Below are 268,311 nucleotides of genomic sequence, written 5' to 3'. Positions count from 1 at the left end.
TCATGATTTTCTGTGTTGAACTGAAATTGTCTAAGTATTGAGTGCGGGTGAGGCCACCCGCACTGCGGGTCAGTGCGTCCGCATTACGCTCGGACTTTTTCTGAAATTCTGCCAAAAATCTACTAAGTTCTGAGTGCGGGTGAAGCCACCCGCACTGCGGGTGATTTCTGTGTTAAAATTCATTCCAACTATCTACTAAGTCCTGACTGCGGGTGAAGCCACCCGCACTGCGGGTGATTTCTGTGTTAAAATTCATTCCAAAAATCTACTAAGTTCTGACTGCGGGTGAAGCCACCCGCACTGCGGGTGATTTCTGTGTTAAAATTCATGCTGAAAACTGACTAAGTGCTGAGTGCGGGTGAAGTGACCCGCACTGCGGGTGGAGGACCCGCACCGACACCGATTTTTGCACTGGAAAGTGCTGGAAGGACCTACAAACTGCCGAGTGCGTCCGCACTCAGATCCAGTGCGGGTGAGTGATCCGCACTGGGTGATTCCAAGGGCTTATTTGCATAATTCCTGCTCTCTCTCTCTCTCCCACTTCATTCCTTTACCATTTTAAGTGAAATTTCTGCCAAGAGAGAAGAAAAAGAGCGAGAGAGTTTCCCGTTCCTCTCAAACCCCCGATTGTTGCGAGAAATCGAAACCGGAACCGAGTAAACACCCGTGGATCTTTTCTAACTCTCCTATTCGGTATTCTTTTCTCTTTTTGTTTCTCTCTAAAATCTACGATTTCTCGATTTCTCTGGTTTTCGTTTTAAACTCGAGATTTGTGTTCGAATTGCTCGAGGACTAGTTCCTCTACACTCCTTGCTTGTTTATTTGTCAATCTTTTTCCCGATTTCCTCCGATTTGTGAATTCTGATTTCTAGGGTTTCGTGCCAAAACCCAAATTGAGTATAATCGTGAATTGACTAGTTTAATCCAACTGATTAGACTTATAATCGGTAAGGTTACCTTTTGATCTTGAATTTTTAGAACGTTTAACGGTTAATTTGAGGTTTTGACCAAATTAGGGTTTAACCAATCGGTAAATTGAATTGATCCGAGAACCAAAGTAGTGAAACGGTGATTGATTGTTACCAAAGTGAAATGGTATATGGCTAGAGGGCCTAGATGCATTTGTGCACCGCTATATGAGATTTTTAATAAGAAAGAAGGAACCGAAAAGAATTGATTTGGGACTGTACAAAACCTAAGTAAACGTATAGACCACTGAACCCGAATTAAACCAAGTAAACGTATAATATAGGTGTAGGCTCGGTCGAGCAAGATATCGCGAGACAATTCGAGACGCCCGATCCTTAAATTAAGCGGTACGCTCGTCATACTAAGGTGCGGGATTCTTGGACTTGTTTGATACTTTATTTTCAGGAATTAAACTGTGTATTCGTTTGTCATGTTGAATATCATTGATTGCATCATTGAATTGTGTAGAGCATTTGCATAGCCCAATCAAATTAAACTCGAATTGATATGACTTGAGTGATTTGCATGCTGGTATGGTTATAGGTTGTGTCGATCTATTATGATCTGATTTGATTGAAAGTCACCACGATTTGATTTGATATGTATGTGAATGGATTTACGAAGTTAAGCACTTGGATCCAATGAATTTGCCAAGTCGGGCTGTATGCTGACTTGGATTCCCAGGATCCTAAATGGCCTTAGGTGAACGGCCCTCGATATTCCCAGTACCGGTTGGGACGAGGGAGGGTGATTATGTTATGAGATGTGATTGGAAATCATGGGTGACATGTGTAACGTCTATGGCTCGGTGGCATTCTCCTACGTGTTAATGCATTTGAAATGTCAATTGAATATTACGACTATTGGAATGATTCCAGAAAGGATTTTCTTTATATGATTCAAACCAGACCTTAATAAACTGTTAAGCCAAGCGATTGCAGATGGGTGTCAGATAAAGGGTCCAGCGGTTGGCCATCTGTAGGTGTCAGTAACCCTACAGATGTGGGTTTGATAAGGGTTCAGCTCGAAAGAACATCTGTAATTGCTACAAGCCCTATTGAATTGAGTTATTGAATTGAGTTAAGCCAAAATATATGTTGTGTTTGAAATTCATCTTGGAAATTCCGTAAACTGTGTTTCAGGTTGATTAAACTGTTGTCGAGCATTGGCATTCTGTTATTTATGATTATATATATATCTGTTTGAACTGTTATTGTTTGGGTTTCATTGTTGAATATAGAGTTTGATTGCAAGTCTAAACTGTGGCAAAATTCGCACTGAGAATTTATTCTCACCCCCACCCTCCCGGTTATTTTACAGGTACTGGTGCGACTGATTCCGGAGAGGCACGAGAGTAGTAGGCCTTAGTAGCTTACCACTTGATAACCCTAGATATGTTTTGTTGTATAGATTTAGGGTAGGCCTTATGGTTGGTATCCGGATGAGATACTTATGTTGTATTATATTCTGACCAGACTGTGTACTCTGATTTGTGTATCTATAAACTTAGTTTATATTATTATCTGTTGAATTGTTGAGTAAGATTTGAATAGCCTTGTAAGTATACACGGCGTTGTATGCTTACGGCGGGAGACTGTTACGACCCGTGGCCGCGGGGGGTGACAATAGGTTTCCTCCCCGTCATTCTGAACCCCAAGCCATTGAGCCACATTATCCAGAGAAAGTACAATTTCTTGCCCGCCAACCCAAGAAGTGACCATGAAGGGTTCATTTTCGATTTTAATGTTTGCATAGAACGTGCGGGTAAGAAGTTGAGTGTAAGGTTCATTACAAGTCACAATAGGTTCCCAACCCCAATGATTCACATATTCAATTATCTTGTCATCTTCGGGTTGGGAGAAGGTAATTATTGATTTGTCAAACCGGTAGCAATCGGTTATTTTCCTATTCATGAAGGACCCAACATAGTTCTCATAGGCAACGATATCCCGAAACAAGTATCTATTTGACCGGTGAATTGTCCAATTCGGTTCTAGGTTCCCCCCCACTATTTTGACCACCCTCCGGGTCCACACGGAGTTTTTTCTTACCCTTAGCAACCGCACCTTTCTTTGGAGCCATTTGATTGATTTGAGAGTGAAAGTTTACCGATTAAGAAGTGAAGCGTGAAACCGAGAAGAGACGAACCCAAGAAGTGCAGTGGTGAAGCCGGATCGTCAATCCGACGGTCGGATCGCCGGATTTGCGCCTAGGGTTTTGGAGAGAGAGAGATAGAGAGAGAGAAATGAGATTTGGAGAAGAGAATAGAGTAGAGAGAAGAGAGGAGAAGAGAAATCAAGAAAAATTTCTTGATTTGGTGGAGTAAGATGGCCGGAATAGGTAGAGAGAGAGAGAACGGCGGAGTGGAGGAAGAAGAGAGAATGGAGGAAGAAGGAGAGAAACAAGAGGAAGGGACGGGTCTGGAGCCAATATAACCCCTTTTCGCTATAAAACGTTACCAATGTTTATAAATCGTTACCAACGTTTGTTAAAAATACTTTGTTTTTACATAAAACGTTGTGACGTTTTTGTAACGTTTGTGTAACGTTTTTGTGAAGCTCTCGGAATTTTGAAGTCTTACAAACCGTTACCAACGTTTGGAAACCGTTACAACGTTTTCATTTGTAATTGTTGCAATTTTGGTCCCTTGTCAGATAACCGTTGTAACGCTTTACAAACGTTACCAACGTTTTGAATTAAACTTTTACAATGTTAGCCCCTTGTCAGACAAACGTTGCAACGTTTTTCAAACGTTTGTGTAACGTTTTGGTGCAGCTCTCGGACTTTTGGAATTTCACAAAACGTTACCAACGTTTTCAAAAACGTTATAACGTTTTGTCCCTGTAAGGCAGTATTTAATGAACTATTTTGATTGCAATGAATTATTTTGAAATAAGTTATGAACATGTTTATTCTCTAAGTTCAAGCATACCTAATTTAAATCTTAATTCATTGTGTTGTTGAGTATTTAGGGGTTTTGTGAATATATCGGCAATTTGTTCTTTGGTGTCGATATGTATGAGTTCAATTTCACCTTTTTCTATGTGATCCCTAATAAAATGACGCCTTATTTCTATGTGCTTGGTTCTAGAATGAAGGACCGGATTTTTGGATATCATAATGGCACTAGTATTGTCACACATAATTGGTACGTTGCGGAAGCGAATTTCATAATCATTTAGGGATTGAATCATCCAAAAAATTTGTGTGCAACAACTACCGGCCGCTACATACTCGGCTTCCGTTGTGGAAAGGGCAACCGAGGTTTGTTTGCGACTCGACCAAGATACAAGTGACCCACCAAGAAATTGGCATGTACCACTTGTTTTTTTCTATCCATACGATCTCCGGCAAAGTCGGCATCGACATATCCTATCAAATCTAAATCGGATTGTTTGCCATACCATAATCCCAAATTTAAACTACCCTTGACATATTTGAGAATTCTTTTAACGGCTTTCAAGTGCAATTCTTTGGGATTTGCTTGATACCTAGCACATAGACATACCGCAAACATTATATCGGGTCTACTAGCAGTTAAATAAAGTAGACTACCTATCATAGCTTGGTATTGAGTGATGTCCACCGATGTGCCATTCGGATCCGAGTCAAGATTTGCATTCGTAGCCATTGGAGTTTTGCTTGTATTGCTTTCGGTCATCCCAAATTTCTTGATCAACTCCTTCGCATACTTGGTTTGACTTACAAAAGTGCCGTCCATGAGTTGCTTGATTTGAAGTCCCAAGAAGAAATTCAACTCACCCATCATGCTCATCTCGAATTCACTACTCATAAGAGAAGAAAATTCCTCGGCAAGTGCCGCATTAGGTGAACCAAAAATTATGTCATCTACATAAATTTGCACCACCAAGATTGATCCATCTCTTTTCTTAGTGAAAAGAGTTGTATCATTATTGCCTTTAATGAATTCATTGTCAATTAGAAAGGAACTTAATCTACCATACCATGCCCTAGGGGCTTGTTTGAGTCCATAGAGTGTTTTGGTGAGTCTATACACATGATTAGGAAATGTCGAATCAACAAAGCCTTGAGGTTGATTAACATATACCTCCTCATCTATGAATCTATTCAAGAATGCACTTTTAACATCCATTTGAAATAATTTGAAATTCTTATTTGAGGCATATGCTAAAAGCATTCTAATGGATTCAAGACGAGCTACGGGTGCAAAGGTTTCTTCAAAGTCAATACCCTCTTGTTGTTTGTACCCTTGAGATACCAACCTAGCTTTGTTGCGAATTACATTTCCATCTTCATCCTTTTTATTTCTAAAGAGTCATTTGGTTCTAATAATCATTCTATCATTTGGCTTAGGTACAAGTTCCCAAACTTTATTCCTTTCAAATTGAGCAAGTTCTTCTTGCATGGCACAAATCCAACTAGGGTCTACATTTGCATCTTTGAAATTTTTAGGTTCGATATGAGATACAAATGCACAATGACCCATCATTTGATTTAATTTGGATCTTGTTTTAACTATTTCCCTAGGATCACCAATAACATTAGAAAGAGGATGAGATGGTACTTCCCTTAGGTCTTGAGGGATTTGGTACTCAATTCTTGGAGGTTGTATCTCTTCGGTTTGCATTCCTTCAACTATTGGATCCATCTCCTTATTGGTTGTATCTTCAATTATTTGATCCGTCTCAATATTGTTGGTTGTATCCATTTCGGGTTGAGTTTGCTCGGGTTGATTCTCAATTGTGTCGGTTCTTGTCTCAACATCATCTTGATCAAGAATTGGCACTTCAACACATACAATTTCAATACCTTTCTCGACCTTTTGATTAGCATTTTCATCAAATTTAACATGCACGGATTCAATTACGATTCTTTGAGATGGAATGTAAATTCTATAGGCTTTACTTGAATTTGAGTATCCTACAAACATTCCCTCAATTGATTTAGAATCAAATTTGGTTACTTTGGGTGATTCATCAAGAACAAAGCATTTTGAACCAAATACTCTAAAATGAGATATCTTAGGCTTGTACCCTTTTCCATAGCTCATATGGTGTTTTATTCAATATGGTCCTTATGCTTACGCGATTTACCACGTAGCATGCCGTATTTACCGCCTCGGCCCACAAGTGTTTGGGTAAGGAGTATTCATTTAGCATGGTTCGGGCAAGCTCAACTAAGGTTCGGTTCTTCCTCTCAACTACCCAATTTTGTTGAGGTGTGCGAGGAGCCGAATACTCATGTTTATATCCCCTTTTAGAGCAAAGTTGATCAAATTTTGCATTTTCAAATTCCCCCCCATGATCGCTTCTAATCCTAATGATTTTTGACCCCTTTTCATTTTCAACACGTTTGCAAAATTCAATGAAGTTGCTAATTGCTTCATCCTTGTGTTGTAAGAACAAAACCCAAGTAAAGCGACTATAGTCATCTACAATTACATATGCATATTTCTTCTTTGCTAAACTTGGTACACTTATTGGTCCAAATAAGTCCATATGTAATAATTGCAAAGGTTGATCGATTGAAACCATATCCTTGGATTTAAAGCTACTTTTGGTTTGTTTACCTTGAACACATGCTTCACATAATCCTTCAAGTTCTAGTTTATGTGTTGGTAAACCACGCACAAGATCTAATTTCACTAATTTCCTAATGGTATCAATTGAAACATGACCTAATCTATGATGTCATAACCATGATCCATTAGATATGGCGCTTAGACATGTTTCACCGGAATCAAAGTGAGTAAAATACAAATAGTAAACATTTTTCTTTCGTTTACCCGAATAAATTAGAGCATCATCCGAAGACCTAACTATGTGACAAGCATTAGCATCAAATTTGGTATAATATCCCGAATCACATAGCTTACTTACACTAAGTAAGTTGTAATTTAATCCATCAACAAGATATACATTAGATATGGTCAAGTGTTGGTTACCAATTGAGCCTATACCAATAATAGAGCTCTTTCTTTGATTATTGCCAAAGGTAACCGTACATCCATCATATGGTTCTAAGAATTTAAAATTAGATTTGTCACCGGTCATATGGTGTGAGCATCCACTATCAATGATCCAAGCACTTTCCTTTTGAGATGAAATCAAACACACCTAAAAAGTATATATTAGTTATTATTGAGTTAGTAACTAACATATACTTTGTTTTTAATCTCCCCCTTTATGTTTGGAAATTATAATACATTTAGGGGAGATTAAGTGTGAACCTAAGCTAGTATAGCTTTAGGAACCCAAACAACATTATGTTTGTTGTTTACATTCTTAAATCTACATTCTAAGGAAGTGTGGCCAAGTTTGCAACAATAGTTGCATATTGTAGTTGATTGCTTTTGAGTAGTAGAGCCTTGTTTGAGAATGGATTGATACTTCACTTCATGCAAACTACTCTTATTACTACCTTGTGACCCATTTGCAACTTTAAATGCAACACTTTTGGTTTTGTTAGAATCAATTCTATTGTGATGTTGGGGAACATCTCTAGCTAAACCATTTCTTTGAGTTTGGTTTTGTAAAGCAACTTTACTTTTGAATTCATAAAACCATCCATCGGGTCCTTTGAAATATGTTTTGTTTGACCCTTTTGGATTAAGAGTGTTCCTATCACTATCTTTAGAAGCATTTTTGTTCTTAGAAATTCTTTTATTGTACTTGTACCTAAATGCATAATTTGGTGACTTTTGATCTTGTTTAGCATTTGAAACATGAGAAGACTTTAATTTTGATGACTCCTTGTTCAAAGGAGTTAAACCCTTTTTAGTAAAAAATTGATAAGTTGAATATTGTTCACAATTAAACTTTAGTTTGGCATTTGGAATACTTGAAGTTTGAGAATGTTCCCATTTTCCTTTAGGGCCTCGCATGTGATTAGATTTAAGTGAGGATTTACCCTTCTCAAATCCAAGACCAACTCTATCATTTTTATAATAGGATTGATCATGTATCAACTTGCTCACATAATAGGGATCTAGACTAGTGACTTTTGATAATTCACTAGGAGATCTCAATGCCCGAATTTCGGTTTCTAAGGTTTGAACTTTAACTTTTAAAATATCTATTTCACCTAAGTGTGATGCTTTTAACTTTTTATTTTCAAGTTCTAACATGTCATTTTTAGCAATTAATTTTTGAATAATACATTCATTCTCAACCAAGGTTCTATTGGACTCATCAAGGAGTGATTTCAACCTAGATTCATGATCATCGTGCATTAGAATTTCATTTTTGAAAGTGCTTGCATCATTGGTGTCTAACCTATTGGTACACAAGTCATTGTTGGTCTCATTTGTGATTATGCAATTTTCAATATCAATTTCACCACTATATTCTTCACCATCTTCATTTATACATTCAAGTTCGGTCTCATAACCATCAAGACTAAGTGTTAAGTGTACCTCACTAGCGAAGTTTGTTGAGGTGTTGACTCCATCATCTCCCTCCTTTGCATTCCTTAATTTAACAAGCTCCATGAGAAAGTTGATGGTCGTTTCATCGGTGATGTTCTTGCTAGCTATAATTGAGTCTATGTCAATTTTTGAGGGATCTTCATCTACACTTGCCATCAATGCAAGGTTGATCTCCTCTTCATTCTCCAATTCCGTATCGGATTGTTCCGTCTCACTATCCGAGAACAAAGCTTGCATAGCTTTGGCTTTCTTCTTCTTGTACCCATCATACTTTTGTCTTGGTTTTCGATCTTGTTGTGCTTCACCATCCGTGTTCTTCAATTGTGGAAATAGCTTGAAGCATGTTTGAATGGAATGCCCCTCTCTATGGCAAGCGAAACACATTACCCTTTTGTTCTTCTCTTCTCGTTCCTTGTTGTATTTTCTTTCAAAGTCAAGTATTCCTTGAAACATCTTGGATAAGAGAAGGGCATCCTTGGATGTTTCATGATCAATTTTGTTGATAAATTGATCATTTGAAAGACGGGTGTTTGAGGAGCTTGGAAAGTTACGGTTTTGTGCCGGAAAAGCTACGGTTTTGGATTTTGAGCTTTGCTTCAAATCACCGGATTGTCGAAGTTTTTCTTCAAAACTCCTAAAATGAGCATAGAGGTCATCCGGTGTGAATGTGTCGTGCGTGCCTTGGATTGCCTCTAGAGCACTCACCAACCCGGACCATCTATCCCTCATGAGCATCACCCTCAATAGCTTTCATACAAGTTTATTGTTAGAAAGTGGTTCTCCCAATTCAGTAAACTCATTTTGGATATGCATAAGTCTATTATACATATCCTCAATGCTTTCACCATCTTCAACCTTAAAGGTTTCAAATTTTGCTTCTAAACCGGTTATTTTGGTTCGTTTGATTTGGGTATTGCCTTCATACCGGTTTACAAGAGCATCCCACATTTCTTTCGCACTTGATGCACTACCAAAGAGTGAGGCTACTGATTCACTAACCAAATTGAATATGGCATTGGTTGCTAGGTCATTGTCTTTCTTGGTTTGTTTGGAATCGACGGTCTCAATTTTGGCATCGGTTGAACCCTCGGTAGATACACTTGTGTATGTTGGTGTATACCCTTTTTCAACCACATACCACACCTCAAGGATATTCAAGTAATTAATCATGGTTTTCTTCCAATGCATGAAATTTTTTGTGGTAGTACCAAAAATTAGGGGTTCTTTCACGGATCTATAGGGTGCCATTTGTCAAGTTGATCTAATCTCCAATTAAGTGTGTCTTAATTCGAGTAACTTGCTCTGATACCACTTTGTTGCACTTAGGGGCACCTCTAATTGCTCAAAAACTGAAATTAAATTGCAATTGAAAGTAAAGAGATGAGTTTAGAGAAATTTGACACGCGGGGTGATAACGGAGTTCGACAAAACAAAGGCCTACGTCTCCGGGGCTTCGCAACCTTGTGAGGTGCGCCTTTCTATTACCCAATACGAAATGATTACAACTTGTGAACCGTTGAGCCCTTACACACCAAGCGGGAAGTCAAACGGCCAACTCAAAGAGATGAGAACAAGGTCTCGATTGTCTAGAAACACAAGAGGAACACTCAATAGATCACTCTAATCTAATCTATATCAAGATTAGTGAAGTAGGTTTGAGGTTGCTTGAGGGATGTTGAAGTTTTAAGCTCTCACAACAATGGAGTAGGCTAAGCTCTCAAAAAATCGCTTTTGAATTAATTAGGGTCGGCTGAGATAATTGAGGAATAAACCTCACTCATCTATTTATAGTGTCAGCTCAAAAATGAGCTGTTTGACATAAAACGTTACCAACGTTTTATTCAAATGCGATTTTAGGGTTTTAATTCTCTGACAGCTTAGTAAAACGTTACCAACGTTTTATAAAACGTTACAACGTTTTAACCTGTAAAAACTTGATCAAAATAGAAGTTATCTGAAGCTTAAATATACTTAAAACGTTACAACGTTTTATGAACGTTACAACGTTTTATGAACGTTACAACGTTTTATGAACGTTACAACGTTTCTAGTTGGTAATGAACAGCTGTGCTTCAGTAGTTCTGTAGCTGTTAATCGTTACAACGTTTGTATAACGTTATAACGCTGTAATATAGTTTCTTCTTTTGATCAGTTTATTGTTTCAGACCAATGTAAAACGTTACAACGTTTTATCCCATTTTAATCAACCTCACACATACTTTACCAAGTTTCTGATTTTACAATTTGTATTCTTGATAAAAGTCTTCGTGATTTCTTCAGTCCAAGCATATTATACTGCAGTTCTTACTCTTCTTGGACCTACATATTCTCAAAATAGAAGAAATCATAAAATTCAATAATTGTATGTTTTTGCAAATTAGTCAAATTAGTCAAATAGGAGATGTGACATATCTATAAAAACTTGTCACTATCTGTGAGTATAAAAATACATTTTGTTAATGGTATCTTCATGGATACTCCTGTTGGTAATATTGCGGCCATTTTTATTAATAACCCAAAAAAAAAGTTTTTTACAAAAATAACCTCAAAATCTAATTTTTTTCAAATATAACCAAACCGCCAGGGTTGCTGGCGGTCCACTTCTATAGCGGACCGCCACTATTCCTGGCGGTCCACTTTTTTTTTTTTTTTTTTTTTTAGAGATCTGATTTTTTTTCTTAATATTTTCATTTGTGAAGTTTTAGTTTTTTTTTTGTTTAGGGTATTTGTCAAAAAATTAAAGACTTGGCCTTTATTAAAATTTTAAATTTCAAGTTCTGACAGCTTGTTGGTCTTTTTTTTTCGGTTTTTATAATATATGTATAATATATACATATATACAAACATACATACATACATACATACATATATACATACATACATATACACATACACATACACATACATATATACATATACAGTTTTTTTATGATGTATTTATTATGATTGCAGTTTTTTTATGATGTATTTTGGACTGTAGCTCTTTATTATGATTGCAGTTTTATTTTATATTTCATGTTGGTTTTTATGTTTTTTCTGCTTTACATCGAAATGGTCTTCTGAAATTACAACGTATCTTTCACGACGTCGGAATAATAAGTTCACAAATACAATTAAAGTTCAACGATACAACTGAAGTTCACAAATATTCATAACTTAGTTCACCTAAGCAAAATAATAAGTTCATCTTTCACGACGTCGGAATAGACCCAATAGACGAGAAGATTTTCTGGTGTCAGCTGCAGGAGCAGCAGTACTTGTAGACCCTTGGCTACTAGATGATTGGGTCGCAAGAGGTGGTTGTGTTCTACCAGTTGCTTCAGCAACAACTCTCGCATTTTCTCTTTCATTGTGTTCGTTTATGGCATCTGAACATAACAACAGAATTCAGTTATTAATATAATAAAATCATAAATTAATTCCGAAAAATGCTACATACCTGCCCTGCGCCTGTCAGAAACGGAACGGCGAGCCTGATTTCCCGATGGCCTCCTACCACCCATCTCGTCCATGGTCATTATAGCACGTTTGTGTCTCCTCCTCCCCTTCCTTATCCATCCTTCTGAAGGGAGTATTCTATCACCGACATACGCAGGCCACTCATGCTGGTTAGGATAAGAATGGAAAGATCCACCCCAAGTAGAAGCAAGGTAATCGGTACGATACATGTCAGCGACATAGTGATCCTCGCAGAAGTTTCTCACTCGGCATACCGCCATCACGTGACTACAAGGAATTCCAGATAGTTGGGGTCCTTGGCATGTACAGGTCACCTCTCTTGCCTCTCGGAATTGCACTACGTACTTGAAAGCCCTCTTCACAAACTCCATAGTGCCATCTGCTCTACGGCTGGAAGGAACGTACTCATTTGGATTGTGCACTTCGAATTCTGTACCATCATTACCCATCGGGATCACGGTCATAGTTGCACCTTTGTTCCTGTGTTTTCTTAGTTTCTCCTCCACCCTTATTGAAAATGACTGGTTCATCCTTATTAATTCTGCGGCCTTAGCACGCCGTTCCTGAAACCAGGTATTTAACTTGTAGAAAGTGTCTTCTACAACTGCAGCCACAGGCAACGTCCGGCTCTCCTTGAAGACTGCATTCAGCGATTCAGAACCGTTGGTGGTCATAATTCCCCAACGGTAACCTCCATCACGTGCTTGAAATATTTTCTCGTATGCTAGTGGCTCTTCGACATCTCTGGGGTTATTTTTGCCCACCTTCATTAAGTAGAGATTTGCTTTCGGCATATACTACATATAAATAAGGAAATAAAATAATATAAGTAAACAATTAAAATAAAAATATGTTAACAAAGTACAATAAGACATGTAAACAATCAACAAACACATACCTTTGCAAATTCTCTACTCATCTCTTCCACCCTTCTCGGCTTCTTCTTTTTGCAATTACGTCTGAATGTTTCTAGGACCCAGCTATCGTTTCCGGTTGCCTTGCTAAGGTTCTCCGCAACGTGTTGCATACACAACCTGTGCACACACTCGCCAGTATGTGTTGACCAACCGTATTCTTCACGATCAAAAACATATTTTATTCCTTTGTGCTGGTCTGATATTACAGAGAAAAACTTTGTTGGCCCAACCACCCGTCTTCTTAAAAACTGCATAAAGAATCCCCAGTTCTCACCATCCTCTTTCCGAACAATTGCAAACGCCAAAGGCAACAACTGGTTCTCAGCATCATATGCACATGCTATCAGTAGCCTCCCCTCGTAACGGCCAGACATGAAGCATGCATCAATGCTGATAACGGGTCTGATGAATGGCACAGCTTGGATACAAGGACCAAAAGCCCATGCTATGCCCTTGAATTGTTGAACTCCCTCTATTAGTACTCCATTCTTGTCATAAATGGGGCCATGCCACCGCTGAAATACGGTGCCAGGATTTGTACTTGCCATAGCCTGGAGCAATGGTGTCAGATAGTTGTATGAATCCTTCCAACTACCGAATACTCTGCAAATCGCAAGTTCACGACCTCTCCACAACCTGTTATATTTTGGGATTACATGTATGTATTTGTGTCTGACGGCCATAGCCACCGCCTTGATGCTCATCGATGGATCCAACTTAATGTCTGCCTCAATTGCATCGGCAATTAGTGATGCTGTCAGGTTTGAATGGTCTGTCCTTGTGGACGCAGACTTGCATGTATAAGGTGGTTCACACTTTTTAATTATCCATGCTTCCCCCGAACCCGCAGGGGTTGCATAAAGGCGAAACTCGCAACAAGGGGCATTTTTGCATATCACAACCAATCTTTTTTATTCCCTTTTTTCTAATATACATTCCCAGTTGCCGTGAACGTGAGTCTCGTGAATTTTCTTTACAAGTTCATCTATGTTGGTATAGACTTGCCCTGGGGCAAGTTCACGATTGTATACAACACGAGCACCAAAGAAACTAATGTCAGCCTCTTCAAAAGCTGTGGTATCGTTGAATGTGGCGACATGATGCCTATTCCCCCGACCCCTGATTGGGAATTTTTCTTCCCTGGACAAACCTGATACATTTGCATCACCATCTGATAAGTCATCAGATTCCCAAATTCCTTGGTATTCATCTCCAGTTTCCATTTCTCTTTCCGGTATGGCATCAATAGCATCAACATCAATATTAGTATCATTTCGATTAACGGATAACTGTATCGGTACTGACTCTGGTATAGCTGGAAATGTAGGGATTATGGGTGCCTGTCTGGGTGGTGGTGGTGGTGGTACAACTTCAGTAAACTCACAGGAGTTTTGGTACCCCGGGTTGTCATAACAGGGACTGTGGTACCCCTGGTTGTCATGAGGGGAGTGGTGGTACCCCTGGCTGTCATGAGGGGAGTGGTGGTACCCCTGGCTGTCATAAGCCGAATTGTCATAACCTGAAGGTCCAACAGGGGGAGCCCTAGAAGGTCCAGCCCCAGCCGCACTAAAAGGTCTAGCCCCGGCCTGGGGAACCCTCCTGGAATATAAGTCTATCATCGCGACCCCCCTAGACTCAAATTGTTGGTACACAGCCTTCCACAACTCCTCATCTGTTATAGGAAAACTCACAAAGTAAGGTTTACCCGCCCCAGCCCGTTGTGTGTCAATTCGGGTAGCCAATTCTAAGTCATACCGGTTGGGGTTTACACCAGTCTTTTCGTATACTAGTTGCTTAAGTTCAATAAATGTGGTTCTTTCATTAACCTGCAAGCCGAATGAGGCATCTTTCGAGTAATACACGCCCTCTACACCCTTAGTTAGCTTACCGCCCACGTACAGTGCAACCAGCATTTTTTCCTTAACAAACTACATGTAAAAAAAAAATTCATAAGAATTACAGTATAATAGATTCATTATTTTTTGCAATTTAAAAGTTAATTATAATATTAATTAAAGACTAATTTATAGTATTTACATACTGCGGGTATAATAATTATTAATTAAAAATTAAACAGAAAATAATTAAATAAAAAATAAAATACCTGTAGCAATCGCCTCTAAATCGCCTAAAATCGCTTCAAAATCGCCAAAATCGCTCTCTCTTTCTTCTCTGTGGTTTAACAAATGAGACTGTGTGCTGGAGAGAGAGAGAGAGAGCGTGCTTATAAGACAGCTAGCGGACCGCCAGGGATACTGGCGGTCTGGTCCCTAGTGGACCGCCCAAGCTGTCAGAACTTGAAATTTAAAATTTTAATAAATGCCAAGTCCTTAATTTTTTGACAAATACCCTAAACAAAAAAAAACTAAAACTTCACAAATGAAAATATTAAGAAAAAAAATCAGATCTCTAAAAAAAAAAAAAAAAAAAAAAAAAAAAAGTGGACCGCCAGGAATAGTGGCGGTCCGCTATAGAAGTGGACCGCCAGCAACCCTGGCGATTTGGTTATATTTGAAAAAAATTAGATTTTGAGGTTATTTTTGTAAAAAACTTTTTTTTGTGGGTTATTAATAAAAATGGCCGGTAATATTGATACTCTCTCTCATTTTTCTCTCCGCTCAAGGAGGTAGGGATGAGAGAGAGGGGATGGTATCGTTGCTTAGGATTTTGATTAAGTCCATATTGGATCATTCTATAATTTGTACAGAGATGTGATATATTTACAAAAATATGTCACTATTTGTGAGGATAAAAGTGTATTTTATTGATGGTATCTTTACGGATACTCCTGTCGGTAATGTTGATACTCTCTCTCATTTTTCTCTCCGCTTGAGGAGGTAGAGACAAGAGAGGAGATGATATCGTTGCACAAGATTTTGATGAAGTCCATATTGAATCATTCTATAATTTGTATGGAGATGTGATAATCTACAAAAATCTGTCACTACCTGTGAGAATAAAAATGTTTTTTGTCGATGGTATCTTAAGACATATTCTTGTCGGTAATATTGATACGCTAAAAAATAACACCTTTTCGATGCACTCTAAAAAATAAGCACTTTTTATTTTCGTAAATAGTGACATATTTTTATAATAAGCAGATATAGTGGTCTACAGTCTGAAAAATTGACTATATTTATTATCCAAAGGAGTTGTTTTATGAAAGTGGATTGGATTTTTGCTACCGAGACTAGCTTAATAAAGGTGACATAATTTTCTACAGTGAAGACTTGCGGTTAAATTTCAACAGAAAAAATAAAAATGAACTAAAGCTTGAATTTAAAAAAAATTGCGTCAATGAGATGTGAGTCGAAGGACTTAAAACTAAAAAGAAAAAAGAAATAAATTTATGCCAAGCATACTGGATCCAACGTACCCAACAAAATTTTCATACCCACTTGGCCCAATTATTTTTTTATAATATATGGGCCACAAACAGGAAACTTTTCGAACCGAGGCCCATAAAACTATACACTATTTAGAGGTCGGACCTAATAATGCCGAAAATAATAGTGTGACCTTTATTTTCTCTCTCTTTTTTTTAAGGATTGTTAACACCGAGATTTTTATTTCTACCCAAAAAATAAATTATTTTATTATAAATAACCATGTTATAGAAAATTTTTATTTCTACTCAAACCGCATATATTCTGAGTGGTCCGAATTAAAAATTCGGACCGTATAAAATCCTGGCGGTCCCATTATTTTTTCGGGCCGTAAATATTGCTGGCGGTCCGAACCACTATATCCCAACCCGACAACCCTTTCTCCTCTCTCCCTCTATCCATCTCTGTTTCGCCTCTCTACCAGAAAGAAGAAAAAAAAGAAGCGCCGCCGCCGCTCCCCTTGCCGCCATCCTCTCCCGCTGCCAGTCTTCTCTCTCCCCTCCGCTGCCCTCACCGAATAATCTGATCCGTTTGCACTCTTCTCGTGGTCCTCGCTATCTCTGCTACCTCCTCAACTGGAAATTTCGGGTATGCATTAGAATGCGATTAAAATTTGAATAAGATTTAGGATAAGGGTTTAGGGTTACGATTTGTGTTGATTTTGATTGTGGTTGATCAATTTACTTTTGCTCAAATTACTTGTTGATTAGGGTCTAATTTTGCTCAAATTTTGTGTTGATTAGGGTCTCGTGACTATGGCCGATTGATTTTATTTACACATGCCGAGTTGACAATTTACCGGGGTGGATCTATTTTCAAGATTCATACGTAGAACCAATAAATTCGTTAATATATGTTTTTAGGTCATTTATTTGGATTCGGATCTAAGTTATCTAATTATGAATATTCATTGATAATCTTACATAATAGTTCCACTAAGTTATATGTGACAACAATAGAGTTTTTTTTTTTTGTTAAATTTTTGTATTAAGAATTACTTACATGGAATTATATTAAAGCACATGTTACAAATCAAAACAATACATATTTCATTTTTATCACTATGATAATATCCACATCAAATATCTACATCAAGTATGTGAAATATTATGTATAATCTATCATTTCAACTTTCCAACAGTATGGCATGTACATTCATTAAAAATGTTTCTCCTATTTTTTCGACTACAATGCATTTTTAATGTTAACCTATTATATGAACAGTACTGAACAGTAAATATATATATGAACAGTAAATACATACGTGAAAAGTTGCAAAAAAAAAACCTGATTAAGCAGACTTCTCCTTCTCTTCTTCCTCTCTTCGTCTCTTTCTCTCTCTTCTTCCTCTCTTTCTCACTCACATCCCGTAGTTATAGTGCTAAAAAACGGTTTTAAAAAAAAAAATAAATAAATAAATTCGGGCCTCATATATTTTATACAGTCCGAATTTTTAATTCGAGCCGCACATAATATATGCGGTTTGGGTAGAAATAAAAATTTTCGAATAACGTGGTTATTTATAATAGAATAATTTATTTCTTGAGTAAAAATAAAAATCTCGGTTGTTAACAACCTCCTCAAGAAAATTGCTTAATGGCTAATCAAAACAAAATTTCTTAATGGCTAATCAAAAGAAAATTGCTTAATGGCTAATCCAAAACAAAATTTAGTTAAAAAATCTGACTCTTAGTCAAATTTTGATTATGTATTTAATTATTTTTTAACTTCATAATATATACATATTAAACTTTATTACGTAAAATTAATTCTAGGAGTAATAACTGCATCCGAGTTTTTTAAAAATACCCAAATTTATAAATATTTTATTATAAATAACTACATTTTTGTCAAAATTTTATTTTTGCCCAAACTACATCCCGGTTGAATGTTACATATCTCGACTCTACCTGTCAGTAGTGGAACGGAGAAGACGGTGGCCCTGTCGCCTACCTTGCATTTCATGATTTTTGAAAGTGTTTTGATATGTTAATCAGATATGCAAATTTGGGCTCAGAAGCACTCCTTCAGCAGTTCGGGCAATTTTTGAGAGCCGATGTCTCACAATCTGTTTTGAAATTTTGTATGAAACTTCACAGTCTTATTCTATGAAGTCAAAAATACATGTCGATAAATTTTCATGATTTTTGAAGGTGTTTTGATATGTTTAACCAGAGGTGCAAAGTTGGGCTAAAAAAAAAAGCAAAAAAAAAAAAAAAACTCAAACCTTAAGGAATATATACGATCCGAATTTTTAAATTAAAAAAAAATTCAAATCGTAAGGAATATTTACGGTTTGAATTTTTAATTGAAACCGTAAATAATATGTACGGTTTGGACAAAAATAAAATTTTGACAAAAATGTAGTTATTTATAGTAAAATATTATAAATTTGGGTATTTTTAAAAAACTCGGTAACTGCATCCTTACCCACACCATTTACATTCTACATATCGAAAAAAATATATATATATCTTTACATAGTATCTTTTTTTTTTAAGGTTATTTGTACATAATATCTTATTACCTTACTATATTTTTTAAAACTCCATAGGGCACTAGTGTTGTGAAAACGGGTCAGGTCCCCTCGGTCCGAACTCGCTCGGGCCACGAGTCCGGCCGTATTCGGGTCTGATGGGTTCCATTTGGGGGAGTTGGACCAAATCCATGCTAGAACCTTGGTCCAAAATTAGCACGAGTCGGTTCGGGTCTGGTGGGGTCCGGGTCGGAGTTGGGGGGTTTATTGGGGGGGGGGGGGGGGGTTTGGGTATTTCTGGGTGTTTCGAGGGGGTTTATGGGGGTTTCGGGGGGGAGGGGGGGGGGGTGGGTCGGAGCTAGTCAGGTCGGGGGTTTGGATGGGTTGGGTTTATTACGGGGGTCTAGTTCAAAAAATCGGTCCAAACCCTTGCTAGACCTGACCCTAGGGTTAGTCCGGGCCGGTCCAAAAGTCTAGCTAGAGTTGAGGCAGATCAGGGAGGTCGGATATGGTCCACAGTTTGGTCGGATTTTTTCAAACCAATATAGGGCACATCCCCCCAACTGAAGCAACCCACCTTCTCACACTCATTTTCTCTCTTATTTTCTTCGAATTGCAGATAATAATTCAATTTTTATATGAAGAGAGATCCACTTACATCATTTTTTGATAATATCGAACAACAAGTGCAAAATAATAACACTTTAAAATTTAAGTATTTATTAGTCTACGACTCCACATATTCGACGAAGTCATGGAAAAAAAATATAATGCTTTCATTTTTAATCAAAATTAAGTTTACCAGACTAATGACTAATTCATATCTGTTCAGCACATGAGAAATAGAAAAAAAAATATAAAATTGTAAATATATAAAATAGAGGTTGAACATAAATAAAATAAAGAATAAAAATGAAAATATGTAATTAAACTTTTTTTTTTCACCTCTGACCGTGATGGGCTATCACGGCCAGCCTTTTTTTTCCGGTTTTTTTCTTGCTCAATTCAGTTAAAATAGATAATGATTAATTAAGTATTAATACTGGCCGTGATAAGCCATAACGGCCATAAATTATGATAAACTATAACGGTTTTCCTATATCTCGATAAAACGCAAAAGCATTCTCATTCTCATGATATTTATTTAATATATTTTCTATTAATAAAAATTTCGGAAGGAAGCCGGCGTCGAGTTTCCCCGTATCTTCATAACTATTTCCTCCATTTTTTCCTCGTACGCAAAATCATTTCGGAAGAAATTGCGCTGGACTTCGCACCTTCAGCGAAGATCATTTCTCTTTTCCTCGTATTCTGATTTCACTACTTATAAAACCCACCAAAATCACATTTAATTTCAAAATCCCAAAAACCACTCTCCATTATTCGAAACCATGGTAGTTCCTTCATGGATGCATACGCTCGCGACGAAATCCATGGCACTAGGTCTTCTTTTGACAATCATGACATCGTTCCCACACGACGCTGTGGCGGCATCAGGCGGCGCCATGGGTGGGGGTTTCTCATCGCGCGGTGTTTCGAGATCCTCCTCCGGTTCCGGTTATCGTTCAAGAGATCCCTATTCGAGAGACCACTATTCGACTTACGTGTACCGAGAGTACCGAGGCGGTTGTTGTGGCTATCGACAGAACTACACGCCGCCTCGCCAAAATGGGATGCACGAAAAATACATGGAGGGTTTCATCTATGCTTCTATCGCCTTTGGTGTGATTTTTGTCCTTGCTTTCATAGCTCTAACATATTTTGATAAAATCGGAACGAAGACCAGCGTCGTTAAACTTCAGGTTTGATGCATTCTAATTTTTAAATTGCTAACATACTCATTTTTTTATTTTTAAATCTTATTGGATTGTAAAATTGTTCTGGTTTTGTTCTTCAGGCATTAACTTTATTTAGCTTGATCAATGGGTAAAATCAATGGTTTTGTTCTTCAGGCATTAAAATTGATTGCGAGTAACACGAAAGTCATGTGCTTCCTTCATGTGTGTTCTTGTAATGGCAATAGATTGGAATTAAATATTCATATCCCACATCAGTGGGGTGAGAATAATTATTGTTATGATTTAAATATTGGAATTTAATTATTTTTATTGAAGTTAATGTCATAGGTTTATTCAATCATTTTTTCTGGTTTGTTGTTTGTTGATGGAAGCAAACTATTTTGAAAAAAGTTTGAAAACTAGTTTGAAAATAAATTTTCATTTATATTTTACCTTATATTTGTTATTTGCTCATATTTTCAGGTTGCATTGAAAGGTACAGCTTGCTCGCTTCAACGGGATCTAAATCATATCGCTCTAAAAGCAGATACCTCCACACAAGAGGGTTACAAGTATATCCTAGAAGGTACAACCACGAACATTTATTTTGCTTGTAGTTTTTTTACCGACATATTTTGAGATGATTATTTGTCATAAAAATGATCACTTATCCAATTTTCCGTTACCTGGTTATATTTGAAGTTTTTTTGTCATATTAATTTACTAAATGGTTCTTTTGGCTTTCCCAGAAACCTATGAAGATCATAGAAACATACGAGATGATGTGACTAATAGTATCATATAATCCCTACAAAAATTGCAACAATACAACTGTCTGATAGCTTAATTATATTATTAAATTTTGCTTTCCTGTAAACATTTATGTTTAAGTTCATTTTGAATATATTATTATTTCAAAGAGTCGCAGTAATTTGACTTTTTTTTGTTGTTGTATCTATAGAGTCAGCAAAGGCTTTACTAAGACATTCAGAGTTCTGGCTATTATCCTATTTATCAGTAAGAGCTTTTGAAAACATTCTTCCAAAAAAAAATTGAAACTCCCTTTTCATTTGTTAAAACCTTTTTCTTTTTTGAAGTTTATAAATATAATTGACGTTTACCTAATTTCAATACCGACAACTTGATAGGAGAATACAAGAAGTGATGAGCATCAGGCTGAGCGTCTTTTCTATGACCTTTCTTTTCAAGAGCGAAGTAAATTTGATGAAGAGACGCTTGTTAATGTAGATAACCATCAAGAACAAAAGAGTACCTTGGAAATAGTGTCTACTTCAGCAAGTCCGTTCATTGTTGTAAGTCAAGTCTTTGTTTTCATCACAGTACAATATATATATCAATTAGTAAACACCAGCAATTTTTATGAAAGTAGTTGAGCATTATTATTTTAAAACTCATGTTATTTGACCTTTTTTTCCTTTTGATTTTGGTTGATTGTATGTAATTTTGAATAGTTAAGGAGATAACATCTTGTTCATTACTTGTTATTTACAGAACTGCTTGTGATTTGTGCAGTATTTAATTCCTATTCCTTGTAAATGAAGTCTCATTTATGCCTCCCTTGTTTATGTTTCTAGGTAAACTTGCTAGTTGCTGTAACAAGGCAACTTAAGCTGTCTCCAATTCATTCAGTGTCAGACTTGAAGGACGTACTGAAGGAGCTTGGTGGGTTACCCAAAAGTGAAATTTTGGTAAAAACATTATATATTTTTATTTCAGATTAATTGCACACAAAACCGAATTGGTTTTTGTGTACTTCACACTTGTGACATACTTCTTGTATTATTGTACTAATTTGAGCTTTACTTCTGTAGGCTGCTCATGTTTTATGGACTCCTCAAGACGAGAACGATTATTTGTCTCCAGAAAGGTTGCTTCAAGATTATCCGAATTTAATGGATTTGAGAAGCAAATTGGATTAACCAGAGTTTAGCATTCTTTTCTTTAGTTTTTTTAGGAAAGCTTAGTAGTACTATAGGTGATGTTTGGTTGTGGAGTAAGAAGTGTAGTAAGAGGTTTATTTTTTACTTGATCTGCCAAACAAAGAATAAGCTGAGTAAGATGTAAGGGAGGAGTTAATTAACCCACTCATTTAGGTGGTTTAACTTATCTGCTTGTGGGGCCTGCCGTCAGTGACAGAAGCCTTCTTCCATTCCATGTAATCTGCCCCTCGATCCGAACTGCCAGTAATGGTGCCCCTCTTTCTCTGCTTGCTTTTTATATGGATTGTGTTTCCCCAAGTTGTTTGGGAAATTGTTTGGGACTAAAGGTTTGCTTGTTGTTGTGGTATATGGATTGCGTTTGCTTGATCTGTCAAGGGGTTGCTTTGAGAAATTGATCTCAATTTTGTTTACCCCAAAAATGCTAACACCTAACAGTATTGCTCGGTACCGGCTCTTAATTGTGCTATACTGGTACTAAATTGTGCATTTGCAGCGCGAAGGAATGAATTTGGGGGTTACTGTTGGAAATAACAGTTTAAATGAAGGAGAAAGGGTCCCTGGTAGTCCGGGCTGGTCACTAGGGCAGCTTCCCATTAATGAATGTAACTCTGTGAGTGGACCTCTGTCAGATGGTGTTAACAAAGGGGCATTTGAGAACTCTGAGGCTGACAGCGTAGGCCCAGGGCTTGCACCGGAGAAGATCGAAATGGAGAAAGAATTGGATAAGGACACATCAACAAGGGCGCTGACATCTCCAGAGTTTGTTAGAACCGTTCGTCCACCTCAGCTAAGTTTGTTAGGCCACATCAACTTCTGTTGCTGATGTGTCAAGTGTAGAATAAATCTTATGTTTTATGCATTCATTTTAATTACTTTATTTTACGTTTTGGATTGCCTTTATAATGCTAGTGTCTCTGTGGAGAGAGATTATGCTTTTCTGTACTGAACTTCACGAATTGCTGTTTGCTTTTCGTTGTTGGATATTATATTGTTTTCCTCTATTATACTCAAATTACTCCAAATTAGTTAGCAGAATCAAACTTTATTGATTCTACCTGCATCGACTATCTAGCATCGTTGCAGCATTCTTGGTTAATCTTGAGTTGTGAATGCAGACCGCTGGTTTGCTCTTGTTCTGGTGCTGGTTTACTCATCCCTAGACATTTGTACCACTTGATACCAGTAAGCTCAGATCTGGCCGTAAACTCAGTTGGGCTGTCTTGCTGTTTGATGCATTCCTCATTGGTACTAGCTAGAATCAGTGCACTTCTGCTTTGGTTTTGTTATGTTGATGCATTCCGGGTACTGGTACCTGTGCATTCTAATTTACTGGTGTATCAGTTGGTGAGTTCTTAAAGGTTTGTACAATCTGAGGTGGTTTATGCAAAATACTTGATAATCTCTTGTCAAGAGGGATGGGATTGTAAATATACAGTTAGCAATTTAGCATATCTTTTGTGTATAATATTTCTGTATGTGCAAATATATAATTTAGGTTTTCCACCTCTATTTCTATTTCAGTATGTTGCTTTCTTAATTATGTATTACTATTTTTTAATTTAAGATTGGTTATAATTTTATTTCTAAACAATGTGTTGGAGTTTTTCATATTTAGATAAGTTGTCATTTTATTTTTTAAATTGCATAATGTTATTTTAATTTTTATGGTTTAGGGATTTAAGCCACGACATAAATAATAAGTTTCAACAAAGCAAAATAAGCTCAAGTGATGACTTGAGTAACAATTTTTAATCAAACAATAAAATCTTAAGCCATCAATAAACTTAATGCTTCTCAAGTAGCAACCAAAATATGTTCATGGAGAGTAAAATTATGTCAAACTTGCTGATTCATGCTAAATGGCTCTAACATAGTTGATTCGGGTGTATCAATTATGGATACTGTTGTTGAGTTTTTTCTGTTTTTAGTAAATATTGGATTAATTTCTATTAAATAAAAATATATTATTAACTATTGTGAATTTATTTGTTCTTTATTAAATCGATATTTTAAATTTCAGATATGAAAAATAAACAGTTGTGACGATGAAGAGCACTAACGAATTTATGAAGAGAACATAATTGCAATAATATAGTTGAAAATTATATATTGGAAAAGCCGAGGTAAAATCGGTAGCTACTTGGCTCTTCCTAGTTTTTTTAACATCTGTAGGTATTGATTAATAGCCATTTGGTATAAAGAGGGAAGCTTCAGAGGAGTAAAAGAAGAATATGAAATAACAGAAAAGCAGCTGAAATTATAAGATTTCATATTCCATTATCGTTGATAATATCTTCCTTCAAAGCCTTTATTTTCAAATAAATAAATTGAGATAGGCTAAAAATAAAACCTAACCGAAATCAGAAACAAAAGGATTTTTCAGGAGGTCACACATCCTAATACTACTTCATCCTAATATCTCTTTTTTCTTTTTTCTGGCTTGGCACATAGTGTGCAAAAACTACACGGGAGAGTTATTGTTTTTGATAATATATTATCGATTTTTGCATTCTATTTTAAAAGCATAGATTTTATGCATTTTTTCAACTCTTCAGACCTCTCACACACTGGTTGAAATTAAGAGTGAAACAGTTGCTTCATTGCATTTTTTATTCCTATTAAAGGTTGCAGTGTCAGCAAAATATTACAAGCATTATTTCGCTATCAAAACTATTGCTTACTAGGACCAGAATAACATCACCTAACACTGAGCGTACACATTGGAATTGTACAGAAAAATGCACACTTCCTAAGACAGTAAAACAAAATAAACAGAGACTGAAATATATTACCAGTACTTTCTCATGAATCGAACAACACAATGTTGCAAGTTTGCCTACAAAAAGAAAGGTAATGACAAGCTCAACAAAACAATTAGCTAATGCTTTGAGCTTCTTTTTGCTTTTTCGAACCGATGATTGTTGTGTGATCATCTTCAACCTTCTTATTGAATTCAAATCCATGAAACTGAACCTTAGAAGATCGATACTGGCATCCAAAAGCACTGCCGAAACCCCAACCTAACCCAAACCCGATCCCACAACCTCCTCCTGATATTTTGAATAAAAAGATGTCACTGCTTGAAGAAGAATTACATCTATAGACTATAGGTTGCAGTACTGTACCAACAATGAGCCAGAATTGGACAGAGTAAGAACCAATTTACTGTACTGAATCAATATCCTTTATTTATTTACTAATTTTTTTTGCATTTCCTGTTAACAAAATTCGTAGTTCCAGTCATTAGGGTTAAAATTCCAGTTAGTTACCGGTTCCATACCAGTCCGATCCTCTTCTTTTCTTTCACACTCAGTTTCAAGCAAGGACTCACCAAAACCTCTTGTTCTGGCAATTATAATTCTGGTACCAGTTTGGGTCTGCTTTCCTACCACTAGGATCCTTAACTTTTTATTTTATTTTATCAAAATATCAAAATCACCCTTAATTATTACTTTGATATTCTAAATATGTAGTCACTACCAAGCCTTTCAGAAAAAAAAAAAAGATATTCTAAATTCTAAATATGCACATATGCCAATTGCCAAGGCTGTTCATAATTTGAACAACTCAAAGTATCAAAATCAACAGCAAAATTAAAATACAAAGCTAACCAAAAATGAGTTAAGGAAATTAAGTTTACCTGCTCCCATTCCAAAAGCATTTAGCGGCATCCCTGCATAGAGTGAAAAACAATATAGCTATGAAGAAAATTTGATTCCTCATTGTGTTATAACATTCTCAGATTTGAGAGTAGCACAGCACATGAACTACACTTGGTTCATATCTTTCTTTCTTCTTTCTGACAAAAACACAACAGCAGGCTGTATATTCTAAATTAAATCCTAGAATACCTATTTGAAATCACTGGTTCTCTAAAAAGCATATCTAAAATCAATTTCATTCGATGGAAATTAAATTAAATAAAAATTTAGAACTGGAATTGTCATTTAGAATATCATCTATCATACCTCCAAATCCCCATCCAACTCCAAATCCACAACCAACGCCAAACCCTAAAGAATTGCAGAGTTAGAAAAGATAATACGGAATTCTAATCCTGCAAATCGGGTGAAATGGGAAAGGAGAGAAAAGAAAAAAAAACAGCGTACCTAACCCAATACCAACGCCGCTGAAATTGGTCACCATGGCTGAGGGTAAACAATTTTTGTATATTTTTTTTCCGAGGAGTAATAATTTGATTTGATCAACGGATTGTAGCTCCAGCCAGAGAGAAATTCTCAGTTCAAAGCTCTAGGGCTCTCAGGAAAGGGGAATTGGTAATCGGAAATGAGACGATCTTCATTATCTCCATCATGCGATAAATCTCAGTCGTTCGTTTTACAGATTCCATCATGCGTGAATTTATGACGAAATGAACGGCTCAGATTAGCTCAATTTTTTTTTTTTTTTTGTTTGCTTCAAACACGCCCTCAGGCAATTTCCATTAATACTCAAAAACAGTCATTATAGAAAGTTGCGATTACATCATAAAAAGAGGAAAAGTAAAACCCTTGTAATTTTACTTCCTGATTCTAACAACCTTTGATAATTAATCTGCAAATTCATTGTGCCTTCTAGGTACATATTGGCAAGTTAGATTAGTATTACTCTTGAGCAGCTTCCAGCATTCCAAAGCTTCCTTAGCACACTCCGGTAGAGAAGAAAATTAGTCACACTATGACTAATCACGTTACGGAACGTCATGTCACATTACGTCACGTCACGTCACGTGTGTTGAGCATGTGATGTGACTCGCGTGTCGCGTAATGTGATCTATTGAGCGAAATTGTATGTCACATCATGTCACGGTATGAAAAATAAAATATCCAGCCTTTTCTAGTTATTTTTCATTTTTTTTAGTACGCATAGAGTATTCATATTTCTCTTTTAGTGTAGGTTCAGTGATACTGATACTCTTATAGTACTGTCTTTTATTTTCTCTAGTTTAGTTTAATAAATATTTATAATTTGAATTTTTAAAGTAATGTTAGATGCTCAACGGTTTTTTCTCAAAAAAAAAACTTTACAACATTATATACCTATATGTTTCAATTTTTAAATATTTTCATCTTATTTTTTGCATTTTTTTCTGAATTTTCAACAACTTTCAGCAATTTTCATATTTTTTAATATATTTATTATTTTAATTACATTATATGGAAAAATAAAATTTAATCATATCATATTATGGTATGTATCATGTATGTCATGGCATATCACGTATTTTCTTTATGTATTTCCTTGACTACACTCCGGCGTTAATTTTTTTGAAGTTGAGAGAGTAATTTTAAAATTTTCTCATATCTCTTAAAAAAAATAATCAGTTGAGGTCGGAAATAAATCTGCTGTGATTCCAATGGAATAACAGGGTCCTGTTATTGAGATCCCAACCATTCAATTTCGTCGAGATTCGTGTATGAAAAAGTTTCTTCATTGAGATTCGCACATGAAAATTTTTGAATGGTTGAGATCGGAATAACATGACCCTGTTATTCCATTGGAATCACAGCAGATTTTTTTCCGTTGAGGTCAGACTTTAGGATAACGCTTCTCCTCCCCCCGCCTTCCCACTTCCCAACAATCTCTCATTCTCTCTTCCTTTTCCTCCATGGCGACATCTATGACCATCTCTGCTTCCTTTGTCACTGGTGGCGCATACTCTCGCCGCTCACCACCTTCACTGTCTTTCCGCCCATCCACGGTGGCGGTCGCCGCGCGCTTTCGTACGATGGCAGCGGCGGAGCTGACTGCGGACGAGGGAATGAAGAAGAAGAAGCAGCCGAGGCAGTCGGGAATCATGAAGCCGCGGCGGCTCTCTCCTGAGCTCCAGGAACTAGTGGGAGCTGCTGAGATGGCGAGGACTGAAGTTATCAAGGCTGTTTGGGCTTATATCAAAGGGAACAATCTCCAGGTATAAACTCTCAAACTTGTTTGATTTTTATTTTTTTTTTGGTTACCCCAATTAAGCACTAGACAGACAGTAAGGAAAAGATCGACCATGGTTTGTGCCACACGCCCGCACCTCTAGGTTTTTAGCCGCTAACCAAACTTTCACTCAGACATTTCATGGGACACTTCATGAGGGAATGGAACAAAACATATAAAATGGTACAACTCACGCATCTGTGTTGAATGGCCTTGGTATGCTCTGTGGAATTTCGTAAGGCCCAATTTACTCGGATATGTATTCTGAATTGCTTCTGTCAGTTTCCTTTTGTGACATAAATGCTGGTATTTAATCTGCTCTGTGGTTCCAAGCTACAACAGGATTGGCTAATATTTTGCGCTCTTAATACACTGGTCATATCATCACATTTTTTTCCTGTATTATGCACAATAGGACGCTTGTACATTTAATTGGATGTGGTGGTCGGAAAAAATAATTGAATTAGGGAATTTTAAGGAAGTTAAACATAGAAGTATAGAACAGAGATGACATGGTTGGGAATGTTCTAGGATTGAAATATATAGAGGAAAACTAATTTCTAAAGTCAAGTCTCCTAACTCAATTCTTTTATTAGGATCTAAAGAAGGGAGGGAGGGTGGGGTTAGGAGACACTAATTGGTGGCAGTTTAGAGGGGATGATGAATAGGCTGCAATCAATGCACCAAACTCAAAAGAACACTTGAGATAATCACAAGTCTGATCTTTTACCTTCGATTTACTGAAATAATTATAAACCAGTTTTTATGCAATCAGCCATAGAGAAGGTCCACCAGAAGCTACACACTTCGAAATGTGTACTCAAAGTGGGTATGAGAGGTTTTTACTGAGGGCACCTGGTTTGTAATAACATTACTTCAAAATCTTTGGCCAACAACTCCTCTAGCTTAGCAAAGCACTCCCCCCTATCCACAAAGCAATATAAATTGTAAGAGAAGCAATACCTATTTGAGATATACATGTATGTAATACGTCCTGTAAAGCAAATCCTGTACCTCTACCCAATTCACCCCCAAACTAGCAAAAAAGTCAAGATCCTTCCTGTAGTGTATCTGACTGATTTCACAATACCTGCATTAAGTGGCACCAAATTCATTTCAATAGGCCACAGCTTTACCTTAGAAGAAGCCTTATTATTTTTTTAGCAAGGGGCACCCATATGGGTTTAGGTACCAGGTAAAGTGACTTGCAAGAAGAGGTTATCAATTGCTTCTTCCTCACTGCACAATAAGCTATTTTCAAAATGCCATCATTTGATGTAACTAATGATATAACTAACGATAGCAAAATGTCATCACTTCCCTATCCACTACTTGGCCCTCTAGCTCTATTAATACAATCCATATTAATTTATTTTAGCATCAGGCAAGCAACTTAATTTATCATTGCACTAAGAAATAGGGGAGCGAGGAATAGGGAAAGTAGACTGATTTTTCCTGTATTTGCTGGAGTGTATGTGAAATTTGAGATTTTACAGGGGTATAGATGAAACTAAACCTCTTTTAAAATGCTTATGGTGAAAAGGCACCTCATATAAAGTGAAAATAGATGGTTTTGATATATAAAAATTCTATTTGAGAATGGATATGAACAGATACCATAAATGCCAACAGATTGGTTTGCTGCACTTTCCTGTAACTGTACAAAATGACCATGTTCTGAAGGAACCTCTTTTTGTCATTTACCCGTGAAACAATAGTAACATCTCCCTTGTTAGCATAGCATTGGTTGTTCAAAGGGCTATTTTCTATCAATTCTCTCCAACTTCATGTCTGGGTTCCTTTGTTTCTTGGAAATTCTCAATTTTACAAAGTCAAGTCCTTTAACTTCACCACCTATCCTATTGCAGTCCAAAAATTCTATAACCTGTACTTACTGTTTTGTATACTGTAACAGCATTTCATATTCAGAGATTAGGAGTTCCTCCAAACTAAAAATTACTTTTTAGCCCCCAGAGTAAACCTACTCTATTTTCTGTATTTGTATTCATATAGAAGTTTCACTGTTTAATAGTAAATAAAATGTATTAGCTGGTAGGTTGAATTCGTTTTTGCATTGAGTTTAATTCTTTGATTCTCGTTTGCTTCTTTTTTTGAGCAGGATCCAGAGAAGAAAAGAATCATTGTATGTGATGGGAAGCTGAAGAAAGTATTTGATGGGAAAGATCGAGTTGATTTTCTTGAAGTCTCTAAACTACTCAATCCTCACTTCCTGAAATAAAATAAAAAACAGGAGAGGAAAATTCTCTGTTGTGTTTGGTTTTGGTAGATCTAGGTATTCATGGATAATATATGTAGTTCTTATGATCCAGATTTTTGCATTTATATATTAGAAATCAGAGGACTTGTTAAAGGGTATCGAGTTTTATTTTGACTGTAGTGTTGTTTTGTTAGAAGATTTGTTTAATCTGCTTCTTTTCCTAGGTCCTTGTTGGGACAAAGTGTCCAAATTTTTATTCGCAACAGGAAAATCAGGCTAAGTAGATTTTCTCTATTTTATTTTATTTTTGAGCTTTTATGTTATGAGATCCAGATCAGAGTGATGATTTATAACCAGACCTTCCCATATAGTTCAGATAAAATGCAGACACAAATAAAAGGGCCTCCTCTCTATTTCATTTTTATTTTCGTCAAATTATTATTAAATTTGGATATTATTACGGTGCTGAAGACCACAATTCCAAAATTTATAACAAAGAACTAAGTTCAATAAAGCTTAACAGGCCAGTTATGATACCCTGTTACCAATTTACCAAAGACACAAAATTAAATTTTGTAAATCTCGTACTCACTGTAAGGAAGAACTTTTAATTCTACAAAAATCGTAAATTATTGCTGCACTGCGCTGCAAGGGTATAGCAATGATAAAACAAATGAGGTACAGAGAGAAATGAACACAACAAGGAGGCTGGGATGTTGGAATGGGGGCTGGTACGCATGCTGCTGGTATTGGTATGGTATTAGTTCTGTTTCAGCACCAAGAAGACACAAATGTTGGACTGGTGGGGGAAGAACAATTACTGGTAATGGTAGAGGATGGAAAGGGGACTGGTACGCATATGGCCTGGTACAGCTCTTAGTCATTCACTCGTTTCTCATGTTGACTGAAATCATGGAATTGAAGGAAAAAAAAACTTGGCAATTGAAGGTCGTATCATTAATGAAACAGCAAAGTGGACCAAGCACGGGCAGTTTCTGATCAAAACTGGTACAGGGCACATGCCACTGGTACGGGTAGATGCAGTCTGAAACTGGGGCAAACTTACTGGTAAAAAAAGAGTAAAGATGGTGCAGCAAAATATCAGCGTATCTGATGCTGAAAAAATCCATATTCACAGCCGTAATTGTGTTACTGGTATGATGAGATAGTACAGAAGAGTCGGTGCTATTGGTAGGATGTGCCGCTTCATCAATTGCGAAGGGACTTCTAGAACAATTCATGTTTTCTTAGGGACTTCAATTCAATCTTTTTCGCTTCTTGTTATTTTCTTTCCTCCTTTACAATTATTTCACTTTACATTTTCTTACTTGGTTGCTCTTGCTCAACTGTTTTGAGCTCTTTTTGTTTTTATTTCACTATTACATCACTTATGTAATGGACCATATTATGAATGAAATACAGACCAGACTCATATTTTTCTTAAAAAAAATCATAAATTATAACTTTTGGATAAGTATGTACAGGAATTAGTCAGTAGTCAGCGTTCAAGTTATATTAATAATACAGGGACCATTGTGAGCAGGAAGGATTTTGAAACAAATTAAGAGATGATCATAATACAACATCTCATTAATGTTGCCAAGTAAAGATGACAGAGAAAAATATTTATTGATAAGAAACAATCACACACGATTATCAGTAGTAAAATTAGTGTTATTTTGTCATCCATGTAATACAATTTTCTTTAAATAATTCATTGATTGTAAGGACAAAAGGTGGGGTGAGAGATGAGAATTTGCTGCTCTTCTCTAAGAAAAGCAGGTCCCTTCATCCAACCGTTCAAATAGTTTCAATGGTTGGATTTGAAGGGAAGAGAAGAGCAGATTTCATCTCCAAATTTGAACGGTTAAAAAACATTTGAATCAGGAGCGGAGGCAGATTTTAAGTAACGGGGGTTAAACCTCGAGAATTTTGTATAGAGATCAATCATATAAAATTTTCACGAAAAAATATGGAGTGATCAACTTATAGTATTCATAGTATTTATTATAAATTATATAACAAAGCCATGTCAACATATAATTTTTTTGAAAATGAATGGAAGTCAATTGATCCTCATTCATTGAGAGTGGATCCACCTCTAATTTGAATGATTGGGATAAAGAAAAACATATTTATGCTTTTTTTGAAGAAGAGTAGAGTAGCAGATTTAGTTCCAAAAAAAAATGTTAGAAGTTGCAGTTACGGGTGAAAACAATATGGATAATATCCGGCTGCATTCGAAAATTTAGATGTCGATATCTGATATTCAAGTATCTGTGTCGATAAGGATATTGATACGGTTTTACGTTTCAATTATCCGTATCCGAATAGTGGATATATACAATGTATTTTAATATATATTATGAAAAATTTATGTTATTCACCATTATAATTAGATAAATATTATGAATTTTAATATTTTTTAATACTGTTTTAATAAATATCTAATCTAATTTAGATCCACATCCATATCCATATCCGTCTGATATCCGATCTGTATCCGTATCTGTATCCGTATCTGAAAAATAAAATTAATGATATAGATATGATTTTACTACTATCCGTTCCGTTTTCACCCCTAGCTGCACTACATGTTAAAATTCTGGCTCAGCGCTGCTTATGGAAGTGATTTTGGTGATGAAGACGCACAGAAAATGAATTCATATCACCTAAAGTAACCTAAATTCTGAGTTTAGATTTGGACCATTGATCAGATCTGTTTTAGCACGAATATTAAAGAAGTTCTGTGCAGTCCACATTGAATCAGATTGATCCGAATTCTAATCGTCCGATATCCACATCTAAATTCAAAATTTATTTAAGAGGATCCGGATTCAGCAAAGGAGACCGTACGTGTTTGATAAAAAAAATTATACTATTTTTGATAAATTGCTGGAGTATTAGAAAAAGAAAAAAAATGTTCGAAAATAATAAGGAGAAAATTCAATTTCTTTTTTCTATTGCTTAATAGAAAAATGTGTACGATACATAATTTAATAACACAACAATCTAAATGTGAAAATATGCAATAAAATTATTTTCTTATGAAAAAAAGTTGGAAGCTAAGTCTTGAAGACAAAAGTAAGCCGCATGGCAAAAGAAACCGTCACTAAGATTTTGCCAAACAAGGGATTCAGTTTGGACTTTGTTTATGCGGTCATTGAACGGACATGATACCACCAAATGAATAATCATAAATAATAGAAAATAATCAGTTGATTAGTTGAGAAAATCCATAACAGTTTGATCACCGCTAACGACTAATCGGCCTAAACGCACGTTTTTTACAACACTGCTAAATATATGAGTGTTTCAAGTGGGTCTTGATAGAATTAAACTGAAAAAATCATTCATTTAAAATCAATCTAATCAATCAGCTGAGATCTCAAAACTGTCTAAATCAGTCCTAATTTGAGACCCAAAACGGTCTCAATCTATTTTTTTTTTTAAATTCAAATTTAAATGACAAAGAGTTTAAACTGATTCGAATCTGAAACATCTAATTCCAAAATATATATATTTGTATGTCGAACACAAAAAATTCAAATCTTATCCAACCCAGCTTAGCTAGAGTGTTCATCGGTTCGATTCGGTCCAAACCAATTAAAATAAGCAAACCAAAAATTTATTCGGTTTTTAAAAATCAATCAAACCGAACGGAAAAATAAAATAAGAACCAAATAAAAAATACCGAAATAAATTTCGGTTTGTTCGATTGAACCGAAATTAGAATATTAATCATAAAAATAAACATTTATTTCTTAATTATTTGAATTTTTAAAAGATGAATTAATTTTTTTTTGCTTGATTCGGTTTAACTGGTTTCAAACCGAACAAACAATATAAATTATGTTTAATTTTTAATATTTTAAAATATTTGGTTTGGACGGAGGATTGGTTTAAAAATTTTGATTGGTTCGATCTAACTGATTTTAAAATATCTAAATTGACCCGAACTATTAAACCAGTTTAAAAAAAATAAACCAAACCAATCCATTTAATTAGAAAAACTGAACCGTTCAATCCGAACTTTCTCGGTTTAAACCAATTATACTGGTGTACTTCTTATTATGTTTTTTTTTCACTTCTTTTTAATTTTTATTTATCACTTTTGTAACTGCGACACTCCTTGCGTCATTATTAATGGAATCTGAGAGCTAGACTCTCACATTTCTTCTTAAATAGAAGAAGAAGAAACTAATTAAGCAGACAAGCAATTGAAGGTAATGGACAACTGTGTGGTGTCCTCATCCATTGCTCACGTGGCAACTTGGAGCTATTAATTATCAACAGAATTTGAACTGAATTTGGGCCAATTGGCTCTCTCTCTCTCTCTCTCTTTTGAAAAATTGGCACGAGATGCCAATTGAATATCTCTCTCTATAGACAGACACATATCAAGATTGATTAATACGCTTTCGGTAGTACTTCGGGCGAAGTGCTTACGATTCAAATTTCGAAAAATTGAATTTGAAACTTTGAACTAAGTAGCTTAATTAATAAATTAGTTATATATTGAACTTGTAGTATATCAAGTTTTACTATTTTTGAAATTGTTTTTACTATTTTTTATGATTTATGAAAGATAACAAAAAATGACATAAAATATTGATAATTTTCTTTTATTTTTAGGCCATTTTTTTTACCATCTTTCATAAATTATAAAAAATAGTAAAAATTGGTATTCTACAAGTTCAATATATTACCAATTTATTGAAATACTTAGTTTGAAATTTCAAATTCAGTTTTTTTAAAATTTGAATCGGCCAAAATGCTACCGAAAATATATTAGTCAATCTATATATATTATTTAACATAATTGAATCAATTATCAGCATACCTAGATTGTCCCTCTCTAAAATAGACAAACAAAAAGCCATTATATACGCTAAAGCAGCCTTGACCAATGACAAAATAAAAGAGCTGCATATATCGTTCTGGAACCTTTTTTATTGAAGAGTAAGGCATAAGTACGGTTATGGATAAAATAAGGTCTTTTGTGAATTGGTTATATAAAGAACTTGTGGAATGGGGCTAGCAAAAAAACTCGTGGCTTGTGGCCCGCTTGGTATTCGTCCGTGACTCGATTGATGACAACTTGTTCGTTAGTGGACCGAATTAAAATTAGCTCGCTCGCCACAGACTCGAGCCAAAATTTATGAGTTTGAGTTTGACCTACATCGGCACGAGCCAGCTCAGTTATTAACGAGCTATTTAATATACGTAGTTTAATAGTTTAATCGGATTCGTTTACTTCATATTGGAGATATTATGGTCTATGGATGTTATAGCTAGTGGTATGGTAATTACACTTTGGGCTGTACTTAAGTTAATTGATAATTTTGTATGGAACATATGTGAATTAATTATAAGCAACTAAGTTAATTTGTATGAATTTGTTTGATTTGGTATGCATGAATTTATTATGTGAGTATATTTGTATGAATTTAGGATTTTGATATTTTTGTATGTATGAATTTAGCTGTAAACTTAATTTATAGTAGTTGATTTGCTTAATTGCAGTTGAATTAAGAGTATTTATCAATAATTAGTCATATAAATATTGTTTTGTTTTGGCCATAATTAATAAGATGTTTTATGAAAATTTAAGATATAATATGAAAGAAAATATACAAATTTATAAATCTACCAAGCTGATAACGAGCCAGCTCCGCTCACTCGGACAAGCCACGAGTCAGTCTTGAGCAGCAATTTCAGCTCAGAACCTAAAATTCAAACTCGCTCGCCCAGCTTGATCTATAAACAAGCTGATTACGAGTGAGACCTAACTCACTCTTTAGCAGCTCGTTGCCACCCCTATTGTGGAATATCAATTTTACTAATTTTGAAACTTATTTTTTATTTTTTATAATTTATGAAAGATGAAAGAATAAGTCTAAAATATTAACAATTTTCTTTTATTTTTAAGCTATTTTTTGTCATTTTTCATAAATCATAAAAAATATTAAAAATATTTCAAAAATAGTAAAAATTGATATTCTACAAGTTCATTATATAACTAATTTACTGAGCTACTTAAATTGAATTTTAAAATTTATACGATAGATTTTTAAAACTGTAACACTAAAGACTTTATACTATTCAAAACACTCAAAGTCTTACTCTTTATTATTGAATACACCGACCAAACCTCTTCGCTGTTCAACCAGCAAGTTAGGTTGATTCTTGACCCTATACCTACATATTGAGAGGTCTCTTTTATGAGCCGTCAGAATATTATATTTTTTTAGCGGGCATGTCAAATTAAATAGAATGGGTTATAATTACCAAACCAAAGATTATTATTAGTGGTATACACCCAAATTGTTAGTGTTCAATTCTAACATTAGGAACTTAATGATGTAATTAGCATGATTGGTGTCTCCTCACCACCAACCAAGGAAAAGATTATATATTATCTGCATTCAGAATATATATTGTAGATGGTACATTGTGGGGCTACCATTTTTACTGCCTTGAAAACAAAGCAAAGATTTCTGAGGAGAAGGTTTCATCCCTATCTCAGTGGTGGATTTGGAGGGGGCAGACATATTACATCGGATTGTTTGTGGCTCATCAAGGTCGGATTCAGTGTAGTTCAGGGGAGCAGTTGCTCCCGTCTTTCTCTGGATTTTAAAATTTTATACAAATTTATAAGTTCGGTTTAATTTTGCTCTCCTCCGGAATTTTATTTGTCTCCCTCTTTATTTTTAGTTTGTAATTAATTTTAAATTTAAGGTTAAAATTATGATAAATTTCTTAAATTCTAATTGATAATTACAATTAGTGAGAGCATTAGAAATTACAAATTAGAGTATTATTTTTATGTAATATTTAATTAGCTAATGAGTTTGAATCTGATTAACTATTTAAATTCGATTCGTTACTTTTTTGCTTCTTCCTGAGAAAAATTCTGAATCCGCCCTCATGGCTCATAATATACCTTCATGTGTGGCCGTGCGGCATATAAGCTTCGCAGCATGGTTTACTAGTAATTTTCTTTCCTGATAATTTTGGTCAAATAATTGGCTACATAAACAGTTAAATAGGATATATATATATATAAATTAACATCCATTTTGAGCTAAATAATGAAATTAGAATTGAAGATTTTGTTGGATTAATTACAAAGGTAAGTAGATTTGACAAACTATATTTCAGTTTCCAATGAAATTAGATTATGTTATGTCATATTTATCGATAAACTATTTCTGATAAATTATTATTTTCGAATTATTATGAAGTTAGGTCAATTATTGTTGATATAGTATAGTACTATTTTTTTTTGTATGAAGAGGGTTCATATATATTTTATGTTCAATAGTGTCTCAAATTTGTATTTCTTATTTTTATTAATAAAAAATTGAAGGTCAAACCATCAAACTATTTCTTATTCATAAGAAATTTATTCATTTGGGTTTCAAACTTGCAACCTCTTACACAGAGGGTATTGTTTTTGTCACTAGATCAAAGGTTGGTATTCATTGAGTAAAAGTTAGATGTTAAGTAACCTAACTATTTAATATTCACAAGTAATTCCCCCATTCTGTTTTGAACATGCGACCTCCCACATAAAGAATTTTTTTGAGTAATGGTTGAAGAACAAGCTACTCAACTATTTAATATCCACAAGGGATTTCTCTATTTGAGTTTTGAATCTACGGCCTTCTAAGCTCCTACATAGAGGGCATTTTCTTTGTTACTAGATAAAATACTGATTCTCATTGAGTAAAAATTAGATATCAAGTCACCAAACTATTTAATATCTATAAGGATTCCTCCATTCAGGTTTCGAACCCGCTATCTCCCACGCAGAGGGCATTACCTTTGTCACTAGACCAAATGCTGGTTTTCATTAAGGAAATGTTGGTTGTTAAGTCACCAAACTATTTAATATTCATAAGAATTCCTCCATCTAGGTTTCGAACCTGCAATCTCTCCCACACAGAGGGCATTACCTTTGTCACTAAATCAAATACTGATCCTCATTGATAAATATTGGAGGTTAGGAGGTTAAACCACCAAACTATATATTTAATGTCCATAAAAAATGTCCTCATTTTAGTGGCACGTACATATAATCAAAGCTTTTTGCCACATAGAATCCTTCTTAAACATTCTCTCCTTGGAGTTGTTGGATCGGCGGTTGGCCTATGTCACATCCAAACTAAAAGTTCATAAACAATGACATATAATAAAATGCTTATGCTTTTATGAAAAAAATGTTATATATGCAATTTATATTGTATGGAAACATTGCTTCTAGAAAGTAGAAATTCGAATATGTGCTAATAATTGTCTCATCTATTTTTTTTTTTTTTAAGTTAGCGGTTTTTAATGCCTACTAACAATTCGGTTGATAAAAAAAACGTATTTACAACGAATCAAGCGACTTTAATTCTTAAATCTACTTTTTTATTTTCACAAAATCTTCTAAATTACTCAAAATTACTCTAATCACCCTGAATGACCCTCTAAATTCTTAGATCTACTATTCTAATTTTGCTTATATAAACTCATAATCACTCTAAGAGCATCTACATCCCTGAAACTATTAGAGTTTCTAATCTGATGTGGCAATTTCTAATTCAGTTTCATAGATGTGGGAGAGTTTCTTATTTAGGAACTATGCATGAAAGTTTCTTATTAAGAAACTATTTATAAACTCTATGTTGGCCAAATGATTGGCTCAAATTGTTTCTCCTTTTTAATTTGTTGCTGACGTTGCTTAATAGAAACTCTAAAATGAGTTTCAGAGATGTGAGAGTTAAAAACTTTAAAGACCATAATTTCTAAAAAGTAGTTAACAGTTATTTAGAAATTCTTTTGAATTTTAGAGATGTAGATGCTCTAATACCTTAATCTTTTATTTGCAAAAAAAAAATGTAAACTCAAAAGATAGACCTTTTTTCAACATTTGCACATAAAAGCTACTTATGTAAACTCTTATGTTCAATTAATTAAGCTTTTATTTGCAAGGTAGATCAAGAAGGGTTAAGTGTCATGCAAGCATATTTCTACCAAATTGTGCTCATATACAAGTAATGACCATATGTAACTGACATCGATCACTCGTAAAATATATAAATTTAGGTTCTCCTTGACATCAACGCTAAAACCAAATAAGATCATACCGGATTATATAACACTCCATTGAAACACTTTCGTAAGGAACAATTCATAAAAATCTTAACGACAGTGCACCCTCTCTCTCTCTCTCTCACTGAAATACCAGAGCTCTCTCTCATCAAGCAACAACCCCACAAGGCCATAACCATCTAAAGTTTTAGCACAAAAACCATGGATAGTGGTACCAAGATTTTAAGAAGGTCCCTCCATGCCTTCTTCAACAACTACCACCATTTTGCCTTTGCTGCCTCTTTCATCATCCTCCCTTTCTCCTTCTCTCTTCTTCTCTCTCAATCTCTCCCCTTCTTACCGCAACCGGCATTACACTTGGCTGTTTCATCCCGTCTTCGGTTAGTTTTTGCCTCAGCCGGCTTCCCTTCGAACTGGCCTTTTTTTTCACTCCTCAATTCAAAGCTCTCTCAATCCATTTTCTCCTTCTTCCTCACCCTCCCTTTCTCTCTTTCATCCTTGCTTCTCTGCAAAGCCTTCGTTATCAGAACAATAATCCTTCTCCCTTCTAATAGAAATCTATGCACACTTTATAAATCATTGTTACATACACATTTCTTTAACTTGTTCGTCGTTCTCTTTTCCAATGCATCTGTATTTTCTCTCTTATTTTTGTTCTTCAATACTTTTGGTGCACTAAACCTGGCTACAAATCATGTTGTTTTCGCCTTATCCGCATTGGGTGTGATTCTCTATTCCATAATCGTTGCGAATACCTCTGTGGCTTGTAATATAGCATGTGTAGTGGCTGCAGTGGAGAACCGTGGTGGATACATGGCTATAATAAAGTCTCTTGTTATTTTGAGAGGTGGTACTGCCACGGCTGTTGCAGTGTCGTTACCGGCGAGTATTGCTACTGCGGCTATAGAAGCATTGTTCCAATTTAGAGTGGTGAGACCATTTAAAATTAGCGGCAATTTACACACCGGGGGATTATGCGAGGGATTGTTGATTGCTTACATGTACTCTTTGGTTGTAGTGGTTGATACAATTGTGACATGTATGGTGTACAAGAGCTTCAAACAAAATTCTGATCATTCAGACTTTGATTCATATGGAGAGATCTTGGAGAGAAAGCAAAGGGCTCTTGAGGCTTGAGGAGACCATGCTATGTTATAGTCTTGGTTAGGTTTTAAATTTTCACCTTTTACAATTTATGAAGTTTGTAAAAGAGTGTAATAGAAGAAAGAGTATCTTGAGGGTTTGAATGTGCAGATGGGTAAAGAAACGCCAGTTATACATAGTATAAGAATGACCCTTTTTTTATACAGAAATATTTTCTTACAAGACATTTGAATTTGCAAACAGAGCATTATTTATTCGTTTCCCTCTTTTTATTCAACTTTTTGCACAATTTTTAGCTAAAAGCTCATTGCGCGAACAGTTGAATAAGATCTGTATGCTTGCACAGCATAGTCACAAGATTCACGAATTATTCGCGACTTAAATCCGAATAATTCATTTTTTTGGTGATATCGAACCAAATGCCGAATTATTCGGTTGACCGAACTTTGACCAAATTAAACCCGAATATTTTCCAAATTTTATGAATTATTCGCGAATTTTTTCCAAATTTTTCCCATAATATTATTTATGATCTATATGCTTCCTAATTTCTCTGGTTTGGATAATTCCGAATCATTCCCGAATTATATCCAAATTATTCTCGAATCACGAAATTTTGATCTCGCCAAACTGAATCCAAATAATTAATTTGTTACCATGCTTGCACCTAATGCCCAACAAAAATGTGGGGATCATTTTCCAACATAAAATGACCCAGTTCTTTTATTTCAAGGTCTAAAAAAATTCCAAAAATTGGAAGCAGGGTTGAGTAGGCCCCTGACCTAGGCCCAGAAAATAGAAATGTCAATGTTGCCAGGGTACCTAAAAAAGATTTTGTTGCCCATCGTCTCTCTCTCTGTTTTCCTACTTTAATTTTCCTTTATTGATTTCAGATCTAGGTGCAGATTTATTTGAGTAAAGCACATGGTTGTTGGTTGCAACCGGAACTTTACTGTTGTATTGGGACAGCAACTGGTACATCGTTCCTGTAGAGAAGTAGAGTGGCAACAGCGACCATTATCTAATATGTTCCAAAAACATGTCAGTTTTAGTTCTATCTTTTGTCACAGCATATGTATATATACGAGGGATTTATAGTTTTGTCACTGAAAATGCAAAGCAACAAAGGCTGGTAACACGACAATTTGTTGAAATTCTTTGCAAAAGTACTTAGAAAATTGCTATTTCAAAGTCCTGGAATCTTTTAGTGTTGAAAAATTGCTACTTCACAGTGCCTGTTATACTCTGGCACAACAAAGCTGGGGTAATTTATGGCTCTGATAATCATTCTCTATTTTTGAATTTCGGAAACAATTGGCTATTAATGATAAAATTGACAAAAATGCAAACAGCAAAAGCAATTAAATACAAGAATTGATACTAATGTAATTCATGAATTCACAAATTTTAAAACAAAAATACAAAATAAGAAATTGTTGTATATACCAGGAATTTGTCCTTCTTCGATTCAATTTACAGTGTTTATTAATTAAAAGGCATGTCGCCTGAAAGAATATACACTTTTAGTAGAGAATGACCAAAAGAAAAAAAAAATCATGGATGTACAAAAGTAAAGCAAAAAAATTATGCTACATAAACTCCAACCAACACCAGAAAACAAAAAAATTGAAAAAAAAATAAAACCATACCCTCTCAAATCACCTCACTTAAGAAAAAAAGGGGGACATAATTCTTTGCTGAGAATAGAAGTCAGAGAAATAACTAACAGATATATTAGATCATGTTATTTTCCTTTTTGAACTGTAGCATGTTGCTAAAGTCTGGAGTTCTCCTAAATGAATCTTGATTACTGGGCATGCTATTCTCTAATCTGTTTTGATTGTTATTATTAGGTTGAAATACAGCACTTGACGAACTCTGACCAGTAGCCCTGGCAGCTGGTATTTCATGGTTGTGTTTGCCTTCATACGTAGTTATGACAGCTTTCGGGTCTGACGATGCTCTTTCGATGTGTTTTCTGACATTGCAGCCTGTGTAAGTGCATTTGTAATAACTCCTGCAAGTAGTACACCTCTATTAGGTCAACCTTGGAATTGAGGTCATTACTCAAGTTGAATTAATCAATAATCAAAACAAAAGAGGTTTTGACTTTTAATTCTTTTATATGCATTTGTCAACATGACTTTCATTTTATGGGTATGCAATGTATAAGACATATTGCTTAGAATATGTTTTAAATTTAGAGTTGACAAAAAGTTTATTAAGCAGCTGGATGGAACGTTCGAATTATCAAATGTAAATTATCTATTTTAAGATGGTACTGTAAAGACAAAGCTGGTACTGGTATTCAATTAAAAAAAGTAGCTGTCACATAGCTTGAAATAACACGCTAGCTGTACCAATACTATTGAATATTATTTGGTAATTACCTAATCTCCATCTTAGTTAATTAATTATCACTGTTTTTTTTACAAAAAATAAAAACTTGTGTCAATTACCAGTACCGGGTACTACTCTGGCAAACTTTTCGCTGGTTGCAGTTCACACATCAAATACATAGCAGAAATAAATTAACCTATCATACCTTGGATGAGGATTTCCTTTGACAACTTTCTGGCCGTACTTGCGCCACCTGTAACCATCATCTAGGAGATCAATCTCGCTTGTAGTTTGCACTATAATCCTAGGCTCTGTCAGTGTTCTTTGTGATGAAGATGGCACATTTCTGCTCAGTTCAAATAATTTAATTAGAAAATTATGGATACATGTGGAATGTTACTTTCTCTAATTTATCAGAAAGAGGTAGAAGTGATGTCAGTTAGGGAATATAAAATCAATACTTCCAATAATTGAAATATGCTGTCGAAAATGTCTAGAACTAAAGAAATCATATGGGCACAATAAATTAAAGAAAAAAAAGATACTGATACTTTAGAATAACTAGCAATAAGATCTCTATGCAACATATACATGAAAAAATGAATCTTCGTACTGGTGCACCACTTAAATTTATATGATACAACTTAATGGTAATGTTATCTTCCTTTCAAGCTGTAGACATCATTTGAAACTTGTCTCTATCTCTAGGAGCTTAACCTTTTGCTAATTTTGAGGCGATATAATTCAACTTCGGGACTTAATTGTTTTTTTGAAGATTCTGATACATGACTAGTGGCTATTTGCAAATGCTGGAGTAGATATACAGAAACAAGTCCGGCTAGTATGACATTGATGTTATATGACATCAACTTCAAAATTTATCGGATAGATTTCAAACAATAAATCCAAACCGTTCAAACCTATTTACTATATGAGTGATGCGTTTACATGCCAATTTCATATATTTTCGAGTTATTTTTGTATCAAATCAAGCAGTAAAAAATGTTAAAAAATGAATGTATTAAAATTAACTTAAAAACTCTTATATTTGATCACTTGACTTGATACTAAATAAACTAAAAAAATTATAAATTTTGCATGTAAACGCACAACTAATGAAGCAAATCAGTTTGAACGGTTTGGATTCTTCGTTTAAAGTCGATTCAACAGGTTTTAGAGTTAGTGTTATATAGACTGATATGACACTAATGTCATACTAGCCGGACTCTACAGAAACAAAAACTATAGACAAATAATACCTTCTATTTGCATTGTTATCTCCATCATCACCATCATCTCCTACCTCTTCGCAATCACTCGAAACGGACTCTTGATTCTTGGAATCCGTGTATTCGCTCATGTCATTTGACCCCGCACCACTACCCTCTTTGTTTCTCTTATTGGGTGGTTTCTCATGGCTATGCTTTCCTTTGTAAATTATCTCAGTTATCTGACCCTCAGCCGAGTGCTCGACCTTTTTCTTAACTGGACAATTGGTGTGTGTACACCTGTAATAGCTCCGCGGGTATTCACTTCCTTTGACCATTTTCTGCCCATATTTGCGCCAGTTGTAGCCGTCATCGGCTGGCTTGTCTACTGTAATAGATGCATGTTGGACCCGATTGTTGTTGGTTTGCGGTTTAAAGGCGGTATGAGTTGGCATCTCTTGGAATTGAGAGAAGTTGTGGTGGAGAGAAGAGGAGGGATAGTACTCCGGCTGAGAAAGAAGCTTGAACTGAGGATAGGTAGGTTGTGGTAGCATTTGTTGGCCAGTTGGCATCCCGGAATTTTGCTGAATTTTTTGTTTGAAAATTGCAAGCAGAAATTCTAATCAAATTTCAATAACCATATCAATGTATAAAGATTGATGCATTGAGAGGTTCTTGTACCGTTCTGATCAGGAGATGCACTTCATTTAATCTTAACAAAAACTGACCATTTCTATTGGCAAGGATTACATGATAATTATTTCCCATTATATAATATTGTAGAAAGAAATTAACTTGTTGCAACATCCTGTATTTTTGGACCCTTTTTTTTTTTTCAAATTTTTTTACAGGAAAAAGAGGTGCCAAATGAAATTAAAATCCAAGGTGCACCAAAATAGCTTACCAATTGATGTTGATAGAAGCCAGGTGAATCGAAAAATGGCGTTGGGCTAAAACCCGGCGATAGCAAAAAATGCTGCTGCTGTTGTTGGCTTGTCATTATACCGGCCCCCATTCTACCTCTATCATTCTCAACTCGATCATTTCCAGCAGCAGCAGCAGCAGCACCAGCACCAGCATGAACACTGGTACCACCAATTGTGCCTATTAACAATTGGGTGTATGATGAACAGTTGGGCTCATTCGCATCTACCTCATCAGCTTCCCCAGGAAATAGGCTCGATGCTAGCGTCAAAGGTCCCGGACTCTCCTCAAATGCTGGCCGAACCGGCAGTGCAACCGTCGGTCTTGTGTTCGAGTTTATTGATCTTGCCTTCTCTTCCTGGCTCTTTGCATCGGCCATCCGAGGCCGGTGATGATAAGGTCTAAATTGAAAGCCTTTACTAGGTCTTTTTCAGGTCTTGAGAATTTTTCTTCCTGTGGTTATGTCTATGCTATTTGGAGAAGAGGTTTTTGTGAGAAGACTTTTTGGGGTTTGGTAGCGTTGACTTTGGTTCTTGCTGGTATACAAGTCCTTCTTGTTTAATTAAAAGAAAATAAAAATATGTGTAAAGCTGTTATTGGAGGGTTGTTGTCAATTGTGTTATCTAATTAATATCTAATTAATTGGCCTTTGTTATTACAGCCGAGAAAAAGATAGAATTTAATTCTTGTGCCCCTACTTTAAAACATTTCAATTACTTGTCCTCTCAACGTTGTACAATACAAATGGCATGAATATTCTACTTGCCCATTATGAAAACATTTTTTTTTTTCTGGAGTGTATGATCGTGCCAATGACTTCAACCTAGGGGTGCAAACGGATCGGATAGTGGGAAAATTATATCCGTATTTGCTTTTAATTTTTGAATACGGATACGGATCGGATATCGGATATCCGTAGATTTATACATAAATATTTTTATAATTTATGATAAACTATATGATATATCTACTATTTGGATACGGATAATTAAAATTCAAAATCATATTTGTATCCGTATCCACACGAATATTTGAATACCAGATATCCGTATCTAATTTTCTGATACGGATGCGGATACGGTCAGATAATATTCGACCCGTTTGCACCCCTACTTCAACCAAACGGTCACATATTATAATTACTTTGAGAGGTTATAGCTTCAATAAATGAAGGTCAAGTTTGTGAGCCCATTTATTAAAAACCCAAAAAAATATAAAACAATAAGGAACAGTGATGTAATACAACTTTCTTCAAACATACATATGAAAAAAAAAAAAAAAAAAAAAAAAAAAAGATATTACCACAGCTGAAATATTGGGGCCACAATCATATCATATATACCTAAGATCTTCCTTTATAAGATATGGTATGATTGCTAAAGTAATTAATGTCACGAGCATTTAATCCTCGTAGATATTTTATAAAATCGTTTAGAAGAAAAGTAACATCTTAAAACATGTTAAGCAATAAGAACTTTTGGAGGACTAATATGCAAAAAAAATCAAGGATATGACAGGTCACGCGGGATATCCAACTGTCACCATATCACGCGGCTTGTGCGGCTGTGCCGAAATGTTATTCTTATGTTATTCATTTATCCCTGCGGGGTTGCATAGGGACCATAGGCATAGGGTAGAATTAAAAATCCAAACAAAACCGCTGTTATTCTAATTACTAATTACTAATTCTATTGGCACAGATGGCATATGCATTTGACTAATTACTCGGTATCCTCTCCAGTCCAAACTTCAAGCAAAACCCAAAATGACTCCTACTTAGAGGTTGAATAATACCCTTAACGGGTATACCCGCCCGTACCCGCCAGCTAGGGTACCCGTGCCCGAGCCCGGGTATGGGTCGGGTACTCGGGTACGCGGGTACGGGCAAAATCCGGACCGGACCCGTTATTTTAGACCAATACCCGAGTTTACCCTACCCGAGTTAACCCGTACCCGACTAAACCCGTACCCGACTACCCGAGTACCCATACCCGTATACCCGAGTACTGTTCATCACAGTTCAAAATTCAAAAAATTTGATTTTTCCCTCCAAAAAAATCAGAAAAAAACCAGAAAAAATCAGGAAAAACCAGAAAAAATCAGAAAAAATCAGAAAAAACCAGAAAAAACCAGAAAAAAACAGAAAAAAAACAGCAAAAAAAAAAAAAAAAAAAAAATACCCGTACCCGCCCTACCCGTACCCGTACCCGCCTTACCCGTCAAGGGTACACGGGTAAGGGTATAGGACGGGTAGGGTATGGGTTTTGAAAATTATACCCGCCATACCCGTACCCGAATACCCTTGTACCCGAGTATACCCGTACCCGAGACGTACCCGTACCCGAGACGGGTATACCCGGGGTACCCGTACCCGCCCGAGTTGCAAACCACTACTCCTACTCAAAAGAATAGTGAAAAAAGTGTGTCATGATGTGACTAACCCACAGCCTCGGACCCAGCATGTAATAGGTGGAGAGGGGAAGTCGTCTCTCTCAATTTTAAGTTTTAGCGGTAATTTATCGGTACTGATCGATTTTGTTCTTTTTTTAATGTTTGATTTGTAATTTGGGTTAAATTTAGTGTTAAAAATTAAAATAAATTTCTTGAATTATAATTAGTAATTAGAATTATAAGTTAAAGCATATTTTTTTATTGAGTATCCAATTAGTTTTAAATTCAATTAGCTATTTAAATCCGATTCGATATTTTTTTTGCCCCCACCCCCCACGAAAATGTTGGATCCGCCCTTGCTAACACATTATGTGTCGTGCGTGTCATCGTGCTGTTCTATGTTGTACTGTGATCAAGGTGATTTACGTGCTGTGCTGTGTTTTTTTTTTTGTTGAGAACTAGTCACAACACATAACCGACATTCGTACCATATTGTTCTGTATTGGAGCCGACAATGTTATTTTTCTCACTCTACTCACATTTTCATTCCATACACTAAGAAAATGTACTTAAAATGTGAGTCAACATGTTAGTCGATGTATAACATATCAACGATACGAGAGAGGAGAGGAAAGGCAGAAAGAACATAAAGAACATGAAAAAAAAAATTCAGAAGAATAGGTAAGTGAAAGGTGAACGTGACGAGAAGGACGAAGTATAGATGTCGACAACGCGAAGAAAAAGTAACGCATGTGTCAATAAAGCGAAGAGCGATGCAAGATCGTGTAACATCATGAAAAATTAAGTAATTATTATTTATTTACAAGATATTTTGATAATATAATAAAGATTATGGTTTTTGTTAGAAGCACAAATTAAATAATAAAATTACCATTTATGTTTTAATTTTTAAAACTTGGAATTTGCCCGTACAAGTTTCTAGATTTACTTCATTTCCTAAATTTTAAATTTGATAGATTTAGTTTCTATTTATATTTTATTTCTAAATTATAAACATAAGTTATTGAGACGCATCCCATGGTCCCTAAATTCCCGCCCCCTCCCTAACCGACCTTCTAATTGTATATATTAACTTCCATGCCGTATAAATTATTTTGAATCATAACTATCCCCTTTTAATTATTCCCTGCCATAACTACCTTGCCCCATCTATTCATATTTACATCACCAAATTCAAATGATTTGATTAAACGCATATGAATTCACTCTCTCCTCTTTTCTGTTTGGATCCGACCCTCTCTATTTTTGATAAATAGAGATATATAGAAGAAATATTTTGTTGATGTTTGATATCAATTATTAAATGTCCGATTCGAACTCCGACTACGTCGTAGTGATTCTAAACTATTGTTGCAAACCGAATGAAATTCTGAATATCTCGCTATATCAGATAACCTGACTTCTCTATAACTGTGTTTTCGTTTTGTATGGTTGATTTGAATATTGGTATTGCATATTGAATTATGATGGCATATTTAACGGGATAGCAGGTCTGAGGTTGGAATTTGATATGTGATTGTAGCCTCTCACCGTTGGATGGATTTCCCAGTGGGTTAGCGGCCTTCCAATGTTGGATAGATTTTCCATTGGATTGGCGGTTTAAAGGAATTGTGTTATGAGAATGTGGGAATCGCCTGTAACAGGGATTACACATGTGTGAATATGATGTGACTGGTTTTATGGATAACCTAGACCGACGTGCTATTGCTGGTTAAATATGCGTGCATAATTTGATGTGTATTTGTGTGGATTAATCCGGCCTATTTGAATAGTTGTTAAATTAAGCCAATTATAGAGAAGCGCGTCGTTAAATTACCGGTTACTGAGCTTTGTAGCTGATTTCATTTTGTTATTTTTGTTTTCATTTCTGTTGGCGACGTAGGTTGACGGGCCAAGGAAAGATGTGAAGATGCTTATATAATCATGTTCCGGATGGTAAAAATCTGGGGTGTGATAGATCGATTGTCAGATTTGGATCGAACGGAGCTAAAAGAAAATGACACTGTAAGTAATTATGATAACATTGCAAAATATTTCGAGAATTATATATATAAAATAGAACGTGGATCTAGATTTTTTTTAAATAGAATTTTTTTTTAATTTTAACAGAACAAGCACTATACATTGGGAAGTTATAAAAAAGGACTCCACCCATTATAGGGATAGGTGAAGGCAAAAAAACAATTTTCTCCTCCTATCCCTAGAATCGGTGGAGCAAAAAATTTCACATTTATTTAAAATCAAGATTACCGGTGGAGTCTTCTTCTATAACTATACTACAAATAGTGCTTGTTCCGTTAAAAAAATTAAAAAGAGTTCTATATAAAAAAAATAAAAAATAAAAAATCACAACAACATGTTGTAGTGGTGAAGGGAAGTCGGAATATTAATTCAATGGGGGTCAGTTCATTATTGTGTTAGGTTTTTATCATAGTAAAAATCTTTTTTATGAAATTATAAGGAATTTTTGAAAAATGTTACACGAATATGTCAATGTGGTCTGTTTTTTAAGATTTCTAAAATTACAAATTTAAGGGTGAATTTTGCTCGAGGTGACTAAACTTTGTCATTTGTTATTCGAGCTGCACAAAAAATTCGTAGTTCGTCATTTAATTCGAGTTTGATTTGAAAAAGTTCATAAAAAATTCGATTCAAAATAGTACGAAATTAATTCAAACCAAATTCAAACTGGACCTGGTTCATTTGAAATAGGTTCACGAACTATTCTAATTTGAAATTCAAAATAATGTGAACTGTTGATTTCCACTAATAACTTAAAAGTTAAAACATAAGGCCGTCCAGCCATAAATCATAACTCGTAAGTTGTAACCCTCGTTTTCAGTTTTAAAATCCTAAATGACTTTCACCTCTCACTTTCGGCGACTACAATCATTCTTCTTTGTTGTAAAAAAGTTCATAAAAGATTCGAAATTAAGTTTGTAAGAAATTCGATTCGAAATTAATTCAAACCAAACTCAAACTGGGGTAAGTTCGATTTGGTTCGGTTCATTTGTAGCCCTATTTGTTATGAGTTGATCACTCAAGTTTGATTTGTCCATTTCTAGTCACACACACATATATGAGGAGGGATCCACTCAGGGGCAGACTTAGTGTATACCAGGGGGGTGCCCCATCCCCCCCCCCCCCAGGATTTTGAGTTTTAGTGGTGATCTATCGGTACTGATCGACTTTGTCTTCTTGGAAATTTTTTTGCTCCCCTTTGCATGTTTGTTTTATAATTCGGGTTAAATTTAGTATTAAAATCAAAATAAATTTCTTGAATTATGATTGATAATTAAAATTATAAGTTAAAACATGAGAAATTACACGTCAGAGCATTGAAAAATATAAGTCAAAGTATTATTTTTTATCGAGTACCTAATTAGTTAATGAATTTAAATATGATAAGTTATTTAAATTCGATTCGGTATTTTTTTTGTCCCCCTGACGAAAATCCTGAATCCGCCCCTGAATCCACTTACATTTTTTTTTATGACACCGGATTACACCCTTATTTTTAAAATTCAAATAGTCGATCCAAATCGTTCAAAATCAAAACCCAATAATATCATCCATCGGAGACGCACAAGTCGGTTTAAGTTCAAAGGAGAAAGAAATATAACTAAATAGTTAATATATTTTATCCGAAGTTGGGAAAAGACAAAAAAAAAAAAAAAAAAAAAAAATATATATATATATATATATATATATATATATATAGAGAGAGAGAGAGAGAGAGAGATGGGCTATGGTGCATTGCAATGCATAGGCCATGGTGTGCATTGGACCATAAATCACCGATTCAAAGTTCAAATGACCGATCCAAACCGTTCATCTTGTTCTCCATATTAATATGTGCTTGGAGACCAAATTTTATATTTTTTGGAATTTTTTTACTATTTATATATATATATATATATATATATATATATATATATATATATATATATTTAATTGAACAAGCTTTGATGTCAGCATGCATGAGCTGCATGCAACGGATTGACGATAAAAGAATTATATATATGTAATTACCCTTGTTCAAGTCAAAAATAACAAAATGATGCATAAAACAAATAAGCTTGCGAGGTTGAATCACCTATCATTCTTTTGTTCTTGAAAGATAGGGTACAGGAACATTTCTAACAAAGAAAAAAAAATCTTTTAGAGAAAAATACATTTTGACTTTTGTTGATGTCCAACGAAATAAATTAGAGAACAATTCAGCAAAAGACAAACCACACCTGGCCAAAAAAAAGGCAAATTTCATTTATTGTGGAACATCGGTTTCCTAAATTGACATGAAGTATATATTTACAACAAAATCAACTATTTATAACTTGCATTGTCTAAAAGAAATGTTCATTGATGGAAAAGGGAAAAAAAAAAAAAAAAGGAACAAATTCCGTGACCTCTTGAGTTAAATTATAGAAGAAAGAAATTAAGAGGAACTCCAATCCAGCAATTGAAATTAATTGTTAAATAATAATTATAGAAATTTTAGAAATTAAGCAATTCACTCCTACATTGATACAATCAATCAAACAATTAAGAATTAAACATTTGGCCAATAAGAATTAAACATTTGGCCAACTCATCTTTAGAAAAGAATTTCTTATTAAGCAATTATTTTCAACAATTGCTAAATAAGCAATAGCCATACAACCCTACAATTACAAAAATAATTGACACATTAGTATAAGCAATTCATAAACAATCACTGTTGAAGATGCTCTAAGACAGTACACTTGAATTTTACTTCCTGCACACAAAATTTTTAATTTAATTCAACAATTAAATAATTATGTTAAATAGTGGGTGGTCAGACGGATTGCCAGTTTACATGAAAATCATTAATTAAAATAAAATGAAAATAAATAAAATTTACAAAGAAGAAATATGTGTGTGTGTATATACACATATATAGAGAGAGAGAAATGAGCTAAAATGAGTAAAACAAGTTTTTGCTCCATGACATTATATTTTTATTTTGAAAATTTAAACAATCGATTCGAACCACTCAACACGATTTCCATATTAAAATGTGCTTGGAGACCAAATTTTATATTTTTTTGAAATTTTGTTATTATTTATTAAGCTACATTGAAAATCGCTGATTCGATGGTCCAGAAATTTTTATTGTTTTTTTTTACTGTTCACACTAAAATAACGATTTTCAAAGTGGCTTAATAAATACTAAATAGTAAACAATTTCAAAAAATGTAAAATTTAGTCTCCAATCATATTTCAATATAGATAACATCTTTGAAGGTTCGAATCGGTTGTTTGAATTTTCAAAATAGAAAAATGACGTGAAATAGAAACGTGTTTTACTCCATGGCTCATCTAAGTCAATCTCTCTCTCTCTCTCTCTCTCTCTCTCTCTATATATATATATATATATTTAAATAATACGCTACAACTAGAGTGGGAACAATGACATATGGCTGAGATGGCTCTGTTACGGAACGGCACAACACACGTGTTGATTACGTGTCGTGATTCATGTGTCCTTTGTTGTGACTATTTGTGTGCTATGATCAATTGTTGGCAAAAAGACACGGCACAATATAACACGGAAATTATCTTAGTATATGGCACAATACAGCATGAAACACGACACATTTTTTTTTTTTTTTTACTAATATTAATTCTTTAAGAATCGCTCCGCGTTTCTTTTTTTGGAAACTTTTTTTAAAAAAAAAATCAATAAAAAATTTAAATTACAAAAAAATAGTCAAATGTAATAAAACACGACTAATGTAACCAATTACAGCATATTTAGTTGCTAACTTGATCACAGTGTGACTCATATAACGAAACCATTAATTCATGATCATTTCTCAATATTTTAATCTAACTTAATTACATAACCACACAGCACGGCACAATTTTTTCAATAACACACAGCCAAGGATTTACAAAAATTGATTGCAGAATTATTCCCAAATGGGATGAGATAAAGGCCTGTTAGATGGCCCATGAATAATAAAACTTTTGAAATTTTAGGTGTACCGAAATTTATATCTTAAAGTATGTTCGATGGGCTTTTTACAAATGAAAAATAAATAGCCTAAAAAATGCACGGAAATCAAATTAGTGCACAAATTCATGAAAATAAAAATAAAAAAATTCAAAGTTGAACTTAATTGTTTCTTTCATATGCCATATCTTGTTCATTCTCTTATTACATTATTACATGTTATCAATTTTGTTTTAAATTTTCATATTTAGACAAGCGCACTTTTTATTTCTTTAATTTAATTATTTAATAGTAAATTATTTTTTTCACCTTCACTCGCAACCTTTACTTTTTACACTTTTATTTTTTATTTTCCTTAATATTTATATGTTAATTATTAGACTTTAGAAGTTTAGATTATTAAAATTGATCAGAAATTATTAGAACAATTTATAAAAAAAATTTCAAATAGAAACATGCATTTTTTATCTGAATATCTTTTTGTTTATTCAAATCATTGTAAATAACGGTATGCGGTTGTCAGACGAACAGGTTACGGCCGCCAAGCGATTAATTGAGAATAATCGGAAATAATTGGCCATAATTGGAAATAATCAGTCGATTAGTCAAAAAATTCATGACAGTTTAGTCATCGCCAACGACTAATCAGCCAATTAATCGACCTGAACAGACGTTTTTTACAACACTAATTCAGATGTAATCCTGTAAAAAATGATACTGTAAATTAATCCTGTGCAACATAATGAAAACCTACTGCCAGTTTGGCAAAAAAAAAAAAAAAAAAATTTACAGTACAAAAAGATGAATCTTACTGTCATATTACACTACAAAAATCCAGACTAATTGTAAGCTACTAAAATCACTACTTATATATGCCCCACTTTTTATAACTATTTTGCAGAATGCAACTAATATTTCTACTACACTGTATGAGATGGAAAATTTTACACAATTTTCATCCATTAACATTAGATAATTAGTTGCCTTTTGCAGATGACTAAAACATTACCATCAGGTTTTTTTTTACTTTTAAGCAGTGTTTTAAAAATCGGTCTATTCGGCCGAATATTCGTATTCGGTTGAAATCCGAATAAAAAATGAGTATTCGGTATAATATACGGTTTTAAATATTCGGCTGCATATTCGAATATTCGGCCACATATTTGGCCGAATTGAGATCAATATATGAATATTTCAGTATTTCATTTGGAACCTGCTAACCTGCTACGGTGCTACGCGTAGCATAAAGGGCCTCCGTGCAACGGCCCAATATTTGACTTTTCAAAATCATAACGGTCGATCCGAACCGTTCATCTTGTTTTCCATATTAATATGTGTTTGGAGACCAGATTTTACATTTTTTTTTTTGAATTTTTTTACTATTTTTTTAGATTTATTGAAAATCGCTGTTTTTTTATGGTCCAGATTTGCTGAAAACAGCGATTTTCAATAAATCTAAAAAAATAGTAAAAAAATTCCAAAAAATGTAAAACTTGGTCTCCAAACACATATTAATATGGAGAACAAGATGAATGGTTCAGATCGACCGTTAGGATTTTGAAAAGTCAAAGATTGAGCCGTTGCACGGAGGGCCTCTATGCTACGCGTAGCATGCTAGCATATTCCATTTCATTTAGTATGAGATGAGAATCGATATTAATATTTCATCACCAGTTTAACATGTACAGTCAATCATAAATATTTCTTTGTATACAAATTAATATGAATTTTCATTTTAAAATCTGCATATATAAATATGAATAAAAATCTGTATGTGGTATGTGGTGGTTTTCCGAATACCGCATAAGAATCGATTTGTAAAACACTGCTTTTAAGAGAGAATGCACGACCATTTGGTCCCCAATGTTTGTAACATTGACCCAACAAGGCTGCCCGTTTTCATTTTCAAATTCCAGCCGGTGGATATAAAAATAAAATTTATATTTGTTAATTATATAGCCGCTTTTTTGTAATATCCAAAATTAAATAAAAAATAAATAAAATATCCAGTTCAGTTGAAGATTTTTAAAAATGTCCAGGCTACTCAAACTTTTGGTGGCCCAGAAAAGAATAGGGCCGCCTAAAGTTTGAGTGTGAAATTGGTTATAAAAGAGCTGTTTCTCTCTCCTCCCACATTTTGTTTTGTTTTGATTAAAGCCCTTAGGCACTCACACAACACATTCGCGCGACTCGAAATTATATCCTCCCGTGGGAAAACAGATGTCTTATCCATCTGCTCTAGGCAGTGTTGGCAACTCTCTCCTCCCACTCACAACTCACTCAAATCCACAAGAAGAGAAAAAGAAGAAGAGAAAGAGGAAGAGAAGAGGCGATTTCAGAGATGAAAAAGATGAACAGTAACAACCGAGGAAGATCATTCAATCTAGCATAGTGAGAGGAGGATCAGTAAGTGGTCAAGGTAGAAATGAGACAAAACTATGCACGTGTCGTACCTATTTTTATGGGGAGATTATGTAGAAAGGCAATTAAGTATGAAATTTTAGAAGATAATTTTGTGGAACATTTTTGCGGTTGTGGTATGAAAATGAAAATAAAAATTTGAACCAGTCTTCAACATAAAACGATGACTTTGTTCATTGTACTTGTATTGATAAAACTAGCTCTTTTATAATGAGTTGTGAGTTTTATGCTCTCTTTTTGTGTACGAGAAATATATTTTTCATTACTCAAAAAAAAAAAATATATATATATATATATATACTAATATGCTACGCGTAGCATAGAGAGCCTTCGTGCAACATCTTCTGTAACATCTTTGGAAAAGCCTCTCAATAGAGAAAACCCATTTTAACCTGCTTTTTTTTAATAAAATATATGCCACACGATTAGTTATACAGACCACGCTATAGGAGTGGTGGTGACAATTAGTAGGCGGCGGGGACCATAAACAAATAATAAAACAAGAGACGTTGGTTGAGGATGACAGGGAAGGCTAGGGCCTAGGGGAATTCGCATCCTCTGAGATATCTCATATTTTGCGCGACTTTTTGGAAAATCTCAACCATTCCAATACGTTCTATGCGAATCTCAAAGCTCTAATAATACTGCCCCCTGCACCACCCCCAAATAGGCACTGGACACGTCGATCACGCAAAATATGAGATATCTCAGAGGATACTCACTCGACACACCCTTTTTTTTTGGAGTCCGCATCGTCTGCATTAACTCAAAAGAGGAGCACAACTAGCGTGTGATGTGCTTACCAAGAGATTTTGGTGAGCACAACTCCAAAAATGTATTGGATCGGCTTCAAACGATGAATTTAAACCGTTGAAATTGATGTATTTTATGAGTGATGCATGTACATACAAAATTTTGAAAGTTTTAAATTTATTTACTACAAGGTCAAGCGGTCAAAGAAATAAATCTTTTATAAGTTATTTATATAAGTTGTTTTATATATTCATTTTTCATTATTTCTTTGACCGCTTGAGTTGAAACCGATCTGATATACTTTTGGAGTTGTGCTTACTAAACTTTCTTGGTGAGCACACCACACCCTAGTTTTGCTCATCAAAAGAGTATCTTTTGAGTTAACACATCTTGGCCATCTGATTTTAAACAGAGCCAATTCGACCACAGTCTATAATTCAGAGGCCCTTTAATATTAGTGTGAATCTAGTTTGAATCGTTCAATACATTTTAAGATTCGTGCAAGCTAGATCCACACTAACATTTTAAAATGATCCCTTCCCGGAATATTTTAAGTTGATGCAACTGAATTGAAGTTATTGCTTGCTTCTGTCAATTCCTTATTAATGGATTAATTAGGCAGTGCTCTTTTTTGTAAAGAACTGCCTTATTTTGCGTCAGTTGTACAAATATACATTATTAATAAATAATTTTTTTTTTCTTTTTAGTAAAATTGAAACAACTAATTATTTAATATTTTTGTTATTATAACAAATAATTTTTCTATTGAATTTCAAATCTACGACCTCTCACAAAAAAATTATGTCTTTGACACTAAAACAAATGCCAGTTCTTATTAATTAAGAGTTATAATCTAATAAATCAAGATTATGAGAAAACTAAAGTTAATTTTTTATACAAAAGTTATTTATTTAGTCGATCAACTAATTAATTCACGTAACGTAACTCTCTGTCACTAATTTTATTACGTCACGTCACATTACGTTATCAAATCATATCACAACGTGTCACGTATTTTCTTTCTCTAACCGTAGGCCGCAGAGGATCCAATTTTCAGAGCTACTTTTTCTTTCGTCGTCTTTGTGGGTGGGAAGTAACATCGATGGTCCAGATGACGAACAGTGATTGGGTTAATCTCCAGTTACAAGATACTGGAGAGAATAGCCTCACAATGTATTAGCCTACAACTCCTCCGCCAGTTATATTAAATGGAGGCTTCTTTACTAGGACTGTCTTTTTTAACTCTTTCATCCTCTCTTATTTTATTATGGCTTTTTGCTCATTCTTCTCTGTTCATTGATGACTTATAAGTCATCGATGAAGATACTGGCTCCTATAAAAAGATCCGATTATAGTTGGGAGGGAGAGAGAGAGCTAGTGAGCAATGGCACCAACAATTCCTCTACTCACGCCTTACAAGATGGGCCCATTCCAACTCTCGCACAGGTCAGTGCCACCGATATTAATCACTTAATTTAATCAATTTTTTCTTTTTGTTTTGGCTTAATTCTTGATTTTTACCTGAAACAATTCTTTAATAAAATAAATAAAAGACCTTATTTATTGATGGATACTACTTAGAAGGAAAAATTCAGGTGAATTTCTGAGATAGAATAGTTAAAATGATATCTGGTTCTGCTGAGAGACAATTGAGAGAGATTTTTTTTTCCCCTCTTTAGGTTTGGTGCCAGTACAGTATGTCATTGCATGTCAGGGCCTAATTGTGTCTTCAATAAAATTATTCATATTATGCAAAAATATTAGGAACCAGTTATCAGCTTCAGTTGTACATGCCAGCACGGGTTATCAGTGAGTTAAATACAATATTCTTGATTATTTTGAACTTACCTTACTCATTAATTTGATCTTTCCTCAAAAAATTTAGCAACTCCATTAAGTAAAAAAGATGAACACATGGAATTGTCGGCAACAACTATTGGCCTTAATTATATCCCATCAGTAATTTATGTTAGGTTTGCTTGTCAGTAATCTTTCACTTAATTATATCGCACTGGTAATTTATATTAAAGAGACTTCTTGTTCCATTTCTCATATTTTTTTACAATTTTCCAGAATAGTCCTTGCTCCACTGACAAGGCAAAGATCTTTCGGAAATGTACCTCAGCCACATGCTATACTGTATTATTCTCAGAGAACAACCCCAGGTGGTCTTTTGATCGCTGAGGCAACTGGTATTTCTGATACTGCACAGGGGTAATATTTTCTCCTTTGATTAGCACGATTTACGTTTCATTTCATAATTTAGAGTAAATGGACTCAATAGAAGCTTTGTGCAATTTTTAGTTAGTAATTACCCAATTGTGAGGTTAATTACCAAAGGCTGGGTTAGTTTTACTTTTACCGTGGTTGGGAATTGATTCGGGATTTAGGAAATTGCAAATTGGGAAATCCAGTGGAGATTTTATAGTGCCTATACCATTTTATAGTTGCAAGTTGTGGAGGTTAACTGAAACTTTTCCGTTTCCAACCCTGGCATTTGCCGCAAATTTACTGTATTGGTAGCTATCCAGATACGCCTGGCATTTGGACAAACGAACAAGTGGAAGCATGGAAGCCAATCGTTGATGCCGTTCATGCGAAAGGCGGCATATTCTTTTGCCAGATTTGGCATGTTGGAAGGGTTTCAAAGTACCGTAAGTTCTTTTTTTACTCTTTTCTGAGGTTTTATTAAATCTAATATGAAATGGTGACAATGAAGTTATTATGTTTCTGACTTACGCAATGCTTGTTAGATTCTGATTTCATGGGGCATATGTATATTGGCCAATTAACATGTAAGTAAATATTTTAGATTACAAATTAAACCATGAATATTGATATCAAATCATAAATTATGTGAAACTTGGTGGTACATTGGTAGTCTACCACATTCCTGTGTTCTTTATTTGGTTCTTTTGTTAGTTTTTATTACAAGCAATTTAACCATGGCAGAGTTCCAACCAAATGGCCAAGCCCCAATTTCATCTACTGACAAGCCACTGGCACCACAAAAGCGTTCCAATGGGGACCCGACAGAATACTCCCCACCGAGAAGATTAGAGACTGATGAGATCCCAAAAATTGTCAATGATTTTAGGCTTGCTGCTCGAAATGCCATGGAAGCAGGTACAAGCTGATTTTACAGTATTGGCTGTCATCACACTAGTATGATATTTTGATTTGCTCCCCTAATGAGTTTTTTTAATTATTTGATATTAGTTAACCATCAATTTACTAATGAAACTCCAAATCTCTAATGTGAGTATTGTCGGATGCCGGTGTTAGATTGTTGTCAAGGAGTTTTCTCTAATCTTCTCATATACCATCACGACACAGGCTGTGCTGGTATATTGTGATAAAAATGGACCATTACCAATATATTATGAGTATCAGTTGTTATTTTTCTTCCAGAATTGGTCATTACCTAGGTGACATCACCTATTTTTATCACCATTACCAATGGATTCATATTTCGAATTGTTTGATGTTGTACTTTCAAAAGTGCTACATAATTGGGATCTTTTTTCTTTTTCAACTATACATGGTTCTACTTATTCGGCTATTCTATACAAATTACTGCATGATCACGATACCCATGTTGAACTAGTTTTAATAGAATATATATCTTTCCATATCATGTAAATGCCCTCAACATATTTGGCATTGTTAACTTTTAACATGATCACGATACCCATGTTGAACCAGTTTTGATAGAATATATTTCTTTCCCTATCATGTAGGTTTTGATGGTGTTGAGATTCATGGAGCTCATGGATACTTGATTGAACAGTTCTTGAAAGAAGAAAGCAATGATCGTACTGACCAGTATGGCGGTAGCCTTGAGAACCGTTGCCGCTTCGCACTTGAAATTGTTGAGTCTGTATCAAAAGAAATAGGACCTGAGCGGGTTGGTATCAGACTTTCTCCATTCGCTAATTATCAGCAATCAGGCGATTCAAACCCTGAGGCAGTTGGACTGTACATGGTGAATGCCCTCAACAAATTTGGCATTGTGTACTGCCACATGATAGAACCAAGGATGATACAACTCGGTGAAAAAGTTGAGACGCCACATAGTCTTTTACCGATGAGGAAAGCATTCAATGGTACTTTTATTGTGGCTGGTGGGTATGATAGAGAAGACGGAAACAAGGCAGTCTCTAGCGGGTACACTGATTTGGTTACATACGGTCGATTTTTTCTGGCGAACCCAGACTTGCCTAAGAGGTTTGAATTGGATGCACCTTTGAACAAGTATAATAGGAGCACCTTCTATATTCCAGATCCCGTTGTGGGCTATACCGATTATCCCTTTCTTTCTTCAAATTAAAAGAAGAGCATCCAGTTAATCTATATTGCTACTTTGTGATTATTTAATATAATTATATAAATAATAAAACGGAGAAAACAATCATATCTCTTGCTAGTTAGTAAATACATTGTAAAAAGTTTGCTTTGCGTATCAAGAATATTTGTTTGAAGGTTAGAGGCTAAGCATTGCCTCTAACATTTGTATTAAAAATGATTTTAAAAAAAAAAAACATTTGAATTATTCACAACACCTCGGTTTGTATATTAATTATAACAGATTATAATGAAAAGAGAAATGATATTAGGGTACAGAAATCGGAAGAAAAATTCCCCAAGTGTCTTCGCAGTCCGAACCCTCATGCTGCTATTCTCTGGCAGCTGCTGCATCATTGTTGCATCCCAAGGTATCATGTATCAACACACTCAGGCCTTGTTCAGATTAGTGTTGTAAATAACGGTATGCAGTTGTTGGACGGACAGGGTACTGTCAAATAATTAATCGGAAATAATCGGCTATAATCGGAAATAATAAGCCGATTAGTCGGGAAATCTATGACGGTTTGGTCACATACATTAATAAGCCAATTGCTACAAATTGCACATACATTAATCGCATGACCTACACAAAAATTGTCTTATTTTAAATAAAAGTTATTTATCATGAAAAGTTGGATTGAACCATCTGGTTACTAATGAAAGTCAGAAACCAACTCTTATAATTCCAGAGCAATCTACACTAATGAGGTTAATAGGTAATATCCTTTGTAGCAGGAGGCATTGAATGAGGTTAAATGTCAGTGGTCACATAATCTCACAGTACAACCGAACACTTTTCAACACATTCTCATAATCAATCCGTGTGCATCCATACCTATGGGTTCCCACTTTTTCATCAAATCTCATCCCGTGATAAACGAACAGGCCCTGAAAGTCCTTCGCATGGTTCGGAAAATCCGTGTATTCCCCTCATGTCAGAATGCCCAACCAGTAGAATTCGCATCCTCTGAGATATCTCAAACTTTGAGTGTTTTTTTTGGAAAATCTCAACCGTTCTAACTTCTACGGGGTTCTGCAGGAATCTCAAAGAGAAAATCATATTGAACCCTATGTTATCCCTGAATAGGCACCGTAAACGTCGGTCACACAAAAATTGAGATATCTCAGAGGATATGCACTCCAATCAGTAACCCATACGGTGTCTCGTACCCTTTGTAAGAGCAGCAGGGCTTGCGGTCTGTTTTCCCACCGGATTTCCTCTGTGGAGTATCCTCTGCTCTGCATAGATCTTTTAATTTGGTCTGTTCGTTTTGAATCGAGCGGACCAAATCAAATCTTGCCTGAATTGAAAAAATTCTCAAAATTTGCCCTGCCTTTTTCCTGCCCGCTCAATTCAAAACGAATGAACCAGATTAAAAGCTCCGCAGAGTATAAGCTTCCTTTCCCACCAGGTATCTGTTTTTGTTTGACAATGCATCGGCAATGAGGGACCAATTTGGATCCGATAGATTCCATGTTGATCCAGTCCGCTTTAAAATTTATGTGCACTACTTCAACAAATGTATGTATACTTTAATATTTATTTGTACGAATCTTAAAGCAAATCAGGCGGACTTAGAAACTACTAATTCCATATTTTCCATCAACTAAATTCTTCAATTATTGCATCTTGATCTATTCGTATTCAATTCCAGATAATGATCTTGTTGGAATATATTCATATAGAGTTGACTGCATATTCATTCTCAATAATTGACTGCCAATAATTCCGTTTTTTTTTTATTTACCATCTTAAAAATAACCGTTTAAATCTATTTTTTGAAAATTTTTAATATCACACTGAGTACAATAATTTGTTACCACAATTTTAATATCACACTGATTACATTAATTTGTTACCGCAATTTTAATATCACACTAAGTGCATTTAATATTCCAATTCCTTATCAGTAGCACAGTCCATTTTTTTTTTTATTTACCATCTTTTATTAAAAAAAAAACAATTCAACTCTATTTTTTGAAAACTTCCATATTTATCAAGATCTCAAACTCCTGATATATATGGAATTTTTAAAAATAATAGATGGTTTATTTTTTTTTCTTTTAAAGATGGTAAATAAAAAAAAATCGGTAGCACAGTCACACTTATCCTTCTCCATGTGATTTCTTTATTAAACTAAAACCAAAATTTATCATTTTTTTTAATGTTCATGATAACATATACAATATATAATAGATCATACTTAAAACTATGGAATTTAAAAAAAAAAACTTAAAGTTGGACAATTTTTGAAATTAATTTGGGAGTTGAAACTCGGGATTAAATCAAAGCCGGCGTGGCTATGTGTCACTACCAGATATGTCATGCCATGATTTATCGCGACATGGAACGTTACGTCATGTCATTTCATTTCGTATTTTTCTATATATTTTTTGAAAGATTAACATATGGAATTGTCGGCAACAACTATTGGCCTTAAAGAGCCTCACAATGTATTAGCCTTACAACTCCTCCTCCAGTTATTATTAAATGGAGGCTTCTTTCTACTAGGAATGTCTTTATTAACTCTTTCTTCCTCTCTAATTATTTTATTATTAATTATTGAATAAAAAAGAAGTTAGGAGGGAGAGAGAGCTAGTGAGCAATGGCACCAACAATTCCTCTACTCACGCCTTACAAGATGGGCCCGTTCCAACTCTCTCACAGGTCAGCAGTGCCACCGATGTTAATCACTTAATTTAATCATTTTTTTTTGTGTGGGTTAATTCCTGATTTTTGCCTGAAACAATTCTTTAATAAAATAAATAAAAGACCTTATTTATTGGTCGATACCACTTAGGAAGTAAAAATTCAAGTGAATTTCTGAGATAGAATAGTTAAAATGATCTCTGGTTCTGCGGAGAGACAGTTGAGGGTAAGAAAAGTCTTTTATTTTTTCCCCTCTTTAGGGTAAGAATAGTAATTATTCATATCATCTAAAAATATTTTGAACCAGTTATCAGCTTCAATTGTAAATGCCAGCACAGGTTATCACTTATCAGTTAGTAAAATACAATTCTTGATTATTTTGAACTTACCTTACCCATAAATTTGATCTTTCTTCAAAAAATTTAGCAACTCCATTAAGTAAAAAGATTAACATATGGAATTGTTGGCAACAACTATTGGCCTTAATTATATCCCATCAGTAATTTATTGTTAGGTTGGTTTAAAACTGTATATATTGCTTGTCAGAAATATTTCGGTTAATTATATCCCATAAGTAATTTATATTTATGAGACTTCCTGTTCCATTTCTCATAGTTTTTTACAATTTTCCAGAATTGTCCTTGCTCCACTGACAAGGCAAAGATCTTATGGTAATGTACCTCAGCCACATGCTATATTGTATTATTCTCAGAGAACAACCCCAGGTGGTCTTTTGATTGCTGAGGCAACTGTTATTTCGGATACTGGACGGGGGTAACATTTTCTCTTTTGATTAGCACGATTTACGTTTCATTTCACAATTTAGAGTAAATGGACTCAATATAAGCTTTGTGCAATTTTTAGTTAGTGATTACCCAATTGCGGGGTTAATTACCAAAGGCAGGGTTAGTTTTACCGTTTTTGGGAATTGATTCAGGATTTAGGCAGTTGCAAGTTGGGGAATCCAGTGGAGCTTTTATAATTTATAGTGCCTATACCATTTTATGAGGGGCCCCTAAACTGAAACTTTTTTGTTTCCATCCCTGGCATTTGCCGCAAATTTACTCTATTGGTAGCTATCTAGATACGCCTGGCATTTGGACAAAAGAACAAGTGGAAGCATGGAAGCCAATCGTTGATGCCGTTCATGCGAAAGACGGCATATTCTTTTGCCAAATTTGGCATACTGGAAGGGTTTCAAAGTACCGTAAGTTCTCTTTTTTATTCGTCTGAGGTTTTATTAAATCTAATATGAAATAGTCACAATGAAGTGATTATGTTTATGACTTACCAATGCCTATTAGATTCTGATTTCATGGGGCATATGTATATTGGCCAATTAACACGTAAGTAAATATTTCATATTACAAATTAAACCATGAATATTGATATCGAATCATAAATTATGTGAAACTTGGTTGTACATTGATAATCTACCTCCTTGCCTGTGCTCTTTATTTGGTTCTTTAGTTAGTTTCTAATTGCAAGCAATTTAACCATGGCAGAGTTCCAACCAAATGGCCAAGCCCCAATTTCATCTACTGACAAACCACTGGTACCACAAAAGCATGCCAAATATGACCCGATAGAATACTCCCCACCGAGAAGATTAGAGACCGATGAGATCCCAAAGATTGTCAATGATTTTAGGCTTGCTGCTCGAAATGCCATGGAAGCAGGTACAAGTTGATTTTACAGTATTTGCTGCCATCACACTAGTCTGATATTTTGTACATTACCTAGATGAAATGCCATGGAAGCAGGTCCAGAATTGGTCATTACCTAGATGACATCATCTATTATGAGTATCACCATTACCAATGGATTCATACTTCCAATTGTTTGATGTTGTACTTTCAAAAGTGCTACATAATTGGGAACTTTTTCTTTTTCAACTATACATGGTTATATTTATTCGGTTATTCTACACAAATTACTCCATGATCACGATACCCATGTTGAACTAGTTTTAATAGAATATATTTATTTCCATATCATGTAGGTTTTGATGGTGTTGAGATTCATGGAGCTCATGGATACCTAATTGAACAGTTCTTGAAAGACGAAATCAATGATCGTACTGACCAGTATGGCGGTAGCCTTGAGAACCGTTGCCGCTTCGCACTTGAAATTGTTGAGTCTGTATCAAAAGAAATAGGACCTGAGCGGGTAGGTATCAGACTTTCTCCATTCGCTAATTACCAGCAATCAGGCGATTCAAACCCTGAGGCACTTGGACTGTACATGGTGAATGCCCTCAACAAATTTGGCATTGTGTACTGCCACATGGTAGAACCAAGGATGATACAAGTCGGTGAAAAAGCTGAGACGCCACATAGTCTTTTACCCATGAGGAAAGCATTCAATGGTACTTTTATTGTGGCTGGTGGGTATGATAGAGAAGATGGAAACAAGGCAGTCTCTAGCGAGTACACTGATTTGGTTGCATACGGTAGAATTTTTCTGGCAAACCCAGACTTGCCTAAGAGGTTTGAATTGGATGCACCTTTGAACAAGTATAATAGGAACACCTTCTATATTCCAGATCCAGTTGTGGGCTATACGGATTACCCGTTTCTTTCTTCGAATTAAAAGAAGAGCATCCAATTGATATATATTGCTACTTTGTGATTATTTAATATAATTATATAAATAATAAAACGGTCATATCTCTTGCTAGTTAGTAAATACATTGTAAAAAGTTTGCTTTGTGTACATAGAAATGGTGCAAAAGAGATTTCACCCATTGGTAATGTTATTTCTACTCAGTATGAGGGTCTCTTCGGCTGCCAGGCGGGAACATGAATGGACTTGGATTTAGGTTCACTTTGAATGGCCAAAACACTGTGCGCGTAGAGAGTGATTTTGTTTTCCCATGGACATAGTGACAGTCAAACAGAGCCTGAGATGGAAATTACATAATTTTCATCCATTAATATTAGATAAGTTATCTCTTGCAGATGACTAAACATTGACATCAAACTTGATTTTATAGTAGGCACAAATCATGTGAAACCTTCCCATCCACTAACACTGTTTGGATGGAGAGCAGAGGAAGGAAGGCAAGGTGAAGAATAAAAGGAAATGGAATGAAATATAAAGGAAGATTAATATATTTAAAATTTTTGTGTTTGGATGATTAATGAGGGAAAAAAATTAACTTTCATTTATGTCTTATTTTTTGTTTAGTTGATTAAAATTTAAAAGGTTAATGAGAAATTTGGTGAATGCTGTAGGATTATGACAAAAAATTTATATGTGAATTGGAGGTGAAAAAGATGAACACAACCGAGAAGATCGTCAAATCGTGGCGTAGCGAGAGAAAGGTCAATAAGTAGTTGAGATAGAAATGAGACAAAAATATGCACATGTCGTAGCTGCTTTATAGGGAGATTATGTAGATAGATAATTTAATATGAAATTTCAGACGATAATTTTGTGAAACATCCATATGTCATATACTGGTTCTAAAGATCAAACAAGAAAGAGACAGATGGGCTAATTAAAGAAAAGATACGAGTGAATCATGCATGACAGATTTACGACTCAAAAAAGCATGTAAAAAACTGGTAAATTTAAAATTAAATTAAGTTAAAAATCATTAAACGTAAGTTGATTTTGTCAAAATTAATATGAAACCATCCCTTGTGTTCATACAAATAAGAGATGAATTATAGGATATTCAATCTCCTATTACCACAAGTAGTGTTATTGATAGAAAACACAAACTTTGCTTGTTGGTTGTATCCGGCTCCCATTACAAAACTAAAATGTTATAATTTGTGAAAAATAAAAGGGGATTGCGGCGAATTAAATGTCAAAGACTAGAGAAAACAGACTGCCATGCAGCCCCGTGTTGTGGGAAAAATAAAAAATAAAATAAACCAAAAAAAAATGTTATGGAAAAGTTTGGAAAAATTAAAAAAAAGTTCGTAAAATTTGCAAATTATCCACGAATATTTTGGTCGACCGAATAATTCGGTGTTTGATTCGTCATCACAAAAAAAAATTATTTACGAATAATTTGCAAATCTTGTGACTATGTTTGTGGAGTGGTAGAAAAGAGATTTCACTCTGCGGTAACAGAGAAGTCTCTATTGCACTTGGCAACTTTGAATTAAGCTTCTAAAGAGTTTTAAGCTTTCAAAATAAGTACTTGTAGAGTTTGAAATCACCTTTTAGTGTACGTATTTTATCAAGCTTAATTATCAAACATACTCTTTACCTGTACCCGAACCTCTTTACTCGTTGTACCTGCACCCCTTTACCCATTTAACCCGTACCCGTTAACCCGTTATAATTTGAAATTCAAAATTTTTCAAAAAATCTCGCTGGTTCAGACAAAAAACAGAAAAAAAAAGAAAAGAAAAAAACAGAAGAAAAAAGAAAAAAAATACCCGGACCCTACCCGAGGTACCCGTTACCTCTACCCGAGGTAGCTGTTACCCCTACCCGAGATAGGCACGGGTATAAACTGAGTAGGGTAGAGTTTAAAAAAAAAAAAATCCGCCTACCCGTACCCGTCTTACCCGAGTACCCGCCCTACCCGTTACCCGTCTCAGATTTACCCGAGGTACCCGTACCCTACCCGAGAGCAAATCTCTACGCGGCTTGTGCCGAAATGTTATTCATTTATCCCTGCGGGGTTGCATAGGGTAGAATTAAAAATCCAAAAAAAAAAACGCTGTTATTCTAATTCTATTGGCACAGATGGCATGTGCATTTGACTAATTACTCGGTATCTTCTCCAGTCCAAACTTCAAGCAAAACCCAAAATGACTCCTACTCATAAGAAAAGTGAAAAAAGTGTGTCATAATGTGACTAACACAGGATTAAGTTTTCATTATGTTGCATTATTTAAAAAAAAAATAATATTGATAAAAAGATTTTCAAATAGAAACATGCATTTTTTATCTGAATATCTTTTTTGTTTATTCAGATGTAATCCTGTAACAAATGTACTGTAACTTAATCCTGTGCAACATAATGAAACCTACTAGTGGTTGGATACTCGGGCGGGTACGGGTACCCCGGGTATACCCGACTCGGGTACGGGTACGACTCGGGTACGGGTATACTCGGGTATAAGGGTATTCGGGTACGGGTATGGCGGGTATAGTTTTCAAAAACCATACCCTACCCGCCCTATACCCTTACCCGTGTACCCTTGACGGGTAAGGCGGGTACGGGTACGGGTAGGGCGGGTACGGGTATATTTTTTTTTATTTTTTTATTTTTTTATTTTTTTTTGTGCTGTTTTTATTTTTTTTTTTTGCTGTTTTTTTTGGGTTTTTTTGTTGATGTTTTTTTTTGTTTTTTTGCTGTTTTTTTTTTTGCCGGTTTTTTTGTTGGTTTTTTTTTTTTTTTTTGCTGTTTTTTTTTTCTGTTTTTTTTTATTTTTTGCTGTTTTTTTTTTTAACAATGTCGTTTAAATGTTATTACGTGTTTATAATTCGACTTTTAAAATATGAATAATTCAATATCAAATAGTGTGTGTATATATACATAAAATTATCAAGTCACATATTTATAATTCCTAAATAATTAAAATTTGTAACTTATATATATAAATTATTCTTGCCAAAATTTGTTTGTTTAGTCGCCTAAGTACAAATGTATTTATTTATTTCTTTACACGAGTCATTTTATTTTATTTTTAAATTCTCGTTCTAATTATATAGTTTTATAATTTATTTATATCTCGAAATTTTTAAAACAATAGAAGTTACCCTCCTCCTTTATTCCGGGCTTGGGACCGGCTATGTAAAAAAACATAGGCGGAGTTCTAACTTTTTTTGTTGTTAGTAATTCTTCTTTAAAATGAATAATTTAAAAACTAATTGAAATATTTAGAAATTTATAATTTAAAAAAGAACAATAAAGACTAAAAGAGGTTAGAAATTTATACCGACACTACCTATCTAGAAGTTCTCATTCCTATACCATTCTTCGCTCTCTTCCGCACCGTCTGAATCCGAATTAGCCTGGTGCTGCGCCTCGGTACCGCTTTCTTCAGTGTCGACTTCGGATGATGATGCTTCAGGCACATGTTGCATGCGCTCTTCAGCTTGAATCCAATCTTTCAAGCACACAAGTCTTTCAAAGACATGTGGACCCAACTTACTACGTTTATCGGAGAGGATCCTGTTCGCCGAACTGAAACAACTTTCTGAAGGAACGGTTGACACAGGCACGGCAAATACATCGCGGGCCATCATCGCCAGTGTTGGAAAGGCCCTTTGATGCCTCCTCCACCATGCCATGACGTCAAGTCCATGTTCACTTTCGTTCATCATCGATACATAGGTCACTAGCTCGCTTGTTGTTTGTGGTTCGATCTCCGACTGAAAATCTGCTAACAAACCACCACTGCTAGTGCTCCTGGAAGTGAAACTATTAAAAAATTTAAAAAAGTTAGTGGACAAATAATGTATATATTATAAATAATAAAGATTAAAAAATACATGTATATTTATATTCATACCTAGGGGTGGCACGGGACGAAGACGGGTTTTGGTTGGCACTCATTCTTGAGTTGTATATGTTAAACATCTCTTCGAATTTCGAATCCACGTATGCCTCCACCCTGGTATTGTCTAAACGTAGATTATCTTTGTACCTTTGAACTACTTTGATCGTGTAAAACTTCTTGTATGCCGGGTTGAGGCAGTTCGCGATAATCGCGACGAGCGGTACATCTTCCCAATATTTGAGAAACTTTTGTTTCATGGCATCTACGATTGGTGTGAGAGATTTATCGTGGATTTCAGCTTGTTCCAAATGACAATACACCTTGGAGATGTCATAGAGATGTCTGAGCAACTGAAATGACGTCGGTGAGTATGAGCAGGATAGTTGTACGGTTGCTGTAAAAAAGGTTTGAAGGAAATTGCATAGCCTTTGTAGTTGCTCCCATTCTCCATCGGTGAGTTCCAATTGTAGTGCCTCGGGGGTGGAGCTTCTCAAAAACTCCCCTATGACAGCTTTGTAAGGAATGCATCGGTTCAACAACCTATAGGTAGAGTTCCAACGGGTATCTATATCCCAAGGTACTTTGAACTTATCCAATCTATATTTGGCACACAGAGCCCCAAACGTTTGTTTTCTTTCTTGGCTCGAAACAATGTGGTTGAGAGCATTTTTAAATTTAATTATCAATAGTTTTACGGCTTCTGTTTTAAGACCCGCCTTCACGACGAGGTTAAGTATGTGGCACGCACACTTTTGGTGAAACATTTCACCATTCATGATCGGGTTTAGTGACCGTTTAAAAATCTCAATGGAAGCTATGTTGTTGCTCGCATTATCGAATGAGATAGAAAAAACCTTGTTAGCCATATCCCTCTTAAGGTTATATTCTTCTAAAACGGAAATAATGTATTTGAAAATTACATTTGCAGTGTGCGGGGAATCTAGCACTCCAAAACTTAATATCCTTTTTTGTAATAACCAATGATCATCGATCCAATGCCCGGTAACACAAGAGTACCCAAGTCCATGTTTACCGGCAGTCCATATATCGGATGTAATCGAGACCTTATTATTTTGGTATGCAAATAGAGCTTTGAGGTCATCTTTCTTAGAGAGAAACTGTTTTTTTATTTCACCAACCATCTTTTTATGATGCATCCTCTTGTACATTGGTTGGCCTAACCCCCGAATGCATAACCGGGAAAAACTCATGCAACTACCCATACTTATTGGTTGTTCTTTGTGGGTAATGTACCGAGCCAATTCACTAAGCATTTTTGATTCATCGAATTTTGGGTTGGTTCTGGTACCATCCGCGTTAATAAGGGTTTGGATTATTTTCGGTTGAGCATCTGCACTTGGTTCCTCATGCTTTTTTTCATGCATTTCGGAATGTCTTTTAAAACTGCTCATACCACTACCTCCTTTATACTCAAAATGTCTATTGCAATTTTTTACCAGACAATCTAGATATTTCATAATACCTCTTTCATCTTTGGTAATCTCATAAAATCTCGCCCACGGTTGATTGTATTCGGGAGGAGCTCTTTCTCTTTTAGTCTTCTTTTCTGTTGGTGCTTCTGGGGGTCTACTTGTCGAAGGAGCGACAACTTCTTCTTGAATTTCAGGTTCAGCTGTCGAAGGGGCAGTGTCAGTGAATTGACTCGATGCTACAGAAGAGCCCATGCCTCCATATGTATACGATGGTGTCGGTTGAAGTGATTCTTGTGGAATGATTATGTTTGGATCATTTGAAGTATAATACGGTGGCGGTGTACTCATTTGTGGGGGTTGTTGATAATTTAAATCTAGCATTTGGTCCCTTCTTTGATAATTTTGTGGATAATTGTGTGGATAATTTTGTGGATAATTAGGTGGTGGCATTTGGGAGGAAGAACTATCAAGATAATTAGGTGGATAATTTTGTGGATAATGAGATCGTGGCATATCGGGGCCAAAAAATGAGGCCGACAATCTCGAGGCAAAATCTTCTTCCCCGTCCCGAGGAGGAGTTGTCATATTTTAAACCTATTCAAAAAATAGAAACAAAAAAACAGAAATTAAAAAACAGAAATTAAAAAACAGAAATTAAAAAACAGAAATTAAAAAACAGAAATAAAAAAACAGAACTAAAAAAACAGAAATTAAAAAACAGAACTAAAAAAACAGAAATTAAAAAACAGAAATAAAAAAACAGAAATAAAAAAACAGAACTAAAAAAACAGAAATTAAAAAACAGAAATCTAAAAAACAGAAATCTAAAAAACAGAAATAAAAAACCGAAATTAAAAAACAGAAAATAAATCTAACTTATTCAAAATAAATCTAACCTATTCAAAAATAAATCTAACATTTACAAAAATAAATCTAACCTATTCAAAATAAATCTAACATTTACAAGAATAAATCTAACCTATTCAAAATAAATCTAACATTTACAAGAATAAATCTAACCTATTCAAAATAAATCTAACATTTACAAAAATAAATCTACAAAACAGAAATTAAAAAACAGAAATTAAAAAACAGAAATAAAAAAACAGAACTAAAAAAACAGAAATTAAAAAACAGAAATCTAAAAAACAGAAATCTATAAAACAGAAATAAAAAACCGAAATTAAAAAACAGAACTAAAAAAACAGAAATAAAAAAACAGAACTAAAAAAACAGAAATAAAAATACAGAACTAAAAAAACAGAACTAAAAAAACAGAAATTAAAAAACAGAAATCTACAAAACAGAAATAAAAAACAGAACTGAAAAAACAGAAATTAAAAAACAGAAATTAAAAAAGAGAAATAAAAAAACAGAACTAAAAAAACAGAAATTAAAAAACAGAAATTAAAAAACAGACATAAAAAAACAGAACTAAAAAAACAGAAATTAAAAAACAGAAACAAAAAAACAGAAATTAAAAAACAGAAACAAAAAAACAGAAATTAAAAAACAGAAATAAAAAAACAGAAAATAAATCTAACCTATTCAAAATAAATCTAACATTTTCAAAAATAAATCTAACATTTACAAAAATAAATCTAACCTATTCAAAATAAATCTAACATTTACAAAAATAAATCTAACCTATTCAAAATAAATCTAACATTTTCAAAAATAAATCTAACCTATTCAAAATAAATCTAACATTTACAAGAATAAATCTAACCTATTCAAAATAAATCTAACATTTACAAGAATAAATCTAACCTATTCAAAATAAATCTAACATTTACAAAAATAAATCTACAAAACAGAAATAAAAAAACAGAAATTAAAAAACAGAACTAAAAAAACAGAAATTAAAAAACAGAAACAAAAAAACAGAAATTAAAAAACAGAAACAAAAAAACAGAAATTAAAAAACAGAAATTAAAAAACAGAAAATAAATCTAACCTATTCAAAATAAATCTAACATTTTCAAAAATAAATCTAACATTTACAAAAATAAATCTAACCTATTCAAAATAAATCTAACATTTACAAAAATAAATCTAACCTATTCAAAATAAATCTAACATTTTCAAAAATAAATCTAATATTTACAAGAATAAATATAAAAAACAGAAATTAAAAAACAAAAATGAAAAACACAAATAAAAAAACAGAAATAAAAAAAAACAGAAATAAAAAAACAGAAACAAAAAAACAGAAATTAAATCTAACCTATTCAAAATAAATGTAACATTTTCAAAAATAAATCTAACCTATTCAAAATAAATCTAAAAAACAGAAATTAAAAAACCGAAACAAAAAAACAGAAATTAAAAAACAGAAACAAAAAAACAGAAATTAAAAAACAGAAATTAAAAAACAGAAAATAAATCTATCCTATTCAAAATAAATCTAACATTTTCAAAAATAAATCTAACATTTACAAAAATAAATCTAAAAAACAGAAATTAAAAAACAGAAACAAAAAAAACAGAAATTAAAAAACAGAAACAAATTTAATTACTTTACATCTAACAAATCTAACATAAACTAAATAAATCTTACATATTCAATAAATCTAATAAATCTAATTACTTAACAAATCTAACATAAAATAAATCTAACAAATCTAAATATCTAATTACTTAACATCCAATAAATCTACATAAACTAAATTTAATCTACAAAAATAAATTAATCTAACATGAAATAAATATAACCTTTAAATGTCGCGGAAAAATCTTGCGGAAGCTCCCGAACTTCGTAATTCCGATACCTTCGTAATTCCGTTTGCTTATTTGTAGAAGGAATTAAATGAACAACTATATATTTTTTTAACAATAAATTTAAAATTTGAGAATTATAGAAATTTAGATTAAGAGAATAAGAGAATGAGAGAATGAGAATTGAGATGAAGATGTAAAAATGAAGGGAGGAAGAGGGGTATTTAAAGAAATTTTGGTTGGAGGGATAAAATTAAAATTTTTAATTTTTAAAGAATAACAGTAAACAGAAACAGAAAAAAAAAAAAAAAAAAAAAAAAAAAAAAAACCGTCCCATCCGGTCGGTCCGGTCCGGTCCGGGTGGGTCCGGCCGGTCGGGTCCGGATGGGATGGCACCGGTTTGGGGGGGAAAAATCAAATTTTTTGAATTTTGAACTGTGGTGAACAGTACTCGGGTATACGGGTATGGGTACTCGGGTAGTCGGGTACGGGTTTAGTCGGGTACGGGTTAACTCGGGTAGGGTAAACTCGGGTATTGGTCTAAAATAATGGGTCCGGTCCGATTTTTGCCCGTACCCGCGTACCCGAGTACCCGATCCATACCCGGGCTCGGGCACGGGTACCCTAGGCGGCGGGTACGGGCGGGTATACCCGTTAAGGGTATTATCCAACCACTAAAACCTACTGCCAGTTTGGAGTAGGAGTCATTTTGGGTTTTGCTTAATCCTGTTTGTTAGTCACATCATGACACACTTTTTTCACTTTTCTTATGAGTAGGAGTCATTTTGGGTTTTGCTTGAAGTTTGGACTGGAGAAGATACCGAGTAATTAGTCAAATGCATATGCCATCTGTGCCAATAGAATTAGAATAACAGCGGTTTTGTTTGGATTTTTAATTCTACCCTATGCAACCCCGCAGGGATAAATGAATAACATTTCGGCACAAGCCGCGTAGAGATTTGCTCTCGGGTAGGGTACGGGTACCTCGGGTAAATCCGAGATGGGTAACGGGTAGGGCGGGTACTTGGGTAAGACGGATACGGGTAGGCGGGTTTTTTTTTTTTAAAACTCTACCCTACTCATTTCATACCCGTGCCTGTCTCGGGTAGGGGTAACAGCTACCTCGGGTACAGGTAACGGGTACCTCGGGTAGGGTCCGGGTATTTTTTTTTTTTTTTCTGTTTTTTTGTTCTGTTTTTTTTTTCTTTTTTTTGTCTGAACCAGCGAGATTTTTTGAAGAATTTTGAATTTCAAATTATAACGGGTTAACAGGTACGGGTTAAATGGGTAAAGGGGTGCGGGTACAACGAGTAAAGAGGTTCGGGTACAGGTAAAGAGCCTGTTTGATAATTAAGCTTGATGAAATACGTACACTAAAAGGTGATTTCAAACTCTACAAGTACTTATTTTGAAAGCTTAAAACTCTTTAGAAGCTTAATTCAAAGTTGCCAATAAAGTGCAATATAGACTTCTCTGTTACCCGCAGAGTGTAAAAGGGCAATCGACCGATATTATTTTATTATTCTCTATGTCATGTCTATAAATCTTCCAAAAACCGCGGACAACCTTTATGAAGTAGATACAATTTCCTTTAAAAGCCAGAAAAATTACTAGCACTAAGAGAGAATGCACGACTCTTAACAGAATCAAAGAATAACATTTGGTCCCAAATGCTGGTACCATTGACGCAACAAGCCTGCCCGTTTTCATTTTCAAATTCCAGCCGGTGGATATAAAAATAAAAGAGGAGGGATCCAATTACATCATTTTTTAGTGACACCGGATTACAATTTATGTTTACAAAGTTCAAACAGTTGATCCAAACTGTTCAACTTGATGGATATGTTAAAATGTGCTTGCAGATCAAATTTTATATTTTTCTGAATTTTTTTCCTGTTTATTAAGATGCGTACAAAAATTCAATGGTCTGAATATAGCAATTTTGTTAAATACTTAATAAATAGTAAAAAATTTCTAAAAAATATAAAATTTGATCTGCAAGCACATTTTAACATATCCATTATGTTGAACGGTTTGGATCGACTGTTTGAAATTTGAAAACTTTGAAAATGGAGAGTGTAATTCGGTGTCACCAAAAAAGGGTGTAATTGGATCCCTCCTCAAAATAAAATTTATATTTGTTAATTATGTAGCCGTTTTTTTTTAATATTCAAAATTAAATACAAAATAACATAAATAACCAGTTCAGCTGAAGATTTTTAAAAATGCCCAGGCCGTTCAAATTTTCGGCGGCCGAGAAAAGAATAGGGCCGCCGAAAGTTTGAGCGGGCTTTGTGTTCATACAAAACTGGTAAATTTTAAATTAAATTAAGTTAAAAATCATTAAACGTAAGTTGATTTTGTCAAAATTAATATGAAACCATCCCTTGTGTGTTCATACAAATAAGAGATGAATTATAGGATATTCAAGCTCCTATTACCACAAGTTTGTGTTATTGATAGAAAATACAAACTTTGCTTGATGGTTGTAGCTAGCTGGCTCCCATTAGAAAACAAAAAGGTGATCATTTGTGAAAAACAAAAGGGAATTGCGGCGAAATGTCAAAGACTGGAGAAAACATGCAGCCCTGTGTTGCAAGAAAAGGCAAGGAATTCGGCAAAAATCAGAGCTTTGATTGAGCGTTTCAGCCTTAATTGGAATGCAGTAACTCAAAACAAGATTGCATTTGTGGGCATAGCGACAAATGAATTATTCGAGTTCAGTTCGACGAGGTCAAAAAAATCGTAATTCAGAAATAATTCGGGTATAATTCAGAAATGATTTAGAATTGTTCGGATCAAAGATCTCAGTTCTACAAGGAAGCAAAAAAACAGAAACAAAAAATGTTATGGAAAAAACTCGGGAAAAATTCACGAAGAATTTGTAAAATTTGGAAAAAGTTCGTAAAATTCGCAAATTATTCGGGAACAATTTGGTCAAAATTCGGTCAACCGAATAATTCGGTGTTTGATTCGTCATCACTCTGCGAGAAGTCTCTATTGCACTTTTTTGGCAACTTCGAATTAAGCCTGCTTGAGCTTAAGCTTCTAAGGAGTTTTAAGCTTGCAAAACAAGTTTGAAATAACCTTTCAGCGTACCTTTTGCCCTTTTTTTTTTTTTAAAACTTGTTCATGTTTTTAAGTTATGGTTTTATGAGATTTGAGTATTTTGTCAAGCTTAATTATCGAACAGACTTTCTTTAGTGCAGCTTAACATTTAATCTTCACACCCTTATTTATTAAAATTTATGAATAAAAAAACTGGCAAAAAGCCTACTAAATTTAAGGCATAGCTTAATTATCAGAACACAATTCTATATGATTACAATAACTTTTAAATGACATAACTAGATCAAAGCAATAACTAGAATAATAAATGGGAAGTAAATGAGTTATATCCTAAAGCTCTCTAAAATGGGGATATAAATCTGATGTTATTTCAAAGGGATCACAAAATTCTGTTATTCCTATCTCAACATTTCAAAGTTCTTCCTGCATGAATCTCAAGAAAAAAAAATGTATAAATAATGAGATAACTTAGAAAATCTGACGATATTTTAAAAAAAATATAGAAACAAATTATATAAACATTTTTTGTAGGTTAATGATATATCAAATTTTATGTAAATTTGATGTTATTTGATATTAACTTACAATATAAATAATTTCAAATTTTAAGATATTTTAGAAACAATTAAACTAACACCAAAATTTATCATTTTTTAATGTTCATGATAACATATACAATATATAATAAATCATACTAAAAACTATCGAATTTAAAAAAATAATTTACAGTTGGACAATTTTTGAATTAATACATTATAGGGTCATTACCCACAAAATTTGGTAATTGATTCGGGAGTTGAGACTTCGGCTTAAATCAAAGCCAGCGTGGCTCTCTGTGGACTACTAGATCTGCTTTGTAAATAAGGAGCAAGTACCTACCCGTGTTTATTAACGTGATACATGATTTGGTATTTGTATTTTGTTTGGCGTGGAGCCGTCGATGACCAGCATAAAATGGGTAAAGATTTTAACAGAGTAGTTTTGGCTTCATGCAGCGCACAGACTATAGAATCAACAAATAGTTGCATGTGATTTTTGAGCTGTATGAAGTCAAAACCAATAAAGAGTTGCATATGGTTCCTACGCTGCATGAAGTCAAAACTACTCTGTTAAAATCTTTACCCGCGTAGAAAGGATTCAATGGAGTCAGATCCTCTGAGGTAACTCAAAATTTGAGTTTAAATCCAGATCGTCCGATCAGAATCCGGATCAGATTGAACAGCAAAACTGATAACCGGACAGCCATAGGCCACGGAGGATCCAATTTTCATCGATAGGTTACTCGACCCAAAAAAAAAAAGAAAGAAAAGAAAAAAAAAGTAACATTGATAGTCCAGATGGCGAACAGTGATTGGCCTGTTGCTGCAATACTGCTGCCATATACCAGGGTTAATCTCCAGTTACAAGATACTGGAGAGAATAGATTCATAATGTATTAGCCTTACAACTCCTCCAGTTATTAGTAAACGGAGGCTTCTTTGTAGTAGGAAAGTCTTTTTTAACTCTTTCTTCCTCTCTTATTTTATTATGACTTTTTGCTCGTTGTTCTCTGTTCATTGATGACTTATAAGTCATCAATGACGATACTGGCTCCTATAAATAGAGATCCTTCTACGCCATTTGAATAAAAAAGAAGAAGAATAAAACACTGAGAGAGAGAGCTAGAGTGAGCAATGGCACCAACAATTCCTCTACTCACGCCTTACAAGATGGGCCCGTTCGAACTCTCGCACAGGTTAGTGCCACCGATATTAATCACTTAATTTAATCATTTTTCTTTTTTTTTTGGGCTTAATTCTTGATTTTTGCCTGAAACAACTCTTTAATAAAATAAATAAAAGACCTTATTTATTGGTGGATACCACTTAGAAGGAGAAATTCAGGTGAATTTCTGAGATAGAATAGTTGAAATGATCCCTGGTTTTGCTGAGAGACAATTGAGTTTAGGTTCGGTGCCAGTATAGTATGTAATTGCATGTCAGGGCCTAATTGTGTCTTCATTAAAATTATTCATAAATATTATGAACCAGTAGGGCTGCTAATGAGTCGAGCTGGCTCGCGAATAAATGAGTTGAGTGGCTCAATATTTCTTAATGAATCAGACTTGAAATTGAAAAAAGCCCTAACTCGACTCAGGTTGCTTTTGAAAGAAAAAAGCTCGGCTCGGCTTATGTAAACACTTGGCTCAACTCGCGAGCCAGCTCATGAGCCGGCTCATATTACATGTTGAAAAAATGATCATTTAATTATTTTAAAGAAATGATCGAAGTGGAATAGAGATATTCTATTGACTTTAAATTACGTGTTGAAAAACTTTGATCATTTTAAAAAAAAATAATCATTTCTTCAAAATAATTTCAAAATGCCGGCTCATATTACATGTTGAAAAACTTTGAAATTTGAAAAAAAATTGAAATTTGAAAAAAAATGACATTTGAAAAATAAATTTCAATTTTTTTAAAATTTCAAAATTTTTCAAATTAATTTTAAAGAAATTTGAAATAAATGACCATTTCTTTCGTTTTTTCAAATTTCAAATTTCAAAGTTTTTCAACATGTTATATGAGCCGGCATTTTGAAATTATTTTAAAGAAATGATTATTTTTTCAAATAATCAATCTTTAAAGAAATTTGAAAAAAAAATGATCATTTCTTTAAAAAATGATCAAAGTTTTTCAACATGTTATATGAGCCGGCATTTTGAAATTATTTTCAAGAAATGATCATTTTTTTCAAATAATAAATCTTTAAAGAAATTTGAAAAAAAATGATCAAAATTTTTCAACATGTAATTTAAAGTCAGTAGAATATCTCTATTCCACTTTGATCATTTCTTTAAAATAATTAAATGATCATTTTTTCAACATGTAATTAATACGAGCCAGCTCGCAAGTCGGTTCGCGAGCCGAGCCGAGCCGAGTCGAGCCAAGTGTTGACATGAGCCAAGCCGAGCTGAGTTTTGTTCTTTTAAAAGCGAGCCGAGTTAGAGCCAAATCATTTTGTTTCTCTCATTAAGCCGAGCCGAGTTTGAGCCGAACCTTAATCATTAGCAGCCCTATGAGGCTATGAACTAGTTATCAGCTTCAGTTGTACATGCCAGCACAGGTTATCGGTAAGTTAAATGCAATATTCTTGATTATTTTGAACTTACCTTACTCATTAATTTGATCTTTCTTCAAAAAATTTAGCAATTCCATAAGTAAAAAGATGAACACATGGAATTGTCGGCAACAACTATCGGCCTGTTATAAAATAAAGATAAACAAGCATAAGAAAAATAAACAAAATAGAGAGGAAAAAGATGGCAATTTCTTTATTCATATATTTCTCATGTGTGTACAATACAATATTACAAAGCCTTTATTTATAGGATACAAATTGTAAATGAAAAATCATCTAAGTAAATGGAGAAATAAATTCCAATAGTAGTAGCCATCAATTCTAATAGTAGTGCATGGAGTAGTGGAGAAATAAATTGAGGATTAATATTGGGAGTTACAACATGAATGACATCCACACATTTATAATATATTCATAACACGGCCTTAATTATATCCCATTAGAACTTTATGTTAGGTTGGTTTAAAACACTGTATATATTGCTTGTCAGAAATCTTTCGCTTAATTATATCCCAAAGTAATTTATATTTATGAGACTTTTTGTTCCATTTCTCATAGTTTTTTTACAATTTTCCAGAATTGTCCTTGCTCCATTGACAAGGCAAAGATCTTACGGTAATGTACCTCAGCCAAATGCTATATTGTATTATTCTCAGAGAACAACCCCAGGTGGTCTTTTGATCGCTGAGGCAACTGGTATTTCTGATACTGCACAGGGGTAAAATTTTCTCCTTTGATTAGCACGATTTACGTTTCATTTCACAATTTAGAGTAAATGGACTCAATAGAAGCTTTGTGCAATTTTTAGTTAGTAATTATCCAATTGTGGGGTTAATTACTAAAGGCAGGGTTAGTTTTACTTTTACCGTTGTTGGGAATTGATTTGGGATTTAGGCAGTTGCAAGTTGGGGAATCCAGTGGAGATTTTATAGTGCCTATACCATTTTATGAGGGGCCCCTGAACTGGAACTTTTCTGTTTCCATCCCTGGCATTTGCCGCAAATTTACTCTATTGGCAGCTATCTAGATACGCCTGGCATTTGGACAAAATAACAAGTGGAAGCATGGAAGCCAATTGTTGATGCCGTTCATGCGAAAGGCGGCATATTTTTTTGCCAGATTTGGCATGTTGGAAGGGTTTCAACTTACCGTAAGTTCTCTTTTTTACTCGTCTAAGGTTTTATTAAATCTAATATGAAATGGTGACAATGAAGTGATTATGTTTATGACTTAAGCAATGCCTGTTAGATTCTGATTTCATGGGGCATATGTATATTGGCCAATTAACACGTAAGTAAATATTTCAGATTACAAATTAAACCATGAATATTGATATCAAATCATAAATTATGTGAAACTAGGTGGTACATTGATAATCTTCCTCCTTGCCTGTGCTCTTTATTTGGTGCTTTTGTTAGTTTCTAATTACAAGCAATTTAACCATGGCAGAGTTCCAACCAAATGGCCAAGCCCCAATTTCATCTACTGACAAGCTACTGGCACCACAAAAGCGTGCCAAGGGGGACCCGACAGAATATGACCAGACAAAATACTCCCTACCAAGAAGATTAGAGACTGATGAGATCCCGAAGATTGTCAATGATTTTAGGCTTGCTGCTCGAAATGCCATTGAAGCAGGTACAAGCTGATTTTACAGTATTTTCTGTCATCACACTAGTTTGATATTTTGATTTGCACCCCTAACAAGTTTTCTAATTATTTGATATTAGTTAACCATCGATTTACTTATGAAACTCCAAATCTCTAATGTGATTATTGTTGGATGCCGGTGTTAAATTGTTGTCAAGGGGTTTTCTCTAATCTTCTAATTAATATACCATCACGACACAGGCTGTGCTGGTATATTGTGAAAATAATGGACCGTTACCAATATATTATGGGTATCAGTTGTTATTTTTGTTCCATAATTGGTCATTACCTAGGTGACATCATCTATTATGAGTATCACCATTACCAATGGATTTATAATTTGAATTGTTTGATGTTGTACTTTCAAAAGTGTTATATAATTGGGATCTTTTTTCTTTTTCAACTATACATGGTTCTACTTATTCAGTTATTCTATACAAATTACTCCATGATCACTAGACCCATGTTGAACTAGTTTTAATAGAATATATATATTTCCATATCATGTAGGTTTTGATGGTGTTGAGATTCATGGAGCTCATGGATACCTAATTGAACAGTTCTTGAAAGACGAAATCAATGATCGTACTGACCAGTATGGCGGCAGCCTTGAGAACCGTTGCCGCTTCGCACTTGAAATTGTTGAGTCTGTATCAAAAGAAATAGGACCCGAGCGGGTTGGTATCAGACTTTCTCCATTCGCTAATTACCAGCAATCAGGCGATTCAAACCCTGAGGCACTTGGACTGTACATGGTGAATGCCCTCAACAAATATGGCATTGTGTACTGTCACATAGTAGAACCAAGGATGATACAAGTCAATGAAAAAGCTGAGACGCCACATAGTCTTTTACCGATGAGGAAAGTATTCAATGGTACTTTTATTGCGGCTGGTGGGTATGATAGAGAAGACGGAAACAAGGCAGTCTCTAGCGGGTACACTGATTTGGTTGCATACGGTAGAATTTTTCTGGCAAACCCAGACTTGCCTAAGAGGTTCGAATTGGATGCACCTTTGAACAAGTATAATAGGAGCACCTTCTATATTCCAGATCCAGTTGTGGGCTATACCGATTACCCGTTTCTTTCTTCAAATTAAAAGAAGAGCATCCAGTTGATATATATTGCTACTTTGTGATTATTTAATATAATTATATAAATAATAAAACGGTCATATCTCTTGCTAGTTACTAAATAGATTGTAAAAAGTTTGCTTTGTGTACATAGAAATAGTGAAACAGAGATTTCACCCAGTGGTAATGTGTTATTTCTACTCAGTACGAGGGTCTGTTTGGCTGCCAGGCGGGAATGAGAATGGACTTGGATTCGGGTCCAATTTGAATGGCCGAAACATTGTGCGCGTGGTGAGTGAATTTTGTTTCTCACGGACACAGTGATAGCCGAACTGGGCTTGAGATGGAAAATTTTACATAATTTTCATCCATTCATATTAGATAAGTTGTCTTTTGGAGATGACTAAATATTGACATCGGACTTGGTTTTATAGTAGGCACAAATCATGTGAAACCTTCCCATCCACTAACACTGTTTGGATGGAGAGTAGAGGAAGGAAGGCAAGGTGAAGAATAAAAGGGAATGGAATGAAATATAAAGGAAGATTAATATATTTAAAATTTTTGTGTTTGGATGATTAATGAGGGAAAAAAATTAACTTTTATTTCTGTCTTATTTTTTGTTTAGTTGATTAAAATTTAAAAGATTAATGAGAAATTTGGTGAATGTTGTAGGATTATGACAAAACGTTTGTATGTGAATCGGAGGTGAAAAAGATGAACACAACCGAGAAGATCGTCAAATCGTGGCGTAGCGAGAGAAAGGTCAATAAGTAGTTGAGATAGAAATGAGACAAAAATATGCACGTGTCGTAGCTGCTTTATAGGGAGATTATGTAGATAGATAATTTAATATGAAATTTCAGATGATAATTTTGTGAAACATCCATATGTCATATACTGGTTCTAAAGATCAAACTAATTAAAGAAAAGATACGAGTGAATCATACATGACAGATTTACGACTCAAAAAAGCATGTAAAAATTGGTAAATTTTAAATTAAATTAAGTTAAAAATCATTAAACGTAAGTTGATTTTGTCAAAATTAATATGAAACCATCCCTTGTGTTCATACAAATAAGAGATGAATTATAGGATACTCAATCTCCTATTACCACAAGTAGTGTTATTGATAGAAAACACAAACTTTGCTTGTTGGTTGTATCCGGCTCCCATTACAAAACTAAAATGTTATAATTTGTGAAAAATAAAAGGGGATTGCGGCGAATTAAATGTCAAAGACTAGAGAAAACAGACTGCCATGCAGCCCCGTGTTGTGGGAAAATAAAATAAAATAAAATAAAATAAAATAAAATAAACCAAAAAAAAATGTTATGGGAAAAATTCGGAAAAAAATTCACGAATAGTTCGTAAAATTCAGAAAAAGTTCGTAAAATTCGCAAATTATCCAGGAATAATTTGGTTGACTGAATAATTCGGTGTTTGATTCGTCATCACAGAAAAACGAATTATTTACGAATAATTTGCAAATCTTGTGACTATGTTTGTGGACTAGTAGAAAAGAGATTTCACTCTATGGGTAACAGAGAAGTCTCTATTGCACTTTATTGGTAACTTTGAATTAAGCCTCCTTGAACTTAAGCTTCTAAAGAGTTTTAAGCTTTCAAACTGAGTACTTGTAGAGTTTGAAATCACCTTTTAGTGTACGTATTTTATCAAGCTTAATTATCGAACAGACTCTCTTTAGTGCAGCTTAACATTTAATCTTCACACCCTTATTCATTAAAATTTAATGAATACAAAAACGGACAAAAAGCTACTAAATTTAAAACCTATCTTAATTATCAGAACACAATTCTATAAATATTAATGGGTGCGTTTGGATGCTCAAAGAATAGAGCTATTCTCAGAATAGCGGAGCTATTCTTAGAAGAGGGTCATCCAAACGTGAAACGAAGATTAAGAATAGCTCCGGATTAGCTCTATCCCGCTATTCCGTGAAAACGTTGGGTTAGCGATTTAGCACCCACAAGAATAGCGATTTAGCACCCGCTGACCTTTGCTATTCCTAACATACAATCCAAACAACATTTCTACAAATCCGGAATAGCCAAAGTTAGTGCTATTCTTGAATCTCTTGGGTTAGCACTATTCTCAATCACTAATCCAAAAATCGCTATTCTTGAGCTATTCCTTGCACGATCTTAAATGACATTTCTAGATCAAAGCAGTAAATAGGAAAATAAATGGGAAGTAAATGAGTTATATCCTAATTTAAGTTCTCTAAAATGGAGATGCTCCAAATAAACGACTTTACGGCGACATTAATGAAATTTATACATCCAACTTTATAATGATTTATTCATGACTTTATAGTGATGCGAAACAACGAATATAGTTATGGATTTGCTTAAAAAATTAATTAAAGTTAAAAAGTGTATAAATAATGAGAGAACTTAGAAATCTTCACGATATTTTAAAAAATATAGAAACAAATTATATAAACCATTAATTTTCGTAGGTCAATTATATATCAAATTTTATGTAAATTTGATGTTATTTGATATTAACTTACAAATATAAATCATTTCAAATTTTAAGATGTTTTACAAACAATTAAACTCAGAGGCGGAGACACTATATATAAATGGGTCAATTGACTCCATTTATTTTCAAAAAATTTATATTTATTGTTAAATTTGTATATAATTTAGTAGAAAATGTTGCGAAACTGTTAAATTGATCTCTATTTGCAGCATAAAAAATTATATGCTTAATTCCCATTTACGTTTGACCCTCATACCTTGAATGTTTGGCTCCGCCCCTGATTAAACTAACACCAAAATTTATCATTTTTTTAATGTTCATGATAACATATACAATATATAATAGATCATATATACTTAAAACTATCGAATTAAAAAAAAAAATTACAGTTGAACAATTTTTGAATTAATACATTATCTGGTCATCACCCACAAAATTTGGTAATTGATTGGGGAATTGAAACTTGGGCTTAAATCAAAGCCAGCGTGGCTCTCTATGGACTACTAGCTAGATCTGCTTTGTAAACAAGGAGCAAGTACCTAGCCGTGTTTATTAACGTGATACATGATTTGGTAACTGTATTTTGTTTGGCGTGGATGATCAGCAATTCAGCATAGAATGGGTAAAGATTTTAACAGAGTAGTTTTGGCTTCATGCAGCGCACAGACAATAGAATTAGCAAATATTTGCATATGGTTCTTGCGCTGCATGAAGTCAAAATCTTTACCCGCATAGAATGGAGTCAATGGAGTCAGATCCTCTGAGGTAACTCAAAATTTGAGGTTAAATCCAGACCGTCCAATCAGAATCTGGATCAGATTGAACACCAAAACTGATAACCGGACAGCCAAAGGCCACGGAGGATCCAATTTCCAGAGCTACTTTTTCTTTCCTCGTCTTCTTGGGAAGTAACATCGATAGGCTACTCAAAAAAGAAAAAAACAAAGTAACATCGATAATCCAGATGGCGAACAGTGATTGGGCAGTTGCTGCAATGCTGCTGCCATATACCAGGTTAATCTCCAGTTACAGGAAACTGGAGAGAATAGCCTCCCAATGTATTAGCCTTACAACTCCTCCGGTTATTAATAAATGGAGGCTTCTTTTTACTAGGAATGTCCTTTTCAACTCTTTTCTTCCTCTCTTATTTTATTATGACTTTTGTTTCTGTTGTTTGCCAATTAGAAAAGTACAAAAAAAAAGAGACGGCTCTTTGTTCTCTGTTCATTGCTGTAATAAGTCATCGATACTGACTCCTATAAATAGAGATCCTTCTACAGCATCTGAATAAAAAAGAAGAGGAAAAAAACATAGAGATCCGATTATTGAATTAAAAAAAGTTAGGAGGGAGAGAGAGCTAGTGAGCAATGGCACCAACAATTCCTCTACTCACGCCTTACAAGATGGGCCCGTTCCAACTCTCTCACAGGTCAGTGCCACAGATATTAATCACTTAAATTAATCAATTTTTTCTTTTGGCTTAATTCTTGATTTTTACCTGAAAAGCCGGCGAGAGTTCGAAACAATCAAAATTTGGTAATTGTATTGTATACCCCTCAAAAAGGTCAAAATTACGTATTCCCCGTCTAAAATTCGTAATATCATATTTACCCTTCTAAATTTTAAAAACTCACATATTTACCCATTGCAATTTTAATATCTATCAAATATACCCAAAATTTGAATTAATCATGTTTAATATTCTGAAAAATATAATTAATCACATAACTCAGTTTCTAACCTGACTTTTGTCATGCTTGAACTCTATTTTATGTTTGATCCATGTTTTCTTTCGTTGTATCTTTCTTGCTCCTCTTGTTTATTTTCTTTTTGTTCTATTCCCATTGCTCTTCTCTGTTTTCACTTTGGATATCATCAATAGAATACGAGAGCTTGCAAAATAGTATGACTGGTTGGTTCATGTAGCAGATGTGAGTGAAGGTGGAAATTTTCTTAAAAAGGGATAAAATAAGTTCAGCTACAGCCTCTAAAGAAGCAAGGTGTGTTGATACTAATTTAATCCAAAAAAACCATAAAATAAATTCTAAATAGAATTTGAGTTATGTACATACATAACACCACCTCGTTCTCAATCTCACATTTGAAATGTTGGTTGTTAAAAGTATTATCAGAATAATAGTGTATCCCAAATAAATTATATTTTAAAAACAAAATACTGGGAGAAGTACTTAAACAGGCAATAATCTCAAATAATGTTTAGGCATCGGAAAAATATAATGTTGAAAAGATATGGTAAAATAATCTCAAATCAAATTCCATGTCACAATTGAAGCCCAATATATAATGTTGTAAGGATGGATGGATGGAGAAGAGAGATAGAGAGAGAGAGAGAGAGAGAGAGAGAGAGAGATTTGTAATTGGTATATGGACCAATTATATAATAGTGTATGGAAGGTATTAATGAAGGTTGGTAGCAATGTCATGTATAGAAAGGTTTTGAGCAGAAGATAGCACATGGGAAAAGTAGAGTAAGGTGAGGGTTGATAGTCCCGGTTTCTGAGAGCAGGGAAGAAATGGTTGGACATTTTAGCGAGCAGGTGGTGTGCATCAATCAGGTGGAAGATTCATTGTTGGACATTTCAGCGAACAGGTGTTGTGCATTCCTCTCAATCGATCACCTGGTGAATTTCAAAGGCAACGATTTAAGCAGGCTTGCTTCTCCAGGATTTCTAGCATGGTATATCACGTGAATTCATCCAAGGCATGTGCAGTTTTAGCATCAAAGAAGACGGGAGCAATCAATAACTTCTTGATGCAGAAGAAGGGGAAGGATCGTAATATTAATTAAGAGGTTAATTAATCATAGTTTATAGAAAATTAACATAATTAAACTGAGTTTTAAGTAAATTGGGTATATTTGTGAGTTTTTTAAGTTTAGAAGGGTAAATATGATATTATGAATTTTAGAGGGGGAAATACGTAATTTCAACGTTTTTGAGGGGTATAGACGAAATTCCCCCCTTTCATAAAATAAATAGAAGACCTTATTTATTGGTGGATACCACTTAGAAGGAGAAATCCAGGTGAATTTCTGAGATAGAATAGTTAAAATGATCTCTGGTTTTGCTGAGAGACAATTGAGTTTAGGTTCGGTGCCAGTATAGATAGTATGTCATTGCAAGTCAGGGCCTAATTGTGTCTTCATTAAAATTATTCATATTATGCAAAAATATTATGAACCAGTTATCAGCTTCAGTTGTAAATGCCAGCACGGGTTATCAGTAAGTTAAATACAATCTTCTTGATTATTTTGAATTTACCTTACTCACAAATTTGATCTTTCATCAAAATATTTAGCAACTCGATTAAATAAAAAGATGAACACAACGAATTGTCGGCAACAACTGTCGGCCTCAATTATATATATCCCATCAGTAATTTATGTTAGGTTGGTTCAAAACGCTGTATATATTGCTTGTCAGAAATCTTTCGCTTAATTATATCCCATAAGTAATTTATATTTATGAGACTTCTTATTCCATTTCTCATAGTTTTTACAATTTTCCAGAATCGTCCTTGCTCCACTGACAAGGCAAAGATCTTACGGTAATGTACCTCAGCCACATGCTATATTGTATTATTCTCAGAGAACAACCCCAGGTGGTCTTTTGATTGCTGAGGCAACTGGTATTTCTGATACTGCACAGGGGTAATATTTTCTTCTTTGATTAGCACGATTTACATTTCATTTCACAATTTAGAGTAAATGGACTCAATAGAAGCTTTGTGCAATTTTTAGTTAGTAACTACCCAATTATGGGGTTAACTACCAAAGGCAGGGTTAGTTTTACTTTTACTGTTGTTGGGAATTGATTCGGGATTTAGGCAATTGCAAGTTGGGGAATCCAGTGGAGATTTTATAGTGCCTATACCATTTTATGAGGGGCCCCTAAACTTCTGTTTCTATCCCTGGCACTTGCCACAAATTTGGCAGCTATCCAGAAACGCCTGGCATTTGGACAAAAGAACAAGTGGAAGCATGGAAGCCAATTGTTGATGCCGTTCATGCAAAAGGCGGCATATTCTTTTGCCAGATTTGGCATGTTGGAAGGGTTTCAAAGTACCGTAAGGTCTTTTTTGTACTCTTTTATGATGATTTATTAACTCTAATATGAAATGGTGACAATGAAGTTATTATGTTCATGACTTGAGCAATGCATGTTAGATTCTAATTCATGGGGCATATGTATATTGGCCACACAAGTAAATATCTCAGATTACAAATTAAACCATGAATATTGATATCAAATCATAAATTCTGCGAAACTTGGTTGTAGATTGATAGTCTACCCCCTTGCCTGTGCTCTTTATTTGGTTCTTTTGTTAGTCGTTAATTACAAGCAATTTAACTATGGCAGAGTTCCAACCAAATGGCCAAGCCCCAATTTCATCTACTGACAAGCCACTGGCACCACAAAAGCGTGCCAATGGGGACCCAACAGAATACTCCCCACCGAGAAGATTAGAGACCGATGAGATCCCAAAGATTGTCAATGATTTTAGGCTTGCTGCTCGAAATGCCATGGAAGCAGGTACAAGCTGATTTTACAGTATTTGCTGCCATCACACTAGTTTGATATTTTGTACATTACCTAGATGAAATGCCATGGAAGCAGGTCCAGAATTGGTCATTAGCTAGATGACATCATCTATTATGAGTATCACCATTACCAATGGATTCATACTTCCAACTATACATGGTTATATTTATTCGGTTATTCTACACAAATTACTCCATGATCACGATACCCATGTTGAACTAGTTTTAATAGAATATATTTATTTCCATATCATATAGGTTTTGATGGTGTTGAGATTCATGGAGCTCATGGATACCTAATTGAACAATTCTTGAAAGACGAAACCAATGATCGTACTGACCAGTATGGCGGCAGCCTTGAGAACCGTTGCCGCTTCGCACTTGAAATTGTTGAGTCTGTAACAAAAAGAAATAGGACCCGAGCGGGTTGGTATCAGACTTTCTCCATTTGCTAATTACCAGCAATCAGGCGATTCAAACCCTGAGGCACTTGGACTGTACATGGTGAATGCCCTCAACAAATTTGGCATTGTGTACTGCCACATGGTAGAACCAAGGATGATACAAGTCGGTGAAAAAGCTGAGACGCCACATAGTCTTTTACCGATGAGGAAAGCATTCAATGGTACTTTTATTGTGGCTGGTGGATATGATAAAGAAGATGGAAACAAGGCAGTCTCTAGTGGGTACACTGATTTGGTTGCATACGGTCGAATTTTTCTGGCAAACCCAGACTTGCCTAAGAGGTTTGAATTGGATGCACCTTTGAACAAGTACAATAGGAGCACCTTCTATATTCCAGATCCAGTTGTGGGCTATACCGATTATCCGTTTCTTTCGTCCAATTAAAAAGAAAAGCATCCAGTTGATATATATTGCTACTTTGTGATTATTTAATATAAATATATAAATAATAAAATGGTCATATCTCTTGCTAGTGGTTTGCTAACGGGTTACTCGTTAGGGGTAACGGTTAGGACGGGTAAAGGGGTAGGCCGGGTACGGGTAAAACCCATGACGGGTAGATGGGTAATTTTCCCAAAACCTCTATCCGGTCCTTTTATTACCCGTTGCGGGTTGACGTGTACGAGTCCGGTCCGCCGGGGTTTTTTTTTTCTCTTATGTTTTTTTCTTTCTGTTTTTTTTTTTTTTATAATTCCTAAATAAATAAAATTTGTAATTTTATATATAAAAATTATTCGTGCGAAAATTTGTATATTTATTCGGGTAAGTACAAATCTATTTATTTATGTCTTTATACGGATCATTTTATTTTATTTTCAAATTCTCATTGTAATTAGATAGTTTCATAATTTATTTTTATCTCGAAATTTTTAGTTTACATTTTAAATTGATAATATATTGTGCAAACGTTCATTTTAAAACAAGAATATATTTTCTAAACGTTCATTGATTTTATTTGGTTAAATAAAATATAAATAAAAAATAGCTTAAATTAATTACTTCAAAGCAATAAAATATAAATGAAAAACTTCTTAAATCAATTACTTTAAAAATAATTATGAATTATTTTAAAGTAATAGATTAAAAAATAAAAGTTACCCTCCTCCTTTATTCCGGGCTTGAGACTGGCTATGTAAAATAACATAGGCGGAGTTCTACCTTTTTTTTGTTAGTAATTTTTCTTTAGAATGAATAATTTAAAAATTAATTGAATTGTTTAGAAATTTATAATTTAAAAAATAACCATAAATATTAAAAGAGGTTAGAAATTTATACCGACACTACCTATCTAGTAGTTCGGATTCATGTACCATTGCTCGCTCTCTTCCGCACCGTTTGAATCCGAATTATCATCGGGCAGTTCGGTACCGCTTTCTTCAGTCTTGACTCCGGATGATGATTCTTGTTGATCTCGATGTTGCTTGCGCTCGTCAGCATCAATCCAATCTTTCAAGCACACAAGTTTTCCAAAAACATGTGCACCCAACTGTTGTACCCTAAATTGTTGCCAAATTAAATAAATGAAAAAATTGGTAATAATTTAAATAAAATGAAATGGAGGCATCCATCATGGTTTGAAATGGAGATGATGTCTATTCAAATCATGAAATTGAGATGATGGTTCACGGCTTAAAGCAAAGAGATGAAATCGCTACATGGATCTGTTATGGTTTGCTTTAATATATAGGCGTGATCCAATTAAAATAGATATGTTTTGATTTGCTTTGGTGGGCCGAATTAAGCAAAATAAACCCATTTGCTGCACAGGCCGAATTGGGCCTAGCACTTCGGTGTGGTTCAAATCAGAGGAGTGAACTATGCCTCTCAATTAATCTGATTAATGAGACCCACCAAGCCTCAGCCAATCAGCATCAAGCCCAATGCAAAATCCCGTTGAAATTGAATGGGTGCGCAACGCGCCTTGCGTGGTTCTCAGCTCAAAAGCTCGGTTCACCGAAGACCATCAATAGGCAGCCTCACGGCTCATGATGCATCATGCCTACACGGATGAATAGGATCTTCACCTTTCTCTCCAAACGGCTCAAATGGAAATAAACGACAAGAGAAGCAACGGACAGCTGGTCCTGACCCCTGCTGCTACTGCCTTCTCTGCGCCTCAAGCCGTGGCCGTCCGATCAGATGGAAATGAACGATGCGGATAATGCCAGCACATGAATCTCCACCCCAGGGTAGTGAGGAAAGCATGATCCTCTTCACAGCTTCATGCATGAAATCCAAGCCTTTGAATGAATGAAATCAATGGCTATAAATGAGACTGTCTATGGATTGATGAGATGGCACATTATAATTGGTTCAAACCCCTGCAAATGACGGGCTATAATCTGAACCCTTGATAACATGATGAAGAAATTGTTGGGTCCCTCCTCATTTCAGCCCAATTGATTTGGGCTAATTTTGGGTCAATTTAGTAGAGAGAGGGCTATATTGATATTTTTGTTAAGTCTAAGGTCTATTTTGTAAAAGAGGAATTTGAGCTGTCTTGATATTTCCTACAGGAGGTTCTAGCGTATTCTACAAGTTTAGCCTCTTCCTCTTTGTTTTGTATGTCCTTCTTGAAAAAGATAATAGAGATAGGAAGAAAAAGAGAGAAATACACAGGTTGTTTTAGAAAGCTGGTACAAGCCTTATAGTTATCTCTCTTTGTTTATCTCATATGATGAAAATGTGTGTGTATGGTTTGTAAGCATAAAACCTTGATATTCATCAGTTGAAAGTGTCTTTGTTTTCAGAATTTGTGTAAATGTTTTTGGTTGTTTTCAGTTTACTTTCTTGCTGAAAATTGGTGCTGATTTCTGCCTGTACCAGTACTGGTACGATTCTGTTTTTTTTGCTGCACACAAGGTGTTTGTGGTATTGCCTAAGTGAACCTAATTACTGGTACAAGGCAGCCCAACATCTGGTATCAGAGCTCAGGTTCTAGAGACAGCTGTGTGTAACCAATGGAAGAAGTTTCTAGTGGCACCATGATAAAACTGACCTCTACCAATTACTCGATTTGGAAACCCCGTATGGAGGATTTGTTATATTGCAAAGATGCATATCATCCAGTGGAGGGAGATAGCAAGAAACCAACAACTGCAACTGATGATGATTGGAAAGTGAGCAACCGAAAGACCGTAGGTCTGATACGACAATGGATTGATGATAGTGTATTTCATCATGTAGCTGCAGAGACCAATGCACACACATTATGGACGAAACTTGAGAGTTTGTATGAAAGAAAAACAGCTCAAAACAAAGCTTTTCTTATCCGAAAACTTGTTAACATGAAATACAAAGAGGGGACCTCGGTGACTGAACATCTGAGTCGGTTTCAGGATAGTATAAACCGATTGGTAGCCATGAAAATGGTCATAGATGAGGAGCTGCAAGCACTGATCCTATTGAGCTCTTTGCCCGACAGTTGGGAGACCCTTGTGGTGTCGCTCAGTAACTCGGCACCAAATGGGACTGTTACGTTGAGTATGGTGAAGGACAGCATGCTTAATGAAGAGTTGAGGCGAAAAGATCAAGGGATCTCTAACGAATCAGCAGCCTTTGTTATTGAAAACCGTGGGCGGAGCAAGTACAGAAATCCACACAATCAAGGCAGCCATGATAAATCAAAAGGGAGGTCAAAATCTCGCAAAGGGATTACATGTTACTACTGCCATAAGCCAGGCCACATGAAATCTGAATGTCGAAAGTTGAAAGAGAAATTTGAAAGGGGCAGAAAGGACCAATTCAGGGGCAAAGCCGTAGAAAATGAGAAAGATAGCAATGTTGCTGTTGCATGTGAAGGTGATGTGATCATTGTTTGTGGTGATGGTTTCGTTAACTTCACTTGTCAAGACTCCACTTGGGTAGTTGATTCAGCAGCCTCATTTCACGTCACTTCGCGGCGTGATTTGTTTACATCTTACACCAAAGGTGAATTTGGTTTGGTAAGAATGGGAAATAATGGGGTGTGCAAGATAGTTGGTATTGGAGATGTGAGTGTAGAAACCGATGTGGGGTGCAGATTACTTCTCAAAAATGTTCGGCATGTGCCGGACGTGCGGCTGAATTTGATCTCTACCGGTGCTCTAGATGATGAGGGGTTCCATAACCATTTTGGTCAAGGAAAATGGAAGCTATCCAAAGGTTCTTTAGTTGTTGCTCGTGGTGAGAAGATGAGCTCTCTTTACACTACACGGGTCAGATTATGTGGTGAGGCAAATGCGGTTGAGTGCAACTCGACCGATTTATGGCATTTGCGATTAGGTCACATGAGCGAGAAAGGCCTTCAGATTCTCGCAAGAAAGAACATTGTTCCAAGTGATGGTGCAGCCCTCAAGACGTGCACACATTGTTTTGCTGGTAAACAACACCGGGTAGCTTTCCAAAAATCTGCTTCTTCTAAAAAATATAATATACTAGACTTGGTTCATACTGACCTTTGTTTGATGAGTGACAGGACACTTGGTGGTGCTTTGTATTTTGTCACTTTTATTGATGATTTTTCTAGGAAATTGTGGGCCTATGCGCTGAAGTCGAAAGACCAAGTTTTGGAGGTGTTTAAGCAATTTCATGCCGGTGTTGAGCGAGAAACTGGGCAAAAACTGAAGTGTGTTAGATCTGATAATGGCGGAGAATACCGCGGGCCATTTGAAGCCTATTGCAAGGCACATGGCATCAAACTTGAAAAGACGGTCCCAAAAACTCCGCAACAAAATGGCGTGGCTGAGAGGATGAACCGCACGATTTGTGAGAGAATCCGATGTATGCTTTCTCACTCAAAACTACCAAAGACATTTTGGGGTGAGGCGATGAATACTGCTGTTCACTTGATCAACCTCTCACCCTCATATGCGCTTGACGGTGATGTGCCTGAGCGAGTCTGGTCTGGAAAGGATGTGTCCTACAGGCATTTGCGAGTGTTTGGTTGTCGATCCTTTGTGCATATCCCAAAAGATGAAAGATCGAAACTTGACAGTAAGTCAAAAGAATGTATCTTTTTGGGTTATGGAAACGGTGAATTTGGTTATAGGTTATGGGATCCGGCTGAAAAGAAGGTGATTCGAAGTCGAGATGTGGTGTTTTTAGAAGATGAGACTTTTGAGGATTTAGGCAAGGTTGAAAAGCTAAAACCTACTTCTCAGCCCTTTATTGATTTTAGCCCAATTCCAAGCCCTGTTGTGAATAGTGATCATGGGGGAGATACTAGAAGCCATGAGACTGAAACTGAAGTTGAGGTTGAACATGAAATTGAAAATTCTGATGAGCAACAGCCCCCAGTTCAGCTAGAACAACCTGTATCTGACCAGCCAGCAGCTCCTGAACAGCAGCAAAGGAAGTCCAATCGAGTTCGTCAGCCCTCTATGAGGTATTCTTCTAATGAGTATGTGATGCTAGCTGATGGTAATGAGCCAGAGAGCTATCAAGAGGCGATGTTGCATGAGCGCAAGAGTGAATGGACTAAAGCCATGCAAGAAGAGATGGACTCCTTATATGAGAACCACACATTTGAATTGATGCATCTACCGAAAGGTAAAAAGGCTCTTAAAAATAAGTGGGTTTTTCGTGTGAAAGTTGAAGGAAATGGCTCCAAACCGAGATACAAAGCTCGGTTGGTTGTGAAAGGATTTGACCAAAAGAAAGGAATCGACTTTGATGAGATATTCTCTCCAGTGGTCAAAATGTCCTCAATTCGAGTTGTTCTCGGTCTAGCAGCAAGCTTGAATCTAGAGATTGAGCAACTCGATGTAAAAACTGCATTTCTCCACGGAGATTTAGAAGAAGAACTTTATATGGAGCAGCCTGAAGGCTTTAAAGAAAAAGGAAAAGAAAATCTGGTGTGTAAACTGAAAAAGAGCTTGTATGGGCTGAAGCAAGCGCCAAGGAGATGGTACAAAAAATTTGAGTTATTTATGTCAGATCATGGTTTTGAAAAAACTGGTTCTGACAGTTGTGTTTTTGTGAAAAAGTACCATAGTGGTGATTTTCTTATCCTATTGCTTTATGTTGATGATATGCTAGTTGTTGGTGGTGATGCCACTAAGATTAAAGAGCTAAAGGAGGAGCTTAGTCATGCATTTGCAATGAAAGATTTGGGGGCAGCAAGGCAAATTCTCGGCATGCACATTACACGAGATCGAAGAAGTCGAAAGCTTTGGTTATCTCAAGAGCGATACATTGAAAAAGTTTTAGAGAGATTTGATATGAGCACATGCAAGCCAGTTACTTCTCCATTAGCAGGTCATTTTAAATTGACTCGTGAAAAATGCCCAAAAGATGAAAAAGAGAAGGAGGAGATGAAAAATGTGCCATATGCATCAGCTGTTGGTTCATTAATGTATGCAATGATATGCACGAGGCCAGATATAGCGCATTCAGTTGGTGTGGCGAGTCGATTCCTCTCAAATCCTGGTAAGGAGCATTGGGCCGCGGTGAAATGGATTCTTCGTTATCTCCGCGGAACAGCAAAGAGTTGTCTTTGTTTTGGCAATGGTGAACTTGCGCTAAAGGCCTACACAGATGCTGATTGGGCTGGAGATGTCGACTCCAGAAAATCGACATCAGGTTATTTGTTGAATTTTGCTGGTGGTGCAGTTTCGTGGCAGTCAAGGCTGCAAAAATGTGTCGCACTATCCACTACCGAGGCTGAATATGTAGCAGTGACAGAGGCGTGCAAGGAGCTGCTATGGATGAAGAAGTTTATGCACGAGTTGGGTGTAAATCAAGAGCGGTATGTGTTATTTTGTGACAGTCAGAGTGCGATACATCTTAGTAAAAATCCGACCTTCCATTCGAGATCAAAACACATCGAATTGAGATATCATTGGATTCGTGATGTGTTAGAAAACAAGACATTAATCTTAGAGAAAGTTCACACCAATGAGAATGGATCAGATATGATGACGAAGGTCTTACCACCAGCAAAGCTCGCGGTTTGTCGAAAGATAGCGGGCTTGAATCAGCCCTTCTCGTCATGAGTCGGGAGGGGGAGTTTGTTGGGTCCCTCCTCATTTCAGCCCAATTGATTTGGGCTAATTTTGGGTCAATTTAGTAGAGAGAGGGCTATATTGATATTTTTGTTAAGTCTAAGGTCTATTTTGTAAAAGAGGAATTTGAGCTGTCTTGATATTTCCTACAGGAGGTTCTAGCGTATTCTACAAGTTTAGCCTCTTCCTCTTTGTTTTGTATGTCCTTCTTGAAAAAGATAATAGAGATAGGAAGAAAAAGAGAGAAATACACAGGTTGTTTTAGAAAGCTGGTACAAGCCTTATAGTTATCTCTCTTTGTTTATCTCATATGATGAAAATGTGTGTGTATGGTTTGTAAGCATAAAACCTTGATATTCATCAGTTGAAAGTGTCTTTGTTTTCAGAATTTGTGTAAATGTTTTTGGTTGTTTTCAGTTTACTTTCTTGCTGAAAATTGGTGCTGATTTCTGCCTGTACCAGTACTGGTACGATTCTGTTTTTTTTGCTGCACACAAGGTGTTTGTGGTATTGCCTAAGTGAACCTAATTACTGGTACAAGGCAGCCCAACAGAAATGAAGGATGGAGATCATGCCAACATAGGCTCTCCAAAACCCTAGCCTTGAAGGCTATATATACCCATGCCTAGCAGCAAAGAAAGCGAACCGAATTGAACACACAAGAGAGAGAAAAACAAGCTACATACCCCATAACTCTGTTAGGCTATAGATAATTGTGAAAGCCTCAGAACATAGAAAATTAGCTCATAAGCTCTCTTCCTCCTTTTTGATAGCAAGCTCTGTGCTTTTCTGCAAATTAATAGGTATAGATAGCATAGAAGAAGCCTTGATGGCTGTATGATGTATTAATTCCCTTGGTGAATAAAGTTTATTTGAAAGTTTCTTCATTTTCTTGCATTTCTCTTACTTTTTGTTGTGCATTGCTTTGATCTCTCTATTCTTCGGGATCTAACCCTCAATCTTGCTATTTTGAGGTGTGAAAAAGAGAGCTCTGTGCCATGGCACAGAGCTTGATGATCTAAGCTTCTTTCTTTTTCTTCTTTTTTTCTTTTCTTTCATTTTTCTTCTTTTGATCTGATTTTTCTCTTCAAAAACATTTAAATAATGTCTACAAGGATTTAAAATACAAAGTTCTATGGTTTTGATACAAACCTTTTATAGAAATCACATTTTTTTTTACATTTTTTTTGCATTTTCTGCATTCTTTCTCTCTTCTGTCTCCTTGATCACCTTTGCAAATTAATTAAGGGCTAGGATAAGTGTAGTGAGCAAGCTTGCATCCTTGCTTATCTAATCCCTTAATCTCTTTGATTAAAAGTGATCAAAAAGGGAATAAAGTGACTAAACAAAAGATAAACGCACAAGGGCTGTTTAAAGTGAGCAAGTAAGCATCCTTTGCAGTTCCTCAACCTAATGATCGCTTGATGGGCCTAATTGCAAAGAAAGGAATCAAGAGTACAAGGGGTTATGCTGCCAAAATGCTAATCTTTGCTATTCTTGATGACTTCTTTGTAATTAGTGAAAGACTAAGGTCTAAAGTGTAAAAGGACAGCAGCTGATGTTGTTAGATCCTATTTACATCTTTTGATTCATGAAGTCTTGATGATCTTGCCCTTTCAATCAAGTGAGAAGGCTCAAAAACATGATTTTGGTAAAACCAGGGGCCTCCTTGTAATATTTGATTTCTGTTGATGATTTGAGATACTCAAACCTTGATGCATATGGTTTTCTTGGAGATTTGGTCTTGTCTCTGTGTTTGTTCATGTCAAAATGATAGCTTAAATTCATTAAAACCATGTCATAACCCTAACCAGCCCTTTAAAGCACTTGAGAACTGTAAACTATGTGATATATGACTTGACCTCAGCAACTAAATGCATAACAAGTACCATTGGTACCATGCCATGCCTCAAAAGTGCCATTTTTGCCCTCTGCTGGTAAAACAGTGATTCTGGACTGATACAGGGGTCAAGTAATAAAAATAATTACACCATCATGTGGAGAATAAAAAAATATGCGAAATGGACTCAAATTTCATATTATTTGGATTTCATTTCAATTAAATATGAATTTTCGAAGTTCAGCCTTTTGAAATACCAAAAACCAGAACCAGTTCTGAATCTGCCCCTATGTCCAACTCCCTGTTTGATACAGCTAGGTAGCTCCAAAGTTCATGAAATTTTACCAGAATATAGAAGATTCTATCCTGAGAATTTTCATATAAAGAACATAAAATTTGGATCAGCAGAACTCTTGGAATTAAATTCTGAAGTTAGCTATCAGCATGATGACAGCAGCTATTTACCAGCAAAGCTTCCCTGTACAAAAACACGTGTTTCATATATCTCTGGATCGATTTTAATGAAACTATTTTATGTGCATATAGGTCATAACTTAAAGAAGATTTCTATGTAAATAACATGAAATTTGGTGTAGCCAATTGACGGGAATTAATCTCCCAAGTTCAGCTACTCAGAAAATGCTGCTGTCTGAACATTTGACCCCTGACTGTTGCATTGCCAGTTTGAAACCCCTAAAAGGGTTGAAATGTCAAATAAATGATATATTCATAAACTAGACTTCAAACCAATCATAATAGACACCAAATTTGTACCATTTGGATTCATATTCATCTCTGAATTGAAATTCAAAGTTAAATCAAAAATTAAATAAAAAGAATTATGCATACCATGGACAACAATACCCCTGTCATGAATTAAAAATGCAAATAAATTTGCTAAAATAGTAAAAATTGGCACATGAGCTTCCTGACATATTCCTTTATGACTTTCTAAAATAAAATTTACACCTTGTGTACAAAATTCACAAGGCAATGAGTTTAGAAAATCTGAAACATGTGCTTTTATGCACTACACTTGAGCAGAACCAAACTCTATCTAAAATCGAGTCTTCTGCAAGTTTGAAAATCCCTTAAAATGGTCCAAATGATTCTTCTGAATGTTGAGATTGATCCCAAACCCTCTGTACCAGCCATTGGTACCAATTGGTATTGAAACTGAGAAGCAAACCGAGACCAACAAATCTAAGTCATACTCAAAGCTCAATTAAATGACAAATTGATGCTTCTCTGAATTTTCATGCCCCGAAACAATGCTAGGCAGCCCATTAATTGAAGTAAATCGCACCGAAATCGAATTCAAACCTGACTGGTACCGATAACCGCCAACGAGTGGTGCAAGACACTCCTGAGACCCAGACGACGCAAACTGCATCTCCTCAAAGCCTGCCATGGCTGGAGGTGTCACCTGAGCTATGAACCTTAATCGGGAATGGAGTCTCCAGTTCGTAACTGAAGCCATTAGACTTGCACGAGTTTTGATGTGAATCAGGGCCGCATGACGAAGGCGCCAGATGAAAATTTGAATGAAAGTGCGCATCACCAAACGCAGCACTGGATCTGAAGGCCAGAGTTTAAATCCATAACCAAAGGATCCCGACAATCGGACCCCACATGTCATAAAATCATTCGGGCCGTTCTGCACGAGTTTTGACACAAGCCCAATGTTTATTTAAAATTAATATCCAAAGCCCATAAGCCCAATGTTATGTCCAAAGCCCAAATCTAATCTCTGAGCCCACAAATCTCAAAGCTCAGCACATATCTTGAAACCATATATCCGAATCCCAAAGCACAAATAATGATCTAACGGCTCTTGATCCCTGTTCATGAAATATGTTTTGTACATAACTCCCTCTGACAATTTAAAATGTGCACCGAAGTCCTTGTTTATTTGCAGACATGTCCCTAACATGATAAAAATCTTCATAAAAAAGTCCCTGGAAGTCCATACTTCATTACAAACCTCATCAAAACCTCAAAATTGCACACCCAAGTCCTTCAGAAATTACCAATCAGTCCCTGAAATATAAAATCTTTACAAATGGATCCTTTCAAGTCCTTTTTGACCATAACTTTCTCATACTAAGTCCAAATTGACTCAAATCAGTTCCAAACGAACCCAAATTCAATCCTCTGTAATTTTAAATAATAATTGAACATATCCAGGTCCCATCCATAATCTGAAATGACCAAAAGACCCCTCTCGTGACATATCCTTATAAATAAAAATATAAAAAAAAGATATTTAAATGCTCCTTTCAAATCAAAAACACATAAATGATATTTCTCATGCACATTCTCATGGAATCCATATTTTCATGCACATATCGTGGTAATTGACCAAAAAAGAAATCCAAAGTCAAATGAGAACCAACCACATGACCAAAACAAACAATACATGAGCCCCTTTTAGCCCCATTATTCAGTTCACAACCCATAGGCACAAATCCCGGAATGCATGAGGTATTCAGTCTGACTCGAAAGGTCTTTCTGATGTAATTAACGGCGGGGGCTTGCGCCCGTCGGGAGTTAAACGTCCTCACAATCGAAAATAATAAAACCTCCGACAACTGATCATGAACGTAGGTTGTCACAAGGGGTGAACCAGAAGGAATGCAGAAAGAAATACCCAGTGGATGCCTTCCCCTGAGTTCAGTGACCTGCTCATGTTCACTCCAAAGAACCAGAGCACTGAACCCAGCTGGGAGCATTTTCACTCACCCACACATAAAACCCGCACCGTTAGCTAACCTGACGCCGTGCAACTTTCTGCGCCCTACACCAACTTACTGCGCTTATCAGAGAGGATCTTGTTCGCCGAACTGAAGCAAATTTCAGAAGGGACGGTTGACACGGGTACGGCAAATGCGTTGCGGGCCATCATCGCCAGTGTTGGATAGCCCCTTGCATTTCTCTTCCACCATGTCATGATGTCAACATCTTCATTTTCGTTGAGCATCAACATATAGCTCAATAACTCGTTTGTGGGTGTGTGCGGTCGGCTCTCTGACTGGAAATCTGCTAACAAGCCACCACTGCTAGTGCTTCTGGAAGTGGAACTATTAAAAATAAAAAAAATAGTGGACAAATAATGTAGATGTTATAAATAATGTAGATATTACAAATAATGTAGATATTCTTACTTAGGGGCACGGGACGAAGACGGATTTTGGTTGTTACCCATTCTTGAGTTGTATAAGTTGAACATCTCATCGAACTTCGAATTCACGTATGCCTCCACCCCAGTGTTGTCCAAATGTAGATTCTCTTTGTACGCTTGAACCATTCTGATCGTGAAATACTTCTTGTATGCCGGGTTGAGGCAGCTTGAGATAATGGCCAGGAGGGGTACATCTTCCCAATATTTTAGAAATTTTTGCTTCATGGCATCTACGATCGGCGTGAGAGATTTATCGTGGGTTTCAACTTGTTCCAATTCACAATATACCTTGGAGATGCTATAGAGATGTTTGAGCAACTCAAATGACGTCGGTGAGTATGAGCAGGATAGTTGGACAGTTGCTGTAAAAAAGGTTCCTAGAAAATTTCTAAGCCTTTCTAGTTGCTCCCATTCCCTGACGTCGGGTTTCAATGCCATTCCTTCAGGGGTGGAGCTTCTAAAAAACTCCCCTATGACAACATTATAAGGAAGGTATCGGTTCAACATCCTATAGGTAGAGTTCCAACGGGTATCTATATCCCAAGGAACTTTCAACTTGCTCAATCCATAATTGACGAACATCAACGCAAACCATTGTTTTCTTTGCGGGTTTGAAACAATGTGGCTGAGAGCATCCTTAAATTTAATTATCAATAATTTTACTGCTTCTGTTTTAAGGCCCGCCTTCACGACAAGATTAAGTATGTGGCAAGTACACTTTTGGTGAAACATTTCACCATTTATAATTGGATTTAGTGACCGTTTAAAATCTCAATGGAAGCTATATTGTTGCTAGTATTATCGAAAGATATAGAAAAAAAATCTTGTTATCCATATCCCTTTTAAGGTTATACTCTTGTAAAACCTCTATAATGGATTTGAAAATTACATTTGAAGTGTGCGGGGAATCCAACACTCGAAAACTTAATATCCTTTTTTGTAATACCCACTGATTATCGATCTAATGCCCGGTAACACAAGAGTACCCAAGGCCTTATTGTTTTGGTAATTGAGATCTTATTGTTTTGGTATGCAAATGTAGCTCGGAGCTCATTTTTTGTGCTGGTAAACTGTTTTTTTTATTTCACCAACCATCTTTCTATGATGGATCCTCTTGTACAATCTGATTAACGATCCAATGCCCGGTAACACAAGAGTACCCAAGGCCTTATTGTTTTGGTAATTGAGACCTTATTGTTTTGGTATGCAAATGTAGCTCGGAGCTCATTTTTTGTGCTGGTAAACTGTTTTTTTTATTTCACCAACCATCTTTCTATGATGGATCCTCTTGTACAATGGTTGATCACACCCCCGAATTACCAACTGGGCAAAACTAGTGCAACCACCCATACTTATGTTAGTTTGTAATAATCTAGAAGTCAATAATACGATAATTTATCATAAAGCTTTGTTCATGAATTGGATGATTAATATCATTTTGTTGCCTTGAGTATTATTGAATTTATGGATCATTTCGAGTTCATGACTGAAATTGTGAAACTCCATAATATAGATGATATATACTCTTAATCTTAAAAGGTCACTAACCAAGGTAATTAGCAGGAACACTAATTACCACTATAAGGTTAGTATGTGGATTGAAAGATGGTTAAGTTTTGCAAACCATTTGACACGAGATGTCATTTTAATCACATAGATACATGTTCTAGGAACATGGTATTTGACAGACCCCGAATGAAAACATTAAATAGAATTGTGTTCGTGTCATTTATGTTTTTCATTCAGTGTCACGTTCTAAAGTATGAGGTATTTATCGTTCCCACTAAGAAATATATATGTGTGAGTGTTATCTAACACTGTCCGTAAAAAGCAGTCATAACGGTAGCATTTCGATATATATAGCTTAGCTGAGGAAGTGATAGTCTGCCAAGAATACTACTTGTCCCTCGTATCTCTATACGAGTTATAGCATCACTGGGCCCCTTGATAGAGTAAGATTATCAGCGCGCGGTATGATTACAAGAGTAATCATATTTGATAATATGCTCAAGATCAAGAAAAGATTCAGTTAGCAAGGATGACACACATCTACCTTGAAACTGATCTGATAGCTATGAGACAGAGGAACAGACACAAGTAAATTGTTTACTGGATCGTGATATTGTACAGTACAGCATCATCTGTGTAATTGGATGGTCATGATGTGTTGCCAGACGCCACCCATGATTATAGAAGTTAAAACGGTTTTAACTCTATTTACCAACATAACACAGATCCTATTGGGTCACACCATATAGGAGTTAATCGGATAATCTTATTTTGATTGATTATAAATTGGTTATGATCAATGATAAGATGGTTATAATTAATTATACGTGTTATAATTAAATTATAAATGTTATGTAAAAATAACAAGCAAAAACATTGGTTAATTTATAAACGTGTGTGACACGTTATATAAAAGTTGACCGGTTAATTTATAAATGTGCAGGACACATTGTATAAATTATCGAAACAACAACCGCAAGAAAAATATATATAATTATTCAGAATAATTATACGAATATTATTTGTGTTCGGGCCGAGGGCATTCGAGTCTTTTCAGATTCGACCTTATCCGCATGACACGTCATCGATCCTATCCAGATGACATGTCATCGATACCGAAACAAATAACCGAAAGAAAAATATATATATAATTGTTTAGAATAATTATACGAATATTATTTGTGTTCGGGCCGAGGGCATTCGGGTCTTTTCAGATTCGAGCTTATCCGCATGACACGTCATTGATCCTATCCAGATGACATGTCATCAATCCTATCCACAAGGGCAAAATGGTCATTTCACACCTATGCCATCTTGCATGTGTAGAAGCATGGAGAAGGATGTGGAAGGGTGTGGAAGGGGTATTTTGGTCATTTCACATATAAAAAGGATGAGGTGTCAATGGCATGTCTTGTAAATAGGCCGAACTTGGAGGGCATTTTGGTCTTTTGCAACCAACTCTAAACACTATAAATAGGGGTGGAGGGGTAGAGAGAGAAAGATATATTCACATATATACATATGCACATTCACATGTATCTTTTCGTGTAGAAACGAATCGGTATTTTCTCTCTTTCTCGGTTTCTCTCCCAAATAGTGTTTCGGTTGAGAAAAGAAAGTTATACGTAGTTGACGTATAATCTTGCGGGTTGTTGTGGAGAATATTTACGGGTTGATGAATAGTGTTTTACCGAATTTCGCGGTATGTCAGTTTTGCATATTGATGAAACTGAGCAACCGAAAATTCGTGTTTACGGGTTTTCGTCTTATTCCCATGAATAGTGTTTTTGCATAATTCCGCGGTTTACGGTATTTCTGGCAGAAGAAATAAACCGCTCTCTGGTTAGTCCTGGTGGATAACCGATAGAGGTATCACACGTGTGATACTCCGAGTCGACTCCTTCCCTGGTGAGGCTCTACTCGCTCGGTCTGCATTCCAACTGTGATTTGGAAACAAGGTATAAATATGTTATATTAATCTATTTAATTTGTAAGTAGATTAAAGTTTTAGAAATCAATCATGGAGTAGATCTGTAAAAAGGATTAAAAGGGTCCTTGCAATGAAAGACTTCAGAAGGAACTCTGCTTTGGTCTTTCCGGCATATCCCTTTTAATTCACGGCTTGAGTTAGAAGTAAAAATTTTTGTTTTACGTTCTTTCCGCAGCTTAAGCCTAAAAGGGTTTTGGTTACCGCGAAACCCCAAAAGTGGTATCCGAAAACCCTACAACTTATTGGTTGTTCTTTGTAGGTAACATACTGGGCCAATTCACTAAGCATTTTTTTTCATCGAATTTTGGGTTGGTTAAAGTACCATCCGGGGTGATTTGGGTTTGAATTTGTGCGGTATTATTCGGGTTATAGTTTTCACCCTTTCTAATGTGCATATCGACATGTCTTTTAAAGCTACTCATACCACTAGCTTGTTTATAAACAAAATAAGGTTTCTTGCAATGGTCTACCTTACAACAAAAAGTTTTCAAGTAGCCTTCGTCATCTTTGGTCACATCATACCATTCAAACCAATACTGGTTGTATTCGGGAGGTCTTCTAGCCTTCTTTGCTGCTGGTTGTTGTGGGGGCCGGGGGACAATTGGCGGAGGAGGAGCGAGACTTTCTTCTTGAATTTCAGTGACACTTGTCGAAGGAGTACCTGAAATAGGGGGGTTGAGTTGACTCGATGATGCAACGGAAGAAGTGCATCCATATGCATACGGTGGTGGTGGTTGATGTGATTCTTGTGGAATGAATATGTTTGGATCATTTGAAGTATAATACGGTGCACCCGTTTGGGGGTTTTGTTGATAACTTGTTTGTAGCATTTGGTCCCTTCTTTGATAATTTTTTTTTTTTTGGGGGGGGGGGGGGGGGGGGGGGGTTGTGGATAATTAGGTGGCGGCATTTGAGAGGAACTATCAAAATAATTTTGTGGATAATTTGAAGTTGGTATTTCGGGGCCAAAAAGATCGGCTGACATTCTCGCGATATCTTCTTGCACCGAATCGCAATGAGATGATATTTTTTTTAAAATGTAAACCTATTCACAAAAATACAACTATTACTTAACATATTCAAAAAATAAATCTAACCTATTAATATAATCAATTTAAAATACAACTATATTAAAAAAAAAACAGAAAAAAATAAAATTAAAAAAACTATGAAAAAACAGAAAAAAAAAGGAAAAAAAAGAAATTGAAAAAACAAAAATAAAATCTAATCTATTTAAAAATAAATACAATTACTTAATATATTCAAAAAAATAATCTAACCTATTTATATAATCAATTTAAAATACAACTATATTTAAAAAAAAGAAAATTAAAAAAACCAGGAAAAAACAGAAAAAAAAAAGAATTTGAAAAAACAAAAATAAAATCTAATCTATTTAAAAATAAATCTAACATATTAAAAAATAAATACAATATCTTAACATATTCAAAAAATAAATCTAACCTATTTATATAATCAATTTAAAATACAACTATATTTGAAAAAAACAGAGAAAAAGAAAATTTAAAAAACCCAAAAAAACAGAAAAAAAAAGAAAAAAAAAATTGAAAAAACAAAAATAAAATCTAATCTATTTAAAAATAAATCTAACATATTAAAAAATAAATACAATTACTTAACATATTCAAAAAATAAATCTTAATAATAAATCTATCATATTCGAAATAAATATAACTTATTCAAAATAAATCTATCATTTTCAAAAATAAATCTAACCTATTCAAAATATTTCACATATCCACAAAAATGAATCTAACATATTCAAAACAAATCTAATTACTTCACATCTAACAAATCTAACATAAATTAAATAAATCTAACATTCAATAAATCTAACAAATCTAACATAAAATAAATCTAACAAATCTAACATTCAATTTAAATTATACATTTATCTACAACAATAAATCTAATATCAAATTTTAAATTACTCTACAAAAATAAATTAATCTAACATAAAATAAATCTAACCTTTAAATCTCGCGGAAAAATCTTGCGGGAGGTGCCGAACTTTGTATTTCGATACCTTCGTAATTCCGTTTGCGTATTTGTAGAATGAATTAAATTACAACTATATTTTTTTTAAACAATAAATTAAAAAATTGAGAATTTGAGATTGAGTTTGAGAGATTGAGAATTTGAGTTAGAATGTGGAGAGGAAGAGGGTTAGAGGGGTGTATTTAAAGAAAAAAAATGGAGAGGGAATACAATTTGAAATTAAAATAAAAAACAGCCGGTTGAGGTGACCTGGGTGGGTCCGGTCGGGTTTGATTTGACCCGGACCGGGCCCCTCTTGAACCGGCAGAAGAAATTCAAAAAATTTTGAATTTTGAAACGGGTCGGGTACAGGTAAAGGGTACGGGTAGGGATACGGGCAACCCGGGTAAAGGTTGGCGGGTACGGGTAGGCAGGTAGACGGGTACGGGTAGGCAGTTACAGGTAGGCGGGTAGACGGGTATGGGTACAACGGGTTTTTTTTCAAATTAGGTTGTCCGGTCTGTTTATTACCTGTACCCTTCTACCCGTTTGTACCCGGGCAACGGGTACTGGTACCTCGGGTAACGGGTATGGGCCGAGCAAAACGGGTTTAGCAATACACTATCTCCTGCTAGTTAGTAAATACATTGTAAAAAGTTTGCTTTATGTACATAGAAATAGTGAAACAGAGATTTCACCTAGTGGTAATGTTATTTCTAATTAGTAACTGTTTGAAGGCTGAATTTAATTAAAACGTTACGAACGATTGTTAAACGTTATGTAACGTTTTTCACTGTAAAACTTGATAAAAAATAGCAATTGTATGAAGGCTGGATTCAATTAAAACGTTATAACATTTTAATAAACGTTACTAACGTTTTATACACTATATTCTGCGTTTGATCAATCTTTCCTGGGTTTCTCACCAGCTGAATCGTTATAACGATTTATAAAATGTTACTAACGTTTTATCCAACACTTTGAGGGTTTATTTAGAAAAATTTCTGTTGTCTCTCATTCTTTCTCTCCGTCCCTTCCCCCTTCCCTTGTGTGTTCCGCCAAAAGAAAGAAAAAGAGAGAGAGAGACCCTCTTCTCCCTCTAAAACCCACCCAATCTCTTATAAAATCGAAGAAAGAAGTGAGAAATTGGTTGAATATCTCCATCAAGCTCTCCATTGGTAATTCCTTCCTCCTTTCTTCTCAAAATTCAAAATTTTCACCATTGTTAGGGTTTTTGCTTAAACCCAAATTTTGTGTATAATTTGTGAGTAATCCATCTCCATTGAGCTTCTATGTTGTTAATTTGGTGATTCTTTTCTCGATTTCATCTCAATCTTGATTTTCAATTTAGGGTTTTGCTCAAATCCAAAAATTGGAGAAGAATTGTGATTAATCTAGTCTAAACAACAATTAGATGTGTTAATTGGTAAGATTCATTTCTCTCTTGCCAAATATGAAATTATTTTTGTTCTTAATTGATTTAGGGCTAGTATCTTGAAGAAATTGTTGGGTTTTCTTTTAAAACCTTTACACGTTTAACCCCAAATTGTTATCATAATTAACTTAGTAAAACGAGGAATGATTAGATGGGTATGTTTGCAAATTCTTGCATAATTGGAATTGTGTATGGTTTAAATGACCTAGATGAAAACTTTGAGAATTGTTAGCGATGTTAAGTAATTAAGATGAATAAAGAGGGTGGATACAAAAGTAGATGGATTTGATAAGAAGGGCATGAAACAATTAATGTAACTAAATTAAGCATCTCGATCATCGAGCAAAGATTAAATCAAATACATATGTAATATAGGTGTAGGCTCGGTTGAGCAAGACTTTGCTGGATCATTCGCGACGTCTGAACCATAAGCGCGCGATACGCTCTTCGTAACCAGGTGCAGGGTTCTTGGACTTGTTTGATGTTTTATTTTCAGGAATTAAATTCTCTTTTTCGATTGTCATGTTGTATGCTCGATTGTTGCATAAATGGGGATGGTGTGAATTATGTGCATAACCCAAAACTATTTAAAACCAAATTGTAGTGATATGGTTGATTTGCATATTCGTATGGTTGTCAATTGAATTATTCTATTATGGTTTGATTATGGTTGAAAGTCACCACGAATTAATGATTATGGAATTATATGTGAATGAATTTGCAAAGTTGAGCTGTATAGCTGACTTTGATCCTATGTGAATGAATTTGCAAAGTTGAGCTGTATAGCTGACTTTGATCCTATGTGAATGAAACTTGTAAAGTTGAGCTGTATAGCTGACTTGGAACCAGACTTTAGTAAATGGTTAAGCTAAAGCACTACAGATGGGTGTCAAATAAAGGGTCCAGCTCGGTGGAGCATATGTAGGTGTCAGTAACCCTACAGATGAGAGTCTGATAAAGGGTTCAGCTCGGTTGAACATCTGTAGGTGCTACCAGCCATGATAAGATGAGTTAAGTCAAATATGTGCTTGTTTGAACTTCATCTTGGAAACTCCGTAAGTTGTATTTCATTTGATTATTTGTTATCAAGCATGTGCATTCATTTATATATTGTGATAGAACTGTTTATGTAATGTTGTATGGATTTCATTTTTGAACATGGAGTCTGATTGCAAGTCCAATAACTCGTTGTGGCAAATTCGCACTGAGAATTAAATTCTCACCCCACCGTTTTGGGTTCTTTTCAGGTTTTGGTGCGGCTGATCTTGGAGTGGCACGTGAGTAGTAGGCCTTTGGTATATGACACCATATTACCTTAACAGTTATTTTGTTATTTGACTAGAGAGGCATATCTTGCTTTATTGTATAGTGCTCTCTATGTCATACCTTATGGCTGGTATCTGTACGAGATACATTTTGTATGATCTACTTGTACCAGACATTTTGTGCTTGAACTATTATATATAAACTTGTTTTATGTCATTTATTGTAATGCTGTGAGTTATATTTTCATTGCCTTGTAAGCATACATGAAGTTGTATGTTTACGGCGAGGTTCTGTCACTACTCATGGCTGCAAGGTGTGGCAGGAATGGACTTGGGTTCAGATCCAATTTGAATGGCCGAAACACTGTGCGCATGGGGAGTGAATTTTGTTTTCCATGGACACAGTGATAGTCGAACAGGGCCTGAGATGGAAAATTTTAAATAATTTTCATCCATTAACATCGGATAAGTTGTCTTTTGCATATGACTAAATATTGACATCAGACATGGTTTTATATTAGGCACAAATCATGTGAAACCTTCCCATTCACTAACATTGTTTGGATGGAGAGTAGAGGAAGGAAGGGAAGGTGAAGAATAAAAGGGAATAGAATGAAATATAAAGAAAGATTAATATAATTAACTTTTTTGTATTTAGATGATTAATAAGGGAAAACAATTAACTTTTATTTTCATCTTATTTTTTTGTTTGGTTGATTAAAATTTAGAAGGTTAATGAGAAATTTGGTGACTGTTGTAGTATTGTGACAAAAAAACTTGTATGTGAATCGGAGGTGAAAAATATGAATACAACCGAGGAAGACCGTCCAATCATGACGTAGCGAGAGAAAGGTCAATAAGTAGTTGAGATAGAAATGAGACAAAAATATCACGTGTCAGAGATTATGTAGAAAGATAATTAAGTATGAAATTTCAAACAATAACTTTGTGAAACATCTATCCAAGTTTAACGAGGGAGCAACTCCCTTTTTCATCTTGAATTGGCCAAAATATGGGGACTTTTTTACTTTTTGTGGAGGCTTAGATCTAATAACAGAGAGTCTATGGTTGAGTGATACTGCACACTATCATTTAGCTGTTGCCATCCTTTTTCTGATTGCTGGCCATATGTGCAAGACTAACTGGGGCATTGGTCATAGCCTTAAAGATATTTTAGAAGCTTATAAAGGTCCATTTACATGAGAAGGGCATAAGGATCTTTGACTATGCTGGTTCTAAAGATCAAACAAGAAAGAGACAGATGGGCTAATTAAAGAAAAGATACGAGTGAATCATGCGTGACAGATTTACCACTCAAAAAACCATGAAAAAAACTGGTAAATTTTAAATTAAATTAAGTTAAAAATCATTAAACATAAGTTGATTTTGTCAAATTTAATATGAAACCATCCCTTGTGTTCATACAAATAAGAGATGAATTATAGGATATTCAATCTCCTATTACCACAAGTAGTGTTATTGATAGAAAACACAAACTTCGCTTGTTGGTTGTAGCCGGCTCCCATTAGAAAACTGCAGAAAACAGACTTCGGCGAAATGTCAAAGACTGGAGAAAACATGCAGCCCATGCGTTGCAAGAAAAGGCAAGGAATTTTCAATGCAGTAACTAAAACAAAATTGCATTTGTGGGCATAGTGACAAATAAATTATTTGGGTTCAATTCGGTGAGGTTAAAAAATTTGTGATTCGGAAATAATTCAGGTAAAATTCGAGATAAGAATTATTTGGATCAGAAATCTCAGTCCTACAAGAAGCCCAAAAAAAATAAACTAAGAAAATATCGATGTTCTAAGAAAAATTCGGGAGAAAACAAATAATCCGTAAAATTTGGGAAAAGTTTGTAAAATCTGCGAATTATTCGAGAATAATTCGGTGAAAGTTTGGTCAACCGAACAATTCGGCGTTCGGTTCATCATCACCAAAAAAATGAATTATTCGCGAATAATCCAGAATCTTGTGACTATTTGTGGGCTAGTAGAAAAAAGATCTCACTTTGCAGGATAACAGGGAAGTCTCTATTACACTTTATTGACAACTTCCAATTAAGCTTTATTGAGCTTAAGCTTCTAAGGAGTTTTAAGCTTGCAAAACAAATACTTCTTATAGAGTTTGAAATCATCTTTTAGTGTACCTTTTGACCAACATTTTATCAAGCTTAATTATCAAACATACTCTCTTTAGTGCAGCTTAATATTTAATCTACAAACCTTATTCATTAAAATTTATGAATAAAAAAAGGGGCAAAAAGCCTACTAAATTTAAGGCCTAGCTTAATTATCAGAACACAATTATATATGATTACAATAACTTTTAAATAACATAAATAGATCAAAGCAGTAAACAGAAAAATAAATGGGAAGCAAATGAGTTATATCCTAAAGCTCTCTAAAATGGAGATGCTCCAAAGGTGTAATCATCAGTGAAGGAGAAACTCTGTAAACGACTTGACAGTGACATTAATCACATTTATACATCCAACAACTTTATACTGATTTATTCATGGCTTTATAGTGATGGGAAACAACGAATAGAATATAGTTACGGATTTGCATAAAAAAATATTAAAGTTAAAAAGTGTATAAATAATGAGATAAGTAGATAACTTAGAAATCTTGACGATATTTTAAAAAGGGAAAATTGTGCCCATGTCACTCTAAAACCTCTAATTTTGAAAAATGCCACTCCAAAGTTTCAAGTTCTGCCATTGCCACTACAAACTTGATTTATTTCTAATTTTGCCATTCTTATACTATTTTGATTAAAAATAATCTGAAAAATTCTATTTTAAAATACGTATTTCTGTATTTCCAATTATACCCCTATAAATGCACACTTCCCTGCCTCCTCTATTTTCTTTCACGGGAATCAAGCTCCTCCTCTCTTCTCTTGCCGATCCATCAATCCTCCTCTCACCGTTGAAAATTTCTCTGCCTCGCCGATCCCTCTCTCGCTGTTGATGGTTCTCGCGCCAATCCCTCTCTCAACTTTCTCTGCCTCGCCTTAATTTCCTTCTCTCGCTGATCCCTCTCTGCCTCTTACAATCGCCTCCTCCTCCTTCCTTTTGCGGGATAGATGTGAAGAGATTTGTGAGCGGTACCACAGCAAATCCACAGGGGATATTCTACAAATGCGTAAACTACAAAAAGGTACTGAATTTTTTGACAATTGATCTTTAGATTTTACGGATTTCCTGTGCCAGTACATACTGGTACCAACAAATTACCAGTACCAGTCGGTACCAAATAACCAATTTCCCCTAAGAGCATCAATGACTTCGCTATGGTTTATAGTAATTTTAACAATGCGAGTAATGTCAGTAGGATTCATATCTTTCACGAACCCTGCTTTATTTAACTGTTTCTAGTCACGGTGGCACTGAAAAAGGACTAGACAGAAGGGTTTTCTTGGAATAAAACCAAAATGGTAGTTTGTAGAGATCATTGTACAATTACTGGCTACTACCATGTTATCTCTTTCTGTGAGGGGTCATTCAAACTTTTCTTTTTCTGATTTTTGAAATGTATATGAAAGTTTCCCCTTTTGTGACAACTGAAAAGTATGTATCAAATTTCATCTCTTTAATGTGCATAGAATCAGTCCGTATGTAAGGTAAGAGGCTTGCACACATGGATCACATTCTCTGGTCATTGCTTCAGGTTATTTGGGCTCACTAAAATATTTACCCTATGAGTCATTTTCATGTGAAAATTTATATGAAATGGGACACCAAGATGCCTTTTTCTCAGTTGGTTAGAACTTCAGTAGGATCAACACTATTACTTTTGTTGCTCATTGAGTTAGTTGAGGTTTTTTTCTACTTACATCATTGTTTTAGAAGCACATACCTCCTATGGATTTGCTTAAACTCATTACAGAAAAAGTAATAAATAGATATCTGTACCATGATTATATACCTAGTACCCCAATTTTTAATTTATAGAAACATCAGTTTGCAATCAAAGAAAACCATCTAGAATTCCACATGATTATATGCTATTAGATTCTGTGGATAAAACAAATCTTTATGTAATTATTACTCTAAAGACCATCTCCTTTGCAGTAAAAGAAAATTAGTTAGTTGTTAGGTTTCTGTCACTGAAAAACTGAAAAATAAGCTGGTTTAACATTTACTAAATATTATAATTAGCTCTCACTTTCGGATCAAAATTAATCAAAAAAATTTCGTGCAGAAGACATTTTCGTGCAGGTTCTGGATGTGGGAAGAAGACTACGAGGCATATCTTCGTGACATTGGAGTTGTGGGCATGCAGAGTGATCCCGAGCATGACCGGTCTGATGCATGTCTAGAAACAAAACTCCCATTAAAACTCCCATTAGTGTTGGTTTTGCTGTCACTTGATGGATGTAATTGAATTTGACATCTTTTTTATTATGCAAGTACTGTCTACTTTAGCATCTTTTTATCTACTTCTATGCTTGGTGGAAATTAATGCATGTTCACTACCCATTAAAATTTGTAGTTATAAAGATCATATGATTTGTACAAAGCAGACATTTTGATGAACAAACCCCAATTAACAGAAAGAGGAGGTGCAGAGCGTTTGAAGTTAATACTTTATGTTTCATCAGTCTTTTATCTCTTCTCATTTTCTCAAAATGTCACCAATCCAGAGACATCAAATATGTAATAACATCTCTTCGAGCACACATTGCTCTTTTTTTTTTTTGGATAACCATCACTGGCATATTATAGAACTTCTTATATTTAACTATACAATATTAACAACAAATCATTTTACACATTTAAATGATCCAAAAGATACATGGCGCCTTGTGCATATCAAATAAACCAAAAATAGTCAAGTTGAATAAGTCACAACTATTATTTAACCATACCAACATCCTCAATTGTGAATCCAAAAAACCAACTCTTTAACCATCACTAAAAACCATTACATAAATCAGAAGTTTTACAACAAATTAAAACCCTAAAAACATGATATAAATATGCAACAAAAGCCGTAAAAACAAACACAAATTCAGTTCAAACTCCATACTAAAAACATGACAAATATTACAATTTTGCAAAATGGCCCCTGTCAACTATTAAAATCCAAAAACTCCCAAAAGCACTAAGCCTTCAATCTTCTCCTTCAGCTAATAAAAGAAGGCATGCACATACACCTATATTGAAAAATCCAAAAAAAAAAATCCTGTCAATTTCTCACAATACCATACCGAATCAATTCCAATGAACTAAAAAGTGATCTAAATCAATTCCAGTGAACTAAAAAGTGATGCATGGCACCAGAAAATAACCAGTGACAAATTTTTATCCTATAAAAAGGGCTTCTGAATCATGTAGATGTAGCCTTACAGACTATAGAGTGATTGATTCAATTATAGATCTAATATGCACTAATTTATCAGTTTTGCAGCCTTGCTTACCACACATGCAGCTGGAAACAGATCTAATATGCACTAATTTATCAGTTTTGCAGCCATACTAATTCAGAAGCCCAAAAAATAAAAATTTAACTTGGTGTTACAATAACAAATTAAAAATTAAAAACAAGACAAGTAAAACAAATACACCAAGTTCTTTTGCCTCTGATTTGATCCCCATAGCAGTGTTACTTCTAATTACTGTCTAAAAATTTAACTTGGTGCAAATAATGTGGAAGTATATTCTAAAGGCAGCAAGCAGTAGGCTTTCAAACCAAAAAGATTGATCCTAATTTTTAAAGATTGTAAGGGACAATTTGATCAAAATCCATTTCAAAATCATATACATTTTCAATAAAATTTGACTTGCTTGCACTGTTCGGATCAAGTACCTGGCAATCACTGAGTTGTCGATTTTTACCAGTAACACTTAACATATACTTGCAATACAATCCCCCTTTGTGGTACCTCTGTTCAGTTGGCTTCATGATTACCACAATCAAAATGAATAAATCTTACACAGGGAGTTAAATTTTACACTTACCCACTAGGAATTCATGACTTGTCCATGTCATCTACTCACAAATTGAGGAGGCAGCGTGCCGGCAGAAGAGCGAGGAGAGTACCGACGTAGTGGTGGCGATAGTGGCTGCCGTGATTTTGGAGATAGTGTTGTTCGTGAGATTGGAGATGGAGTTCGTGATTTTTGAAAAATGGCGTGATTTAGGAGATAGGGTTCATGATTTTGGAGACAGATGATATTTGTGAGAAGGGTATTTTAGTCAATAATAATAATAATATTTTTTAATCAGATTTATACAGTATAAATGACAAAATTAGAAATAAATCAAGTTTGTAGTGGCATTGGTAGAATTTAAAACTTTAGAGTGGCATTTTTCAAAATTAGAGATTTTGGAGTGGCATGGGCACAATTTTCCCTTTTAAAAAATATTGAAACAAATTATATAAAACATTTTTGCAGGTTAATTAAATATTATATCAAATTTTATGTAAATTTGATGTTATTTGATAATAACTTAAGAATATAAATCATTTCAAATTTTAAGATATTTTACAAACAATTAAACTCATATATAGGCGGAAACACTATATGTAAATGGGATCAATTGATCCTATTTATTGTTAAATTTGTATATAATTTAGTAGAAAATGTTGTGCAACTGTCAAATTTATCTCCATTTGCAGCATAAAAAAAAATATGCTTAACTCCCATTTACGTTTGATCCTTATACCTTGAATGTATGGCTCTGCCCTTGATTAAATTAACACCAAAATTTATCATTTTTTTTAATGTTCATGATAACATATACAATATATAATAGATCATACTTAAAAATATGGAATTTCAAAAAAACTTTACAGTTGGACAATTTTTGAATTAATACATTATCGGGTCATCACCCACAAAATTTGGTAATTGATTCGGGAGTTGAAACTGGGGCTTAAATCAAAGCCAGGCTCTGTGTTGACTACTAGTCTAGATCTGCTTTGTAAACAAGGAGCAAGTACCTACCCGTGCTTATTAACGTGATACATGATTGATGATTTGGTATCTGTATTTTGTTTATTGTGGATGACCAGCTTAGAATAGATTCAATGGATTCAGATCCTCTGAGGTAACTCAAAATTTGAGTTTAGATCTGGGCAGTCAGAACAGAATCCGAATCCAGATTGAACAACAAAACTGATAACCGGACAACCATAGTTAGATAAGAAAATTTGTCATGCCGTGATTATCATGTCACATGTGTCGATCACATCACGTTACGTCATGTCATGTCATTTCATTTCATATTTTTCTATATTTTTTTTTCTGAATTTTCAACAATTTAAGTTAAAATATAAAACAATTTTGCCGTGACTAATTCACATCACGTCACGTAATGTTACGTGTGATCACAGCGTAAACGTGACTTTTCACATGACATAACTGTCCACCACTATTTTAATCACGTCACGTAAAAAAAATTAATCACATCATATCACGTCACATGATCAAATCACAATATATTTACTACGTTACATCATGGTGTGTCACACATTTTACTTTCTCCTCTTTGTCTCTGTGGAAAGTAACATCGATAGGCTACTTTTCTTTATAGTCCAGAGGATCCAATTTCCAGAGCTACTTTTCTTTTCTCGTACTTGTCTTTGTGGAAAAGTAACATTGATAGGCTACTCCAAAAAAATAAAATAAAATAAAATAAAAAATAAAAAATAAAAAAAAATCGATAGTCCAGATGGCGAACAGTGATTGGGCTATTGCTGCAATGCTGCTGCCATATACCAGGGTTAATCTCCAGTTACAACAGACTGGAGAGAATAGCCTCACAATGTATTAGCCTTACAACCCCTCCTCCGGTTATTATTAAATGGAGGCTTCTTTTTACTAGGAATGTCTTTTTTTAACTCTTTTCTTTCTCTTTTATTTTATTATGACTTTTGTTTTTGACTTTTTGTTGTTTCCCAATTAGAAAAGTATAAATAACAAAATCAAAGACGGCTCTTTGTTCTCTGTTCATTGTTGTAATAAGTCATCGATGACGATACTGGCTCCTATAAATAGAGATCCTTCAACGACATTTGAATAAAAAAGAAGAAGAATAAAACATAGAGATCGGATTATTGAATAAAAAAAAGTTAGGAGGGAGAGAGAGCTAGTGAGCAATGGCACCAACAACTCCTCTACTCACGCCTTACAAGATGGGCCCGTTCGAACTCTCGCACAGGTCAGTGCCACCGATATTAATCACTTAATTTAATCATTTTCTTTTTTTGGCCTAATTCTTTATTTTTACCTGGAACAATTCTTTAATAAAATAAATAAAAGACCTTATTTATTGGTGGATACCATTTCGAAGGAGAAATTCAGGTGAATTTCTAAGTTAGAATAGTTAAAATGATCTCTGGTTTTGCAGAGAGACAATTGAGTTTAGGTTCGGTGCCAGTATAGTATGTCATTGCATGTCAGGGCCTAATTGTGTCTTCATTAAAATTATTCATATTATGAAAAAATATTATGAACCAGTTATCAGTTTCAGTTGTAACTGCCAGCATGGGTTATCAGTAAGTTAAATACAATATTCTTGATTATTTTTGAGAGAAATATTCTTGATTATTTTGAACTTACCTTACTCATTAATTTGAATTTTCTTCAAAAAAATTAGCAATTCCATTAAGTAAAAAGCTGAACACATGGAATTGTCGGCAACAACTATCGGCCTTAATTATATCCCATCAGTAATTTATGTTAGGTTTGTTTTTATATTCGAGTTGGTCCGTGCTACGGCTTAATATTCGAGTTTTCAAAATCCTAATGGTCGATCCGAACCGTTCATCTTGTTCTCCATATTAATATGTGTTTGGAGACCAAATTTTACATTTTTTGAAATTTGTTTACTATTTTTTTAGATATTTAGAAAATCACTTGTTCTGAAAATTCTGGACCATCCAAAAATAGTGATTTTCAATAAATCTAAAAAAATAGTAAAAAATTTTCAAAAAATGTAAAATTTGGTCTCCAAACACATATTAATATGAGAACAAAATGAACGGTTTGGATCGACCGTTAGGATTTTGAAAAGTCAAATATTGAGCCGTATTACGGGCCAAATCGTAATATGCATAGTACCAAAGACTCACTCCGTAAGTAATTTATATTTATGAGACTTCTTGTTCCATTTCTCATTTTTTTTTTACAATTTTCCAGAATTGTCCTTGCTCCACTCACAAGGATAAGATCTTTCGGTAATGTACCTCAGCCACATGCTATATTGTATTATTCTCAGAGAACAACCCCGGGTGGTCTTTTGATCGCTGAGGCAACTGGTATTTCTGATACTGCACAGGGGTAATATTTTCTCCTTTGATTAGCACGATTTATGTTTCATTTCACAATTTAGAGTAAATGGACTCAATAGAAGCTTTGTTCAAATTTTAATTAGTAATTACCCAATTGCGGGGTTAATTACCAAAGGCAGGGTTAGTTTTACAGTTGTTGAGAATTGATTCAGGATTTAGGCAGTTGCAATTTGGGGAATCCAGTGGGGCTTTTGTAGTGCCTATACCATTTTATGAGGGGCCCCTGAACTGAAAATTTTCTGTTTCCATCCCTGGCATTTGCCGCAATTTACTCTATTGGCAGCTATCCAAATACACCTGGCATTTGGACAAAAGAGCAAGTGGAAGCATGGAAGCCAATCGTTGATGCTGTTCATGCAAAAGGCGGCATATTCTTTTGCCAGATTTGGCATGTTGGAAGGGTTTCAAACTACCGTAAGTTCTTTTTTTTACTCTTTTCTGAGCTTGTATTAAATCTAATATGAAATGGTGACAATGAAGTGATTATGTTTATGACTTAACCAATGCATGTTAGATTCTGATTTCATGGGGCATATGTAAATTGGCCAATTAACATGCACGTAAATATTTCAGATTACAAATTAAACCATGAACATTGATATCAAATCATAAATTCTATAAAACTTGGTGGTACATTGATAGTCTACCACCTTGCATGTTCTCTTTATTTGGTTCTTTTGTTAGTTTTTAATTACAAGCAATTTAACCATGGCAGAGTTCCAACCAAATGGCCAAGCCCCAATTTCATCTACTGACAAGCCACTGGCACCAGAAAAGCTTGCCAATGGGGACCCGATGGAATACTCGCCACCGAGAAGATTAGAGACCGATGAGATCCCAAAAATTGTCAATGATTTTAGGCTTGCTGCTCGAAATGCCATTGAAGCAGGTACAAGCTGATTTTACAGTATTGGTTGTCATCACACTAGTCTGATATTTTGATTTGTGTGCCCTAACGAGTATTTTTAATTATTTGATATTAGTTAACCATCAATTTACTTATGAAACTCCAAATCTCTAATGTGAGTATTGTTGGATGCTGGTGTTAAATTGTTGTCAAGGGGTTTTCTCTAATCTTCTCATATACCATCACGACACAGGCTCTGCTGGTATATTGGGGAGAGGGGGGTTTCCGATGGGCATCGGACCAAATCTGGTTCGATGGGGGGTTTAAACCGTCAGATCTGCTTTAGGATTCGCACCCGCAATTTCGCGTCTGTTTTAAAATCCGTACACACGAATCCTAAAGCAGATCTGACGGTTTAAACTCCCCATCGAACCGGATTTGGTCCGATGCCCATCGGACACCCCCCTCTCCCGGTATATTGTGGTACCATTACCAATATATTATGAGTATCAGTTGTTATTTTTGTTCCAGAATTGGTCATTACCGAGGTGACATTATACCACCATTACCAATGGATTCAGATTTCGAATTGTTTGATGTTGTACTTTCAAAAGTGCTACATACTTGGGATCTTTTTTTCTTTTTCAACTATACATGGTTGTACTTATTCGGTTATTCTATACAAATTACTCCATGATCACGATACCCATGTTGAATCAGTTTTAAAAGAATATATTTTGTTCCATATCATGTAGGTTTTGATGGTGTTGAGATTCATGGAGCTCATGGATACCTAATTGAACAGTTCTTGAAAGACGAAATCAATGATCGTACTGACCAGTATGGCGGTAGCCTTGAGAACCGTTGCCGCTTCGCACTTGAAATTGTTGAGGCTGTATCAAAAGAAATAGGACCCGAGCGGGTTGGTATCAGACTTTCTCCATTCGCTAATTACCAGCAATCAGGCGATTCAAACCCTGAGGCACTTGGACTGTACATGGTGAATGCCCTCAACAAATTTGGCATTGTGTACTGCCACATGGTAGAACCAAGGATGATACAAGTCGGTGAAAAAGCTGAGACGCCACATAGTCTTTTACCCATGAGGAAAGCATTCAATGGTACTTTTATTGTGGTTGGTGGCTATGATAGAGAAGATGGAAACAAGGCAGTCTCTAGCGGGTACACTGATTTGGTTGCATACGGTAGAATTTTTCTGGCAAACCCAGACTTGCCTAAGAGGTTTGAATTAGATGCACCTTTGAACAAGTACGATAGGAGCACCTTCTATATTCCAGATCCAGTTGTGGGCTATACTGATTATCCATTTCTTTCTTCGAATTAAAAGAAGAGCATCCAGTTGATATATATTGCTGCTACTTTGTGATTATTTGATATAATTATATAAATAATAAAACGGGTGTCTTTCCTCTTGGGTTTGAGTTCACAGATCATTTTGAAATTTGCCTGCGGAGAAAACAATCACTTATTGCTAGTTAGTAAATATATTGTAAAAAGTTTGCTTTGCGTACCTAGGAATAGTGAAACAAAGAGATTTCACCCAGTGGTAATGTTATTTTTATTTTACTTTCATAAAAAAAATGACTATCAAGAATGGTTGTTCGAAGGTTAGAGGCTAAACATTTGTATTACAAATGATTTAAAAAAATGACTGTCAAGAATATTCATTAAAAAAATGACTATCAAGAATATTTATTCTAATTCAATATTTTATTTTCCATCGCTTCTCTCTCTTGGTGGGGCCCACAACTTGTACAAGGGATATATAGTGGAGCTCCTCGTTTTACATATTTGATAAGCCAATTGCTACAAATTGCACATACATCAATCGCATGACCTACGTACAGAAAACATGTTTTATTTATCATGAAAAGTTGGTCATGCGATTGATGTTACAATGTGTCGGTCATGCGATTGATCATGAAGATCTTATAATTCCAGAGCAATCTACACTAATGAGGTTAATATAGGTAATAGCCTAATGAGGTTAATAGGTTATAATTCCAGAGCAATCTTATAATGTTTAGCACAAAACAGGCTATTACCACTGACATGCAGTTACACTTATCCATCTCCATTTTATAATTAATGTGTTTTATTCTACTTCCCTACAATAGATTAAAAAAACAATTGGACGTGACAATTTCTGTCACACCCCAAACCAAGAATTCTGGATTAAAGTGTGATCAACCTCGCCTCGTGCTTAATTAATCATTAAGCACGCAAGGCTAATCATCAATAATAAATCAAACAGCAGCGGAAGCAAAATAATATAAATATCAAGCATCAGTCACATAGCAAATAAATAAACATACACATACATAACATATAATTCGATCCATCTCGGATCCAAATCACACCATCTATAGAAGGGGATACATGATCTATCGAGCCCGCATATATAACACAGAAAATACGGGACTCGTAAACCTAATCAATAGCATAATCCTAACTAGGTCAAGTGGTGTGGCCCTCGGGGACAACTCCTGACATCTCCTGCTGCGGACCGCCAAAACCTGTACCTAAAACCCACGAAACAACTTGTGGGTGAGCGACGAATCGCCCAGTATGTGACCCAGAATTATCCCCTCAGGGATCCTCTACGGTCAAAGCACTTTTATTTATAAAATGAATACAATTAAAAATATGCACATGTGTGAACCTATATTAATAGCTAATAGAATTTACAATACTTTTGAATGATGTCATGATGCAATTATTCTATTATGCCAACATGCGAAATAAACCCAAAATAAAATCAAGGTGTAATATCGGATATAAATCAAGTCGGAATCCAGTACTCCTTGCACTGTGTGCCCAAATACAATAATAATAATAATAATAATATGGATAAAGTAAATCGCCCCGTGCTGTGCCAATAGGATCAAAAAGATCCAAACAATATAATCCAAGGACTGTGATCAGAGTGCAATGATACACGTTGCCTAGTGACATCGAGCATTGCTCCACAAGATAATAGCACACTAGCCGATGGTTATATCAAATCCAATGTGTCATCTCGCCTAACGATTCATCACCCAAACATATCCAATAGGAGAAATCATACAATGTAGGTCGTAAAAAGTTAATCTCTTTCCTCATGAGCAGAAGAGAACTCTACCGTCTGCCCAGTCCAATAGGTACACCACGCATGATTCCACAAGGCTCGAGACCGGCTGAGACCGGCTGAGTCCGGCTATGAGTCCGGTCATTGGGTCCGGTGTGAGCCCGGCACAACCGTAGGCTCCCGTTGACCCCCGTTGACTCCCGTAGACTCCCGTAGCTCCCGTAGGCTCCCGTAGCTCGACCTTGGAATCCCATTCTAGGCAAAGCAGCTCCTAATGTAGGGAGGAAACAAATCCTGAATCGTATCGTGCCACAGAACTCGAGATCGGAACTGCTCACGTCAAGTAATAAAAATGACCGAAAAGGATATATAATCAAAGTTATACATATAATATAATCCTAAAGCCATCCGAGGATCAAGTGACCCTCAGCTCAGTGGCTGTCGGGCCGTCCCATGCCAAGTGACACCAAGACGGAACGAAGTCACTCGGCTCTGCTCAGCTCTCACCAATGCATGCGTATGCACGTAATAATAATATATTCTACGAGAAGAAGACAGCTAATAGCCTAATATTCTAATAAGATACATATATAATATTATTTAATTACTCTACTCTTAAAATACAATAAATTCGAGTTTTTCAGGGTTCATGCAATTCTACCTACAGTGCAGAAAGGATAAACATGCTCTACAGTTTTAATGCAACTACTTAAAAATAAAGTGCGGATGTCAGGTCAGATGGATCGACTGGTAAGAGTACGCCCACGAAAGAAAATAATTCAGATATCCCACACCTGTAGGGCTGGAGTCTCTATCGCTAATAATCAGCGTGCTCCGCGTATGCTCCGAACTGCGGGTCAGTCGGATCGATCCACGGATCAGACTCGTACGAAGTCGACTGATCTGAAATCACGAAATTACACTAATTAAAATCTACGCTAAATTATTCTAACCCTCGCCCCAAATTAATATGTTTAAGTCAAATTCTCGATTATTTCAATTTTATAAAATTTATCGATTCAGTCAGTCTGACTGAACCGGTTAGTCAGATATCGATCAATTATTTTTATTTTCATGCCATCGAGCTTAGCATTAATCTTAATTAATAAGTTCATCAGATATTGATCATTCACTTTGATCTAAATTACTCTAATTTTAATCTAAAAATAATCTATGGTTTTAATACTTAAATTTGAAGATAAATTGCTTGTAAAAATTCTAATGTCGAAATATTCGTAAAATAATTATTCGGGAGTTACGGTAATTTTATTCGTGTTCTACTTAATTTACTTTATCTCTAACTACCTAACTTACGTTGGTTCAAATTTAATTTTAACTACAATTCACCTAGCTGTTGGAATTCGATTTTGAAAACTAATCTATAAAATAAATTCCTAATCCTATTATTACGATAAATTATGTCAATTTAATAGTTATTAACTAAATTCTCATTTATTCGGTTTGATACAATTTGATCATAATTAAATATAGCAAGGCAATATTTTGAATTATTTTGATTCCTTTGGTTCAATTTGTATATAATTTATTATAATTTTATGTGTCATGTGATTAGTCACAAGAATATGTATGAACATATTAAAATGTTATATTATGTGATCTCCATAAATATGCGTTATAACTCTGACATATACATTTGTGGTATATTACAATTGTTATCTACGTTTTAAATTTTTATTGAAAGTATCCATTGAATCATTTTTCAAGTATATAGCATGTTCAAATTTCATATTTAAATTTAACAAATCTAATTTTGGACTTCTATTAAATTTCCAACTCAAGGTCTAGTATGCAATTAAAATCTGGTTTAAGCATTACCCAATTTCAATTATGTAAATCTTTATTTTGAGTTCAAGAGTCCATTTCGTTAATTCCCTTATGCTCGGACTGGAGTCAGACTCCCAAACCCAAGTTCTATTTATTAAAAACCCAAATCACCATTTCTCTAACTCTCAGCCGAACCCTGACAAGGGATATTCAAATTTTACAGAAAGGTCCCTAATTTTACAAAGATTTTATAATCTTGTCATATCACACAAGAAATAGACGACAATTCATCGAGCACATATATGATCAAGCACACAAATTCAAATCAGAGGGGATGCTCAGCCCATATGCCATCACAGGCATAAAAGAAAGAAAAAAAAAAAAAATCAGAGATTCGCAATGTTACCAGGAAATGCTAAGAGTATCCCTTGACGCGTGTCGACAGGTACCAAAGCGGAGGGGGTCGGGCCTTGCTTGTCGCTATCTTTCCGGTTTCGCTTCTCGTTCTATCCCCACACCAAGCGTAAGTCGGCCAAGAAAAGCGCACTAATAATTTCTCTAGAGGTTCAACATTACAATCCAAGTCAACACAAGCAAATGCAACAAGCAACAGCCATTAATGGCAAACCAGGTTCAAATCCGACAAGGGCAAAATAGAAATATAGGAAGGTATTTAACACTTCAAGTTATCAACAAACAACTTAGAAAAAGGAAGAGGAGGGGTTTTGACTACCGGTTATTTCTCTAATTTTGCACCTGGTTCAATTCATAAGGTCCCTTAAGATTTTATTTCAAATTCTCATGGTTTCGGCACTAATCAGAGAAGGCACCTTTTGGTTTAGCACAAGAGTTTCAACAAATCAAAAACACTCAAGCCTTAGCCGAGATTATACAATTTTCAAAGCCGGTTTAAATCGAGCACAACAACATTAACCAACTTCATAAAGTCAAGAACATTGTATTAACTGACAATGGCACAGAAAATTCAGATTTGATCATGAGCGACATTTTGCGTTAAGCAACCAATTCATAGTTCGAACACAAGAAGGGGGCTCAACCCACAATTCAAGAGTAACACCAAGCAAAGAACCAACATGGTCAAGACAGTTTACCGGGAATTGCTTCCAACTCGCGAGTAGGGGTGAAGGTCGGTACTAAGGTCGCCATGCTGCTCGGCAACCTCATCTCCTGGCCGTTCTGCTATTCCACGAGCACAACAACATCAAGACAGAAGCGAAAGGAAAGCCCGCAACGGGTTGAGTGTTGAGCAATTATCAGAGAAGAGAGAGCGAGATTGAGATAGTGTTCTCCAAGTTGAGAGAGACAAAAGGGGATATAGGCACTGATAGAGAGAGAGAGGGTCGTACTTGACTGTACCACGGAGGGATGGCGTGCACGCGAAAGTCATCGCTCCGCGTGGGAGAGAGGATACGCTCACGTACGGAACAGAGGTGGTTTGTTCAGTTTCCTTCTCCATGAAGGAAATGGAGAGGGAGGAAGAGAGCGCCAGTGGGGTCCGAAATCAGAGAGTGAAGAGAGGGGTTCTTTGGGGAGCGACGGGAGAGAAGAAGACGAGAAGAAAATGGAGCAGTGGGGTCGTTGGATCAGTGAAGGAGAGAAAAGAGAGGAAATGGAGAGGATGTGAGGCCGGACCCGCTGCCTTTATTAAATGGGCTTGAATCCCCATTTTCAAATGATTTCAAAGATCAAAGCATGAGATTGCTTCAGGATTCGTGCTAGAATAAATCAATGGTTATAAAAATTCTGATTTTTAATGTATGGTTTCGATTGATTATTTTAGGACGTGTTATGTTACAATAATTAGAATCAAGTCTCGTAAAAATTATTATAAATTCATTCTAATATTTCGGATGTTAAATTCTAATTTTAGGTTTCGAATAATTCGATATCCATTATATATATATATATATATATATATATTTATATCTTTAATTAGTTAACATCTACGATTCATAAATGAACAAGATTTATAAATTTTACAATTTATTTGTACGAATAAGTTTGCATAATTATACTCTTATTTTGAATTCAATTACCTATTTATCCACACGAATCTAATTAAATCAATTTCTTCTTTCCTAAAAATTCAAAGGAATTGTAACGGATTTTCTAAGTTGCTAATTTGTCGAATGATTATAATTTTTATTCCTAGTGTTGTATTTTATTTTATTATTTCTTTAAATCTCTAAATTTTTAATATACATAATTTCATACTTCATTTATATTTCAAAATTTTAGATTCATTTTTAATCGGTCAGAAAATTTTCTGAACGATCGTTAAGTTAATTAAAAATTTTATTTAAGTGAAATGATTGATTTAGCAATTTAATCATGTTCTACAATTTCAGAATATAACAATTTCTAAAACCAATTTAAGTAAGGTTGCCAAAATTAAGAATGAAACAATTTTATACTTGTGTTAAACGCAGCAATTTAATTAAAAGCCATAATTAATTTGCAATAGGAATGCACTAAAAAATCATGAAATTAATTAAGTAATCATGCCTTTTCTTTAAAAAAATAAAAAAAGTTAATGTTACCATGTTCAATATCGGAAATGTTGCGACCGGCTGTTTTGCAATTTCAGATTAAACATCTGTTTCATAATTCACAGTGTTGTTAATTGTCAAATCTTTTCGTTCTCAGTGGTCAGAATCAAATTAATTGGAGTTTGGTTTCGTGATAAGAAATCCGAACCTCTATTGAAGTGTCATTTTGTGGAAAGTAATATCGACAGGCTACTCCAAAAATAAAATAAAATAATAACATCGATAGTCCAGATGGTGAAGAGTGATTGGGCTGTTGCTGCAATGCTGCTGCCATATACCAAGGTTAATCTCCAGTTACAAGAGACTGGAGAGAATAGCCTCACAATGTATTAGCCTTACAACACCTCCGGCCCGTTATTATTAAATGGAGGCTTATTTTAACTAGCTAGGAATGTCTTTTTTAAGACTTTTCTTCCTGTCTTATTTTATTATGACTTTTGTTTTTGTTGTTTGCCAATTTGAAAAGTACAAAAAACAAAAACAATGACGGTTCTTTGTTCTCTGTTCAATGTTGTAATAAGTCATCGATATTGGTTCCTATAAATAGAGATCCTTCTACGCCATTTGAATAAAAAAAAAGTTAGGAGGGAGAGAGAGCTAGTGAGCAATGACACCAACAATTCCTCTACTTACGCCTTACAAGATGGGCCCATTCCAACTCTCTCACAGGTCAGCAGTGCCACCGATATTAATCACTAAATTTAATCAGTTTTTTTTTTTATTTTTGGCTTAATTCTTGATTTTTTTGCCTGAAACAACTCTTTAATAAAATAAATAAAATGCCTTATTTATTGGTGGATACCAAAGGTTTAAATAACGTTTATCGCGTCATAGCGTGCCGGGTGAAAAAATAGCGCTATTCCCAAATAGCGCCGCTATAGCGCTGATAGCGCCATAGCTTTTATGGTCCGAAAATGCTATAGCGCCGCTATAGCGCGCTATTTAGAACCCTGGTGGATACCATTTCGAAGGAGAAATTTAATCTCAAACCGTAAAGTGAGAGTAATCCTCTGCAATACCTGGGAGGATTTGAATCCCTAATTGTTAGGGGTGCAAACAGATCAGATACGGATCGGATAGTGGTAGAACCATATCTGTATTCGCTTTTATTTTTCGGATACGGATACGGATAGGAATTGGATATTAGACGGATACGGATACAAATCAGATATTAAACGAATATGGATATCCGCTTTATATAATAGTGAATAATATAATTTTTTTATAATATATATTAAACAATATAAAATATATCTATTATTCAGATACAGATAATTAAAATTTATAATCATATATGTATTTGTATTCACACAGATATTCGGATATTTGGATATGGTATTTGCATCCTTACTGATTGTATCTTCATTAAAATTATTCATATTATGAACTTACCTTACTCCTTAATTTGATTTTTCTTCAAAAAAATTAGCAATTCCATTAAGTAAAAAGATGAACACATGGAATTGTCGACAACAACTATCGGCCTTAATTATATTCCATCAGTAATTTAAGTTAGGTTTGTTTAAAACACTGTATATAGTGCTTGTCAGAAATCTTTCGCTTAATTATATCGTGTAAGTAATTTATATTTATGAGACTTCTTGTTTCATTTCTCATATTTTTTTACAATTTTCCAGAATTGTCCTTGCTCCAATGACAAGGATAAGATCTTTCGATAATGTACCTCAGCCACATGCTATATTGTATTATTCTCAGAGAACAACCCCAGGTGGTCTTTTGATCGCTGAGGCAACTGGTATTTCTGATACTGCACAGGGGTAATATTTTCTCCTTTGATTAGCACAATTTATATTTCAATTCACAATTTAGAGTAAATGGACTCAATAGAAGCTTTGTGCAATTTTTAAATAGTAATTACCCAATTGTGGGGTTAATTACCAAGGGCGGGGTTAGTTTTACTTTTACTGTTGTTGGGAATTGATTCTGGATTTAGGCAGTTGCAAGTTGGGGAATCCAGTGGAGATTTTATAGTGCCTATACCATTTTATGAGGGGCCCCTGAACTGAAACTTTTCTGTTTCCATCCCTGGCATTTACCGCAAATTTACTCTATCCGCAGCTATCCAAATACGCCTGGCATTTGGACAAAAGAACAAGTGGAAGCATGGAAGCCAATCGTTGATGTCGTTCATGCAAAAGGCCGGCATATTCTTTTGCCAGATTTGGCATGTTGGAAGGGTTTCAAATTACCGTAAGTTTTTTTTTTACTCTTTTCTGAGGTTTTATTAAATCTAATATGAAATGGTAACAATGAAGTGATTATGTTTATGACTTAAGCAATGCATGTTAGATTCTGATTTCATGGGGCATATGTAAATTGGCCAATTAACATGTAAGTAAATATTTCAGATTACAAATTAAACCATGAACATTGATATCAAATCATAAATTCTGTGAAACTTGGTGGTACATTGATAGTCTACCACCTTGCCTGTGCTCTTTATTTGGTTCTTTTGTTAGTTTTTAATTACAAGCAATTTAACCATGGCAGAGTTCCAACCAAATGGCCAAGCCCCAATTTCATCTAGTGACAAGTCACTGGCATCAGAAAAGCTTGCCAATGGGGACTCGATGGAATACTCGCTACCGAGAAGATTAGAGACCGATGAGATCCCAAAAATTGTCAATGATTTTAGGCTTGCTGCTCGAAATGCCATTGAAGCAGGTACAAGCTGATTTTACAGTATTGGCTATCATCACACTAGTCTGATATTTTGATTTGTGTGCCGTAACAAGTTTTTTTTAATTATTTGATATTAGTTAACCATCAATTTAATTATGAAACTCCAAATCTCTAATGTGAGTATTGTTGGATGTCGGCGTTAAATTGTTGTATATTATGAGTATTGTTGGATGCCGGTGTTAAATTTAACCGTCAATTTCTCTAATCTTCTCATATACCCTCACGACACAGGCTCTGCTGGTATATTATGAGTATCAGTTGTTATTTTTGTTCCAGAATTGGTCATTACCGAGGTGACATTATACCACCATTACCAATGGATTCATATTTCGAATTGTTTGATGTTGTACTTTCAAAAGTGCTACATACTTGGGATCTTTTTTCTTTTTCAACTATACATGGTTCTACTTATTCGGTTATTCTATACAAATTACTCCATGATCACGATACCCATGTTGAACCAGTTTTAAAAGAATATATTTTGTTCCATATCATGTAGGTTTTGATGGTGTTGAGATTCATGGAGCTAATGGATACCTAATTGAACAGTTCTTGAAAGACGAAATCAATGATCGAACTGACCAGTATGGCGGTTGCCTTGAGAACCGTTGCCGCTTCGCACTTGAAATTGTTGAGTCTGTATCAAAAGAAATAGGACCCGAGCGGGTTGGTATCAGACTTTCTCCATTCGCTAATTACCAGCAATCAGGCGATTCAAACCCTGAGGCACTTGGACTGTATATGGTGAATGCCCTCAACAAATTTGGCATTGTGTACTGTCACATGGTAGAACCAAGGATGATACAAGTCGGTGAAAAAGCTGAGACGCCACATAGTCTTTTACCCATGAGGAAAGCATTCAATGGTACTTTTATTGTGGTTGGTGGGTATGATAGAGAAGATGGAAACAAGACAGTCTCTAGCGGGTACACTGATTTGGTTGCATACGGTAGAATTTTTCTGGCAAACCCAGACTTGCCTAAGAGGTTTGAATTAGATGCACCTTTGAACAAGTACGATAGGAGCACCTTCTATATTCCAGATCCAGTTGTGGGCTATACCGATTATCCATTTCTTTCTTCGAATTAAAAGAAGAGCATCCCGTTGATATATATTGCTACGTACTTTGTGATTATTTAATATAATTATATAAATAATAAAACGGAGAAAACAATCATAGCTCTTGCTTATCAAGAATATTTGTAAAAAGTTTGCTTTGCGTATCAAGAATATTTGTTTTAAGGTTAGAGGCTAAACATTGCCTCTAACATTTGTATTAAAAATGATTTAAAAAACAATTGAATTGTTCACAACACCTCGATTTGTATATTAATTACAACAGATTATAATGAAAAGGGAAATGATATTAGGGGTACAGAAATTGGAAGAAAAATTCCCCAAGTGTCTTCGCAGTCCGAACCCTCATGCTGGTATCCTCTGGCAACTGCTGCATCATTGTTGCATCTCAAGGTATCATGTATCAACACACTCAGGCCTTGTTCAGATCAGTGTTGTAAATAATGGTATGTGCTCGTTGGATGGACAGGGTACCGTCAAATAATTAATTGGAAATAATCGGCCGATTAGTCAAAAAATCTATGACGGGTTGGTCACCACCAACAACTAATCGGCCTAAATGGACGTTTTCTACAACACTGGTTCAGATATTTGGGAATCACTACTACAAAAAATATTTTCCCATCGCCCCTTTACCATCGGATGTGCTTCCGCACAGATGGTGCTCATCACGAGTGGCAGCGCTGTAATTATGTTGAACTTTGTACCATCGGTTGGCGTTCAAAAAACCGATAGCGCTGATGCCCCCCTCTTTGTCATCGATTAATTTTTAACCAACTGTTGGTTTTGATTGAATCTTTCACATCGGTTGGGCTATTAAACATATGGTGTAGATGTAGTGATCTTTACCATCCGTGATGTAGATGAGCCGTCAGCATTAGTTTGTTCAGTACCAACTGTGTTCCTTGTTGAACGGATGGCGATGTTCTCAACTGTATTCTTGTGATGTATTGCGCATGCGTCATTAAGTTAATTTCGAGCTATACTCGCCAATTATATATAATTAAATAATAAGGATTAACGTACGGGCTCCTAAAATTTTTGTGTCATGACATATATAAAAGGTTCATAATTAAAGTACCAAGATTAAAATATCACTAGCTAGCTAAATTAAAAACAATAAATACTCATTATTATCATAAGCTCATAATCAAGATTAAATTAAGTAACAAGATTAAAAATACTCACTGTTACCAAGATTAATTAAAGTACCAATTAGTTCATAATCAATAAATGCTCATTATTATCATAATTAAGTTCATACATGCGATTAAAAACAAGTAAAAACAAGTAGGCTACTATGTACATAAGAAAGTTAAATGAAAACAGATCCAATTAAGGAATGTACCTCGTGGCATAATAATTAATATTACCAATTTAATTAACATCCAAAATAGATCCCAATATGTACTACAAAATATCAAAAACAACCATACATGCACAAAACATCAAGCATCCGAAACAACCATCCAGCTAGTAAAGCTCCAAAGTCTTCAGACAACAACATTCATATTGACCAAGTATCCAATGTATAAACAGCCAATCCCGATCGCTATAGCCCAATTCTGTTGTTGGAGTTATTGTTCTACTAAAACATTCGGAACAAGTGGTCGACACAGCAAAGTACCTAAAATTTCTTAATTCCCTTTTACCAAACATGAGATACCACATCACTGTTTGTACCATGGTATCAAACCTCTAACATTGGACCTCAACCATCTCGATATTTCTTTTGTCAGATGCTTCAACTAGTGGGACTCGAATAGTGTTACATTCTGAAATTTTAAAACATGATTAAATTTCTTAATCGATCATTTGGTTTAAATAAAAAGTTTAATTAACTTAACGATCGTTCAGAAATTTTCTGACCGACTAAAACGAAACTAAAATTTCGTAATATAAATAAAGTATGAAATTATGTATATTAAAATTTAGAGTTTAAACATAAAATAAAATATAACAATACGAATTATTTGTACACATAAATTATGAAATTTATAAATCTTGTTATTAATGAATTATAGAAGTTTAATTAAATAATATATATAAATAGAGATGTACAATTAATACCAAATGATTTGAATATTAGAATAGAGAAATAAAAGTACAAAATATTCATATGAAATTATTACTAACCTTCGATTCGAATTTATAAAAGAAACGTAATTTTTAGATCAAACGCTCAAGTCATATAACTTCTGAAATTTATAACCCTTTGATCTAATTTTGCACGAATCCTGAAACTATTCATTGCTTTGATTTTGAATATAATTGAAAATGAGAACTTAACCATATTTAACTAAGTTTTCGGGTCCACCAGAATTCACATCCTCTGGATTATCTCATATTCGCATGACTTTTGGAAAATCTCAAACCATTCAAATACCTGCAGCACGGATCTTAAAGCAGTCAAATTTATAACACCCTCTCTATTTCCTCTCCTCTCTCTCTGTGTGCGTGACTCCCATGCCAAACCCCCCTCTCTGTTTCTCTCCCGTTCACGCGAGCCAAGTGCTCCGCCCGGCCCTCCCCTCGTCCGTCGCCGGCGAGCCCGCAAGTCTCCGCCCCACTCTCTCCTCTCTCTCCTTCTCGGTTCGGAAAACCCCCGCCCCTCCTCCTCTTTTCCCGCCCCCCTTCCCTCCCTTGAAACCCTAGAAACTAGGGTTGAGGTGGTGCTTCCTCGGTGCTTGGCTTGGTGCTGTCCCGATGCTCGCTGGATGCCGTGCTGGTTCGGCTTGGTGCTGTTCTGGTGCTGCCTTGGTGCCGTGCTGGTGGTGGCTGGTGCTGCCCCGGTGTTTGCTTGGTGCTGTTCTGGTGGTGGCTTGGTGCTGCTATGGTGCTTGCTCGTGCTCAAGTGAGACGGCTGCAAGGCGGAGCGAGACGAAACCCTCGAAATCGACCGTTCTCCTTTGACATCCTCTCTTTCGGTTAATTTTTAAATTAAATTATAAACTTCTTGAATTGTGTCTGGATGAACCGATTAATGTCGTAGGATGTGAATTTGCTAGTTTTCGAGTACGGGTTGTTGATTTTCCCGACTCAATCGAATTGCTCGAATAAATTAAGTATAAGGGGTTATATTGCAAAATGATTTTATTAATGGTCGGAATTGTAAAATATATGACCATAGTGATTTGTATGAATTAAAGGAAATTGTAGTTAGGATTTTGTAAAGGGAATTATAGTTAATTACACCTTTGCTCGGGTTATTGATTTTCCCGGTAAATGGTGCTGACTTGAGGCTTGAGTCGTGTTATTAATTTCTGATGTGCCTGTTCTGATCTGACCTGTGGCTTGTCTCTGTTTTGCTGGTTTTATGGTGCTGACTTTGTGTGTGTACCAGCCCTTGACTTGACAGGGACCAACAATGTAAATAAATTAAATTGAGGGTTGTTTCGTGCAAAATACAAGCCTTGGGAATTTTGATAAAAATAAGGGGTATGAATTGTAAAATATAAGGCCTTATATGAGTTGTATAAATATAAGGGGCCAACTTGTAAGATGTAAATTGTTTGAGGCTATGGCCGGCCTATGCATTAGAAATGTTATAAATGGACTTGGAGTAAATTGTGAATTGTTAATTAGCGGCTTAAACCCTTTCTAAATTATGGGCCTTTAATTAAATTGAATTGGAATAAAATAATTGATACGTCAAAAGGGCCGACCATATATATATGTAAATTTGGAATTGGACTTGAATTAAAATGATTATAAATGAGCCGAAAGGTATAAAAGAATTGATGAATTAAAAGATGACTTTTGGAATTTAAGTTTTGATAATGTAACCGAACTAAACCAAGTAAACGTATAATATAGGTGTAGGCTCAGTCGAGCAAGATATCGCGAGGTAATTCGAGACGCCCGATCCGTAACTAAGCGGTACGCTCATCATAATAAGGTGCGGGATTATTGGACTTGTTTGATACTTTATTTTCAGGAATTAAACTGTTTATTCGTTTGTCATGTTGAATGCTTAATTGTTGCATATTTTGGAATTCATGCTGCATATTGATTCTTGCATAAATGAGAATGATTTGAATTGTTCGGTTAAGATTATTTGGCATGTTGGTATGGTTATTATTTGATTAGTTCTATTAATTGTTCTTGATGTGAATGAATCTGCCAGACCGACCTGTTTAGGTGGCTGGTTAAGGTAACGGTGACCTATCCGTTGACCTGTGTTTATGAATTTGCCAGGCCGACCTGTTTAGGTGGCTGGATAAGGTGACGCTGCTGATTTATGCGTTGACCTGTTATGAATTTGCCAGACCGACCTGTTTAGGTGGCTAGATAAGGTGACGGTGACCTATCCGTTGACCTGTTTAATGAATTGTGCAAGGCTGATGGTTGTTTGTGATTCTATTTGAATGAAATTGCAAAGTTGAGCGGTATGGCTAACTTTGATTCCGTGTGTTTGCATTTGTGTCAAGTTGACCTGTATTGGTGACTTGTAACCGGACCTTAGGAAATGGTTAAGCCAAACAACTGCAGATGGGTGTCAGATAAAGGGTCCAGCTTGGTTGGCCATCTGTAGGCGTCTGTAACCCTACAGATGTGGGTTTGATAACGGTCCAGCTCAAAAGAACATCTGTAGTTGCTACAAGCCCTAATGAATTAAGTTAAGCCAAGTATATGTTGTGTTTTGAAATTCATCTTGGAAGTTCCGTGAACTGTGTTTCAGGTTGATTAATTGTTGTCGAGCATTGGCATTCTGTTATTTATTATTATATATATCTGTTTGCATTGTTATTGTTTGGGTTTCATTTTTGAATATGGAGTTTGATTGCAAGTCCAATAATTCAAATGTGGCAAATTCGCACTAAGAATTTATTCTCACCCCCACCCTCCCGATTATTTTCAGGTTCATTACACGGACGCAGCAAATGAGGATATTGGTAATGCATATAAAAAGATCCACTGCCTTGCGTGTATATGCGACGCTTGATTTATACACGCGACAGGCTGTCAGACCCACGGGATTTGGGGTGTGACAAATAGGAAAATATTGCCAATCATCATTATCCTCGACACAAAACTGCAACAAATAATTAATCAATTGATAACTTGACCTTTGTACTTTAAAATTTCTTAAAAAAAAATTTAAACAGCAAATTAAAAATGAAAAGATATTTGGACCTAGCTAGTTGTGTTAATTAATTTTACCAAATTAACATCCAAATTAAATAGATCCACAGGTAAATTATATTACAAAATATTCAGAACATTCATACACATCCATATATAAACTAGCTATAGCTGAAAGAGTGCTCTACAGGTGGAACAACAAAGTCTTCCAATAACCCAAATAGGAATATCTACCAAATAGCACATTTAGAAATATCCAGTCCCGATCGGAAATATCCACTTCCAGTGTTGGCTGTCATCACAGTAGTCTGATATTTTGATTTGCACCCCTAACAATTTTTTTTTAATTATTTGATATTAGTTAACCATCAATTTACTTATGAAACTCCCAATCTCTAATGTGAGTATTGTTGAATGATGGTGTTAAATTGTTGTCAAGGAGTTTTCTCTTATATTCTCATATACCATCAAAACACAAGCTGTGATGGTATATTGTGGTAATAATGGACCATAACCAATATATTATGAGTATTAGTTGCTATTTTTGTTCGAGAATTAATTGGTCATTACCAAGGTGACATTATATCAACATTACCAATGGATTCATACTTCGAGTATCAGTTGTACTTTCAAAAAGTGCTACATAAATGGGATCTTTTTCTTTTTCAACGATACATGGTTCTACTTATTCGGTTATTCTATTCAAATTACTCCATGATCACGATAACCATGTTGAACCAGTTTTAATAGAATATATTTCTTTCCATATCATGTAGGTTTTGATGGTGTTGAGATTCATGGAGCTCATGGATTCCTAATTGAACAGTTCTTGAAAGACGAAAGCAATGATTGTACTGACCAATATGGCGGCAGCCTTGAGAACCATTGCCGCTTCGCACTTGAAATTGTTGAGTCTGTTTCAAAAGAAAAAGGACCCGAGCGGGTTGGTATTAGGCTTTCTCCATTCGCTAATTACCAGCAATCAGGCGATTAACCCTGAGGCACTTGGACTGTACATGGTGAATGCCCTCAACAAATATGGCATTGTGTACTGTCACATGGTAGAACCACGGATGACACAAGTCTTTGAAAAAGCTGAGACGCCACATAGTCTTTTACCCATGAGGAAAGCATTCAATGGAACTTTTATTGTGGCTGGTGCGTATGATAGATCAGAAGATGGAAACAAGGCAGTCTCTAGTGGGTACACTGATTTGGTTGCATATGGTAGAATTTTTCTGGCAAACCCAGACTTGCCTAAGAGGTTTGAATTGGACCCACCTTTGAACAAGCATGATCGGAACACCATGTATAGTCAAGATCCAGTTGTGGGCTATACCGATTATCCCTTTCTTTCTTCGAATTAAAAGAAGAGCATCCAGTTGATATATAATAATAAAACGGGTGTTTGCTTTACCTAGAAATAGTGAAACAAAGAGATTTCACCCAGTGGTAATATTATTTTTATTTTACTTTCATGAAGAAAGGACTATCAAGAATATTATTTGTTTGAAGGTTAGAGGCTAATTAAATATTTGTATTACAAATGATTTAATAAAAATAAAAACATTTGTATTAAAAATAAAAAAAGTATTCACAACACCTCGGTGTAAATTTTTGGGTTTAAAAAAAGAAATTCAGACTCAATATTTTATTTTCCATCTCTTCTCTCTCTTGGAGGGTCCCACAACTTTTACAAGGCATGGTGCCGCTCCTCGTTTTACATATTTGATAAGCCAATTGCTACAAATTGCACATACATCAACCGCATGACCTACACAAAACATGTTTTATTTATCATGAAAATTTGGTCATGCGATTGATGTTATAATGTGTCGGTCATGCGATTGATCATGAAAATCTTATAATTCCAGAGCAATCTGCACTAATGAGGTTAACAAGTAATAGCCTAATGAGGTTAATAGGTTACTAGTATTGTGCCCGTGCGTTGCAACAAAAACATATTATAAGATTAAATATAATATAAAGAGATTTTTTTTTTGTTTGATATTCACACAAAATTAAGAAAAAATATATTTAAATGAAAATAAAAGACACAAATGAGAAAAAATAAATATCTAAATAATAAATAACAATAAAAGAAAGAGCAACAAATGAAAAAAAGAAGATCAAATATAAAATAAAAAAATTCTTGAAGTATCATTGCGATTTAATATATAATTTTCTCCATAAGTAAGACAAGTTATTAAACAATTTAGAGGAGAAATAATATGTAAATAAACAAAATTAGGAAAAATGTGATTAAATGATTCAAATAATAATTTTCTCTACATATATATTCAGATCAGAAAGATATGATTGTTTCCATCATCACAAGATCTGCTATTCATCTATTTATAAAGATACAGTAGCCCTAAACAAAATTCGAAAAGATATGATAATTTACATTTTTATTATCGAAACTATGGAGGAAGAGGAGAAATGAAATGGAGAAAACAGAGAAATAATGAATTAATTAAATTGCATGAATTAGAGATAGTTTTAAAGAGAAATAAATAAATGGATCACTAGAGATTCATTCAATTTTAACTGTGACAAACCATGTTGCAGTTCTTGTAGCGAGTTTGTTTTTAACTAAATTTAGACTTCTACACATAAAATAAATGTATTTAAAAAAAAAGGCATATTATATGTAATTGAAGGGCTAATATTCAATTTGAAAGTTCATCTTTCAATCTTAGCCGTTGGCTGATCAAGACAACTACGTGCATAATATTAATATAAGAATGAAGATAATTCCAGACCAATCTTATAATGTTTAGCACAAAACAGTCTATTACCACTGACAATCACACTTATCCATTCTCATGTTATAATGTGTTTTATTCTACTTCCCTACAATAGATTAAAAAAAAACAATTGGACGTGACAATTTCTACAACATTGTTAACTAAGGTTGCCAAATTAAGAAGGAAACGATTTTATATTTGTGCTAATAGGAATGCACTAAAAAAACATGAACTTAACGTAATTAATTAACAATGCCCTTTCTTTAAAAAATAAAATGTAAATGTAACCATGTTCAATATGGGAAAGGTTCTTAATTAAAAGGAAGATAGTTGGTGCGGCCAGCTGTTTTGCAATTTCAGATTAAACATGTGTTTCATAATTCAAACTGTTGTTAGTTGTCAAATCCTTTCCTTCTCAGTGGTCAAAATCAGATTAATTGGAGTTTGGTTTCGTGATAAGAAATCTGAACCTCTACGCTTGCCTGAGAATTTTTTCTAGAAATCATAAATAAAAAAATAAAAATTTATCAAATCAACTTGATTGCTTTAATTTTTACAAAAATCATAAAAATTGAGGTGTCATTTCGATTCAAATTTTTCTTTTCTTAGGACTGAGATGTCATTTCGGTCCGAGTCATTTTAGATAAAAATAAATGATGTAAAAACTTGTGAAAACTTCTCAGACCGAGATGCCATTTTGTGAAAAGTAACATCGATAGGCTACTCCAAAAAAAAAAAAAAAAACAGTAACATCGATAGTCCAGATGGTGAACAGTGATTGGGCTATTGCTGCAATGCTGCTGCCATATACCAGGGTTAATCTCCAGTTACAACAGACTGGAGAGAAGAGACTCACAATGTATTAGCCTTACAACTCCTCCAGTTATTATTAAATGGAGGCTTCTTTTTACTAGGAATGTCTTTATTAACTCTTTCTTCCTCTCTAATTATTTTATTATGACTTTTTGCTCATTAGCTGATAATCTTATTTTATTATGACTTTTTGCTCATTGTTCTCTGTTCATTGATGACTTGTAAGTCATCGATGACGATACTGGCTCCTATAAATAGAGATCCTTCTACCGCATTTGAATTAAAATTAAAGAAGAAGAATAAAACATAGAGATTCAATTTTTGAATAAAAAAAAGTTAGGAGGGAGAGAGAGAGCTAGTGAGCAATGGCACCAACAATTCCTCTACTCACGCCTTACAAGATGGGCCCGTTCAAACTCTCTCACAGGTCAGTTAAATACATAGAGATCCGATTATTGAATAAGGAGAGAGAGCTAGTTAGCAATGGCACCAACAATTCCTCTACTCACGCCTTACAAGATGGGCCCGTTCCAACTCTCTCACAGGTCAACAGTGCAACCGATATTAATCACTAAATTTAATCAGCTTTTTTTTTTGGCTTAATTCTTGATTTTTTTGCCTGAAACAACTCTTTAATAAAATAAATAAAATGCCTTATTTATTGGTGGATACCATTTAGAAGGAGAAATTTAATCTCAAACCCGCTGAGATTTAATATCAAACCGTAAAGTGAGGGTAATCCTCTGCAATACCTGGAAGGATATGAATCCCTAATTGTTAGGGGTGAAAACAGATTGGATACAAATCAGATAGTAGTAGAACCATATTCGTATCCGCTTTTATTTTTCTGATACAGATATGGATATGGATTGGATATTAGATGGATACGGATACAAATCGGATATTAAACGGATACAGATATCCACTTTATATAATAGTGAATAACATAATTTTTTTTATAATATATATTAAACAATATAAAATATATCTATTATTCAGATACAAATAATTAAAATTTATAATCATATATGTATCCGTATTCTGGTATTCACACAGATATTCGGATATTCGGATATCCATATCTAATTTTCATATGGTATTTGTACCCTTACTGATTGTGTCTTCATTAAAATTATTCATATTATGCAAAAATATTATGAAGCAGTTATGAGCTTCAGTTGTAAATGCCAGCACGGGTTAAATATTTTCTTGATTATTTTGAATTTACCTTACTCATTAGTTTGATTTTTCTTCAAAAAAATTAGCAATTCCATTAAGTAAAAAGATGAACACATGGAATTGTCGGCAACAACTATCGGCCTTAATTATATCCCATCAGTAATTTATGTTTGGTTTGTTTAAAACACTGTATATAGTGCTTGTCAGAAATCTTTTGCTTAATTATATTGCGTAAGTAATTTATATTTATAATGAGACTTCTTGTTCCATTTCTCATATTTTTTTTATAATTTTCCAGAATTGTCCTTCCTCCACTGACAAGGACAAGATCTTTCGGTAATGTACCTCAGCCACATGCTATATTGTATTATTCTCAGAGAACAACCCCAGGTGGTCTTTTGATTGCTGAGGCAACTGGTATTTCTGATACTGCACAGGGGTAATATTTTCTCCTTTGATTAGCACGATTTACGTTTCATTTCACAATTTAGAGTAAATGGACACAATAGAAGCTTTGTGGAATTTTTAGTTAGTAATTACCCAATTGTGAGGTTAATTATGAAAGGCAGGGTTAGTTTTACTTTTACCGTTGTTGGGAATTGATTCGGGATTTAGGCAGTTGCAAGTTGAGGAATCCAGTGGAGAACTGAAACTTCTCGGTTTCCATCCCTGACATTTACCAAAAATTTACTCTATTGACAGCTATCCACATACGCCTGGCATTTGGACAAAAGAACAAGTGGAAGCATGGAAGCCAATTGTTGATGCCGTTCATGCAAAAGGCGGCATATTCTTTTGCCAGATTTGGCATGTTGGAAGGGTTTCAAAGTACCGTAAGTTCTTTTTTGTACTCTTTTATGATGATTTATTAACTCTAATATGAAATGGTGACAATGAAGTTATTATGTTCATGACTTGAGCAATGCATGTTAGATTCTGATTTCATGGGGCATATGTATATTGGCCAATTAACATATAAGTAAATATTTCAGATTACAAATTAAACCATGAACGTTGATGTCAAATCATAAATTCTGTGAAACTTGGTGGTACATTGATAGTCTACCACCTTGCCTGTGCTCTTTATTTGGTTCTTTTGTTAGTTTTTAATTACAAGCAATTTAACCATGGCAGAGTTCCAACCAAATTGCCAAGCACCAATTTCATCTACTGACAAGCCACTGGCACCAAGAAAGCTTGACAATGGGGACCCGATGGAATACTCGACACCGAGAAGATTAGAGACCAATGAGATCCCAAAAATTGTCAATGATTTTAGGCTTGCTGCTCGAAATGCCATTGAAGCAGGTACAAGTTGATTTTACAGTATTGGCTGTCATCACACTAGTTTGATATTTTGATTTGCGCCCCTAACAAGTTTTTTTAATTATTTGATATTAGTTAACCATCAATTTACTTATGAAACTCCAAATCTCTAATGTGAGTATTGTTGGATGCCGGTGTTAAATTGTTGTCAAGGGGTACTTTCAAAAGTGCTACATAATTGGGATGTTTTTTTTTTCTTTTTCAACTATTGGTGGTTCTAGTTATTGTTAGTATGTAATAATCTAGAATTCAATAATATGATAATTTTATCATATATATTTTGTTCATGAATTGGATGATTAATCATTTTATTGCTTTGAGTATTACTGCATTTATGAATCATTTCGAGTTAATGACTGGAATTGTAAAATTTTATAATATAGATGATATATACTCTTAAAAGTCTTTAACCGAAATAACACATATCATTTTGTTAATGCATTCTGCCATGTGCCTCTCATTTGTAGAAGTTAAAACAATTTTAATTCTATTTACCAAAATAACACAGATCTTATCGGGTCACACCGTATAGGAGCTAATCGGAGAATCTTATTGATTAATTATAAATTGATTATGATTAATAATAAGATGGTTATAATTAATTATACGTGATATAATTAAATTATAAATGTCATATACAAAAATAAATGTTAATTTATAAACGTGCACGGCACGTTGTATAAAAGTTGCCGAAACAACAACAGTAAGAAATATTATTGTTCATAATAATTATATGGATATTAATTGAAATTGGACCGAGGACATTTTGGTCTTTTCACTTTGGAACCTCCTTACTATTCATGAGGGTATTTTGGTAATTTGGCAATCCCAAATATGCCTATAAATAAGGGTGGAGGGGTAGAGTGAAAATCACTAATTTCTGAGATATCGAATCTGTCTGATCAGTTCAGTAATCTATTTTCTCTCTTTCTCGGTTTCTCTCGCGAATAGTGTTTCGGTTAGAAATGAAAGTTATACGTAACTCACGTATAATATTTAGGGTTTTTGAATAGTGTTTGTGAGATTGGTGAATAGTGTTTTTTTTTATTTCGTGGTATTTTTGTTTTTGCATATTTGTGAATCGGAATAACTGTAAATTCGTGAATAGTATTATTACGCCTTTCCGGTAAATAGAGTTTTTGCGAATACTGTGATTTATAGTATTTATGATGAAATAAATAAACCGCTATCTAGTTAGTCCTGTTGGATAACCAATAGAGGCATTAGACATTTGGTGCTCCGATATGAGCCGGTCTTCATTCCAATTGTAATTTGGAAACAAGGTATAAATGTTATATTATTATATTTAATTGGTAAGTTGATGAAAGGCTGAAAAAGAACTTTCGATTGTCTTTCTGGCATACCTCTTTTAACCCACGGCTTAAGTTAAAAGTAAATTTTTTGTTTTACAGTCTTTCCGCAGCTTAAACCTAATGGCATTGGGTAGCACCAAAACCCAACACTTATTTGGTTATTCTATACATATTACTCCATGATCACGATATATACCCATGTTGAACCAGTTTTAATAGAATATATTTCTTTCCATATCATGTAGGTTTTGATGGTGTTGAGATTAATGGAGCTCATGGATACCTAATTGAACAGTTCTTGAAAGATGAAATCAATGATCGTACTGACCAGTATGGCGGTAGCCTTGAGAACTGTTGCCGCTTCGCACTTGAAATTGTTGAGGCTGTATCAAAAGAAATAGGACCCGAGCGGGTTGGTATCAGACTTTCTCCATTCGCTAATTACCAGCAATCAGGTGATTCAAACCCTGAGGCACTTGGACTATACATGGTGAATGCCCTCAACAAATATGGCATTGTGTACTGTCACATGGTAGAACCAAGGATGATACAAGTCAATGAAAAAGCTGAGACGCCACATAGTCTTTTACCGATGAAAGAAGCATTTAATGGTACTTTTATTGTGGCTGGTGGATATGATAGAGAAGAGGGAAACAAGGCAGTCTCTGGCGGGTACACTGATTTGGTTGCATACGGTCGAATTTTTCTGGCAAACCCAGATTTGCCTAAGAGGTTTGAATTGGATTCACCTTTGAACAAGTATAATAGGAGCACCTTCTATATTCCAGATCCAGTTGTGGGCTATACCGATTATCCGTTTGTTTCTTCAAATTAAAAGAAGAGCATCGAGTTGATATATGTTGCTACTTTGTGATTATTTAATATAATTATATAAATAATAAAACAATCATATCTCTTTTGCTAGTTAGTAAATACATTGTAAAAAGTTTGCTTTGCGTACCTAGAAATAGTGAAACAATGATATTTCACCCAGTGGTAATAATGTTATTTTTATTTTATTTTCATAAAAAAAATGACTATCAAGAATATTTGTTTGAAGGTTAGAGGCTAAACATTTGTATTACAAAAATCTTTGTTTGAAGGTTAGAGACTATCAAGAATATTTTTACAAGGGATAGAGCCGCTCCTTGTTTCACATATTTCATAAGCCAATTGCTACAAATTGCACACACATCAATCGCATGACCTACACAAAAAATGTCTTATTTATCATGAAAAGTTGGATTAAACTAGTGTATTAATTATCGGGCCGGGCCGGACGGACCGGGCATACCCGGGCACGGGCACGGGCAAGGCTCGGGCACGGGTATCTCGGGTAGACGGGTATCTCGGGTATCTCGGGCTCGAGCATGTTTATCCTCGGGTTTTTTTTCCCAAAAATCGTGCCCTGCTCATCCTATACCCTTGCCCGCAGTACCCGCGGGGGGCAGGGCGGTCTGGGACTCTGGGTAGGGGCCGGTCCGGTCCGGTTTTTTTTTCTGTTTTTTTCCTGTTTTTTTCTGTTTTTTTTTCTGTTTTTGTTTTTGTTTTTTTCTTTTTTTTTTACGGTGTCGTACAAATATTAATACGTGTTTATAATTCGACTTTTAAAATCTGAATAGACATAATAGTTCAATATCAAATAGTGTAAATATATATATATATATATATATATATATATATATATATAATTATCAAGTCACATCTTTATAATTTCTAAATAAATAAAATTTTTAACTTATATATAAAAATTATTCGTGCGGAAATTTATATATTTATTCGACTAAGTACAAATGTATTTATTTATTTCTTTACACGAGTCATTTTATTTTATTTTCAAATTCTCATTCTAATTATATAGTTTCATAATTTATTTATATCTCGAAATTTTTAGTTTACATTTTAAATTGTTAATATATTTTCTAAACGTTCATTTTAAATTAATAATATATTTTGAAAACGTTCATTTATTTTCAATAGATTAAATAAAATATAAATAAAAAATATCTTAAATCAATTACTTTAAAAACAATAAAATATAAATAATTTTTTTTTAATCAATTACTTTAAAAATAATTATGAATTATTTAAAAACAATAGATTAAAAAATAAAAGTTACCCTCTTCCTTTATTCCGGGTTTGGGACTGGCTATGTAAAATAACATAGGCGGAGTTCTAACTTTTCTTTGTTAGTAATTTTTCTTTAAAATGAATAATTTAAAAACTAATTAAAATGTTTAGAAATTTATAATTTAAGAAATAATCATAAAGATTAAAAGAGGTTAGAAATTTATACCGACACTACCTATCTAGAAGTTCGCATTCCTATACCATTCTTCGCTCTCTTCTGCACCGTCTGAATCCGAATTAGCCCCGTGCCGCGCCTCGGTACCACTTTCTTCAGTGTCGACTTCGGATGATGATGCTTGTTGATGCGTATGTTGCTTGCGCTCTTCATCCTGAATCCAATCTTTCAAGCACACAAGTCTCTCAAAAACATGTTGACCCAACTTACTGCGTTTATCGGAGAGGATCCTGTTCGCCGAACTAAAACAACTTTCGGAAGGGACGGTTGACACGGGCACGGCAAATACGTCGCGAGCCATCATCGCCAGCGTTGGATAGGCCCTTTCATGCCGCCTCCACCATCTCATGATGTCATGTCCATCTTCATTTTCATTGCGCATCGCAAAATAGCACATTAGCTCGTTTGCGGATGTCTGCGGTTGGATCTCGGACTGAAAATCTGCTAACAATCCACCACTGCTAGTGCTCCTGGGAGTAGAACTATTAAAAAATTAAAATAATTAGTGGACAAATAATGTAGATATTGTAAATAATAAAGATTAAAAATACATGTATATTTATATTCATAACTAGGGCCGGCACGGGACGAAGACGGGCGGTTTTGGTTGCTACTCATTCTTGAGTTGTATATGTTAAACATCTCATCGAAATTTGAATTCACGTATGCCTCCACCCCGGTTGAGTCTAAATGTAGATTCTGTTTGTACCTTTGAACTGCTAAAATTGTGATATGCTTCTTGTATGCCGGGTTGAGACAGTTTGCGATAATGGCCAGGAGGGGTACATCTTTCCAATATTTGAGAAATTTAAATTTTAAAAGAAACAGGAAAAAAAAATGGGTCAAATCTGGTCGGTCCGGTCGGGCACGGGTGGGTCCGGCCGGTCGGGTCCGATTGGACCGGTCTGGATTGGACTTGAACCGGTGAGAAATGGGTTTTGAATTTCAAATTTTAAACGGGTCGGGTATAAGGGTAGGGTATACGAGTAGGGTATAACGGGTAGGGTATAACAGGTAGGGTACACGGGTATACGGGTACGGGCATGGGTACGGGTAAACCGGGTTCCCGGTCCAGTCCGGGCGGGCACAGGTTCAAGGCGGTCCGGGTATACTCGGGTATTGGTGCAAAAATAGCGGTCCGGTCCGTCCTTTGCCCATACCCGCGTACCCGACCTATACCCGGGCTCGGGTATCGGGTACGGGCGGGCAGGGTCGGGTGTACTCGACTCGGGCGAAATTAAACCACTAGATTAAACCATCTGATTACTATTGAAAATCAGAAACCAAATCTTATCATTCCTGAGCAATCTACACTGATGAGGTTAATGTCAGTTGTCACAAAAGATCAAATATTTGTTTATAAATATTATTTATATTATATAAAACAAAAATTAATAAGCAATGCTACATTATTATTTAATCCATTTTATTTAATTGCATTATTAATAATTTATTAATGAAAATAATTGTATAATATCACACATTTTATAAAGAAGAATAAAATTTCCTGCAACTAATCTCACAGTACAACCAAACACTTTTCAACACATTCCCATAATCAATTCATGCATATCCATACCTATAGGTTCCCAGTTTTTTAAAACTGGATTTTCATCCCATCAAATCTCATCCTGTGATAAACGAAGAAGCCCCGAAAGTCCTTCGCTTGGCCTAGAAAATCCGTCTATTCCCCTTATGCCAGAATGCCCAACCAGCAGAATTCACATCCTCTGATATATCTCAAACTTTGAGTGTTTTTTTAGAAAATCTCAACCGTTCTAAGGTGTTCTGCACGAATCTCAAGGAGGAAATAATATTGAACCTTGTGTTATCCCTGAATAGGCGCCGTACACGTCTGTCACGCAAAAATTGAGATATCTCTGAGGATACGCACTCCAACCAACAACCCATACGGTGTCTCGTACGGTGTCTCGTACCCTCTGTAAGATCGCAGTGGGGCTTGCGGTCTGCTTTCCCACCAAGTATCCGTTGTTGTTTGACAATGTGCTAGCAGCGAGGGGACCAATTTGAATTCGATAGATTCCATGTTTGTCCAATCTGCTTTAAAATCTGCGAACACTACTTCAATAAATGTATGTATACTTTAATATTTGTTTGTACGAATTTTAAAGTGAATCAGATGGACTTAGAACCTACTAATTCCATATTTTTCCCATCAACTAAATTAATTCTTCAATTATTACATCTATTCGTATTCAATTCGAGATAATAATCTTGTTGGAGTATAATCATATAGAGTTGATTGCGTATTCATTCTCAATATTTGACTGCCAATAATTCCTAATTTTTTTTTTATCTACCATCTTAAAAAAAAAACGTTTAACTCTATTTTCAGAAAAAAAATTCATATCTATCAGAACTGCAGTTTGAAACTGTGGTACTATCAGTGCATTTAATATCACACTGAGTGCATTAATTTGTTACCGTGATTTTTTTAAATATCACATTGAATGCACCAATTTGGTACCAGCAATCCATTATTTAATATTCCAATTTCTTATCGGTAGCACAGTATATATATATTTTTATTTACCATCTTTTCTTAAAAAAAAAAAACATTTAACTCTATTTTTTGAAAACTTCCATATTTATCAAGATCGCAGTTTCAAAATCAAACTCCTGATAAATATGGAATTTTTAAAAATAATAGATAAGATGGTTTATGTTTTCTTTTAAAGATGGTAAATAAAAAAAATTAGGGTATACATGAAATTGCCTCTTCTTTAATATAGGGAGAAATATAGGGAGAAATATGTAGTTTAAAAGTTTATGAGGGTATACATGAAATTGCCTCTTCTTTAAAAAAGTAAAAAGTTAATGTAACCATGTTCAATAGTGCAGGGCCTGAAATGCAAACATTCTTAATATTGGAAAGGTTCTTAAAACGAAGATAATTGCTGCGGCCAGCTGTTTTGCAATTTCAGATTAAACATCTGTTTCGTAATTCAAAGTGTTGTTAATTGTCAAATCCTTTCCTTCTCAGTGTTCAAAATCAAATTAATTGGAGTTTGGTTTCGTGATAAGAAATCCGAACCTCTATGCTTGCCTCATAATTTTTTTTATAAACCATAAATAAATAAAAAATTATCAAACCAACTTGATTGTTTTGATTTTTATAAAAACTATAAGAACCGAGATGTCATTTCGATCCGATTCATTTTATTCACAGATTTCAATAAAAAAAAATTGATTTAGAAACTTGTGAAAACACTTCAGATCGAGATGTCATTTCAGTCCGAAAAAAAAAATTCGGACCGAGATGGCATCTCGGTTCTTATGGTTTTTGTAAAAATAAAAACAATCAAGTTGATTTAAATAAAATCCTTTTTTTTATTTATAGCTTTTCAAAAAAATTCCTTGCCTCATGTAATAAAAGATGACCATGTGACGAGGGGTTTAAATTTTAGGCTGTTATTTCTTTAATTAAACCGGTTTACACTTTAAATCGGCTAAAATCAGGCTAGATTTGGCTCGACTCGTTAATTATATTCATAAACCAAGTTCAAGCTTTGTTTATCTTAGCTTGACTCGGCTCGTTTGCTGTCAGAATGTCATTGCCATTAGAATCATCATCATTATTATTACATTATTTTATTGTTATTATTATCAATATATTATTAGTATTAGAGTGAGGCTATGGTACTAGTATAGTGCGGATTAGTTTGTGGTATGAATTAGTATATTTGTTTTTAAAGTTTAAATAGTCGATATAAATCGTTCAACATAATCTTTATATGAAAATGTATTTGCAGCCTAAATTTTTCTTTTTTTAGAATTTGCTTACAATATTTTAAATAGGTAAAAAATTATTATTTTTAAATGGTCTAGAATATTAGATCAAAAAATTTGTTACCTATCTTAAGAAATAGTGAAATTCTTGTAAAAAATGTACAATTTGCTATACAAGTACATTTTCATATGAAGATAGTGTATAATAGTTCAAATTAGCTGTTTGGACTTTGAAAATGGTGATATTGGAAAAGAAAGCCCTAGAGCCAGCTGCCTCCACCCGCCTCCTCTCCTTCCTCTCCAACCCACACTCCATATTCATTCGTTTTTTTCACTACTTATAGATCTCATCTCCGATGCATCATGCCTTCCTTTCTCTTTTGCTCGGCTCTATTTCTTTGAGTGGAGAGGAGAATGAAAGAGAGAGGTGAGAATCGAGCGGAGCCGATCGGAGCCGAGAGCGCGGTATCATCGGAGTTCGGAGCGTAGAGTCCTCATCTTGATCGAAACACGGCAGTGAGTAGATCCGGTCGACGGAGTGCAACGGCGGTCAGAAGAGCGGATCCGGTCGTGGATCGAGATGAAAATTAAGGCATTAGGGTGATTATGAGTGTATATAAGTAGGATTAGAAGAGTAGATCTATTTAAAAAGTAGATCTAAGAATTTAGATGATGATTAAGGGTGATTAGAGTAATTTTGAGTAATTTAGAGAATTTCGTAAGAATAAAGGAGTAGATTCAGGAATTAGAGTCACTTGACTCGTTGTAAATACGTTTTTTATCAATCGAATTGTTAGTAGGCATTTAAAGCCGCTAACTTTCAAAAAAAGAAAATGGTGATTTTGATCTATAGTATGGACCAACCCATACTTTGCATGATATCATATCATAGTCTCACTACTACTGCTACTACTAATATTATTATTATTATTATTATTATTATTATTATTATTATTATTATTATTATTATTATTATTATTATAATGTTGATGTTTTATAAAAAAATATATTTTTTTTTATTATGTTGATAAACATTAATGATTGGTTTGGGTAGACGGCCTGGATTTTATTTTCCTGTTGCTCTTACATGTGAAAACTTTGTAACATTTTTTAAGATACAAATGACCTGTATATTTTCAATTGAAGCAAAAAATATTTGTTGGATATCTTGTTTTATTTTCTTGGATGTGTATATTCGTTGAAAACACTTCTTCAAATTAGAAGCAGCTCTGCATTGACTATTTAATTGTGAGTGTGAGTGCCCCAAGCAGGGGCGAACCCATGTGGAGCAGGGTAGTGTCCTCCTGGATTTTGAGTTTTAGTAATAATTTATCGGTTTCGATTGAGTTTGTTCTCCTCTGAAGTTTTTTTTCCCCTCTCTAGATGTTTAATTTGTAATTTGGGTTAAATTTAGGATTAAAATCAAAATAAATTTCTTGAATTATAATTGATAATTAAAATTATAAGTTAGAGCATCAGAAATTACAAGTGAGAGTATTATAAAATATAAGTCAAATTATTTTTTTTTATCAAGTATCCAATTAATTAGTTAATGGATTTAAATTCGATTCGATAATATTTTGCCCCTGACGAGAATTCTGAATTCGCCCCTGACCCCAAGATAGTAATGACTTGAAGATAATTAATAGTTATGCTTCTCACTAAGAATATATAACAACATGATGATTAATGATAAAATGAAGTATCAATCAATCATAAGATTCGCTATATCGGATGAATTTTCCCTTTTTCTTTCCTTCTGGAAGTGACTTCATTATTCATACTAATTTAATGGACGGAAAAAAGGTGTTTAAGTTTAACACGGTCAAAGATTTCACATTTAAAGCCTCAGGATCTCCTGATCAAGGCTGGACAATCCATCACTTCCGAGTAGAATGATGACCGTCCGATGAAGTTTCAATGGCCAGGATCGGAGCTAAATCCTGTTTTAATGCAGCTGTAGTAGTAGAGGATCTCACGGGTAGGAAGGAGGAGGTGGTCAATTGGTCATGAGGTCAAGTTTGTAGGTGACCCGTGACCCCATCTCTCCGCCAACGAAATGGACCCGTTCTAAATTCTGGTTTGGTGGTAACCCCCTTTCTTGACTCTCCCAACTGCTCAACCTCAAAATTAATTAACAATCTAATATTTTAAAACAAAATGTATGGAACGAATTTAGGTAAGTCATGCAAATGGTCTTGGAAAATAACATGTTATGTTATTATTTGATCCTTGTAATTTTACATTATTGTTTCCAGGGGTGGACTCAGAGGGGGCAGCTGTTTAAAAATTGTTTTGCCCCTCTCTGGAACTAGAAGGCCCGTCAGATCAGTCCAAAAACAATGTTAATGAGAAACTTTGTTGTTTTTATAGAAGATTTATAAAAATTTACGGATCCGGGCCAACTTTGTTGTTTTTTAATATGTAAAATGATATTATATTATTATTTTTTATTATGTAAGACTATATTATTTTATTTTATTCTTATTATGTTGATTGTTGTTTTTTTTTTTAATCTAGTACTCAATTAGTTAATGAATTTGAATCTGATAAGCTATTTGAACCTGATTTTTGCCTCTTCCTGACAGAAATCCTGCGTCCGCCCCTGATTGTTTTGATATTGGAGTTTTTTTAATTTATATCAAATTGGTCTTATATTTGATAACTATTAGAAATACTAATTTTTGTCTATTGTTACTTTATTTGTTATTGCAATTAGAGCATATGTACTTGCATAAGCAATAAAAATGTTGTGAAAGTTAATATAATTATTTCTGACATCAGATTTTAATTAAGTTGGTGGTAGCATTTATGTTAGTATTTAGATATACCTTATCAAGAAAATCATTATGGCATCAGTTCCACCAAGAATTTTATTAAGTTTTTAACTGATAATAATATTACAAGTAAGTTTATATATGAAAAATTTAAAGGACTAAAATGATCTTATAAGGACCACCTGGGTGCGGATCCCCTAAAGTAACCCAATTTTTTTGTTTAGATCCGAACCGTCCAATTCGAATCCAGCCCAAGGTAGAGCGGACGGGGCCCCTTCAGCTGATGGCCCGATTTGAATCTGACGGTTTAGATCTAAACTCAAAAATTGGGTTACTTTAGGAGATCTGAACTCGAACTTATTTGCGCGTTAAAAGGTCATGGCCGACGGGTTTTAGTTGGTAGCACGACCTCTACAGAGAGAGAGAGAGAGAGAGAGAGGGGTTTTGGAAAAAATTAAGAAAAAGGAGAGAGAGAGAGAGAGATTCTGGGCTGATATGGTTCTCTAGTTTTTCTCCCCGTTTCGGTTTCTGAAGTGTTTGCTTCCTAATTTCTTTTCTCCGTGATGATTCGGCTCATCAACTAGAGGTAATATGTTTCTCTCTTCTATTGTTTCGTTGTACTTTTGCTCACCAAAGCAGAATCCAGATTGATTATATGGGTCGGTCTTTTCTTGCCAAGGAAATTTTATAGGATCGGAATTGTGCTTTTAATTTGATTTTTAGTTTCCGATAGTTGACTTTCTATATTAGAACTCAGATATATATATTTTTTTTTTCTGATGAATAGCAAATAGAAAAAAATGTTTCATATGTTATTTTTCAAAACTGAAAATTATGATTATATTGCTTCTAACAGCACCTTATTCAGTAAACAATGGATAAATTTGGATGATAATCTGGCTATTTATTTTTATTGGTATTTTTCCTTTTTATGGTTTACCACCTTCTTTTACAGATCAAAACATGCAAATTTTTTTAGCATACCTCCTTGAAAAAAACAAATTATGTATATTTCAGATCAATTGTCCATCATGGCCAAAGGCACTACACCAAACACCAAAATTTCATCTGTATAATAAAAATTGAACCAACCATGCTATCTTATTAGTGGCAATGGCTGTCAATTTCTTAGAAGGATTGGAAAAACTCTGATTAGAGCATTTATGCTGAATTTTTTTCCAAATTATCATGATAAGGAGATAGGTTTTATGACACATGCAAGATATGCTACTATCTCATTACAGCTGGTATGTAAGTGTAGTTTGGTACCAGTAATGTTCGCCATGTTTATCTATTAGTATACCTGAAAAGATTAAATGATAAGGTATTAATTTTATTCCTACAAGAGAAAAAAAAAGATACAGTATTAGTTTTGGTGTCCTTCTTCAAACTTTTTTCTCTCTCATGCAGGAATTGCCAGTTCGTCAAGTCAATTTTGCATCCAAAATCAGGCTTTTATATCTTCAATAATTCCAATGGAGGGAAGGAGAACACCTACAGGCCCTGTTTCTCCTTTACACAATCGTGCTACTAAAAATTCGGTATCTCCTTTACACTCTCAAAGTACACCAAAACGCTCGGTCTCACCCTTTTACAATAGAATTCCAACTGCCTCAGTTTCTTCTTTAAACCAACATACTCCTAAACGCTCAGCTTCTCCTTTGCAAAATCGAACTCCTAGAGGCTCGATTTCTCCTTTACATTCTCGAGCCCCAAAAGGTTCGGTCTCTCCTTTACATAGCCAAACCTCTCAACGCTCTGTTTCTCCTTTACTTAGTCAAAGACCCAAAGGCTCAAATTCTCCTTTGCACAGTCAAACTACAACAAGCTCAGTTTCTTCATCACACACTCTAATTCCCAAAAGATTTCCTTCTTCATTACACCCTCAAACTTCTACAAACTCAGGTTCTTCTTTCCACAGTACAACTCCTAAATGTTCGGTTTCTCCTTTTCTTGGCAAAAATCCTAATGATTCAGTATCTTCTTTGTACAGTCGAACACCCAAAGGTTCAGTTTCACCTTTACGTGATAAAGCTTCTAAGCGATCTGTTTCTCCTTTACTCGGTCAAACATCTAAAGGCTCAGTTTCTCCTTTGCACAGCCAAACACCTAAACGCTCAGTTTCTCCTTTTCAACATAGAACTCCTAAACGCTCAGTTTCTCCCTTTCAACATCAAACTCCAAAAGGCTCAGTATCTCCATTACAAAGTCAAATTCCAGAGAGCTCAGTTTCTCTATCACCTCCCCAAAATAAAGAAAATACTCCTTCAGACTTGATTTCTTCTGAGAAAACCCAGGAAGAAATCCCTGAAAGCTCAGTTTCCCCTTTACATGATGAAGAAAAAATGCACGAAGGCTCGATTTCTCCTCTACGAACTCTAGCAAAGCCGAGTCTGAATTATCTCAAGGCTTCCTCAGGCACATGCCATGACATTTGCAAGTATGGGGCAAGACACGATTTGGAGGAAGAAAAAGGAAAGCATGTAGTTCCCAAGAGTTTTAAGAAAGGTCAGAACCATGGAGAGAGACGAAAGAAGACTATAATCAAGCTCAGATCTTTGTTATCTGGGAAAATTGTTTTCTCAGAGAAAATTGAAATTAGAGTCACGGAGAGTTTGAGTTCAAATGACGAGGGGAGCAATCCAGTTGAGTGGCAGGATATTAAATCATATGATGATGCCTCATCAGTTCCCTTGACAGAAGCACAAAATGAAGGAGAAACAATGAACAGTAATTCAGATGTGGAGTCTAATTTGGTAGAGAGGAGGAAAAAGAAGCAGGTTTTGAAATCCAAGGAACAAGAAGCAGGTTTTCAATCATATGATGATGCCTCAGTCCCTTCAACAGAATCACAAACTGAAGGAGAAACAATGAACAGTAATTCAGATGTGGATCCTAATTTGGTAGAGAGGAGGAAAAAGAAGCATGTTTTGAAATCTAAGGAACCTAATGAAAGAGAGACTCCTGAGAAAAAAGAACTCTCTTCTAAAAAGAAAAAGGATTCAAATAAGAAGCCAGATAGTATGAAGGAGAACACATCGTTGCATGAAAGGAAGGCAACTGCATCTGCTAAACCAAAGCTAAAAGAAGTATCTGATGAAAATATCAGAAAATCTGCTAAATCAAAAGCAATCAGCAGAACACCAGTGGAAAAGGGCAACACAAATGATACGCATAAGCCCGTGGTTGCAAAGGTGGAGAACTCTCCTAAGAAACGAACATCCTTCTTTACCCTTTTGAGGAGCGGTAGTGGACGAAGAAGCCATGAAGGCAAGAGCGAAAAAGGTGTTAACAGACAGAAGAAGGGCACAAACATGGCATCGACCTCTTCCCATAGTGAGACCAAAGAGAAAATTCTGCACATGATCGAGCCAAAACCACGTAAAATTACCTCAAAGCCCAGTGCCTCTAAATCTACCGAGGAGCAAGACACGCTCAAGCCTGAGAAGTCAACATTTCGAAGAGGGAAAGTGGTAGAGCGACCACCTGACCCGGGTACTACCAAAAAGCTACAATTTAGAAAAGGAAGGAGATCCAGTGAAAACCTAGGTGGTTTCCAAATGGGAAGGAGGAGCTTTAGGAGAAAAGGGAGCATTTCTGCGGGATCATCAAACCCGCATGGTCAAGTTGTGGTGTTGAGGCACCGTGAAACTGAAGAGAAAAAGGGTATACAAGGCCTTTTCAATAGTATTATAGAGGAGACTGTGAATAAGCTTGTTAAAACTAGGAAAAGTAAGGTGAAGGCACTTGTAGGCGCTTTCGAGACGGTTATTTCTCTCCAGGATGGCAAATCTGTCTCTGTGGAGTAGGTTTTGTTTAGTAGATATGGATGTATATTTTAGTTTTGAATGTATAGGTCTTGAGAAAGCAAATATTGCTCAACTATGTTTGAATAAGGCTCTGAATAATGTGATTGTGACTGAAAAGGATGTTTGAATATTATTGCTTCTGGCGCAAAAGAAAAATAATTGCTCATTACTAAACTTACATAATATTTTTAATATTATCTCTTCTTTACTTTTTTCTTCATCTGACTCAATTTCTTTGAGTCAAGAGATTTGAAGTTTTATCTCCTGTTTGGCAACAAGACAAGTGCATGAGGAATAATTTTTGTCCTGTTTTGAGGTATAGACTATAAACATCACAGGGACAACTATTAGGAGAACCTTCGAAATAATTTATACATATATTTGAAAGAAAAAAAATTATTTTATGAAAAATTGTAATATAAATAGTAAAAGTTAATTAAATAATTATTAATAAAAAATTGCTCTGGTACATTGTTTTTAGTGGAGAACAAGTTGGAAACGATTTGGACTATTGGATTAGAGCAAAGCTAGGGTGTGATGTGCTCATCAAGAGAGTTTGATGAGTACAACTTCAAAAGTATATCATATCTATGTCAAACGTTAAATCCAAACCGTTGAAATCCATGTACTTTATGAGTCATGCGTATACATGCAAAATTTTAAAAGTTTCGAGTTTATTTGCTACAAGATCAAGCGGTCAAATAAATAATAGAAATTAAATATATAAAACAACTTCTAAATTAACTTATAAAGTGTTCATTTCTTTGACTGCTTGACCATGTAGCAAATAAACTCGAAACGTTCAAAATTTTACATGTATATGCATCACACATAAAGTACATGGATTTCAATGGTTTCGCTTCGGTGTTTAAAGTCAATCCAATGAACTTTTGAAGTTGCACTCACCAAACTCTTTTGGTGAGCACATCACACCCTAGCTTTACTCATTGGGTTATATGGGAAAAAAGAAAATAATTAGTTGTCTTATGCTTGATAGTAAATCTATTAAATTGAAATAAGAGAATTAGAAAACCTGTTAATCTTTTTTAGACGTACCTTCCCGAAATTTTTATTAATATCCAAAAAAATTAATAAATTTCAAATTATACCCATTTTTGTGTAGGATTTCAAAAATTGTCTAAACCAGTCAAAATCTCACCGTTTTTCCAAATTGGAACCGGTGAGATTCTTGCCGGTTTCAAGAAAAGAAACCGGTGAGATTCTCACCGGTTTTGTAATTTTTTTTTTTACAAAACAGAATTTTTTTAATTAATTTATTTTTTGTATTGAAATATTATAAATGTTTAATATATTTCTTTGAAAATAGATGAAATACATATAATTTGATTTATTAGAAAGACTGCGACAAATAATCTACATCAATATTTTTCAGGCCGGATTTTTCACGACTGTAAGAAAAATTAATAAATTCCTTTTTGTGTTACTTGAAAAAAATAAATATGCTTTGAATTTGAGTTATTGATCGCGGTTTAAAAGTCACTTCTAGGTAATACAGAAAAATATTGTGATCCTTCTAGTACATTTAATTTCTAAAAAATTGTATCTATTTTGAAAATTCTTTTTTAATAACAATCATTAAATAATTTAAAGTTTTTGTTTTTTTCAAAAATAGATTTAACTTTTTAGAAATTAAATATAACTAGAAGGATGACAATAATTTCTGTATTTACTTAGAAGTGATTTTTGAACCGGGATCAATATCTCAGAATCCAAGTATTTTTTTTAATAACATATAAAAATATATATTAATTTTTCTTATAGCCACGAAAAATCCGGCCTGAAAAATGTTGATCCGGATTATTTGTCGTAGTCTTTCTAAAAAATCAAAATATATTGTATTTCATCTATTTTTACAAAATATATTAAACATTTATAATATTTCAATACAAAAAATAAATAAATTAAAAAACTTTAACCCCTGTTTGGCAACAAGACAAGTGAGGAATAATTTTTGAATAAGTTTTGTCCTGTTTTATCCATGACAGGGAGAACTATTAGAAGAACTTTCGAAATAAATTATACATATATTTGAAAGAAAAAATTATTTTATGAAAAGTTATAATATAAATAGGTAATAGTTAATTAAATATTGAGGACGGTTCAAATGTCTTCATTTTTTATTTTCATTGTGTCTCCATTTAAAAATTTCAATAACTCAAAATCTAAAACTTAAATAGTCAAAATAAAACCGTGGAATATGATCTACATCATTTTATCTATGCACATGTAAAAAATTATGACATTCTAATTTAATTTTGGTTGTCAACATGAGCTTGTAAAAAATATACTAATGTGAATAATTTAGAAACGTTGATTTTTCAACTTATTAATTCACATAAAAACACAATTGACATGTGATAATTTTTTATGAACACATAGAGAAAATAACATAGGTCATATCCAACCGTTTTATTTTAACTTTTAATTATCACGTCCAATTCCCACGGTATCCTACAACCAAACACGCTGTGATGCAGCAGCTGCCAGAGGATACCAGCGACAGTGTGGGGATTGCAGGAGTGTATGAACTGCGGAGACACTTGGGAATTTTTTTTTTCCGATTTTTGTACCCTAATAGTAATATCACTTCTCTTTTCATTATAATCTGTTGTAATTAATATAGAAACCGAGGTGTTGTGAATACTCTTTTATTTTTAGTACAAATGTTTTTTTTTTTAAATAATTTTTAATACAAATGTTAGAGGCAATGTTTAATCTCTAACCTTAAAAAAATATTCTTGATAGTCATTTTTTTATGCAAGTAAAATAAAAATAACATTACCACTGGGTGAAATCTCTGTTTCACTATTTCTATGTACACAAAGCAAACTTTTTACAATGTATTTACTAACTAGCAAGAGATATGACCGTTTTATTATTTATATAATTATATTAAATAATCACAAAGTAGCAATATATATTGACTGGATGCTCTTTTTTTAATTCGAAGAAAGAAAGGGATAATCGGTATAGCCCACAACTGGATCTGGAATATAGAAGGTGCTCCTATTGTACTTGTTCAAAGGTGCATCCAATTCAAACCTCTTAGGCAAATCAGTGTACCCGCTCGAGACTGCCTTGTTTCCCCCTTCTCTATCATACCAACCAGCCACAATAAAAGTACCATTGAATGCTTTCTTCATGGGTAAAAGACTATGTGGCGTCTCGATTTTTTCACCGAATTGTATCATCCTTGGTTCTATCATGTGGCAGTACATAATGCCAAATTTGTTGAGGGCATTCACCATGTACGGTCCAAGCGCCCCAGGGTTTGAATCGCCTGATTGTTGGTAATTTGCGAATGGAGAAAGTTTGATACCAACCCACTCATGTCCTATTTCTTTTGATACAGACTCAACAATTTCAAGTGCGAAGCGGCAACGGTTCTCAAGGCTGCCACCATACTGGTCAGTACGATCATTGATTTCGTCTTTCAAGAACTGTTCAATTAGGTATCCATGAGCTGCATGAATCTCAACACCATCAAAACCTACATGATTTGGAAAGAAATATATTTCTATTAAAACTGGTTCAGTATGGGTATCTTGATCATGGAGTAATTTGTATAGAATAACCGAATAAGTAGAACCATGTATAGTTGAAAAAGAAAAAGGATCCCAACTATGTAGCACTTTTGAAAGTACAACATCAAACAATTCGAAGTATATTAGTAATGGTCCATTATTACCACAATATACCAGCATATGAGAGAATTAGACAAAATTAGAGAAAACTCCTTGACAACAATACTCACATTAGAGATTTGGAGTTTTATAAGTAAATTAACTAATATCAAATAATTAAAAAAAGCTCGTTAGGGGCGCAAATCAAAATATCAGACTAGTGTGATGACAGCCAATACTGTAAAATAAGCTTCTACCTGCTTCAATGGCATTTCGAGCAGCAAGCCTAAAATCATTGACAATTTTTGGGATCTCATCGGTCTCTAATCTTCTCGGTGGCGAGTATTCTTACGTGTCCCCATTGGCAAGCTTTTGTGGTGCCAGTGGCTTGTCAGTAGATGAAATTGGGACTTGGCCATTTGGTTGGAACTCTGCCATGGTTAAATTGCTTGTAATTATAAACTAACAATAGAACCAAATAAAGAGCACATGCAAGGTGGTAGATTATCAACGTACCACCAAGTTTCGCATAATTTATGATTTGATATCAATGTTCATGGTTTAATTTGTAATCTGAAGTATTTACTTGTGTGTTAATTGGCCAATATACATATGCCCCATGAAATCAGAATCTAACATGCATTGCTTAAGTCATAAACATAATCACTTCATTGTCACCATTTCATATTAGATTTAATAAAAGTATAAAACCTCGGCCAAGAGTAAAAAAGAGAACTTACGGTACTTTGAAGCCCTTCCTGTATGCCAAATATGGCAAAAGAATATGCCGCCTTTCGCATGAACGACATCAAAGATTGGCTTCCATGCTTCCACTTGTTCTTTTGTAAATGACAGGCGTATCTGGAAAGCTGCCAATAGTGTAAATTTGCAGCAAATGTTATTTATGGAAACAGAAAAGTTTCAGTCCAGGGCCCCTCATAAAATGGTATATGCACTATAAAAGCTCCACTGGATTCCCCAACTTGCCACTTCCTAAATCCCGAATCAATACCCAACAACCGTAAGATCTTATCCTCGTCAATGGAGCAAGGACAATTCTACAAAATTGTAAAGAATTATGAGAAATGGAACAAGAAGTCTCATAAATATAAATTACTTATGGGATATACTTATGCAAAAGATTTCTGACAAGCAATGTATACAGCGTTTTAAACCAACCTAACATAAATTACTGATGGGATATAATTAAAGCTGATGGTTGTTGCCGACAATGCGACAATTCCATGTGTTCATCTTTTTACTTAATGGAGTTGCTAAATTTTTTGAAAAAGATCAAATTAATTAGTAAGGTAAGCTTAAAATAATCAAGAATGTTGTATTTAACTGACCTGTGTGAGAGTTGGAATGGGCCCATCTTGTAAGGCGTGAGTAGAGGAATTGTTGGTGCCATTGCTAACTAGCTCTCTCTCCTTATTCAATAATCGGATCTCTATGTTTTTTTCTTCTTCTTTTTAATTCAAATGCGGTAGAAGGATCTCTATTTATAGGAGCCAGTATATCGTCATCGATGACTTACAACAATGAACAGAGAACAAAGAGCCTGTCTTTGTTTTTTGTACTTCTCTAATTGGCAAACGACAAAAACAGAAGTCACAATAATATAAGAGAGGAAGAAAAGAGTCAAAAAAGACATTCCTAGTAAAAAGAAGCCTCCATTGAATCCATTCTAAACTGGTCATCCACGCCAAACAAAATACAGATACCAAATCATGTATCACGTTAATAAATTCGGTTTTAAAAAGTAAACCGAACCGATCCATTAAATTGAAAAAACCAAACCGTTTAATCCAATCTAAATCAGTTCGGTTCAAAACCAATTAAACCGGACCCAATGAACACCCCTACAGATACCAAATCATGTATCACATTAATAAGCACTGTTAGGTACTTCTGAACTTTTGTTTTTTGTTATCCCGCATAGTGAAATATCTTTTTTACTAGCCCACAAACATAGTCACAAGATTCGCGAATAATTTGTTTTTTTTTTGGTGATGACGAACTGAATGCCGAATTATTCAGTTGACCAAACTTTGACCGAATTATTCCCGAATAATTTGCAAATTTTATGAACTTTTCCGGCACTTTACCAACTATTCGCGATTTTTTTCCGAATTTTTCCCAGAAATCTTTTTTTGTTTTTTTTTTTGCTTCCGTGTAGGACTGAAATCTCTGGTCTGAATAATTCCAATCCCGAATTATACCTGAATTATTCCAGAATCACAAGTTTTTGATTTCACCGAACTGAACCTGAATAATTCATTTGTCACTGTGTCCACAAATGCAATTTTGTTTTGAGTTACTGCAATTCCAATTAAGGCTGAAACGCTCAGTCAAAACTCTGATTTTTGCTGGATTCCTTGCCTATTGTTGCAACGCATGGGCTGCATGTTTTCTCCCGTCTTTAGCATTTCGCCGCAATCCCCTTTTATTTTTCACAAATGATCACCTTTTTGTTTTCTAATGGGAGCCGGCTAGCTACAACCAACAAGCAAAGTTTGTGTTTTCTATCAATTATAACACTACTTGTGTTAATAGGAGATTGAAAATCAGTGTTTTTTCAGAAAATTTTGGACCATTAAAAACAGTGATTTTGAAAAATTCTAAAAAAATAGTAAAAAATTTCCAAAAAATATAAAATTTGATCTCCAAGCACAATTTAATATGGATATTAACTTGAATGGTTCGGATCGACGTTTTGAACTTTGCAACTAGATATATGAGCGCAAATTAAAACACCCACTTTAATTTGCAAAGTATGATAGCCTTTTGTATAGAGAGAGAGAGAGAGTAAGGCTACCATGCTTTGCAAATTAAAGTGAGTGTTTTAATTTGCGCTCATATCTCTAGTTTTAAAGTTCAAAACGTCGACCCGAACCGTTCAAGTTGATATCCATATTAAATTATACTTGGAGACCAAATTTTATATTTTTTGGATATTTTTTACTATTTTTAAATTTTTTTCAAAATCACTGTTTTTCAGAGAAATTCTAGACCATCAAAAACTGCGATTTTGAAAAATTTAGTAGTCTTTTTGCCCTTTTTTTATTCATAAATTTTAATGAATAATAAGGGTGTGGAGATTAAATGTTAAGCTGTACTAATTAAAAAGATTCTGTTTGACAATTAAGCTTGATAAAATGCTCAAGTCAGGTAGAATCATAACTTAAAAATATGAACAAGCTTAAAAAAAATGGACAAAAGTATACTAAAAAGGTGATTAAACTATAACATTTAGGTTATAATTTGTATGCGAAGAAGAAAATTTTATTTTAGTTTCGAATGTATAGGTCTTGAGAAAGCAAGTATTGCTTAAGTATGTTTGAATAAGGTTGTGAATAATGTGATCGTGGCTGAAAAGGATGTTTGAATATTATTGCTTCTGGCGCAAAAGAAAAGAAAAGAAAAATAATTGCTCATTACTAAACTTACATAAGATTTTTAATATTATCTCTTTACTTTTTTCTTCATCTGACTCAATTTCTTCTGGTCAAGAGATTTGAAGTTTTATCCCCTGTTTGGCAACAAGATAAGTGAGGAATAATTCCGGAATAATTCCGGAATAAGTTTTGTCCTGTTTTATCCTCAAGTTTTATCCCTGTCACGTGTGCTCACGTCATGTATGGTCACGGCGTGACTACATGTGACGTGACCATCCACCACCATTTTGATCACGTCATTAGGGCTGTCAAAAAAGCTCGCGGCTCGTGGCTCACCTCTAGCTCGCTCCCTAACAGCTCGCTCGGTAGTAGACCGAGCTGTTAACGAGCCAGCTCGGCTCAGGCTCGGACCAAAATAAACGAGCTAAGCTACAGTGAATTTAGAGTTTAGTCCCGTATAATTTCAAGTCCAGTCCCATTTTTAAAAGCGCAATTATGCAAAATTGATGTATTTTTGATTTGGGAAGAAATGATATGGCTTTAGTTGCTTGAAGATGTGTCTGCTGGACAATTTCTTAAATTTTTTGAATGAGATTTCTTAAATTATTTTTGAATTTGTATAATAACAGCCCAATAAAGCCCAACGAGCCAGCTCGCGAGCTAGCTCGGGCTGGCTTGTCACAAGCTGAGCCAGGAGTTTTGGCTCGGGTGACCTAGGTCCAGCTAGCTCGGTCCAGGCTCGGGCCAAAATAAACGAGCTGAGCTAAGGCCCAGCTCGTTTACAGCCCTACACGTCATGTCATGTGATAAAAAAAAAAGTTGATCACATCACGTCAACTGAGCAAATCACGGTGTGTTTGTCACGTCACGTATTTTCTTTTCTAGTAGCAGCTGCCAAAGGATACCAGCGAGAGGGTGCGGACTGCAGAGACGCTTGAGAAATTTTTCTTCCAATTTCTATACCCTAGTAGTAACACTTCCCTTTTCATTATAATCTGTTGTAATTAATATAGAAACCGAGGTGTTGTGAATACTTTTTTTTATTTTTAATACAAATGGTTTTTTTAAAAATCATTTTTAATACAAATGTTAGAGGCAATGTTTAGTCTCTAACCTTCAAACAAATATTCTTGATAGTCATGTTTTTATGAAAGTAAAATAAAAATAACATTATCACCGGGAGAAATCTCTGTTTCGCTATTTCTATGTACTCAAAGCAAACTTTTTACAATGTATTTAGCAGGGCCGGTTCTGAAGATTTTGAGGCCTGGGCGGAAGAAAATTTTGAGCCCTTTATATATACCAGTGTTGTAAAAACGGTCTTAACGGTCGATTATATGCATGTTTAATCATTAACAGCGGTCAAACCGTTATGAATACACTTATCGAAGGTCTATTAGTAAATTTTTTTTATTAATCGGCCGATTATTCTCGATTATTCAGTTTATTCTCGTTAGATCGTCCGTTTATTTCTGTTTATTCTCATTTATTTTCGTTTATTCCAGTGATTATTTATTTTTACATTGTTTTTTTTTTCTGTAACTGTGTGATAATAAGTTTCATAAATCATGTATTGCAGTTTTATTTGTACTTGGTTATGTTGGCTTTTGGGAGCCCTCGACTTATCTGTTTGACTAGATTTGTAAAACATACATAATTGCATTTTACAGTTTTCCTCTTGAGTATTTGTGCAGGTTTATGACAAGTGAAGGAATAGTAATTACACATCAACGATGGATTAATACACTGCAATATAACATCATGGATGTGGTCATGAAGGCACAAGACACTGAATAGCAAAAATATTAATACAAGATTAAGGATAATGTATATGTAAGATTGATAAAATAAGCTTGAGATTGACTTAAGTGAGGTCTACCGTTGTCACGGTCCAGTGACCATGATACGGAATAAATAAATCATGTACAAATCCCGTGATGCATAAAATAGGATCAAGCGTCACCAAACGCTTATCCTTCCAGAGGATTACCGTGGTGGGAACTGTTGTCACGGTCATCTACCGTGATCAATAGTAACCACCGTTACACTCCAAACCACTCCGATTGACCTACCATTGTGACGGTCCCCTGTACCGTTCCAACGGTCAGCACCACTTACTTCATTTTTATCAGCTCTCGATAAATAGAATCTATACCAAGGTTTGGAGTATCACTCTAGCCGCCTCCAACTTCAATATTTCGTATTTACAGATATAGAGAAAGTCGTTGTTGCTTGTGCACTACAACTTCAATATACACAATCAATCTCAAGCTTATTCAATCAATCAACCAACTCCTAGAGTGATCCTGCGTGATCGAATCATTTACTACTTCGAGCTTTGTGCTCACCTTGCAATCCTTGAAGTCCTTGTGACTCGGATTGTGTTGTTAGGGCTGTGTGATTTCCCAGAAGAATTGTAAGGGCTCACCGGTTCCATCTTGTACTCCTTTCTTATTGGGTAAAGAAAGGCGCACCATCTAGAAGGTCGCGAGCCCCGGAGACGTAGGCGTTAGTGCCGAACTCCGTAAACAACTCTCGTGTCAAGTGTCTCTAAACTCTACTATTTACTTTACATTTTGTTTTAGACAAAGTTATTCTAGTTTCCGCCAAGAGTAACTTATAGACACGTTAGAATATTATCACTTAGACCAAAAAATATAAAAAGGCCTATTCACCCCCCCCCCCCCCCTCCCTCTAGGTGCCTTTGAGAGCACCATACACCTCAGTTCTTCCTTTAAACCCGTTAAGAAATTGGTTGTGAAAAATGACTCGTCATACATTGGGTTTTCTCTTAGCAGCAACAACCGCAATTCATCAAACTTACTCCTGTAAGCCTTTAGTTTCCCAACTTGCTTCAAGTTTTACATTTCTCCCAAAACTCCAATACTCTATTTGGGTTCAAATATTTCTAGCAATTCATTCTTAAATACTTTTCATGTCATTTGCCCCCCTTCTAAACACAATCCCTGACACCAAATTTCCGCTTCTTCAACCATGTAAATGGAAGCAAACTCGAATTTTTGCCAAGGCATAATTTGGTATATTTTGAAATACCTCTCACTTTTGTACAACCGACTTCTAGGTCTAGTCCCATAAAATACTGAAAATTCAATTCTCGATGTGGGTATGTGTCTTGGGATTTTATTTTGGGTATTTGGCAATATCAGGTTCTGGTTATACGGCACGTTTGGTCTTATTGCCGTATTTTGTTGGTTATATTGGTTTGGAAATGGTACGGAAAATGTATTTTGGTTTTGGTTCATAGTGCATTGACGAGTGTTGTAAGAGTTTAGGTTTTGATTGAGGTTAGGGCCTAGTGGAGTTTGGTTTTGTGTAAATGGTGGACTCTGTGGAGTTTGTGCACTGGAGCTAGCACCATTGGGACTAGGTTCTTCACTAACTACTTGCTTTCCCAAGTACCGAACAAATAATATTTTTAAGTCATGTTTCATTACCAATTGATCACTCTTGGTCATAAACTCATCAATCTTATTAAACTTTTCCTCAAGATCCCCACTTAATTATACCTTGTGATCACTAGCGTTGGATTGTCGATTTGCGTTGTCATCCATCAAACACGCCATTCTTCTCTCCAAGCTCTCTAGTTGATCTTGCAGCCCTTGGATCTTGCAACCCTTGGACAGTATTGGCTTGCTCTTCCATGGTTTGTTGACGTGTTACGGGCATTTCCTAGGTCTATGGACAAGGTTCTGATACCAATTGTTATGATTTGGCTTAGGAAAAACTAAGTAGCACTAGTGTGGTAGAATATTTTTGGTATTTTTGTATAAATTGAAGGAAATAAAGGAAATAAAGATAGAGAATATTAAAGATAAATTTAAATAACATAAATTTCATTCATTCAAAGCTTAGTTCTAAGGATACAAGGGTCACATACTTAAATAGAAATGCAAAAAGTAAAGACACACAAACACATGAGTAAAGACATACAAACAACATGCTAGGACATACAAACAACATGAAAAGAAATGCAAACTGAATGTAAAGACACCAACTTTGTGACCCTAACATGCCCTCGGCATGATTTATATTTTGGGCTCGTTGCGGGCTAGAATGCTTTAGTGGGCCAAGCTATGGTGAGTTGTAACATATAATTATATTAAAGAATCACAAAGTAGCAATATATATTAACTGGATGCTCTTCTTTTAATTCGAAGAAAGAGACGGATAATCGGTATAGCCCACAACTGGATCTGGAAAATAAAAGGTGCTCCTATTATACTTGTTCAAAGGTGCATCCAATTCAAACCTCTTAGGCAAGTCTGGGTTTGCCAGAAAAATTCGACCGTATGCAACCAAATCAGTGTACCCGCTTGAGACTGCCTTGTTTCCGTCTTCTCTATCATACCCACCAGCCACAATAAAAGTACCATTGAATGCTTTCCTCATGGGTAAAAGACTATGTGGCGTCTCGATTTTTTCACCGAATTGTATCATCCTTGGTTCTATCATGTGGCAGTACATAATGCCAAATTTGTTGAGGGCATTCACCAAGTACAGTCCAAGTGCCTCAGGGTTTGAATCCCCTGAATATTGCTGGTAATTAGCGAATGGAGAAAGTCTAATACCAACCCGCTCGGGTCCTATTTCTTTTGATACAGACTCAACAATTTCAAGTGCGAAGCAGCAACGGTTCTCAAGGCTGCCGCCATACTGGTCAGTACGATCATTGATTTCGTCTTTCAAGAACTGTTCAATTAGGTATCCATGAGCTCCATGAATCTCAACACCATCAAAACCTACATGATATGGAAAGAAAAATATATTTCTATTAAAACTAGTTCAGCATGGGTATCTTGATCATGGAGTAATTTGTATAGAATAACCAAATAAGTAGAACCATTTATAGTTGAAAAAGAAAAAGGATCCCAACTATGTAGCACTTTTGAAAGTACAACATCAAAACAATTCGAAGTATATTGGTAATGGTCCATTATTACCACAATATACCAGCACAGCCTGTGTCGTGATGGCATATGAGAAAATTAGAGAAAACTCCTTGACAACAACTTAACACCGGCATCCAACAATACTCACATTAGTGATTTCGAGTTTCATAAGTAAATTAACTAATATCAAATAATTAAAAAAAGCTCGTTAGGGGTGCAAATCAAAATATCAGACTAGTGTGATAACAGCCAATACTGTAAAATAAGCTTGTACCTGCTTCAATGGCATTTCGAGCAGCAAGTCTAAAATCATTGACAATTTTTGGGATCTCATCGGTCTCTAATCTTCTCGGTGGCGAGTGTTCTGTCGTGTCCCCATTGGCAAGCTTTTGTGGTGCCAGTGGCTTGTCAGTAGATGAAATTGGGGCTTGGCCATTTGGTTGGAACTCTGCCATGGTTAAATTGCTTGTAATTAGAAACTAAGAAAAGAACCAAATAAAGAGCACAGGCAAGGTGGTAGATTATCAATGTACCACCAAGTTTCGCAGAATTTATGATTTGATATCAATGTTCATGGTTTAATTTGTAATATGAAATATTTACTTACGTGTTAATTGGCCAATATACATATGCCCCATGAAATCAAAATCTAACATGCATTGCTTAAGTCATAAACATTATCACTTCATTGTCACCATTTCATATTAGATTTAATAAAAGTATAAAACATCGGCCAAGAGTAAAAAAGAGAACTTACCGTACTTTGAAGCCCTTCCAACATGCCAAATCTGGCAAAAGAATATGCCGCCTTTTGCATGAACAGCATCAACGATTGGCTTCCATGCTTCCACTTGTTCTTTTGTCCAAATGCCAGGCGTATCTGGATAGCTGCCAATAGAGTAAATTTGCGACAAATGCCAGGGATGGAAACAAAAAAGTTTCAGTTCAGGGGCCCCTCATAAAATGGTATAGGCACTATAAAATCTCCACTAGATTCCCCAACTTGCAACTGCCTAAATCCCGAATCAATTCCCAACAACGGTAAAAGTAAAACTAACCCTGCCTTTGGTAATTAACCCCGCAATTGGGTAATTACTAACTAAAAATTGCACAAAGCTTCTATTGAGTCCATTTACTCTAAATTGTGAAATAAAACGTAAATCGTGCTAATCAAAGGAGAAAATATTACCCCTGTGCAGTATCAGAAATACCAGTTGCCTCAGTGATCAAAAGACCACCTGGGGTTGTTCTCTGAGAATAATACAATATAGCATGTGGCTGAGGTACATTACCGAAAGATCTTATCCTTGTCAGTGGAGCAAGGACAATTCTGGAAAATTGTTAAAAACTATGAGAAATGGAACAAGAAGTCTCATAAATATAAATTACTTATGGGATATAATTAAGGCCGATAGTTGTTGCCGACAATTCCATGTGTTCATCTTTTTACTTAACGGAATTGCTAAATTTTTTGAAGAAAGATCAAATTAATGAGTAAGTTAAGTTCAAAATAATCAAGAATATTGTATTTAACTTACTGATAACCTGTGCTGGCATTTACAACTGAAGCTGATAACTGGTTCATAATATTTTTGCATAATATGAATAATTTTAATGAAGACACAATTAGTAAGGGTGCAAATACCGTGCGAAAATTAGATATGGATATCCGATATCCGAATATCCGTGCGAATACGGATACAGATATGGTTTTAACTTTTAAATTTTAATTATCCGTATCCGAATAATAGATATATTTTATATAGTTTAATATATATTATAAAAAGGAAATTATGTTATTCACTATTATAAAAAGCGGATATCCGTATCCATTTAATATCTGATTTGTATCCGTATCTGTCTAATATCCGATTTGTATCCGTATCCAAAAAATAAAAGCGGATACGGATATGGTTCTACCACTATCCAATTCCGTATCCGATCCGTTTGCACCCCTAACAATTAGGGATTCATATCCTCCTAGGTATTGCAGAGGATTACCCTCACTTTACGGTTTGAGATTCAGACTAGCATAGGGGTAGTATTTTTGAGCTTTGAGATTTGTGCCAAGTTAAAAAGAACGGTACAGATCTAGTAATTGTAAAAGATTCCCTTATTAGGTATTGGAGAGGATGTGAATTCAACAATTAGGCCCTGACATGCAATGACATACTATACTGGCACCAAAGCAAAAGATGGAAAAAAAGAAAAGACTTTTCTTTCCCTCAATTGTCCCTCGGCAGAACCAGAGATCATTTTAACTATTCTATCTCAGAAATTCACCTGAATTTCTCCTTCTAAGTGGTATCCACCAATAAATAAGGTCTTTTATTTATTTTATTAAAGAATTGTTTCAGGCAAAAATCAAGAATTAAGCAACATAAAAAAAATATATATTAAATTAAGTGATTAATATCGGTGGCACTGACCTGTGCGAGAGTTGGAACGGGCCCATCTTGTAAGGCGTGAGTAGAGGAATTGTTGGTGCCATTGCTCACTAGCTCTCTCTATGTTTTATTCTTCTTCTTTTTTATTTATAGGAGCCAGTATCGATGACTTATTACAACAATGAACAGAGAACAAAGAGCCGTCTTTGTTTTTTGTACTTTTCTAATTGGCAAACAACAAAAACAAAAGTCACAATAAAATAAACATTCCTAGTAAAAAGAAGCCTCCATTGAATCCATTCTATGCTGGCTTTGATTTAAGCCCGAATTTCAACTTCCGAATCAATTACCAAATTTTGTGGGTGATGACCCGATAATGTATTAATTCAAAAATTGTTCAACTGTAATTTTTTTTTGTGAAATTCGATAGTTTTAAGTATGAGAACTAGGTTGTTCTTAAGCTCACCAGTTTGGTGAGCTTAACTTCAAAATCTATTAAATTACCTTCAAATAATAAATTCAAAACATTGAAATCGATTTACTTTGCGAGTGATGAATTTACATGTAAAACTTTTATAATTTTGAATTAGTTTTGTATAAAGTCAAGTGGTCAAAAAGTGTTAGAAAAATGAATGCACTGAAATTAATTTATAAACCTTCTAATTTTGACTGCTTGACTTTATACTAAAATAATTCAAAAACTTAAAATCTTTGCATGTAAATTAATCTCTTGTGAAGTAGATAGATTTCAACGGCTTGAATTTGTCATTTGAAACCGATATAATATATTTTGAAGTCAAGCTCACCAAACACCTTGGTGAGCTTAAGAACACCCTAGTTTTACTCCTATTATATATTGTATATGTTATCATGAACATTAAAAAAATGATAAATTTTGGTGTTAGTTTAATTGTTTCTAAAATATCTTAAAATTTGAAATGATTTATATTTGTAAGTTAATATCAAATAACATCAAATTTACATAAAATTTGATATATAATTGTTTCTATATTTTTTTAAAATATCGCCAAGATTTCTAAGTTACCTCATTATTTATACACTTTTTAACTTTAATAATTTTTTAAGCAAATCCATAACTATATTCGTTGTTTCGCATGACTATAAAGTCATGAATAAATTTCATTAATGTCACCGTAAAGTCGTTAATTTGGAGCATCTCTATTTTAGAGAGCTTAAATTAATTAATTAGGATATAACTCATTTACTTCCCATTTATTTTTCTATTTACTGCTTTGATCTAGTTATGTCATTTAAAAGTTATTGTAATCATATAGAATTGTGTTATGATAATTAAGCTAGGCCTTAAATTTAGTAGCCTTTTTGCCCATTTTTTTATTCATAAATTTTAATGAATGAGGGTGTGGAGATTAAATGTTAAGCTGCACTAAAGAGAATCTGTTCGATAATTATGCTTGACAAAATACTCAAATCAGATAAAATCATAACTTAAAAACATAAACAAGCTTGAAAAAAATGGGCAAAAGATAGACTAAAAGGTGATTTCAAACTTTATAAGAAGTACTTATTTTGTAAGCTTAAAACTCCTTAGAATCATAAGCTCAAGAGAAGGCTTAATTCGAAGTTGCCAATAAAGTGCAATAGAGACTTCTCTATTATCCAGTACTTATTCCGTTGACTGAACTTTGACTAAATTATTTCCGAATAATTCGCAAATTTTACAAATTTTTCTTGAATTTTATGAACTATTCGCGAATTTTTTCCGAATTCTTCCCAGTATATTTTTTCCAAATTTTTTCCGATTTTTTTCCAAATTTTTTCCAATCTTTGACATTTCACCGCAATCCCCTTTTATTTTTCACAAATGATCACCTTTTAGTTTTCTAATGGGAGCCCGCTACAACCAGCAAGTTTTTTACATGCTTTTTTTAGTGGTAAATATGTCATGCATGATTCATTCACTCGTATGTTTTATCTAATTAGCCCATCTGTCTCTTTCTCTTTGATCTTTAGAACGAGCAGATTGCATCTGTGCTTCTCTTATCCAAGGCCGGTCCTGATGCTGGACAGCCAAGGCGATCACCCCGGACCCTAAAATTCAAGAGGGTTCAAAAAAAAAATATATTTTGTATATATTAAAAAAAATTAATATGTATATATTAAAAATAAATAATATATTAGAGCTCAAACTTTTCTATAAATAGGTACAATCCATTGGTATATTAATAAAAAATTTGTATATGTCATTATTGTAAATAACAATATATATGCACTTGTTGAATGGACAAGATACCGTCAAGCGATTAATCGATATGCGACCGGTTAATCAAAATTATGCGGACGATTTTGAATTTTTATTAAAATTGTGTGTCTGTGTGTCTGTGTATTCATAATTTATTTAACTAATCAAACTTATCAAATAAACTTAATTTAACTTAGTTCTATCATTACAACATGACACTACGCTTAACAATACACACACTTTACATGTGCGGAACATAGTTATTTAATGAATTTTGTTTTTTGAGAATTAAGCGTTTTCAAATACTAATAATATATTATTTGAAAGACGTGAAATATTCCAACATAAAATCACTAAATTTAGTTTGTGATAACAACTTAATTTCATATATGAACATGTCGTACTAATTGAAAAAATGAATACTAATAATATATTTTTTGAAAGACTTGGAAAATTGCAACATAAAAGCACTAAATTTAGTTTGTGCTAACAACTTAATTTCAAATATGAACATTGTTGGCTTTTGGAGCCCTCGACTTACTCGTTTGACTGGATTTGCAAAACATACATAATTGCATTTTACAGTTTTTCTTCTTGAGACATGTGCAGGTTCATGACAACTGGAGATACAATAAATACACATCGAAGATGAATCAATGAACTGCAATATAACATCAAGGATGTGGTTATGAAGCACAAGAGTATGGATAGCAAAAACATAACTCAAGATTAAGGACAATTAATCTGTAAAATTGGTAAAATAAGCTTGAGACTCAACTAAGTGAGGCCTACCATTGCAACTGTCCAGGAACCGTTGTAACGGAATAAATCAAGTCGCAGAAATGACTGCGCCGCGTTGAATCAAATCAAGCGGCTCTAGCCGGAAGTTGAGACAGAGACTTCCGTTGTGGAGACCGTTGCATCCAAATCTGTTCGAACTACCCTACCGTTGTAACGGTCCATGTACCGTTGCAACGGTCAGAACCACTTACTTTCTTTTTGACAGCTCTCTATAAATAGAAGCTATACCAAGGTTTGGATTGACACTCTAGCCGCCCCCAACTTCAATATTTCGTATTTACAGATCTAGAGAAAGCCATTGTTGCTTGTGTGCTTAAACTTCAATACTCACAATCAATCTCAAGCTTATTCAATCAATTACACAACTCCTAGAGTGATCATGTGTGATCAACCCATTTACTACTTTGAGCTGTAGTGCTCACCCGGCAATCCTTGATTCCTCTCGAATCGGATTGACCAACCTGAGCTTTAGTGCTCCTTGTTCGGGCTGTGTGACTTTCCAAAAGATTGTAAGGGCTCACCAGTTTCACTTTGTAATCATTTCTCATTGGTAAAGAAAGGCGCGCCATCTCGAAGGTCGCGGGCCCCGGAGATGTAGCCGTTAGTGCCGAACTCCATAAACAACTTTCGTGTCAAGTGTCTCTAAACTCTACTCTTTACTTTATTTATTTTATACTTTTAGTTTAGGACAAAGTTATTCTAAGTTTCCGTCAATAATAACTTTAGGACACACTTGAACTTTATAACTTAGATTAAAATTTAAAAAAGCCCTATTCACCCCCTCTAGGTGCCTTTGGGACCAACAAGTGGTATCAGAGCAGGAAATTCAAATTAAGGCACACTTAATTTGAATATTGTATTAGATCATAAATATGGCACATCGTACACCAAAATTTGTTAGAGAACCTCCTATGTTAACACCATCTACCAAAAACTTTAGTTATTGGAAAAGGGTTATGACCAACTACATGAAATTGATTGAAGTATGGAAAGCCGTAGAAAATGGTTACACACCGGCCTATAACAAAGACACTACTATAATCACCACCGAATCTAAACTTGCCAAAAGGGTAGATGATCTTGCCATGAATGCCATCATGGGTGCAGTACATGAATCACTATGGATCGTGTTTTCAAACGCTAAAAATGCAAAAGAGATGTGGGATTCTCTTATTACAAAATATGAGGGTAATGATCAAATCAAACGAACCAAACTAGCTGGTTTAGAAACAAAGTTTGAAACCTTTTGTGTAGAAAGTGGTGAGACTGTAGAAGATACTTATAACAGACTTCAACAAATGCAAAATGAATTTATTGAACTTGGACAACCACTATCTAACAATAAGATTGTAGGAAAGCTTTTACGTGTCATGCTTAGGAAACCCGGATGGGAGTCAATGGTGAGTGCGCTAGAGGTACTGTCAGGAGTACAAACCTTCACTCCAGAAGAACTGTTCGCACATCTCAGGAGCTACGAAGAAAAACTTCGACAAACTGAGGATCATAAACCAAATGTTAAACATTCATCCCTACATGCTCAGACTCAACCATCTACAGAGTCAAAAGAATATAACCCACCATCCACCAACTCACAGAATCATGTACTCTCAACCAAGACCGAATTCCTCATCACTATCCTCCAAGGAGCATTACAATTCGAAAGAACTTCAACAGACGGCGATTAGAGAAAAACAAAAGGCAATGTGCATTGTCTGCAGTAAGGAAGGTCATTCCATAGAATCATCCTACACAATTTTTCCCAGCCTGAGAAGAGGTGGTGAGTTTCAAAGTCATCCAGCTCAACTCAGAAGAGAAGGAGCTAAAACCAACCGAGGCGAAACAGCGATGCAAGCCGAAAACAACTCACAATCAAACTGTCGCGATAGTGATGAAGAGGATGCTACTGAGTCTGAGGATGAGGAGATAGTCAACCTGGCACTGGTAGCAAAAATTGATAGTGAGGTATCATCCATCTACAAATCTAAGGTAACTCAACAACTTGATTTGAACAAAATAGTGTATGACGATAAGATAGAAAGTAGAGTTCACTCCACTGATGAAATGGTTATGGAATTCGAATCAAACAAAATCACATCCACCATAACAACATTCATAGAGGAAATCCATGATAATCTACTTAGAGAAAATAGTAGGATTCAATCTATGCACTCAAATATCTTGAGTTTAGAAACAAAAGTGAAAGGATTAGAGTCTATAGTGATAGAACTAGATACTAAGAGTATGCATGTGAGTGAAAGTGAGGGTCTCGAAAACACTAAATACAAATTGAACTCTAAAACTCAAAATCAGGAAATCCAAATCACACAACATGGGAAGACTGAGTTAAATTGTCAATGCATGTCACTCTCACAAGAAATTGAAACACTAAAAACAATCTTACACCATTTAGAATTAGAAAATACTACATTAAAGTTAAGTAGGAGATGTAAAAATATCAATAATCCAGATCCACAAAATTATATTCAAGTAAGTAGTCAATATAGAAACATAAATAAGAGAAAACTTAGGGATAGACAACACAAGACTAGGAGATTACCCGATTCGAATTTTCTAACAAGTTCTAACTCATATTTCAATATGAATCAAAATCAACCTCTTAACAAGAGAAAGCTTCAACAATCAAAATTTGATCCATCGAACTGTACACAACCTAGATTCTATAAGAATGCAACCTTCCATCATAATGAACCAAAGAAAACCTACAATGCGCTCAGAAACGAAAAACAAGGCAACAAATATTATAATCAAAGTGCTAATCCCCAGCATAAGTCTGGAAGAGTGTGTACATTGACTCATCGAGGTAATCATCAAGAGAATGTACTGAAAAACATGAAGAAGACGAGGAGAGCAGACAATACAAAAATTGAACCAATCAAATCTAGATCTAATTCTTATGAATTTGTAAGATCACCCAATCACAACATCAAATCATCTTCAAAATCAGAGTTAAACACGAAATCAATGACCCGGAAATCAAATATCACATGTCATTTTTGTTGTTGTGAGGGACACACATCTCTAAAATGCGAACTTAGGAGGGGGAACAACATGAAGAATGTTGTTTGGGTACCTAAGTCTCAGAAGAACTAATTGACATTTGAACCATCTCCCCAACTCTTAAATTTCAATATAATCTAAGGGAGATGAATTCTAAAGATATATACTAGGTCTAATCACTAGGGTATATCTATAACAGGTAGTAAACATATACACACACACACACACACTCAAAGACTACAATAAATAGCTCTAATAGTTCAAAATCTTCTCGACCGTTGCAATGGTATCTAGTAGCATTTTAGCTGCCAGCTGACAAAAGGTGAATCTCCTCTATGAAAACTCTAGATTTAAAAGTGATTTGTTTCCATAACATTAATGTATATATTTTTGTATTCTTCATTCCATAAATATTCCTCCCTTGATTGATTATTTCCAAATCATTTTTAATCAAGATATATTCAACAGGGAATTAAATCGAGATAATAAATTAAAAATATTCTACAAAGATTATAAATGAACCTTATATAAGAGAAGATACTCTATGAACAAGTTCATTCCACCAAATACAATATTTCTCTACCCTCTTCTTTACATATCTCAACTAAGAACTCAATCATGCCTCCGAAACCTTGTTCTCTTGGGAAGATTGACATAGAAAAACTTAAGAAATGAGAGTGGGTGAGTATTGATATTGATAACTGGGGAAATTGCATGAAGTGTGACGAAAAGAGTAGAATGTTGGAGATGTTCTATTGTATGAACTGTACCGCTACCATTCATCCCCTTTGCTTGGATGATGATGCTGATCTGTATGATGACCCTCGATTCCAATTTTGGAAGTGTTCTATCTGTGAGGAGAAAGAGAAGGATAACAAGCCCAAGAATGGTGAATGAAGCTCCAAGAAAAACGATGAGAAGACCAACTAATAAAATCTAAATAGTTTCATAATCTAGAATTAAGTATTAGTCTATGTTATTTTCGTCTGCACTCTTTATCTTAGTGATCAAGTCAATTCAAACACGAAAAGATTAAATATATTAATCTTCCTTTATGTTTTATTCCATTCTCTTTTATTCTTCACCTCCCCTTCCTTTCTCTACTCTCCATCCAAATAGGGTGATTTGTGCCTACTATAAAACCATGTCTGATGTCAATGTTTAGTCATTGGCAAAAGACAACTTATCTAATGTTAATGGATGAAAATTATGTAAAATTTTCCATTTCATGCTGTGTAGTAGAAATATTAGTTGCATTCTGCAAAATAGTTACAAAAAGTGGGGCATATATAATAGTGATTTTAGTAGCTTATAAATAGTCTGGCACTACTAGAATCTGAGTTTCTTGCATGGATAAAAATAATTGTTGCATGGTTAAGTAGTGTCCATGCAACAAGTATTGGCATTTCTGACACAATTAAATTTGTTGCATGGACAGTCCCATGCAACTGTTACTCATGCAACAAATGTGATAGTTAACCATGCAACTGTCTCTTATTTATCCATGCAACAAATATTTGATGACCCATGACACATCAGCAGAAATAGAAAATATATTTTAATGAATGTCCATGCAACAACTCATTTCATATCCATGCAACAAGTCTCTCAAATTTAGACTAAACTGTTGCATGAGTAACCCATGCAACAATTATTTGAGAACTATTTGTTGCATGGACTTGTCCATGCAACAAATCTCTAAAATCTAAACTAAACAGTTGCATGAGTAACCCATGCAACAAGTCTGGAGGATTATTTGCGAACTATTTGTTGCATGGATTACCCATGCAACAAGTTTTGACGATTTTTTTGAACTGTGTTGCATGGGTCTACCCATGCAACAATTATTGAATTTCTGGACAGTGACTTTTCTATATATATTTGATCTCTCCTTTCAAATTGAATATATTCTTATAAATTACAACAAGTGATACATTACAGCAGTATATTAATTTCTTCACATCCTACTTAATATTGTTCAAATTTAGAAGGAAATTTGATCTCTCCTTTTAAATTAAATATATTTTGTAAATTACAACATATATTATAAAGTAAATGAGATACACCAGTGGAGAGTTTTCTCCCCACTTGTAGTGACTTGTTGCATTCAAAATTATTAAAATCCAATTTCAAACAAAATTTGAACGGAGTTTGCAATTTTAAACAAAATCTGATTGCAATTTCCAATAAAATCCAATTTGCAAATTGTTTCACAATAATTAAAATCTAATTTCAATCATTAGACAAAAGTTATCCTAGATAAACAAAATCTTGAGTTATCTCTTTCAACAAAATATGAGTTCATCACTTGCAGCCCCTACATACGCTGAAAAAAAAATTTACATTACAAAGTGAGCATTTCAAAAGAAAAAAAATGATGACACATTTTCTTGTCAGCCATTGCCAACAATCACTAGTACTGTATAGAAAGTGGATGGTAAAACCTTGAAAACTATACTTCACTCCTATATGAAAATATTTATTGAGATGAGATGCGCTTGTTTTGATTTTTGGTAGTACCAGTATCTTACTTAGGCACATAAAATTTCAAAAGCATATCTATATATAATTCTATTATGTCATCATGTTGATTTAAAAAAAAAAAAAGCACATGGGGTCTGTAGTCTACCAGTTCTGTCAATCCAGTTCAGTGCATATCAGTATATATACCACACTACAGACCTTCATTTTGGTGAAGATTATTGAAATTTTTTTATTACTATTAGGCTAATACCATTTACCAATTATGGTTTTCAACAGTGGTAATCGGTACACTGTACAAAGTACAAATTAGAGTGGTACTGGTAATTGCAATTTACCATTTAGCATTTACTATTAGTTTGCAACAGTGGTACTGGTAGTTGCTTGAAATTTCACTATTACCATTTAATTAGTACACAGAAGAGGGAGGGAGGGAGAGCAAAAGAAAATACTAACTATATTGGTTTAAATTAGATCTGATCGAAATTATAGAACAGATAAGTTAATCATTGTAGCATGAAGCATAAATTACATTGTAAGGGCCATCGTAAATTTTTTGTTCTTTGTTTAGTAATGGTATCGAACCGATTGCTAACACATAAATAATAAATACTAACATGATACCACATGAGGGTTTAATTGCTAACTTCAATTTCTTCAATTTCTTTTTGGTTCGGGCATTTTGTCGAACACTTTAAATGCATGCATCAATGCAACAAAATTTACTCAAACTTACGAATGCATGTGATTCAGCGGGGCATTTCATCAAACACCTTGTGGCGTAGTGGAAGTGTAACCAAATTAACAAGTAGAGTAAACAAAATCAGAGAGAGAGCATACCATGAACAAGTAGATTAGTCAAGTGAGGTTGTATTAATTCCAACTAAGAAATTACAACAAAGATTCATACTATGATTTATAGTTTTAATTATAGGTTGATGAATCTTAGTCAAGTGAGGTTGAATCAATCAAAAAATCAGAGCACCTCATGACTCTCTATAATACAACCCACTGTATTGAATCTTGTAAAGATAAACTTTTGATAGAGATGTGTAAGTAAATATAAAAGTGAGGTTGGCACAGTCTGACAAGGCAATGACCAGAACAAGTGAACTTGATTTCACAAAAAGAGCCTACTGTTGAGAATTAATAAAAACAATAAAAAGTGTAAATACTGTGAAAATCCTAGTATTTTGGTTCGGACATTTTGTCGAACACTTTAAATGCATGCATCAATGCAATAAATTGACTGCATGCATCACTACTTACAATCAGATTCTAGGACCCTTCAAAACATCTGCTACTCTTGGAAGAAACCCAGGAGAGACCATGTTGGCGACAGCGGCGGCAAGGAGAATTTTTCATGCGGCTCGAGAGAGAGAGATGCAGAGGGAGAAGGAAGACGGCGGCAAGGAGAATTGTTCTCTTTGCACTAAGAAACAAATCACACAACTGCAAGAAGTGAGCGAAATTGAACAGAAAATTAGAAAGATCATTGGTTCAATTTTAATTGAAGCACTTACTCCTAGGAAATTAATTGACAACAAATAAAGAAATTTCAAGAACCTAACTGAGGCATTTCGCTTCTGGATCTCCTATTTCCAGTGTTGCTCGATTAAGGGGACAAGGGGTATGTCGTTGAGAAGATAAATTCAGTAAGGAAAGTGAAAAATGAGGGAATTAAAATTTAGTAAAAAAAAACTGCCAAGTCCTGAAGTCCCCAGAGTACAGAGAACTCTCAGTCGCATTTACTTATACATCAACCCACAAATTTATATCCCCTGAGGTAACAAGATATTTATAGTTAGATCGGTGCCTATGATCAGATTTAGCACGATTATTGAAGGAGTCAGATGATTTCATCTAGTGTGGATCTAAACATAAATGTTATGTCACCTCAGCGAAATGGACCTCCTGATAACAGCCCCTGTAATGGAGATATCCATTGGTAATCCTGACTCTTCATCTTCCATCGGACGATTCATATCAACAGATTATGAAATTTGTGAATTTTGTATAACATATAATATGAATAAATTTCTAAAAAAATATTTTCTACATTCTTACATATCATGTGACCAAATAATGCTTGTAATTGTTAATTTTTTAGAATTTCGTCATTATTTGCCTCTTAAAATTGAGCCAATGATTACAGACCGTTCATTTTTACGTAAGCGATTGACGGTTGATCCTCGATGAATTACTTCCAAATTACTTTTTAAATGATCAGGGGAAAACATTGAACTATTTTAACAACAAAAATCTTAACTTTTATTATGTTGAATCTTCGATCCAACGCGAAGTGTTTGTGACCCTACGATGTTTGTATATTTCGTGACCTTGATGGATAGGTAAATGAACATAAAATTTCATCAAACTTCACTGTAATGATTTTAATGTGATACTCTTTAATTTTAACAGTTCCGATCGACCATCGGACGACGCATACTTGTGGGTTTTCATTAACTCACACAACGAGAGTTCATATGCTATGTTCAACAATGATAGATATGAGTTATTGATGCAACAAGCTTATGCTGTATAATTTTTTGATCTAAATCATGTAGTAATTCATAAACATGTTCTTCCATTAATTATCCATTAATTATCGTATAAATTTCATTAATATCATTTGCAATTATTTTGTTTTCTAAATCAATTTCCTAAATGAAGTACTATATATAATTTCAATCCCATTTAAATATGAACTGCAAAAATAAAATACCTATTACATCTAGAAGTTCAAACTAAACAATTAATAAAAATAAAATTTAATTAATGAAAAGTAAATACGGTAGAACTTTCATTTTTTATCTAAATTAAACAATAATAAAGTAATTTTGTATGTATCAAGAAAATTAGTTTCTATCATTGACTCACATCTTAATTGTGTGAAGAAAATATCATATATAATTTCAATCATATTCAATTAATTACAACAATAAAATACTAACTACATCTAGAAATCTGAATTAAAGTAATAAACGTATATTAAAGATATTTGTGCATTCATCTCGGACCGGATTCTGATCGGACAGTCCAAATATAAACTCACAATTCGAGTTACAATAGAGAAATTGGACCCAGACAAAACAACCCTATACCTTACTTATCCCCTCCGCAAATTACCCTCCCTCCCAGCCGCCTTATTCTTTCAATTTTCATTTTCACCCCAATCCCCTTTCTCCCTCCCTCCCTCGCCAAGCCTACACTCCCCCTTCTAGTCCTAGTTTTCTAAACCCTAGATCTAAAGTGCGAAACGTAAATGAGAAGAGCAGCGACGGCAAGCCTGCTCAGGCAGTGCGCACTCAGGTGGAACCGCGGAAGGCGGGCGGACCGGTGGCTCAGGCGGGACGGGGTACGGCTGCCGCCACTTAGCGTTGGATACTAGCAAGTGGTAACCTTCCGACACGGGTAGTCCCAAATTTGACTGATTTTTCTGATTGAGTTAATTCATCATAACACTATTTCGTCCTCTCTAATTCATTAGAATAAAGATGCTAAAGTCTTGGGTTTGATGTTTTCCTTTTTTTAACCACATTACTAAATTATAATTTCAATCTTTTGCAATAACTTGATAACTCAAGTGCCCCATTTTTTTTCTTTTTGTTTTCTAACAGGGAGGTCCCATAAAGACAAACTGTAACTGGAAATTAGATGTTCAACAATAATTTTGTGTGTACTTAATTTAGAATATATGATAATATAGAGAACTTGATTAATAGAGGAGATTGGATCCTCTTGAATAAAATGCAAGAATTTAATAGTACTCTCTACGTTGTTGACATTTAAATTTAAACTTTGTATAGATTTGAATTAATTGTGATGCTTAGGTTATTCACCTGTACCAGAAACTGGATGCGTACTGGTACAGTACTCAGTCTGCCAAGATTGGCTTAAAATTTTCCTTAAGCTCCAGGGTTTGACTTGTAAATATGTAATTACCCCTTGTCAGGAGGACTAAGCTACAAATTTAAAGTTTAAATAGGTCTGGTTAACCTTGTTTTCTATTTGAATTTGGGCTGGGCAGATTTTTATTAAATCGGTTCTAGGCAAAAATAATGGTTGCAATCATTGTTGTGAGTTTTATTTTCTTTTCACATTTTTGCTTCTTTGAGTCTTAGATCAGCGTATATGTCTAAAAATTGACACATACACTTTCTGAGTACAGGTTACTTCACTCTGAACCTATGTGAGATTTGTTGACACTTAAAATTTGCAAAAACAGCCCCTAAGTTATCAAGGAACTGTACAATGCTATGTGTGTCGAACAATTATAAAACTAGCTTAATACATGATAATAGAAAAATTTGACTTATTATACCTCTTCTCTGCCTTCCCCTCGTTAATTTTTGTTATTTCAAGTTGTGTCAAAATCGGCCAAAACCTGAGGTAGAAGTTTTTTATAGATTCAATGAATATGCTCACTAGTTTAACAATAATTGCTTATTATTCTCTAATTCTAGCACTGCAATTGGTACATGTGTTGTGGACTTTAGGAGTTGGTTAATTTCCATACACCTTGTTTGTAATTAATGGAAAATATATTGTGGGTACTAGTTTCTTATTTTACTTAATAATTCATGGTGCTCTCATTACACTTTTTACGATTTGAACGTGTGAACCTTTGTTGTGCTCATGTGAACCTCTTGAGACCGGTCGATCCAAAGCAATCTCTCATGTTCCAATTAATTTAAGTGTATTGTTTATTGAGATCTGACATGTAATGTTTATTGAGTAGTTAATAATTCCAAATTGGTGCAATGGCAGTATGAATCACAGCTTATTCCTTCATGTATTCTAATAAACTTTTTGAAACAATGGCAGTTGTGAATCTGACACTCATTGATCTTTCTGGTTCGTTCATATATTGAGAAGGTAATGTTTCCACTCCTCTTATGCTTGCCTAATCACTACTGGTGTGTTTTCTAATAATTATTTCTGCACCTGTTTTGTCATAACAAAAACCGAGATTCTAGTTCCATGGACAATTTTTTGTAGTGTAATATGGCAGTAAGATTCATCTTTTTGTATTTTTTTTGTAGTGTAATTTTTTTCTTTTTTGTTTTGAAAACCTTTGTAAAAGTTACGAAGTCGTGAGGAGAAATTGAACTTTCGACCCTTGGGTATAACAGTTCTAGGACTTTTTCCTAACCAACTGTGCTACCTCCCCTTTTTGTAGTGTAATTTTTTTTCTTTTTTCCAAACTGACAGTAGGTTTTCATTATGCTGCACAAGATAAAGTTACAGTATCATATTTTACAGGATTACATCTGAATAAACAAAAAGATATTCAGATAAAAAATGTATGTTTCTATTTGAAAAACTTTTTAGGGGGTTATTTTTTTTATTAATAGTTATTAATAATTTCTGATCAATTTTTTAATAATATAAAGTCTAATAATTAACATATAAATATTAAGGAAAATAAAAAATAAAAGTGTAAAAAATAAACGTTGCGAGTAAAGGTGAAAAAAATAATTTACTATTTAATAATTAAATTAAAGAAATAAAAAGTGCGCTTGTCTAAAGATGAATATAAAAAACAAAATTGATAACATGTAATAAATAATAATGTAATAAGAGAATGAACAAGATATGGCATATGAAATATAAAATTTAAGTTCAACTTTGGATTCTTTTTTCATGAATTTGTGCACTAATTTGATTCTCGTGCATTTTTTAGGCTATTTATTTTTCATTTGTAAAAAGACCATCAAACATACTTTAAGATATAAATTTCGTTCCCCCTAAATTTTCAAAAAATTTATTATTCATGGGCCATCTAACAGGCCCTTATCTCATCCAATTTGGGAATAAGCTGCAATCAATTTTTGTAACTCCTTGGCTGTGATTGACGTTGAAAAAGGAAAATAATTGCTCATTACTAAACTTACATAAGATTTTTGACATTATCTCTTTACTTTTTTTCTTCATCTGACTCAATTTCTTCGAGTTAAAAGATTTGAAGTTTTATCCCCTGTTTGGCAACAAGACAAATGAGGAATAATTCCGGAATAAGTTTTGTCTTGTTTTATCCTCAAATTTTATGAGGTATAAACTGTAAACATGAGAGGGACATCTAGCAACTATTGGAAGAACTTTCGAAATAAATTATACATATATTTGAAAGAAAAAAATTATAGGGTTGGAGCTTTGAAATTATTATGATGACACATTTTCAATTCACGCAAGTATTCTCTTGGAGCTTTGAAATTATTTGGAAAATCTATTTAGTGTACTCATATAAAAAAACCATAATAATATTCAATATCCTCAAAATTTTTTTTTCTTTTTTCTTTCTTTATAATGTATTTAATATTTTATTTTGTTATAATAAAAATTAAACTGACAAAAAAAACCAAGTTAATATAACTCAGGCTGTTTGATTTAAGTAGATGATGATGTCTCATGAGGTTTATAAATAGAACTAAGTTTAAATAGAAAGAGTATATTTGTCAATTTAAATGTTTAAATAATTAAATAAAATGTCAAACAAATAAAAGGGGATAAAAGAAAATTATTAAATTTTTGTGAGAATATTATATATTATTGTACTTTCTTGAAAAAAAATTGGCTATCAATTTACATATAAAGAAAGAAATAAATATAGAAAAACAAAAAATGTACATTAATCAAGTGCATCAGATGATGTGGTGCTCATCATAGTGACAAATGAATTATTCGGGTTTGGTTCGGCGAGTTCAAAAATTCGTGATTCGGGAATAATTTGGTTATAATTCGGGAATGATTTGGAATTATCTGGACTAGAGATCTCAATTCTGTAAGACAGCAAAAGAAAAAAAAAACCAAAAAAAAATGTTCTTTGAAAAATTCGGAAAAAATTCGCGAATAATTCGCAAAATTCAGGAAAAATTCGTAAAATTCGGAAAAATTTTGTAAAATTTGCGAATTATTCGGCGTTCGGTTCGACATCACCAAAAAACCAAAGTATTCGGATTTAATTCGCGAATCTTGTGAACTCATCGATCAACTCGTGCATGCATGGTCACTCGTTAATTTTCTAATTTAATTTCTCCAATATTAACCCTCAAAATTAAGTTTAATCTGCATGATTACGACAACTAATTTAATTTATTTGGCACGTGTCACAGTTTCATGTAAAAAGTACTATTTAAAATTCAATTAAAAAATTCTGATAAATATTTATAATTAAGAGGTTTTAACTATGAGTAAGGCTTGGATGCTATGGATAGCATAAGGTCATCCCGTGCTACGGCCTCAAAAACTTATCGTATAACCTTCAAACTTCGATTTAAATAGCTCAATAAATTGGTTATATAATAAACTTGTAGAATACTAACTTTTATTATTTTTGGAGTTTTTTTACTATTTATTATGATTTATGAAAGATGACAAAAAATGAATAGGTCATTTTTGGCCATCTTTCATAAATCATAATAAATAGTAAAAAAGTTCCAAAAAAAGTAAAAATTAGTATTTTACAAGTTTATTATATAGCCAATTTATTGAGCTATTTAAATCGAAGTTTGAAGATAATAAGATAAGTTTTTGAGGCCGTAGCACGGGATGGCCATATGCTATTCATAGCACCCAAGCCTTACTCTTTAACTATATATGCTTGCATGATGTTCTGTTTTAAAGACACGTGGCATATATCACTCCACCGAGTTTTTTAAAAATACCCAAATTTATAAATATTTTATTATAAATAATCACATTTTTGTCAAAATTTTATTTTTGCCCAAACCGTACAGATTATTTACGGTTTCAATTAAAAATTCAAACCGTAAGTAATACTTACGGTTTGAATTTTTTTTTTATTTAAAAATTCGGACCGTATATAATATTTACGGTTTGATTTTATTTTTTATTTTTTTATTTTTAGTCCAACTTTGCACCTCTGGTTAACATATCAAAACACCTTCAAAAATCATGAAAATTTACCGACATGCATTCTTGACTTCATAGAATAAGACTGTGAAGTTTCATACAAAATCTCCAACCAGATCGTGAGATATCGGCTCTCAAAAATTACCCGAACTGCTAAAGGAGTGCTTCTAAGCCCAAATTTGCACCTCTGATTAACATATCAAAACACCTTCAAAAATCATGAAAATTTACCGACATGCATTCTTGACTTCATAGAACAAGACTGTGAAGTTTCATACAAGATCTCGAAACAGATCGTGAGATATCGGCTCTCAAAAATTACCCGAACTGCTGAAGGAGTGCTTCTGAGCCCAACTTTGCACCTCTAGTTAACATATCAAAACACCTTCAAAAATCATGAAATGCAAGGTAGGCGACAGGGCCACCGTCCTCTCCGTTCCACTACTGACAGGTAGAGTCGAGGTATGTAACATTCAACCCTGATTATATTTCATTCCAATATTGAACAAGTCGTATTGTTGTTCCTAATTTTCTTGTTTTAGTGTAGTGTTTTTTTGTTGTATAAATACTTCCCAAGAACGATTACAATATATAACATAGCTCAACTCAAAGCATAATAAAATATAACGAAACTAATTGGTATCCTTGCAAGGTCCTGCCTACATGCCTCCATTCTTCCTGTCAAGCACCTAACTGATATAGCCCTTCGGATTACCATTGATAGAAAGTTTTTTTTTTATAGTTTTAGTTCAGTTTAGCTATGTTACATTTTATTATGTTTAAGTTTTAGTTCAGTTTAGCTATGTGATGTTTTATTATGTTTGAGTTTTCAGTTTTGTTATGTTTCATTATCTCACGATCTGTTCTGAGATATTGTATGAAACTTCACAGTCTTGTTCTATAAAGTCAATAATGTATGTCGGTAAATTTTCATGATTTTTGAAGGTGTTTTGATATGTTAATCAGAGGTGCAAATTTGGGCTCAGAAGCACTCCTTCAGCAGTTCGGACAATTTTTGAGAGCTGATATCTCACGATCTGTTTTTAGATCTTGTATGAAACTTCACAGTCTTGTTCTATGAAGTCAAGAATACATGTCGGTAAATTTTCATGATTTTTTAAGGTGTTTTGATATGTTAATCAGAGGTGCAAATTTGGGCTCAGAAGCACTCATTCAGCAGTTCGGGCAATATTTGAGAGCCGATATCTCACGATCTGTTTTGAGATCTTGTATGAAACTTGACAGTCTTGTTCTATGAACTCAAGAATGAATGTCGGTAAATTTTCATAATTTTTTAAGGTGTTTTGATATGTTAATTAGAGGTGCAAATTTCGGCTCAAAAGCACTCCTTCAGCAGTTCGGGCAATTTTTGAGAGCCGATATCTCACGATCTGTTTTGAGATTTTGTATGAAACTTTACAGTCTTGTTCTATGAAGTCAAGAATGCATGTCGGTAAATTTTCATGAATTTTGAAGGTGTTTTGATATGTTAACTAGAGGTGCAAAGTTGGGCTAAAAAAAAAAAAATTCAAACCGTAAATATTATATACGGTCCGAATTTTTAAATCAAAAAAAAAAAAATCAAACCGTAAGGAATATTTACAGTTTGAATTTTTAATTGAAACCGTAAATAATCTGTACGGTTTGGGCAAAAATAAAATTTTGACAAAAATGTGGTTATTTATAATAAAATATTTATAAATTTGAGTATTTTTAAAAAACTCGGATCACTCCGTTTCAGGGAGTGGTATCATATATAATATTAATACATCTGATTATAATCTTTCAAATAAATTCTTTTTTCCATCTAAGCAAAGAATCACTTTTAATAATTACATTAATTAAGATTGTTATCTTTCAATTAAATTTGCTTCCGGGTATCAAATTCAGGAGTCTGTATCCTTCCTTTGGGTTAAAGATTTTAACAGAGCAGTTTTGGCTTCATACAGCACAGCTAGCGTTTATAAAATCAAAACATGTTTATGCGTTGCACTGCAGAATTTCCAAAAATATATTTTCCCTTTCCCGCTCATTACATCTGATTAATGTCGATCCGTGCCCTATCTTCTGATTGGTTCTCACAAGTTCCCACGGATCGTCCCCTCTATGGGAGCATCCTATCCGTCCATCTAAAATCGCATCGATCTAATCAACTTCCTTCCGACGAATTGCTTCCTTCCGCCTAATCCGAAATTTCAAATCCGCCCGTGCGCCTCTCTTTCTTCTCTATCGTCTCCTGTCCTCTCCTCTAAACTAGGGCTGTAAACGAGCTGGCTCGGGCCGAGCTGGGCCTTGGCTCAGCTCATTAATTCTGGCCCGAGCCTGGACCGAGCGAGCTGGACCTAGGGGTCCCGAGCCAAAAGTCTTGGCTCAGCTTGTGACGAGCCAGCCCGAGCTAGCTCGCGAGCTGACGAGCTGACGAGCTGACTCACTGGGCTTTATTGGGCTGCTTTGCTGCTTTATTGGGCTGCTCTGCTATTATACAAAGGCTATTTCTAATGATTTATAAAGGCTATTTCTAATGATTTATACGTGTACCCAATACATCATATGTACTCTCTAAATTAAATCAGCTTTAAAACAGCCTTAAAAGCAATGTAATAACAAAATAAAGAAAAAATATATTGAAATGAGCATAAATTCATAGAAAATAACATAAATTTATATGAATCCACATCAAATAACATAAATTCACACAACTAATTAATTTAGAAGATAGAACAAAAAGGCAACATGCCAACATCCAAGCCAAAATACCACAAAATTAAATTACTAATCAAGTAGTCAACAACCAAGCCAAGAAGAACACCAACAGCCATGCAAGTATCAGCCCCGCACATTTAAAACTTGCTGAAAATACACAAACAATTAATTAACATAGGAATAAGAGACATTTTTGTATAATTTCATACAAGCATAATTGAAAGTATTCAACTCACTCGTAAATTGTAAGGATTGAGATCAATTAATACTAAGATTTGACATTGGAAACTGAATTTCCAAACTCTCCTCCACACTTGCAGCTTGCTGAAATTTAAAAATTCAATATGTTATACATTAGATATATTAATACAAGCTAAAACAGCAACTTAAATTAAAAGAATGAATAACTCACTTGAAAAGTTTGCAATTCGGCCTTTGTGCCTGCTCTAATCCAATCACCCCCACAAACTAACATCTCAACTGTATCCTTCGTAAGAGAACTTCTATAATCATCTAAAACACGACCACCAGCACTAAAGGCCGACTCGGATGCGACCGTTGAGATTGGAATGGTAAGAGTATCTCTTGCTAGTTTGCTTAAAATGGGGTATCTCCCTGCATGTACCTGCCACCATTTCAATATATCGAAGGGTGTATGAAGCCTATGCTGAAAAACATCCTCTTTTAGATAGTTTTCCAGATCTGAAGTAGATTGGCTTTCATTCCATGTGGATTGTACAAAACGCCACATATCAGTATCCTCATTACCACTGGCAACACTACTTGATGCAGCTGAAGCACCAGAACCTATCAGTAAAATTTCAAGGATTAACATAAAAAAAGTGAAACTTTAAACAATGCAAAATTTAACATTTAAAAAGTTCAAGTATTTACTCGATGGAGTAGAGGTCGCATGCTCATTCGCATAAATCTCGTATATAGCTCGCATCTTTTCCAACACATCATTAACACGTGAATCAACCTCAACTTCAGGGTACAACCTCTTATAACAGAACTTAATTGAGAGGGTCTTCAATCTTGGATCAAGAATGGCAGCCACTGCCATTAACACATTAACTTCCCCCCAATATTTCTCAAACTTTGTGTACATGGCAAAGCTCATCTCTCGTGTGAAATCATCCTCATCAAAGTAGGCATCACATATTGCCTTTTTCACATTAAGCATCTCAGCTAAAAATAGATTTGAGGTAGGGTAAGATGTGCCCGAATAAATCTTTGTGGCTTGGACAAAAACCTCAAGTAATTTACAAACCTTTTCTGCCTTGTCCCATTCAGAATCATCGGGAACCCACTCACTAAAACTAGAATCTCGATCAGCATAGCCATTGAAGGCATTTTTGTAATAAAGGGCTGATTTAAGCATTCGGTGGGTTGAGTTCCACCTTGTTTTGACATCAATGCACAAAGACCGAGATGTGATTATACCTACCCGCTTTGCATGTTCCCCAAATTTTAGAAGCCGTCCCGGTGACTTCTTAAGGTACTTAACCCCTTCTCTAATTTTGGTTAGACATTTATCAATCTTGCTAAGCCCATCTTGAACAACCAGATTCAAGATATGTGCACAACATCTAATATGAAAAAAAAACCCTTTGAAATGCAACTTATTCCGAGCATTAAAATTCAACTTCATAATTGCTGCTGCCCTATCATTGTTACCGGCATTATCTAAAGTTATAGTTCCAATCTTATCCTCAATGCCCCACTTCCCTAACGATTCCATAATTGCATCAGCTATTGCTTCACCACTGTGAGGTGGTGACAACTCGTTAAAGCTAATTATCCGCTTTTGCAACTTCCATGACTTATCTATGTAATGTGCCGTTAAACACATATAACCAATTGTTTGATTGGAAGTCCAACAATCACTAGTAATTGAAATCCTATCAACAATTTGAAAAACCTTTTTAACATTGTCTTTCTTATTCTCATACACTTTTAGACACTCTTTCTTAATAGTGTTCCTACTCACTGTTTGATAATACGGATTGCAATACTTCAAGAATATATTCATCCGATGGTATTCAGTAAACATGAACGGCAACTCATGACAAATTAGGGCCTTAGCAAGTAACTCCCTACTTTTTGCATGATCATACTTCCCATAATCCACGATACCCGTGTCCACCCCCTCCCCCTCTTTTACAGATGTAAGCATAGAATCATCTAAAGGGAGCATACCAGAATCATTACCTTTAAATCTCTTAATTCTGGAACATTTCTTCACATGACGCAACAATGTTGAGGTTGTTCCACCTTCCGCTACTTTATAGCGTTGCTTGCAGTATTGACACTCAGCCTTATTAGCACCATCTATTACCTTGAAATACTCCCAAACATCAGAAGTTTTTTTCCTTTTAGTCCCACCAGCCTCATCTGTATTGGAACCTGACGCATGTCCACTAGCTGTGCTATTTGCACTTTCCGGCATCACTGGATTACTGCCGGCTGCAGTAGCACCATCAGATGATGTATTTGACATTTGTGCCTATTAACCAAAGCTCACAAATATTAGTCAAAGCTAGCTGAAAATTATAGATGCAAATAATAAGAATAATATTTGCAATAAAAAGTGAAAACATTTCTAATAAAAAATTGAAAAAGCACAGCAGTAGGAATCAGTATCACACCTAGCTAAAACATATGTTAACAAATGACAAAGAAAGTAAAAAGATAAAATATATGTTGACAAATGACAAAAACAGTCCCTAGCACGAGCTAGAGAGACAAAAACAACAACAATCAAGGAAAAATCTCATAGAGACAGTCAAGGCATCTAAGCCGGGAAATGCAACAACCCGCGCAAGGATGCGAAATTAATCTACACACATCCTACTTATCAATCACAAAATCAGCAAATAGAAAAGAGAAGGATTGCTCATAACTAACCGAGAACAGAAAAGAGGCGGAATAGAGGCCGGTACCAAGGAAGCACCTCGCTTCACGCCATTAACTAGCAAGTTGGGAGACAACAGCTTATGCCCTAATAAAGTTGGATAAAAAAAAAAAGTTAGACATTACATAGAAGGCTTACAAATTTCATTAATCCCCGTTTGACATTAAGCAAACAATTTGTGCAAATGATAAATTATATTCTAAGATAATTATTATCAAACAAAATACAAATTAAGTGTAATAAAGTCTGATTCCTTCTTCACAAGCCAAGTGTAATAGATGCATGAATCAATGTTACCATTCTCAGTTTTATATAAAATATGAGACATCTTTGTATAAATTTTCATGAAATTCAACAAATATGACTCAAATTAATCAACAATTCTGGAATCTATGTAAGAACAGACGGGTAATCCTAAAAACTAGTTCTAACAAAGCACAAAAATTGCTTCCTGGAATTAACTATCAGAAGATATTTTGTAAGCTGACAACAGAGGGAGCCGTACCAGAGAATTAGAAAAAAGAAAAAAAATAGAAAAAAGAGAAAAAGATGGTTACCAAAGAGGTAGAGACAGAATCAACAAAGGTGCTAAATTTCATGATGGTTACCAGAAATCGAATATCTGTGCAAAAATTAACAAAGATGGTTAGAAAATTAGAAAAAAACACAGAATCAACAAAGGTGCAAAACAGATCTGTTATATGCTGTTACTTGTTAAATTCAGGGTCTCTTGTCGTCTGGAACTGGGAGGTCGGAGGTCAGAGCTGGCTCAGAACTGGGAGGTCGGACGTCGGAGGTCAGAACTGGGAGGTCAGAGGTCGGAGGCTCAGAGCCTCGGAGATCAGAACTGGGAGATCGGAGGCCAGAAGCGAACAACGAAGTCACGGAGGTCGGAGGTCAGAGCGGCGAAGTCACGAAGCGAGCCTAGAGGAGAGGAGGTCGGGAAGTTGGGAGCCAGATGTGCGCCGCTAGAGGAGAGAAAAGAGGAGTTTGAACTGCTAAACCTAAATCTAAATGGGTCGTATCTGTAATGGGCTGAGAAAATGAGAGTTGAATAGCCTACAGTGTATAGCTCGTTTAGAGCCGAGCTGGCTCGGTCTGAGCTGGGCCTTGGCTCAGCTTGTTTATTTTGGCCCGAGCCTGAGCCGAGCTGGCTCATTAACAGCTCGGTCCACTATCGAGCGAGCTGTTAACGAGCGAGCTAGAGACGAGTCACGAGCGAGCCGCGAGCCACGAGCTTTTTTGACAGCCCTACTCTAAACGATCTGATTTGCTTTTGTTTTTTATTTTGTTTTTGTTTTTGTTTTTCAACTGAATTAGATATATCTTATATTGTGTTATTTGTTTAGTTTCGTATGGATCTGATCTTGAGATTAGATCTCATCAGATTATAGTTTTTTAACAAGTTATCTTCTCGAAAAATATTTTCTATTAACAGGGAGATCATGATCATCCCATCCCATATGTGACGTTCAAGTGCCTTGGACCTTGATTATGCACCCAAGGTGTTTGATCAAATGCAAATGCAAATGCAATGATTACCGGTAATTGTAGATGCACTGGCACTGGCACTGGCACTGGCACTGCTTAATTTGTTTTCCTTGTTCCATGTATTCCTTTGTTTTTCTTTGTTTTCCATTGTTTTCCAGGGAATGCAATGATTGCCGGTAATTAATGAAAACAATATGGGACGCACGACATCTGTCATTTGTGCCCAATTAGGTAATTTCTAATTGTCAAAATAGTCTACAAGTGGTTGGTTCATTTGTCATTTGTTCCCTCTAAGTCTACAAGTGGTTACTAAAGCTTGCTTCATCAATAAAAAGAGATGGTGTATGTGCAGTACAATGGAAAGAGAAGTGGTGTTGCTCATTTCTAAACTTACATAAGATTTTTAATATTATCTCTTTACTTTTTTCTTCATCTGACTGAATTTCTTCTAGTCAAGAGATTTGAAGTTTTAACCCCTGTTTGGCAACAAGACAAGTGAGGAATAATTTTTGTCCTGTTTTGAGGTATAGACTATAAACATCACGGGGACAACTCTTAGAAGAACTTTCGAAATAAATTATACATATATTTGAAAGAAAAAAATATTTTATGAAAAATTGTAATATAAATAGGTAATAGTTAATTAAATAATAAGGGTTCAAATGTCTTCATTTTTTTGTCTCCGTCGTGTCTCCATTTAAAAATTTCAATAACTCAAAATTTAAAACTTAAATAGTCAAAATAAAACCGTTGGATATGACCTACATCATTTTATCTATGCACATGTAAAAACTTATAACATTCTAACTTCATTTTAGTTGTCATCAACAGCTTGTAAAAAGAATACTAATATGGATAATTTAGGAACGTTGATTTTTCAACTTATTGATTCACATAAAATAAAATTGAAATGTGATAATTTTTTATGAGCACATAGAGAAAATAACATACGTCACATTCAACATTTTTATTTTAACTTTTAAATTGTCACGTCCAATTCCCAAGGTATCCTACAACCGAACACATCGTGATGCAGTAGCTATCAGATGATACTAGCGAGAGTGTGCTGACTACGGAGACATTCGGCTTTTACTGTTTATGTGGGAAAAAAATTTCACTTAGGCCCTGTTCGGTTGCACCAGTGGGAATAGGAATGGGTAAGGGAATCAAAAATTTTGAACTGAAAAATACTGTTCACGTGGGAAAAAAAAAATTCAGTCTGAGTGAATTTTCATTTTTCCACGTGAACAGTACACTTTAGTTTACAGCCGAACAGGCCCTTAGAGTGATTTTTTTTCCCACAGGAACAAGGTTTCAGCCATTTAAATTGGATCTGAATCCAAATCTATTCTTGTTCCCGACTGGCAGCCGAACAGGCCCTAATAGTAATATCACCTCTCTTTTCATTATAATCTGTTGTAATTAATATAGAAACCGAGGCATTGTGAATACTTTATTTTTATTTTTAATACAAATGTTTTTTTTAAATCATTTTTAATACAAATGTTAGAGACAATGTTTAGTCTCTAACCTTCAAACAAATATTCTTGATAGTCATGTTCTTATGAAAGTAAAATAAAAATAATGTTACCACTGGGTGAAATCTCTGTTTCACTATTTCTATGTACACAAAGCAAACTTTTTACAATGTATTTACTAACTAGTAAGAGATATGACTGTTTTATAATTTATATAATTATATTAAATAATCACAAAGTAGCAATATATATCAACTGGATGCCCTTCTTTTAATCCGAAGAAAGAAATGGATAATCGGTATAGCCCACAACAGGATCTGGAATATAGAAAGTGCTCCTATTATACTTGTTCAAAGGTGCATCCAATTCAAACCTCTTAGGCAAGTCTGGGTTTGCCAGAAAAATTCGACCGTATGCAACCAAATCAGTGTACCCACTAGAGACTGCCTTGTTTCCGTCTTCTCTATCATACCCACCAGCTACAATAAAAGTTCCATTGAAAGCTTTCCTCATTGGTAAAAGACTATGTGATGTCTCAGCTTTTTCACCGACTTGTATCATCCTTGGTTCTACCATGTGGCAGTACACAATGCCAAATTTGTTGAGGGCATTCACCATGTACAGTCCAAGTGACTCAGGGTTTGAATCGCCTGATTGCTAGTAATTAGCGAATGGAGAAAGTCTGATACCAACCCGCTCGGGTCCTATTTCTTTTGTTACAGACTCAACAATTTCAAGTGCGAAGCGGCAACGGTTCTCAAGGCTGCCGCCATACTGGTCAGTACGATCATTGATTTCGTCTTTCAAGAACTGTTCAATTAGGTATCCATGAGCTCCATGAATCTCAACACCATCAAAACCTACATGATATGGAAAGAAATATATTCTATTAAAACTGGTTCAGCATGGGTGTCGTGATCATGGAGTAATTTGTATAGAATAACCGAATAAGTAGAACCATCTATAGTTGAAAAAGAAAAAAAATATCCCAATTATGTAGCACTTTTGAAAGTACAACATCAAACAATTCGAAGTATGAATCCATTGGTTAATGGTGATACTCATAATAGATGATGCCACCTAGGTAATGACCAATTCTGGAAGAAAAATAACAACTGATACTCATAAAATATTGGTAATGGTACATTATTACCACAATATACCAACACAGCCTGTGTCGTGATGGTATATAAGAAGATTAGAGAAAACCCCTTGACAACAATTTAACACCGGCATCCAACAATATTCACATTAGAGATTCGGAGTTCCATAAGTAAATTGATGGTTAACTAATATCAAATAATTAAAAAAACTCGTTAGGGGCGCAAATCAAAATATCAGACAAGTGTGATGACAGCCAAAATCAGCTTGTACCTGCTTCAATGGCATTTCGAGCAGCAAGCCTAAAATCATTGACAATTTTTGGGATCTCATCGGTCTCTAATCTTCTCGGTGGCGAGTATTCTATCGGGTCCCCATTTGCAAGCTTTTGTGATGCCAGTGGCTTGTCAGTAGATGAAATTGGTGCTTGGCCATTCGGTTGGAACTCTGCCATGGTTAAATTGCTTGTAATTAAAAACTAACAATTGAAGCAAATAAAGAGCACAGGCAAGGTGGTATACTATCAATGTACAACCAAGTTTCACATAATTTATGATTTGATATTAATGTTCATGGTTTAATTTGTAATCTGAAACATTTACTTACGTGTTAATTGGCCAATATACATATGCCCCATGAAATCAGAATCTAACATGAATTGCTTAAGTCATAAACATAATCACTGCATTGTCACCATTTCATATTAGATTTAATAAAACCTCAGGCAAGAGTAAGAAAGAGAACTTACGGTACTTTGAAGCCCTTCCAGTATGCCAAATCTGGCAAAAGAATATGCCACCTTTCGCATGAACGGCATCAACGATTGGCTTCCATGCTTCCACTTGTTCTTTTGTCCAAATGTCAGGCGCATCTGGAAAGCTGCCAATAGAGTAAATTTGCGGCAAATGCCAGGGATGGAAACGGAAAAGTTTCAGTTCAGGGGCCTTCATAAAATGGTATAGGCACTATAAAAGCTCCACTGGATTCCCCAATTTGCAACTATCTAAATCCTGAATCAATTCCCAACAACAGTAAAGCTAACCCTGCCTTTGGTAATTAATCCCGCAATTGGGTAATTACTAACTAAAAATTGTGAAATGAAATGTAAATCGTGCTAATTAAAGGAGAAAATAATACCCCTGTGCAGTATCAGAAATACCAGTTGCCTCAGCAATCAAAAGGCCACCTGGGGTTGTTCTCTGAGAATAATACAATATAGCATGTGGCTGAGGTACATTACTGGAAGATCTTTGCCTTGTTAGTGGAGCAAGGACAATTCTACAAAATTGTAAAAAACTATGAGAAATGGAACAAGAAGTCTCATAAATATAAATTACTTATGGGATATAATTAAGCGAAAGATTTCTGACAGGCAATATATACAGTGTTTTAAACAAACCTAACATAAATTAGTTGTTGCCGACAAGGCGACAATTCCATGTGTTCATCTTTTTTACTTAATGGAGTTGCCAAATTTTTTGAACAAAGCTCAAAATAATCAAGAATATTGTATTTAACTGACCTGTGAGAGAGTTCGAACGGGCCCATCTTGTAAGGCGTGAGTAGAGGAATTGTTGGTGCCATTGCTCACTAGCTCTCTCTCCCTCCTAACTCTTTTTTATTCAATAATCCAATCTCTATGTTTTTTTCTTCTTCTTTTTTTATTCAAATGCCGTAGAAGGATCTCTATTTATAGGAGCCAGTATCGTCGTCATCGATGACTTACAACAATGAACAAAGAACAAAGAGCCGTTTTGTTTTTGTTTTTGTTTTTTGTACTTTTCTAATTGGCAAACAACAAAAACAGAAGTCAAAATAAAATAAACATTCCTAGTAAAAAGGAGCCTCCATTGAATCCATTCTATGCTGGATTGCTGGTCATCCACGCCAAACAAAATACAGATACCAAATCATGTATCACGTTAATAAGCACGGGTAGGTACTTCTGAACTTGTTTAATTACAAAGCAGATCTAATTGTATATATGACTTTTATCTGAAAAGTCATGAGTTCAAAATTCACAAAATAGAAAAATTCTCTATAGTAATACATATGGATTTAAAATGTGTTTGGTGAGCTTAACTTCAAAATCTATTAGATTAGCGTCAAACAATAAATCCAAAACATTGAAACCAATTTACTTTACGAGTAATGAATTTACATATAAAACTTTTAGAATTTTGAATTACTTTTGTATAAAGTCAAGTGTTCAAAAAATGTTCAAAAAATTAATGCACTAAAATTAATTTATAAACCTTTTAATTTTGACCGCTTGACTTTATATTAAAATAATTCGAAAACTTAAAATTTTTGCATGTAAATTCATCACCTGTGAAATAGATGAATTTCAACGGCTTGAATTTGTCGTTTGAAACTGATATATATATATAATATTTTGGAGTTAAGCTCACCAAACACCTTGGTAAACTTAAGAACACCCTAGTTTTACTCCTACTATATATTGTATTTGTTATCATGAACAATAAAAAAAATGATAAATTTTGGTGTTAGTTTAATTGTTTCTAAAATAACTTAAAATTTGAAATGATTTATATTTGTAAGTTAATATCAAATAACATCAAATTTAATATATAATTAACCTACGAAAATGGTTTATATAATTTTTTTCTATATTTTTTAAAATATCCTCAAGATTTTTAACCAAATCCGTAAACTATATTCGTTGTTTCGCATCACTATAAAGTCATGAATAAATCGATCAGTATAAAGTTTGGATGTATAAATTTGATTAATGTCACCGTAAAGTCGTTTATAGAGTTTCTCTTTCACTGATGATCTACCCCGGCCCTTTGGAGCATCTCCATTTTAGAGAGCTTAAATTAGGATCTAACTCATTTACTTCCCATTTATTTTTCTATTTACTTGTTTGATCTAGTTATATCATTTAAAAGTTATTGTAATCATATAGAATTGTGTTCTGATAATTAAGCTAGGCCTTAAGTTTAGTAGCCTTTTTGCCCTTTTTTATTCATAAATTTTAATGAATAAGGGTGTGGAGATTAAATGTTAAGCTGCACTAAAGAGAATCAGTTTGATAATTAACCTTGATAAAATGCTGGACAAAAGGTACACTAAAAGGTGATTTCGAACTCTATAAGTACTTATTTTGAAGGCTTAAAACTCCTTAGAAGCTTAAGCTTAAGAAGGCTTAAAACTCCTTAGAAGCTTAAGCTTAAGAAGGCTTAATTCGAAGTTGCCAATAAAGTGCAATAGAGACTTTGTTGTTATCCTGGAAAGTGAAATCTCTTTTCCATTAGCCCACAAACATAGTTACAAAATTTGCGAATTATTTGTTTTGTAGAATTGTGTCATTTAATAATTTAAAAGTTATTGTAATCATATAGAATTGTGTTTTGATCATTAAGCTAGGCCTTAAATTTAGTAGCCTTTTATTCATAAATTTTATTGAATAAGGTTGTGGAGATTAAATGTTAAGATGTACTAAAGAGAGTCTGTTTGACAATTAAGCTTGATGAAATGCTCAAGTCAGATAAAATGCAACGAGGAATCGAGGATGAAGAGACTCTTTATCTCATTCCTTGTTGCATCAATTCGGTTCTTTGCGGGTGTAGAAAAGCTTCATGTCTTTATTGACCCCTGCAAAAATATAAGACCAAATTAACATATTATTGGAACAAATTATGAAAGTCAAACACATATGAAGGTTAATTATATAAATTTTTTTTTACAGAAAATAGAGATAAATTTAACAGTAACATGACATTTTACTCAGAGTTACATATAAATATATATAAAAAAATTAACCCCACTGCTTCAAACTTACATTCGCCTCTGCTGATAATACAATACAAATTAAGAGTAAATTTTCTATTTGAAAAATATAGAAATCATATTCATTTCTTAGAACATAAACATGGTCTCCTTGGCGAATCAGATTAGGCATTGCCATTTCTCAATTTAATTGCCGCACCACGGATCCATCTGTGCATGTTTATATACAAGTGCGAAGGTGCGAATTGATGCGATATTAAGGCGATAGATATATAGTGATAATAACTCTTTCATTTATTTGGGAATCTTTTTTTTTTTTTTTTTTTTTTTGATATAGCGGTCAAAATAATATTTTTCTTGTGAAAGCTAGCTATTTTAAAATTTGTATGTAGATCATTATTTATGTGAATATTTTAAAAAGATCTTTAATTCGTTTTGTCCGATCTCGAGATATACTGCACACAATGTCAATATTTACTCATTAATTGCTGTTTTAACTGTGGATTAAAATTATGATAGAATAAGTTATTTATTTTAAATTAAGATAATATAAGATATTTTTGTTTGATTGTGGATTAAAATTATGACAGAATAAGTTGAATATCTTAATCTTTATATTTTGTTTTATGCGTTGGATAGCAACTAGTTTTTTTTTTTTTAATTACAAAGTAATTAAAAATTAAAAAATTGTACATGTTATAGTTTAATCTTATGTAATTTTTAGACTTGTTGGATGCACATAAATTAAATTCTTTCTTACAGGACAAATTTAAATGTAGGTCACACCCTAATATGTTGCTACAAAAATTACGAATAAAAGTTTTTAGAATTAAAAAAGTAACATTATATAATTTAGAATATAATATACTAAACTAGAGATCGAAAATGTAAATCGAGCGACAATATAGATCACATTACAAATAATTTTAATTTCTCTGTCAACTTTGTAATCACAATGCATTTTTAATATTATTTCAAATAATATTTCATACAACAGTATCAGTAGCACTAGGCAACTCCAAATTAGAATAATAATAATAATAATAATAATAATAATAATAATAATAATAATAATAATAATAATAATAATAATAATAATAATTTTAATAATAATAATAATGACGACAAAGATAATGATGCTAATCATAACAATATTTATATTTGACAGTCTAATTGTAGAATAAACATATTTGCTATGGCTACGTGTATTAATTAACTTTGTAGGAAAAAAAAATCTAACAAAATCATCATTACAAAATGATCAAAACGCAAACATAGCCAATCACTACAACAAAATAGACACTTTTTGCGAGGAAAAAAATGCATTTATGACGGTCGTCCGTTGCAAAAAATAAAATCTGAACAATGAGGGTAGTCTCAATATTATTAGCCAAAATTTACTCATTAATTAATTAAAGATGGCGGGGTTTTCATTTTCAAGTTAACTCTCAATATTTACTCATTAATTTTCAAGTTAACTCTCAATATTATTAGCCAAAACTTTTAATCAATGGCGGGGTTTTGATAAATCTTAATTAAAGATGGTGGTCGGTGATTAGGATTTATAAAGGACGGATATAAGACTTAATTAATTAAAGATGACTAAGTTATTAATATAATTTTAAATTTTAATTATGTTTATTATAATTTAATTGAATTTGTTTTTTAAACCTTTTATATATTCTAGTTTTTTTAATAAAATATCAAATGTTTAATCGTAGTCTAATACTCTGATGGTTAGAGTTCTATTTAATATTGGTGAAGACTTGAATTCAATTCCCACCTACTACATACTGTACATTTTAAGTCTTAATTTTTTCTATTAAGATTTTCTAGTTTTGCTTCTTAATTTACATATATATGGTGGGGTTTTGATAAATCCAATTTGAAGTATAAGTGACGACAGCACATCCCAAACTCTACTTCGCGTATACAGGTTTTATTTGGTTTGGTGAGATATTGAACAATAAGAACATGACGGATAGGTTGCTCTGATACCACTTGATGCAATCTCGGTCCCGGATCTCGACTCCGCTAGTGACGGATCTCGAACACAGTTTAGTGAAATTAGAAACAAAAAGTGCTAAGTAGCAAAAGCGAGAATAACATCTCTCTCAGAAAATATATTCATACCAAAAATTAACTCCCTCAAAAATATGACATGTCATCTCTTTTATAATACAACCATCATAGTAAATAACTTAGAAAAACTAAAAAATCAGACTTAGAAATTAACAATACATAATGACCAATTCTTGAAATCTCTATCGTAACTAAAACAACATAGAAAATATAAATAGTCAAACCTAAAAAATAGTAACATAATTAAGTTTAATAGAAAACACAACATAATTTAATTATGTAATTAATGGAAGTGATGAACTAGTGGGACCCCCCTTCTTGAGACTTGTGACTAGCTATTCAATAGGAAGAACAATTAACCCGTACCGAGTCCGAGTTCTAATCTGGGTTTGAGTCCAAGTCGGAACTCTGATTTTCATCATACTCCTCCGGTTGATGAAAGGTTGACCTTAAGCTTGTATTTTCGCCTTGAATTCAGCTCTTCTTGTTCTTATTCTTGTATATCTCTTTCAAACAATATAATTTCATATCAAAACACAATTAAATCTTTGTAGACATCTTTCAAATTGGATTTTCTATGCATGTTTTTCATCAGATCCTTGGTACAAATATAGAATGCCAATAAATCGCCACGTGTTCGAAATCAACAAATTAGAGTCGACTTCAATTTTCAATGGATTGGAATTGGTGTCGTTCTCCAGTAGGACGTACTCAGATTTCATGGTAAACACAAAAGTATTATTGACCACAAACTTTGCATTTTCTGGTTTGGAACTTGGTTGCAAGAATGGATCATTGTAGTCAAAGCTCATGACCTCGTTGTTGGTTAAACACACATGTTTTGTTTGCAACAAAATATTTGCAAGATTACTCGAAAGCATCGGCAAATCACCAATAAAGTCTTCATCGAAGTTTGAAGAGTTCTCAACGGACTCTATTTTTGTCTCAGATTTATCCGCCAAAGATTTGACATCATCTTTGTCATTGGGGTATTCATCAAATATTGGAGGAGTGTCAAGTAACAAACCTTGACTTTCTTCATCCGTGACAAGCCAATCAACAAGCTCATATGGTTGTTCTATGCGCTCTTCTATTGGAATGGTTGCTATTTTGTTTGGAGGTGAAGGTGTATTGTTGCGGTTGAGGGTTGGTTTGTCATGTTGTTGGAACTTTTCGTTGGAATTAAGGCACTCTCTAACCCCGGTAATGCGTTCGATCAACACTTTATGATTTTGTTGCATTCGTTCGATTAAAACATTATGATTTTGTTGCATTCGCTTGAGGATTGCGACAAGGTTCAGATTGGCTATGGTTGATGAAGACGGTTGTCGGGAATACAACTTCACGCAAGCGTGACAGTAGTTGTCGAACTTGGTGGAGGTAGTTGTCGAACTGGAAGGTTGTCGGGAATATAACTTCACGCAAGCGCGAAGGTGGTTGTCGAACTTGCTCTGATACCACTTGACGTCAAACTCGGTCCCAAATCTCAACTTCGCTAGTGACGGGTTTTGAAATAGTTTAGTGGAATTAGAAATAAATTTGTAAGAGGGATAAGTTGCTCTGATACCACTTGACGACAACACGTTCCAAACTCTACTCTGTGTGTACATGTTTTATTTGGTTTAGTGAGATATGGAACAATAAGAAGATGATTGATAGATTGCTCTGATACCACTTGATGCAATCTCGGTCTCGAATCTCGACTCTGCTAGTGACAGGTCTCGAAAATAATTTAGTGGAATTAGAAATAAAGAGTGCTAAGTAGCAAAGCGAGAATAAATCTCTCTCAGAAAATATATTGATATCCAAAAGTTAACTCCCTCAAAAAGATGACATGTTATCTCTTTTATAATAAAACCATCATAATAAATAACTAATAAATAACTTAAAAAAACTAAAAAGTTCAACTTAGAAACTAATAATACATGATGACTAACTCTTAGAAACTCTAACGTAACTAAAACAACATAGAAAATATAAATAGTCAAACTTAAAAGATAGTAACATAATTAAGTTTCATAGAAAACATAATATAATTTAATTATACAATTAACTATCATAGGAAATGATGAACTAGTGAGACCTCTTTTTGAGACTTGTGACTAACTATTCAAGAGGATTGAATAACAATTAATCCATATCGAGTCCGAGTTCGAATCCGAATTTGAGTCCAAGCCGAAATTATCATTTTCGTCTCATGCCAAAAATTTTATTCATATCCTCAATTTAAGAATTAATTTAGACAAATGGTCTTAAAATTTTTTTTTTTTTTACTAAAATACTTCTACCTCAGCAGAAACTCAACTGTTGTCTTAAATAGCAATGTTTTCTAAAATAAAAAATGTTTCCGGGCACACTGCATTACGGTTGGTCGGGGACTTATCACATTTAGTTTGACTCTTTGACTAGTGCCGTTCTACCCTAACACATATCCTCTGCATTAACTCAAAAGGGAATTTTTTGAGTCAATGCATTTAAACCGTCTGATTTTAAGCAAAACTAATCCGACCAACTGATTTTAACACAGGATTTCTTTAATATTAGTGCGGATCTAGTTCACACGTATTTTAAATCGGATCGAATGGTCTAGATGCATTAACTCAAAAGATTTCTTTTTGAGTAAATGCAGAGGATACGAATTCATTCTACGGAACCAGATCTCGCTAACCTTTAATCCTCATCTATCATTCAATTCTGAAATGGAGATATCCATTACCTAGGGCATTCATAGGGAAAAGAGAAAATAAAAGTTGGAAAGGATATCTCCAGTTTTTTTGCAGAGGAGAGGATTGAGTTTCAATTCTGTGATTTAGCGACAGTGAGTCTGAGTGGAAGTGTAGCTTTCGGAGAGTGCGACTTGAACTGATGATCTCTCAGCTTAGCAAGGAGTAAATTGAAGCATTGGCAATGGCGATTTCGCCTACTTTCGCCTCGATCTGTTGTTTTCTGCTCCTCCTCGCACTAGCGCATTCCAAGACTGTCAAGAGAGATGGTAATTCGAACTCCTTATTTAGATCTGAGTTGTCTAATTTCTTTTCCCAGATCCAGATAGCTTAGCCTCTGTTCGAAACACTGAATTGTACTTCTTGTAACTGGCCGTTAGGCATGTAGCATATTGTTTTGGTTTTCTTCCCTTTTATTTGAGAAAGGGCAAAAGAGAATATATGGAGAATGTAGGTTATCTGAGCAATTAAATCCTTCTTGATGTGAATAGGCTGAATTTCCACTTTGAAGCATTGAGCAATCATATGTTTAGATTGGGCTTCTATAATGTATATAGAATTGGATTATCATTTTCTCAAACTTCAGTAGAGATGGGAATCTGAGATCATCTTACCTAGTAATTGCATCTACCAACTGATGGTTGAAAAAACAAATTACTAAAATGAGAATTTGTCAGTATGAATATGCTTCTTCTGTTGCTTTTGTATGTAGTGAAAGCATTGAATGAGATAAAGGCATCATTGGGATGGAGAGTTGTGTATGCATGGGTGGGAGATGACCCATGCGGAGACGGTGATCTGCCCCCTTGGTCAGGTGTCACCTGCTCTCAACAGGGTGATTACAGAGTTGTCACAGAACTGTGAGTTAGTCAATAACTTATTCTGTCATTTTTTGTCTTCTTTTGCAGCATATAGAGCCTGGAACAAGTCTGTGTTGCTAATCTGCAATATACCCAGCAGGGAACTGATATTTGGTAGTTGTCCTATATTATCTTGCCAAAATCGGCAGCACTTTCTCTTCCCATTTGTTATTCTATTTGCCTGTCAGATGCCTTCATTGCAGAAAGAGTATGGGACTATTGGTCCATATTCATTTTGGTACACAAGATGTTTCTGACTTTGAAGGCAAATAATTTGAGATTTTACAGTGGTACATAGCAGTATTTCATGTTTTTCCCTAATGCTCTAGGAGTTCAATCAATATTGTAAATTACATTAAAGCACTATCCTGAAAAAGTGAAACTTGAATCATGTTTCAGATAGTATGTTTATCACTTTAACATGCCTTTAATTTCAACTGCAGAGAAGTTTATGCCGTGTCAATAGTGGGCCCTTTTCCAACTGCTGTCACAAATCTACTTGATTTGACTAAACTGTAAGAATTACTTGTGTTTTATCTATCAGCTTTATATTATTAAAAGAGTAATGTAGTTTAAGGAATCTTTTGCAATATGTGCTAAATCTGATTGGCTAAATAACTGCCTAATATTATGATAGTTGACAATAATTCTCATTCTTCTGTGCTTGCATTGTATTACTTTCTCCTTGTAGAAAATCTCCATTGGTACATAATTGTCATCATTGTTAACACATATCGTTAGGGTGGGTGTTTGGTAAGCAAACTAATGTCCTTTTTATATAATTGGCAGGGACCTCCACAATAACAAGTTGACAGGGCCAATACCACCTCAAATTGGCAACTTGAAACATCTGAGAATATTGTAAGACATCAACAAAGTTTCTTTTGATCATCATTCTCCTTTCGTTAGTGACAAATTACCATTACTTGCATTCTTCTTGGTTCTGCCGTTGTTGTCATAATCATCAATAAATGCATCACTGCTTTTTAGAAACCTGAGATGGAACAAGCTTCAGGATGTAATTCCTGCAGAGATTGGTGAGCTAAAGAAACTGACACACCTGTAAGTTGCACTTCTTTCTTTTTATCATTTTTCCGAAGTATCCATCTTTTGGTGTGAGATTCTTATGGACTTTTGTTCTATCAATTTTCTAGGTACCTGAGTTTTAACAATTTAAAAGGTGAAATCCCTGTTGAACTGGCAAATCTACCAGAGTTGCGGTATTTGTACGTACATGAGAATCGTCTTACTGGACGAATTCCACCTGAATTGGGAAATCTAAAAAATCTGCGACACCTGTACTCTCTCTCTATCTCTATTTTATTTGCATCCAGCTTTGTGCAGTTAACAACCAGTTTCTTTTGTTACAGCAGGCCATTAGATTCTTGTGTTATATTCCTTGGTCTCTTGCTCTTTTTTGCCAAAAGGTCTTACAATTTGAACTTTGCTCAGTGATGTTAGCAACAACCACTTAACTGGAACCCTGCGGGATTTCATCCGCAATGGAGATGGTTTTTCTTCACTTCGGAACTTGTAAGTGGTTATCCTATCTTTGATTTAATTACTAGATTGGAGAGTTTTTCTTATTCGTGGATTTCGGCTTTAGATATTTAAATAATAACGAGCTTAGTGGAGGATTGCCAGAACAGCTTGCCAATTTGACCAATCTGGAAATACTGTAAGTAAATGTCTTTTATATACTATGTTACTTCAGAATATTAGATTTTCATTTCTCTTTTTTCTAATGATATCATGATCATGAACATCTGTCAGGCTGAAATAAATACTGATCAATCTGTGAAAAATTTAACCAGTTTAAAAAGCTTTTAGTAGTCTGGTTCATATTCAGGAATCTTGCAAATCAGACTCTACTCATTTCATTCAATGACATGTGAAAGTCATTTTTTTGTTTTACAGGTATCTGTCGTACAACAAAATGATCGGAGCAGTTCCTCCAAAGCTTGCTCAAATACCCAGATTAACATATCTGTTAGTTTCATTATATATATGAGTTCTTTTGAAATCTTCACGAAATTTTTTTCTCCATAGCCTCATAGTTTTACTTTCAATTTTGTCAATTTTCTAGTTACTTGGACCACAATTCGTTTATTGGACGGATTGCTGATGGTTTCTACAAGCATCCTTTCTTGAAAGAGCTGTAAGCATTATATATTCAAGATATATTTACTTTTATTTAATCTAACACCACTCTACTTATGTCGGCTAAAGGTTTATTTATTTTGTCATAGATATATTGAAGGCAACCAATTCAGGCCTGGAACAAAGTCAAAGGGTACACATAAGGTGCTTGAATTGACTGACACAGAATTTTTGTTCTAGAGAGCTTGTCATAAAATGGTAGTTCTGTTATATATGATAGTTATTTTTTTTCTTTTTTTGTCAAAAAAAAAAAAAAAAAATGAAGCTACGAAACACCTTAAGGTGACAATTGTAGGAAGAAAACTATATCTTTAATATAAATTAATATCTAATTCAAGTGGTCCTCCTAATCTGTGACCATATTTGAGAGAATATTAATTTAAAAGTATTATAGAATTTTTATTTGACAATTACCAGGAATTGGTTGTGAATTGAAATCCTGTTGGTACCTTCACCATTTTCTCAAGTAATTAACATTAAATATGTTATTAAGGGACGATGAATGAGCGTCTTTTGTTTAAGGCAATTGTGAAGTTACATTTCTCCTAGTTACATGTCTAATATAAGGATCATATGGAAATGCAAGATTTGTTTAAAAAATAATAAACACTGAGTGAGAAATTAACAAAGAGCAATTGTCTATTTATTAGTTTACTCTTATGATTAATCTATTATTGGTTACTAACTTTCTTTTAAGAAGAATTTCGGCCCTGGCTTCCACCAATGGGCGTATGTCACCTTGTCCGTAGAGTGGAAAAAACATGTCATGACGTGACTAACACGTCGTGATTTTAGTCTCATACTGTGCCGTGACCAAAATGTCAAGGGGTGGTCATGGTACACGAATGGTCATGCCGTGACCAAACGTGTCTTGTGTGACTATTTACTCATAATTTAAGTTAGTGTATTCAAGATTCATTATTTGATCAATATCTAATGGTTCTAATTACACGTGTTGTATCGTGCTGTGACTAAATGTTTCACGTGACATGTTTTGCCGTGCCAAAGTTTTAAAAGATGATCACAGCACGGAACATGCAAGTCATGACACGTAACTAATACGCGTCCTGTACTGTTCCGTTCCATGCCGTAAGCCGTGCATTTTTTCCACTCTACTTGTCCGTGAGCGTTAATTTTGCTTGTGTCAAATATGATTCTATGAATTATGTATAAAATTAACACCAAAAATACAAACAAGGTTGAAAGTGCTAGCAACTTGACATACTATTCAATGGTGGATGAGTCACAGATGAAATTTCTCCCAATAACCAATATCATATTCTAATTATGAAAGAAAACTTCTCCCCTCATTATGTTTTCCAGAATAATTAATATTGCCTGATTGAATTGATTGTCAGAATCAAGTATGTTACTAATTGCAATATATAGTAAATGTAAAACAACAAAGTATCATTAGTTAAGTTTGAATTATTTTTTTAGTGGATAGACCATCAATTAACTAACCGAATGAACTGTTGCATATATGTCATAAACATGATAAATTTCCAACACAATGAACTCCCTTTTATATCATAGAGGAGTTCCTTAATTTCCTGATATAATTATGAATTATCAAATTTGCACCTTCTTAATAGGCAATGATACCACACTTATTGAGAGTTTCAATTTATATTTATGGATTGACTAACTGCAATATCATATTTTTTTTAATGGTTGCGAAACACCAACAAATATATTGATAAGAAAGATTTATTTACACAGATATCCTAATTACCCTATATTTGTAAGTTCTATATAATAAAAACTAAAACTCAAACTGAATTTAACCAATGGACAATCTCTATTGCCATTCCATTAATTAAGTAATGGTCTAATTTATGTTTGTCTGAAAATACCCTCATGTTCCTTTCACGCCACAACATCCAAGCTCCGGCTGCCCAAATCACACTTCATCTCGTCATTTCCTGTAGCATCATTGCCCGGAGACCCTTGATCTAAATTTTCCGAATGCTATTTCCCCCTCGTATCGTAACATTGTTGTGTGCGAGAAGCCCAACTACAATATCATTTTTACACAAGTTTAAATGCAAGTTGTGCTACAAGTGCAATATTGTCATTGGTGAACAATATTAGTGAAAATTCATTTTGGGGTCTAAATTCTAATTAACTAGCAACTCTAATTAGAAGAGGGAGAATTAGTGATTTTCGTTAGGGATACTCTTAGAAGAAGGAGATCGTTGTAAATTTTTTTATTAAGATATACATATGTGATGTATATAAGAGCTTGTCCTCTCATTTAATGCTGGGTTGACCATTTACTTCACCATAATAAATTGAAATTATTTCCCACGATGGAGTTGACGAAGAGGTGATATGTAACTTGCGTTTAATGCGTGATAAATTTTCTAATCTTTAATGCTTTATAGCTGTATTTAACCCCTCATTTTTTTTTAAACTTAGGAGAGGCCTCATTTCAATTTCCATTAGTTTGTATCGGTTTTTGTTCGTTATATCATTTTTATTTGTTTCATTAATTCGGTTGTAATTTTGCAAACCGAACAAAACATTCGATTTGAACATCGCTCTTTACATATAGAATTGCGTTACTTGCATTACCCACTCATTTAATGTTGGTAAAAAAAAAATTAAAATTTTCAAAATATGTTGCTATTGTTGCGTATCATGTCGAAGAAACAGAAACTGGTGCAATTGGAAGAATTGCTAAATTCATGATAGAAGCATAGAGAAATATTGCAAAACGGTAACATTTAATACTGTAATTTTGATAATTCATAAGTGTTAATTACTAGTGGAATCATTATAACATAATAAAGATAAACTTAGCAATTAAAACCATTTATTGAATACATATAGCAGCATCATAAACCATTATGACTGTTGTTGAACACACCCAATCATGCTATATGCATTAATAGGATGAGCTCATGACTGTGTGAATTGCAAAATAGTCAAAACATAAAACAAAAAAAATATGAATTGCAAAATAGCCAATTAATGACATCATAAACTAAGTCTCTACTTAATTAAGAAGCCTCACAGAATAAGCATTTGTTTGCATATTAAGGAGTCACTCATGCAAATGTAAGAAAATTGGGAAATTAGTAATCATGTTGAGTGGCTTAATTATAACAAATAACTCATTTAGATCATACTAAAAATTATAAATTTCGATTTTTTTTTTATTTAATTGTACGGAACTATTTGGTTTCTGGAATACGGGATTCGGTACTTTGTATTTCCATTTTGCATTAAATCCGGTGATTTCCCGAAATTTTTGTTTGCGAAACTAGCTCGTAAAAGAAACAGATGATGCTGGTTTCAGAGAATTAACTTCACAGCAAGCAAAAACAGAACCTAGAGATAGAAATATAAAAGCCATGGAGTTTAATTGAACACATAAGAAAAAGAAAGGAAAGAAATTAGAAAAATAAAACAAAATAAAAAAATAACCAAGAGAAAATAAGATTGACAATCAGAGGCATCTCGAGATAACCAACATCCGTCAACAACTCGCAGATGATTCTGCATTGCTCGGTTCAGCAGCCTCAACAACACCACCACCTCCTCCTGACATCATCCTCCTCACAATTTTACATGCATAATAGCGTGTAAATTGCAATGCAACACCCTATTTTACATATATAAGAAATGATGGATGTGCATGTAAGTGTTTTTTTTTTTTTTTTTTTTTGGGGGGGGGGGGGGGGGGTGTTTAATTACCTTTGAATGAGAGAAAAAAAAAAAACATATGAAAGGGTATGTGTGTGTGTGCACACACACAAACTAAACACAGGTTCTTCTATTTAATATATAGAAATATAAAAAGAAGTAAAAGAATGGATATATGTACATTGGCATCAGCAATTCTGGAAAGGTGTTGGTTAAGTGTGTCAGTTCGGACGAGGCGGTATTCATACATGGTCCAAGTTGCTCGTGGTCGGTTTGCAGTACGTTGGCCCCTGGTGCGCTCAAAAGTATAGGTTCTCTTCATCGCAATTACATCACGTGCGTCTGGGGATAGAATTGGTTCTTCCTCTCGCTCTCTCCACACACCAGCGATAGACACTCTCTTCACCCTCATTCCCCGCTGCATAATTTCAGGTTCTTCCCGGGTGTAGAAGAACTTCATGTCTTCATCATCATCCCCTACCAAAAGATAAATACATTCAAGAGATATGGAGATGAGTTGTTATGCTTGAAAAGAAAAAACAACATTGCATGTTTTTTGTAAAGATGTATATGAAGTATACAAACCTGGCAAGTTCCAAGGGTCGAATTGCGCAATTTGTATCTCAGGCATCACTAATGACTCCGGGAGAGGTAACATCGGCAAAGACTGTACCTTCTTAGAAAGGTACAGAAGGACTATCTCTTCATCAGAGGGGACAAATCGGAACCCGATAGGAAGAGGGAAACGTCTTCCTGCGATTATTAGGTAAGGAATGGCCACCATTTTTTTTTGGATTAAAGGGATGTTTTAATTTGTTAATTGCCAGAAAGTATATATGATTTGGAATGGTGATACTAATGTGTCCTCTCAAAGCCTATTTATAGGAGAAGGAAAGTGGCCAGGTTTTATTGTGGAGAAATACATTACAAAATGGTAAATTCTATCGTTAATTTTCCATAATCTTCATAAACAATAGCATATATATCACTAAATCTATATATCGTTATTGTCGAGAAATATATTGCAAAATGACAAACTCTAGTGTTTTAATTTTCCACAATCAACAATGTTATATGAATGAATTTATTGCAATATGAATGAATTCGTACTACCAACTATATCTATCTTTATTGTGGAGAGATATACTGCAAAATGACAAACACTGTCGTTAATTTTCCATATTTTTTTTAAATTTATATGAATGAATTTATTGCTAGATTCAAGTATGTCACTAACTGACACATTAAGTGTACAATCAATTTATTAAGTATCATTAATTAACTTTAGCTTTTATTGTAGATTCACAAGTGCTCACATAACTAAAGAAAATTAGGACTAAGTTACTGAGCAGAATGAGCAGAAAAAGGATTAATTTTAAAAATATATGCTTGTATTTCCATATATATATTTTTCAGAAAACATTATAAACTTAATTATGTCTCATCCTAATTTTTTTTTTGTTTCAAAATATGCTTCTATACTATACTTTTCTCATAAAATATTATAAGACTGTGCTTAATATTGAAATTAATTATAATATGATTATACATCACTAAAATTTGGACATTAATTTTGTCACAACAATTATAAAGTTGAAGAAAATGGAGATGTTAAAGTTGTATTTAATGAGGGATAACTGTACGTAGCAAGATACACTACAAAATGACAAACTTTATTCATTAATTGTCTACAATTTTAATGCTGTATAACCAGATTTTTTTTTTTTTTTTTTACTTGGTAAGTAACGTTATATAACGACTAAATCTATTGTATTATACTTACAAGTTACAAGTATATATATTGCAATATCTGGAACATATATGTGGTACATCAATATTCATTGACATTGAGTTCTTGTTACATTTATTTTACTTTCTGGTAAATTCGGATAATAGGTCTTTGGTGAGGTTTTAATTAATATACTTGTAATGCACCATAGCCCATCTCTCTCTCTCTCTCTATATATATATATATATACAGATTTCAGGTAATAGCTTAAATTCATGACAAAGCTGTAATCCTTGCAAAAAAAATATATATATATATTATCATGCGTAAAACTAAGCATTTTTTTTTATAATTAACTTGAATTATCACTTACCTTTAGGAAATAAAAAATATTAATTGATGAGGAGGGATCCTTCTTTTTTTTTTTGACATTTGACAATCTTTAAAAAAATAAATTCTAATTTGAAATCCAATATTATAGGCATGATTTATATTGTCCATTTGTCAATTTAATTAAAAAGTATGATGATATTTTGTGAAATTTTCACCATACATTAGGTGACTAGAAATTTCAACGGTTCAAAATTAATGGTCCTTTATGCATCAACAAATAATACCTAATTAATTGCATAAAATTGATTTTATCTATATTTCAATAACAAATCTATGTATTTATTTTGTACTTTTTAATTTTATTTGATTGTTTTACAAATTAAATTTTGAATAACAGTTATTTTTATGACTTCATTCAGTTGTCTAAACATGATTTAAGTCAATTCCTTGAACGAATGTGTTCAGATTTGTTCATTCATCTTGTCTTAGAAATTTCTTTTTCCAGTTAACTGATCAACAGATGACTGTAGCAAAACTAAACGGATCGTATATGGATCGGATAGTGGTAAAATCATATCTGTATCCGCTTTTATTTTTTGGATACGGATACGAATATTGGATATCCGTAGATATATATATTAATATTTTCATAATATATATTAAAATATATAGTATATATCTACTATTCGGATACGGATAATTAAATATCAAAACCATATCCGTATCCGTATCCGCACGGATATTCAAATATCGGATATCCGTATCAAATTTTCGGATGCGGTCGGATATTATCCGATCCGTTTGCACCCCTAAGCAAAACTTAAAAAGAAAAAAAAAGTACTTTTATTTAAATATTAAATATAGTTCCATTAAATATTTAAAAACTAAGTCATATGTTTCATTTAAAAATTCCGGGTGCAGACAAAATTAAAATTATGGAGTCTTTCAATAGCATTTAAGAAAAAGAAAAGGCTTAGGAATCCCTTAAATCAGGCCTCCATTGGGCTTGTTATGGAGCGTGTAGCTTTAGTCTGGATATTTGTTGCTCCATTAATGGGCCTTAATTCATGATCCAACCAACAACTCATCATGTAATCTCAGATGGAAATCAACAATTTTAATATATTTCATCAAAACAGATGTAAAATTAAAACTTCATAAAACATAATTAAGTAGAAGTAGGATGTTCTTATGAAGTTATTTAGTGAACTTAATCCCAAAACTTATAGGATGGATTTTCAAATGATGAGTTTGCATTCAAAATATTTAATTTTTCGAATTAATTAAATACATAATCAAACGATCAAAAAGTGTTTAGAAAATTAATTTATAAACGTTCTATTTTTTACCACTTGACTTTACACTAAATTAGTTTGAAATTTTAAAAACTTTGTATGTAAATGCATTATTCATGAAGTAGCTTGATTTCAACCGGTTGAATTTGTGATTTGAAATCAATTCGGTATATTTCAGAGTTAAGCTCACAAAGAGACCTAGTGTACATTACCGCCTCTAATGAAAACTAAGTTGTTGTACATACTGCAATATATATTTAATTGTGTAATTTTCATTTTTAATTATATGATCTTATTAAACAAGTGTTTGTTAGTTTAATTCTCACTCTCTTAAGATGGATGGGCTGCCAATCAGCTCCAGTAAGCTTAAGAACACTCTAGTGTTTTTGCTATTAGTAATTATATTTTTTAATTCAAATGGAATCTTTAGAAAGATCAAAGGAAATACAAATGTCTCAATTTATAAAAACTTTAGTACAGAAAGCACATAACAAAATGTCTACAAGAAAGCTTCTAACATAACAAAGTTTAACTATACACTTAAAAAAAAAAAATAACTATCTCAACTCTCTCGGTTCGGTTTAACCCGTTTAAAGCGGGCCCGATGAACACCCCGAGACCCAATTTTCGGCTTATCGGGCATGAAATGGAAAGGAAGACAGATTTGTGACCGTTCAGTCAAACTGGATTGTGCTCATTCCTAAGAAGGAGATCATCTCCTTTAAACTTCAAAAACAAATTGAAAACAAAAAAATAACAGTGAAGCTAAACATGAAATTGAGAAGCTAAATTGAAGAAAGCATGCAACTTAACATATACAAATGTGGCGGATCTGTATCCTCCCAAATACCGAATTCGCATCCCCTCAGGTTACCTGACTGAGTACAATTGAATCGGACGGTCTAAAATTGAAAATTTTAAATTGACACGAATCTCAAAGCACAGATAATACGGCCCCTGCACCATCCAAGCAAGCACCGGCTGAGATTAAATCTAGAGCATCCATTCTATTTGTGTTGAGAGGATATGGATCCCCCGGATACCTGACTCTACACAATTGAAACGGACGGTTCAGATTTATCTGTGCTTTGAGATTCGTATCAAGTTAAAAAGAATAATTAATGAAGTAAACACATTTGCTTTAATTCATATTTGTCACACCCCAAACCAGGAATTCTGGATTAAGGTGTGATCAACCTCGCCTCGTGCTTAATTAATCATTAAGCACGCAAGGCTAATCATAAATAATAAATCACACAGCAGCGGAAGCAAAGTAATATAAGTATCAAGCATCAGTCACATAGCAAATAAATAAACATACACATACATATCATATAATTCGATTCATCTCGGATCCAAATCACACCATCTATAGAAGGGGATACATGATCTATCGAGCCCGTATGTATATAACACAGAAAATACGGGACTCGTAAACCTAATCAAAAGTCTAACTCTAGCTAATCAAGCGGTGTGGCCATCGGGGACAACTCCTGACAACTCCTGCTGCGGATCGCCAGATGCTGTACCTAAAACCCACGAAACAACTTGTGGGTGAGCGACGAATCACCCAGTATGTGACCCAGAATTATCCCCTCAGGGATCCTCTACGGTCAAAGCACTTTTATTTATCTAAATTTCGTACAGTTATGAATAAAATTAAATATGCACATGTGTGAACCTATATTAATATCTAATAGAACTTATAATACTTTTGAATGATGCCATAATGCGATTATTCTATTATGCCAACATGCGAAATAAACCCAAAATAAAATCAAGGTGTAATATCGAATATAACTCAAATCGGAATCCAGTACTCATTGCACTGTGTGCTCAAATACAATGATAATAATAATAAATTTAGATAAAGTAAATCACCCCGTGCCGTGCCAATAGTATCAAAAGAATCGAATAATATAATCCAAGGACTGTGATCAGAGTGCAATGATACACGTTGCCTAGTGACATCGAGCATTGCTCCACAAGAACTGCACACTAGCCGATGGTTATACATTTACCAAAAAGAATATGAATAATATAATCCAAGGACTGTGATCAGGGAACAATGATACACGTTGCCTAATGACATCGCGCATTGCCCACAAGAACTGCACACTAGCCGATGCTTATACCTTTACCAAAAGAATCTGAATAATATAATCCAAGGACTGTGATCAGGGAACAATGATACACGTTGCCTAATGACATCGCGCATTGCCCACAAGAACTGCACACTAGCCGATGCTTATACCTTTACCAAAAGAATCTGAATAATATAATCCAAGGACTGTGATCAGGGAACAATGATACACGTTGCCTAATGACATCGCGCATTGCCCACAAGAACTGCACACTAGCCGATGGTTATATCAAAATCCGGTGTGTCATCTCGCCTAACGATTCATCACCCAAACATATCCAATAGGAGAAATCATACAATGCAAGTCGTAAAAAGTTAATCTCTTCCCTCATGAGCAGGAGAGAACTCTACCGTCCGGCCAGACCAATAGGACACCACACATGGATTCTACCCAAACCGGTGCTGGAACCTCGCACAAGATTCTACCCAACACTACCCGGCTTGGAATCCCGTTTTGGATTCTACCCAAACCGGTGCTGGAACCCCGTACAAGATTCTACCCAACACTACCCGGCTTGGAATCCCGTTCTAGGCAAAGTAGCTCCTAATGTAGGGAAGGAATAAATCCCGAATCGTCCGTGCCTCAGGGCTCGAGTCCGGCCCGCACGCAATGGTAAAATGAATCGAAAAGAATACATAATCAAGTTTATACATATAATATAAATCCTAAAGCCATCCAAGGATCAAGTGACCCTCAGCTCAGTGGCTGTCGGGCCGTCCCATGCCAAGTGACACCAAGACGGAACGAAGTCACTCGGCTTTGCTCAGCTCTCACCAATGCATGCGTATGCACGTAAAATAATAATATAGTCTTCTACGAGAAGAAGACAGCTAATAACCTAATATTCTAATAAGATATATATATAATATTATTTAATTACTCTACTCTTAAAATACAGTAAATTCGAGTTTTTCAGGATTTATGCAATTCTACCTACAGTGCAGAAAGGATAAACATGCTCTAAAGTTTTAATGCAACTACTTAAAAATAAAGTGCGAATGTCAGGTCAGATGGAACGACTGGTAAGAGTACGCCCACGAAAGAAAATAATTCAGATATCCCACACCTGTAGGGCTGGAGTCTCTGTCGCTAATAAACAGTGTGCTCCGCGTATGCTCCAATCTGCGGGTTAGTTGTATCGGCCCACGGGTCGGACTCGTACGGAGTTGACCGATCTGTGATCACGTAATTTAAACTAATTAAAATCTACGCTAATTTTATTCTAACCCTCATCCCAATTAATGTGCAAGTCAAATTCTTGATTATTTCAGTCTTATAAAATTACCGGTTCAGTCAGTCTGACTGATCCGATTAGGCATATATTAATTTGTTAATTTCATGTCATTGAGCTTAGAATTAATCTTAATTTCTTTATATGTTCGTCAGATACTGATCATTCCCCTTGATCTAAATTAATCTAATTTAATCCTAAATTAATTTATATTTTTAATAATTTAATTTGAAGATATATTACTTGTAAAATTTCAATGTTGAATTATTCGCAAATAAATAGTTATTCGAGAGCTACGATAAATTTCACGTGTTTTACTTAACTAATATATTTTAATTTCCTACTTACTCGATTTATTTTATACGGACTATAGTTGATTTTCAATGGGTCGAAATTCGGTTTCGAAAATTAATTTATAATTAAAATCCCTAAGGCAAGTATTTTAATAAGATATATTACTTAAATGATTATTGCGAAATTTATAATCCGTTTTTATATAGTTAAGCTATTTTATATTTTAGATGTATCATTCTAATTAATTAACTTTATTTCACGTCATAAAATTATATGCCAACTTATCATTCTAGATTACGATGCTCAACTATATTAGATATTCATAATCATAATAATTTTACTTTCAAAATTATTTAATTTAGTGAAGAACTATATTATATACATATGTTAGATTACATTTTATATTGGTACTGGTGTCATTAAATCATATGTTAACATAATAGCATACTCTCATGTGAAAATTTTACGTATCCTATATAAGTAGACAATTTAAAATATAACTATAGTAACCTAGATATACTCACTATACGTATTTTAGTAATTCCATACTTATGTGAAGAGAAAATGATATATATATATATATATATATATATATATATATATATACATATACGTATATATATAGAGAGCGAGGGGGAGAGAGAAGAGTTCCTTTATTTACATATATATTTAAAGGGAATGTTTAGTCATGGTTTATGACGCAATTCTTTGTTTCATTACATGAGAAATTATTTATGCATACTCTTAGATTACATATTATGTTCATATTATTTATGTGATGACTTAACATATATTTATCATATAAGATAATCCAATTTAATTTTGAGCATATTTATAGTCAAGCCTAACATCTCACACCATTAAAGGCCAAGTCCATATTAAAGAAGAAATATGCTCAATTCGATTTTGGTTTAACAGCCGAACCCTATTTATTAAAATGCCATTTTATTCATTCAGGCCCCTCTAAAAGAGGTTAGTGTGTAATCATAATAATTTAACATACAAGTCTCTTGATTTATAAAATTTACAAGTAAATGAGTTGCAACAACTTACTCATCAACAATTTTACAACTTAAGAAAATTTCCGACAATTTGCATATTAATGGCTAAATTCACAATTCCTTTCCTAAGGTCGAGTTCTTACTCGAATTTTTCAGATTTGCATAGAGACCCCCTACATTTAATTAATTCTACCCAATTCAAGAATTCAAGAGTCGGGAAAATCAACAACCCGCACTCAAAAATTAGCAAATTCACATCCTACAACATTTATCGACTCGTCAAGGTATAATTTAAGAATTTAGAAGTGGAATTTTAGAAATTACCGAAAGAGGGAATGTCGAAAGAAAGTGTCCGGTTCTGAGGGTTTCGCCGTGCCTTGTGGCCACCAAAATTGAATCATCCACCACGGATTTAGCATCTCCAAACACCACATTAGCACCAAGAGACATCGATTAGCACCCGCAAGCCACAATGACAACCCCCAATTTCTAGGGTTTTCGGGTTCCCTCAAAATCAGAGGCAAAAAGGCGAAAAAGAGAGAGAAATCAGCCGGGAGAGAGGTCCACGGGTTAGAGAGAGAAGAGAGGAAGGTTTTCGTGGTGGTGGCTCGGGTCAGCGAGAGAGGAGGTGGTGGCACGGAGGGCGGGGGAGGCAGAAAATGAGAGAGAGAGGCGGGTGGTGGTGGAGCTCACGGCAGGGAGAGAGGAGGGAGTGGGGTGGCCGGTTTGCGGGCTTCGCCGGCGACGGGAGAGGGGAGGGGGCAGAGAGGGGGTTGGTTTTCACGGACAAGGAGAGGGGGGCTCTGTTGGCGTAAGAAAAACGCAGAGAGAGAGAGAGAGGGAGGAGAGAAAGAAGGGGAGAGGTTATTAATTGGACTGCTTTAAGATCCGTGTTGGTTGTCTTTGAATGGTTGAGATGCTTCAAAAGAAATAAGCATTCATAGATGAGATATATATGGTGTGAATTAGATCCCAACGGGAAATAAAAATCTATCTAATCAAACGGACCCATGTCCCAGTCAATTAATATCTTTTAAATATTAGGTTGCATTTTGATTTGAGTCAAATTAATTTGCATCTATTATGTTTAATCAAATCAGTTACGAACTTAGGTTTAGAATTTAATACTAGAATTTAATACGAAATATTTTGAATGTTCATCAGAAATTTTATAATTTTATTCATGGTGCTATATTTTATTTATTTTCAAATCTCTAAATTTTAATATACATAATTTCATAATTCATTTATATTTCGAAATTTTAATTAAATTTTTAATCAATCAAATAAAAATTTGAAAGGTCGTTAGTTTAATTAAAAATTTTATTTAAGTGTAATATTCGATTTAGTAATTTAATCATGTTTTAAAATTTCGGAATATAACAATATTAGCTTTTATTTTGACCTTATCCATTAACCCCAATCAAGAAAAATAATTGCTTTGATTGTTTTATATTTTTTTTTTATCTAACATTATCCATTAACCCCAATCAAGAAAAATAATTGCTTTGATTGTTTTCTATTTTTTTTTTATCTAACACCTTTATGAAGGTTTGCTTACGCTGTCAAGTGTCAACAGATAGGTATTGGAGAAAATGGAAATGAAAATGAAATAAAAAAGGAGAATTCAACAGCCGTCAGATTAAAGTGAATAACAATATATGTTTCATTATGCAAATATGTCACTTGAATTTCAAAAGCATGTAAGCTACTATTGTAACATTAAAAATTTTAAATCAAATTCATTTTTCCGTGTAATTTTTTTTTACACTTTAGTTTTATCCAACAAAAAAAAAAACAAATATGAATTATGCAAACCAGAGAAGAGATTTAGCTATAAATAAGAATCATACAAATATATATACAGTTAGACCTTAATTAATATATATTTAAATAATAAAAAGTCTAGCTGTGAATGGAAGAATTGTAGAAACTAAACTTGTTCAAGTATATGATTATATTGTTAGGAGTTTATAGTTTTCTCTAATATCTTATCTACACTAATTAAGCTTGCTTATTTTCCTAACTTTATTTAGCCTCGCCTAAAGAAAAAGCATATATATAATACTTAAACACTTTTAAACCGAAGGCAGACTAGCTTTTTCTTATCTTTATCTTTTTGCTCTTCCTCCTTTCTTTTTGTGCTCTGCTTTATTTTCTTTTCTGTGCTATTATTTTTAATTCCTGTCAACAATGTTTTTGGATTTTGAAATTGATTTTCTCTGATGCATATTAATTCTTGGGATATAGTTCATTAGCAAGAGCAAGGATGTCTTGAGTTCTATTGTCCAAACTGGAAATCTAGTTATGATGGGTATACCTAAATTTCTCTATTTGTTATTTTCGCATTAATTAGGCATTTTTATTGTCATTCTATTAAAATTTTCAATGAAAAGATAGAATGTCAATATACACATATATATCCATGAAATATTGTACTTTGCTATTAATATTAGAACAAATTGAATTATTGCATACAAAAATGTGTGCAATCAAAAATAGTTAAGTGGTGAGATATACTTCACTGAGATTAGTCAAAAAAAAAAAATGGTAAAAACAATTTTTCTCCATTTGATCCAATAAAAATTATTAGGATAACAATAAAGATGGTAAAATTTTACAAGTTTCAATACATGCAGTTAAAACAATTCTTTTCCATTGCATCCACATGTTAGATTTAGGAACTTTTTTCAATTGAGGATTAACTAATTTTTATAAGTTAATTTAACATTTTCTAATTTTTCTGACTATTTTTTTTTATGATTATGATAGTAATTTCATTTTATTGACGATTGTTTATTGTATTTAATGAAATATATCATTTTCAAGATAAAATTACTTGATTTATATTGTAATCATGATATAGATAAACATATATATATATATATATATCCAAATGATTACATTCCTTATTAATGGTTTCCATAAATATACAAGAAATGTCATTCGCATTGCCAATACAAATATTTATTTTATTAATAACTCAGCTTAATATAAAATAAATATTGGAAGAAGCTAGCACACACTTTTGAGTGCGCATCGTCTCCATGAACTCAAAAAGAACATCTTTTGAGTTAATAGATATCAGTCGTCCAATTATAAACAGAGTTCATCTAATTCTCCGCTTATAACTTAAAAGATTTCTTTTTAAGTTAATGCAGAGAATACGAATTCCACTTTTGACAAACAAAACCTGACAAAACAAATAGCACCTATGGCAGAAACAAACAAAAGTTCTGGTAAAATTAACATGCCATGCATCAAACATGAGATGATTATTATTATCAAGTCAAAAAAAAAAAATGATTATTATTATTTTTTATTTTATTTTTTCACAGAGACAAAAGAAGCGCTTTACTTTAGGGATCCGGACCCATTGTGAGGCGAATTCAGATCCAGATCCATGGTGGAGCCATGGAAGACTCTAGGTACCCATGGTGGACAGGTGGACTCAATTTTAATTTTTTTTTTTTTTGCAAACAAATCCCTAGGTTATGCACCATCCCAGCATTTATTAAGAAGCACTTTACTGAATATCTTACAAAAATCGAATCATTATCTACTGGGCAACCCTATTTGGTTATTTGCTAATTTTTTTTTCCTTTACAAAAAAAAATCTTAGTTTACATGTTATGTGGTACAAGCGTACATGTATAATGTAATTATGTAATAGCAAGTTAATTTATACGTATTGGATCAAAAAAAGAAATTTCTTTTTATCGAAGAATCAGCGTGACTTGATTAGACTGTGGTTGTTTTCATTCTTTTTAACATGGTGGTGAGGGGGTGGGGAAGGAAATAATATAATATGAGAAATTAATATTTTGGTCTCCCAAGTCATCAATTTTGTTTAACTTCCATTTTCAATGCTCATATTTAAGCTTTCAAAGTTTTATTTATAACATTTTAAAATGTTATTCACAAGCATTTAAATCTCTATATGCAAGTAATAAAATTTCAAATTTGTGTAGTTTTAATTTCAAACTATTTTCGTTTTCAAGCCAAAAATAAAATATTATTTTTACCCACTCTTTTTTTAATTTTTCTTTGATCATTCTCATGCATTTTCTCAACAATCCGTGATGAATTTTACGAATTTAAAAATACGAGTGTTTTCTACTAGATTTTCTCTTTCAAATGAGATTCATGAAGAAATATTTTTGAGTTATTTTGATTTTTTTTTTAAGTAAATCTCATGAGCACTTTAAATTTTTTAACTTTTAAACCTTAGTATACAACCATTTAAATATCTGGTGTTATCATTTAAACTACTATGTTCAATCGTTTAAATCTCTGATGTTGTTCATGTAGTATGACGCATTTAAACCTTTGTATACAATCGTTAAAAGTAGTTGTGTTAAACATTTAAATAGTGCTCATTGACTTTATTTTACAAAAAAAATAAAAACAACGACTTGAAAAAAACTCAAAAGTATTTCTTCATGGATCTTATTTGAGAGAGAAAATCAAGTAAAAAATGTTTATATTTGTAGATTCACACAATTCATCACAGATTATCGTGAAAATAAACGAGAATGATCAAAGGAAGAAAAAAAATTATGTCCAGCCTTCTCTGTGTGAAACGAGAAAAAAAAAAAAAAACCTAATTAACTCACGCCTCTGTCCGAAGTGCGAAACGAGAAAAAATAAATAAATCTAAAAGCACTAACTCTTCTAAGCATTTGGAGTTTAGTGTTATGATGCAAGTAACCTAACAGGCCAAGAATTTGGAGTTTGTTTCATTGTTTGTTAGTTAACCTTTAGTACCAACTTCAAATATAAAATTTGATAGGCTACAGCAGGCCATGTAAATATATATATATATATAGGAATATGCTAGCATGCTATACATAGCATAGAGCTTCTTCATGCAACGCTTTGGATTTCGACTTTTCAAAATCCTAACGGTCGATCCAAACCATCCATCTTGTTCTCCATATTAATATGTGTTTGGGGATCAAATTTTACATTTTTTAGAATTTTTTTTACTATTTCTTTAGATTTATTGAAAATCGCTGTTTTTATGGTCCAGATTTGCTGAAAACAGCGATTTTCAATAAATCTAAAGAAATAGTAAAAAAATTCCAAAAAATGTAAAATTTGGTCCCCAAACACATATTAATATGGAGAACAAGATGAACAGTTCGGATCGACCGTTAGGATTTTGAAAAGTCGAAATCTAAGACGTTACATGAAGGGGCTCTATCTATGCATAGCATGCTAGCATATTCCTATATATATATATATATATATATATATATATAGGATTTGGCTAATATGCTATGGGTAGCTAAGAGGCCTCCCGTGCTACGGCTCAATATTCGACTTTTCAAAATCCTAACGGTCGATCCGAACCGTTCATCTTGTTATCCATATTAATATGTGTTTCGAGACCAAATTTTACATTTTTTAGAAATTTTTTACTATTTTTTTAGATTTATTGAATATCGCTGTTTTTTATGGTCCAGATTTGTCTGAAAAACAGCGATTTTCAATAAATCTAAAAAAATAGTAAAAAATTTCCACAAAATGTAAAATTTGGTCTCCAAGCACATATTAATATGGAGAACAAGATGAACGGTTCGGATCGACCGTTAGAATTTTGAAAAGTCGAATATTGAGCCGTAGCATAGGAGGCCTCTTAGCTACCCATAGCATCGTAGCCAAGTCCTATATATATATATATATATATATTTTCTTTCTTTTCTCAATCTATGTACTAAACTTAGTTTCTATTAATGAGTTGCATCTACCGTTTGCAGACATTTTCTCTTAAGAAAAAAAAACCTAACTCTTCCAAGCTATGTAGCGACATCGACGCAGCAGTAGCGACGCAGCAACAACGACTCTGCCTCATTACCTAGATTTTATCCTTCTATTATTTTGTTTTATTTTTTTATTTAAAACAATGTTTTCTAGAAAACATGCGTCAGGTAGCAAAAAAATTAACAAAAAAAGAGAGCAGAAGAAAAACTAAAACCTCAAAAATGTTATATTAAAAAACTTTGAAAGAAAATTAAACCACAAAATGAGTCTTTGGAAAATCAAGTTGAAAGTGAGATGCATGAAGAAACAAAAAGCATGAATGTGTTTTATTTTAAGCAAATATTGGTTTTATGTCTTCTCCTATTTTGTATGATCTATTAATATATTAATAAAAAAATTATGTATATTAAGATCTCAAACTTTTTTCTTACCCCGGATCTCAAAATCTTGAGGTGCTCACCACCATATGTCTCGTAACCCTATCGAATAGAATTACATTCCAGACTTTAAGCTCTCACCGGTTAATTACCAAATTAGAAAACAACCATAAATGGCGGAAGCCGATGCAGGCCATTTGATATATATACATGGAAAATAATGAAATTCAGTACAAGCTTTAACATTCATAAAATAACTTCAAACTTGCACATGATCATATTTAATAATATTTGATGAATTATCAGTTGATACTTAAATTGTTTGAAAATCGATACACAATCAAAATGCAAATATATCTTGTCTAATCTTTTTCTTCTATTGCCGTTTATAATTAATGAAGTAAACACATTTGCTTTAATTCATATTAGCGTTTATTTTTACATTATCCATTAACCCCAATCAAGAAAAATAATTGCTTGGACATTTTTTTTTTTATCTAACACCTTTATGAAGGCTTGCTTACACTGTCAAGTGTCAACGGATAGGTGTTGAAGAAAATGGAAATGAAAATGAAATAAAAAAGGAGAATTAAACAGCCGTCAGATTAAAGTGAATAACATGTTTCATCATGCAAATATGTCACTTGAATTTCAAAAACATCTAAGCTACTAATGTAACATTAAAAATTAAAAATCAAATTCATTTTTCCGTGTAATTTTTTTATTTTGGGAATTTCATATATCCCCTTCAAAAACATTAATATATATTACGTGTTTCCCTCTCCAAAACTGATAATTACATATTTATCTTTTCAAAATGTCAAAACTCACATATTTGTCCAATCTATCACATTTAACATTAACTTTATATTAATTCCTATTTTATCCTTATACTAATTGAGAGAAATTAGTTATAGAGTCCATCTCTGCCGTTCGTAGTGTTAAGATTTGCGCCAACAGATACATCTTCACTTACATTTACTTACAGAACGTCTCTGTTTTATTTCCCATGTCTCTTCTGCTTTCAAGCGCCTCTTCCTCACTCACACTCTCTCCTTTCTAATCTCCAATTCCAACTGTCTTCTTGTTCTGGTTTTCTTGCCAATTCTACAAAAGCCATTTTGTTTGCTTTTATTTCTTCTCCTTTTAAATATTCTCATTTTTTTTTAATTTTTTATTTTAGGAATAAGTAGTCAATTGACCAATTTTTCAGTTAACTGAAACAAGAAGAATATATTCTCTTTATCAAATTGCTGTACCATTCATTCATCTTTCCTCCTTCCCTTTATAGCAACTTTATTTGGTTTGCCTCTTTCTAGCGAGAAAAAACAGGGCATAGCCAACCTCAAATTAAATTATTAAAAAGAGAGATTGAGAGAAACTTTGGGTCACTTTCTAACATGGAATGGGAAACCAGAACGAAAATGACTTGAGGTTTTCTGTCGTCAGAGCAAGGTATATATGGCTGCTTTGCTTGGTCTCTTCTCGGTCAAAGCGGTAAAGCTAGGTTTGAATACTGATTCGATCAGTTAAAGAGACACTACTACAGAATAAGTGATTGTACACGGACATAAACATGAGAGCTACACGGATTTTCTGCCGTCTGGAATGCGAGGGTGTAGAAATTCCTGAATATTTACACACGGATATTTATCCGTGTGGGATTATCGAGAGCTACACGGATTATTACATAAACAACTGTGTACAAACGCTTGCCAGCGTCGCTCTCAAAATAACCGAGCTACACGGATTATTTAGCTAAATGTCCGTGTAGCTCTCTTATTTTTTTTATGTTTAAATACCTTTCTACACGGACATTTAGCTAAATGTCCGTGTACAATTACTCTTTCTACACGGATATTTAGCTAAATGTCCGTGTAGCTCTTTTATTTTTATTTTTTATGTTTAAATACCTTTCTACACGGATTTTAGTTAAATGTCCGTGTAGAATTGTCATTTTTTTCCCTTTTTTTTGGTGGTTAGCCTCCAATTTTGCTAGCCATTTAAAATTAGAATTCCAAAACAGAGAAACATTAAACAGAGGCCTTTTAAACTCAGAATTCCAAAACTATACAACAGTATAAATAATTTATGTACACTAAATTATACAAAATTATACAAATCCATATTGAGCATTACAAAATTTAAATTGAAACCACCTTGCCCACATACATCTGACATCGTCAATCTGCTCCTTGGTGTAACACTTTTGCTTTGGTCCATACTACAATTATAATTTGGTATTAGTTAGTAACAAGAAAAGGTAGAAGATTACAATTCATGCAACATATATATATACAAAGCCTTTTGTACATGCAATCTCATGTGATAAAACATAACATATACTCCTCAGGATCCAATACAATGTTTGTATAAAAGTTATATCATTACCACTTAGTAACCACATGATCAAGCTTTGGTCCAAAATTCGGTAAGTTGGGCTCAAATTGCCAAAACACTTGGTTATGATCTAGTTTGGACCGAAATTTCATACAAACTAAGGTGTATTAGATCCAACATGTCAAAAAAGAGTATGCATGTGATCTATGACATGATGTCTCTTGGTTAAAGATCTCCAACATATTGCATCTCCAAATGACATTCATCAACATATATGTGCATACATAATAGGGAATAAAAATTCTCCTTTAAAATTTTCATCCAAAATTATAAGAAAATATTTATATATAAAATTAGTTGAATCTGTGTAGCTTTTATACAAACCATTGAAAATCAATTTCGTAAAAAAAAAATTATTGCATCTTATATGAATTTACGATGGCTCTGATACCAAATGATAGTCTTAATAATTCATGACGTGTTTTGCAATTAAAAAAACACAAGCAATCCAGAATCCGTAAATTCAAAATAAAATAGCAAAGTAATTTAAATCTTACAGTTCTGAAGTGCAGACATCTTTAGGCGGAAGCGTTAGTATTGATCTTCAACGGTTTTTCTCAGATCTGATGATGAAGACCTTAGGCGTTTTCTTTACTTCTCACTAATTATTTACATTATCTTAACAAATCAAGCATGCATGCATTAATTAATAATTGACCTAAATAAGCAATAATAAGCTAGTAACAGAAAAGAGAAATATATATATACATGACTAAGCTTAGCAAGATAGAGAGGAGAAATACAAATTAACTTCAAAGATCTCAGATCCTAGCTCCTTGTGCACAGAAATCAGAATGCCACTGCTGGAAGGAGAGAGAGAGAGAGAGTATTAATTGATCAAAACGGCGCTGCTGGAAGGAGGTCTTTTATATAACCAAAACCCTAGAATAACCTTTCTACACGGATTTTTAAGTAAAAAATCCGTGTAGCTCTCTCAAGGCTTTCTATACTGTTATTTAAACAAAAAATCGTGTACAATTTTCACCTTTCTACACGGCTCTTTATTAAACGTCCGTGTTGCTCTCTCAAGCTTTCTACACTACTATTTAAACAAACATCAGTGTACAATTCTTACCTTTCTACACGGTTCTTTAATAAATATCCGTGTAGCTCTCTCAAGGCTTTCTACACTGTTATTTAAATAATAATCCGTGTACAGTTCCTAATAAACGTCCGTGTAGCTCTCTCAAGGCTTTCTACACTGATTCTTTAATAAACATCCGTGTAGAGATCCCACAGATATTTCGGGCTTCCAAAAAATTAGAATTTCTCCACGGTTTTTAGATAAAATTATCAAATCCGTGTACAATGTGCAGTGTACAATGACCATTTTTGTAGTAGTGAGAGAAGGAATATATTTGAAAAAACATGGGAAATAGATCCAACGGTGCAGTCTGCACGGTGCAGATTAGGGCTGCTAATGATTAAGGTTCGGCTCAATGAGAGAAGCAAAATGATTCGGCTCTAACTCGGTTCACTTTTAAAAAGAAAAAAGCTCGGCTCGGCTCGGCTCATGTAAGCACTTGGCTCAATTCAGCTCGTGAGCTCGCGAACCGGCTCATATTACATGTTGAAAAAATGATTATTTAACTATTTTAAAGAAATGAACGAGAGTTAGGAGAGAAAGAAATGAACGAGAGTTAGGAGAAGTACAGTACGAATGCAAATGAAAAAACCAGATTGATTCTGAATAACTATGCATCTTCTTCTAATAAGGTTCAAATGGAGAGAAAGGAGAGACAGACAAGGGTATAATGGTCTATATTTTAATTTTAGAGTATTAGATGTATTATTTAACTATTTTTTTTGACATATTTGATATATTATAGAGTTGTAATGGATAAATATGTGAGTTTGTATGATTTGAAAGGATAAATATGTAATTATTGATTTTAGAGGGGGGAATACGTAATATTAAAGTTTTTAGGGGGGATACATGAAATTCCTCCTTTTTTTTTTACACTTTAGTTTTATCCAACAAAAACAAATATGAATTATGAAAACCGGAGAAGAGATCTAGCTATAAATAAGAATCATACAAATAGTTAGACCTTAATATATATTTTAATAATAAAAAGTCTAGTTGTGAATGTAAGAATTGTAGAGAACTAACCTTGTTCAAGTATATGAGTTTAGTTTTGATCTCTAATATCTTATCTACACTAAGCTTGCTTATTTTCCATTATTTTTAATTAATTCCTGTCGACAAGGTTTTTGGATTTTGAAATTAATTGAGAACCATAGAAAATTATAAACCACTGTTTTTTAGGAAATGATGATTTGATTTTATCTGATATCTTATTTTCAATTGCTCAATTGTTTGATGTCCTTACTACTTTTTTATACTTTTGAAATTGATTTTCTGTGATGCATATTAATTCTAGTTATGATGGGCATATATCTAAATTTCTCTATTTGTTATTTTCGCATGCATTAGGCATTTTTATTGTCATTCTATTAAAATTTTCAATTAAAAGAGAGAATGTCAATATACACATATAGGACTTGGCTACGGTGCTATGGGTAGCTAAGAGGCCTCCCGTGCTACGGCTTAATATTCGACTTTTCAAAATCTTAACGGTCGATCCGAACCGTTCATCTTGTTCTCCATATTAATATGTGCTTGGAGACCAAATTTTACATTTTTTGAAAAATTTTTACTATTTTTTTAGATTTATTGAAAATCGCTGTTTTTCAGACAAATCTGGACCAATAAAAACAGTGATATTCAATAAATCTAAAAAAATAGTAAAATTTTTTCAAAAAATATAAAATTTGGTCTCCAAGCACATATTAATATGGAGAACAAGATGAACGGTTCGGATCGACCGTTAAGATTTTGAAAAGTCGAATATTAACCCGTAGCACGGGAGGCCTCTTAGCTATCCATAGCATATTAGCCAAATCCTACACATATATATCCATGAAACAGACAAAAGTTTTGGTAAAACATGCCATGCATTTTAAAAAAATATTTATTATCATGCGATATAACTAAGCATTTTTGTATAATTAACTTGAATAATATGCACTTACCTTTAGGAAATAAAAATATTAATTGATGAATACTTTAGGAAAGAAACAAATTAAACATAACAAAACATAAAGTATTCATCAAACTTCTGTTTCTTTCCTAAAGCACTTACCTTAATTACCTTTAGGAAAGAAAAACATAAATTTTATGGAGATAAAGACTTGAAAACTAAAAGTTGATTGTGACTAGAGTAAACGTATATAGGGTTAGGATTAAGCAAATTGAGAAGTAAAGAGTTTCAGTCAGAGTAGTAGTTTCAGCTGGGGAAAGTATATCTTTGATTGTTATAGGACATTATACCTGGTCTTGTACAGAACTGAATGATGTGACCAGTTAATTTGTAGGTACCTCTTTTTATCCTTTTCCAATATATCCTGATATAAAGTGCCTTCGAACAATTGACGAACTTTCCAAGGTTTCTACTGCTAATTCAACACTGTGATTTCTCCTTTTTGTTTTTTGAAAAATACTTGGTAACCAAGCAACACTGTGATTTCTCTCTCTCTCTCTCCCTTCCTAAAATGATATATTTGTCTTTGGAGTATTTTAATTCATGGTTTCTCTTGAAGATATCTTTAGTTTTTTCGCACGGTCCATTTTTTATCTTTGGAGAAGTAGCTATTTTTTTTTTGGACCCTGATAACAATCCCCGCAGGTCTATCCCAGCAAAAAAATCCCGCACAAACTGCCAAAAATATCATGGGGGGGACCGCCCAGTCATTAATGCTCCGCATAAACTGTTAGTATTTAACTTGAAGCATCAAAGTATTTATCTTGAATTCGCAAAGTATTAATCCCTATGCAATGATCTCTATTTAGGAAAAAATAAATCAACCCATGAGTTGTCCCCGCACAAAATTTCCTTTTTTTTTGAATCGTCCCCGCACAACTGGGGACCATTAAATAAGCAATCCCCTCATAAATACTTGTCATTTATCCCCGCACAAATTTTTCTTTTTTTTCTGGATTGTCCCCGCAAAACTGGGGACCATTAAATAAACAATCCCCTCACCTAATGATAAATACTTCTCAGACATAAGGATAAATACTTTATGATACATTGATAAATACTATATGTTACATGGATAAATACTTATCAGACATAATTGCAACTTTTAGTACAATATCAATGATAAATACTTCTCAGACATAAGGATAAATACTTTATGATATATGGATAAATACTATATGTTACATGGATAAATACTTCTCAGACATAATTGCAACTTACAGTAAAACATCTATGACAATGATAAATACTTCCCATATATAATCGTAAATACTTGTCAGAACAACGATAAATATTTTCTTGAACTTTGTTCTTGAACTTGTCAATAAGTAATGTTTAATCAAATCAAAGTATTATCATGTCAGGGACAATGATAAATACTTCTCAGACATAAGGATAAATACTTGTCAGAACAATGATAAATACTTTATTGAACATCAATAAATAGATTAATATTTATTAGCGGGAATTGTTATTAAAGGATAGTATAATTAATGCGTGGATTGTTATTAGAGGACAGTATAATTAATGTGGGGATTGTTAATTAATGCGGGGATTGTTATTAAATGACAGTAATTAATGCGGGGATAAATGAAAATTCTTAGAGGAATTAATGCGGGAATAAAAGGCAATTAAGGGAGTTAATTTGGAGAGAGAGAGAGTGCGGGGTTAAATGGGGGGACAGGGTTGAGGGGATTGTTATAATTATTCTTTTTTTTCCTTTTGATTAATGTTTGGGTTTTCCTTTTATTTTGATTTTATATTTGTCAAAGAAAAAGGCGTAGCGTGGCAACGTATTATTTTGTTTCATTGGTTAAAAAGTATATGCAGGCAAGTCTTTGATTAAATTAATTAAAAACCTTAGTTTTTATTCTTAAACAAAGAATTTTAGTTTTTTTTTTTTTAAATTTGAGCAGTTGGCACATTATTTTATTTTTTTCTTGCTACTTTTAAGTTGGTTCATGAACTTAGATAGGAGCGGACTTACATGATTCTGGATAGAGAGGGGGAGAGACAGCCGCCTCTCTAGATTTTGAGTTTTCACTACAGTAAAATCAACTTTCAGCAATTGGGATCTCAATCGTTGAAAGGCATTGCGCCGGTCGCTGATGCTGGACTCCGGTCGCTGAAGACATTGTCGTTAATGCTCTCCCAATGATGTCACCCGATCGCTGATAACTTATCAGCGACCAAATTTTTTTAGTCGCTGTTAGATTTTGCTGACGTCATAAAAAGGCATCAGCGATCAAAATAAACGATCGCCGATACTCAAAACGGCAACATTCAGGATATGGCTAGGTAAATTCATTGTAAACTATGTTGCTATTTTTGCTATTGTTGCGTAAATATGGCTGAATATACTCAAAACGGCAACATTCATGATATGGCTGAATATATTTTTCGTTTCAAAATATGTTGCTATTATTGCGTAAATTCATGATAGAAGCATAGAGAAATATTGCAAAACGGCAACATTTTATACTGTATGGCTGAGTATTCATTGCAAACTATTAAAGTTAATTATTAGTGAAATCATTATAACATAATAAAGGCCTTCATGAACTCGAGCTTCTTGAGAATCTTCTCGCTCATTCATGCAAATTAGTAGGAGAGAGTTTCCTGCATGACAGCTCACCCTCTCTGGAAGACTCTGTTTACCCTCTGGCTCTCCTTCGATACCGAGAAGAAAGATTCATTCATTTTTTTTTTTTCTGAGGATTCGGAAATATGGAAAATCCAATCAAAACACTTTTTATTCTTGAGCGAGTGAACTATTTTTCTTTCTCGAGCTTCTATTTCTTCCATTAAGGAAGATTCGAGAAAAGATAGAATAAGAAGACGTGTTTCCAGTACGAAAAAAATACAGTTTCACCTGCTATGAAAGTGCACTGGTTTGCTATGGTGGGGACCGGACGGCCTGGTTGAAGCCAGCATGGAGAAGCAAACTGTAGTGATGCATAGCATGGATTGCTTGAGCGAGGCCAAGTTCAATCTAGAAGAGTATGTATGGCCTGACTATTCCAGCATTAGAAGAACGGGGATGGTTACACCGTCCTTCCCGACTCTTTTAGTCGATGACTAGTAACGGAACTCCTTACTTTGGAAAGAGAGTGATTGCTGACTTGAAGGTCGAGAAAGAATCAGCGTTTTTGCATATGGAATTGCAACACTTTTTTAAAGAAGCATCTATTAATTCGGAACTTAATTGTGAAATCATACTTGTACCCGAACGCTTTCGGAATTCTCCTATTAACAAACAAATGGCTTGCATGCAGGAACTTCTCGATCTCTCTCGCGACACTCTGGCGCTTGCTTTTTAGTACAGATGGTTAACAAATCTACATGTATGCTTGTCTTTATTAAGAAGTACAGAACTGGAGATGCATAGAATATCACTTCTGTCCCAACAAAAAAAGGCCAGACGGTAGACATTTTTATCTAGACGCTCGGCAGCACAAAACAACGCTGCTGACTGAAGACAGTCGAGATTTGAACCTTGTCCTTGTTCAACCTGATCAATTCGATCAATCAGGCACTCGCCATCTATTTTCATTATTTTACTCTTTGACAACATGATAAACTTGGCAATTAAAATCATTTATTGAATACATAAAGCAGCATCATAAACCATTACAACTGTTGTTGAACACAGCCAATCATGCTATATGTATTAATAGGAAGAGCTCACTGTGTGAATTGCAAAATATTCACAACATAAAACAAAAAATATGTATTAATGAAATGGATCCAACAAAGTGTTCTGAACGGCATGTGAAATTAACAAACAAAAAAAAATCCCTAATTAAAATTATAATGAGCCAATTAATTACATCATAAACTAAGTCTCTACTTAATTAATGACATAAGCATCTGTTTGCATATTAAGGAATCACTCATGCAAATGTAAGAAAATTGGGAAATTAGTATTGAAGTTTTATCTACATGGATATATATATTTGCAGTTTCTATTCAAATTCCTAATAGGTTTGATGACTTGACTTGGGTATTTACTTTCAGTTGTCAAAGAGGGGATTAGAGAACAAAAGATAGCTCCACAGAAAAGGAGCATCTACGGAATGAAATCTGCCATTTCTCAAGAAAATTAAAGGAGCAGATTCCCTTCCCGGCATCTACAAAGTGTCCTTTTTGACTTTCAACGTCGTACTCCTAATACCTCTAGTCCTGCTGCTAACCCTATTGCTACTTTTCTGATTCACTTGCACAACCCACAGCCTTTTTTTTTGCCTTGGTTAGCAAGTAATCCCTCTCGCCAAGACAAGTTGCCTTTCAGAGCTAGCCCTTCTTTGCAATGAACTAATTTGCGGCATCTACATGATTTGCTGCTAATTAACACCGAATTCTGTCCATCTGAAGTTCCTTCTCTGTCCTGCTCGTCGGATATTGTAACTCTAGATCATGTCTGCTGTCTCTAGCTAATAACTCATCCCTTATTATAATGCGCATACCTAGTATTGAAATTGTTCAACTACTCAAAGAATTCTAGTGGCTTAATTATAAGTTTATAACAAATAACTCATTTAGATCATACTAAAAAGTATAAATTTTGATTTTTTTTTAATTTAATTATACAGAACTATTTGGTTTCCGGAATTACGGGATTCTGTAATTTGTATTTCCATATTGCATTAAATATCCGGTAATTTCTCGAAATTTTTGTTTGCGAAACTAGCTCGTAAAAGAAATAGATGATGCTGGTTTAAGAGAATAACCTTCACAGCAAGCAAACACAACTAAGAGATAGAAATGAGAAGCAGAAGGTATATAAAAGCCATGGAGTTTAATTGAACACATAAGAAAAAAAAGGAAAGAAACTAGAAAAATAAAACAAAATAAAAATTAACCAAGAAAAAATAAGATTGACAATCAGAGGCATCTCACATAAACTCTGGCACTAAACTCTCGAGATCAAAAACATCGTTCAACATTCGCAGATGATTCCACATTGCTCGGTTCAGCAGCTTCAACACCACCACCACCTCCTCCTCCTGACATCCTCCTCCTCACGATTTTACACGCATAATAGCATGTAAATTGCAATGCAACACCCTATATTACACATATATTAGAAACGATATATGGATGTGCATGTAAATGTGTTTTTCTTTTTCTTTTCTTTTTTTGGGTTTTAATTACGTTTGAATGGAAGAAAAAAAACATATCAAAGAGTATGTGTGTGAAAGAAGTAAAAGAATGTATATATGTACATTGGCATCAGCAATTCTGGAAAGGTGTTGGTTAAGTGTGTCAGTTCGGACGAGGCGGTATTCATACATGGTCCAAGTTGCTCGTGGCCGGTTTGCAGTACGTTGGCCCCCGGTGCGCTCAAAAGTATATGTTCTCTTCATCGCAATTACATCACGGGTGTCTGGGAATAGAATTGGTTCTTCCCCTTGCTCTCTCCACACACCAGCGACACACACTCTCTTCATCCTCGTTCCCCGTTGCATAATTTCAGGTTCTTCCCGGGTGTAGAAGAACTTCACATCTTCATCATCATTCCCTACCAAAAGATAAATGCAAGCAAAACTAGAAAAAATTAGAGATATGGAGATGAGTTGTTATGCTTGATGAAAAGAAAAAGAAATTGTTTAGAAGAAAAAACAACATATTGTTATTTGTAATGACGTATATAAAGTACACGAACCTGGCAAGTTCCAAGGGTCGAATTGCGCAATTTGTATCTCAGGCATCACTAATGACTCCAGGAAAGGTAACATCGGCAAAGATTGTACCTTCTTAGAAAGGTACACAAGGACTATCTCTTCATTGGAGGGCACAAATCGGAACCCGGGAGGAAGAGGGATATGTCTTCCTGCGGTTATTAGGTAAGGAATGGCCACCATTTTTTTTTTGGATTAAAGGGATGGTGCACTAATGGTGATATATTTTGATTTCCTGTCTAGTAATGTGTCCTGATCTCAAAGCGTATTTATAGGAGAAGGAAAGGGGAAGGGATAGAGGTTATGCAAGCGCCTATAGCATTATATGGGAAAAGAAAAGGGTAAGGGATAGAGGTTATGCAATCACCTAAAGCATAATGCTACAAGTTCCCCCATTCAGATATAGATGGGGAAAAGAAAAGGGCAAGGAATAGAGGTTATGCAACCGCCTAAAGCATAATGCTACAAGCAAATTTTAATAAATAGTTAGAAGCAGCCATATTAAGTGACAGTGGGTCTAAAAGACCATGTACATTGTGATATCTATAAAAAACCTTTCTTATAATATATTTGTTAACTCGGCACTTGTCAGTTAACCATAAAAAAAATGATTATTGTGGAGAAATACATTACAAAATGGTAAATTCTATCGTTAATTTTCCATAATATAATCTTTAAGTGTACATGAATGAATTTATTGTTAGATACACCAACAACTCACTACTCATAAACAAGAGCATATATATATTACTAAATCTATCGTTATTGTCGAGAAATATATTGCAAAATGACAAACTCTAGTGTTTTAATTTTCCGCAATCAACAATGTTATATGAATGAATTTATTGCGATATGAATGAATTCATACTACCAACTATATCTATCTTTATTGTGGAGAGATATACTGCAAAATGACAAACACTGTCTTTAATTTTCCATAATTTTTAAATTTATATGAATGAATTTATTGTTAGATTCAAGTATGTCACTAACTCACTACTCATACATTAAGTGTACAATCAATTTATTAAGTATCATTAATTAACTTTAGCTTTTATTGTTATATTCCGAAATTTTAAAACAAGATTAAATGGCTAAATCGATCATTATGCTTAAATAAAATTTTTAATTATATTAATGATTGTTCAGAATTTATCTGACTGATTTAAAACGAATCTAAAATTTCGAAATATAAATGAATTATTAAATTATGTACTTTAAAAATTTAGATATTTAAAAAAAAATTTAGAACTTTAAAAATAAAATTCGGACTATTCGAGAAATTTGAGAAATTAATAATTGAAACTTAGTTAATTGAAGACTAATTCGATTGACAATATTAATCCGATTCTAAGATTTCGAATTTATAAATTATTATGACTAACGTTCGATAAATTCGTACGGGTTCTTAATAAACGCAGATCTCGTTAATTGAAATTAGTTAAAACTTTTTTTTTCTTTTTCTTTCTTAATTGTTGTAACTCATTGAAGAATTCGGAATAAATATTTCTTTTTTTGAGATCTTGGCAGAAGCTGCCATGTTGCTTTTATTTAAACGAAAAGAGAATACATATATTAGATACACCTCATTCCTCATACCCATCTTGAGATAGAAAAAAAAGGAGAAAACACTAATTCACCGAAAAACTAGAAAGAAATTTACAGCACTAAAATCATTCCTATTTTCCCTTTTCCATGTATCTTCTTTTCACCCATATGGTACACACACCGAAAGGCCAGTGCCTTTGCATCCAGTCTTTGTTCTCTAAAAATAATTCCATTCCTGTGCTTCCACAGATTCCATAACACACATATGGTCATTACTTTTCATAAGCTAGAATACAAAAATTTTGCAACACGAATATATATAAATGAGAATTATGAAAGGGAATTAGGATCATCGAATATTCGAAACTCCTTATAAATTTTAAACATGAAATTTTTAACAATAGAATTGATTGATTGCATTTTAACTCGTGAAATTGTACTAATTAGAGAGACTTGCATTCTTTGGAATTATCTCCACCGTTCAATTACTCTCAGCATGAATCTCAAGGCCCTATTAATTTTTGGAGGAGAAATAGGCCTTAGTCTCAATTCGCACCATGCATATATCCATCTATGAATATTTTGCTTCTTTGAAATATCTCAACCATTGAAATAGAATCGACACGAATCTCAAAGCCATGATTAAACTTTTTGGAGAACTTGGCTTAATAAAATTTGAAGAGTGAGTCTATGGTACTATGCATATTACGATTTGTTATCGTGCTACGGCTTTATATTCGAGTTTTCAAATCCTAACGGTTGATCCGAACCGTTCATCTTGTTCTCCATATTAATATGTGTTTGGAGACCAAATTTTACATTTTTTGAAATTTTTTTACTATTTTTTTAGATTGATTGAAAACCACTGGTTTTGGATGGTCCAGAATTTTCAGATCAAGTGATTTTCTAAATATCTAAAACAATAGTAAAAATTTTCAAAAAATGTAAAATTTGGTCTTCAAACACATATTAATATGGAGAACAAGATGAACGGTTCGGATCGGCCGTTAGAATTTAAAAACTCAAATATAAAGCCGTAGCACAGTAACAAATCGTAATATGCATAGTACCATAGACTCACTCAAATTTGAATGTTTTGTCGGGTCCGCACTCTACCTCCCTATTTCTCTTTCTTTTAATTTGTCAAACCCTTCCTCTCCATTTATTTTCGGTGCTGCTCCCTCTTCTCTCTGGCTGCCTACGGACCCCACTGGTGCTCTCTTCCTCCCTCTCCATTTCCTTCCTGGCGAAGGAAATTTTCTCCTCTCTTCCGTACATGCTCACCTCATCCATCCCTCAACTATCTTCTCCTCTGTCAAAGACTCACCCTTGACCCTCACCTCTATTCTTGGGTTTTCACTTCTTTTTCTGTCTCACTGCTACCATCTCTCTATTTCACTTTACCATCCCTCTCCCTCCTTGAATTCGTTGTTCACATTTAGCCTTAAGGTTTTACCATCATTTGCTCTCTTGGATTGTTTGGTTATGTTGCAACCCGGTTTTAGAGTTTCTTGGGTGCCCTTTTTGCTGGACCGTGTGCAAAGCTTGAGATGGACCGCAAGGCGAGATGGAAGAAAGCCGGTTCTAGCCCCCGCTTGGTAACGCCCGGTACCCCCTCCCTACGGTTCAATCGGAACCATTTCGGGTAAGGCTCGATGGCTCTTGATTATTTTGTTTCTCTATCTCGTTTTTCTTAATTTGCTTAGTGTTGAGCTTACTATGGGTTGAGCCTTAATTTCTTTGTTTTGATTGATCCCATGACCACGACCTTCTTGACATACTTGTCGGTCAATACAGAATTTTGGTGCTTGAACCCTCTTGACATGCTTCTCCCCTTCATTACTAATTGCACTATACTTGAAATGTAATAGAAATGTATTCATGTTGAGGGCTAACATGTAAAATTTGTTGCTCTCCTTAATAATCTCATGTTAGGAGGACTAGACTGCAAATGTATAGTTTAAATGGGTCGGGTCCGAGCCCTTTTTATAATTGAATTCAGACTTAGAAGAGAAATTTAAGAATATATATAAATGGGATCGAAACTCTAATTTAACAATTAATTGGGTGGTGATAGCCTTTTGATTTATTAATAAACGAAATTGAATTAAAACCTGACTTGGGATTATTGGGGACTATTAAGTAAGATTATGCATTCTTAGTCCAAAAATTGTAATTTTAAGTAAGATTTATTAATGGCTTAACTAAGTTATTTAAGTTGCTAATTAAATAATAATTAAGAAGGAAAAGAGAAGTGACTTGAGTTGCTGTCTTGAGTCGAAAATAGTTTCGGACTTGAAAAGATTGGTTACTGGATTAATTTTTATTACTTTTTTAACTATTTTATTAAAAAAAATGTAATTAAAGAATCAAGTGGATTGATCTAAAAGAAAAATTATAGGAGCCTAATCTATTGGATCTTGAACTCTGGAGAAACTTTTAAAGAAATAGAATACAATATACTTTACTACTAATATGTACTTACATAAATATGTGAGAGTTATAACGCATATTTTATGATAGATCACATTATATAATATTTTAACAAGTTATGTATATATATATATATTCTAATGATTAATCGTATAACATTTAAGATTATGATAAAGTGCATATAATTAGACTAGGTATATGTACTTACCACGGACTTAAATAGATGTATGTGTACATATCATGGTTTTATAAAATGTATGCATGTGTAGATATCATGATTTTCTAATAATATTAACAGTAGGAGCGTCTAATATATTTTTACAAACCAATAAGACAATATTTATTGCATGATATATGTAACATATCCATTAATATTAATCGCGTCTAAAGTTAACATGAAATGATAAATAAGAATTTAGTTAATAACTATTAAATTAACATATTTTATCACAATATTAAGATTAGGAATTTATTTTATAAATTAGGTTTCAAAATCGAATTCGAACGACTAGATTAATTATAGTTGAATTAAATCGAATCAAAGTAGTTAGGTAGTTAATTAGGATAAGTTAATTAGGTATAACACATTTAAATTATCATAACTCACAAATAATTAGTGTATGATTATTTTTGACGTTAAAATTTATAACAAGCAATTTATATTCAAATTAAAAATATTAAAAATGCAATTTATCTTCAAATTAAATTAGATTTAATTAAGTCAAGTTACTCATGACAAATTTGAATCAAGTCAACCTGACTAAACTGGGTAAGTCGGACTGGCTGAATCAACAAATTTTATAAGTCCAAATAATTGCAACTTAAAATTAAACACATTAATTGGGGCGAGGATTAGTTTAATTTAGCGTAGATTTTAATTATTTTAAATTATGTAATTACATATCGGCAGATCTATTTGGAGATCGACCCGTGACCTGATCAGGCCGACGCATACACCAGAGCATACAGTGATCTCACAGACTTTGAGAGAGTTTAGCCGTCGCATCTTCATCCCTACAAGTGTGGGATATCTGAATTATATTTTTCGTAGGCGTACTCTTACCAGTCGATCCATCTGACCTGACATCCGCACTTTATTTTTAAGTAGTTGCATTAAAACTGTAGAGCATGTTTATCCTTTTTGCACTATAGGTAGAATTGCATAAACCCTGAAAAATTCGAATTTACTGTATTTTAGGAGTAGAGTAATTAAATTATATATATATTATTAGAATATTAGGTTATTAGTTTGTCTCCTTCTCGTGGAAGACAATATATTATTATTATATTACGTGCATACGCATGCATTGGTGAGAGCTGAGCAGGGTCGAGTGACTTCGTTCCATCTTGATGTCACTTGGCATAGGATGGCCCGATAGCCACTGAGCCGAGTGTCACTTGATTCTCGAATGGTCTTAGGATTTATATTATATGTATAAACTTTGACTATATATATTCATTTTACCATTACGTGCGGGCCGGATGCGAGCCCTGAGGCGCGGACGATTCAGAATTTATTCCTTCCCTACATTAGGAGCTACTTTATCTAGAACGGGATTCCAAGGCCGGCAGGTCTTGGGTAGAATCTTGTGCGGGATTCCAAGACCGGCGAATCTTGGGTAGAATCCTATACGGGGTTCCAAGACCGGCCTTAGGTAGAATCCATGTGTGTGATCCTATTGGTTTAGCCGGACGGTAGAGTTCTCTCCTGCTCATGAGGGAAGAGATTAACAATTTTACAACTTGCATTGTATGATTTCTCTTATTTTATATGTTTGGGTGATGAATCGTTAAGCGAGATGATACACCGAATTTTGATATAACCATCGGCTGGTGTGCTACTATCCTAAGGGCAATGCTCGATGTCATGTAGGCAACGTGTATCATTGTTCCCCTGATCGCAGTCCTTGGATTATATCATTTGAATCTTTTGATCCTATTGGCATGGCACGGGGTGATATTTATTTAATCCGTACTTTATTATTGGGGCACACAGTGCTAGGAGTACTGGATTCCGACTTGATTACTATATGATATATATAATTTTGACTTTGGATTTATTTTGCATGTTGGCATATTAGATTAACCGCATCATGACATCATTTAAAAGTATTGTAAATTCTATTAGATATTGATATAGGTTCACACTTGTGCATATTTTGAATTATATTCATAACTGAACGCGATTTATAAATAAAAGTGCTTTGACCATAGTGGATCCCTGAGGGGATAATTCTGGGTCACATACTGGGTGATTAGTCGCTCACCCACAAGTTGTTTTGTGGGTTTTAGGTACAGAGTCTGGCGACCCGCAACAGGAGTTGTCAGGAGCTGTCCCCGAGGGCCACACTACTTGATTAGTTAGAGCTAGGTTTTGATTAGGTTTACGAGTCTCGTATTTCCTGTTTTATATATACGGGCTCGATAGATCATGTTTTCCCTTCACTAGTTGATGTTATTTTGGATCCGAGACAGATCGTATTGTATGACATATATATATTTGTTTATTTATGTGATATGTGACTGATTCTTGAAACTTTATTTTATGCTTCCGCTGCTGTTTTTATTATTATGTTTGTGTTAGCCTTGTGTGCTTAATAATTAATTAAGCACGAGACCAGGCTGATCACACCTTAATTCAGAATTCCTAATTTGGAGTGTGACATTTATTGTAGATTCACAAGTGCTCACATAATTAAAGAAAAGGACTAAGTTACTGAGTAGAATAAGCAGAAAAAGGATTAATTTTAAAATATGCTTGTATTTGCATCTATATATTTTTCAGAAAAAAAATATTATAATATGATTATACATCACTCTAAAATTTGGTCTCACTCTACTAAAAATCTTGACTCCACTTCTAGAATAGGAAGATCATTGTAAATTTTTACAAGATATACATACATACACATACATACGTAGATACATACATATTGCAATATCTATGGCATTAATTTTATCACAACAATTATAAGTTGTTGCACATCATAAAAAGTTGAAGAAAATGGAGATATTAAAGTTATATTTAATGAGGACAACTGTAGCAAGATACAATACAAATGACAAACTTTATTCATTAATTTTCTACAATTTTAATGCTGTATAACCAGAGTTTTTTTGGGAAATTTTATAAAATACCTACTCTCCAAAAATATCAAACAAAATACCCCCTCTAATTTTTTTTTTGACAAAATATCCCTGTGAAACCCACATGTACCCCTACTTCCCCTCCCTCCTCTTTACTCTCGCTATTTTTGACACATAATTAAAAACTGTTTACTGCCGCTATGAGCTCTGTAATTCTAACTCCGTATCTCTCTTCCCCCTTCTAAATAGATAAGCATCCGTACTCTCTGAATTCGGATCTGTAGACATGGCATGATAATTAGTTAACTAAATTTGGAGTCCTTACTTTCACTTAGTATTTCTACAACGTATATGTCAAAATTAAATATTTTATTGTTAAATAAGTTTTTCTACTGCTCTTCCAAAAACAAAAGAAATATCATGTTGTTACACCATATATATAAGCAGTTTCCTTTACATATGTTGATCAATATATATATGAGGAGGGTTCAAATGCCTCCATTTTTTGTGCCTTCATCATGCCTCTATTTTTAAAAACTTTAATAACTCAAAATTTAGATCTTAAAATTCAAAATAAAACCGTTGGACATGAACTATATCATTTTATCTATGCACATGTAAAAAACTATGGCATTTCAACTTTATTTTAATTGTCATCTTGAGCTTGTAAAAATGTATACAAATATGAATAATTTCTAGACATTGATTTTTCAACTTATTGATTCATATAAAAGCAAAATCAAAATGTGATAATTTTTTATGGGCACATAGAGAAAATAACATAGATTACATCTAACGGTTTTATTTTGACGTTTAAGTTTTAAATTTTGAGTTATTTAAGTTTTTAAATAAAAATGGAGGTATGATGGAGGCACAAAAAATGGAGGCATTTGAACTCTCCTCTATATATATATTTTCTCTTGGTAACTGACTATTTGATTAATTAGTTTATTATGCATTAATATGATTTAGAAGCGAGACCTTACCGAAGTGATTTCACCATATCAGTTAACAGCGTATGGTAATTGTTTGACTCACCTTTGTTTTTAGGGACATGACCAGGGGGCCCACGATAAGGATATGGTTTTTCACGGGACCCACCAAGAACAGGCATGCATGAGAATAACAAAAGTCACGGTATTGTATTAAGAGAGATGATGTGAACTCATATACTGCATTTATTCAATTGCAAAGTGCAAAACTATACCCAAAAGTTGTTAATGCTAGAGATGTTCACTTTAATACTTGAGGAATTTTTTGGAATTTTTTTACTAGTTATTAAGCCACTTTGAAAATCGCTGATCCAACAATAACAGTAAAATCAAAAGGCATCGTTGGATCAGCAATTTTCAAAGTGGCTTAATAAATAGTAAAAAATTTAGAAAAATGTAAAATTTGGTCTCTGGGTACATATTAATATGGAGAACAAGATGAACGGTTTGGATCGACGTTTTGGATTTTCAAATTTCAAATTTGGACTGTATGCATATCGGGCCATATGCATACGAATGCACATTAGTCACTTTATATATATAGGTTGACTTGGGTGAGCCATGGAGTAAAATGCGTTCGTACTCCACGCTATATTTTCATTTTGAAAATCCAAACAACTGATTCGAACCTTCCAACATGTTCTCCATATTGAAATATGCTTGGAAACTAAATTTTACATTTTTTGAATTTTTTTACTATTTATTAAGCAATTTTTAAAATTATTGTTTTACAGTGAACAGTAAAAATTTCTAGACCATCGAATCAGCGATTTTCAAAGTGGCTTAATAAATTGTAAAAAAAATCAAAAAAATATAAAATTTGGTCTCCAAGCACATTGCAATATGGAGATCATGTTGAGCGGTTCGGATCGGTCGTTTGAATTTTCAAAATAAAAATATAATGCTATGAAGCACAAACACATTTTACTACATGGCTCATTTTAGTCCAACTCTCTCTCTCTCTCTCTATATATATATATATATAGAGAGAGAGAGAGAGAGATGAGCTACGCTACTCTATGGAGTAAAACCCGTTGGTGCACATTAGCCCCTCTCTCTCTCTCTCTCTCTCTAAATATATATATAGCTTAAAATCATGACAAAGCTGCAAATCCTTGCATGTACTTACGTTTTATGATGTGCAAAAAAAAAATTTATTATCATGCGTATAACTAAGCATTTTTGTATAATTAACTTGAGTTATATGCACTTACCTTTAGGAAATAAAAATATTAATTGATGAGGAGGGATCCTTTTCTTTTTATTTTGACATTCGACAATCTTTCAAAAATAAAATCTAATTTGAAATCCAATATTATAGACATGATTTATATTGTCCATTTGTCAATTTAATTAAATATTATGATGATATTTTGTGAAATTTTCACCATACATTAACTGACTAGAAATTTCAATTGTTCAAAATTAATGGTCCTTGATGCATCAACAAATAATACCTAATTAATTTCATAAAATTTATTTTATCTATATTTCAATAACAAATCTATGTATTTTTTTTTTACTTTTTAATTTTATTTGATTGTTTTACAAATTAAATTTTGAATAAAAGTTATTTTTATGAATTCTTTCAGTTGTCTAAACATTATTTAAGTCAATTCCTTGAACGAATGTGTTCAGATTTGTTCATTCATCTTGTCTTAGAAATTTCTTTTCCCTGTTAACTGATCAACAGATGACTGTAGCAAAACTTACAAAAAAGTACCTTTATTTAAATATTAAATATAGTTTCATTAAATATTTTAAAAATAATTCATTAAATATTTTAAAAATAATTCATAAAAATCACCCTGATACTATACACTGCAACTGGACAAGCTCTGGTGCCTTTACTGTCCACTCTCTATATGACTGGCTATCATATGGAGGCTGCCCAAACAAATCTTTTGACACTACTTGGAAGTCCAAAATACCCCTCAAAATTAAGATATTTATTTGATTACTTAGACAAGATAAATTTTAACCAAGGCTAACTTAACCACCAAAGGCTGGAATGGTAACCCAAGTTGCCAATTTTGTGGTCAATTTGAGTCAACAGACCATCTCTTTGTTACCTACCCCTTAGCTTCTTCAATTTGGTCTACCTATAATGGTTTTAATTTCAACTGTAATACTATTACTGATTTATGGTGATTAGATCACTATGTTCACCTGAAAGACTCCCTCATAATTGAACTGATTAGGATTGCCACAGTATGAGTAATCTGGTTAACTAGGAACCAATGTTGCTTCAATAATACACCTGTACCCTCATACCAAAGTATTGGCAGTAGAATTATAGCTCTTACCTCCTTTTGGTGTAAATCCAAACTAGATGACTCTTACTTTAAATTATCTCTAATCGTCCCAATGGATACATCTCTTTTGACTCAGGCAGGTCCTCCTACAACCTCTTTGGCGACAGATACATCCTCGGAGGAAGGCAGTAGCTGGGATTCCGAAGAAGATCCATGTCGTGGTCTCGAAGGGTCAGACCTTTCAGATTACCTCCGAGACAGGCTGAATTTGATGTAATGGATGGAGTGGGAGTGATAATGATCTCCTCCGATCCATCTCACTCTAGCTCTTCTTCTGATGACTGCTCATTCAACTTTAAGACTTACTTTTGTTAATTTCGCTATGTTTTGGTTGGTTTCTAACTGATGAACTGTATGCCTATGCTATGTAGTTAACCCCTAGTTGCCTAACAACTAGTGTGCTCCTTATATTTTGGAACTCAGCAACTTCTAGGGTGTATGCTGTACTCTGTAAGACTTTGAGTTTGTAATGAAACTGATGGTAACTTCACTTTTATTCAAAAAATAATATATTTAAAAAATAATTCATATGTTTCATTTAAAAAAATCCGGGTGCAGACAAAATTAAAATTCTGGAGTCTTTCAATAATATTTAAGCTCGCCTTTATTGCACTATCCGGGTTCATAACTCATAAGACGAGCCTGAGGATGCCCAAGGGCTTTAAATTAAAAAAAAAAAAATAGAGAGGTTTAGGAATCCCTTAAATCAGGCCTCCATTGGGCTCGTTATGGGCCTTAATTCATGATCGAACCAACAACTCATCATGTAATCTCCGCTGGAAATCAACAATTTTAATATATTTCATCAAAACAGATATAAAATTAAAACATCCATAAAACATGAGTAGAAGTAGGTGTTCTTATCAAGTTAACCCCAAAACCGTTAGGATGGATTTCAAATAACGAGTTTGCATTCAAAATGTTTAATATTTATAATTTGAAGTCAATTCGATATATTTTAGAGCTAAGTTTACCAAGAAACGTGTACATGTTCGGCTGGACTTCTTAGAGCTCCCTAGCCTCATAATCCTCCTTAATCGAAACAAGCTCCTTTGCGACTCCTTAGAGCATCTACATCTCTAAAACTCAAAAGGATTTCTAAATAACTGTTAACTACTTTTTTAAAAATTATGGTATTTAAAGTTTCTAACTCTCACATCCCTGAAACTCATTAAAGAGTTTCTATTAAGCCACGTCAGCAACAAATTAAAAAGAAGAAATAATTTGAGCCAATCATTTGGCCAACATAGAGTTTATAAACAGTTTCTTAATAAGAAATTTCTTGCATAGTTTCTAAATAAGAAACTCTCCTACATTCCTGAAACTGAATTAGAAACTGTCACATCAGATTAGAAACTCTAATAGTTTCAGGGATGTAGATGCTCTTAATTAGAGTTCAACATTGCATTTTTTTGAACAAATTTATTCTCAAAAAGTACGCACTCCTTAAGGACCCTCATTCTTTTTTTTATTCTTCTTCTCTCTCCTGTGGGAGAGTGTTTTTCAAGACAAGAGAAAGAAAAGAAAATTTTCTCACCAACCAAGATTGATGGCGATGTCAAAGTTCATGCTAAATTAATTGTTATGTTGTGTATGAATTCCATCATATTTGATGGATTGGATTATGTAAATGATTGGTGGACATTTTTTTTTATTATTTGTATGATAGTAGCAAAATAAAGTCTAGCGAGCCAACGAGCTAGCTTGGTCTAGTTTGGTGCTAGTTTATCACGACTACAAGTTAAGATTTTATCTCGGTCTCTTAATCTCAGCTCACTTGACTCACTCAGTTATTGTGACAAGTCAATCACGAGTTAGACCCAACTCATGATGAAACAACTCATTACTGCCTCTAGTGAAATCTAAGCTGTTGTAACTTAATTATTGTATGAACTATTTAGTATCATTTTCATTTATTATTAAAATATTTGTTGTTTTAATTATCATTTCCATCTATATTAATTATTAATTTCATATATTTTTAATTATTTACAGTAAAACGTGTGTAATATGATGGAGATAATAGTTATAATAAATGATAAGAAAAATGTGAAAAATAATATTTATGTCTTTACTTTAATATATATTTAATTGTGCTAAATTTTTATTTTTAATTCTACTATCTTATGAAATTGTTAGTTAATTCGCATTCTTTTTAAGATGGACTGTCAAACACCTCCAGCTAGAGTAAGAAAAATGGCACGATAAAGTCGGTTTCGTCACAAAATAGCACAGAACAATACAGAACGACATAGCAAGTGTATCAGTTACGTGCTGTAATTAATTTTAGAAAAATTAGCACGACACGTCACGCGAACACTAGTGGAAAATATGGAATCAGGATCGGTTATATACGCATATCAGTATCGGAATACAACCGATCCTGATGAAGGCGATACTGATACTATCAGGATCGGTTTTTTATTTTTTAAAGAACCGATCCAAATAGCAACTATTAGGATCGGTTGTTTATTATAACCGATCTTAATAGCAGTTATCTGGATCGGTTTTTCTTAACGAACCGATCCTAATAGTTATATTCTGGATCGGTTCTCTAAAATAACCGATCCAAATTAATACCTATTAGGATCAGTTCCTTACCGATACTGTTTTTTTTACCAACTTTGAAAATAAATAGTATTAGGATCGGTTGTTTATAAAAAACCGATCCTAATAGTATTAGGATCGGTTTTTTATAAAAAACTGATCCTGATACTATTTTTTTTTTTTGCAGAACCAACTTTGAAAATAAATAGTATTAGGATCGGTTGTTTATAAAAAACCGATCCTAATACTATTTTTTTTTTTTGCAGAACCAACTTTGAAAATAAATAGTATTAGGATCGGTTGTTTATAAAAAACCGATCCTAATAGTATCAGGATCGGTTTTTTATATAAAAACCGATCCTGATACTTTTTTTTTTTTTTTGGAATGAGGATCTGAAAAAAAAACTTTTAGGATCGGTTATTAAAAAATAACCGATCCTAATAGTAGTAATCTGGATCGGTTGTTTAAAATAACCGATCCTGATGTTTTATTGAAGCTAAAAAATATATTTTTATTTATTTGACCAGCTTCCATATATATTTTGCTGGCCAGCATCCTAAATATTTTTTTTTTTGCACAGTAAGAAACAATAACCAAAAATCATATACACATCCTAAATTAAATATCATACACATCTTAAATTATTACAAAAAATTCATGTTCATACAAAGTTTTGTGAAGCATTACATATTATAACAAGAAATTTAAATCCAAAAAAAATTAATTAACAAACATACCGTGATAGTTGATCGGCCGGATGATTAAGTAACTTGAGCGAGATGTCCTCAAGACTGTAAAACAATATACAAACACCATTAATTAATTTTTTAAACAATAAAAAAAATTAAAAACTGACACAATTGAGCCAGAGGTGCGAGAGGCTCGGCTTTGAGAGGAAGAGACGGAGAGAAAGAGAGAGAGAGACACGGAGGAGAGGGAGAGACGGAGACAGAGAGAGAGACACAAAGAGTACTGAGGATTTGAGAGAGAGATACCGAGACACAGAGAGAGAGACGCTAAGTTGAAAATGAGAGGTGCGAAATGAAAATAAGAAGAACCCTAAGCAGGTTATATAGGGAGTAAATAGTATTAGGATCGGTTGTTTATAAAAAAACCGATCCTAATAGTATCAGGATCGGTTTTTTATAAAAAACCGATCCTGTTACTAATTTTTTTAGCAGAACCAACTTTGAAAAAAATAGTATCAGGATCGGTTTTATTGCTAAAAACCGATCCTGACAGTATCTGGATCGGTTTTATTGCTAAAAACTGATCCTGATACTTTTTTTTTTTTTTTTTTTTTTTTGCAGAACCAACTTTGAAAAAAAATAGTATCAAGATCGGTTTTTTATAAAAAACCGATCATGATACTATATATAAGAAAGATCATTGAGGTAAACCCCACTCATATTGATGGTCTATCAACCATCAAACGGCTACCATTTATTTTCTTTTATGTTTGGTAATGCATGTCCACAGATAAATATTAAGAAAAATGTGAAAAATATAAAAATTATTTATTTGTGTTTGTATGGCCAAATCAACTCTACTATGATCAATTTTGTACAATTTTATTATTATTAATGGCATCAAATTGTTAAATGGAATGCAGACCGTTCATTTCTGCATGATCATCCAACGGTGGGTCTGTAATTAAATGACATGTAATAATTTTTAAAATGATCAAGATATAACATGGAACATTAATAACGTAAAAGTGCCGAAGGCCCGACAACTGTAAGTTTTGATCCAACGTAAATTATTTACGGCCGTGCGATGTTGCTATATTGTTTTGCTTTGATGAACTAGTACACGAATCCCGAATTGTATCAAATTTTATAATGGTGAAATTAATATGACATTCTTTCATTTTAACGGTTCGGATCGACCAAATGCTAATATTCGTATTCGTTCCTTCACAACCCCACACAACAAGGGTTCAAGTCCTATGTATATTATTATATGGCACAAGTCATTGATGCATCATGTATGATTGTATAAAAAAAATCAATAGTCAAAATGACTTCAAAATGAAATATCAATGTCAAATAATTAATTATTTATCACATAAATTTTAATAATATAAATTACATTAATTTTCATCAAAAAAAATTTATAATTGAACCATATGCCATATACAACAGCCATATATATATTCTATTAATCACCACACTAATTACATATAACACAAATGCCTAATTACATATACTTTTCAATATTAAAATTACAAACATAAATATTTTAAAATATTGAAAAAAAACTAATTATAAAATGAAATTTGCTATCTCAATTTTGAAGCTGTCACTGTGCCAATTTGCTTTCAATCCGAACAGAGCATTTTAGACTACATACAGCGCACCACACAAAGTTGGTTCTGCAAAAAAAAAAAATAGTATTAGAATTGGTTATTTGAAATAACTGATTCTAATACTATTTTTTTTTCAAAGTTGGTTCTGCAAAAGAAAAAAAAAAGTACCAGGATCGGTTTTTAGCAATAAAACCGATCCAGATACTATCAGGATCGGTTATTATGTACAGAACCGATCCAGATGTTATTTTCTGATATATTTTAATTTGTTAGATGTATTTAAGTTATTTGGATCGGTTATTATATATAGACCCGATCCAGATGCTATTTTCTGATATATTTCAATTAATAAGATTTATTTGAGATATTTCAATTATCAGGATCGGTTTTTTGTTAGAACCGATCCTGATACTATCAGGATCGGGTTTTATAAACAACCGACCCTGATAGTTGAATTATTAAGATCGGTTATTTAGAATAGCTGATCCTGATAGTATCAGGATCAGTTCTAACAAAAAACCGATCTTGATAGTTCGTAAATCAGGATCGGTTGACAATAAAACCCGATCTGAATAGTTTTTAAGATCGGTTTTTTTAAGAAAACCGATTCAAATACCTTTTAGGATCGGTTGGCTCATATAACCGATCCAAATAGGCCGATCCTGATTCTAGTTTTTACACTAGTGGAAAGATCTAGTCATGACATGTGGTCACGTGAGTTACGTGTAATTAAAACTGTTAGATATATCAAATGGTGAATTTTGAATAAAGTAACCTAAATTATGATCAAATTGTCACGCGAGTCACAGAAGTCACATTTAGTCACAACACATTTGGACACAGCGTGACTCATGTGGCGTGACCATGATATATTAGTCACGACACTACACGGCACATAAAAAACTAACTTAATCATGACATGAGACCAAAGTCACAGTATATTAGTCATGGCATGACATAATACTGCGTGATTTTTCCATTCTACCTCCAATAAGCTTAAGAACACAGAAACAAATTTGCTGTGATTTTTGAGAATCACAGGATCCTGCTTTTCCAAATCTACCAATTCATTTGTTTTGAGATTTGTGCATATAAAACAACAAATTTTGAGATTTGTTCATTTAAAAAAAATAGAAGGGTGAATTTGGAAAAACAGGGTCTTGCATAGGGCTGTCAAAAAAGCTTGCGGCTCGCTTGTGGCTCGCCTCTAGCTCAGCTCGGCTCGTTAAGCTACAGTGAATTTAGGGTTTAGTCCCGTATAATTTCAAGTCCAGTCCCATTTTTAAAGGCGCAATTATGCAAAATTGATGTATTTTCGGTTTGGGAAGAAAGGATATGGCTTTAGTTGCTTGAAGATGTACCTGCTGGACAATTTCTTAAATTTTTTGAATGAGATTTCTTATTTTTTTTATTTTTGAATTTGTATAATAACAACCCAATAAAGCCCAACGAGCCAGCTCGTCAGCTCGCGAGCTAGCTCGGGCTGGCTTGTCACAAGCTGAGCCAAAGGTTTTGACTCGGGTGACCTAGGTCCAGCTCGCTCGGTCCAGGCTCGGGCCCAAATAAACGAGCTGAGCTAAGGCCCAGCTCGGCCCGAGCCAGCTCGTTTACAGCCCTAGTCTTGCGATTCTTTTGATAATCACAGCAGATTTATTTCCTAAGAACACACTATAGTATTTTTGTTATTAACTTATTATTAATTACAAATTTTCACAACGGTAGCTTGGTTGTAATCCATAAAAGATCAAACAAGGAATCCAGCTGTATCTATCTAGGAGTTGTACATTTTTTAATTCAAATGAAATCTCCTCGAATAGCGTATCTCCCCCGGATACCGGAGTTGCAATTATGATTTTCTGTACCATTACATTTAAAAACTTTTTTTTATAGCGTATCTGAGGTTAGGGGTTTGTTCTCGGGTAGGGTACGGGTACCTCGAGTATAACCGGGACGGGTAGCCACGGTCACGGGCGTCACGGGCACACGGGTACAACGGGCCGGGCATCACGGGTTTTTTTTTCAAAAATCCTGCCCTGCCCGTTTAATACCCGTGCCCGTCACGGGTTCGGGGGCAGGACGGTCCGGGTACGGGGGGCCGGGCGGTCCGGTCCGGTCCGGGTCCGGACCGGTTTTTTTTTCTGTTTTTCTGTTTTTCTGTTTCTGTTTCTGTTTTTTTTTTTTTTTGTTCTGTTTTTGTTCTGTTTTTTTGTTCTTTTTTTCTGTTTTTTTTTCTGTTTTTTTTTTCTGTTTTTTTTTTCTGTTTTTTTTCTGTTTTTTTTTCTTTGAAAATCAATCAATTATAAATCCAAATTCATACCTATTAAAATTCATTTGACATAGTAATTATATTTGTTAAAAATAGGTTATAACCTATAAAAATTCTGATTTATTTGTTCACTCTCCATTTGAAATATAAGTAATTATATTTGTTTTTGAACTCAATAATTTTTGTTATAATTAACACATTTTAATTGCTTATGTAATTATATCTTTCCTATAAAAATAAATAATACATATATACAAGACAAAATAAGAAAATCAAAAGATAAAAATTTCATTTGTTGTGAATTAAAGTCATAAATACTCAATTTTGAAAGTAAAAAATTAATTGAGATAAATGAAGGAAAAATAACATTGAAGTAAAGGAAATTACAACTAGCAACTGATAGGTCGCGTTTGAAAATAAAAGTAATACAACGTTGAGATAATCCTAATCGGAATCAGAGTTCCACTGCTTCTTTCGTTTTCTTTTTTGCCTGCTTCGCTTAGACTTGTCTAAGGCGCAGGGTGGGCATATAAAATGCTTGAACCTTATATCCTCCCTTGTGCGTGTCGGGTAGGCGCTAATGCAGGAAGGGTGGAAAGCTTGCAAACATTCTGCGCAACAGAACATCTCACTCCTCTTCCCATATTGGTAACAGGGATTGCAAAAATCTACCGGTTCTTTGTTTGTACGTTGTTGGGACTTTTCATGAAGGTTCTCGGGGTTTTCTTCTTTCATAAGTTCCTCGAGATCTCTTGAGCGGAAGTAGGGGAGGGCTCGTGTACGAGATTCCGCTGAGGGCTCTGCAATCGGGCTGAGAGCTCGCGTATGAGATTCCGCTGTGTTGGCACTCATTCTTAATAGAATAAATCTAACCTATTCAAAACAAATCAAATCACTTCACATATTCAAAAAAAATAAATCTAACATCTTTTATTAACCTATTAAAAATAAATCCGAATTTCAAAAAAATAAAATCTAACCTATTCAAAACAAATCAAATTACTTCACATATTCAAAAAAAAAAATCTAACATCTTTATTTAACCTATTAAAAATAAATCCGAATTTCAAAAATAAAATCTAACTTATCTAATTACTTAACATTCAATAAATCTAACATAAACAAAATCTAACATTCAATTTAAATTCTAAATTTCTCTACAAAAATAAATCTAACATCAAATTTAATTTTTAAATTACTCTACAAAAATAAATCTAATATTCAATATTTCAATCTAACAAAATTTAATCTACCAAAATGTAATCTACCAAAAATTAATGTTACCTGTTTAATTTCGCGGGAAAATCTTCGAGAATACCTTCGTAATTCCGTTTGCGTTTGCGTGTTTGCGTATTTGTTAAATTAACTACTATATTTTTTTTAACAATAAAATTAAAATTGGAGAATAATAAAAATATTGAGATTGAGATTGAGAAAATGAGAGATGGAAATATTGAGAGAGATGTGAAAATTTGTAAGGAATGGGTGTATATTTATAGAATTTTGTTTGGAGGGATTAAAATTTGAATTAAAAAAAAAAAAAAAAAACGGGTAGGGGTCCGGGTAGAAAGTGGGGCTGTGGGGCATGGGGGGGAATTTGAGTTTAAATTTTGAATTTTAGATCAAAAGTAAAAAAAAAAAAAAAAAAAAAAAAAAAACTGCCACGGGCTCACGGGCACGGGCACGGGCGCACGGGTTCACGGGCACGGGCGTCACGGGTACGAGGGTCCGGGTTATCACGGGCATTTTTTCAAAAAACCGGGTCCGGCCCGTTTAATACCCGTGCCCGTGTACCCGTGCATACCCGTGGCACGGGCACGGTCCGGTCCGGGCACGGGCATGGGCGGACCGGTCCGGGTTGGGCCCCCGGGGGCATTTACCAAACATTAGTCGGGTAGGACGGGTACGGGTAGGACGGGTAGTTGGGTAGAACGGGTACGGGTAGGTCGGGTAGGTTTTCAAAAAAGTGTACCCTACCCGTTTCAAACCCGTGCCCGTCTCGGGTAACGGGTACGGGTACCTCGAGTATGGGTAGTCGAGTAGGGCGGGTAGGGTACGGGTATTTTTTTTGTTTTTGTTTTTTTTTGTTTTTTAATACTGTTTTTTCTGTTTTTAATACTATTTTTTTCGGCGGCAACATAATTTTGAATTTTGAATTTTAAAAAACGGGTAAAGGTACACGGGTAAAGGTACATGGGTAAACGGGTAAAGTTGGTCGGGTAAACGGGTGCGGGTACGGGTAAAACGGGTGCGGGTAGACGGGTTTCGGGTACGGGTTGGGCGGGTTGGGCGGGTTTTTTTCCCGAATCATTGAGTCCGGTCCGTCTCAAACCCGTACCCGTGTACCCGTTTACCCGCCTATACCCGGGCACGGGTACGGGTACCTCGGGTAACGGGTACGGGTAGGGTAAAACAGGTAATACCCGAATGGGTATTAGCAAACCTCTATCTGAGGTAGTGTTTGGTAAATGCCTCCGGGGGCCCAACCCGGACCGGTCCGTCCGTGCCCGTGTCCAGACCGGACTGTGCCTGTGCCACGGGTATGCACGGGTATTAAACGGGCCGGACTCGATTTTTTGGAAAAATACCCGTGAGAATTCAGACTCCCGTACCTGTAACCCGTACCCATGACGCCCGTGCCCGTGAACCCGTGCGCCCGTGCCCGTGCCCGTGACCGTGAGCCCGTGGCAGATTTTTTTTTTTTTTTACTTTTGGTCTAAAATTCAAAATTTAAACTCAAATTCCCCCCATTCCCTCCATGCCCCACTTTCTACCCGGACCCCTACCCGTTTTTTTTTTTTTTTAAATTCAAATTTTAATCCCTCCAAATAAAATTATATAAATATACACCCATTCCTTACAAATTTGCACATCTCTCTCAATATTTTTCATCTCTTATTCTCTCAATCTCAATCTCAATATTTTTATTATTCTCCAATTTTAATTTTATTGTTAAAAAAAATATAGTTGTTAATTTAACAAATACGCAAACGCAAACACGCAAACGGAATTACGAAGATATTCTCGAAGATTTTCCCGTGAAATTAAAAAGGTAACATTAATTTTTGGTAGATTACATTTTGTTAGATTAAATTTTGCTAGATTAAAGTTTGTTAGATTGAAATATTGAATGTTAGATTTATTTTTGTAGAGTAATTTAAAAATTAAATTTGATGTTAGATTTATTTTTGTAGAGAAATTTAGAATTTAAATTGAATGTTAGATTTAGTTTATGTTGAATTTATTGAATGTTAAGTAATTAGATTTGTTATATTTATTGAATGTTAGATTTATTAAATTTGTTAAGTAATTAGATTTGTAAGATTTAGTTTATGTTAGATTTGTTAGATGTGTACTAATTAGATTTGTTTTGAATATGTTAGATTTTATTTTTGAAATTCGGATTTATTTTTAATAGGTTAATAAAAGATGTTAGATTTATTTTTTTGAATATGTGAAGTAATTTGATTTGTTTTGAATAGGTTAGATTTTATTTTTGAAATTCGAATTTATTTTTAATAGGTTAATAAAAGATGTTAGATTTTTTTTTTTTGAATATGTAAAGTAATTAGATGTGTTTTGAATAGGTTAGATTTTATTTTTGAAATTCGGATTTATTTTTAATAGGTTAATAAAAGATGTTAGATTTTTTTTTTAATATGTGAAGTAATTTGATTTGTTTTGAATAGGTTAGATTTTATTTTTGAAATTCGGATTTATTTTTAATAGGTTAATAAAAGATGTTAGATTTTTTTTTTAATATGTGAAGTAATTTGATTTGTTTTGAATAGGTTAGATTTTATTTTTGAAATTCGGATTTATTTTTAATAAGTTAATAAAAGATGTTAGATTTATTTTGAATAGGTTAGATTTTATTTTTGAAATTCAGATTTATTTTTAATAGGTTAAATAAAGATGTTAGATTTTTTTTTTTTGAATATGTGAAGTAATTATATTTGTTTTGAATAGGTTAGATTTATTATATTAAGAATGAGTGCCAACACAACAGAATCTCATACGCGAGCTCTCAGCCCGATTGCAGAGCCCTCCGCAGAATCTCGTACACGAGCCCTCCCCTACTTCCGCTCAAGAGATCTCGAGGAACTTATGAAAGAAGAAAACCCCGAGAACCTTCATGAAAAGTCCCAACAACGTACAAACAAAGAATCGGTGGATTTTTGCAATCCCTGTCACCAATATGGGAAGAGGAGCGAGATGTTCTGTTGCGCGGAATGTTTGCAAGCTTTCCACCCTTCCTGCATTAGCGCCTACCCGACACGCACAAGGGAGGATATAAGGTTCAAGCATTTTATATGCCCACCCTGCGCCTTAGACAAGTCTAAGCGAAGCAGGCAAAAGAGAAAACGAAAGAAGCAGTGGAACTCTGATTCGGATTAGGATTATCTCAATGTTGTATTATTTTTACTTTCAAACGTGAGCTATCAGTTGCTAGTTGTAATTTCCTTTACTTCAATGTTATTTTTCCTTCATTTATCTCAATTAGTTTTTTACTTTCAAAATTGAGTATTTATGACTTCAATTCACAACAAATGAAATTTTTATCTTTTGATTTTCTTATTTTGTTTTGTATATTTGTATTATTTATTTTTATAGGAAATATATAATTACATAAGCAATTAAAATGTGTTAATTACAATAAAAATTATTGAGTTAAAAAACAAATATAATTACCTATATTTCAAATGGAGAGTGAACAAATAAATCAGAATTTTTATAGGTTATAAAAATAGGTTATAACCTATTTTTAACAAATATAATTACTATGTCAAATGAATTTTAATAGGCATGAATTTGAATTTATAATTTATTGGTTTTCAAAGAAAAAAAAAACAGAACAAAAAAACCGGAAAAAAACCGGTCCGGACCGGACCGCCCGGCCCCCCGTACCCAGACCGTCCTGCCCCCGAACCCGTGACGGACACGGGTATTAAACGGGCAGGGCAGGATTTTTGAAAAAAAAAACCCGTGATGCCCGGCCCGTTGTGCCCGTGACGCCCGTTACCGTGGCTACCCGTGCACGTGCCCGGGTTTTGCCCGGACCGCCCGGCCCGGCCCGTTTACCAAACACTAATCTGAGGTGGGAAATAAATCTGTTGTTATTCTAAAGAGATCGCAGGACCCTGTTATTCCATATCCACCCATTTATCTGTTTAGAGATTCGTGCACAAAAAATAAGTATTATTGAGATTTGTGCATTTCAAAAAGTTAAAGGTTAGATTTAGAATCGCAGAGTCCTGCGATCTCTTTAGAATCACAGCAGATTTATTTCCATCTGAGGTGAGGTCAGATCATATTGGGTCTGTTTATGGAATTGTTTTGAAATAGATTCCGGACTAAACTAAAAAAAAAAAAAATGAAATTGAACGAAATTATGAAAAAAAGATAGAATTATTATTAATCAAATATTTTCCCCAACTCTAGTCTCCCTTTATTTTCATTCGAGTTGAATAGATTTTCCTTCATAAAAGATAGAAAATATTAACAAAGTAACTTTTCCTGTGTTAAGTCATTTTTTTAGTCTATAGTGCTGAAAGAACTTAATGAAATTATATCTTAAGAATATAAATCGGATGGTAATTAGGGGTGTCAGTGACACACTTTTATCTGTTTATCCGATCCATATCGTATTCGATAAGACGGATATAGATAAAAAAAATTTGTATACGTATAAGTAAGGATACGGATAAAACATGTTCCGTACTTGTTATCCCGAGTCATTAGTTTGTTCCCCTTTCAATAAATTAAATATTTTGAAATGAATATAAATAATGAGGAGGGATCAAGTTACAACACTTGAAAGTTACAACAAAGTTACAACATCATTTTTTTTCATTTTCAAAGTCCAAATCGTCGATCCAAACCGTTAGATATTCAATCTATATTAAAATGTGCTTGCAGACCAAATTTTACATTTTTTGAAATTTTTTTGCTATTTATTAAGATGGGTACAAAATCGCTGTTTTTATTAAAATTCTGCACCATTAAAAACAGCCATTTTGTACCCATCTTAATAAATAGCAAAAAAATTTCAAAAAATGTAAAATTTGGTCTGTATGCACATTTTAATATAGATTGAATATCTAACGGTTTGGATCGACGATTTGGACTTTGAAAATGAAAAAAAATGATGTTGTAACTTTGTTGTAACTTTCAAGTGTTGTAACTTGATCCCTCCTCATAAATAATTTACTATTATAAGAGAACAAATTAATTTGATCTCCAAAACTATGATACACAATTCCTAATTCTCTTACCAAACATCACAACATGGACTTCTCAAGAAAGAGAAAAGAGAAGGAAAGAAACAAAACATAAATTTTATGGAGACAAAGACATAAAAACTAAAAGTTTGTAGGTATTTCTTGTGTATCCCTTTTCAATATGAATGAATTCTGCTCCTTTTCTTGAGAAATTTTTGAGAAAAGGAGGATCCTCCTGTTCTCCAATTCGAGCCATTCAAAATTGATCAAATGGCTTCAATTAAATCTGATTCGTTTTAATATATTATATTGATATAAAAGAAAAATGTAATTGAAGCCGTTTGATCGATTTTGAACGACTCGGATTGGAAAATAGGAGGGTCCTCCTTTTCTCAAGAAAAGGAGCAGATTTGCTTCCCTTTCCAATATATCCGGCCTTTGAACTTTCCAAGGTTTCTACTGCTAATTCAACACTCAACAGGTGATGCTTTTCTTTTTTTCTACCCCCCTCCTTAAATGATATATTTGACTTGAATTTACATCTGTTGAAATTCCAAACAGAATTTCAAGACCTGCAATTCCCTTCTCTGCCTATCTTTCTCCTCTTTATTCTTTCTCTCTCATCAAGATTGCAGGGTCCCCAAAATTCCGTTTGTAATTTCAGCAGATCATTTGACTTTGGAGTATTTTAATTCATTGTTTTTCTTGAAGATATCTCTACTTGTCGCACGGTACATTTTCTAATTCAAATGGATTATTCTCAAGGAGCGTGCCTGAACTGAATACCGGAGTTGAGATTATGATTTTCTGTACTGTTACATTTAGAGATTTGTTGTGTAGCGTATCTGAGGTGAGGTCAGATCATATTAGTAAGGGTGGGTCTGTTTATGGAATTGTTTTGAAATAGATATTGGACTAAATTAAAAAAGATAAAAAAAAAAGGAAATTGAACGAAATTATGAAAAAAAAATTATTATTAATCAAATAATTTCCCGAATTCTAGTCTCCCTTTATTTTCATTTGAGTTGAATAGATTTTCCTTCATAAAAGAGAGAAAATATTAACAAACTGAATTGCAAGTCATTTTTTTAGTCTATAGTGCTGAAAGAACTTAACGAAATTATACCCTAAGAATTTAAATCCGATGGTAATTAGGGGTGTCAATGACACTCTTTTATCCGTTTATCCAATCCATACCGTATTCAATAAAATAGATATAGATAAAAAAATTTCGTATACATATGAGTAAGGGTACAGATAAAGTCTATTATGTACCTGAGATAACAGTCATTAGTTTGTTCCCCTTTCAATAAATTATATTTGGAAATGAATATAAATAATTTACTATTATAATATAACAAATTAATTTGATCTCCAAAACTATGATAGCCAATTCCTAATCCTCTTACCAAACATCACAACATGGACTACTCAGGAAAGGGAAAAGAAGAGGAAAGAAACAAAACATAAACTTTATGGAGATAAAGACTTGAAAACTAAAAGTTTGTAGGTATTTCTTGAGTGAGTCTATGGTACTATGCATATCACGGGTTGTTACCGTGCTACGGCTCTATATTCGAGTTTTCAAATCCTAACGGTCGATCCGAACCGTTCATCTTGTTCTCCATATTAATATGTGTTTGGATACCAAATTTTACATTTTTTGAAATTTTTTTTACTATTTTTTTAGATATTTAGAAAATCACTTGATCTGAAAATTCTGGACCATCCAAATACAGTGATTTTCAATAAATCTAAAACAATAGTAAAAAAATTTCAAAAAATGTCAAATTTTGTCTCCAAACACATTAATATGGAGAACAAGATGAACGGTTCGGATCGACCGTTAGGATTTGAAAACTCAAATATAGAGTCGTAGCACGGTGCCAAATCGTGATATGCATATTACCATAGACTCACTCGTATTTCTTTGTAACCCTTTCCAATAATCCGGCGCTATAAAGTGCCTTTGAAATTTCCAAGGTTTCTACTGCTAATTCAACACTCAACAAATGATGTTTGTTTTTTTCTCTCCCTTCCTTGAATGATATATTTGACTTTGGAGTATTTTATGGAAATAAATCTGCTGTGATTCAAACAAGGTACTGTTATTCCGATCTCAACCATTCAAATTTTTTCACACGTGAATTTCAATAAAAAAAAAAACTTTTTCATACACAAATTTCAACAAAGTTTAATGATTGAGATCAGAATAAAATAACTCTTTTATTCCATTAGAATCACAGCAGATTTATTTCCCTTGAAGATATCTTTAGTTGTTGCACGGTCCTTTTTTTTAATCTTTGGAGAAGTAGCTAGTTTTTTTTCCTTCTTTGATTGGATGTTTGGGTTTTCCTTTTATTTTATATTTGTCAAAGAAAAAAGCGTAGCGTGGCAACCTATTATTTTGTTTCATTGGTTAAAAAGTATATGTAGGCAAGTCTCTGATTAAACAACCCTAGTTTTCTATTATTAAACAAAGTCTTTTTTTTTTAATTTGAGCAGTTGGCACATTATTTTTTTTTCTTGCTATTTTTTAATTGGTTCAAGAGCTTATGTAATACCATTTTGGCTAATCCAAGTCATCCCCATAATTTAAACTTTTTACCGTCTTAAAGGGGAAAAAAGCTAAAAGGATAACAATTTCTAAAAATTTGTTGTGTTCTAATTATTTTCTTTTTCTTTTAGGGAATAATAATAATAATTAGAACACAACAAAGTTCTAGAAATTGCCTCATCTTTTTAAGGTTGGCAGTATGGTACCATAAATTAATATGTAAATGCTCTATTATCATGTTACATGGAAACACTACTAGATTTTTTCAAACACCTTCAAATGAAGTGTTGTATTAGAGTTGTAACTGTCTATTATCTTGCTATCTGGAGATGCTACTCGACTGTCCTAAACACCTTCAATTGGAGTATTGTATTAGGGCTGTAAATGCTCTATTATCTTGTCATCTGGAGACCCTACTAGAGTGCTCCAAATACATTCAATTGAAGTGTTGTATTAGGGTTGTAAATGCCCTATTATCTTGCCATCTGGAGACATTACTAGAGTGCTCCAAACACCTTCAATTGGAGTGTTGTATTAGGGTTGTAACTGCTTCCTTCTCTTGTCATCTGGAGACACTACCAGAGTGCCCTAAACACATTCAATTGAAGTCTTGTATTAGGGATGTAAATGCCCTATTATATTTTCATCTGCAGACACTACTCGAGTGCTCCAAACACCTTCAATTGGAGTCATGTATTCGGGTTGTAAATGCCTTATTATCTTGTCATATGGAGACACTACTAGTGTGCTCCAAAAACCTTCAACTGGAGTGTTGTAATAGGATCGTAAACGACCTTGCCATACAGAGACACTACTAGAGTGCTTCAAACACCTTCAATTGGAGTGTTGTATTAGGGTCTTGCAATCTAGGGACACTACTCGAGTGCTCCAGACACATTCAATTGGAGTGTTGTATTAGGTTTGTAATGTTAGTTTGTAATAATCTAGAAGTCAATAATACGATAAATTATCATAAAGCTTTGTTCATGAATTGAATGTTTATTTATATATGTCATTTTGTTGCCTTGAGTATTATTGAATTTATGGATCATTTCGAGTTCATGACTGAAATTGTGAAACTCCATAATATAGATGATATATACTCTTAAAAAGTCACTGACCAAGGTAATTAGCAGGAACACTAATTACCGCGATAAGGTTAGTATGTGGATTAAAAGATGGTTAAGTTTTACAAACCACCTGACACGAGATGTCATTTTAATCACATAGATACATGTTCTAGGAACATGGTATTTGATAGACCCCGAATGAAACATTAAATAGAATTGTGTTTGTGTCATTTATGTTTTCATTCAGTGTCAGGTTCTACAGTATGAGGTATTTATCGTTCCCACTAAGAAATATGTATGTGTGATTGTTATCTAACGCTGTCCGTAAAAAGCAGTCATAACGGTAGCTTTTCCATATGTATAGCTTAGCTGAGGAAGTGATAGTTTACCAAGAATACTATTTGTCCCTCGTATTTTATACGAGCTATAACATCACTGGGCCCCTTGATAGAGTAAGATTATCTGCTAGCGGTATAATTACAAGAGTAATTATATTTGATAATATGCTCAAGATCAAGAAAAGATTCAGTTAGCAAGGATGACACACATCTACCTTGAAACTAATCTGATAGCTATGAGACATAAGAACAGACACAAGTAAATAGTTTACTGGATCGTGATATTGTACAGTACAGCATCATCTGTGTAATTGGATGGTCATGATGTATACTGCCAGATACCGCTCATGATTATAGAAGTTAAAACAGTTTTAACTCTATTTACCAACATAACACAGATCCTATTGGGTCACACCATATAGGAGTTAATCGGAGAATCTTATTGTGATTGATTATAAATTGGTTATGATCAATAGTAAGATGGTTATAATTAATTATACGTGTTATAATTAAATTATAAATGTCATATAAGATGACAAGCAAAAACAACGGTTAATTTATAAATGTACATGGTACGTTGTATAAAAGTTACCGAAACAACAACTGCAAGAAATATAATTGTTCAGAATAATTATACGAATATTATTTGTATTCGGGTCGAGGGCATTCAGGTCTTTTCAGATTCGTCCTTATCCGCATGACATGTCATCGATCCTATCCAGATGACACGTCATCAATCCTATCCACATAACACCTCACCCCCTAGGTGGCATGCCTTGTCATAGGGGTATTTTGGTCTTTTCACATCATTTTAGAGGCTATAAATAGAGGGGTGCATGAAGAGAATAAGATACTAATTCACTCGTGTCGTTTCGTGTCGAAACGAATCAGTATTTTCTCTCTTTCTCGGTTTCTCTCCCAAATAGTATTTCAGTTGAGAAAAGAAAGTTATACGTAGTTGACGTATAATCTTGCGGGTTATTGTGAAGTATATTTACGGGATCGATGAATAGTGTTTTCCCGAATTTCACGGTATTTCAGTTTTGCTCATTAATGAAACCGAGTAACCGAAAATTCGTATTTACAGGTTTTCATCTTTTTCTTTGTGAATAGTGTTTTTGTAGAATTCTGCGGTTTATAGTATTTCTGGCAAAAGAAATAAACCGCTCTCCGGTTAGTCCTGGTGGATAACCGATAGAGGCATCAGACGTCTGATGCTCCGAGGAGAATCATTCCCGTGATGTAGCTCTACTCGCTCGGTCTGCATTCCAACTGTGATTTGGAAACAACGTATAAATATGTTCTATTAATCTATTTAATTGGTAAGTAGATTAAAGTTTTAGAAATCAATCATGAAGTAGATCTGTAAAAAGGATTAAATTGGGTTTTGATGCCAAAGGAATACTGAAGGTGGACCGCCTTGGAAAGTTTCCTGACATACCCCGTTTAATCCTGAGTTTAAGTTGGCCGTCGAAATTTTTGTTCTACGGTCATTCCGCAGCTTAAGCCTAAACAGGTTTTGGTTACCCCGAAAACCAACATGTAAATGCCCTATTATCATGTCATATGGAAACATTTCTAGATTTCTCCAAACACCTTTAATTGAACTGTTGTATTAGGGTCGTAAATACCATATTATCATGACATCTGGAGACACTACTCGAGTGCACCAAACACCTTCAATTGAAGTGTTGTATTAGGGTTGTAAATACCTTATTATCTTGCCATATGGAGACACTATTAGAGTGCTCTGAACACCTTCAATTGAAGTGTTGTATTACGATTGCAATGCCTTATTATCTTGCCATCAGGACACATTACAAGAGTGCTCCAATCACCTTCAATTGGAGTGTTGTATTAGGGTTGTAAAAGACCTATTATCTTGCTATATAGAGTCACAACTATAGTGCTCCCAATACCTTAGAGTGATGTCTTAGGGTTGCAACTGCCATCTTCTCTTGTCATCTAGAGACACAACTAGAGTGCTCCAAACACCATCAATTGGAGTGTTGTATTAGGGTTGTAATTTGCCTATTATCTTGCGATATAGAGTCACTACTGAAGTGCACCAAACACCTTCAATTGGAGTGTTGTATTAGGGGTGTAAATGCCCTATTATCTTGCCATTTGGAGACACTACTATAGTGCTCTAAAGACCTTTAATTGGAGTGTTGTATTACAG

The 268,311-nt window shown here is 34.1% G+C and overlaps 16 protein-coding genes, 2 long non-coding RNA genes and 3 pseudogenes across 27 annotated transcripts; 12 read left to right on the top strand and 9 right to left on the bottom strand.

The window, feature by feature from the left end:
- The first annotated feature begins 19,966 nt into the window (after positions 1 to 19,966).
- On the top strand, positions 19,967 to 22,451 carry LOC144566432 (FLUCTUATING-LIGHT-ACCLIMATION protein 1, chloroplastic-like). The gene is made up of 6 exons (XM_078316447.1): positions 19,967 to 20,417; positions 20,877 to 20,979; positions 21,355 to 21,410; positions 21,542 to 21,706; positions 21,989 to 22,102; positions 22,226 to 22,451. Exons 1-6 carry the CDS (start codon positions 20,007 to 20,009, stop codon positions 22,331 to 22,333), a joined length of 957 nt encoding a protein of 318 aa, XP_078172573.1. The 5' UTR covers positions 19,967 to 20,006; the 3' UTR covers positions 22,334 to 22,451.
- Positions 22,452 to 25,104: 2,653 nt separating this feature from the next.
- On the bottom strand, positions 25,105 to 26,638 carry LOC144566857 (uncharacterized). Of its 2 annotated transcripts, XM_078316895.1 has the most exons (4): positions 26,464 to 26,638; positions 26,323 to 26,367; positions 25,995 to 26,027; positions 25,105 to 25,404 (listed from the first exon to the last, which is right to left on the bottom strand). In XM_078316895.1, exons 1-4 carry the CDS (start codon positions 26,498 to 26,500, stop codon positions 25,229 to 25,231), a joined length of 291 nt encoding a protein of 96 aa, XP_078173021.1. In that variant the 5' UTR covers positions 26,501 to 26,638; the 3' UTR covers positions 25,105 to 25,228. The 2 variants fall into 2 exon arrangements, with proteins under 2 accessions (XP_078173021.1, XP_078173022.1); XM_078316896.1 differs by lacking the exon at positions 26,323 to 26,367.
- A 1,243-nt stretch (positions 26,639 to 27,881) lies between these two features.
- Positions 27,882 to 30,800, top strand: LOC144566495 (uncharacterized). The gene is made up of 2 exons (XM_078316528.1): positions 27,882 to 28,265; positions 30,399 to 30,800. Exons 1-2 carry the CDS (start codon positions 27,963 to 27,965, stop codon positions 30,516 to 30,518), a joined length of 423 nt encoding a protein of 140 aa, XP_078172654.1. The 5' UTR covers positions 27,882 to 27,962; the 3' UTR covers positions 30,519 to 30,800.
- A 9,000-nt stretch (positions 30,801 to 39,800) lies between these two features.
- LOC144566676 (uncharacterized) lies at positions 39,801 to 40,736 on the top strand. The gene has a single exon (XM_078316703.1). The coding sequence runs from the start codon at positions 39,801 to 39,803 to the stop codon at positions 40,734 to 40,736; it is 936 nt and encodes a 311-aa protein (XP_078172829.1).
- Positions 40,737 to 42,122: 1,386 nt separating this feature from the next.
- On the bottom strand, positions 42,123 to 45,668 carry LOC144566778 (putative WRKY transcription factor 26). The gene is made up of 4 exons (XM_078316805.1): positions 45,156 to 45,668; positions 44,303 to 44,835; positions 43,249 to 43,389; positions 42,123 to 42,720 (listed from the first exon to the last, which is right to left on the bottom strand). The coding sequence occupies exons 1-4, from the start codon at positions 45,552 to 45,554 to the stop codon at positions 42,438 to 42,440; spliced, it is 1,356 nt and encodes a 451-aa protein (XP_078172931.1). The 5' UTR covers positions 45,555 to 45,668; the 3' UTR covers positions 42,123 to 42,437.
- A 12,358-nt stretch (positions 45,669 to 58,026) lies between these two features.
- LOC144566715 (putative 12-oxophytodienoate reductase 11) lies at positions 58,027 to 61,166 on the top strand. The gene is made up of 5 exons (XM_078316739.1): positions 58,027 to 58,187; positions 58,815 to 58,955; positions 59,265 to 59,395; positions 59,694 to 59,867; positions 60,482 to 61,166. The coding sequence occupies exons 1-5, from the start codon at positions 58,126 to 58,128 to the stop codon at positions 61,069 to 61,071; spliced, it is 1,098 nt and encodes a 365-aa protein (XP_078172865.1). The 5' UTR covers positions 58,027 to 58,125; the 3' UTR covers positions 61,072 to 61,166.
- A 2,470-nt stretch (positions 61,167 to 63,636) lies between these two features.
- Positions 63,637 to 66,509, top strand: LOC144566716 (putative 12-oxophytodienoate reductase 11). The gene is made up of 5 exons (XM_078316740.1): positions 63,637 to 63,756; positions 64,372 to 64,512; positions 64,815 to 64,945; positions 65,244 to 65,417; positions 65,741 to 66,509. The coding sequence occupies exons 1-5, from the start codon at positions 63,695 to 63,697 to the stop codon at positions 66,328 to 66,330; spliced, it is 1,098 nt and encodes a 365-aa protein (XP_078172866.1). The 5' UTR covers positions 63,637 to 63,694; the 3' UTR covers positions 66,331 to 66,509.
- Positions 66,510 to 79,006: 12,497 nt separating this feature from the next.
- LOC144566710 (putative 12-oxophytodienoate reductase 11) lies at positions 79,007 to 83,482 on the top strand (annotated as a pseudogene). Its single transcript, XR_013515267.1, has 5 exons — positions 79,007 to 79,166; positions 81,129 to 81,269; positions 81,571 to 81,701; positions 82,001 to 82,189; positions 82,712 to 83,482. The product of XR_013515267.1 is annotated as a putative 12-oxophytodienoate reductase 11 (transcript).
- A 3,458-nt stretch (positions 83,483 to 86,940) lies between these two features.
- LOC144566714 (putative 12-oxophytodienoate reductase 11) lies at positions 86,941 to 91,603 on the top strand. Its single transcript, XM_078316738.1, is given in 6 exon segments — positions 86,941 to 87,213; positions 89,314 to 89,454; positions 89,740 to 89,870; positions 90,164 to 90,337; positions 90,604 to 90,749; positions 90,751 to 91,603. Coding segments are annotated over 6 exon segments (1,098 nt in total). The 5' UTR covers positions 86,941 to 87,151; the 3' UTR covers positions 91,195 to 91,603.
- Positions 91,604 to 118,872: 27,269 nt separating this feature from the next.
- Positions 118,873 to 122,600, top strand: LOC144566713 (putative 12-oxophytodienoate reductase 11). Of its 2 annotated transcripts, XM_078316736.1 has the most exons (5): positions 118,873 to 119,188; positions 120,169 to 120,309; positions 120,604 to 120,734; positions 121,036 to 121,209; positions 121,923 to 122,600. In XM_078316736.1, the coding sequence occupies exons 1-5, from the start codon at positions 119,127 to 119,129 to the stop codon at positions 122,510 to 122,512; spliced, it is 1,098 nt and encodes a 365-aa protein (XP_078172862.1). In that variant the 5' UTR covers positions 118,873 to 119,126; the 3' UTR covers positions 122,513 to 122,600. The 2 variants fall into 2 exon arrangements, with proteins under 2 accessions (XP_078172862.1, XP_078172863.1); XM_078316737.1 differs by lacking the exon at positions 120,169 to 120,309 and having other exon boundaries at positions 119,036 to 119,188.
- An 830-nt stretch (positions 122,601 to 123,430) lies between these two features.
- Positions 123,431 to 127,510, bottom strand: LOC144566722 (uncharacterized). 2 transcript variants are annotated; one of them, XR_013515272.1, is made up of 4 exons: positions 127,153 to 127,510; positions 126,447 to 126,598; positions 125,050 to 125,158; positions 123,431 to 123,710 (listed from the first exon to the last, which is right to left on the bottom strand). It is a non-coding gene; the product is annotated as an uncharacterized LOC144566722 (long non-coding RNA). The 2 variants fall into 2 exon arrangements; XR_013515273.1 differs by lacking the exon at positions 125,050 to 125,158.
- A 1,645-nt stretch (positions 127,511 to 129,155) lies between these two features.
- Positions 129,156 to 132,473, top strand: LOC144566719 (putative 12-oxophytodienoate reductase 11; annotated as a pseudogene). The gene is made up of 5 exons (XR_013515269.1): positions 129,156 to 129,279; positions 130,248 to 130,388; positions 130,690 to 130,821; positions 131,122 to 131,295; positions 131,813 to 132,473. The product of XR_013515269.1 is annotated as a putative 12-oxophytodienoate reductase 11 (transcript).
- An 8,784-nt stretch (positions 132,474 to 141,257) lies between these two features.
- Positions 141,258 to 214,957, top strand: LOC144566717 (putative 12-oxophytodienoate reductase 11). 3 transcript variants are annotated; one of them, XM_078316743.1, is made up of 6 exons: positions 141,308 to 141,465; positions 142,516 to 142,656; positions 142,920 to 143,050; positions 143,352 to 143,525; positions 145,102 to 145,715; positions 214,945 to 214,957. In XM_078316743.1, the coding sequence occupies exons 1-5, from the start codon at positions 141,404 to 141,406 to the stop codon at positions 145,689 to 145,691; spliced, it is 1,098 nt and encodes a 365-aa protein (XP_078172869.1). In that variant the 5' UTR covers positions 141,308 to 141,403; the 3' UTR covers positions 145,692 to 145,715; positions 214,945 to 214,957. The 3 variants fall into 3 exon arrangements, with proteins under 3 accessions (XP_078172867.1, XP_078172869.1, XP_078172868.1); XM_078316741.1 differs by lacking the exon at positions 214,945 to 214,957 and having other exon boundaries at positions 141,258 to 141,465; positions 145,102 to 145,775; XM_078316742.1 differs by lacking the exons at positions 141,308 to 141,465; positions 214,945 to 214,957 and adding an exon at positions 141,480 to 141,583 and having other exon boundaries at positions 145,102 to 145,775.
- On the top strand, positions 154,086 to 157,529 carry LOC144566709 (uncharacterized). Its single transcript, XM_078316733.1, has 2 exons — positions 154,086 to 154,274; positions 155,099 to 157,529. The coding sequence occupies exon 2, from the start codon at positions 155,164 to 155,166 to the stop codon at positions 157,495 to 157,497; it is 2,334 nt and encodes a 777-aa protein (XP_078172859.1). The 5' UTR covers positions 154,086 to 154,274; positions 155,099 to 155,163; the 3' UTR covers positions 157,498 to 157,529.
- LOC144566579 (putative 12-oxophytodienoate reductase 11) lies at positions 160,201 to 162,552 on the bottom strand (annotated as a pseudogene). The gene is made up of 4 exons (XR_013515227.1): positions 162,491 to 162,552; positions 161,882 to 162,057; positions 161,399 to 161,572; positions 160,201 to 161,008 (listed from the first exon to the last, which is right to left on the bottom strand). The product of XR_013515227.1 is annotated as a putative 12-oxophytodienoate reductase 11 (transcript).
- Positions 168,684 to 199,575, bottom strand: LOC144566711 (putative 12-oxophytodienoate reductase 11). 2 transcript variants are annotated; one of them, XM_078316734.1, is made up of 6 exons: positions 199,523 to 199,575; positions 171,879 to 171,958; positions 170,639 to 170,779; positions 170,207 to 170,337; positions 169,724 to 169,897; positions 168,684 to 169,299 (listed from the first exon to the last, which is right to left on the bottom strand). In XM_078316734.1, the coding sequence occupies exons 2-6, from the start codon at positions 171,938 to 171,940 to the stop codon at positions 168,707 to 168,709; spliced, it is 1,101 nt and encodes a 366-aa protein (XP_078172860.1). In that variant the 5' UTR covers positions 171,941 to 171,958; positions 199,523 to 199,575; the 3' UTR covers positions 168,684 to 168,706. The 2 variants fall into 2 exon arrangements, with proteins under 2 accessions (XP_078172860.1, XP_078172861.1); XM_078316735.1 differs by lacking the exons at positions 170,639 to 170,779; positions 199,523 to 199,575.
- Positions 196,931 to 199,584, bottom strand: LOC144566720 (putative 12-oxophytodienoate reductase 11). The gene is made up of 5 exons (XM_078316744.1): positions 199,445 to 199,584; positions 199,060 to 199,200; positions 198,671 to 198,801; positions 198,196 to 198,369; positions 196,931 to 197,681 (listed from the first exon to the last, which is right to left on the bottom strand). The coding sequence occupies exons 1-5, from the start codon at positions 199,504 to 199,506 to the stop codon at positions 197,479 to 197,481; spliced, it is 711 nt and encodes a 236-aa protein (XP_078172870.1). The 5' UTR covers positions 199,507 to 199,584; the 3' UTR covers positions 196,931 to 197,478.
- LOC144566626 (Leucine-rich repeat (LRR) family protein) lies at positions 206,556 to 209,910 on the top strand. The gene is made up of 11 exons (XM_078316670.1): positions 206,556 to 206,749; positions 207,193 to 207,340; positions 207,784 to 207,855; positions 208,130 to 208,201; positions 208,331 to 208,402; positions 208,495 to 208,638; positions 208,793 to 208,873; positions 208,947 to 209,018; positions 209,258 to 209,329; positions 209,427 to 209,498; positions 209,590 to 209,910. Exons 1-11 carry the CDS (start codon positions 206,665 to 206,667, stop codon positions 209,678 to 209,680), a joined length of 981 nt encoding a protein of 326 aa, XP_078172796.1. The 5' UTR covers positions 206,556 to 206,664; the 3' UTR covers positions 209,681 to 209,910.
- On the bottom strand, positions 212,829 to 213,945 carry LOC144565983 (NAC domain-containing protein 41-like). The gene is made up of 3 exons (XM_078315841.1): positions 213,737 to 213,945; positions 213,333 to 213,628; positions 212,829 to 213,110 (listed from the first exon to the last, which is right to left on the bottom strand). Exons 1-3 carry the CDS (start codon positions 213,933 to 213,935, stop codon positions 212,985 to 212,987), a joined length of 621 nt encoding a protein of 206 aa, XP_078171967.1. The 5' UTR covers positions 213,936 to 213,945; the 3' UTR covers positions 212,829 to 212,984.
- Positions 214,958 to 217,767: 2,810 nt separating the features above from the next.
- Positions 217,768 to 222,022, bottom strand: LOC144566721 (uncharacterized). The gene is made up of 3 exons (XR_013515271.1): positions 221,503 to 222,022; positions 219,719 to 219,827; positions 217,768 to 218,037 (listed from the first exon to the last, which is right to left on the bottom strand). It is a non-coding gene; the product is annotated as an uncharacterized LOC144566721 (long non-coding RNA).
- Positions 222,023 to 237,691: 15,669 nt separating this feature from the next.
- Positions 237,692 to 238,629, bottom strand: LOC144566675 (NAC domain-containing protein 41-like). The gene is made up of 3 exons (XM_078316702.1): positions 238,431 to 238,629; positions 237,991 to 238,286; positions 237,692 to 237,832 (listed from the first exon to the last, which is right to left on the bottom strand). Exons 1-3 carry the CDS (start codon positions 238,627 to 238,629, stop codon positions 237,692 to 237,694), a joined length of 636 nt encoding a protein of 211 aa, XP_078172828.1.
- Positions 238,630 to 268,311: the final 29,682 nt, after the last annotated feature.

This window comes from Carex rostrata, chromosome 15, assembly GCF_964058835.1.
Source record: "Carex rostrata chromosome 15, lpCarRost1.2, whole genome shotgun sequence".
Taxonomy (NCBI): Eukaryota; Viridiplantae; Streptophyta; class Magnoliopsida; order Poales; family Cyperaceae; genus Carex; species Carex rostrata.
The sequence above is the reverse complement of the archived record's forward strand: the minus strand, read 5'-3'. Positions and strand labels throughout refer to the sequence as shown.

Coding starts and splice junctions, on each gene's coding strand:
- LOC144566720 (XM_078316744.1), bottom strand. CDS start 199,506: ATGGCACCAACAATTCCTCTACTCACGCCTTACAAGATGGGCCCGTTC. Junction 198,370..198,670: donor TGGAAGGGCTTCAAAGTACC/GTAAGTTCTCTT, acceptor TAACCATGGCAG/AGTTCCAACCGAATGGCCAA. Junction 197,682..198,195: donor TCGAAATGCCATTGAAGCAG/GTACAAGCTGAT, acceptor CATATCATGTAG/GTTTTGATGGTGTTGAGATT.
- LOC144566715 (XM_078316739.1), top strand. CDS start 58,126: ATGGCACCAACAATTCCTCTACTCACGCCTTACAAGATGGGCCCATTC. Junction 58,956..59,264: donor ATTTCTGATACTGCACAGGG/GTAATATTTTCT, acceptor CTGTATTGGTAG/CTATCCAGATACGCCTGGCA. Junction 59,868..60,481: donor TCGAAATGCCATGGAAGCAG/GTACAAGCTGAT, acceptor CCTATCATGTAG/GTTTTGATGGTGTTGAGATT.
- LOC144566432 (XM_078316447.1), top strand. CDS start 20,007: ATGGTAGTTCCTTCATGGATGCATACGCTCGCGACGAAATCCATGGCA. Junction 20,980..21,354: donor TTACAAGTATATCCTAGAAG/GTACAACCACGA, acceptor TTGTATCTATAG/AGTCAGCAAAGGCTTTACTA. Junction 21,707..21,988: donor CAGCAAGTCCGTTCATTGTT/GTAAGTCAAGTC, acceptor TTATGTTTCTAG/GTAAACTTGCTAGTTGCTGT.
- LOC144566857 (XM_078316895.1), bottom strand. CDS start 26,500: ATGGTGACCAATTTCAGCGGCGTTGGTATTGGGTTAG. Junction 26,368..26,463: donor CGGCGTTGGTATTGGGTTAG/GTACGCTGTTTT, acceptor GCAATTCTTTAG/GGTTTGGCGTTGGTTGTGGA. Junction 25,405..25,994: donor TGCTTTTGGAATGGGAGCAG/GTAAACTTAATT, acceptor TCAAAATATCAG/GAGGAGGTTGTGGGATCGGG.
- LOC144566675 (XM_078316702.1), bottom strand. CDS start 238,629: ATGGTGGCCATTCCTTACCTAATAACCGCAGGAAGACATATCCCTCTT. Junction 238,287..238,430: donor CGACCCTTGGAACTTGCCAG/GTTCGTGTACTT, acceptor ATCTTTTGGTAG/GGAATGATGATGAAGATGTG. Junction 237,833..237,990: donor CCAGAATTGCTGATGCCAAT/GTACATATATAC, acceptor TGTGTAATATAG/GGTGTTGCATTGCAATTTAC.
- LOC144566495 (XM_078316528.1), top strand. CDS start 27,963: ATGGCGACATCTATGACCATCTCTGCTTCCTTTGTCACTGGTGGCGCA. Junction 28,266..30,398: donor TCAAAGGGAACAATCTCCAG/GTATAAACTCTC, acceptor TTTTTTGAGCAG/GATCCAGAGAAGAAAAGAAT.
- LOC144566711 (XM_078316734.1), bottom strand. CDS start 171,940: ATGGCACCAACAATTCCTCTACTCACGCCTTACAAGATGGGCCCGTTC. Junction 169,898..170,206: donor TGGAAGGGCTTCAAAGTACG/GTAAGTTCTCTT, acceptor TAACCATGGCAG/AGTTCCAACCAAATGGCCAA. Junction 169,300..169,723: donor TCGAAATGCCATTGAAGCAG/GTACAAGCTTAT, acceptor CATATCATGTAG/GTTTTGATGGTGTTGAGATT.
- LOC144566676 (XM_078316703.1), top strand. CDS start 39,801: ATGGATAGTGGTACCAAGATTTTAAGAAGGTCCCTCCATGCCTTCTTC.
- LOC144566626 (XM_078316670.1), top strand. CDS start 206,665: ATGGCGATTTCGCCTACTTTCGCCTCGATCTGTTGTTTTCTGCTCCTC. Junction 206,750..207,192: donor CAAGACTGTCAAGAGAGATG/GTAATTCGAACT, acceptor TTTTGTATGTAG/TGAAAGCATTGAATGAGATA. Junction 208,403..208,494: donor CTAAAGAAACTGACACACCT/GTAAGTTGCACT, acceptor TCAATTTTCTAG/GTACCTGAGTTTTAACAATT.
- LOC144565983 (XM_078315841.1), bottom strand. CDS start 213,935: ATGGTGGCCATTCCTTACCTAATAATCGCAGGAAGACGTTTCCCTCTT. Junction 213,629..213,736: donor CGACCCTTGGAACTTGCCAG/GTTTGTATACTT, acceptor ATCTTTTGGTAG/GGGATGATGATGAAGACATG. Junction 213,111..213,332: donor CCAGAATTGCTGATGCCAAT/GTACATATATCC, acceptor TATGTAAAATAG/GGTGTTGCATTGCAATTTAC.
- LOC144566778 (XM_078316805.1), bottom strand. CDS start 45,554: ATGGCCGATGCAAAGAGCCAGGAAGAGAAGGCAAGATCAATAAACTCG. Junction 44,836..45,155: donor GCTTCTATCAACATCAATTG/GTAAGCTATTTT, acceptor CAAAAAATTCAG/CAAAATTCCGGGATGCCAAC. Junction 43,390..44,302: donor GATAACAATGCAAATAGAAG/GTATTATTTGTC, acceptor TGAACTGAGCAG/AAATGTGCCATCTTCATCAC.
- LOC144566713 (XM_078316736.1), top strand. CDS start 119,127: ATGGCACCAACAACTCCTCTACTCACGCCTTACAAGATGGGCCCGTTC. Junction 119,189..120,168: donor CCGTTCGAACTCTCGCACAG/GTCAGTGCCACC, acceptor ACAATTTTCCAG/AATTGTCCTTGCTCCACTCA. Junction 120,735..121,035: donor TGGAAGGGTTTCAAACTACC/GTAAGTTCTTTT, acceptor TAACCATGGCAG/AGTTCCAACCAAATGGCCAA.
- LOC144566716 (XM_078316740.1), top strand. CDS start 63,695: ATGGCACCAACAATTCCTCTACTCACGCCTTACAAGATGGGCCCGTTC. Junction 63,757..64,371: donor CCGTTCCAACTCTCTCACAG/GTCAGCAGTGCC, acceptor ACAATTTTCCAG/AATTGTCCTTGCTCCACTGA. Junction 65,418..65,740: donor TCGAAATGCCATGGAAGCAG/GTACAAGTTGAT, acceptor CATATCATGTAG/GTTTTGATGGTGTTGAGATT.
- LOC144566717 (XM_078316743.1), top strand. CDS start 141,404: ATGGCACCAACAATTCCTCTACTCACGCCTTACAAGATGGGCCCGTTC. Junction 143,051..143,351: donor TGGAAGGGTTTCAAAGTACC/GTAAGTTCTTTT, acceptor TAACCATGGCAG/AGTTCCAACCAAATTGCCAA. Junction 143,526..145,101: donor TCGAAATGCCATTGAAGCAG/GTACAAGTTGAT, acceptor CATATCATGTAG/GTTTTGATGGTGTTGAGATT.
- LOC144566709 (XM_078316733.1), top strand. CDS start 155,164: ATGGAGGGAAGGAGAACACCTACAGGCCCTGTTTCTCCTTTACACAAT.